Source organism: Cupressus sempervirens, chromosome 1, assembly GCF_028749045.1.
Source record: "Cupressus sempervirens isolate cs-2001-9-10 chromosome 1, ASM2874904v1, whole genome shotgun sequence".
NCBI classification, from domain to species: domain Eukaryota; kingdom Viridiplantae; phylum Streptophyta; class Pinopsida; order Cupressales; family Cupressaceae; genus Cupressus; species Cupressus sempervirens.
Window position 1 is genome coordinate 705,784,955 of NC_143118.1, and position 288,358 is coordinate 706,073,312.

The window sequence follows — 288,358 nt, forward strand, 5'->3', positions numbered from 1 at the left end:
TTGATTTAGGGTTGGGTAACCACTAAACCTATGGATTATTCTCTTAGTTATTTTAATAGGTCCATTGTCCATCCATAATGAATCATCATGGATTTGGCTAAGCACTATCCTAATCCACTTTGTTTTGAATATATTTGGAAAATCTAGGGCTTCTATTAATCCCTTTCTCTCAACGATTTTGAACTCTTCCTTCAAAACACCATTATCACAAAGTTTTTTATATGCCTCCCTAATCTCCATGTCACCAATGCTACCAATCTTGTAGTTATAGCATTTTCTTACATCTTGCACCATTATTACATTTGGCAGAATCATTGATAATGCACCAAAAGGGTTTTTCTTATACACAATGTCAGGAATAGCTTTGAAAATAGGTTGCTTGACCTCATTACTTACTAACTGAACATTCAAAACTTCCTTCCATTCTACATTCTTTGAACTAGATGCCATAACGAGAAATAAGGGTTTACAAAATTTTAAACTGTGAAGCTCAACTCTTTGATAAATACCTTGTCAAATCTAATGAATTGGCATAGAATCGTTGCTTAGATCTTTCTACAACTACTTGGATGTATTTCCATATCACCTTCTTCTTTGGTCACTCTTTCTTGAAATTGAACTAATGAAAAATGAGTTAAAATTGATCAAATAACCTTTGAAAACCCTACAATTAATGTTGAGTGCTTACACAGTTGTAAGCTCAGCATCAAAAAAATTTAGGCTCACTCGGCATCCATTGATGTTTTCGTCACTTGGTAACCACTATGAGCTTGACATCAACTAGCCAAACTGCTAGCTTGGCATCTTCTAATATTTCACTCAACACACATAGGAAATATTCTATGCTCTGCAACAACATGAAAAACTTAAAGATTTATCTTGAATTTTTAACAACATCTTGCATATTTATTAATGCTAATGTATTCCTTTCAGTACTAGCTTCCTTTTGGAATTGATGTATGATATAGCTTTTAAATATTAGTCCCACATACCTTTTGATTATCTAGTTTGATGAGTTGTGATCACCTGACCCATTAGGTGAAGTGATCCCTTCTTCATTTGATGTGTTGTAGTCATATTTCTTTTTCCATGTCTTATTCATCTCATTTTTTATGTTTTCAATGTCTACCTTGCCTTTTCCTTCATCAAATTCACAACTAGGTGCTTTTGACCTAGTTGGACAATATCTACTGATGTGACCAGTCTTCAAATAGCTAAAACATGCAGTTTGACTTAACCACCTTTGACAGTTACCACTAAAGTGTGTCCTAATACAATTTTTAAGAACATGTCCATATTCTTGACAATAATGACAGCTATATCTTGTATGATAATCCCGATTATAAGAGTTGTTATTGTTCCTTGCCTTTGTTTTTCTGTCTGATAACCACATGGGTTTTGGTCTACATTGAAAAGCTTTATGTCCATACTTCTGATAGTTGTAGCAATATCCTTCAAATCTTTGTGTATGCATGGTCCTGATTCTACATTCATGTGCTTAATGACCTTTCATGTTATACTTATGGTAGTGAATCATGCTCTTTTGATTGACATTTTGATTTGTAATCTTGTTCCTGCACACAATAGCAGTATGTCCTTTCTTACCAAAATTATGACAAGTAGGTTTGGAATTCTTACCTTTGTTGTTCCTTTCTTATGCATTTTTGGATGATTCTCAAGTTCTTTAGTGCTTGTATAACCTAGTCCTGATGTATCATTATTGGATCTAGGAGATCTCAATAATTGCTCAAAGTGTTTGATGGTTTTATTTGGTTTTTTGAAACTTTCAACAAATTCTTTTTGCCTCTTTAGGTCACTCTGCAATTGTTCATTCTACAACTTCAATGTAGCTATCTCAATTTCTTTGACATTCAATTCATAGTTTCCATTCATCATTTGACTTAAAGTATCCAATTGCATGTTGGAAATCTTGGTTAGTTCTGATGATTTCTCTTCTAGCCTATTGGCCAAAACCCTTTTGTCTTCTTGAATCATGGCTTTGTCTTCCATGGCTTTCTTCTTTTTTTCAACCACTTCAAATAGCAATATATCTTGTGATTCTTTCTCTAATTTGAGATTTCTAATTTCCTCACCTTGGACTCTATTCTTTTCCATTAGATCTACAACTACTGCATCAAATTCATTTGAGTCTCCATCTAGAAATAGCTTAGTAGTGTCTATCACATTGTATTGTGTGTCATTCTTTGCAATGGAAACTTTTTTCCTTCTCTTCAAAGAATTCTTTAGGGCTTCTCTTGCTTGATTTAGTTGATGTAGTATGAGATGTATTTCAATCTCTTGGTTCTCAATAGCCATTCCCAACTTGTAGACTTCTATTTCAAGGTCTTTCCTCAAAGTTGTAAAGCTTCTCTTTCAGCGAACAAGGCTTTTATACCAATTGTTGGAATTACAATGGAAAAAAAAAAATTTGGGGGGGGGGGTGGGGGGTGTGAATCAATTGTTTAACCTTGGACCCATAGACCCATAAAAATTTCACCACATATCCATCTCATGCATTCAATAAGTAAACTAAAATAATATTCAAATCATATACATCTAAATCATGTGAACATGTAAGAATTCACACACATAACACCATATATGATTACCCAAAAACCCTCCAAGTGAGAAGGTAAAACTGGGGTGGGGATGACACCCACAAATCTTCACTACTGTAATAATAAAGTGTATCCAATGAAAGTTACAATGTTTTGATCATGATTCATGATCTATCTTGTGAAAGGTCTTCCCTATTAAATGCTTACAAAGACTATTAGGTCTCACCTTGTTAGAGGATTTTAACACTCTATTAAAAGTGTGTCTTGCTAAAGGACTTTAACTCACAATTAAGTAAGCACCCCGTTAAAGGATATCATATAGCCTATTAGGATGACTATGTTAAGAGATTTTGACTAAAATCACCTGTTAGAATGTCTCATCTTTGATCTTGCAATTAGCACTTGCTTGCTTGATAACAAATCACCTCTAAACACTTCTCTCTTGATCCTTCTCAATCTAATGTCTCTATGTTTTATACTCTTCTCTATCCTCTATTTTACTCTAACTAATTTTTTAATTCAATCTCACTTCATAACTTCTAATTCACCATGAATGCCTTGTTTGTGCATGCAAACTTCTCTCTTCTCTCCTTCAATTCCCTTACACACACATTGATAGTTTAAGGTTTCTTCCTCCTTAAGAAGACTTAGTGACTTAGGGTTAGGTATGAATCTACGATTGAGATTCATCCATTTTGCCACTTAATCATTTCCATTTTCTAATTGATTGCATGTAATTGCATAAGGAATCTAAATATATATTTGTCCTTATCTCCAAAATATCAAAATTCAATCTTAAGTTGGCTCAAAAATGGTTTACAAAATTGTTTATACCATTACAAAAAAATATGTCAAAACTCTATCACTCGGCATCTAAAGTCCCTAATGCCCGGCATGCACTAATATTTTTATTGTGACTTGGCACTTGTAATGGTCAACATCCACTGTTTACTCGGATCCTATGTGACTTAGCATATACTTTCTACTTGGCACTTGAGTGACTTGACACATGAGTGGCTTGGCACTCACTATGATTTGGCTTCGTCTATGATTTTCTCTACATATGTTACTTGTTTGGAATGAACTAAGTAAATAACTTAAGTGTGTTGATACTCACTTGTCAAAACCAATCTGAAATCAACACAATCATGTTCAAAGGAAGGGTTCATGAATTCATGTCACCTTTAAAAATTTAAATAGGTAGTGAATGAAATACTTGTCCACTATTTCATGATAAATGATGAAAAAGGTTGATATTGAGTGTGTATATTAACTACCCTCTCTTTTCATTAAGATAGTGATAGGACATGCTCATTCTACTAATTTAGAAAAAATTGATGCCTAGAACCTAAAATCTAGGTCAAAGATGAACATATGCGTGTATATATGTATGTATGTATGTATTTATTTATAGGTACTTTTATATGTGTGTAGATATATAAATAATAGATAATAGTACAAACTAGTGCATCATGTAGATATTGCAATGAAAACAAGGAAAAAACTATGGTTAGGTATTACAGATATTATGTAATTTTTTAATTACTTTATATATATGCTTACATGTTTTATTTTGTCATGTTTTCAATGATTCCTTATCTATTAAGTGGTATTTTTTTTCACTTTAACATTATTTTAGTAGCATTTTTTATAGCACTTGATGCTAACAATAAATTCTAAAGGTATGCAGAGTTGATCTACAATGTGTACCCAACATATCTTTACTAACATACCCCCTTCACCATCATTGGTTCTCTTTATTAATGAACTTAATATTGTCCATCTTTGGTTATAATATATTTTACTTTAACATGATATATTTTAGGGAGGGCCCCACTTCAGGGATTGCTTAGAATTTGGGGTCAATTGTGCCCAAGATAGTTGTAAGATCTACTTTGATTTTATGCAGGAAAAGAGTTGCAGAATTATTATTTTTTAATCTTTTTATGATCCCAACCATGTTAAAATCGTCCCATTACCTAGATTGTGTTTTTTCCATTCTTTTTTTTTTTGTGTTCTTTTTTGTCCTAAACTAATATTTCATTTTCTCTAATGAGAAAGCTCTATGTACTTCTATAGGTGGAGTTTCTTAGTCTATATTTTTTGATCAAGAATTTTTTTAATAGAAATATTTGTTTCTTTACTATATATTATTTTTACATATGAAAATAATACAAAAGTAGATAGATTTGTTTAAGATTTACTCAAATGAGATTTTATAAAGAAGTGGATCTCTATGAGGACTCATAGAAAATAAGAGTATCCAATCTTGTGATTTAATATACATACAATATGTTTTCTTTTCAAATTTCATCAACATTTATTATGATAAGATCAGATGTGATGATACATATTGGGTTCAAGGACTTAAATATAATCTTTTGAGTGTTGCACACCTAAATAACTCAAGTTAGAAGCCAAAATTTGAGAAAATAAAGGTCAAGATCTTTGATGGTGAAGGTAGTATGATTGGAACATGAATGCAAACAAAAGGTAACTTATTATATCTTGATCCTACTACTGAGACATGATTATTTTCTATAGTTTAAGATGTATGGTTATGGTATAAAAGGTTGTGTCATGCGAATTTTAGAAACATGGTGAAAATTAGTAGAAATAAAAGAGTAAAAGGCTTACCAAATCTACAAAAAGTATAGAATCCTATCTGTAAAGAATGTTAGCTTAGTAACATGACAAAGTCTAGTTTTTCTAGCAAGGCAAACACTTCAAATAATATACTGGAATTGGTACATACAAATATATGTGGTCCAATTAATGTTGATAGTTACGTTGTGATAGATATTTCATATTTTTTTGTGGATGATTAAATTCAAGGATGATGATTGTAATGTTTATGAAGGTGAAATCATATGCTTTTGATATAATAAAGTGGTATAAATCTAGAGTTAAAAAAGGAAAATAGTAAATCTTAGAAATGTTTAAGATGTGATAGAGATGGTAAGTTTATGTCCATTGAACTTGCTACAATTATGTAGTGAATTGTATTAAAACATAGTTATCTGCACCTAGGACACCACAATAGAATGGTATCGCTACAGACATTCATGATTGAGAAGGAGGTTTCTTAAATATTCTAGAGAGAACCAATCAATATTGTTGTTTATACTCTCAACCAAGTCCAATTGAAGAAAGGAACAAACAAGACACCCTATGAATTATGGTATGGTCATGCACTAAATGTAAGCTATTTTAAAATATTCAGAAGTAGATATTATATTCACAAAGATAGTATGAATGGTAAATTTGATGCTAAAGGAGATGAAGTTATATTCCTTGGTTATTCATGAGAGAGAAAATATTTTAAGTGTTTGAACAAAGATACTAATTGGATGATTCAAAGTGTAACTTTTATATTTGATGAGTTTTGAAAAAGGAATGATGTGGAAAGAAAGGAACCTAAATATTACAAAAAGTTTACATTTATGTCTATGAATAGGCACATGATACTCTACCTAAGTTACAACAAAAAGCTACCAAGAACTAGACAGTAACACCCAAGTTACAGACTACTATACCATAGCACCAGAACATACAACACAAGTAGGAATCTAAACCTCTATTGAGTTAAGGAAATGAGGAGAATCAAATAACTAAATCTAAATTGGAAAAATACATGAGGAAGAATCATTCACTTGTACAGTTATTCGAGACAAAAGTGTTTGAGTACAAACAAGAAGTAGTTATGAGAAGGTACATGCTTAATAGATGATTTCAAACCAAGAACAATACAAGATACATTGGATGATTAGTGTTGGGTTAATGCTATGAATGAGGATATTAATCAGATTTTTAAGAACAATACCTAGATACTAGTATCAAGATCTATTAATAAAAATGTGATTGGAACTAAATGGATTTTTAGAAACAAGCTAAATTAAGATGGAGAAGTGGTAAGGAGAAAGGAAATATTGGTTTGTAAAGGTTATGTAGGAATTTATTATGGTGAGAATTTACATTTTTGAATGGAACACTTGAGAGATAAGTATATATTGAACAAACTAGAGGATTCAATGAACCTATAAAGAAGGACATGGTCTACAAGTGGAAAAAAGTATTGCATGGATTGAAACAATCCCCTAGGGCGTGGTATGGAATATAACACTCATCTTATTAAGATTAGATTTGGTAGAACAAGTAAAAATAGTATTCTATATTGAAGAATTAATATGAAGATATGGTGTTAATTTCTAAAATATTTGTTGATGACGTAATATTTGAAAGAAATGACATGTTTCAAGTACGACATTGGTTAAATGAATGAGTATTGAATTTAAAATGTCAATGTTTAGAGAGATGGAGATTTTTATTAGATTTCAAGTCTACCAAACACAAAAAGGTATATATGTGACTCAGTCTAAGAATGTGAAAGAAATATTGAAGACATTTAGGATGAATGAGTCTAGACCAATAGGTACACCTATTGTGCATGGAGTAAAATTATCAAAAGGAGAGATTGTTGGTGAGGTAAATAAAACACTACACAAACCCATGATTGGAAAGTTCTAATATGTTGTACATACTAGACTAGATATTTCACTAGTTGTTGGAGTTGTTGCAAGGTTTTCATCTAATCCAAAGGAGAGTCATATGACTGTTGTGAAAAAGGATATTCATATATCTCAAAGGAATTGAAGGTTATTGCCTATGGTATAAACAAGAGGATGAATTTAATTTTAAATTCTACATAGATGTTGATTGGGCTAGCAATGCTGATGATAGAAAAAGTACAAGTGGTGGGGCTTTATTTCTAGGGGAAAGGTTGATAACATGGATTAGAAAGAAACAAAGTTGTATTTCAAAATCTATTGTTGAAGCTAAATATGTTGGTGATATAATAAATTATTCAGCTATTGTATGGATTAAGTAACTATTGGAAGGAACACAAGGAAAGGTAACTAGGAGTGTTACCATTTATTGTGATAATACTAGTGCCATAAATATTTCAAAGAATCCTATGATGCATGCAAAAAATATATATCAATTAAATATCATTATTTGAGGGAGAAAGTACAAGAGAAACAAGGCTTGAATATCTAAAGACTAAGGAACAAATTGCAAAAATATTTACTAAGCCACTACCTAAGAATGCTTTTGAGTATCTAAGAGGTGAATTGGTGATTCTGCCCCATCCAAAATTCACTAAGTGAAGACACATGTTGCATAAATTCACGGATGAGTTGTAAAAAACTTATAGATTTGATGCATAAGTGTTCACCCTTTAGGAACATTTCTGAATTTGTGTTGATTGTGATGAAATTGATTTATACACTACATGCAAGGTACAAGGCTAACTACAAGGTTTCATAAGTTTGATGATGAAATTTATAATTACCTTTGGTGTGACTATCAAAAGGGGAGACAATAACTAAAGGGAGAGAGTAACCAATATGAGAGATGACATGGTAGAGAAATAGTGAAGGGAGAGATACCCAAAGGAGAAGAAACTAAATATTAATATGTTGTTGTAGAAATGAAGATGAGATCATAACCTAATGGGGAGATATGTTGAAGATGATGATTGATTTTTACTACTAAAAACTAAAAAGTTACTGCAATTGAAGACAAAGTTACTTTGTAGACTGAGTTACAAAGTTTCTGCAATTGAAGACAAAGAACTAAAAAGTTGTATTATTGTCAATTCATAACTTTGATTATCTTATGTAATGTTTTGTAATGTAAATCATGTTTTGTGTTACCATCAATGCCAAAGGGGTAGATTGGTAGCCCCACCTAATAATGTAATTGATTGTGGGAGATGCTTTGAATATATGTAAGAGAGTCATATCAAATGTTATATCATCCTTGATTTCAAAGTCTTAGCTAGCTAGAAATTATGCTAACTTAGTAGACTACCATATCTTTAGATATCAATTTGATTGATGAGGATGATTTGAAGAAAGTGTGATGAATACAATATTGATATGTAAGATTTTTAATAGGTACTTGAATGAGTTTGACAATGATAATTTAATATTGGTTTGATTATTTTACAATCATGAAATATTGAGAGGTGTTGAAGAACACAAGCTTAACTGAGGGACACGGTTAATGAAGGGAGTTTGTATTCACTAAGTGACTACAATGTTGCTTGAATGTTTGATGAAGAAAAAGAGAAATTCACTATTGCTCAAGTGATTCAGTATTAACCAAGTTCTATTTTTCCCAAGTAAATGTTATGTTATTGAGTGATAGCTGGACGGACAAGTTTGGATGAATTGGAATTCGAGGCCAACTTTTGATGAAAATATGGAAAGTTCGAGATGGTCTAAGGTGTGAGTCAAAGTTTGTTGCAAAATTTACGATAGGGAAAATTCAAGAAGGATCAAATGATGGAGATTAAAGAAGGATAAGGATGGACACAAAGTTCTATGAATTTTATATTTTTTGGGTATCTAAATTCATTGTATAAAGGAAATTGATTATGAACCTAAGATGAACAATCATGATTAAGAGACAAAAGATAGAAGGATTTGGAAGCATGATAAAAAAAAATTTGAGGAGACTAAGATCGTTTTATGCTACTATTTTCATTATTTTGTTGTTTAAGTGCTAATGATGTTGATGCTAGTCAGATATTGAGTATGTTGAAGTTGTTAATCAAATGCAAAAGAGAGGAGGTCAAAGTGTGCAATTGAGGAAGGTGAAAGAATATTGTTGAGCCAAGTGAACCAAAAAAAGTTAGAGAAAATGAATTTGTTTATAAGCCAATCAATAGTATAGAGTGATAGGAGATTAGAGAGAGAGAGAGAGAGAGAGAGAGAGATCAAGTAGAGACAAGAGAAAGAAACATAAACTAAACAAGAAAAAGTAGTTTATATTCTTAACATATCATTTTAACTATTACTATTTAACCATTGTAGTAGAAAATCTCAAAAGAACTAAGTAGACTTAACAATTTAGTGAAATCTTGTATGGTAATATCGATTAGTGGTGTATGTAACCTCTTACAAGGTTGGATCCTAGCTAAGCTCACTTTAGAAGAGTGAAATTTTTGGGTTCACAATTCCAAGTGGGTTTTCTCTTAACACGGTTTCTACATTAAAATCATGGTGTTGAATGTGTGAATGCTATTTATGTTGCAAGTTGTTTTACATACTTTTACAATTTACTGCAACTTGGTAATAACTAAGTAATATTACGTAACAAATCGAAAGTTTATTGATAATCATTAATACAAGGAACATTGAGTTAATAGTTTGCAAAGAAGTGAATAAAAGAGCTTTAATGATATGTTGAGTGATATCACTAAGTGTTTGTTGATAATGTTCATGATGTTTTATTGGTACTAAAATGTTTAAAGGGACTATATGATAACTGGACAAAACTGATTCAACCTTCCCCCTCTTAGTTATCTAACAATAGAAACAAGCTTGGTAACTTCTTCTTGCATTCCTTCCAATAATTTCTTTATCCAAACTATGTGTGAGAGCTTCATAGCAACAACACCATACTCAGCTTCAACTATAGACTATTATTTACACTTATATTTCTTACTCAACCATATAATCAATTTGGTTCTTTAAAAAAACTTCACAACTAGTGTTTTTTCTATGATCAATATCACCAACCCAATCAACATCAGTGTAAACCCTAAGTTAAAAGTCACCTTATTTCTTGTACTATAATACATAGTCTTCAATTCCTTTCAATTATCTAAATATTATTTTATCTCAATATATTTGAAGACTATATATCCATTGTGCTCAGTTCCTTTTAGATATATGGATAAACATATGCATGATTTTAACAAATATTTAATATGTTTGAAAAATAAAACTCTAAACTTGAATGTCCTTTCTTGTTGATGATATTCTCATAGTTCTCCTTCTGATCACAAAACCTATGAGTATTGGTCATGCTGACTTCAAGTTAATGTTCCTTCACAAAACCTTGGGATTGGGAACCACTAATTATTTTCATAGAGTCAATATCAACATCCATGGAAGTTGATAAAAATTTATCCATTTATCAAATTTTCTAACTAATCCATCTTGTGTGAACTCTTTAAAATTGGGATATGTAATGAAATGCCAGCCCTATTATTTGATAATTTTGTTGTGTTATTCTAATATTATTCATCCCCAAAGGAATTAAAATTAAAAACTATAGTTAATGAATCCAACAAAAGTCCCTCCTCTTTGATTATTTCAAAATAATAATTTGTTAAGGTATTGTCTAGAATATTTTGTCATGTTAATTGCATTAATCTAATTTACCAAAAAAATGAACTTTTCAATGAATCCTTTGTTATGCATTGTGTACAATCTACCTCTATTAAATTTGATTTGGAAGAGTTATTTATGTGTAACTCTCTTGTGGTGGCACAATACAACACACTGATATTTAGCTGATTAACATCCTTCTTTATGTGCTAGTGAAAGCTATATTATGACAATTTAAAAGGAAAAAAATTAACCTTTCACCCCAATCTCTTCACATTGAACTACATTTGGGATTAAATTTCTCATAGAAAAAATCAAGACATCACTACTTGTAGATCATTTTGGTATTTGATGAAGATGAGTTTTGAAGCTAATGATGTTGATATAGGGATTTTAAGAGGAGGTAAATGTTGTTGAATTGATTGATCTTCTCCTTGAGTAATTCTTAAATTGAGGTTATGCACCCTACCTTCAAATAAATTTCCATCAAATTGCAATTGTGATTGAGGATATTATTCATCTTGTTCTCGCATCACTTTATCATATATCTATTTAATGAGATTAGAATGAATTGCTTTCAAGTAATCCCTGGCTAGGTTCCTCAATACATGGTCTAGAACTATGCATTTCAATATCATATTTTGGCATATTCTTACATTACTCAATGAAGGGAAGAAATTCATAATAATTCTTTCAATAAGGAAAAAAATATCTATTTGTTCAGTCTTTAAAGAGCACAACTCTAAAGCTTCAATTAGTAGTTGGTGAATGATCTTAGAGATATTCAAAAGCACACATGAGATTTTTGCAGTGTTGAAATTTAATAGAGTGCCATTTTTAAATATCATTTTTAATAATAGAATATTTTCTTGGTACTCCTGATCTTAATTTAAGAAGAAAGTAGAATTTTATGGGTCTAAATTTGAAATTGCAACATTTATACAACAAGAAGAAATGTGAAAAGTTTAGAAGCAATGGGAGCATAGATTCCTAGAATTATCGATGAATATTTCTTTTATTGGAAGGCTTAATGGGAGACAAGATACTAATGTTGATAACACTTATTCAATTGCATATTATCATTATTGTTATACTCTAACCGAGCACTGCTAGTTGGAAATGAGTGCAGAAGACTCCTATATTAGACGAGAAGAAGACAAGTTCAGAGATCTAGTTAAAGTTGAGCTAGGTCAATCACCAAAGGAGTTCACTTGTGACTAACTTAGAAGTTCAATGAAACCAAGTTAGGTTAGTTACCAAGGAAATAAGTGGTAACTAAGTGACTCAGTTTCAGTTCAAGCCAACCTGCATCAAAATAGTTTTCTTTATTTATTTTGTTTATGCAAGCTTACTTAGTGGATGTTAATTATTTATTTGTAAGGATATTCAAGCCAACTTGACATTGTATTTCATATATATATGAAAGGTCAAGATGTGGATTGAATAGTGTGGAAGTGTTGAAGAAGATAAGATGTGAATAGAGAAGGATATTTGATTAAGGGAAAAATATCCAATGAGCTACAAAGAATATTTTAAATAGAAAGGATCCATAGAATAAACTAGAATAGTGATCTAAATATGCAATCTAGTTGCTTCATCAATCAAGTCAATCATTTTCTCTCTAACAATTGTAGCAGTGAAGAAATCTCTTAACAAAGTTGACTTAGCAATCAGTTTGTAAATCCTCTAACCAGGTGGGATTTCTAGATTGAAGTGTGTTAACACCTATAACAAGTCCACTCCTAACTAGGTGATTCAAATCCTTTAATAGGGTCACACATAACAGTGTATTTTGTAACCTTTAGCAGGGTTGGCTCCTAATAGGGCTCACTTACAAAGAGTGAAAAGTTGTAACTAATTGCATTGGTGGTTTTCTCAAATTGGGTTTCCACATTAAATCTTGTTGTCTCATGTGTTTATGTTATTTTCTTATTGTTTTATCTTTCTAAAACTAAACTACTTAATATTAAAGCACATTAATAAATTAGATTACTTTTTTAACTAAGTGGTAACTAGTTCACCCCTCCCCTCTTAGTTACCCCTCTTATAATTCAAAAAATTGGTATCAGAGATTTTGGTGCTTGCAAAAAAGGTCTCAAGGACCTAAGCTAAAGATTAAAATGTCTTATAGAAGAGAAATTCCTAATTTGAAAAAATATAACTTCAAAGCATGGAAGGATCTCATGAAGCCATATTTGGGAAGCATTGGAGACACAAGCCTAAAATTCCTAAGCACCAAGTATCTTTCACCTCCTGATTCTTTGACTATGGAGCAAATGGTAGAAAAGAAGAATCATAACACAATGATGATTAACATTACTTCTGCTCTCAATCATGTTGAATTTTATGAAGTGAAAGATTTTCTGACTACTCATAAAATGTGGAACAAACTATAAAAGATCTATGGAGGAGATGAAAATGTGAGGAGAACCAAAGCATAAATTTTGAGAGGTCAATTTGATCATATAAAGATGAGAGAAGATGAAAATATTGCAAAATTTAGTGACAATCAAATCAAGTGTGAGTGCAATTAGAGCCTAAGGAGGAAAAATAGAAGATGAAATTGTAGTCAGTAAGGTATTAAGAACTCTTCTTCCTATTCATGCAATCAAAGTTTTAGCTATTCAAGAGATGAGACATGATCTCAAAAATGATATAACTTTGGATGCACTAGCGGTAAGGTTAACAATATTTGAATTGGATAACTTTGATAACTATCATCTTGGATCTTGGAACATGGAATCGGATTTCAAAGAAAAACTAAATCTTGGTAGAAAGAGAAGAAGATCTAAAGGTAAACAATCTGATAGTATATGATCTTGAAGGCATTGAATTCCCACTTGCAAGGAGGTTACCAAAAGGCAAAGCTAAATATAAAGGCAAAATTCCATTGATTTGTTTTTCTTATGAAGAAGTTGGTCACATTGTTGCAAGGTTTCCAAACAAGAAAAGTGAAGATGATAGAAAATCCAGCAAGTTCAAAGACAAGAAAGATTATAAAAGTTACAAAGACTACAAAGACAAAGGTAAGAAATCTTGTTATATTGCTAAAGATTCTGACATTAATAATGAAGATGAAATGGTGTATATTACTATTAAAGATGATGAGGATGATGAGGATAATGAGAAGATGGTACATATTTCTCATGTAAGAAAGAATGAAACATGGATAATATATAGTGTCTATTCTCATCACATGATTGGTGATAAAATAAAGTTTGAACACTTGGAGCACTATGATGGTGGAAGTGTCAAATCTGGAAACAATGAACCATGTTACGTGAATGGAAAAGGTTGCATTGCATTGACTAATGGAATCTGATGTGATAATACCTATTGGGTTGAAGGACTAAGACACAATCTTCTATGTGTGGAACAACTAAACAACATTGGATTCAAGGTGGAATTAATGAATGGGAAGGCCAGGCTTCTATATGGTAAAGAAAACCTAGTTGGAACTGGCTATTAGACAAAAGGTAATCTATCATATCTTGATCTATCTGATAGTTCATGCTTCTTGGCACATGTATAGGGAAATTTGGTTATGGTATAAAAGGATGTGTCATTTAAACTTTGATAATCTAATTACTATAAGCAAAAAAAATAAGAGTAAGAGATATTCCAAATCTAAAGAAACCTAAAATGGCCATATGCAAACAATGTCAAATTGGAAATATGGGTAAAACTAGTTTCAAAAGTAAGAAGTATAATACTGAAGAAGTTATGGAACTAGTCCATATAGATCTTTGTGGACTAATAAGTACAGAGAGCTACATTGTAGACAAAATTTTTACCTTTTTTGTTAATGATTATTCTAGGATGATAAAACTAATGTACTTGAAGGATAAATCTAAAAAAATTCAAAAACTCAAGTGGTATCTGGCTAGAGTTGAGAGAGAAACAGGTAAGAAGTTAAAATGCTTAAGATCAAACAAAGGAGGAGAATTCATCTCTAATGAATTCTACAATGAAAGAGGAATCAAAAGACAAGTATCTAGACTTGGTACACCTCAGCAAAATGGCAGTACACCTTAGTAGAATGGCATAGTAGAAAGAAGGAATAGATCCATCATGGATTGTGCAAGGACAATTATGATAGAGAAAAGTGGTGCAACCAAATACTGGAAAGAAGCAATCAGCACAACAGTTCATACCTTGAACTGAGTTCAACTAAAGAAAGGTATAGATTAAAGAACTTACGAATTATGGCATGTCTATAAACCTAACATCTATTATTTCAAAGTATTTGGCAGTGAATGCTATATCCTAAAAGAGTTAAGAAAAGGAAAGTTTGATGTGAAAAGTGATGAAGGCATTTTCCTAGGATACTCTAATAATAACAAAGCATATAAATATTTGAATCTTTCTACTCACAAGGTTATAGAAAGTGCACATGTTAAAATTGATGAGTTTGAAGAAAAGAGTGAAGAAGAAAGCAGTAAAAAAATCTAAAGATTATATTAAAAAATTGTACTTTGAACTTGATGCATTACCTATTATTCAATAGATTACCCCACCCAGGTCACCTAAGTCTAGAGTGTCAATCAAGTTGCAGTCAGTGCAACCCAAGTTAGAAATAGTTTGAATCAAGTCTTAGATAGAGGAACCTAAGTCGCAACCTGTGGGAGCTAAGTCTTAAACAGAGCATAATTTGGAAATTCATAGAACCTTTGAGCATGGTGAACCAAGTGAATCTAGTCTAGAATCTAGAAGTAATATACCTGTACTTTGTATATATGTCAGAAGGCATTATGCACCTGAGAAAATAATTGGAGATTAGACAAAAGGCATAATTACAAGGAAAAAAATAAAAAGTTACATGTTTGTTTACTAAATTTGAACCTAGAACTATTAATGATGCATCGAACATGAAAGTTGGATAGAGGCAATGAATGAAGAGATTGAGAAAATCAAAAGGAACAATACTTGGACTAGTGTTCCTAGACCCAAGGATAAAAACATAATTGGTACAAAGTGGGTATTTAGAAATAAATTGAACAAAAATTGAATAGTCTAAAGAAATAATTCAAGACGTGCAAGGGATACGCTCAAGAAAAAGGCATAGACTATGGAGAAATATTCTTTCCTATTGCTAGACTTGAAGGAGTCAGAACAATACTTGCATATGTTGCATTTAAAGGATTCAAAGTGTATCAAATGGATGTAAAATCATCTTCCTTGAATGGAATTCTAGAAGAAGAATTCTACATTAATAATCCTGAAGGTTTCTTTGATCCAAACAAAAGAGATATTGATGCAGAGTGATCACAACAAAAGCTTAGTGAAACCACAAAATCCTAAGCCTTCAAGGTAAATCTACCATATCAACTCTTCTAGAGCCCATAATGACTCCTAATAACTTTCAATACAATCACAAACTCCTACACAATCTTTCAACCTTTAAAGCAGCTTTCCCTCTTAGTGATTCTAGGGATCAACAATGGGGAAATGAGCACAAACTAGGAAATGGGCTCCAATCTCTTCTCTCGACCAAACCAACACTTGGAGCATTCCAAGGGACACTCAAGGATTAGATTTCTACTAAAATTTGGCTTCTCCAACTTTTTTTATGCAAAGTTTCTCTTAAGAGGCCTAATTCTCCTTATAGCCTTTTTATTGGTTTTAGGATAGTAACTTGGTATTTTCCAATAGAACTTGGCTAAAAAACTAGAGTTTTAGATACCCTTTTGGAAGTTATATTAATTCCACAAAAATCAAGTTTCCAACTTACTCCAAAACCCATGAACCTACACAAGCCTCATAGGCCTAATTGGCCAAATTAAGCATGGAACACTTAGCATGAACAAAGATGGGTATCTAGGTCTGATTTCTTGGTTTAGAAGGTCTTACCTAACTTATTTCACCATGAAATAATCACTCACCATGTTCTATGGCATCATTTGGAGCCTATCCTCAAATTCCTCAATTTCTTAATGCATCTTGGATCCTCTATACAATAGGGACAAGATTTACAATAGGCCTATAATGAACGTAGAGATCAAAAGAGATGAGAATGCAGATATCAATCATAGAGCTTGCCCCATAGTCTAATTAATAAAGAAATGGATCCAAAAAGATTTCAAGCTTGATCTAGTTCCTCAGGCTATTCCTCTTCAAGCCACAGCATGGCCTATTAAAGGTACACATGCAAAAGTTACAGTACCAACCTTCCAAGCTCAGTCTCTAGCGAGTCTAGAAATAGTGCATCGAAATGAGTGGGAGGTTGAGTAATTTGAAGCTGACAAGGGAGTTAAAAGGAAGAGAACCCCAATAAAGGGCAAGCAGTAAATGTCTCAAGCTCAAGAGCCTCAACTAGAATAGGTAATTCCTGAACAAGCAGTGCCCCAAGCTGACCCAACTGCTCAAGTCCAAGAATCAAGGAATGTGCCTTCACAGTAAGAATAGGCACAAGAAGAGTAGGAGGGAGAACTAAGGGTGCCACCACCATCTACAGAGGAAGAAACCTCCCCCTAAGCTTCTAAAAAGGTCATGATTAGGCCCACTATGGTGTGAAAAAGGAGGAAGTTAAAGAAGAAAAATACTGCACCAACACATGTGCTCTAGACAATCTCATAAGCTAAAGCAAAAGAAGAAGAGGGTGAGAAAATTGAATATGTCCCCTTGAGTTAAAGGACTCACTCAGCATGGGCAATAGAAGAGGAGAGGAGAAGTAGCTCAACATTGACACCTTCATCTTCTCCTAAAGAATGTATTCATGTTTCCACATCAAAGGATGAACAACAGCCATGGATAGATGATATGGAGGGGCAAGAAATGTATGTCTTTAATCTATCCAATTTTGACTTCATGCTAATGGGTATTGAGATGGTGGGAGAAAAGATAGGAGATACCTCGAGGAGTGAATCCTTAGGAGAGGACTAGAGTCAAATGTTGTCTCTACCTCAAGGACCCTTGAGCATACCCCAACCACCATCGCAAGACTTCACATTCATAGGAAAAGTTGGTATCTATAGTAAACAATGACTTTGGATTGATGTATGAGGTACATACCTAGGCTAAAGACCTATTGGTGCTCCAATCAATAAAAGGTCAAAGGTAGTGCATGCTCATGGAAGTATATACAGCTGAGGAGCTAGATAAAGTTGATGATTGGATTGAAAAGATATTTATTAGCAATAAATTCATGGAGGGTCTACATGAAGATATTTAGAAAATAAGAGACCAAACTCGAGAAAATTTTGGAAATAGAAAGATATTACAATGTTGCTTTCCTTGAGATTTTTTAAGATGAGTCAAAGGCTAAGCTCAATACAGTGCAATCAGTAGTCTGAAAATTTTGAGGAACCTTTGAAGATGCTTCATCGAATGAAGATATCAAGCAAGGATTCATGATTGAAGAGGTATTTTGTCGGAGCTAGACACTAAACTTGAGGATTTTGTAGAAACCTCAATAGAAGTCAGCAATTATTGGCAAGTTGTAAAGGATAAATATGGATTTTTGGATTTACTAGAGGCTACCCAAGTAATGGAGATAATCAATAAATTCAAGGGGAAACATCAAAACATTATTTTGGTATAAAGGGGAACGAAACCCAGATGCTAAAGATTTAGTTTTGACACTTGGGAAAAGCTTGCATTTTTGGAACCTATCATTAAGGTGCACAAGTGCGCTATTCTCAGAGGTGCACTAATTTTGAAGAAGCAGAAGTGCACCAACAGTTAACTACCAGTTGTTATTTTAAGAGCATTGCATGCATTGGAAATGCATTTTGACAACAGTTCAACTCCCAAAAACATTCAAAGAAGGTCAAGCTTCCACTTTTAGACCTAGGAATGTATAGGATCATAGTGTGTCAAAAAGTGGCAACCTAAAACTTATTTAGTTTTGAAATTCCTCAACTCATTTCAAAATCTATTCCAACTTTTTTCGCACCCATCCTAATACCAAACCCATACTATCATACCTTTATAAGGCCTATCATATATTTGGATAGCAACCCTAAATGATAAAGTTTAAAAATGTCTCGAAAACATGTTTTTGGCATGTTCTTTTGTGTTTCCTACTTCAAATATGTAGTTGACAACCTTTTTTCACCCAATGAAATGAAAGTGTTTGTTAAGAATGTTTGTAGCTTTCCATAAATGTAATGTCTATCAAATTATGAGTTCAGTAAGTAATTATTAATTATTTTATAATAGGGTTATGTATAAATTGTTGATTGACACACTGATTTAAAAATAACTATAAATTTCAAATGGTGCAACATTTTTAAAATCCAAAAGATGTACCACATTCTATGCTTCTTCTACTATAAGGAAAATAAAAGAAAAATTTAAATTTTTTAGAGTTTTGAATTAGTTAAGGTGGTCAGACATAAGAGTTTTTTTATTCCAAAATTAATATAGTAAAAAATTAATAATTAATTGTTTATTTAGAATAAAAATACCCAAAAATATGTGCCACGTTTGTGAATGAGTCTAATACTTATATCTCTAATCTTATTAAAAATATTATCATTTGATTTTTCTTAAGGTGGTTAGACATACGTCTACTTCTTATTTTTGTCCTAAAATTTTTATACTATTGCATTAAAATTAAAAATTTTGACCAATCAATTTTATTTTTTTTCAGATAAGGCCTAGTAGTTTAGAAACTAAATTCAATTTCCTAGAGATTCTTTTCTATCAACTTTTTGATAGAAAGTTCATAACAAGTTCAAAATTGCACGTCAAGTTGACATAACCCTAATTTTTTTATTTTTCATTGCCACTTAAAGGCATAATTTGGTTTACCATGTTCTTGCATGTAACCAGCTTCTAGTGACCCTCACATCCTCTTGCAGTTTCCTTCTTCTTATGCACTTCTTATTTCATTGCTTGAAGTCATGTAAAGGATCATGCACTCATTAATTGATATAAAAAAGTCTGGAGACCTACTTAGCACCTTTAGAGAGTCAGTTTGTATATAATTAGATTTTTTTTATTAGTTTTTGGCATGAGCTACATTTTAAGAACTCTCTCTCCTAGCACAAAGAGAGGAGATGATTTTTTATAAAGACATGGGTGTAATATGTACTCCAGGCCATTATTTTGATGCAATAATATATGCTATTGGTGCTCTCATTCTAAATGTAGTTATTCTTGTTGGAGTGTGTTACTTTTGTGAATGCGTGTTCATGAACAATAATGGATCCAATGGCTTTATTGTGTTGTTATGATTCTGCAACCTTTTAGTTCTATTGCTTTTCTCGTCTTAATGAATTTCACTAGCGTACCAAGTTGCAGAAAAGATCACCTATTGTTCCTACATAGCTTCTTGTCTCACATGAGTGCACTTTTCATGGCCTTGTGATTTGATGAGAAATGAAACATCTTTTGGATATTATTGAGTTCCCATTGACGATTGCATTAGTGGAATTAAGGAAGTGTTTCTTTTATTTTCATTAGTTTCCTACCCAGTCTTTTCAATGATTTAACTCATAGACATGTTGTTACTATGGTTTATGTCTAATTAAGAATTTCCTTTTCAATTTATTTCCTTAATCTCTCATTACCTTATCTTTGTTATTTTCTTTTCTAACACTTGGTTAAAATAGGAATTCATATAGCTGAATTGATAAATTGCATTCATCATAAAATAGAAAATACCAAAAATATATCTCTTTTGTGGTTACTTTTCAAAACAACAAATCAAACATCTTGTCCAAAATCAATCAAACCAGCAAAGGCCTCCTCATGAACATACACATTTATCTTCAATTAAACGAATTCTAGTAGGTCGCAAGATCACCTAGAACCTTGGAGTTGATCCTAGATTAGCTTTTCAAATGAGGAGTTTGAAAGCATTCTTGTTGTTAATCATCATGCAAAATGACAGTTCAATCGAAGCAACACTAGAAGGAGGGTCCCAAACCATTCAAAAGAGAAACACCTTATTGTTTTGAAATTTTGTAGTTTTCAAAAGGTCATAAAATTTTCCATCAAAAACTATCAAAAGGTGCATAGGTGCATTGTTTTGATAGAGTGTGCTTTTCTAGAGGTGTACTTTTTCTAGAATTGATGCAAGCTAGAAGATCTCGATCTGCCATCTCTGTTTTAGTGAGTTTTAAGATCTGTAGATAGTGAACTAGAGTTCTTATAACTCAGTCATTTTTATAAGCCTCACAGTGATAAAGGACTACCAAATATTCTACCACTTCCATTCCAAATTTCATCATCTCTAGTTCCACCTCCAAACCAACCTCCACTCACTGTTCCACAAAATACTCCACCAATGACCTTTTTTGCAAATACAGTAGATTCACCAATTAACTTGCAAGGTGCACTTAATGACCTTCCCAAGAATCCATAGAAATTTTGCCCAAGGTTCATCTACATAGAAACATGAACATTTAAAGACCATATCAAAGTCTTTAAAGAAATATGCAATCGAAAGAAAGTCCAATGGGAGAATGTGGTCCTCCATTTATTTCCATACTCATTGGGAGAAGTTTCCTTTAATTGGTACATGAATTTTCCACCAAGATGTATCCAAAATTGGGTCATCTTCAAAAAAAAATACTTAAGCAATTCATAAAATTCGTCAACCAAGCTGCGATAAATCATTAGTTCATATCAATAAAAAGGGATCCAATAGAGACCATTTCACATTTAAATCATCGATTTCATATGGCTTACCACAAGTTGGAAATACCCTATACTATACCAATTAAAGTTATAGTCTAGATTTATCTTAATTATATGGACCATCTAACTACTATATTTTTACGAAGGTTGTCTATTGCAAACATTAACCCATTAGAAAAAGTCTTTGACAAAGCAATTATCTTTACCAAGCAAGCCAATCCTAATGGAGGAGGATTGATGGTCCCAGCTCAAGCGACTACAATGATACCAACATATCCTACTGGAACACCAATGATGCCTAGTCAATTCATTCCAATTAATCTAGTCCCGCTACAATAGGCACCAACTGTACTAGTTCCAGACATAACTTGCTTAGGATATGAACCTCCAAAAGTTGCTTTATTTGAGCAAAAGATAGCAATATTCACTGAAGTAGAAAATAACTTTGCATCTGAGATTGGTCAACTCAAGAAAACTATGTCTCATATTACCAACAAATTAACCCATTTGAGGTTGTCACAAGGACAGAACAATAACTTTCAAAGAAGGAATGCATGCCCTTACAACAATAACTATGGTTAGAACTACAACAAGAATTTAAGTGGAAATAACAAGGTAGGGAACCATTACAATCCTCCAAATCACAGCAATGGCTTCCAAAGATAGAATCAACAATAGAATACTCATCCAAATAATGGAAGCATCCACGTTGATAATAACAATAATGCTCAATTTGTGTACATCAACCGGTATGATAGTAATCAAAATGTACCTAATGATGGTAGCTCATATTTCAATGGAAATCAAGAAGTGAACTAACATTTACGAGGCAATAATAGTGAGTCATCTATGCAATACAATTCTATGATGTTAGAGTCTTATGATTCTCCACAAAATCTTGAAATGGAACAACCAACTAGTGAAGAATTCACTTTTCTATTCAGTCAAGAATTGGATCCTCAACTAGTAGAGATGCTAGCTTTTCAAAGTGACAATCAGAATACTTACAATTTACATAACCAAAGGGAACATATGACCAACGGGATTCCTCCTACCTTGCATCCAACACCATGTGATCCAAGAGCTAATAACAATCTAGTATCTAATGTAGATGCTCAAAAATTGTTCATGTAGATACTATTTAATCCTTTTTTCATACTAACTCATCCCATTTTATCATTTCACTAATTTTGATCTTTTGGCCAAACTTGATTATGTTTCAACAATATCCTTCATCATTCATATCCCCTTTCAAATCAATTGCAGATCGCTTCAAAATCAATTCACATTTCATCCAAACTTTCTAGAATCAACCGAAAACCATTTCAACATCATTAGAATCACATCCAATCAACTTGGAATCATCCCAAATCAGCTCTAATCAACTTGTAATGTATCAAATATCTCAAATCAATCATCATCTGTCAAACCCTAGGCATTGTCATGTCCCTTAGTGCATTTGTAGCCTATCAAATCAAGTTGATACAATCTTAAAAGCCTAGGTTGTGATGTATCTTTTAACTTTAACAATAGTTATTCTTGTTTATTATGTCTTGTAGGTGTGAATAACATTAATCAAGATAATACCAAATATACAAACTAACACCAAAAAACATCTTGAACCTTGGATACTATCAAAATTTGTTAAAACATTACAAACCTTTTGTCAAACACTTGAAACTTTGAAAACATGGAAACTTGTAACCTTAGGAGTCCTTGGCGTGATTTAGTCTTCATCATTGCATAACACACCATTGCATTTGTCATTCTTTGAGCTTCACACTTGCTTCCTATGAGCCTCATTTTGCATCATTTAGTCCTCAATTTGCATTCTATATCTTTCATATTGCATCCCCTACACTTCATTTTGCATCTCTTAGCCTTTACCTTTCAGCCCTCAATCTTCATCTTGCATTCCTCAACATGAGTTCTTCCATACTCTATCTCTCATTTTTCACAACCTAGTCGTCATCCCTCATGTCCTAATATTCATTTTTCATCCTTATTCTGATCATAACACTATCCCCTATCATCTAGCTCTTTGAAACAACAATCTAGAAGCCACCAAGTCCAAAATCACTCTAGTTTCAAACCACTTTACTAACCACACTTTCAAACTGCCAATTGTGCTCTAACTAGCCCCAACTGCACCAACAGTGAGTTGGATCTATCTAAGCACACTTGGTTTCTTTAACACCTAGTTTGGACTTCTAGATATCATTTTGGGACTTTAGGAGTGCCACCAGGTGCTTGGATAGTTCTCCCTTGTTAATCATGTCTTGAACTTCTTTCTACATATCCTAACCCTAGTTTTCACACCTTAGGCTTCATTCCTCAAGTCATAACCTTCATTTTGAATCTCCAATTTGATCATAACATCATCTCCAACCAACTTGCTCTCTGGTATAATAGTATGGCAATCACCTGGTCTATGATTAGCAAACATTTAACCTAGCTTCCCAACTAGGTATGAAACTACCAACTATGCTCAGAATGGACCCAACTGTACCCTAAGTGTAGTTGGTACTGTCAAGGTGCATTTGGTGTTTTCATAGTGCACATGGTGGCTAGAATGACCATTTTGAATCTCAAGACTACATTTCGTGGCTCTCGAACTACCTCCAAAAGCCTATATAGGTTCTCATTTTGAACATAACCCATAACATCATTTTGCACCCAAAACATCATTTTTCATCCCAGGATCCTTGGATCTTACATATCTAATGCACATAACCCTCATTTTGATCCTACCTAAACCTTATTTTGAATCCAAAACCCCTTGAACTTAGTCAAAAATTAGAACGAAGTATGAGTCTTAAGAGTATCTCCTAATGTTGGTGGATAATGGATCTTGACCATAGTCTTTTTATCTATGTCTTGATGGATTTGACTATCATTTTTATAAACTTCATCTTTTTCATTTTTATCTCTTTTGATCAAGATCTAAAGTCCATATTCACAAGGTTAAACTCTTAGATTAATACTTTCCAAATATTTCTCCTAAGTTCAAAACATTGCATACACCCTTATCATAGCATTATCATATCTTGAGTCTCCCTAAATGTCATTCCAATTAACCCTAGTTGCATGATCACTCCCTCTTTCATTGTCCAAAACCCTAGCATCTTTTCTACTATTAAAATTTGAAAGAATTTTCCTTAGGGAAAAAATCACCCAAGAACTAAGAACTCAAACACAAGCACAATTGTAGACCAGAAAGACTATGATTAGAATATCGATGTATTCAATTCAATATACATTAAAGTACACTAGGAGTGCCTATATATAAAGGCCTCTGAGATGCATCTAGAATGCCTAAGAATCAACTACATGATAAGTCATACAACTAGGCACATGTCCACTAGATATGGGTTATCCTCTATTAAGCATGGACGTAAGTGAGATGATGAGAGGATAAGCCTACAAGGGTGTAACATGCAAATTTATGTTGTAGCAACATGTGCTAAAAAGAGAGTATGAATAACTGTGTTATCTACATGACAACTCAGTGAATGATGCAAACTCCAGTGTTGTAGACACCATGTGCTAAATTAGAGTTGTGTACTTCTGTGTTGTCAACATGACAACTCATAAAAGTGTGCAAACTCCTAAGTGTCTCAAAAAAAAAAAAAAATGTAATAATCTAAGTAAACTTAAGTAAAGTGTAAGTAGTAAATGCGTGTTTACACCAACAAAATCTAATCAACTTGTCTAAATCATTTGTCAAAACCACCAATCTTCTTGATCCCATATCCCCATCTTTCATGTTCCAAACATCATAATCAACCTTAACATACCTCCATTTTCATTATCCACATTACATACAACCATTGACATCACTCAAGACTACCCTAGTCAAAATCTAAAACATCATTCACATTTGCATGTATGCATCATTATGATAGGTCATTTACATCTTGCATATCATAGCCCTAGGTCATTTTGCACTTCCTTAGGTTGAATACACTCTAAAACCCTAAAAACACAAAAATATTCATATCCTTCATATCAACTTCCAGATTATCAAGTTTCACCCTATTTTACCAACTATACCCTTGTTTTACCAACTGCACACTTTAGGTGCACAATTGGTAGTTTCAGTGCATAGTTGGTAGTTTCAGAGTGCACTTGGTAAATGGGAAGTTCATATTAGGTTCCAAACACTAAACTACATTTCTAAACCTTGCACTACATCCATAAACCCTAGGAAACACCTAAAAACACTTAGATCATCCATTCTTTGCATATTTGTCATCCAAACTTTTTTTCTTACTTGCATACCTTCAATTACCAATTGCATACCTTCTAGGCCCCAAGTGCATTTTCATCATTAGGTATCATGACAACGCTTACAAGGACACAAGAAATTCACAAACTAGAAGAGTTGTATCAACCTATGTTTTCTAAAGTATAAACACAACCTAAAGCTCATCCCAGGTAAAATAAAACTAAGAAACCCTAGAAAATACTTGATAAAGATCAAACTGAAGTCTCACAACCTTTTCATGTGGAGCTATTAAGAATGTATCTACCAAATCCTAACCATCAAGAAATGTTACAATCAACCATCAACAACACATCTACCATGAAGTTCCCTCAAAAAACTTCCCCCACATGGAATGGTTCAATGGGGCCCTAATTTTGAACCCATATTCATGCCCAAAGGATGAAGAAGCTTGCTCATTTGAATTTAGTTGACCTAGCACAAGTATATTAAATCCTTTCAATATACAAAAAAATAATTTACATGTAAGTGATGATGTTGATACTGACTATGGCATCAATGACAAATAAGTGGTTAGGGCTTTCTAAGGCAAGAATTTCTGAAATAGCTATAAACTCTTGGCAACCCAAGAAATCATCAAATTTAATCCAAATTTAGTCTAAATATCAAGATAATTTAACATTTGAAAACATACAACCCATGATTAATTTAGGCTTGGACAAGGGGAAACAATCTTTGGAGTTTTCAAACACAAAACACCTATAAGGTCTCACCAATAATCAACCATTGAAATTCGCCAAAGTACTTTCGACCACATTAATAGCAACCCCTTGTTTGATGACCCTCCATCAATCTCACAACAAAATTCTTCCGAAGTACCCCAAGTGGATGTTAAGAATTGACCTCAATCAAATAATGCAACAACAAGACATGCCTAAGGGGACTTGAGCTCTAGGGATGCCAAACATACCTCCTTTGGAGGGAAATCAACAAAGTATACCATTTCTCCTAACTCTACCGACTATTATGACATCAAGTGTCATGGAGCCCCCTATGAGTATAACATGTAAAACATCAATTGCAAAAACCCCTATTGACACACAAAGGAAGAGTCTTATCAATATTTCACCCATTCCCCAAAGGAATGTAGCCCATTGTCATATAAATATGATGTCTCAAGGTGAAACATCAAGCACCCAAAAGTATCAAAATGAAGACCTAACATGATGTTCACCTCTAAAGGACATAATTAACTACCAAGACAACAACAATCTCAAGTACACCAAGGACCCAACATTGCTAATGCACAACAAAGTCAAAATCCACCTAACATGTAGACAATATATCAAAATCAATATGCACAACAACAACCTCAAGTGGTGCAAGGACCTATTATCCCTAACACATAAACTAGTCTAAATCTACTTGACTTACATGCAATGTACCAAAAACAATTCCAAAAACAACAAGCCATGTTTGCTAAGTTACAAGAGAAACTAAAACAATAGTTGAAATAGCAAAGATGCCTAGAGCAAAAAATTGCCTATCAACAACAATTGTTACAAAAAAAACATGTGCCACAGATACCTCCACAACAACAATTGCATAAATGGCTTCTCATTCAACCAACCAAGGTATCTCATCAACAACTCCCAACAAATGGCACAACAACCACAAGTGATGCAACAACAACCCATGGTACAACAATTGCAATCTACACCACAACAAGGAACATTCTATCTTCGAGGTGCCAACATACCTCACCAACTAGAGACACATCACCTGAGTCTTTAGATACAGAAATGTCAGAACCAAGTATACATAGTTCTTTCCATAGCAAATGATCTACTCGTAGACATAAAAGACTTAGAGAAAGGCTTAACACTCAACACCCTAATGAGGATTTACTACAATATTTCAAACAATTAGCCAAACAAGTTGAGGCATTGGGAGTCCAGAAGAAACAAATCCTATACACAGAAAGGCATTTACATCATAATCCCTTTGACAAAAATATACATATGCCTCCATTCCCAAAACATTTCGAGGCACCAATATTTGAAATGTATCAAGGAAAAGGAAACCCAATTGACAACATCAGAAAATTATGTGTGACTTGTACTAAACTCAATGATGAGCCCACATATCTCATGAGACTATTCCCTCATTTTCTTAGTGTACTCACACTTGAATGGTACTCCAAACTACTCAGTAATATCAAATCTTGGTCAAAATTAGGAGACAAATTCATATCCCACTTTGCTTGAACATAACAAACAAGGTGACACTATCTGATCTATTCTCAACAAAATAAAAGATGGGAGAACCATTCATAATGTTCCTATTACATTGGAGAAACATTGTCAGTTAATTCTCACTGAATATTCTTGAAGAATGACAAGTTAATTTGTGCATTAAAAACCTAGTCCCTAATTTAATGTACAAACTAAAGATCAAAAGTTTGAGCACCATTGTTAAGTTATTGAAAAAGGGAACTAGCATTGAAAATGTCCTCATCTGCATAGGAATCCTCAAGACAAACAAGGAAAACACCAATACAAATTTGTCTAATGACAAGGCAAAATTATTCTCCAAGAACAATAATGTAACCAATGATGGTATTGTGGATGCACAAATGATCAACATGACACAACCCCAAATGACTCAAAAAGGTCCAAATCCTACAAACACACAAACTCCTAACCAAATATCACATCAACAACAAAAAATTGAGTCCTTGACACATGATAGATTGCGAGAATGCCCTAGAAACAAAGATAGAAAATTTACACCACTAGGGATACCACTCGAGAGTGCACTTCAACAATTACTGAGCAATGACTTCTTATAGTTCCCTCTGGTCAAAGATGAACCATCAACAAAACCCTATTGGTGGGGTGGCAACAAATTCTGTGATTATCACCACACCAAAGGACAAAAGACCAGTTCGTGTTTCCAACTTAAACATGAAATCCAAGACCTTATTGATGACGGTGTGATCATAGTCAATCCATCACTACTAGTATCCAATTTTGGTCATGCTATTTTTAAAGATCCTTTGGGTAATCATGACAAAGGGAAAGCCTATAGTTAAAACTCAAGCTCCTAGGATAATGTAAATTACACGCACACTAGCTATGACTACACCATCAATTGTTTCAATAATTCTGACTCCCGTATATGCACATCCACCTTAAATGTTGAAGATCCTCATTGTGTTGTCACCACCCACCGCATTCAGATTACCTTACTTGGAGTACCAGCTAGACCTATAGCCCTAGTTAGACCTACCACCTCTACTAGACCCACAACCCCTGGTAGACCTGCTAATCCTACTTCTTTAGATCACACCCTTGTATACTAGCTTTGAAAAACCCCGACACAAATATCCATCATGGATTTTCTGTGTGCGTCACTCCAGCATCAAAAGATCCTTGACCAAGCTTTAAAATAGTCCATAGTACCAAACAACATTGATGTTTCCTAGTTCCAGGCCATGGTTGGGAACCTATCCACATTACATCATATCACCTTTCTACCCTAAGATATTCCTAAACACTAAACTAACCATAATGACCTCCTTAATGTCGAACTCTTTATCCATAATACTAATGTCAGATGTGTTTTGATAGATGGAGGAGCAAGATTGAACATATGTACCCTTAAATTTGTCAAGGGTTTGGCTTAATCTAAAGAAGATGTGGATCCCTCTCATAGAATCACAATAAAGGCCTATGATGATGGTGAACACTTCTCCAAGGGTGTTATCATATTCACCATAAGAATTGGTCAGGCTATTGAAGAAACATTATTCTAGGTCCTAGATATCGAAATGAATTGTAACATGAAAGCAGTTCTTTCTACATATCATCAGTGTCTAAAGTTCACCTAAAACAATGTGGAGGTTACTATTGATCAAGATCCTTTCTAGTTTTGTGCTAATCTAAGAGATGTTACTTCATACCAAGTCCCAACAAACAATAAAGTACAACCCACAAATTCCTTTAAATATGTGGATCCTGATATACTCCATATTAAGGCCAAGGAAAATCTGAAGATTAAAGATAAAGGATGTGGAGAATACTTTGTGTCTCTCAAGTATTCCACATTAGGGAGTCACCACTTCCTCCCCAATCTTATGGTAAATCACAACTATTGCAAGTAGAACATTCTAAGATTAGTACACAAAATGCAAGTTCTATCAATTTCATTAGTGGAGGTGGCGTACATGAAGAATATGTCTATGAGAATACATATGTCTGTATTGAGAAAGAAAAAGTAGAACAAGAACCCACTTTGATATCTCCTAACAAGTATGGACCTGGGTTTTCTATCATGTAGAAACAAGGATATGATGGATGTAGTGGTCTTGGATCTCAAAAAAAAGCAATGATTGAACCTATCACTACAAAAGGATGACCTCCTAGTTTGGGGCTTGGATTTGAACCATTAGGAATAGGTCCTCCTAGTACTAAGGTACCCTCGTGTAAGACTATGAATGTTTTGAATGATGAAAATGCATTGATAGTCATCATGCACTTGACCATATATTTTTTGGCCCTAATAGCCTACCTATGGAGAATAAATATCTTACTATTACTCCACCCATCGCTCAAACCAATCATACACCTTGGATCAATACATTATGGGATCCAAGTCCTCCAGCTTTTGAGCATGAACCCAATAATACCACTGAATCTAATACCCATATATATATACCTTTGACCAAAGCCCATTCAACATTGATGATTTCCCCTCAAGTTATCCTGAACTATTAGATTGGGACTAGCATGGACCACTAATCTTCAACCACTTTGACAAAGATGATGTTCTTATAAATGTCTTGGAACTATATGAAGGAATTACAATTGATGGTTATATAGAAGAAATTCCTCTTGAAATAAACACATTGGTATATTTTGGGGAGTCAACTCCATCTTCCAGTGGAAAAATTGAAAACAAAGAAAAATATGGCAATAATAGGTATGTTGGTGAAACCCAATAGGTACCATTAGATCATGAAAAAGAAAAAATTAAGCATCTCCCAATGATACAAAATAATCAAGCTGATACAATGAATATAAGTGTTCCAACTCTCAACATGCAACAAAATCTTTTTCTCTCTGCACTTGAGCTATCTCGGTCAACGTTCATGTGGGAAGTCATTGGTCTCAATCCTCCTAGTTCTTCCTTATATCAAACTATTTATACCCAAATCTTACTACCTAATTTATCCAACACCAAAAATCAAACCTCTATTCAGAAAGCCTTTGAGAATGTCATCATCAGTGACATCTTATACCAAAGATTCATTGACCCAACTATCCTTAGATGCCTTGATTCACGAGACGAATATATTGTCTTACATATGGTACACAATGGTATATCTTGAGGTCATTCTAGTGGTTTGATTTTAGCTAAAAACTAGGAATGAATCCTACGTAGTATAGTCACTTATGCATTCAAAGGTTATTAACTAGTAGCACTGACAACAAATTCATTGCTAGCATTTGTTAGCAACATCAATGATTATGTCTAAAAGTCTAGAAGAAATATCCAAAAATGGAAAAAAAGAAGTCCTGGAAAAAAATGAAACAAAAAAATCACAAAAAAAAAGTCATGAAAAAAATGGATGCCTTGATGAAAGCCTAGCAAATAGACATCTTGGCACAAAAATTTGAGTCAAGAGAAAAAATCTAGTCAAAAGTGAAAACTTGGCAAATAGGCACTTTGGGCAAGTACCATGGTGAAAACCTAGCAAACATGTGCCATGCATAATCAGTTGTTGCTCCTCCATCTATCAAGATTCTATCTAGTTTTTCCCTCTTTTGTCATTCTTTGATGACATCCTTCATATTGCAAGACATCCCTAGTCCTTGATCATGGCCCATGAACTAGTTAATATCTATTATTATCTTAGCCAAGCATTGCCAATCTGTACATACTCTACCTTTGGCCTTTGTACATAGTTTGTGTCTTGTCTTAGGGAATATCACCTACATGGTGAGTGAGTTTGAAATTGAAGTGGGGGCATATCCAGGTAAGCACATCTTATCCATTGGAGTCTTCACATATTAGATTAGAGCTAACATTTGTGAATCCTTTATGATTCTAAGAAAATCACAAAAATGATAAAATATCCTTAACAAACCCATAAAAATCATAAAACGTCCTGAACAAACCCATAAAAATCATAAAATATCCAAACAAATCCATAAAAATCATAAAATATCCTTAAAATTTTGTTAAAAATCATAAAATGTCTTGAACAAATCCATAAAAATCATAAATGTCCTGAACAAATTGTTAAAAATCATAGAATGTCCTAAAAAAACACTAAACATCATAAAACATATTAAAATAAACCCTAAAAATCATAAAATGTCCTAAAGAAATGAGTAACACAAAAACATCAAATTTCCTCAAAAGCCCTAAAAATCACAAGACCCACCACAACTTGCGATAAACCTTGTAAATACTCACTATGGATAATCACCCCTTTTGCTTAAATACTCGCACTTTCACAGACTGAAACTTAAAGCACAACACTTGAATGACAATCACACTATCTAAGCAATGTCAACAAATAATCAATCCAACTTGTCACTATCAACCAAACCAACAATCTAACCTTTCACATTGTCAATCTGTCAAACACTCTTTGAAGACCTCGAACACTAAAAAGAAAGTAATAATGGACAAGAATAATTGTTGGCTCACGTTATTTAGTGAGTTATTTACTTTTACTTTGTTTTTCCTCTATCATGTTCCTATGCCACTCAATGATATAAACTGATCTATGAGAGCAGTCAAGATGGGCCATGGTCATATTTTGTTTTCTGTCAATTAAAATGTTCCTTTGAGAGTCTAGGGCATGTATATGTGCCTTAGGAAGGATAAGATCATTTTTGTTCTACATCATGCTTTTTTACGCAAAAGGTTTGCATTTACGCTCTGGGCCTCTATGACCATGATGCATTGCATTCCATCTGCCATATCAAAATAAAGCTCCATAGACATATAGTGCACTTTATGAAATAAAAAGTGCTCGCCTCATTCCAACTAGTCCTCATCTCATCCCCTCTACCTTCTAAAATCTATTTCATCTACCATCATGGTCTTGTACTCTAATACACCAAAAGAATTATCATTCTACATTCCTTTATATGTCAAAAGTCCAAAAAACCCAAAGCAATACGTATATGCATAAACATGGTATTCATATCATGTTTTACATTTTATTTGCATTCATTCTATATCATTTTAGATTTCATTGGCATTCATTTCATGAGAAAAAATGTGGTACAAATAAAGATATAATTTCCTAAGCATAAGATGTGATAAACTAGCCAATGCTGTCATCATATAAAGTCCACGTAGACAATCATAAATGCATCCATATAAAACATATAAAATATGTTCATAATTCATCACATATAGTCATCATAACATGGTACATCTCATAAATGTCTCAAAAAGTATCAGAGTACATGATCATGGTTTACATCATTACTAATTGCTTGTAGGCATGAACAACAAAAGAGCATAACAAAAACAAAAGAAGCCCCTCTACACATGAGCATGTCTAAGTTAACCAATATTGTCCCTAGCCTCACAGCCCCTGTCCAAGCTTAACAATGATCCCTCCCCTATCTATGGTGGCCCCATTGGTCTCATCACCCCTCCACTACTATGTGTCCTATGTCTATGCCAAGAGATAGACCTCGCTAACCAATAGCTCTCTATCCACTACCCTAGTGGTACTACCATCTCATAGTGATCCCTCCAATATTGTGTCTTTGTATGTGTTGCTACCATCGTATTGGCCAACTCTTGAAATGATGTATCACTAAAACTGCTAACAAAGTCTTGCGACTCCTAGATGACCCTCTCTGCTCTTTGCATCATTGTGTTCCTCTCTGTCATAGCCTAGTCCCACGTCGCTATTGTTACATCCCTCTCTACTATAGCCAAGTCTAGTTAAACCCGAAGCTCTCTAATCACCTCCATCAACTCTAACTCTGAATGGCTAGGCCCTATCTATACTGGTACTAGCATCCCCCCTATGTCACCCACTGGATCCTCCTCTATGTCCATCACTACAACATCCACACCTCTATCCTCCTCATCATCTCCCCCTCGTCATCCTCTCCCCCATCATCATCATCACCCACACTATTCCCATCCTCCTCATCATCATCTTCCTCGTCATCCTCCCCCTCCTCATCATCATTCCCATCTCTCTCATCACCATCCCCATCCCTGTCATTACCATCCTCATCCCTCTCATCACCATCCCCATCTCCCTCATTATCCTCTCCCTCCTCAGTATCCTCCCCATCCTCCTCATCATCCTCTCCATCATCGTCATCCTCCACCTCCTCGTCCTCACCATCCATGTCCTCCTTGTCATCCTCCTCCCCATCTTTCTCTACTTATGGTCTTTCCCATGGTACTGGCACTACCAAATCTATCAATGGCCATGGTTGATGCTAAGAAAACTACCTATCATATGATGTCATCATACCTTATCTATCACATCTTCTGCTACTCCCCATGACCTTGGTTGTAGCTCCTCCAATTGTGCATAGGCTACTTGTGTCCAAATTGGCACTCCTCACTCTCTGATCTCTACCCTAGATCAAGTGAACAATGTAATCCCTGTAGGCACATCCTACCTCTCACCAAACTTCTATTGTACTTGCTCCAACAGATACATCTCAATCACCAAGTACCCAATCACTGTGGTCCCTATTAGATAGTGCTCATATCTGCAATATAGAAGGTGGACCTCATCATCATTCCACATCACACAATCTAAGGTCTCCATACAAACTATTTCATCATGTCCAACTGATGCCTAAAGAACTGGGTGTATCGTAGTGGTCCTCGTGCTAGTATCCCTCTAGAGTTGTATGCATAAGGCATGTCCTCAACCAATTGCCTCTCCATTAGTAGCCTAAATATGGAAATATGCTAATAAGCCAAATCTACAGTAATACCCCCACTAGTGCTAAATGGTAACCCATCTTTATATGCAATTTGGTGTAGTAATGTCCCAAAGATGCATACATGTTCCTATCCATAACCATCGTCTCCAACACCCAGTCCCATCCAATAGGAAATCCATGCCCTTACCTATCTAGTGTTAGTAGTCCACTTACAACAAAGCTAATCGTAGCAATAAGATGCTCATGATGCACCACCAGTAGCTCTCGTCCAATCTCATATTCCTAATTCACTAACCTTGTGTCTTTGCAGCAAAACATTCAGTACAATGTTGCTCATCCTCTCACTAGATCATATACGACCAACTTCCCATGAATCAAAATCTAGAGGATGCACCATACATCGTCTAGAGTCACCATGGCTTCTCCATGGGAAGATGGAATGAATTAGTTTTTGAGCGTCATCTCTCTATAACCATCGTCAACAAACCCTTGTTCCATCTCACCTGAAGTACGAATGTAATGTGGTAAAACCCAAGCCTTGCTAAGATCTCTCATTCCTCAGCAATCATCTAATGATGTAAAGTCAATCTATGTGGTATGTGGCCCCTCGTTCGCAATAGAGACAGGTCCTCATGCATAACCATAGGTTGTTTGTCAACCTTTTGTGGCTTTCTACCAAGTCTAACCTACGTTTGACCCAAGTTTGACATAGCTTGACCATTTTAGACCTTAGTTTGACTAAGTTTAACTTTTTTAAACATGTTTGACTAGGTTGACCTATGTTTTGAACTCTTTCTAGGGTTTTGAACATGCCTACCAAGTTTCAAGTCATTCTAAGTTCGTCTGCATTGGTTTTGACCCTCTCTCTACCTTTCTGTCAACTTTGACCCAAATATGACTTAGGTTTGACTAAGTTTGACTTTTTTAACATGTTTGACTAGATTGACCTATGTTTTGAACTCTTTTTATGGTTTTGAAAATGCAAACCAAGTTTTGAATCATTTTGAGTTTATCTGCACTCTTTTTAACCCTTTGCATCGCTCCCTATCAACATTCTTCCAAATTGCTCTAAATTAACCTAAGTTGGACCATCTTTGACCACTTTTGACCATGTTTGATCAAGATAACCTATGTTCTAACCTTTTCCTATGGTTTTTGGCATGTGTTTCAAGTTTTGGGTTGTTCTAGGCCCACTTGGATAGCTTTCGGGGGCCTAGAGCATCCTAGAGCACAGTTGGGGCCGCCAACTGCACTTAGTGCACACTTGGTCACCCTAAGTGCACTCAGTGCACAATTGGGTGTGTTTTGAGTGCACTTGGAGTGTTTTGATGCCCTAGTTAGCCCCCAGGACCCCAAGTGGGCCCTGTTTGACCCCTAAATGATAGTGAAAAGCATCAACAATATAAAATACATAAAGGAGGCCTCGATGTACTCATCGATGGTCCTACATCTACTTGACATTGATGGGTATGCACTCATTCTCCATGATGTTGTTCCCTAGGTAACAGTTCCATTCTTCTTTCTCCAGATCTCTTTCTTCCAACTAAGAGGGTAAAAGTGACTTCCAAACCTTCTACAAGCCCTTTTATAGCCTTGTTGCTACCTAGATGGATGTGCAAGAGGCATGTTTTGTGTTGGTCATGGTGCTTTTTTCACTTTAGACCCCATAACTTTCACATTTGAGCTTTGACTTGTGATCTGTCAGTTGCTCTGGCTTAGCCTTCTCATTGTTAAAAAATTGATCTATCAATTTCCTTTTTCAATTAATTTCTCAAGGGGGCAACCATATATACCACCCCTTCTGGGGCATGCTTCTATGGATTTTGCATCAATGTTCTTTGACACAACGCTCTAAATAACATTGTATTAAAGAGGGGCAAAATATAGATGCTCAAAAATGGTTCACATCTACTATTAATCACTTTTTCATACTAACTCATCCCATTTTCTCATTTCACTAATTCTGATCTTTTGGCCAAACTTGATAATATTTCAACAATATCCTTCATCATTGATATCCCCTTTCAAATCAATTGCAAATCACTTTGAAATTGATTCCCATTTCATCCAAACTTTTTGAAATCAACCCAAAATAAATTCAACATCATTGAAATCATATCCAACCAACCTAGAATCATCCCAAATCAACTTAAAATTATCCCAAATCAGCCCTAATCAACTTGTAACATACCAAATATCTCAAATCAATCATCATCTATCAAACCCTAGGCATTTTCATGTCCCTCAGTACCTTGGTAACCTATCAAATCCATCAAATCTAACCTTAGTACTATAATGTCCCTCAACACTAGGTCAAATCTATCATTTTTATCATCCAATCTTTGACATTGTCAAGTCCCTCAATGTCGGATCATGGCACTATCCAATCAATTTAATAACATTGATAGTGTCTTTTGATGTTATTATGATATGGGTTCAATCCTTAAGAGCCATATCCCTTAAAACCCATTAGGCTTGAAATTATGCTTCTAGTACTCTCAATAGCATCATCATACCATTGGTCTTTCTTTTAATTGTATAGTCACTATAGGAAAATGGAGCTACATCAAATGGAGAAGAAAGGACGTGAGCTACAATTGAAGAGGGAGTTTGACTTGTTTTATTTCCTTTATGCTTCAATTGGTTTTTATGGTAGATTAGAAGGGCTTAGTGTATGTTTATTGATTTTTGTGGTTGCTCATAGTATGATATGTTCTAACCCATTTTCTAGTCCTACACCTACCAGACACCCTACATTGGGCAACAAAATCAAAATCAAGGGAACATGCCTACAATCCTGAAGAATCCTATATGGGCAATTGAAAAGTACAATGCAGTGGAAGATCTGAAGAGAACCAAGGCTAATATGTCCAATGTTTGATATGCTACAAAATTGTCCTAATCAAAGAGAAGTAGTGATGAGGACTCTTGATCATGCAAAGGCAATGTCTAATAAAAACATAGTCCCTCGAAAGACAGCATCTCAATAAATCGATACTTTTGAGGCAATGCCTACCACTTATAAAGATAAGATTGAAGTGTCTCCTTTTTTGCTTAGTCTTTGAATTTTTGGAAAGAACCTACACAATTGTCTCATAGATTCAGGAACTTTTTCCAATGCCATGCCACTTTAGATACCTCAATGGTTGGGAGTCACTCCTCAACCCTCAAATGGATAGTAATACAACTCGACAAGATGGAAGTGAAATTTATCAGGGTATTGAGAGATGTTAGAATACAATTAACTATAGACCCCCAAATTCAAGACATTATAGACATACATGTGGTTGAAATCCCCAAAACATACAGATTACTACTAGGTAGAGAATGGACAAAGTGCTTAAGAGGATGGTTCTCAACTAATTTTACTCAATTATGGCTACCTTGGAAGGGACTTAATAAACAAATCAAGATTGATGCTAAGCCAAAGTTGAAGACAATGATCATAGAATACAATGCACCAAATGAGGTAGCATTTTTTCAAGCTAAGTTGCACTCCTACAAAGTGATGTCTCTTGACATAACTATAGCTGAGAGACCCAACCATCTAAATAAAGAATCTGGAATCGCTACCCCAAAAGAAGAACTCGTCACTCAATTTGTAGAAAGTATGGTTACAAACATACAATTCTTAGGCGAGGAAGCATACCCAAATATTTTGCTTCTTCCAAGATTCTGCAAGTTGCACAAAGTCAGTCATTCATAATTTGAATGCTCACATTATCAAGGAGCATTTGGTAGGGTCCTAACTCAAATAATGCAATCCAAAATGGTCAAGTTCTAAATTATGTAGAAAAGGAAAATTCAAGTTTCTATGTGCACATCTAAATTTGTGGAGATTGATGAAGAAAAAGAAGATTCTAATGCGTCATTTAGTGACACTTCTTTTGATAGTGGGGATTTATCTAATCCTCCACCTAGAATGATCAAAGTCCTAAGGAGAAGATGTTTTGTAAAAGGACAAGGTTGGACCTCGATGGTTGTTCATTTGAAACCCCAAATTTATAAGATCGTCGAATTAATTATGAATATTCAAAGTCAACAAGAGGGGGAAAAAAATGGCCCTTGTATCAAAGATAAACTGTAGCAACTCACCAAGTCCACCACATGCAAGATTTCAATGATCCCAAAGAAAAGATCTTTTAAAACTCAAGTAAAAGAAAAGCTACGTACAAATAAACATAAGTCCAAGAAGCCCAAAGAACAGCCAATTTGGACACTCAGGTTTGATAGCTCTAAATGCAAATTAAGAGTTGGTGCAGGTATTGAATTAATTAATCCCAATGGTAGGTCCTTTCATGCAGCATCACTTACAATTTAGATGTACTAAAAAAATTGCAAAGTATGAAGCCTTTATTCATGGACTTCTTTGCACATTAGAGAGAAATCAAAGCTCTCATAATTGAAGGAGGCTCTCAATTGGTCATTAGATAGGTGAAATCAATCTACTCTTGCAATGATAGGAGACTACTTATGTAAGAAAAAAGAGTTTGGGACTTGTTGGAAGATTTTGAGGCCTTGAACGTAAGGTCCATTCCAAGGAAGAAGAACATGGTATCTAATGCCCTTTCCATTTCAGCAAGTGCATCGCAACCCATTAAAGGAACAAAGCTAAAGAGATTTCCAGTTGAATTGGTTGATGCCCTATCTATTCCAAACAACATTACAAACTTCCAAGGATTCCAATATGACCATCATATTTACGAGTTCATTATGTGCAACGGACTTTTCAAAGGACAAGAGATTGATGATACTCCTAGTGACAAAACCAAAGATGATGAACTAGAGGATGAAGATGGGATTATAAATTTGAAGACCAATACTATTCCTAAGGGGATGGTAGAGTTGGAATGCATCCTCAATCAAGATGAATCAGCATGTAGAAAAAGAAATGTTGAAGAAAAGGGGATTGAAGATGTGATTCATATAATCTAGGCATGAAAGAAGATCCAAAGATGGTGAGAATTGGAAAAGTGTGTAACCCTTAAGAACAAGATTTTATGCTTCAATTGCTTATAAAATACAAAGACGTCATACCATGGAGTTATGAAGAACTCAAGATGTATAATCCTTCGATCATCACTCACGACATTCTATTGAAGCCTGATGCCAAACCCTTTTGTCAAAGACAAAGATTAGTGAATCCGATAATCAAGCCTTTGATAATGAAAGAAGTACAAAAGTTACTTGATGCTAAAATTATCTTCCCAATCTAACATTCTACATGGGTTGCTAACTTGGTTCTAGCAAGGAAAAAGACGAGAAATTTGCCTTTGTGTGGATTTTCACAATTTGAACTTGGCTTCCCAAAAGGATATTTAACCTTTGCCCTCGCTTGATGAAGTATTGCAAATTATGAATGGGCCTAAAATGATCTCTTTTCTAGATGGATATTCTAGATACAACCAAGTAATGGTAGATGAAGAAGATAAGTTGAAGACTGTATTTACAACAAAATGGGGAACCTTTGCATACCGAAGGATGCCTTTTGGATTGATCAATGTAGGAGCCACATTCCAAAGAGTGATGGAGGAAGAATTCAAAGGGCTAATAAACAAGTGCATAGTTTTCTACATGAATGACCTTACTATCTTTTCTAAAGATAGGAGTACTCATATTGTAGACTTGAAACAAGTGTTCAACCAATGTCGAAGATATGGCATATCACTCAATCCCAAAAAGTGTTCATTCGGGTCATAAAAGTAAATCTTCTCAATCATATTATTTCTAAATTTGTGATATACATTGATCCTAAAAGGATAGAAGCCATTCTTAATCTATCATTTCCTCATAGTCGTAAAGAGCTAAAATATTTCTTTGGAAAAATCAATTTTGTACTTAAGTTCAAAGAGGAAATGATACAAGAGGATCACCAATTGCAAGAAATTGATCTAAGAGTTTCGACAAGGGAAGGTGAGAAAATATTGTTGCATCAAGCTATCATAACCATGTTTAAAAGGATGAAAAGGGATTAAGGTGCCCCTGCAAATGTAGAAACACTGGTTGTTGAACTAAGGGCCCGTTTGGTGAGCGGAATAGGAATATGTATTCTGGAATACGTATTCCAAAAATTTTGAATTCCTTGTTTGGATGCACCAAAACGGGATTGGAATACAAGGTAAAATAGGAGTATGTATTCCAATTTTGGCCCAAAAACGGGGTTTTGCAATTCCATCCAAATAGGTGGTATTGGAATACCTATTCCAATTTTTTTTATTTCAAAAAACATAAATTTTCGGGTCCGCGAATTCCCATCAAATATTGGCTGAACCAAACGGAGAACAGGAATACGTTCTATTTCGGAATACGTATTCCAGAATACGTATTCCTATTCCACTCACCAAACGGACCCTAAATGGCTATATTCATCAACTAGTGGCCCTAATCAATCCTTGGGATCCTCCTTCCAACATATAAGTAGCTTTAGAGGCTAGGGGTTGAATTTCCAAAGCAAATCAATTTTTGTTACCTTATATAGAATGGCATTAAGATACAGAGAAAACAAGAGAGGAAATAATAACAAAAAGAATTGAATGTACATGAGACAATGCGTATGTAGTATTTTTAATTTTTATTTTGTAACAATCCGAGTTTTGAACTTTAAGACTTCCACTTCCCCAGTTCACTGCTAGGCTGCGGGTGGGACTCCTGCATTGCAGTTTTGCAGATCATGAAGAAAACAAAGTGTGGATTAGTTGTTGGGAGCCACCATTTTGATCTAGAAGACAAACGTCCCTACCCAATGGTCTAGACAAATCGAGTTAATCACCAAAGACTATGAAAACCTGATGAATATCTTGTTTTTTCTACTGGGGAATCTATCGATAGACTGATGTAGTATACGGAGAATTTTGTAGCACATTTTGGCAGTAAAAAGAGCAAGTTGAAATGAGGGATATAAATGAGATCACTTACAGATTTTAAGCAACTTTCCATAGCGGCTACACTGTGGAGATCATTGGTTGGATAATGGTTGTCAAGCACGTATTGGTAAACATTAAGGAAATTTAGATCGAAGATGCCAGTAAGAAGCTGAGAGCATTCTGAAAAAATAAGCAAGTGCAATTAAAAGGCATGGAGACCCCAGACATCAACGAGGAATTCAATGAGTTATCATCACCTTTGATTCCGCCTTCGTAAAGTTCATGGCCCATCTCTAATTTGATAGCAAACAATTTTTGTATAATTTTTGCAACAACATCGAAGATGCTTTCCTAGTCGGTAAGAAAAAAACGTGGAAGTAAACTGCAGTCCCTTTTTTGCTCAATTTTAAAAATTTTTGGGCATCAAATCGATGATATGTCCATCGATTCTCCCAAGGCTCGAGCTGGTGAAGAGCTGCAATTTCTAAGGAAAACTCATGCAAATCCTGAAAATGCGTTTTTGGGCATGTTACAGTTCCACTGCCCAATCTAGACTTCATTCCCGAAATTCAAAGCATGTTTTGGTGTGAATGAAACCCATTTCTTGTTGCTAACTCCGTAAAGGAGTTATCCAACCATTCATTAATAGTTTAAGAGTAGTTTCAGCTATTTTAAATGTTGTTTTAATTGTATTTCACCCTCAAATCATGCCTAGAAACCCTAGTTACAAATTTGGCAAAATTATAATTGTAAAACTATTCAAACTCCAAATTTGCTCGTAAAAAGGGCAGGAATTCTTTATGTGAATACTAACTACAATTGGCATTGCAATCTCACTGTGTCAAACTGTTGATCTTTGTGAATTTGAATGAAAAAATTCAGATCAAGAACCCTTTGTGGTGTTCAGAAGTTTTGCTTAAATCATTGAAATTGGTGTTAATCATTGAATACTTTCTTGTTGTGCTGGATAAAATGGTTGAATCTTTTTAATTCGTACTTTGGAGGAGAAATTTGTCTTGAATATGTGCATTGGTATGGCTTTGCAATTTTTAGTTTTAAGAAATCTTGTGTTATTAAATTTCTATTGATGATAGCATTGTGTTATTATAAATCGTGGGTTTCCTGATTTATAAATTGAAGGGGTTTGGGAGTGGAGACCCTAAAGGGTTTGTTGGGCAACAATGATAAGCTACAGAAGGTTTCAGATGTGAGAAAAGCCAGATGATAAGGAGTTGCAAAAAGAAAACTGTACAATTAAGAAGATCAAGCAGAAATGAAAAAATGCCTTTGTAGGCCAGAATTTGTGAATTTTTCTAACTACCTTTTTCACTTTTTTTGGCCTAATGACCTTTAAATTCTGCCCAAATTCTGGTCTTCTCTGCTTCTTCCCTTGCTACTTTTTTGTTCAACCTGATGTGGATAAGTTTGAGCCAAAGAGTGAAAAGAAAAAATATTCAGTATTTTCTGTATAATATGTTCATACACACCCAAGAGTCCCTCAAGAATCTGAACTTATGAATTGGTAACTCCTTGGGGAAGAGTACTCATCAGGACTCATCTCACAAATCTATGGCAAGCTGGCTCACCAAGGCATAGGACTTGTGAGTCCTGACAAGTCTCGCAAAGTGCTATAACACTGGTAGATATATTACAAAAACCAGTACCTTATGTGAGCCAAGTTGTATTCTATTTCAAAAGCCAGCACTTTAGAGGCACAAAATGAGCTGAATACGTTAAGTGTAGCTTACAAAATATGTTTTCCCAGAAAAAATAAGGATATAAGCTGTTTGGAAAAATGGGGAAGTAAAAGATAGAAGTGAAAGAGATAAGTGAGAATTTGTGTTCGTATGGTGCTGAGTTTGCTTGATCAATTGATGGCATAAAACAAGGTTGTTATTCAGTTGGATCAGACTGTTTGTTGTCAAATGAGACATGTTTCAATGATTATTTGAGGATAATACATGATTTGGTAGATTATTTGCTTTTGCATTATTTATTCTTCTGTTTAATGATTTGATGTGGAAATTACCATTTGAATTATGGTATCTTACTAAACTTTTGGATCAAGGATACCAGAAACATATAAATGTTTAGCATAGAGAAAATGAGAAATACAAACTTATCTAACATGATGAGGTTGAGGGTTCCAGGATCAATTTGTCTTATCTAAGTTGTTTCAACTCCATGTTCTTTGTAGATGGGGGGACAACCCTTTACAGTACTAGCACTTGCCATGAAAGAATTCAGCAAATGAAATATGTTGCAAATAAAATCAGTTAAGGGGACAATTACAGGTTAGTCAGGATATCTAAGAGAACAAAAGTATGACTGGGACCATTACTCGATATGCACGTTAAATTGTGCTGTCTGACTTGCATATGGGATATACATTTTACTATCAAACTAAAAATATCAATGCAAACCCACAGAAAGGAGGCCAGATTATGATACTTTTGAATAATGATGTCAGAAATGCTCAAAATTGTAAATTGAGGCAAATTTACATCTAATATCGGTTAGAACTAGATATTATCACTCATGTCTGGAAAGTGGAATTCAGTAATAATAGGAGCAAAGACAAAGAAAATAGTAACTAAAGTAGCCACAGAAAGAGTGAATACTGTAAACAATTTTTTGGGGTCTCTCCTTCTAACTAGAAGAAATCCTTCTTGACTGGAAGGCCCATTAGCTAGAACAGGGCAAACTAGAAACCCAAATATGAGGCCGGCACATGCTGCTCCCAAGTGCGTCCTACCATGGTACAACAAATTGTGAGTTATCCAGAAAGAAAATCTCAATGCTCTCAAATCTATATCAGAAAGTAGATGTGAGAAAAACTTAAAGGTAACAAGTTAACATCCCTAACCTGTAAAATATATTCTCAAGTGACCTAGAAGAATTGATAAGGAATAACAGAGGAAAACAATTCACCTCTCAGAGGAACATATTCAGAAACAAGAAACTGTTATATGGTCTGGAACTGCAATAAAAATGCTTCACATACATACCAATCATCAATAGGGGCCAGGAAACTCAAGCCAACGCTTATTGCACTGGCAAGAACCACTTTCTGAATCATAATATCTGCAGTTTCGTCTCCTATTGCCTCCCTGTTTTGGAACAGATACATGACCCAACAACCAATAATGGCAAAAATTGGACCCTGCATTTTTCCAAAATAGGAGCTTCATATACAGAATGAAAGGTATAGGTATGGCTGCAATAGTGCAATCTAGTAGCAGGCTAATTTTTAAATTAGTAATCTGAAAAAATTACAATATCTTAGACATGAATATCTATAGCTTAACCAGTAAACGCTCCTTTTAATAGAGATTTGATATATGCTGAAACCTGAGAAGTTCCAAAAACTCAATGTCAATCTATATGTTCTCATACTTGTGGCGGGATTGCTTTTGGGGCAGTTCTTACACATATCAAAACTTTATTGATCCTTAAATGTAATTACTAATACCTTCTTTCAAAAAATTGTAATTTTCAAAATTATTATTAAGAGACACATTATGTATAAAAATACCAAGCCTTTAATGTTCGCTGAGCATCCACCTCTCCTCATACACATCAGAGGTCAAATTTTCTGTGGGATGTAATAAGCACCTCAACAAAAAATACTACTTGAAAACTTCAAAAATATTGTTGCTTCAATAGAAGAACTTGAGTTTGTAATCTTCTCTATGAATCTTCCAACAAATTTTAGCAAGTGCCTTGTTCGGGTTGGCCTCCTTTGCATATTTGTATTGATGTGTATATGTGTACATATACACATCCAAACCCATTCTTTTATGATCAAGTATGAGTATTGACAAAAAATTAAGTGTTTGTCTCATTTTGCACATTGTTCTTGTCTTGATAAATCTTTATTCTTTGTTCGTAATGGTGAAAGTAATCACAAAATTTGATACCCTGCAACCTACCATACAGGAACTTCAGAAATCCTTTTTTTAACGAGAAATTTCAGATTAAAGTGGAATGATATAAAATCATAAAACAATAGTTATATAAAATCAAAAGCAGAGTTTGATAGCTTAATGCAAAAATGCATTAATAATATATCAGTTGAACTACAGGAAAATAAAAGTTGGAAAAGATAATGAAACTTATCATTACAAACCAAATTACATTTACAGATCTAGAGAGAGTTGTAGCACCACGTATGTTGAATTGATCAAGGCTATAAAGCAGTATTAAATAAGAATTCCAATGTGAGCCTTCGTATACTCCTTAATACAGAAAATCATTTTCAGCCATATACATAATTATGACAATTGCTAGACAGCTCCAAAATCTGAAATTTATTTTCAGAATCTACTTTAAAGAAAATAACTATAGTAAATTGATTGCAACCATGCCAAAATTGCAAAGGACACGGCTATCCTCCCTACAAAATGCACCGTTGACCAAATTTCATAAAATCGAAAACATAGCAATTTGTTTTGAAATTTTCAGCATTCGATCTGCATATTTTGTAATAAAAAACAACAAAAAATTTGAGAAAAATTCACTGTGTTTTCATGAATCTGGAAAAAAACATTTTTGACTCTTTTTTGTCTTTTAGTGCATTTTGCCTGGAGATTAGCCAGCCCCAATTGCAAATACCACATGCTTTCTGATCATTTATATTCCGTAAGTACAGAAAACTTGATATTGATTCTTCACAAGATTTGTTCTGATTTTATAGATGGACAGAATTCTAACTTGCTTAAAAACTCAAAACATGTGAAACACTGGGATGCATCCCCTGCCCCAAAACCTAAAGTCCCGATTCCCTAGCCATTTTGAGGATAGCAGGATGCCGGAGGGATGTCCCTCTGGCATCCCAAATGCCTGCCCAACCTTCAAAATGCCACAAAACTCCCCTGCCATTGGTGGAGAGTTGAGGGTAATTTCTGGGAGGCCAACCGTAAACTATGACAAGGAATGCTCCCAATTGTTAAAAAAACAGATTAGTTTTGTTGGCTTCTATAACTCTGTAGGAGAATCAAATATGTGAGAATCAAAACAGTTATACTAATTTCAAATGTATGTGAATATATTCAATGAAATATACATTAAAATTTGCAATTTTTAATTTTCCAAGTCATGCCAAGTCTAGGTCTCAATCCTATGCTTGAAAAGTTTCATTCCTGAGTTTTGAAATTAGAAGAATGTCCTGTTTTATTTCTTTGTATAAGTGTACTTTATTTACTCCCAAAATGATTACTATTAGTATTTGGCAATTTGCCACTGACCATAGTCACTACCATTGGATGATCCCCTTCTACCAGAGGATGATAGTGACTCAAACGGATCTATGTCTTTGTATATTGATAGCCCAGATGAAGCTTAGTTTCATAGCCTATTTGTATTCTGATGGTTGAGACTTAAAGATATTAGTAGACTGTGGTTTCTTGATGTTTGAGACTGCTGTTAAAATTCTTTAATGAAATCTGTTATTCTGTTATAAAGTCTTGTTGGCATATTGATATTGTTGTTATCAGTTATTCACATATCTCTTACACTTTGTCTCTCTCTATAACGTATTTGTAGATCAACAGAAGATGTGTTGTAATTGTAACTGCTGGGACTAATCGAGATGACACATCTCATCAAAAGGGCCAAGGAAAAATCTGTTATAAGTTGTGACAATTACAAATGACATATTCAATAAGAAAAGAACTCCTGACAAGCTTGGGACACTATGAGAACTTGAGATGAGATATATATAAGGAGAATAGGAATCATTTATTGAGACCTAACTATATGATGAGTTGGTCAAAAAGATGATCTGCTCAATAATCATCTAGCCATGCTCAAAAATACAAGAGACCAACTTATGTTGGATGAAAATATATTGAAAGAGTGTCTTGTACAGACATTGCATTAATGTCTCATCAACCCTTTCAACCATTTGTATCAAGCCTCAAGTAATCAATAAGAGCTAATTCCTTGGTAATTTCTGAGCTATGTAAACTTCTCTTGTATAAAGAAAAGCTATTTCTGAGCAAAACTTTATGCCAAAATACGATGAAGAACGAAATTAATTTTTAACCAATATAAATAAGGAAAATACAAGCAAGAAGATTGGAGAAAGGCTATTTTCCTCAAGGAACAAAGGTAGTTTCCTTTGTTTCATAAAACTTGATTGTCTTAAGATGGATTACACCATTTTCTAATTGTAACACTAAAATGCAGAGAAATGTAATAATGGTAGTAATAATGGCAAAGATACAATGAATGATTTTGCTCTTTACTAGCATATGATAGACAGAAGGAAGTGACTTGTGAGAATACGATGTTTTGTTCCTTCACGATTGATTAACTCCACAAAACAATTTAAAATTGAGAGAGAGATGCAGGAGGTAACACAAGAATACAACATATGGATGGTAAAATCATGTACAATATTTCACTATAGTAAAAGAAGTCAAGATGATCTATTTGAGGTAGAATTCTAATCTATTTATACATTTGAATCTATGAGACATGCTAAATTCAACCACCAAAGGTAGATGTAAAAAACTTGGATAGCAAGTAAAAGAAATTTGTATCCATTTGGATCCAACAGTAACAGCCAAGTATCTCGATCGAAATGAATCTAACTCAAAGCATCCAAATGAAAGCCCACATTTGGTGACCCAAGGGACCCCAAAAGGCAAATTTAAATCAAATGACCAAACCTGGTCTAACTGTGTTCCTTGTTGGATGAGAATGCAATTTGTAAGATTATAATTTCTTGAGGAGATTAATGATGAACAAATTTTCCAATGTAATAACCAAGCAACAATAGATGCAGCAATGCACCAATATGAAATCCATGAACTCAAATGCACAGCAATTTTTCTCTTCTGATAAACGGAAAATAGCATTGTTCCAATGTTCTCAAGACAATCGCAATAATATTTCAGATGTCTTATCTAATTGAAAATCAAAAGCACAACACTGACACGATGACCTGATAACTTACCGTACCACCTATGGTAGCATCCGGTGTATGGAAAAAACTCATCAAGTTTCCACATATTCCTCCAAGGAAGTAAATCATGCAAAATGCAAGTGATCCATAAGCACCATCAACCAAGGGTCCAAATGTGAGAAGTGCCCAGGAACTGAATGCAACATGCAACAATCCAGAATGCTGTAACATGGCAGAAAACAAAATTCATGGTTAATTATTCTAGACACAATATTAAAAAAAATATATATATATATATAATTTAGGGTTAAAAGCTGACACATTTGAATTCCCGAATAACTAAACTCACTTTCATTTAGCACTATATCATTTGCAATCTTGCAGGCCCTGTCTTTTGATTCTATAGAAAATCTTTTCACTTAAAATTCTCATTTTTGATACCAAGAGCCCTTGCGGTGATGACTCTTATTACAGAAAAATCAAATGAAATGCTAGACCATAGAATTAGCAATTTTATTTTAAGTCAGATATGTAAATCTCTAGAACAGCCTTTGCTCATGTTCCAACTACAAATCATTTTCAGAAGAGTTTACTTTAACAAATTACCACATAATAATTTGATTTTCCAGAACAATACCTTTAAAGATCTTGATATGTAATTGTAACCCATGTATTGTTAAAACTAAAAATAGAATATCCATTTTAGTAAAATTATTTAGAATAAATAATCGCATTTGTTTGTAAAGATAAATATGAAATTCAGCTAAGCTCTTTTTTCCAAAAGGAAATTCAGCTGAACTCTTTTATCCAAAAGGATAGCTACAACATTAATTATTTTAGAGATATATTTATTCAGCATTGTGATGTCTCACAACGGATTCTGGGGAAGCACATACTTTTTGGTTCCTTTGATTTATTCCTGATAGGAACTATGCTAGGAAATATGTCTGTTAAAAAACAGATGGATTGACTTTTGAATAATACCAAGAATATAAACCATGTTCTGATGTCCGCCTTGAAGGCATGGATGATTGGCAGAAACCCTCAGCCTATTTTAATTCTTGTCAGTTAATTAGGGAGACATTAAGGGAATAATAATTAATTAAATTGGTTGCTGCCCCTTAGTGTGTCAATTAAGTAGTGGTGGTGTTGTTTCCCCACCAGGTTGAAACCCCCACTGGGGCACTGTGATCACAGGCTTGTGAATTCACTGATCTGATGTGCTCGTGAGTTTGGGCCCCAACTATGTAAAAGAGGGTGAGGTCCCCCATTTGTGGCATCACTAATTCATAGCTCCAAGTCAAAAGCATTTCCTGTGGAGTCGGAAGGCAAGTCATGCTAGCATCACCAGCCATGTTAAAAAGTTTACCACGCACTTTAAAAAAAAATTGATTAGATTAACTTGTCTAAATTAACTCAATTTATGGCCAATTTACATTTAATTCATTATTTTATTAAAATTTGACAGTTTATTGAAAAAGAAACTTTTGGGGGGTCCAAATGTTTTTTATTTTCTTAAAGGTAAGTACTACTAGAGGGGGTAGATCCCTATATTAAAATCCAGAAGGATATTATTGTACTTGTAAGATTCAGTTAATCCTGCAATTCATTAATTTCTTCAATCTATTGGGAAGAAAATAAAGTCCCTGAAAACACTTATATGATTTGCAAAAGAAGCCAACTCACATTTTTCAATACCCTCCCCGAATAGCACAAGAACCTTTGCAACAAAATAGTTCTTTTTGACAACCTCATCATCAAAAATACCTGCAGTGTAGCCACTTTTCAGATTAATTTTTAATAGAAAGAATTTCAGTCTTCACCTCATGAATGCTCTCTGTCTTGACCAAGTTGTTCATGGAAATAGTGGAAGGATGTATGAAACTGATTGTCTGTGCAAAATTTATGAAGAAAATCTCCAATGGCATCCCATCGTGGATAATGTCTATTTGCAAGTTCTGATTGCTGATGGCTTGATTGACAACATTTTTTATCACATCTTCCTCCAATTTAATGGGCCTAATCAATTCTTGATCAACTGAATCCTCCAAACACCTGCATTTCATACCAAAGACTTTGTGCCCAGAAAAATGGGACCATTTGCTTGGCAGCATCACAGCTTAATTAAATAGAGCAGGCCAAGCACAATGGTGAAGAGCACATGCCACCCACCCCGCAAACCCAAGCACTAAATGGAAGTCGAGCACCATGAGAAAATGCATAACACACTATGAGAAAATCACAAACTCAATAATCATACGTTAGCACCCACTAGTCTACCATGAAAGCCAAACTAAACAAAGGAAAGCAAACATAATCAAAAACTCCCTTTTCCATTTGTAGCTCCCATGTCCTTCTTTCTTCTCCAAATGATTGTAGCTCCAAAGTTGCCTATAGTGCACACAAAATTGAAGCAAAAGCCTATGATAGTGATAATGCCATGAGAATACTTGAAGTGTGATTTTATGTGAGAGAGAGAATGTAAAATGCAAATTAGTAGAGACTCAAAAACTCAAAGATTCAAAGACTCAAGACTTAAGCATTCTCCTCCAAGATTTCCGCATTCTAGATTCAAGAGACCCCTCAAAATGAGAGAAGAGTGTTCATTTTATAATCAACACTCAAAGTGAGGGCATTGGATTTGTCACCCATAGATGTGTGATGTGGCAAGAGATTCCTATGACGCATATGACAGAATATGCCAATTTTGAGATTCTATGACACATGCAAGTCAAATTTGGAAGAGAATCTATGACGCGTCATAAGATTCCTCAACCCACTTAAAGCCAAGAATCTATGACGAATAAGGCAAATAGGGACATGCGTAAGAGGTGATAATAATTCCTATGACGCATATGACAGAATATGCCAAAAGTAAGATTCTATGACACATGCAAGTCAAATTTGGAAGAGAATCTATGACGCGTCATAAGATTCCTCAACCCACTTAAAGCCAAGAATCTATGACGAATAAGCCAAATAGGGACATGCGTAAGAGGTAATAATATTTGATTATGACAAATCTCAGCCAAGTGTCATGATGATGGAATATTTTATGGAATATTTGAATTAAAAATCATCTTATTCCACAAAATAAGAATTAGTAGAAAATGGATTTAATGATGGAAAATAGAACTTAGGAAATTGTAAATTTCCATGGTTTGCAGATAATGAATAAATTAATTAATAAAATTAATTAATTGAGGATGATAATCAAGAAGAATAATTAGTGAGAATAATAGAATTAAATTATGGGTTATTTAATCCTATAGAGAAAATTAGTAGATGATTGGCCAAATTGATTAAATGAATGCGACCGTATCCTTTGATGAAAATGTAATGATGATGGATATGGAATAAGATGATGAAAAGGTAGACCAAAACCATGGTCAAATTGATAGATCAAAATTGATAACATGCCAAGGACACATGACATGAATTAATTGATATGTAACATTTAACCGATATTGTAAATGCTACAGGATTGAAATTGATTGATAAGGTTTGATCATAATAACATCGACGGACATTGTCAATATTATTAAAATGGTTAATGATGTCATGATCTGACATTGAAAGCCTCAACAATGTCAAAGATTGAATGACATGAATGATATTTTGACCTAGCACTGAGAGCCATGACAGTACTAAGGTCAGATTGATAAGATTGATAAGTTGATAGGTTTCCAAGGCAGTGAAAGCCACAACAATGCCTAGGAACGGATAAATGATGATTGATTTGGGATGTTTGATATGTTTTGGCTTGATTAGGACCAATTTCGAGTGATTCCGAGTTGATTTGGGGTGATTCTGAGTTGATTTGATATGATTTCGAGTTGATATGAAATTGATACGAAAGGGGATACAAATGACAAAATATGGTCAATCTGGCCAAAAGATCAAAGTTAGTAGAATGAGAAAATGGGACAAATTAGTATGAAGAAGTGATGAAGTCGTAGATGCGAACCATTTTTGAGCGTCTACATCCTCCAACAAATAGGTGTACATAGGCTAATAGAAAGCACAAGGGAAATGAAGTTGTTAGAAACAATAGTCCACCAAGATAACTAAGAAGGTGGGGGGGTGGGATGAATCAGTTATCCAACAATTAAAACATTTATCTTTTTTAACCATACTTAATAATTCAACCAAAGTAAACAACAACCACAATAAGATGCTCATAGACAATTACACCAGATATGTTGACTAGGGAAACCCTTGATCAGAGGGAAAACCCCGGTGGGAATGATGCCCACAAGATGATGTACTAATATAAATATTCCTTGTTAGAGGATGGACCCTGTTAGGAGACTTTGAATCCCTATTAGGAGATCCCAAACCTGTTAGGAGTTGTGTCAACCTTGTTAGGAGTTGTGGTATAATATATGCAAGAAGAGCCCACTGCCCAAACATGCAATTTCAACTACAAGAAGAGCTCACTGCTCAAACAAGTAATTTACTGTTATCTTCCTCTTTCCTCTATCATGTCAACCAAACCAATTGCTGTCAGACCTTGTAGACTATGTCACAAACCTCGAATCACTTAGCAAAACCTCGGCAATGAAGTTTCCTTCACTTCCGCATTGCTCTACTCAACTTCGCATTCCGTACTCTCTGTTGCTTATCATTGATCACAAAGTCATATCATCACATACCATGACGTAATGACCCTCCTCAAATCTGCTCTCAAAAATGCTGATGAAAGCTCAAGGAATTTCATCAAACAATTCACATGCAACGGACGTATGACTGATATTGTATTTTAGCTGGCTTTAAATGACTCTTTCTTCAATTTGCATCAATGAGAATCTTGAGCTAGAAGACTCCAAATGGACTACACAATGACCTAACATGAGTGTGCTACTAATTTTGACAATATTCAGTGCATATATATGATCTAAGTATGAGAAATGAATACCTACAGCCAACTAGCATTTTTACAAACAGTTGGTATGCAAACTAACTAGTTGATAAATAATGATATTGAATTGCTTAAATGACACCAGCAACTATTATTTTCTTAATTGCAATGAAATTTTTAATACAATGCTCATGAAATATGGCCAAGACTTTTGGCATTTACATGGATTACAAAATGATAATGCTGGTATATTGCACACTTACAGCTGAAACTTATAATGCCTTAAAAACAATACTAACAGTGGAACTTGGTTGTAGATGGCTGTAATAATTTCCTTCAATGCTGCCCCTTCTGCTTTACTTTTCCGATTTGCTTTTTCGAACTGCTTTTCCGGATCTACTTTTTGAACTGCTTTTTTTAGCCTACTTTTTCGGTTCCGCTTTTTCGGACTGCTTTTTCGTATTTGCTTTTTCGTATTTGCTTTTTCGGACTGCTACCATGTTAAATCTCAAGACCATATCTTTCAATGGCGTCAAAATTTCTAGCTTGAAGGGATTTCATCTTTCAAACTATTGAGACATAATCTCAAGAAAATTTTCCAATTTTTTTGATATTTCCAAGCATACTAAAAAGAAGCTCTTCCCTTTCTTTTATAGTGTTCTCACAAGAGCTCAATCCTTTGTTTTCTCCATTTGGGATAAAACATCACTCCCTTTATGTAACTTATGTCTCCAATGTGTTATAAAATAAAGGGAACTCTTTTAATTTAAATATTTCCCACAAACTATAGTCTATGCATTAATAAAGTTAAATATTTAAATTTAACTTTATAAAATAGCTTTATCAATGCATAACAAATCTTATCAATGATAAACAAGTCTTCTTGTCGATTTTAAACAATTACCATCGACATACCGCTACCACTGGATGTCCGACCATATCCAAGATGACTTACTATAAATAGTAAGTATGCCCAAAGTTGCCTCAAAACCCCACAGAAAGACCTGCAGCTGAAACTATCTAGGCCAAATGGCCTCTAAGTCCCTTTAATGTCCTAGTTAGCCTACGGGACCGTGGGAAAATAGGCTAACAACAACAACATGCTATAAATGCTAAAAAGGGGACATTACACATGATAAAGGAAAATGTCCTTCCTTTATACCAAATTTACAAAACAATTCCCTAGTTCTGTTGTTAGACCTTCTCAATTAATTATTATAGGACCATATTAAGAACACATTACACTTAGTGATAACATTAATCTTCCATCTTGCAATTTGAATAACTTTCCGTACATGCAATATTATGACGAGCGAGCTTAGCCACGTCATCCTCAACATGTCTTCTCCATGTCCTCAACCTCGATCCTCAAGATATCAACTCTACTAAAAGATATAACAAGTTTACCAGAACGTGCCTCTGTAAACTCTATCTCAGAACATACATCACCAAAACTTACATAACTTCTTCTAGACTTATCCTTTCTTCTTCTGACGTTAATTGCATTTACCAGATACTCAGAAGTATCTCCCATAACCTCGGGTAGTCATAATATTCAACTAGTCGTCTATACCAACTTGATCTTTCCACTGTTCTTATTTTAGATACCACAGAAAACTACTATGTTGACATCAATGACAAACTTAATCATGAATGTAACATATCATCATAGTAGTACTCCCCCATAGGAATATCATCAGCATTCATGCTTCCAACCAATCTTCCAACAGAAGTATCCTACACAATCTTAAATTTGGCAATGCTTTCTATGTGTGAAATATCCCACCCTTGATCTGAAGTTTTAATTTTCTAATTGAGGGATATTTTCTTACTTGTGATTTAATTGCTCTTTATTTTTTTAATCTAATGTTTTTGGAATAGAAGTACAAGGCCAAATTGCACAGTTAAACCCTTGCATGCCAAAATTAAATTAAGCAAATATAGACATACCCGAATTGTCTGGCAATAGATAGTATATATTTTCCTAATAAGTTTGTTGACTAGCTACATGCAATTATCACATTCTGGAAAGTGACGATCAATCTTGGATTTTCATGCCTAGATTGGTGAAATGCATACAATAAATTTAATCATCCCTTTGCAGCCTTGTTTGGTCCAAAATGCACCATAAGAAAGCCAAACACTTTGTTTACCGCATAGGTTAATTAAGAAATGCACACAGATAATGAACACGAACAACAAAACTCCTTAGATTATTCGCATATGCCAATAGATTACATAACTGGTGATAAGATGCTTTATAATGACCCAAGAGGGTGTATAAATACTTTTTGCCAAACCTTCTAGAAGAGGTCCGTCGGCTACAAAACAATCCTAATCTACCCGTCGGCCCATCGGCAACAAAATCTTTACCAACAACAACACCCTGTTAGTTACAAAATACACAGTCTGCCGACTACATCATCCCCCCCAAAAGAAAAGTCGTCTCTCAACGACTAACAAAATAGGAGACAACCTCATACAGTAATACAAAGAAACACTAAAGAGAAGGTGGTGCCCCTGAGGAATGCTGTTGCCGACGCAACTCACAGACCTGCTCCCTTCGGATGCTCAAATCCTTCTGTATCCGTGAATTAACCTTGACAGCCTCCTTCAGGAGAAGTGCCGCATCCATGGCCTGCTTCGTTGCTACTTGCAACTCCTATTCTGCTACATCCTTATCCCATAGTAACGCTGCCCTTTTAGCTACCCAAGCTACCTACTAAGTGGCCAAATCCGCTGCTAACTTTACTCAAGCCTCCCTCTCAACCGCTAGAGATCTCTCGGCCGCAATCCTATATGCTGCCCTGTCTGCCTCCACGCGCCTGCGAGCATAATAAATCTCCTTAGACAGTGCCATGATCTCATGTGCCAGCTTCTCTAGCAGAGTGTTGCGCAGCCCCAATTTCAGCTCACTGGTCCAATCCACCAACATCTTTGGTGTCTTGACTACTGGCCAACCTCTCTCCTCAAAACATGAACAGAACCGTTGCAGACAAATCTCTCTGATGAAAGCTCGAACCAAATGCCACTCCCTCCGTCGAGTTATAGCTTGCAATGCCACATCATGTCCCTTCCTTAGCGCAACCTTCATAGCCTTAAGGTAGTCTCTGCACCTATCCTCATTCGACCCATAATCCTCCTTTGCAAAGCCCTCCATCATCCATTCGGCATCACTATTTTGTTCCTCATCTGCGAGCATGCCCACATCCGATGGGGCCTCCTCTGCTCTCGGCGCGACCATGGCCTGTGACACCCCCACCTCCTGAGGCTCTGGTCCTATAGCTAATACACCTAGATGCGCGGGGGACTGGATGGATGGACCAACCTCGGTAAGGACAAGTCGGACTGATGTCTCAAGAAGGTGTTGGCTCTATCTATCACCTCCAACTGCTCTAACTATGCGAACTTCGTGCCCTCCTGCTGTGCTGGCTGGGCTGACTGTACTGGCTTGGCAGACGCTACTAAAGCAGATGAAACAGTGACGACTGCATCACAATCAATCACTTCCAAGCGAACCTGGGGCTCAAGCTCTGGTGCTGGTAATTGGACACTCTGCGAGGTTGGCTACACTGGAACATCATCTGCTATGGCTGCAGAAAGTATCTCCTGGAAGGGTTGCTAGTTTAACGGCAATTGTCGCTAATGGGACACGCTCTGCTACTGCCCGAGGGACGTCTACTACAGTCGAAGGGGTCATCACAGCCGGTGCATGACGCTAACCAAAACAAGGAATGTGTGATGTGGGAGCGGACAAGTGCACCAAAGTTGACAACTGCGGCAGGGTGAAAAATGTGGGCTCACTATCTGCTGGTTCACTGCCCACCTTCGCGGAAGTACTTTCTTCCTCATACCCCGCCCCGCTGCTTTCCGAAGTCTCCTCCCGTCCGCTATCAGTGTCCTCGTGTGCTACCTGCAATCGCCAAAATACCTTTTTCTGTCCCGCGGCTATCCCACCTGTCCAGATGTTGCCAATAAAATATCGGGGCTCTCCCGGGCCAACTTCCCCCAAGGTGACGCTTCAAAATCATCCATGAGTATCTGATTAACCGCTACTTCTAGAAACAAGCCAATCGCATGATATGGCATAAAGAATGTGCGATGCTGAAGCGTCATGAATTCCTCCATCCTATTGGCAAAGTCCGAAGCCCAATCATACACCATAGTCTGCATGATGCCATTCATGAATACAACCTGCGGCAATGAAATATCAGAAGCTCGAGTCGCAACCGTCAACCTGCTCTTGATCACATCCATAATGCATCTCCAATGACCCTCCCGAATGAAATCTCTGTGGAGCCCTCTACATTTCGACCCCTTAACCACTGAATCCATCTCCTCGGTTGAGAGATCGCGGCCCACTAGTTGTATCAAATGTTCCTTCCTTTCCTAAGAGAGCTTGTGGTTTTTAATTTCCACCTTCTTACCGCCGGAGCTGGAATGCCAAAAACCCTCATGAAGTCCCTTGGTTTAAAAGACACCGTCATCTGATGCTTTTTTACATAAATGTACTTGTTCTACTGTGCTGACTATATGTCTTTATCATAGTTCGCAGAACTGATTCAAATAATCGGATGGAGAAAATTGGAAGCTGGATGGCCCAATGTACCTGTGCCCGTATCAGAATTTGCTTAATCTGGTCCACCTCCAGGGTCTCATGCCACCATTTTCGACATTCACTGCCATTAAGACCCTCAAATTGGACAGTGAGATGAGTGAGTTCCTCCTTGACCTTTTGTTTCTTGCTAGTGGAACCCAATGGCCCTGCAACTCGAATCCTAGATGCCAAAACCCTTGCATTCTTTTCCATATGTGCCGCCAGCTGACTCTTCCACTGCTTCTGTTTGCCTGCCGATTCCATGCAATAACGGCTTCTCCTTCCTTATACAGGTTTCTTCCATCTGTTACAAGAAAAAATCCCATTTCGCGGAAGAGGCAAAAGACCCTGCCGTAGCCAATCAAAGGACACAAGCACACCTTTCTCGCGGGAAAATAAGGTAGCGGGTAACCTTGGGGGGAATCTTGCAATGAAAAACAATACACAACCAACCAAGCTATCCCTTTGAAATTTCTCCTTTGGCAATGAGAAACAGAACTTTGAGAATCGAAGATCACAGTGGGAGTAGATTTTTCTCAGCTCGTTCCCGAGCATAGTCGGGCTTATCCAAAGTTCGATATGTTCTAATAATCAAACCCTCCATCATGCAATTGCATCAAACAGCTCCAAGTCACCAACCAATTCCTCCCAAGAATTTCGAGTAAATCCACAGGACAGAGCCAAGCATGCACGGACTGTGTAAATATCCTCCCCGCGCTAAAGAAATGAGAAGCCTTTCTCAAAAACAAGAAGATGAAGATGACCTAGAAGATAAACAAGAAGATGCAAAAGCACTCGCACTTGGAGAAACCTGCCCGTAACTGGGGAAAGACTGCGGCAGCACAGCCCGCGGGAGACGATTACATGCATGGGGCAACAGTCGCCTAAGAATGAGTCCCTGCTCACATGCGTGGAGAAGCCCGTCAATCCAACATTCGCACGTCCATCGAGATAACACAGTCGCCGTCCACAAAAAGCTCCAGCGAAGACGAACCCTTATCCTTTATTCAAGGATGACAATAGGAAGCAAAGTCTTCGAACCCTTGCACTGGAATTGTAGTCTGCAACTTAAACATACGCGATTACATCATTGTATTTGCAACTTAAACATACTGAAGTCACCGCCATAGTTACTGCAGACTTAAACAAACTCATCAATGTGAATTACTATCCTATGGAAGCGACATCGATCAATAGGTGTTGCCGCCCATGATCTTGCTGATATGTTTATTGTGCTTGTCCTTCCATTTGATTCTCAAGAAGCCTGCAGAGAAGAAGTCGTGCCTGGAATGGTCATTGCGTTCAACATAGTCTTAAGATGAAAAGAAACAGCCGTAGCCCCCACCAAGAAACGCATTCCTACAGTTGGACAAGCTTCCACAGACAGGTGTCGGCGGAGAGTTGGCCGCGGCCTGCGGCAGGTGGCCGCGGACAGGTGCCCGTAGAGCATCTTCCGCGGAGAGTTACCCGCGGGGCATCCTCTTGCAGCCCACTCAACTCTTTGTTTTCTTTTTTTTCTTTTTTTATTTACAATAAATATACACGTCACCTCAGTTTGGCGTCGAAGCATCGCCATCCTCTGACGACAATAACGACGAGGGAATCATCTAGGCGTACGGCAACAACGACGGCATCTTTCTAGCTCGGTATATTTTCAATTTGGATCCGTTGACTGCCTGAGGTATCTCTTCCCAGTGCAAGGTTGTCAATTTGATTGCTCCATTGTCAGCGACCTCTCGGATCTGGTATGGTCCAACCCATCTAACCTTAAACTTCCCCGGCTTGATTTCATTTCGCCCATTGTACTTTGAGATGCTATTAGAATCTTGAAGCATAATTATTCACAGTTAGTTGCTGACAAGGATTACCTTCTGGAGTGGGGTAGCACCTATTATGAGACATAATTAGGGAAAGAGGAGGAGGTAGTTGAGCTCACCTAGGAGCTTGAGGTGACTATGGACTCTCTTCAGTATACTTAGTTGGCTCTCCAGGAGTCACAGTCACGTTTGGATAAGTTGACCATGGAGTTGGAGCTTAGTCCACACCAACTACAAATCCCCTTGGGTATGAGGGACGTGATGATGTAGCAGTCACATCCGCCCAAAATATGGGTGTCGTAGGTATAGCGAAGATGAGAGCATTAGTGGAGACAAGCTCTCATCATGATTTACTTCCTTCTACTGGAAGAGAATCTATTTCTTCATGTCATCTAGTTCATAGCATTGGACAGTTGGCAGTGCCATGTTTTTAGAGGGATCAATTATGGGTTGCGAGGAAGCAGGTTGATGCTTCCACATAAAATTTCTACTGCACAATCTTTCACGGAGTATCTTTTGGAGGGTTTGGATGTGCAAGAGGATTCATACAAAGTGTTTGAGGGTACTCTCATCCGAGGTTCTCATGCTATTAGGAGGGTGGTGGAAAAGATTGTAGAGATTTTTTCTACAATTCTTCCTCGCATAAATCTTGGGTTTGCTAAGAGAGTTGTCTCAAATCCTACCTGATAAGTAGTTTAGAGTCAGAGAATGGAGTGGTCTCTTGATTCTTAGGTCGATATTAATGAGCTCTTGACATAGATTTGGAGTTTTTATTGGCATTACACTGTGAGGCGTGCTCATCACTTCTCTCTTGACCCATAAGTAGAGGATTGGGTTTCAAGTCAATGTGGGTGGCTCCAATTTCATACCATCCATTATAGGATGGGTTAGCACCATCTCTTGCATATGGGATCAACAGCCACAAGTTAGACCACTTGCAATATCCACACAACCAAAACAGTTTATTAGAGGTTGGAGTTGGTGATAGTGATTCAAGTACTTATGGTCATTATCATCTCCACAGTGCAGTTGGGTGTGAGTGTCAGTTTGATAAGGACTCTGATGTTGGCAAAGTTGGTATGTCAGTTAGACTGAATTCTAATGAGTTGTTACTGCCATCAATGCCTACAGTCAATTTCCAGATGATTTTGTCTTTGATATTAGTTATTTTGGTGTTGATGCTACACGAGTTGTTTGTACATTGCAGGGATAGTAGGCAATTCTACCCTTGGGGTTCGGATGGACTGTGATGTTCATTTGCTCTGAGATTTCTTGGGGACAAGCAATCTTATGGAAGGAGGACTCTAATGTTCCCATTTTTTAGCAAGCTCATGTAGTTGTCTTAGTTCACCATCGCGAGCCTTGTGAGGTGACAGTGGGGTTTGAGGGTCTGAGTTGTGGGGTTATAAGCATTCCAATAGCTTAAGGTCTGTTTAGTCTCCGTTTGAGGGACTTAACTATTTATAGTAAGTCAAACTGTTGGTTCCAATGAGCTCTGTTGAGTTAGAGAAGTTGAGTGATTCTCTTAGTTTTTATTTTGGGCTTCTAATTTTGGCTGAAAGAATCTTGGAGGGAGTGTCTGTTTATAGTAAATCACTCTATTAGGTTCATTCGTCTTTCTTCATCAGGATCACTCAAGTGTTGGCGGATTTTGATTTTGATGCTTCTTCAATTGTTTTTGCAAGATGGGTCAATTATTATTATTAATCTAAATATGTCGAGGTTGCTATTTTTTTTGGTGTTGTATGTTAGTCATCTTAGAATCATAGCTCATTGGAACTGGGTTGAAAAGTCTTAAACCATGGGCACAAGAAATAGTGACCTTACATGTCATAATATTGTGTTATGGTGGAAAAGGTCAATTTTGGGAGCCAAAAGCAATTAATAAATTATATTATAATGGCACTTTATCGTATTTTAATCTTTTGATGTAGATGTCTCTTAAGTGGAGTTCATTTGAGAAACTTGTGCCATTTGGAGATTATAAATACGAGCCTATTTGATGGGAAAAACATCCGATCATTTGATTATCTTATTTTTCTTATCATCTTTGTGACGTTTTTCTTTAGATCTGATTTTTTGTGCCCTTGTTGAAGTATAAGGGTTTGGGATCTACAACTAAAGTATTGTAGATTCAATTCTAAGAATTATTCCGAGATTGCTTAGCAAATTGTGATGAGATATACGATTTGTCATTCCTCCTAACTGTTGCTACTATTTCTAAGGAGAGCGTTTTAGTTGATTGAATTTGTCAAGGAAATTAGAGGTTGTCATTTTGCATCTGTAGGCAGCCTTTGGGTTTTACCTACGTTTGCAACCTTTCACAAGGTCCAGACATCATCACTAGAGACTGGGAAAATATTTATTGGAGCTGTGATAAATGTTTCAAAGGATGTGGTCTGCAGTAGGGCTGCATTCTCTATAATTGGAGACCGGCGGCCAAAAATTTGAAGCTAGGATCTGTGCTTGTAGAGGCTTACGACACCTACACTAGCTGTGCAAAAATAAATCAAAGTTCCATTGGTATTAGTTTTAGCAAAGAATTTGCATTTGTTCTTTTCTATCATTTGTAAACATCAGAGTTGCAATAAATAAAGGTTAATTTCTGAATTGAATATACTAGAGCTGATTTGTTTTCAACACTATTATTTCCACGGAGTATTTTATAATTAGTCGTGTAAAGATTGAATGAACAAACTCCGAGCATGAAACATATTTTTTTATTCATCAGCATTACAACTGCATAAAGCTTGCTTACCAAATGTTTGACGAAATGTTAAATAGCTAAATAATTAAGAAATTTAGTGTTTGTCAAAGCAAAAGCCAATAAGGGTTCTTACATTTGAACCATGATATCCACCACAACTTAGCCTATCCCCTATCAATATTTTCTTGTATAGAGTTGTTCACAAGAATGCACCAGTCTTAAGAAGAACACACATTTGCCAACATATATTAATCGACCAATTTTCCTGTTCTGACCTTTTTCACACCATCACCCCATTGCAAATGGCCTCCCCCACTTTTTACTTTAGTTGGTAGTTGTTGTTTCATCTTAGTGGTGGTATGGAAACATCCCAAGGTCTTGGAGTTGTCTTAGGTGCAAGATTGAGACCTTTGAGGTAAGCTGAGCATCCAATATTCAAATCCTCAGTCGGCTTGTTGGGATCTTGATGGTCTCACAATTTAATCTGCTCATCACGGAGGATATCAAACTTCGATTAATCCCACATACTAAAAACAAAATGAAATAAAATCAAGATTTAAAGCACCAAGTTAAGAGCCTATAGTGCATTGAGTTTGCATCCAATTTCGTTCAACACTTAGTCATTTTCAAGATGCTTTGTTCAAGCCCAACTACCTCCTAGTTTCCGCCCACTATTTAGATAGGTTGGTTGCATTGTCAAATAACATGAAGGATTGATTAAAATGCTTGAAGTGATAAAAGGGAGTTGTTGGTGAGAGTTGACAAAAGATGAAGAGGGCATAAGTTTAAAATATAATCCGAGACCAATTGGATATGAGACTAATCCAAATGTTGAACACCAAAGAGCCAAGCCAAAGCATGGTGAAATCAAAACAAGGGACAACCAAAATCAGTTTTTTCTATGCCTTCAACACTTGTCATCCGTAGAAATTGTGTATCGGCCGACAGGTCCCTTCGGAAAGGTTTTTGTTATGTAGCGACATGTTGTATGTGGCCGACGGACTCCTTCGGGAAAGTTCTTCGAAAAGTATTTATAACCCCTTCGGGAAGCATTGTAATCATCATAGGAGATGATATCTTACCATCGAAGCATAATATACTGTTTGGCATATGCGAATAATAATAAGAGTTCTGCTGTTGCTGTTCGTATTCATTGTCTGTGTGCGTTTCTTAATTAATCTATGCGGTAAACATTTGGCGCCGTTGCCCGATGGACCTGGTACGCAGGCAGGCGGATATGAATTAAATGCCGAATCAGTTGAACAAAGATAAGAATAAGCTGAAAGAAAAAGATGACAGACGTGTTGCGCAGGAAAATTTAATTATGGCTCAGCAGACAGAGCGTCGAAGGAGATTTCAGAAAATTGCCGACGGAAACAGGAGTGCGAAAGGATTGTTGAAAGAAACTCGACAACGGCTTGATTTCGTGGAAGAAGCGAGGGAGGAGTTTCTGAACCTGCATATGCCACGGGAAGAGAATCCTGACGGAAGGAGATCAACTTGCAAGGCTCGAAGTGCCGAAGGAGCACGAGTGTGGAGTGACCTTTTCGTCCGAGATATACTTCCGGAACGAACAGCTTCGGTTGACGAACCCTCTTATTCACAAAACAGCGCGGAAGTCGAAAACAGCGCAGGTGTTGAAAATAGCACGGAAGTCGAAAACAGCATGGGTGTTGAAAACAGCACGGGTGTTGCAAACAACGTGGAAGCCGAAAACAACGCGAAAGCCAAAAACAGCGCGGGTGTAGAAAACAGCGCGGGTGTTGGAAACAGTGCGGGTGTTCAAAACAGCGCGGGAGCTCAAAACAGCGCGGGTGCTCAAAACAGCGCAGGAGTGCAAAACAGCGCAAGTACACAACAAAACCCTCAACATACAGTGATCATGGCAAGTCCGAAAGAAAAGTTGCCTAAATTTGATGGTGATGAAGCAACTGATCCCATTCGACATTGTAAAACATGTGAAACAGATACAAACGAATGGATCCGACAATTTCCTGCTACCCTATAGGGTGTTGCGATTGATTGGTTTATTGATGCTGATCCACAAAAATTAAATAGTTGGGATAACATTAAGGAGTTCATCGCAGAATTTCAACTTTTGCGTGATGATAATGACATTGTAGCGGAGATATTCAATACCAAGCAAAAGAAGAATGAAGCAGTACGGGTCTTCGCCAGGAGATTGAAGGACTTAATCAGTAAAATGGAGAATAAGCCGACAGATGGGCTCCAAAAAAGATGGTTCATTGAAGGCCTTCACCCGAAGCTGCGGAAAAAGATGAAGATCGTGCCACCATCAACATATGATGAAGCGTACAATCGAGCAATGAACCTCGAAAGTGACCAAAAGACAAAGAAGAAGAAGAACAGCTTGTCTGATTCAGATGACGATGCATCTTCAGGAGAAGATAGCAGCGATGATGAGGGAAGCAACAGGAAGGTCCGTGCCCTCCAGAAGGACATGATGCGGATGATGAAGGAATTCAAAAACATGAACAAGGAGACTAAGGGCAATGACCTATGGTGCACAGAGTGCAAGAAAGAAGGCCATACGAAGGGATCCTGCCCGAAAGATCAATTTTGTGAGATTTGCCAGATTCTGAGACACTCGGTAAAGGAATGCCCTTTCAATTTGAAAGCAAGAACACCGCAGCAAGTGTTCCTGACGCAGGAGGCATCCCCATCAGGAGGGAACGGGAATACCAGTACGGAAGGTGCCACATCGGGAGGATATAGAAACAATCAACGCGGTCAAAACAACAACAATAATGGTGGGAGGAGTCGAATCCAATACGATGCCAATGGCTGGCCGATAGTTCAATGCCGCGCATGCAATCTGTGGGGTCACTTCGCTCAAGAGTGTACAACAGCGAACACACCGAAGTTGTTATGCAGATGGTGTGGACCTGGTGATCATGAAGATGCTAGGTGTCCGAAGTCGGGAGTAAACTTGATCACCGTCGGGACGGACGAAGTTTTTTTGGCCATCACACGGCAGCAAGCGAAAGTGTAACTCGACCCAATGGAAGAAAAGAAGAGACTGGAAGAAGCACGGGCAGAGATCTAGAAAGCAACACAGGCAGAAACGGCACACTTGAAGGACACGCCGAGTACCTCCGTACGAAACTGCGCAAAACAAAACATTGTATGGCAAATATTGCAAGTCGAGATACCCGTCAGGATAAGTGATCTGTTGCTCACTATGCCTCAGCTCCAATCGACACTCACAAACATCATTTCCGCTGCTCAACTACCAGGAGAACATGGAAGGAAGCAGGAAAGTGGAGCAAGTGCAGCGGACAAAAAGGAGAAGGAAAGTGGCGCAAGTGCAGAAGATCCGATGCTATTAGCTCTTTCATCCGAACACTATCCAGCAGTTGTTGAAATGGGAATTCTCGAGACTATATTGACGGAAACAATTGTGGACGGAGGGTCCGGTGTCAATGTGTTGCCTGAAGACACTTGGAAAAAGTTGGGACAACCGACATTATGGCCACCTACATTCCAGCTGCTAACGGCCGATCAACATGGAATCAAGCCATTCGGAGTCCTGACAGCACAACCAATGATGATTGGAACACAGCCATTCTTGTTGGATTTCGTCGTGATCCCATTGAAGCGAAGAGGATATGATGCCATTCTGGGCTGAGGGTGGCTGATACAAGCCAAGGCGAAGCACGATTGGAAGAAAAATACTTTATCACTTGAAAGCAAAGGCCGGAAGTATGTCATCGATCTACACACTCAGATGGTTGGAGAAGAAGCTCTATCGTCGGATTCTGAAGGAGAAGACGATGAGAGGAGACAGAGCATGGAACCCAATCAAGAGGGAGTCCTACAATTGGAAGGAGATGATGATTTGGATTCAGTAAATGGTCTTTACCACTAGCAGATAGAGGATTACGAGCTCTTTCCAAGTTGTAATATGCTAAGGATCGACGAAGGTAAGAAAGAAGAAGGAAATGAATGTCCGAAGGAACATAGAGAAGCCGACGGAGGAAATGAATGTCTGAAGGAACATGGAGAAGCCGAAGGAGGAAATGAATGTTCGAAGCAACACATAGAAGCCGAAGAAGGAAACACGGGTATGACTGAAGCTGAAGGAAAGAACATACAGTACGAACTCGAAAGGAGGAAAGATTCTACTGTACGACTGCACAAGAAGAAAGTATTATGTCGAACCACAAATATAGCAGAAAGGTACCGACAGCAAGGAAGACACACGATACGGTCTGCACAGGCAACAAAGAGGAAGGGTTCAATAAAAGTTGTAGCAGTACAGAGTGAAAGTGTTATTGACGGACAGAAAGGGCAGCTGACGGAGTCCATGCTAGCAAGCTTCGGGAACAAACTGGGCGATATGGAGATGACACAGCACAGGCGTAGCAGGTTTCAACTCAGACAGTGGCTGTTGAAGTATGACGACCGGAATGAGATCAAACCAGGCAAGTTCAAAGTTAAGTGGGTCGGGCCGTATCAGATCCGGGAAGTAGGGGACAATGGAGCAACAAAATTATGGACTTTGGATGGACAGGAAATCCCTCAGACAGTGAATGGCTCGAAGCTGAAGGTATACCACGGCCGGAAGACTTCTGTGTCACAGAATGGCATTCAGGAGACCCCTTCATCATTGCAGACCGACGGTGACGACGATCGAAGGGAAAATTGACTTTTCTATTCATTATTATTCCAAAAAAAATTTAAAAATTAAAAAAAAAAGACAGAAAAAAAGTGTCGTACGGTTTTCAGGATTGGAGAAAAAATTTCATAATTTAAGTGTCGTACGGTTTTCATGGTTGGAGGAAAATGTTCATAATTTAAGTGGCGTACGGTTTTCATAATTCAAAGAAAGTACCGTATGGTTTCCATATTGAAGAAAATAGTACCGTACGGCTATGAAATTCATAGCCGATGGAAAGTGTCGTACGGTTTTCATATTGAAGAAAACAGTACCGTACAGAATTCATAGCCGATGGAAAGTGCCATACGGTTTCCATATTGAAGAAAACAGTGTCGTACAAATTTCATAGTCGAAGGGAAGAATACTGTACGGCTTCCATTTCGAAGGTTGGTGTACGGTTTTGCTGTAGTACGGCTTTTTCTTACAGTGTACGGTTTTTTTAAGAGTTGCATATTGTAACACTGAGACCACCGTACGGATTTTAATAGCTTGAGAAAGTACGAACTTTTTCACTGTGTGGATTTCACTACTCACCGTACGGATTTTATGAAGACTTGGAGTGTACGGATTTTTAGCTATTTTAACCATGTAAAATCACCGTACGGTATCCTGTACGGATTTTTGAGGAAAGCCATTGACACTGCGAATTTTGGCCGTACGGTGCACAAAATTTGGAAGTAAAGACAGCATACAGAATTTACAATTTGGAATGCGAGACTTTGGAGGACATTACAGGATATTGCATAAGGAGTCGATACAGTGGCAGGATGTATGGTGTAGCTATACATTGGTAGCACAGAAGGGTGACAGGAAGGTTTTTGCTAATAAAAAAAAAAAAAAAAAAAAATCGACAAATCAAGAATGCTCAGAATGAGTATCAGATGATGCCATAAGGAAGGGGAAGCATCAGCAATTGCCAGAAAGAGTGTAGAATTGGCAGGAATTGACAGAAAGTGTGTTCCGTGCAGTTTTGTGTGGGTTTCAGAGTGCTAATTTGGTCTTGGCGGCGAGGGGTCGACCCCGCCCTGTACTACGAGGAGCGCACCTGGGGCGCGGGGGCGTTGCCCCCTGGACCCCCAATCGTTGCGGATATTAGTCGTGGGAGTCTAAATAGTTGAGAAGACTTGGAGCTGCTGCAAGCATGGAGTGTCTGTGTACCAGAGGCACTGAGAGTAGGTGTTCGCTGTGAGGCTATCTTGGTGGATGCGTAGAGAGCTCGGGAGGAGCTGATCATCCAGTTGGAGGCAGTGCAGCGACAGTTGGCTCAGGATACCGACGAGTTGGAAGCAGAGAAAGCAGCACAGGTGGCTATCAAGCTCAGCTTGAGGAGTCAGTATTGTGTTAGCAAAGGCTATAGATGCAACAGGATGAATGTGAAAGTGATATTGTTGTATTAGTTGTTTGAGTTTTGTTCTGTAGTTGTCAGGAGACGACTTTTCTTTTTGGGGGGGATGATGTCATCCGTAGAAATTGTGTATCGGCCGACGGGTCCCTTCGAAAAGGAAATTGTGTATCGGTTGACGGGTCCCTTCGGAAAGGAAATTGTGTATCGGCCGACGGGTCCCTTCGGAAAGAAAATTGTGTATCAGCCGACGGGTCCCTTCGGGAAAGTTCTTATTATGTAGCCGACGGGTCCCTTCGGAAAGGTTTTTGTTATGTAGCGACATGTATGTGGCCGACGAACTCCTTCGGGAAAGTTCTTCGGAAAGTATTTATAACCCCTTTGGGAAGCATTGTAATCATCATAGGAGATGATATCTTACCATCAAAGCATAATGTATTGTTTGGCATATGCGAATAATAATAAGAAGAGTTCTGTTGTTGTTGTTCGTATTCATTGTCTATGTGCATTCCTTAATTAATCTATGCGGTAAACAACACTTAGAAAATTCAATATTTTAGCACCCAATAAAGCTCCTATTTCCACCGTAACCTTATATTCGAGCCCAACACATGTTTGATTTTCGAGTTCCACATGCACTTGCACCTAACACGATGGTGGTTTTCGCTCTTGTTATATGCATTGCACCCAACAATTGAGCAATTCCCAACTTGAACAAGGCAATGACAATGTTTTAGACCCAACTATCCTATGATTTTTAATCCATGAGACAATGTTTTGCACAAAACTAGGATGGAATTTCAACTTCAACAAAAAGTAAAGTACAAGCAAAATGCCCAACCAAGGGGAAAATTCTCAATTTGATCAGCCTGGATGCCTTGCATCACACCCAATGAGCATGTTGAATCCACTCTTAACATCTTCTAAAGCGCCCAACTATCAAATCTTTGAAAATGTAATGTGAAGTGCCCAACTCACTTGTGATTTCTACTCCAAAATGCCAATGTAACGCTCCCAACAACTATTCAAAATCCACCCCAAGTCAGGTAATTGAGCCCAAGCGTAAGATATTATCTTCTCTGAATTGTGGGTTTTGAGATTGCTATGGAATCAATGGGCATATACACTAAATTGATCAATTTCATTTAAGCAAAACAATTGTTAATATCTCGTAGAACCTATTTTGCTAAGGATCATCAAATATTTAGGTCAGTTTAATACGATTTGGGATTAGTTGAATTTCAAAGGGGTCTACTTTATAGTAATGGTGTATGGGAAGCATTAAATTTGTTCCTTTCAATTGTAGTTTCTATAAAGGGATGTTTTATTTTTAATTTAGTTGAAATTTTCCATTTTATGAGTTTAATGTATTTAATTCTTTTGTTTCCCAAGGTAACTATGAAAAAGGTTGCTTGAGCACAAGGAGAAGCTATCATAACTTCAAAGATATATTGAATGAACTCAAGCAAAAGATGGAAGAGGAATTATAAATTAGAGAGGTTCAAAACTTCAAAGATACATGTCAAAACATGTGTGCAACATCAAGTAAAACATCGAAGTAGAACAAGTCACAAGATATTCATTGAGGATGCAAGAGGATCAAGGTCCAAGTTCAAGTTCAAATCGTCAAGGCAAAATTCAAAGAGCAAGTTGTGCAAAGAATATGAACAAGTTAACAAGTGAAGAAAGGTCGGCATAAACTAGAATTTCCAAAGGAAATTCAAATTCAATTAAAAGATACATTGTTATCAAGCACTACATCTTTTCTACACATGCAAGAGCAAGGTCATGATATTAGGATGACATAAAGATTGTAATGTACGCAATTTAGCAACTTCAGGGAACAACGGTTGGTCAACTCATCATCGCAACCCTCATGAGTTGGTAGTTGGGTTTGAGGGTCTTAGTTGTAGACTTGCCATTTTGAGTTAGTATATTTTTGGCCAGTTGCTATTTTTGGCAGGACGGAGTTGGCATAGCAGTGATGGTCATTCATTCAATCATTTGCTCAAGATGAGATTTTTTTTTGGGGAGTCACATTTATTGCATTAGTTATAAGGCTTATAATTATTGATGCACTATATAATATTAATGCACTTTACATTCTAAAGTGATGTGGTGAAGTTCAAGCCTCTTCAGTGAAAGGTGTAATGTTGAAGCCAAGTTGCACAGAAGGGATTATAAATATGACTCTCATTTGGTGAGAAAGGCATCCAATTGAATATTATTTGCTATTGTAGTTGAGGGTTTGAGTTTTGAGAATTGCCTTTGCAGTTATCTTGCAAATTGCTGCTGTGGTATAGCAATTTTGCCAATTGCTTCTCTGTTATTTCTCTCTATATCTGAGAAGTCAATTTGTGTTGGAGAAATTGCCATCATTTGAGGAAGATATTAAGCTTATATGTTCTAATTGTACCTGCGCTTGGGATTTGGGCAAACTGTGTATGAATTGTGGGTTGCCATTTCACATTCTGAGGAACCATGTTGATCTACATTAGACTACTGATACCTGATAGGCAGTGTTTCATCATTCCGGAAGGGCTGCAATTGTTAAAATATCTGGCGTCCAATAAATTAGTGCCCATGATCAAGCAATTGGGGCCAGCATTCAAGATAACAACCTATGACTTACTTATCTAGCCCTGCGATTTTTGACATAGACCTGCCCTTGAATTTTAGAGCCTGTGATTTATTATTCAGGGGGCTGTGACTTCCTATAGAGGCCCTGCATATGCTAGGAAGCTCGCAAATATATTCTCTAAAGCCTGTGTTTGGATAATAGAAGACTTATTTAATTACTAGAGAGTTGTGATTCATTGGTGAGCTGTGAAAAAACAAGGCAAACTTGCCATTTGCATATTTCTAGGTTCCTTATCAAATTCATGTCATTTCTAGTTCTTCTTTTGCATGATTCAATTACGTGATTGGGCTTTGGTGCAGTAGTTCAATTAGCTTTTGTTTTTAGAATTTTAGTTTGAAGCATTTATACTAAAAAAACGAAAAAACTTATAAGCATTCAAAAATACAAACAACAAAAAACAAAGAAAAACACAAAAATTACATCTCGGTATCATAAACATTTTAGCAATGAGGATTGAGGATCTTTACAAAGATTTCAAGTATATAAAGTATCTACATCGCTTCTATTAGTTCAAAATCATGGCAATGAGAAGATTTCAAAATGGTAGACGATAAAGAAGATTCTTGAAGTTAAATGGGAATACATGCCATCATAATCTATTGAATGCTTGATAATGTTGAGAATCAAGAGATTTTTTGTCATCAATAAGGAATTATTCAAGTGTATAGGATAAGCATGATGATGTGGTATACACTCATCTTCAACCAATCAGAAGGCTCCAATACATGTGCGCAGGAACATCCAATTAGATCGTGCCAAATGTACCTGTGGAGTCCACTTAATGCTTCTACCTAACCAATTTTCTGATTGGTCAATTAAAGCAACGTAAGGTTCTCATTGGCCTACAAGGTGGTGCTTTTATGTAATTGGACAAGCATTTAATTCTTGTAGCTAGTAGTTATCCTTGGGCTTTCTTCGCATAATTATGGCCCTTGCTTTTGAATCAGTCCTAATCGTTCATTGTGTTTGAACAAGTATAAATAAGACTTTATCATTTGTAAGAAGAGATTTGGAGGATTATTGCAATAATACTTCCAAAATTGTTCGCAATTTATTGTTGGTTCTCATGATGGATTACTTGTGCAATTTGAACTATATCATGGTTTCTACATTTCCTCAATTAGAGTAGCTTTCCATCTATGTTAAGCAAAAGCATAAGTAGTTGAATGGGAAATGTTATTGAACAGTGAATTATAATGAAGCTGGTGTCCGTACCTTTTGATATTCATTGATTGCAAATATCAGGGCAAGGTTAGTCTAGGCCTAATTGCAAGCATCTAACTTCAATTGGAAATATTCACTTAGACTGCAGCTTCATTAGGTTTTTGAATGATTTTTGACAATATGAAAATCATACCTGCATCCTTAGAAGTAAGCACCCTCCTCTGCGTAGTTGGACTGGCAAAGAAAGGATTAGTTAAAGTTTCACGTCATCATTAATGATCTCTTGCATTGGTAAAAGTAGATTAGATTTCTCAACCCATTCCTATTTGTAGTTTTTTTAATTAGAAGTAGTTGAAGAGCTCAAATTGCTAAATCATCCATATTTGCATAGTTGACATCCATTGAATGAGTAGTGTAAGTCCTCAAGTGATTACCAACAAATCACATCAATCAACTTAGTCAAATCCACATTAAGAAGGAACCTTGAGGTTGTCTTAGTTAATAACACAAATATATACATGTTTAGCAGTTTTCATATTCAAGTCAGGATTGAAGATTTGGTGTTTAATCTTGAAATATAAAAAATTTCATCCTACATATTAGAGTGGTTGCGGAACTCACATCAACATGTTCATTTTTCTCTACACCTCTTGTATTACATACCCCAATTTATCTAAGTATTCCCCAAACCTCATCCTCCTTTAAAAGCATAATCCTACGATTATCTAAGGTTTGAGAAAATATATTTTTAGCATTCATTGGGATTCAAAGTCCAACGATATTTACCCACACATATCATTCACCAATTGCATTGTCCTCTCTTCTAACATAGTGTCTGACATGTCTTCCATCATATTGAAATATGCACATATCATTGACCCCTTGGCACGCATCTTGGAGACTGTGATGCATCATTGGTATTGGAGACCTTCTTTGAGATATCTCTAATTGCAGGAGACTTTCATCCACAATATCCTAAAGACTCCCATAGTCTCCTGTGTAAAAGGCATCGTCTTCCTCACAGATATAACAAAAAACATGAACTTTGATACAAATTTTCATATTTCCCCAAGTATTACATTCTTTTTCTAAGGAATAGCCAAGAAGGAACTCTGGCTAAGGAGTTCGATATGGATAATCATGGCGAAGATGTGTAGGTGATAGATATAAGATTTTTCTGATTTTTGTTTTATGTTTGTGCATCAGCTTGGTTTGCATGAAGCTAATGTCAATATGTAATGTTCAATAAGGGAGAGCAATTGTCTAGGTCAATATTCAATTGATTGGGTTACTGGTTCACTTTTTTCTTTTGAAATCGCAAAAGTTGAAAGAGAAAAGAGGGTGACTGCATTCAGAGTTTTTGAAGACATTGAACCTCAATCATGCAAGATGTTGGAGAATGTTGAAGCATGTCTTTCAAGAATATTTAAGCGGGGTACTAGATACAAAGGTAAGTTATGTCTTAAGTGATTTAGTTGTGGAAGGATAGAACATTTTTCTAATGATTCCAAGTATAAGGAATATCTTGGTGAATCAAAAGACAGTGATAGAAGGTTAACTAAAAGAAAGGTGATTTTGAAAAGAAATCAGTTTCAAAGGCAATGATAAAAAGAGCTTATGTTCCAAGGAAAAAAACTTTTTGAAGACGAAGATACTAACAAAATAATTGAGGAGTCTTTGTTTTTAGCTATTTCTCAAAAGAAAGAGATGGCATCACATGCTAAAGTTGTTGCAAAAGCATGGGTTATAGATTTTGGATGCTCAAATCATATAGTAGTAGAGAAGAGAAGATTTGTCAAGTTTGAAGAATATGATGGTGGAGTGATTAGATTTGTAGGAGAGGGAAGTGCACAAATAAAAGGCATTGGAATCATTTCAATTGATGGTAGGCATAGAACTAACAGTGTTTACTATGTTGGAGGTTTGAAACATAATTTCTTAAAAGTTAGTCACATGTGTTAGAATGATTATGAAGTTATGTTCAAACGTGATGATTGTGTTACTACTTACTAGAGAGAAATAGATTGGTAAAAGAGTTATTGAGGGTTTTAGGACTGTCGGACATGAGAATTCATGTTTTCTAACTTAATGCAATAGAAGATGGGGTGATGAAGTTGAAATGGAACTTGAAAAAGAGAAAGTAGATTTCTCTTTGCTAAAGAATCATGAGGAAAGAAAGGTTTAATTGAATGTTCTAGTGGAAGCCGAATGGATCATGGTGGACCAAATGAAAAAAGAGGATAAAAAGGATTTGGCCGTACGACATTGATAAGTGGGCATGAGTGGAATTTTGACCAGACCATACAACTACCTTGAATTGCATGGACAAAGCATACACTATATGATAATTTTTCGTATAGAGTAAACTACGCCCACCACTTTTTTGATCCACAGGGAGTTGCATTTGATGGAAGTTGGCATTGTCACCCATGTAAAGTTTATGCAAATTCTGCTATATATCAGACTGAGATAATACCTTTATAGTGTTTGCTGAAGATGATCTTCCATAATTCAGACTTGTATGAAGTTTTACCAATAGTATAAATACTATTCTGAAAATGTTTAATCTCTGCAATGATTTGGATAGGGTAGTATTGCTAAAGGAGTAGACCATGTAATATTTGTGTGTCCTTTATCCACAAACGTACCCTATATAAATATTGCAACCAAAAGGCATGTCCCTAGAAGGGACATATCCCTACCTAGGTCAGCCCTGAATTGTTCTCTTTAAAATCGGCGACTTTTACATGGAGACATATGTTAATACATTAAACTAACTAAGAATGATTTAGTGAATCCTTAACTATGTTGCCCAAAGGAGACGCCAATACCTATAAAGGAGAAGAAAATTACTTATAGGCTTTACTTCTAAGGGATTTCATGCACTCTCAAATCTGTACAATCTGTAGAATCAGATCAATATGAGATCAAAAGTTACAGAATTAACACTCCCTCTTAACTTGATAATCATACTAAGAGAGAACATATCTAGCATCATCAATTAAGATGAATAAGCATATATTGATACTCTATATCTATTTGAATCTTCGAAGCATGTGGTATCATTGAACACATGATACTATGTCATATTACTGTACCTTCAATATGACTTATCACTTGTGATAACTGTATTGCATGGAAAGAAATATACAAGATAAAATTTGGAGAATGATTAAATTCTTCCTTTATCCAAGTTGTGACTCATAGGCACTGGTAGGCCTATATCACAACATGATGAAGAAGACATAAGTTTGTAGTTCCACATTCCAAATCTCTTCAAGATGTCTAATGTATACTTCCTTGATTAAGTATGATTTCAGAATTCTGCCATGCTTCTAGTGTTGGGAAGTAATGGAGTCCTCGATCTTTCATTTCAAATTCTTTGATTAGATCTTTCTTGCATTGATCTATAAGATGATCGTTACCTGTTATTAGTAAATCATCAACATATAGTATCAAAATTATCATATCATCTTTATCTTTTTTATAATAGAGATTTGGATCAGCTTCATTCTTGGAGAATCCTAAACTGGAGAGATACTTATGAATTCTTTCATACCATGCCCTTGGAGCCAGTTAAGCCCATAGAGAGTTGTCTTGAGCTTGCAAACAAAGACTTTAGGGTTATGATTTTCAAATCTTTCAGGTTGTTCCAAATATAGCTCTTCTGTAATCTTTCCATTCAGAAATGTTGTTTTTACATCCATCTGATGTACTTTCCATCCCTTCAACACTGCAATAGCTAGGACTGCTCTTATAGAGGTGTATCTGGCAACTGGAGCAAAGGTTTCTTCATAATCAATTCCCTCCTTCTAAGAAAAACCTCTGGCTACGAATTTGGCTTTATATTTTTCAATGCTACCATCAATAGCATGCTTAATTTTAAATATCCACTTAGATGAAACAATTGATTTTCCTTCAGGCCTTGGAACAATTTCCCCAATATCATTCTTAATAATGGATTGGTATTCTTTTGCCATAGCATCCTTCCAAGTTGTATGTTTAATAGCATCTGAAACATTGATTGGTTAGTCACTCAGATTTATTGCATAACAAGAAAATCTTTTGGGTCTTTTGCTTTCTCTAAAGGTTCCAAATGGTGCAGCAAAGTCTTGTGCTTTCTCTACACTCTTCATGGCCCAAAGTGGTCTTTTTTTTGGATTTTGAGTTTCCTCAAGTTTAAGATTTTGAATTTCATCTTCAATTTCTTCAATGTTCTCCCTCTGAAACTAAGATTTAGTATTTTCTTTAGAACTAGGTAAGGGAGAGGGATCTTCAGAACTTAGGGCCCTTTTGAATGCTGAATCTTCTTTAAATATTACATCCCTACTAAGTTCAATGTTTTTCTGACCAGGTATGAAAATCCTATATGCTTTAGATGTTTCACTATGCCTAACAGAAAGACCTTTCCTCTCAGAGGGTTCTAACTTATTTCTCTTTTCTTTTGGGACATGTATATATACTAGGTACCCAAATATCCTAAGATGGCTTATATTAGGTTTAACCTTAGTAAAGACTTCTTCAAGAGTTTTATCTCTAAGGTGGGAGTGAGGACTTCTATTTTGAATATAGACAGCAGTACAAGAGGCTTCTTCTCAAAGATAATATTCTAAATTTTGATCAAATATCTTAGCTCTTGTTGCTTATATAATTGTTCTATTCTTTCTTTCTACTACCCCATTTTTTTGTGGGTTATAAGGAACGATATACTCCCTCTTAATTCCTACTTCTTTATAAAACTCTTTAAACAAATTTGAAGTATATTTCCCTCCATTATCAGTCCTAAGAGTTTTAATCTCGTGTCCTAATAAGTTTTCAATAAGGTTTTGAATTCTTTAAATCTCTTAAGAATTTCTTTTGATTCTTTTCATTTTAAGAAGTAGATCCAAGTTTTCCTAGAGAAGTCATCTATAAAAAGTATAGTACCAAAATCCTCCAAGAGAAGGAACAAACAGAGGTCTACATAAATCTGAGTGGACTAATTCCAAAACATTGTTAATTTTTTTAGTGCTAGCATGAAATGGATTTTTGGTGTTCTTACCTAGAGCGCATCCTTTGCATATGTTTGAATGATCTTTATTCAACTTAGGTAAACCAGTTACCATCTTTTCCATAGTCGATAAGGCTTTGAAATTTAGATGTCTTAACCTTTTGTGCCATATTTTGTTTATATCAGCAACTTCATGAATTAAGGCTTCAATAGGTTGACCAGGTTTTGTATTTAATTCATACAAGCATCCCTTTCTTCAACCAATCAACTTTGATTTCTTGAATGAAGAGTTCTTAGACTAGGTCATTACTTTACCGTCCATGGATGCAACATTATGTCCATCTTCAAGTGTTGTAACATAAATTAAATTCTTCTTTATTCCTAGTACATGGAATACTCTTTTAAGATAGAAATTCTTGACTTCAGTCTCAAGGTGTAATTCTCAATTCCTTTGACTGAACGAGATGAATTATCAACGACGGTAACTTTGCCATCAACTTCTTTCGATATTGAATCTAGTACTTCTTTGTATCCTATAATGTGTCGAGATGATCCACTATCAATTACCCATGCTTTGCTTGATACTTTACTTGATAGTGTAGAATACAATACATGATTCTCAAGATAATAGTTTTATTCTTTCCTAGTAACATTTGTACAGTTTACTTGCTGCTTTGTATTCTTAGGGCAATTAGATCCATCGTGTCCAATTTTTTCATATTTGAAGCATTTTATTTTGGATAAATCTTTCATATTTGAAGCATTTTATTTTGCATAAATCTTTCTTAGGTTTTTCATTTCTTTGATTTCCTTTCTTGTTTTTGAAGTGCTTCTTCTTATCTTTATAGGAATTTGTGTTGAGAACATGAAGTTTTTCATCTTCAATTTTCAATTTTCCTCCTTTCTTAAGTTTCCTAGATTCTTCTTGCAGGCAATCTCCTTTAAGTCTATTAAAGTCTGGAAGATTGTCTCTAGCACTTATTCCTTGTGAGAATGCTTCCCATGAATCTAGTAACCCATCTATATCCATAAGTGTTAGTTCCTTGTCTTCAATTATGGTCCCTATACTTGCAAGTTTGTCTCTTAGACTAGCCACGCTTAGGAAGTAAGAGTTCATAGGTTCTCCCTTCTTTATCTGGATATGATTTAGTTTCCTTTTTAGTGCAAGGGTTCTAGTTGCATTGTTAACCTCATATGCATTTAATAATGCATTCATCATATGAAATGTTGTTTGATGTTTCATTGGCATAGGTACTATTTCATTTTCACTCCATCTAATATGATTTGCATGGCTTTCCTATTTCCTTTACTCCAGATAGTTTATTAGTTTCAACATCAGGTTGCTTGGATGCTTTACCAACAAAATGTTTCACATCATTGTCTTCAAGAATCATAATAATTCTGAATTTCCAAAGAATGAAGTGTTCTTTTCCATCAAACCTATCCTGGGGTCTGATTGTGCTTGCCATTGAAGATAGAAAGATGTTGTTAAATATTTAAAGTCTGATTGTCAATTTGCAAAGCTTAGGTTCGACTACCAGAGCTCTAATACCATATAATGTTTCTACAAATTCCGCTATAAATCAGACTGAGATAATACCTTTATAGTGCTTGCTGAAGATGATCTTCTATAATTCAGACTTGTATGAAGTGTTATGTCATGTCCCCAATTTTGGAGGCAATTTGATTTAATTAATTAGGTTGTCCAAAATAATGAATATTTTATGAGGATGACTAATTAATTATTTTAATTAAATAAATAAATGGTGTTAAGTTAATTATTTATAAAGTTATCAAATAAATAAATATTAAAAGGTAACTTTATATTTAATTAATTTAATAAAGTGACTTGAATTATAAAATATTTTATAAAGTCACTTAATAGATAAAATAAAATAATGTTCTAGAAGCTTCTGGAGAAAGTGGAGGAAAAAGAATAAATAGGCACCCCGGGCTTCATTCTAATCATCCAAATTTGTTGTTGTTGATGTTGATGTTTGTTGATGTGCATTGTGGAGCCTAAGGTTTCTGCAATAGTCACAACTGGCCATTGAGAACGAAAACTCTCAATTGGTACGCAATTTTGAGGGTGTGAAATATCAGTTGAATTATTGCAGTTGGGAGGAAGATACTTTAGTCTTCTATTTGTGCTACATTGAGAAAAAATATTTGTGGCCATTGAGAATGAAGACTCTCAATTGGTACGCGATTTTGAGGGTGTGAAATATCACTTGAATTATCGCAGCTGGGAGGAAGATACTTCAGTCTTCTATTTGTGCTACATTGAGAAAAAATATTTGAGTACAAAAAGCAGGCCGAAAAAGCAGTTCGAAAAAGCAAGCCAAAAAAGCAGTTCAAAAAAGCAGGCCGAAAAAGCAGTTCGAAAAAGCAGGCTGAAAAAGCAGTTCCAAAAAAGCAGGCCGAAAAAGCAGTCCGAAAAAAGAAGGCCGAAAAGGCAGAACCGAAAAAGCAGGCCGAAAAAGCAGGTCCAGAAAAGCAATCTAAAAAAAAAAAAAAGCAATCCAAAAAAGCAAACTCGAAAAAGCAAAGAAAATTATTACAGCCATCTACAATCAGGGGCGACAGCTAGCGAGACACGACTTGGGCACTTGAGGAGGTTATTTTCTGTTCAGTGGAATTGCAATACATCTATTCTCTAAGGCGACTTCATATGCCAGGTCTGATGTGTATTTTCATAGTTGCCTTTCACTATAGATTGTTGTTGTAATTGTCATTTCGTATCAGACCTATCATTCATTAATAGATACATCATTCATTTTTACATTCCTCACAATGGTATCAGCAATCCATGGCTTTAGTTGTATTTAATCATGCATGTGATTAGCGTACTGCTATAGGGGAGTATTGAAGTTAGATATTTAGTGTTGCATTAGTTTTCATTGGCAGCTGTAGGTGCATATTACTTTACCAGCAATCATCATATTTTGATATCTTTGTAAATGCCAAGAGTCTTGGCTAACTTAGTATGAATATTGTATTGGATACTCATTCTCAATTAAGGAGATACAATTGTTGGTCATTAATAGTTGTCTTTGAGTGTTAATATATCATTTTTATCAGCTAGTTAGCTTGCATACCAACTGTTTGTTAAAATACCAGTTGGCTCTAGGTGATCATTTTCATGATTAGAACTCATATATGCATTCACTATTGCCAAAATTAGTTTCATATTTATGTTAGGTCATTGTTTAGACAATTTGGAGTCTTTTGTAAGCATTCTCTTTGAGGCAAATCCAAACAAAAATCACTGCAGCAATCTGAAAAGTTATATCAGTCAGAGGACCCTTGCTTGCAAAGTGGTTGACGAAATGTCAAACAACTGAAGTATAAAGATTTTTGGTGTTGGAAGAAGTTATAACCTATTGGGGTTATTACAGTGGTATCAGAGCTATTGACCTGCCATCCTGTTGGGTAGATTGGACATTGAATCAGTTAGTTAATTATGTTTACTTCAAGTACCCAGAAGCAGTGGGACAAGGATATGAAGAAGCTTAAACAAAATTTGAAAAGATTGGATGAAAGTCAGAAAATGATGAATGAATTGATGGTTTCCATGTTTAAGGGGACTACATCACAGAACAAAGACAAAGAGGAACAAGAGGTCTCTACAAGTGAGGTATCTAGAAACCTCTACAAGGAGTTTGCAGTAGTTGGTGACCAGCATATAGTTGAATCTAGGGAGGACAAAAATCAGACTAGCTTGGAGGAAGATGTTGGGCACACAATACTTCAGAAGGTAGTGGGAATGGATATTACGCAGATTGATAGTAACGGTCAACTTGATATTCAAGTTGAGACAATTGTATACAGGTCGTCAGAGGGTGATGTCACAGGTACTCGGGATGGTTTAGTTCCAACAGGCAGTGACTACAACGTAGTGGGTTTAGATGATGATTATGAGGATGTTGTTGTGCATGATGGTGAGATACTTGGTAGAGATGAGCAGACATTGAGCATTCATGACTTTGCTGAGAGAGAGTACCAGGCAGAGATAGATGCTTCGTCACATGAGGTTGAGGTTGGTAGTACTTCACATGATTTGTCTAGCCAGCTAAAGGTGAGCGAAGATAGTATTGTGACTTCATTATCTCATCATGACAGAATGCGGGGTATGATAGAGGATCACATTCGGATGATTCAATTACAAGGTAGACATAAGGGAGTTCAGGCAAAGTCTTCTTGTGTTGACTTACAGACGATTAGGGAAGGAATGGGAACGATGAAGTTGAGTTATTTACATCTTCTATCAGATCGTGACCATCTTCTTAGCCTTGTCAGAGACTATTTCGATGCCTTGAGGAGGAAGGAGGAGGAAGTTGACAAGCTTTCTCGCGACCTTGAGGACACTCGAGCTTCTTTGGTGAATACTCCATTGGCATTACAGGATTGGGAGAAACATGGGAATAAGCATGGCATGGAGTTGAGTTTAGTTTCATCTTGCACTCTTGATACTCAGCTTTCTGTAGTAGGCGGATCATATGTGGTCGTTAATAGTGTTGTGAGTTCATCTTGCATTCACATCCAGGATACAGGGACAATGTCAGACAGGTATGTAGAGTTAGTTGGTATTGGTCATATTACTCAGGTGAGGAGTTTGCTTGAGTTACCAGCTAATTCTAGTTTACGAATATGGACTCAAAATTATTTCATTGGCATTTGGGATTCAGTTGACTAGAGATCTTTAACACTTTTTGGTAGTAGTGATTGTTTGGGTGCTATCATGGATTTGATTAGCAGATTGCACGAGGTTAGTCTTTTCTTGTGCCAGCAGCTTGCCGATGTTGGTATTAGTTTTTATACACCGGTGTTGGGCTTTGTTCATATATCCAGTCGACCATTCTTGCTGGAATGTGTTGATGATCTTTCATATTTGGCAGTGTGTACAGATGAGTCCTAGGATCATATTGGCATTGATGACATCCAGGAGGATGCAATGGGCAGTTTTGAAGACTTAGTTTCCTTGGCAATTTCTTTTGGTACAGAGGAGTTGGATAGTGGTACTACAGTTTTTGATACTCCATATGTTGATATGAGCTTTGGAGTTGATTTACAGGATATGGATGGTAATACTCTAGAGACCAGTAACTTTGAGGATACTCCTTTAGACAGTGCGTCAGAGGAGGTTGGTAGGAGACAGTCTAGCGAGTGCCATCATGTGTCTAGTCAGTTGAGAGTTAGTGAGCGAGACATTGCTATCGCTTGCCAACATTTTGATGCTGCTCGTTAGTTGTTAGCAGTTTATGGATGGGGTTCTCCTACTAGTGATGAGCAGGGAGGCAGTTATCTTTCCTTGACAGAGATTCACTCTTTCTGGGAGGCTATTCGGATCCTGAGACAATTATATGCAGTTGGTAGCCAATAGAGATTATCTTATGGAGTGGGGGAGTACAACATACGATGCATTATTGGCCAAGGAAGATAAGGTGAGTGAGCTTACTCAGCAGCTTGAGGTGACTTCTGAGATTCTTGAGAGTACACAGTTGGCTTTCGAGGAGTCACAATTTCATTTGGCTAAGGTGACCATGGAGTTAGAGCGACTGCAGTCTTTACCAGATTCTGTACAGTCACAAGCTGTGGTGTCTGGTGATCCGAGGATGTCCATGGTCGAGATTGTCAAAGACAGTGGAGATGGGGATGCATCCATCCTTGATACTAACATTGGCATATCGGGCTCAGTTAAGTTGGGTGCTGCAGCAGATTGTTGTGGTATGCCTGATATGGTGGTGGCCTCTAGTACTGATGGCACAGAGACTAGAGATGTTGTATCAAAGATCATGTGTGATATTGGTGAGCCGGCAGTTGGCATGGTTCCTGCTAGTAATACTACTCCCTTGGCAATGTCTTCGGAGGTAGTAGTCAATTCCAGCTTGGTTAGTGATCGATTGCAGTTAGTTTCATCTGGATTGCAGTTTGAGCCACTGACTGAGATTGGCGCATTCTATCGGCATTACACTGTGAGGTATGCTCATCAATTTACCTTTGATGACCATGTTGATGAGATGATGATACGGAGATGTACTTTGGTTCCTAGTGCTTGTCATCAGTTATGGGACAGTTTCACGCCTCGGGATGAGAGTTGTGATGAGCATGACATGGCGATAGGTTTTGCGGTTGACAGCTTGATAATACACGACTTAGAGCAGGAGTTTGGGAGTGATGCTTCAACAGTTGTTGTTATTGATTCTACTCCTTTGGCTATGACATCTTCTGACTTAGCTGGTGATCAGTCACAGTGGGTTGTATCATTTCTTCCTGGTGAGCTGTTGACTGAGGTTGGTTCTTTTTATCAGCATTATACTACAGGGTATGTACATCAGTTAGCATTTGATCCTTGTGTTGAGGAGTTGATGGCAGGCAAATTTGGTTTGGGTTCCATTTCTTGTTGTTTATCTTGTGATGTCTTTTCACCATCAGCAGTGCATGGGAGTTATGGTTATGAGACAGTGGCCGATGATTTACAGAGTTGTGTTGCCTACAAGAGTTGTATAGTGTGTGGATTCTCTATACTTGGTACAATTTCATTCGAGAGCGTTCACCATTGTTGCAGAGTTGGATTGTACATTCCGCATAGGCCAGTGGGATGCGTTGATAGTATTTACTGTGTTGGCAGTTGTGATTTTGGAGTTTGGTTGAGCTGTAATTGTCAGTTTGATTATGGATTCTTCTTGGTTATATTGCAGAGGAGATTACAGGAGCCTGTGTTAATTGACAATAGTATAGTTCATGACTACATTGGGGATCCAGGCAGATTGATTGGTTTATTGTTCAGCCATTACTTGGGGACAAGCAATTTCAGGAAGGGCAGACTATCATGTCCCCATTTTTGGAGGCAATTTGATTTAATTAATTTAATTAATTAGGTTGTCCAAAATAATGAATATTTTATGAGGATGACTAATTAATTATTTTAATTAAATAAATAAATGTTATTAAGTTAATTATTTATAAAGTTATCAAATAAATAAATATTAAAAGGTAACTTTATATTTAATTAATTTAATAAAGTGACTTGAATTATAAAATATTTTATAAAGTCACTTAATAGATAAAATAAAATAATGTTCTAGAAGCTTCTGGAGAAAGTGGAGGAAAAAGAATAAATAGGCACCCCGGGCTTCATTCTAATCATCCAGATTTGTTGTTGTTGATGTTGATGTTTGTTGATGTGCATTGTGGAGCCTAGGGTTTTTGCAATAGTCACAACTGGCCATTGAGAACAAAAACTCTCAATTGGTACGCAATTTTGAGGGTGTGAAATATCACTTGAATTATTGCAGCTGGGAGGAAGATACTTCAGTCTTCTATGTGTGCTACATTGAGAAAAAATATTTGTGGCCATTGAGAACGAAGACTCTCAATTGGTACGCGATTTTGAGGGTGTGAAATATCCATAGTTCCAAAAATCGCCATGAAATCGCCGAAATCGCGATAAGATTCATGGCTCCCGATTTTTTTGGAATCGGAAATCGCTGGTGGCGATTTTTTCTTGTGAATCGCCTGAATCGCCAAAATCGGCGATTCATGGCAAAAATCGCCAAAATCGCCATCGTGAATCTCCAGAAATCGGCCGCGGCAGCAAGGATAGAAAGTTCAATTTTTTTAAAAAAAAACATGTTTTATTTGCTTTCTAAGTTGACTTTCCTCTTTGTTATAACCCTAAAGAGCCTTCTATTTGCTTAGTATGAGTAGAAGAGAGGAAGAGTGAGAGAGAAGAAGAGAAAAGAGAATCCATAGGTTTCCAACCGGCAAGAAGGAAGAGCACCAAAGAGATCAAAAGTCCATTTGGGGAGGTCATAAATTGCATTGGGAGCATTAAGGAGTCAATATCAACACTCCTCAACTCATTTGCAAAAGGTAAGTGTTGGTTTTTTTTTTGCATGTTAGTGTAGTATGCATTTTTTGTTAAATTTTTTTAGTGTTCATTTGCAAATCTTGAATGTTTTTTATTTTTACTAAATTGCAAACTAGGGTTTGTTGTTTTGTAGTTTTTGTTTATTAGTTGCAAACTTTGATTTTTTACATGAATTTTTTTATTGCAGCAGCCCTTTGCTTTCATTTTCCAATTTCCACAATGGGTAAAAAAGATGAATGCTGGAAATATAATGAAGAGTTTCCTGGGAGAACCAAATATCAAACAAAATGTATATTTTGCAAAGAAAAAATAAATTCGGGAGGTATCTATAGATTGAAATACCACATTGCTGGCATATCTGGCCATGATGTCACAGTTTGCACTCAACAAACCGCTGAGGCAAAATGCTCTTGTTTAGTGGCATTAGAAAAAATTGAACAAGACAAGTTGACTAAGAAAATGCAACTTGAAGGGTTAAGAGGTACTGGCTCCCGTGCTCCCACATCCGCAACCGCATCTACATCTGCAAGTGCATCTGCATCAGCTTCCGCATCTGTAGGTTGTGTTGGAGAGGGTTCTTCTAGGCCTCCTTTTCATCCTAGTGCTAGTGCTCATGTGAGTGTTAGTGGTAGTCGGTCTCATACTGAGACAGAGTCCAACACCAACCTATTGCGGCCTAGAGTGCGGAAAAGCAGAATGGATAGTTACTTTGTGCCCCGCACTACTCCTGGCTCCCAACCCACACTTGAGGGCATGGGTTTGAACAAGGAGATTCATGATGCTGCCAGAAAAGAGATTTGCAAATTCTGGTACTTTTGCAACATTCCATTTATTGCAGCCAGGTAATTGATTCTTTTTTCTTTGTTATCTTCAAAGTTAAAGTTAAAAGTAAAAGTAAAACTTTAATTATATCTACTTGTTTTATGATTTTAGTTTTTGACATCTAAATTTCTAATCAATATCATTATCTATTTGTGACAGGACTCCTCATTGGCAGAACATGATAGATGCAGTTACCATTTGTGGTCCGGGGTTTAAAGCCCCAACTGAGGCTGAGTTGAGTGGATACCTCCTGGAAGAAATGGTTGAGGATATGAGGCATGAGCTTGAGGACAACCGAAAGGAGTGGATCGAAAAGGGTTGCACCATCATGACTGATGGTTGGACAGATAGGAGGGGAAGAACACTCCTCAATTTTCTTGTATCCTGTGGAGGTGATTGATCATTCTACTTTCCTACATACATAATTTTGAATCGTGATTGACTATTTCAAATTTTGATTGTTGATTGCTAATAGTAATTATAATTCGTTGTTTTGTTACTTGTAGGATATACCATGTTCCTCAAATCCATTGATGCTTCTGCTCATGTAAAAAACGCCACATACTTATGTGAGGTTATTGAGGAAGTTATAGCAGAGGTGGGGGAACAACATGTGGTGCAAGTGGTGACGGATAATGCAGCAAGTTATGTTGCTGCAGGTAAACTTTTAACTTTTTAAGTTTTGAAATAAATTTATTTGAATTTTGAACTTTTTCTAATTCTAACTTAGAATTTCTAAGTTTCCTAAGTTCTAACATGTTTGAAATTTGAATTTCTAATTATCTTAAAATTGTTGTAGGCAAACTTTTGATGGAGAGGCACCCCACCATATTTTGGTCCCCTTGTGCAGCACACTGCCTTGACCTCATGTTGGAGGAAATTGGCAAACTTAAGTGGGTCAAGTCATGTGTGGAAAGGGCAAAAAACATATGCAAGTTTATTTATAATCATTCATTTGTCCTTAGCACAATGAGGAAGTACACAGGAGACAAAGAGTTAGCTCGTCCAGGGATCACGAGGTTTGCCTCGAATTTCATCACCTTGCAGTCCTTGTTGACATCAAGGGATGATTTGAGGAGCATGTTTGTTGGGCGGGAGTGGATTTCATCTTCCTGTGCTACGACCACTGCAGGGATAGATGTGGTGGATTGCATATTTGATGATGATGGTTTTTGGAAACCTGCTAGAGAAATCCTTAAGGTAATTTTATTGCAATTTAACATTTAATATTTTACAGTTTACTATGCTAATTGTTTAATGATTTAATTTTACCTTAAGTTATATTATTGAATTATTCTATGTTTAAGTTTTGACTCAAATTTTGTTTTACTTTATATGTAGGCCACTGAGCCTCTTGTATCTCTCCTACAAACTGCTGATGGGGAGAAGCCCTCTATGGGCTACATATATGAGGGCATGGATAGGGCCAAGGAGGCCATTAGAGCTCAGTATGCAAGAGTGCAGGAGAAGTATGCCCCTATTTGGGACATCATTGATAGGAGATGGCAGAATCAGCTCCACAGACCCATCCATGCAGCAGCTTACTTTTTGAATTCGGCATTTCGTTTTCGTCCTGACTTCAAGGCGGATGAGGAGGTTCTCACCGGCTTATATACAGTGATCCAGAGGTTGAGTACTGATGAGGATAGCAGTGCTGCAATTATTGAGCTTGATAAGTTCAATAATAAAGAAGGGCCACTTTTCTCTAGCAGGGTAGCCATAGATGCTCGGGAAACAATACAGCCAGGTAAAAATTAAATAATATATTCAATGTTCATGAATCTAGATTCTAAACTTAAAGTTGATTATGTAATTTTAGAGTTAACTTGTAATTTGTAATTTGTAAATGAGACTAATTATTTTTCTTTTCCCTTATTTCAGATAGATGGTGGCAAATGTTTGGGGCCACAACCCCAAAACTTCAAAAAATTGCCATTCATATTCTGAGTCAGCCAAGCAGCGCTTCTAGATGTGAGCGCAGTTGGTCCATGTTCGAGCACATCCACTCGAAGAGGAGAAACAGGTTGACAGTGCAGAGGTTGAATGATCTTGTCTTCGTTCATTACAACCTCCGTCTTAGGATCAGACAAATTTTGGGCACTGACTCCTCTCCGATCATTCTGGAGGAGATTGATCCAGAATCAGAGTGGCTCACAGAGGTTGTAGATCCAGTCTTCACTGAGGAAGACCGTGCGTGGATTGACCAAGTGGATATAGAGGCTGAGGCAGCTAGAGCACGTTCTTCAGGCATTGGTAGACGCACACGTGCACGCACAGACACAGGCCCTAGCGACATTCGTGAGCCCATCTTATATGCGGGAGATATGGCTCGACAGTCCTCTAGGACCTACATTAGACGCCTTGCTACTAGGCAGACTGGATACTCAGAGGCTGAGGCTGAGGCTGTAGCCAAGCTTGAGGATGATGTTGAGGATGATGATGACTATGAGCCTGAGGCTTGAGCTGGAGCCTTGTTTTTATATTTTGTTTACAGATATTGATACTGAATCATTGATAGACATATGTTTCAAACTTTCATGGATCTTCATCTTAGATTCTTACATAAATTTATGATTTGATGTCTTATGGATCATCTTACATACATTCAATGATTTAAATCATTATGATCATTTGATTTCTATTTACTTCAGCTAGCCTACAATTTTCATTTTAGATAACATAGTTACGTATGTGATGGATTTTATGTTCCATGTTTATGTATGTTAAGTTTTAACTTCTATTTGATGATGTTATAGTGTGCTTAAGTTATATTCAATAAAGGGTGCATGAAATAAGTTTTAAATTGTTAAAATCTTTAAATTTAAAGGGTTTTTTCAAATTTGCCGATTCATCGCCGATTCATTGCCGATTCACGATTCGATTCGGCCTTGCCGATTCCGATCTGATTCTGATTCACGTTTCTTTGGAAATATCACTTGAATTATCGCAGGTGGGAGGAAGATACTTCAGTCTTCTATTTGTGCTACATTGAGAAAAAATATTTGAGTACAAAAAGCAGGCCGAAAAAGCAATTCGAAAAAGCAGGCTGAAAAAGCAGTTCAAAAAAGCAGGCCGAAAAAGCAGTTCGAAAAAGCAAGCCGAAAAAGCAGTTGGAAAAAAGCAGGCCGAAAAAGTAGTCCGAAAAAAGTAGGCCGAAAAGGCAGAACCGAAAAAGCAGGTCTGAAAAAGCAATCCAAAAAAAAAAGCAATCCGAAAAAGCAAAGAAAATTATTGCAGCCATCTACAATCAGGGGCGGCAGCTAGAGAGGCACGACTTGGGCACTTGAGGAGGTTATTTTCTGTTCAGTGGAATTGCAATACATCTATTCTCTAAGGCGACTTCATATGCCAGGTCTGATGTGTATTTTCATAGTTGCCTTTCACTATAGATTGCTGTTGTAATTGTCATTTCGTATCAGACCTATCATTCATTAATAGATACATCATTCATTTTTACATTCCTCACAATGGTATCAGCAATCCATGGCTTTAGTTGTATTTAATCATGCATGTGATTAGCGTACTGCTGTAGGGGAGTATTGAAGTTAGATATTTAGTGTTGCATTAGTTTTCATTGGCAGCTGTAGGTGCATATTACTTTACCAGCAATCATCATATTTTGATATCTTTGTAAATGCCAAGAGTCTTAGCTAACTTGGTATGAATATTGTATTAGATACTCATTCTCAATTAAGGAGATACAATTGCTGGTCATTAATAGTTGTCTTTGAGCATTAATATATCATTTTTATCAATTAGTTAGCTTGCATACCAACTGTTTGTTAAAATACCAGTTGGCTGTAGGTGATCATTTTCATGATTAGAACTCATATATGCATTCACTATTGCCAAAATTAGTTGCATATTTATGTTAGGTCATTGTTTAGACAATTTGGAGTCTTTTGTAAGCATTCTCTTTGAGGCAAATCCAAACAAGAATCACTGCAGCAATCTAAAAAGTTATATCAGTCAAAGGACCCTTGCTTGCAAAGTGTTTGACGAAATGTCAAACAACTGAAGTATAAAGATTTTTGGTGTTGGAAGAAGTTATAACCTATTGGAGTTATTACATATTACCAATAGTATAAATACTATTCTGAAAATGTTTTATAGCTGCAATAATTCGGATAGGGCAGTATTGCTAAAGAAGCAAACCATGTAATATTCATGTGTCCTTTATCCACAAACATAACCTATATAAATATTACAACCAAAGGGCATGTCCCTAGAAGGGACATGTCCCTACCTAGGTCGGCTTTGAATTGTTCTCTTTAAAATCACCAACTTTTACATGGAGACATATGTTAATACATTGAACTAACTAAGAATGATCTGTAGAATCAGATCAGTATGAGATCGGAAGTTACAGAATTAACAACCCAAGCCATGTGACCATCAAACTTATGGAACATTACATGCATCAGGAAGATATCATAATTGAGCATTGTGCTAGGCAACCATAGGGTGACAAATGCTTTCTATGTACTAGGAATTGGAGAGACAAATGTAGTTTCGTGATACAATCGCTACATTCTCTTCGGAAGTACTTCCAAAACTTTTGAACTATCGAGTTTAAATACAAAGCATATTGGAAAAAGATAGTACTCTGAGGCATGTCCACTGGAGCAACTAGAGTAGCCAGTACAAAGGAGGAGGATCCTTTTAGGCATCTTATGTCTACAAAGCCTTCTCCCCACCTCTAAACCACTTATACCTATCCCTCATGTCATTTCAAGGATGGCAAGAAATTAGGGGCTGTCCCTAATCATTTGCAAAATTTAGGAAACATCTTAGAATACATACCCAAAACCAAGGGCATTCAGGAGTACAGACACCTATGTGCCCATGTTCCTGGGATGGACATGGATATCTTAGACATCCCTCAACCATCTCAATGACAGCCAAGCATCCCCCCATGGAAATGAAAGGCCAAGCCACTCATTTAAATAAAAAAACATATTAATTTTTTTTTGTTCTTATGGGATATATAGGTGCGTGTCATTCCTACAAACCCTCCCACACCCTCTATACACCCTATAAAGGCTAGCTAACATGGTTGTGAAAGGTAAAGGCATATTATGAATTGACAATAAAGTACACACCTAGCAAGTCTAGCGATTTCTCAACAAATACCCCTAGCTTAATAGGAGTTAAAGATGAGAAAAATCTGATCAAGATATAAATGGGTCCAATAAAAAAAAGTTTTTTTTTTTTTTTTAAATTCAACTTTAAAATGTCAAATTGACACATAAGAAAAAGAAATTGTATCTGCAAAAACTTTCTAAACCATATTCTAATAACCTAGGTGGTACCAAACAAGGGAAGCTTTGGGATGACTCAATTCATCCACATAACTTCTGAAAACTGCATCCACTCAACAAAAAAAAGCGAGATAATAATCATAATTTGTGAGAAAATATACACTAAAAACTCACTAAATAGAAGCTTTCTGCTCTAGCATACCAGAAATGTCGGTGTTATCAATCTCCACCATTGCCCATCCAAAATCAGCTTATTTATCTTTGCTCCATAAAGTAGGGGCAGTGACATACTCCCAATATCTGAACCTCTAACTGGACTTGCAAGCTCAAAAAGGTAAACTGCTATGTTGATTGCAATGAGAATATTTCTGCATAGAAGAAACATATTTGTGTTTACAACTCAAGGTACTTAACATCTTTCATGAAAATTCGATATCTAAAATTTAAACAATATGCACAGGAATTTAGAGCTTTAATTATTCAGAACAAAGCATAGCAGATCATCTTATGAAACACATGCATGTAGTTGTGCAGGGCAGATCAGATTAAAAAAAGTACACAGCTCATAGGACAAAATCATTTCTAGGCCGAATCAAATGGAAAAATCCACACTCCGCATTCCAAATAAACTTAAATATCTGTTAACACATACAGGCTTGGTAAGGAACAAGGCAATTTCTGATCCAACTCCTACACATAACACAGACATGAATAATCTTTCTGAAACTTAAACTATGGAAAGAAGGTAGTTTTCTCTCACTTGCAATCAAGGGCCTACAGGACTGTCAAGGGTTGCAATGGATCTGTACTCACCATTTTCAGATAGTATACTAGATTTAAGAAGGCAGAAGCTTTGGCAAGCTTCATTATTATTAAAATTGGGAATGGTTTGTAAAATAAGATAATAGAGATCATGATTATTTCTATATTTATTGATTTATTTCTATTCTGCTTGTTGTATGCAACAACTTCACATTGAAATGGAAACAAATAACATATTTTTTTAAAGAAAAACCAGAAACATCTAATCCAAGTGTTGTTCCCAGCTTTAGCATGATACAAATTCACAAATGAAATTAAAATCAGAGCAGAGAGGAATACAACACTGGTAGTTTGGTTGGAAGAGAAGAAATTTTGAGTATACAGTCATGGATTTACATTGACCATTTGAGCCATTTTATTTGCCCTATCCGATTTTTCCTCTGAATATAACTTATGATGATATTACACACTAAATGAACTATTTTGAATCATTTTCAATATATTTGTAAGTCACTACATTTTTCCTATTACTTGACCAAGTAGTGTTTAGTTGCTAATATAACTATATTAATTCATCCGTTGATTTTATACTATTTTGTCAAGTTCCTGAATCTTTTGTTGAAATCTCAACCAGGTTCTGTGGAATCAGTTTGATCTGCATAAAAGATCAGGGTTCAATGAAATGTTGGGTACAACCTGCATTTAAAATTTTAATCCTGAAATCCCTCACTAAGATCTCTTGGATTTAGAAGCATACCTTCCCCTGCAACCACAGAACATCATTTACTTTAATGAGTGAAATTGTGTCGTGCAGATTTGAGATTTTTAGCAATAGAATGCTTTTTGAGGGGATATTTATCGCTGATAAGTAGAAACCAAAAGAAGAAGAAAACAAAAAAAAGCAGTTAAACGCAGGAGCTCCAAAGAGATTAGACATAAGAGCAATTACAGAACTGTTTGTACACAATTTTGTAATCAATTTGGAAAGGTTTTCTGACTTATCTCTTTCTAGGTCTCCCTTGCCTTATTTCATTTGTTCTCTCCAATACAGTGGTATTAGAACCAAAGGCTTTAGATTGTATTGAACATTAGAGTTCTAGGTATTTTGATCTATTTTGAGTTTGGCAGGGACGAAGATTAAAGTTGGCAGTGGCAACCTATTAAAATAATTGTTTTATTTGGCTAATAATGGTCAATCGGAATATTAAGATACCTTTTAGTAACTTACTTTATTCTTCAGTTCAGCTCTTATTCAGGGGTCTTACTTGTTATCGAAAGATCTTTGTAATATCTTATTAAGGAAACTTTTGCTCTTTAATTAATTAACAAATCTTTTAATTCTCGGAGTTTTAATACCTTATGGTATCAAAGCTTGGGTCTGTGGAACCTCAGGATTTGTGAGTGTGACAATTCCATAGACGATGATAGTGACGAATTAATAAATTATACAATGCAACAGAGAATTTATTTCACAATTTTTGTAAGGAATTGTAGGAAGGGTTTTTTGAGCAACTTTTTAAATTAATAATCGTCAGTTTTCTGCTCAGGAAAAAAAATTGTTGGTTTTTATTCCAAAACATTTTTTTTTTCCTCCAATAAATTGTGTTTCTTTAGATTAAAAAAATCAGTGGATTTTTTCTACAAATTACATGGTCTTTCATTTGCAAAGTCGTGCCATTTGTTTCTTGTTGGTAATCACGGATATCTTCTGCATAGTCTTTAGTTTATTCCTAATATTTTCTGCTTGCAAAGCGACCAGGGCATCCTACATCACAATTTTTGAACATTTTTTATTTCAATAATTGTGTTCGTTATTGTGTGTTCTGCCGCGAATTGCACCACCGAATCAGTTTGTGCATGTTGCACCTAGGGTTGCAATTTTCAATGTCGTGCCTGCAGTTTGTTTTGTTTTTGTTAGTATCAGTTGTTCCTTTTATGCAAGGTTGTGCAAAGATTCCTTTTTTTCCCTTTTTTCCAAACATTAGTTTTTCTGCTCAACCATTGATTTATTGGCTACATCTGTAGGGTTTCCGGCTGAGTTTTAATGATTTTTTCTGGAAAAAATATCTTTCATCTTCTAAGGGCATCTGGTGGCCTTAGCCCCGTTTTGTCAAAATCGAGGGTTTTAGCATCATTTCTTTAACGATTTTTTATAAATAAAAATTAGAGATATTATTTGGCTGATTGGATTCTCAAATTAATTTTAGCATTTTTTGCTAAATAAGATTCCATTGCAGTTTTCTTCATTTTCTATGGGTTTGGATAAAGGAGGGAGAGCTCCATTTCCCAACATCATATTGGAAGGCAGTAAAAAATTACAACACCTAGAGGTAGCTAATGCTACAAATCTTTTAGTATAGATGTCTTGACTAAATAGTGCTTCACAGATCCCAATAGCTATGAGCATAAGAATTAGGTTAATCTTTAGTGGTTACTAGAGTGCATTTTAAGGAACCATGATGCAGGGACCTCCCTAAACACACCATATAAACATGCTCTTTTACAGAAAATGAGGGTTACCCATAGCATAACAAATATAATTGCACCAAAATTACAAGAACAAAAATAACTGAAACTAGAAATTACAATATTCTATGGACTATAACAATCTTGCAACAAGAAGTACAATTCAACTCTCAAATAAACAAGAGTTCTGCTCCTCTTCAGATAATCGGTCCGCTTTGAATTATCCACATCACTCTAGATGATCCCCTCTATTGGCATAACTGTCTCAAAGCTTGAAGACTGACCAGTAGAATGACTATTGGACTTGGCTATGACGATGTTGTCATTGATGTCAAGTCACAAGAAGGAACCAACACAGGTAGAGAGAAATGACTGAAAAGGCACATTGATCTCATGTGTCCTATTTGCTTGAGATATCCAAATCTATTCATTCACTTGCTCTTGCCCTCCAAGAACATGTTTTTGCTTGAGATCTCCAAATTTATTCATTCCAAATCAAAGAAATCTTAGTTTCGACAACAATCTGATAAGAGGAAATCCCCTGTTCTTCTTGTCAATTGCTGAAATGGTAATGGCTCTTTATCGTCATTGCCTAGTCTCTTTCATGATGCAGTGGGGTCCGCTAATAATTTGGCCATCACTGAAACTCATGAGAGTCCCATGTGCCCCTTCCTAGATACCTTGGATACTAGTGGTTGTTAGTTTGCAAAGAAGAGGTTCGTATGTCTGGTGGGGTCCATGGGTCCGGGGGTGTTGCTTGTTTGATTAGAGACAACATTTTCAAGTTCACATCAGTGGTTCACTCTAATGCCTTTGTCAGAGTCATGTGGGTCCGTATTGGGCGTCGGAATCACCATCAAAGGGACATCTTTCTTGCAGTATGTTATTTTCCACCGAACTCTTCTCCATATGCTATAAATGATATTGAGGATGGGGATCCTTTTGGTGACCTTCAAGAGAGTATTTCACAGTTTGTTGCCTTAGGAGATATCATTATTCTTGGTGACATGAACCAAGAATCTTCAGACTCCTATACATGACCGTGGCTCTGATTCAATTTGTACCTCTGAGATTGATCTGACCAATATGGGACTTCAGCGTATCTTGGATGATGCCTCTGAGCCGCTCTCTTGTTATGGTCGCCACCTCCTCTAGCTCTATGAGTCTTCTGGTTTGTTGATCTTGAACGGTTTATCTTCCTTCCTTGGCTCTAATCTCTTTACCTACTAGCCACACTGTGGTGGTGTGAGTGTCATGAACTATGTCATCACCTCTTCTTTCTTCATTCCCTCCATTCACAGTTTCACCATTTCTCGTCTCTCCTTTGCTGACCATGCTCTTTTTAGCATTGCTATCCGCTTTTCATCTCAACTGACACTACTTGCACTCCTATGCTTCTGCTATCCCGAGGATGATGGTGGGTTTTTTCCTACCACCTTAGGAGACTTCTGACACCAACTAGTTTCAACAATTTGCATGCATCCTCTACCATGTTTGATTTACTTGCTTCTACCATTTGGGTGTCCACTCTCCTTGCTATTTCTCTTCACTCCCCTCCTCTCAGGTCTAAGCATCGAAATACTTGTCCTATGAATCAATGGTTTGAGGCCAATTGTAAAGCTTTCTATTATTCTATTCACTCTGCTTTTGAGACTCACTCCCTTGTCTTTTCCCACCTGTGTTTATTTTATCTTTGTTTTCTTTGCCACAAGAAGCATTATTTTGCTTCTTCTCAGTGCAGATCCCTTTGCTCCACGCTTATTTAGAATCCCCAAATCTTCTAGCATACCCTTTTCCCTAGGTGTCCCCCCTCCCCCGCCCTCCATCCTTGACTTCCACTCTTTGATCTCCCACACCATTACACTTTATGACATTCCTAGTCAACCACCACTTCATTTCACTCCATCTCCTTACTACCATCTATTCACCTCCTCCAATATTTTTGAGGCCATTAGATTGATGAGATGCAATAGAGTTGTAGACGAGGATGGTTTTTAGGCAAAACTTTTCAAACTTGGTGCTTTAGTTCTTGGATCCTACCTCCCTACACTCTTTAATAGAGTGGTATGTACCAAGTTTCCTGAGTCTTGATCGCAACATGTGATTTATCCTATTCATAAGTTTGGGCCTACTTCGAACCCAAGTAACTATACGAGTATCATGATCGGGCATACTTTTTGCAAACTTTATGTGATTGCTCTTGACACCATGCTATCTAGGGAGCTTGACAAGAGAGGGTGTAGGGCTAAAGGAGAAGCTGGTTTTCGAGTTGATTATCAGAGTATGGATCACATCTTCACACTGAGGGCTATCATTGAAGCTAGGCACCGCTCTGAGAAAGTCTACTGCTATTTTGTGGATTTCTGCAAGGCTTTTGATTTTGTTCCTAGGATGGCCTTATTTCAGAGACTTAGCGAGATTGGGATCTTAAATATGTTGTTGACTACTATTATGAGACTGTACGAGAAGGTGACTGGTAGACTCAAAACACCAGAGGGCTTCTATGTTCTAATTCAGAGCACCATTGGGGTGAAGCAGGGTTGCCCTGTTTCTCCTACTCTGTTTGGATTGTATATTAATGAGCTCGAGGATTCCTTGTGAACTCCTCGCAACTTGGTGATGGGTGTTGTTTGCATCAGGTGTTGATCTCCATTCTCTTTATCACAGATGATGTTGTTCTCTTGGCCTCTTCTCTTGACAGTTTGCAGAGACTTCTTGATGGTTTGGCTTCTTCTTGTGATCAGCGTTAGCTCATGGTCAGTCTGGCCAAGACTCGGGTTATGATCTTTAATTGACCTCTCATCTTCATTTCTTTTTTCAAGGATAGGAGGTTGAGATCAGCTCTTCTTATATGTATCTCAGGGTTAAGTTTTCTAGACCCTACTTCAATTTGAGTCCAGCTATCCAGTTCAGGGTTAGTAAAGGCATTAGTTCTCTGGCCATGCTCAAAAGACAGTGCTTCGGACATTATTTTCAGGACATTTCATCCAAGCTGTCCCTCTTGGACTCCTTGGTTAAACTGAATGTTCTCTATGGCTCGATGGTTCGGGGACCACCTCTTCTTGTTTTTGATTGGGCCTCTATTGAGCATATTCAGATGTTGCTTTTACGACATATTATTAGATGTCATAGACTCACCCCCCACAACATTGTCTTAGCCGGGTTTGGAGATCATCCTTTCAAACTTGCAGCCATTTTTGACTTCGTCTGGTTTCTTCATCGGCTTCGTGACTTTATTGATTCAAATATCAACGGACATAGATACTCTTATCTGGCATAACGTTCTTCTGTTGAGATTCTGATATCCGACACTAGTATTAGATCTCATTGTCAGTATGCCCAGGCCACCTCTCTGTTGGGTTCAATAAAGATTGAGATTGATCATCTTCCTCCATACCAATTCTTGCTAGATGCTCCTGCTCACCTCCTCCCCTCATGTCAAGAGTTGAACGAGTATGTCAGGCAGGATATCTATAGACAGTACATAATCACTACTTGGAGTAATCCTCCTCGTGGATTACGTCCTAAGATGGCCTTTTATGCAAAGCATTTTCTTGAGATTCAGAACGGTATTATTGTGCGTCCTGCTTATCTTTATTGGCTTTAGTGTCATGCCCAATGCATCTCATTGGATTCCTTCAGATTTGGCTCTCATCGTCTTCAGGTCTAGACTGATCACCATATGGATAGAGAAGATCGGATTTCTAGACTGTGTACTTTGGCAAAGATTGAGACTAAGACCCACTTCATATTTTGTTGTCCTATCTACTATGAGATCAAAGAGAGATTTTACTGCTTATTCAAAGATTGTTTTTCTTTTTCAGCGTTCTTCAACCATGTTGACCAACAGTGTCTTGCACTTTACCTATAGGAGGCCACCCAACTTCGTGAGCATTCCGCAATTAGCTACACCTTAGGTTCATACCTCAAACCAGCTCATTACTGCCTTTTTCTCCCCCTTGTCTCCACCACGGGTTGTGAAAAGGCCATCCATTATCACTCCCTCCAGATTGGTTAGACACTATGCCAGTCTTTCCAGGCAGTGACACTCCTCTAGCAGTTCTTGGCAACAATCTATGATTCTAAATTGTCCACAGTTATATCCTTCTATGACTGATTTCGTTGTGCCAAGGAATGATCCTTAGTCCTTACCTTGGTTTTCTTGGTGTCGTGTCTTGTTTTGTTTCTTCTTCATCACTGTTTGGTGCTCCTGCTTTGGCTGGCTCTTTTGTTTGTATGCTCAGTCCCATAAACCCCTGTGGTTTTTTGTTGGACATTAATATTATTATCTTATCTTAACTACCTAAGGTCGTTTTTGCACTTGAATGCATTCCCATGCATTTGCCGTCCAAATCCATGAAGAAATCTTTGCATTTCATGAATATTTGAAGCCATGTTTTTGGCAAAAAAAGTCCATTCTTGCTTGATTTTGATCATGTTTTTAGCTAAGGGGCGTTTTGAAGTTTCCATACATGATCTTTCTATTGGCAAACACGTTTTTTCCCTTCATTTGCAAAATCAATTCACTTTGGGGCAGATTTCAAACGAATTTTTGATGAAAAACATTCCAAGAGCTTGCATTTGCATTTATTAAAAACGTTGGTATATTAAGGGATTGTAGGGTACGTTTTGTGCATTCTTATCAAAAAAGGCCTCTTTCGATGCTCTTTTTGAATTCATCATTGCAAGGTTGAAGAGGTCCAAGTTTATTTGAGAATTTTTCAAAGTTCGAACTTCTTCCCCTTCATTCCTGGCATATTAATCTTCAAGGAAGCATTTTCCATTTTGCTAGTTAATTCATTCTTATCTTGTTATTTTGATTCATGTTTTAGCTTGATGTTACACATTTGTTGATGTAGATGCCATGAAAAGTGCATTTTCTTTTTAAAAATGATGAAAAGTCTCATTTTCATACTTTTGGGTTTTTTCCCAAATTCCAAATTTGATTTTGCATGTTGAAGTATCTTGTTTGTTGACATGTTTGAGTCTAATACCAAAGGTACATTTTTTTTTGTGCTTATTTTCGTTGTTTGTTTGCTTACCTTTTTTGTTTTTCTTCATTTGAAAGAAGTCACAAGTTCTTTCCCAAGAAGTTGAGCTTATTTCACTTCACTCCACCTTCCATCATCGCATGCAAGTGCATCATTTCATTTCATGCCAAGGCACATTGCATCCATTCCTTTCATATGTAATTACACTTCATGAGCAATTACATGTAACTTCACTTTTCATGTCATAACACATCTCATCTCATTCTCTACATGCAATTACATGTAAACTCACCTTCTATCCACATTTACATGCAATCTCACTTTTCATTCCCAATCGCATGTCACATATACATGTAATTCACCTCTCGTGCAATGACATCTTGACAACTCATTTTTTACTTAAAGTCACTCTTTAAAAGTCAAAATTTTTGATTTGCATGCATTCCCATGCATTCAACTTTTATGCCTTAAAGCATATCCATAAACGCTCACTTTTATCTCATGTTTCCATCTTCTCAAAGCCATATTTCAGCCCTTACATATGCATGTTATATCCTTTCAAGATCATCACACTAGATCTTTCAAGTGTCTAATCCATACTCCAAAAAAAATTTGTTGATTAAGCATCAACGTTTTTATGGAAACAATATCCTCTGATGATGTGTTCACATTTTGGAATTTTCATGCTACAGCACAAACACAAGAAATGCCCTCATCCACAAAATTGAAAGGCAAAATGAAACATCAATATGATAAAGAATTGGCTCAGAAAACTCTATCTCATGTCACATCTATTATTGATAGTGTGTCAAATATAGAGATCAAACATGTAGACATGATTGATTTGTTACGAAAAATAGAAGCTCCTGCCAATCATGAAATAAACACATCAAAAGGAGTAATACTCATTTGGTGTCTACATTTCCTATGGATGCCCTAGAACTGGAATTTGATCTAGGATGTGCAAAGCATTTCAGTCCAAAGTCTAAAATGACCAAGGATGCAAATGGTAATGTCACTATTAGTCTTGATCCTGAAGTTATTGAAAAACTTTCAAAGTACCACACAGTGCAGAATGTGTGGATTTGACAAATGAAGCATCTTTGGAAATATGGAATGAAAAAAAGGGAAAATACAAAAATATGTTAATTTATATCGATTGGATTCGAAGAGAAACAATTTGTTGAGATGGCCTAAACTCATTCATAGATCGAGTTTCAAGCTAGAATACAAAGACTTGATTACTCTTCTCAGTAGAATATGCATGTTGGTAAACAAATTTGTTCTTTTTTTATTATGACTCTTGAATGCCCAAATTATGAACAATATCTGATTACAAGCAGTTGAAAAGCCACTTCTGGATTGGCCTTTCTCTAAATTAATAGGTACAGCTCCCTATGGTGGATTTGCAATGAATTATGTTTCATTCCTAAAACTAATATGGGGGTGCGTTCTTGACCCGAGAACAGAAGAGGTAAAACCGAGCCAGACCTAAACAGGATCTAACTCAGGTAATAAAAGATTTCTGAAGAATTGATTAAGTTCATGAACCCACACATCTTATGAACTCACAAAGCTTAATTACTTAAAATAGCATAACAACTAATACAAAACTAAATTAACTAGGATCTGAACTACAAAGAAGAAGAAGTTAACTGAAAGGAAAAAAACGTTTAAGAGATTCCTCTTTGAACATGCAATGACATTACTTATCACATTTGTTCGCTGCCTCAAAACAGGGGAATGAAACTCCGTTCTTTCCATTCTTCAATCTAGAGAAAAGAGAAAACATATAACTAACAACTAACAAAAATAGAACAAAAAATAGTTGATACAAAATACCATTCAATTGACTCTACAAAATCAAGTACTTCACACCAAAAATTTGCCGACATTTTATTGATCTTTCAATTTCATACATATAGGATTCTGCGATGACCATTACAATAGAAGTTCAATCGGTTCATCTCCTCAAAGAATGACAAATGGCAGGAAACCAGTTTGTCGTATTGCAATAATTACATAAGAAAGTGAAAATGGGGCGGAATGTGAATCACTTCATCTTCTTTCTCCGGCCAAAGTACTACTATTTGTTAAGATGTTATCCTTCTTTGTTTCCAATCTTAAGATAACATTGCCAATTTGTTCTATAATAGAGACTCCCTCTAATTTGAGCTTTGTAGTCCAATCTTTACCAATTTGGCCAAAGTGCCTATCTTCTTGAAGTTGAGAGATAAGGACTTGAACTTCGGCAGCAGTAGGATTTCTTGTTACTAATACTCCGGAGATAGTCGCCAATGGAGTGACCAATTGTCTGATGAATCTGTTCAACTCTTCTATCTCAGCCTTCATCCTAACTTTTGACAAATTCAGGTTTTCCAATTGTCCCTCAATTACTTCATTGGTTGACTTCCACAAGCCAACCTTGGTGTCATGTCTGCCCTCTCCAAGGTCCACCGAGTGCAAAGTAAAATCATCAGTAGTCATATCTTCAATTCTTCCTTCTTTGTTGGGCTTGGCTATCTCCATGTTAGGTGCCCTATTTCTAGATCTTGCCCAAGTATAGACAAGGTTTTTTGCTTCTTCACCTTGGTTAATGCAGATCTAGAACAAACTACAAGGGATATGGTATCCTTGGCGGGGGCACTTTCATCTTTGCTTTTTCTCTTTCTCTCCAAAGTATCCTCTAACCAGGAATCAATGCCTATCACCTTGGAGGTTGTCCCAAGTGAGTCTATGCTAAACATCTTCTTGACTAGAGTGATTGTCATCGTAGTTGAAGAGAAGGGATTCTTCGAGGCCTGAGAAATGAGCTTGGAAGAGCTCTGGCCTTTCTCCACCTCTAAGGTTCTCTTTGTTGCCTCATTAGATTCAATAGATTCATTGCTACTGCTCTTTCCATCTCCCAAATCTACTATCTACACTGGGGAGCCACTGGGTTGCAGAAGTGTAGCACTTACAAGCAGAACTGGGCTATGATGAGGTGAGGGAATTGGGGTGACATGAGGAGAGGGGACTGGTGTAAAATGAGGAGAGGGAACTGAGGAACAACACTATCCTTTGGCTCCTCCATCTTCTTCTCCTCAGCATCAGTTTGGGTCCCAATAACTAGGAGGGAGCCATCATGACAAGTCTTAGCTATGGGGATGCTCTTGTCTCGAGGTTGGTCACCTCCTCCCAAAGATTGAGCTGGTCCTTGAGCTATAGCTAGTGTTATGCTTGGTGTAGCACTCTAGGAGGAAGAGGGAGTTGTAGTTGCTGGAGAAGCTTGAGTGGTTGTGCCTTTACTCTAGCTTCTTTTGGCTGTCCATTCGACCCATTTTCCAATTCTTTTGATGATTCAGGCCATCATGGTGTCTAAATCTTCCTTAACATCCTCATAAGGCTCCAAATTGATAGGAGTGTTTCTTAACTTAGTCAGATATGTATTACTATACATATATTGTCCATCATCCTCCAATCCTTCAACATTAAGATTGATATTATATGTTTTTATTTGCTCCACTGTGAGCCTAGCGAAAGCACGATCTCAACTTTCAAATTCATCTTTACAATCCGCCCAATAATCTTCAACTGTGGTAATGTGTTTGATCACACTCTCAATCTGCAACACCTCTCTAGCATATCCATTCAAATCAAACATAGGTCATTCAGATCAAACATGGGTCTCAAGTTATCATACATCTTCAATTTGTATTTCATCTCGAACACGTTGAGCATATTCCCTGCATCAAATCGGGACTCACAACTAAAAGCTCCTACTTTCATAGGGAACTCATATCCCTTCTTCTTCAAGCTTCCGCTTAGCACATTCACCTGGACTGCCTGCCTCACGATCTCTATCAACACGATCATGTCGCTCGGATACCTGAGCAATTTCAGGGGGAATCCATCGAAAGCTGCAAGACGCAAATATGAGAAAGATGAGAACTGAATAAAATGGCTTCCAAACTGACTAATAGCCGCCATTGCCTCCGGACTGAATCTCCTCTCCAGGCATCCTTGGAGTTCCCTGCAAATTCTCATTGTGAATGCATCATTAACTTTGAGATACTCCGCATAACTATTTTGCAATTGCAAACATGGATAGAACTCATAACACTTCACATCATCAGGAAAGTTTTCTATTCTTGGAAGGCCTGGCCATAACTACAGAGATGCTAGTATGTAAATCAGAAAGGAAGACATATAGAAAGTGTTGTAGAAGTTTGCAGCGCTGAGAGCATTGGAAAGATTTTCACTTACCTCGTGAGCCCAATCAATATATTGCATATCTAAACAAATAACTTGTACCAGAAAGAAATACTGTTCAACGAAATTTAGAGCTTCTACCTCACCTTTCAGTCTGTACAGGAGAACCAGAATGTTTACAATCTTAGATTTGAGATTAGTACCAAATAGAGTTTTGGGGACCTTACTCTTGGCACTCTATAGCTTTTGAAACCAGGATTGCATAATTTCCTTTGCACCATCTTCTTTGCAGAGAACTCAGAGACTGCTCCTACTATCAAATCCAAAAGCTCCTCCCGTTGTAGAACTCGGAGGCAATTCACCATAGTTTGCTTATCAATGGAGATTAATAATGTATGATCAGGTAACACAATCTATCCAGTATCTGGATTATAGTGATTTATGCACTCATAAATCAATTCTGGAGCTTGGACTGCCACCGGGAAACCAACTACCTCTACTAGTCCAATTCCTAGGAGCTTCTCAGTTATGGAATGAATCAGCTCCGACCTCAGCCTCCTTTGGAAATCTTGCATATCATAAAAACGAAGTGAAGAATCCGTGAAATTCTGCAAGGTGGACTTGATTCCATTTAGCCCATCAAAACCCGCAAACCTGGTTGTCATTATGTCTGAGAATGAAATAAATTGAAATTTTGAATCTAGATGAAGAACAGGATATTGAATTTGCAAATACAGATTATTTGAAAGCGTTGTGCAATTTAACAAAATAATAGTTCAAGAAAAAGCAGTAGTTTGAATAACTGTTATGTTTCCATCTATATAGGAGTCTCAATTCATCCATTGATCTTCAGGATTCTCACCACACGAATGAATTAAAGGATAAATCTGTTGAAACAATAAATTTGGGAGCTCTAATGGATATTTCGGTGTCTTTTCACTGTTTCTGTTGGCCCAACGGTAACTTTCCTTTCTTTTGTACTTACTTTTCCGTTTCCCATTAAGTTTCAGAAAATTATGAACAGAGTACCCTGTAAGGAAATATCCGCCTAATTGAATTCTGCTCAATATACCTTTCCCGCAATGGTTAGATTGTTTCCATTATCATCTTAAGATAGTTTGTGTAATTTGTGGGCCCAATCCACTTACAAAGTTGATTTTCTCATGAATGTGGAAAATCGTCCTCATGGGTTGAAAACCTGCCGAGGAGAAGACAATTCTCATTTTTCTGCCTAGGCTTTCTTTTATACTTTATCCTTTGAGTTAATATTTCCTTTGGATTCGGAAAAGCTTAAAAGGACTGTGAAAGTTGAAAAGGGACACACTTTCTCGTTTCTTTCCTTTATAATTGCCTTTGGCGAAAAAGGGACTTCGTGGGTCCAAAGCCCGCTGAGGAGAAGTTGGTTTTGAGTTTTCCGCCTAAGATGATTCTGAGTGCTATGATGAATCTTGAATGTTTCCCAATGTAGAATATGGAAGTGAAAATAGAGATTTTCCATAAGATAGCTCATTATCTTCTTACATCGATCCGTGAGCCTCATTTGTTGCTCTTTGCGGGAGATCGCCTTCATGGGTAGAAAACCTGCCGAGGAGAAGGCGATGCTCAATTTTACACAAGCTTCCTTCTTTAATCGAAAACATGATAAGCCATGAACAAGCCTAGCTTTGTGAATAACTTTTGCATGTTGTAAGAATCTTCATCAAATTAGGTACTACGCTACCCATAAACTCATAACAAGGAAAACCACCCGGCCATGAAATGTGGGATAAGGGAAATATGAAAAATTTGATGGAGACTCTTTTTACCTAAGAGGAATTAAAAATAAACCCAAACATACTTAGGCTTAACTGAAACACAAAATTTTCCACTTTTGCAAAATGGTTACAGGGTGAAAAGTGGGGTAACAATGCAGTCTCAAGGATTACAGTGATTTTGAACAATGGATGTACAAGTTCATATTTCAAATCATTAGTAATAAGGAACATATCTTTTGGAGAAAGCTTATCAGCACTGTGCTTTGTGAGCAGCTACTCAATGTAGGAACATCAGGAACATTCTACAAGAATTCTTATCTTGTCTATATTGTTGCTGCTATGAGATATTTTCCAGGACTTTCAACCAAAGGAGACCGTCTTCAAGTTTTGGTTTGGGAGTCTTCTGATTATATTACTTTGACAAACAGCAAGTATCACTATAAGAGAGTTCAAGGTGCGTTCTTTGGACATTTCTAGTGCTTGTTTGATAAGCAGTTGTCTATCAAAAGAGTGTCTAATGAGGCTTGGGATAAGGTTAATCAATATGGCTGCATCTTTCTTCAGTTTCCAACTTTCACCTATTTGAAAGTTGGGTATTTCAAAGGAGAACCATATACCTTACCTAGGAAATGCTACTGATAGAATCATTCTAATGGAATTGACCAAACAACTCGTGGAGGTTCAATCTGATCAACATACTATACACAGACCAGGTTTTGGTATTTCTTCTACTAAACCATTGGCGATCGGTCATTATATGATCATTTATGTACACAAAGCAAAAGCCATGGAAGCAAAACTTTAGTTGATTACATTGAAGAAGTTCAAAGTTCGATATCTGATATGATTTTGATTATAGAGAGATGAATTCAAAAATTAAGAAAGCATTTACTCATATTCATCAAATAGAAGACATTTGAATTGATATGCGGATAGAGTTGTATATCATGAAAATGGACTACTACACGTTAACATTGCAGCAGATTATTGATCTTAATATGCTTAAAATTCCATCTGATTTTCAAATTGAAGATGACAATAATAATCTTGATCCAGAATATCATTAGGTTGGTTTTGATAAATGATGCCCTTTTCCCATTTAATGGCAGCTAAAGAAAGTACTTCTATCATTAATCGATTTCCGTCCATCTTGGAAATCACTAACAAGTGGTTGAATGTTAAACCCCACATGGCTCTTGCACTCCTATCAAAGGTCACAAGAGGGTCAATCCAAAGTTAGGTTTGGATTGTGGAAGTTTTGGTCCACTTGGAAGGAAGTCACAATTAGAAATTGTGGTCAAAGATGATGCATCTTTTTCTGATGTAAAGAAATTTCTCAAATTCAAATTGAAAGAGGCAAAGAAATTTAAATTATTTCAGACACCTAAACAAATTCAAGAGTCGGAAGGAGAATCAGATGAAGGACTTGATGAAGAAGATGAGGAGAAAGGAGAAGTCATGATCATATCTCCTCCATGGCCTACACAAACTCAAGGACCATCTGTGCAGGAAGTACCTTTTTTGGGTGCAATAGATGATGATGTGGATTCATTCTCCACTGTCTTCACACCTTCTATCCTAACCTCAGAAGTAAATACATCGGCACTTCCTATATCTTTAGTAGCTCCTCCCATTTTAATAGCTGAACAATGCAAACACTTAGGGAATGTGTTTGAGGATTTCCCAACCCTCACAAAAGGTTAAGTTTCTCAACTTGATACATCCCTAATTGGTTTTGAGTTGTTCATGACAGAATCCTTCTATCATGCACCTATGAATTCAGCTGTACAAATTGAATCTTGCTCGATCACAAGACAGATACAATCAGGACCAATGCCAACAGTCTCCACTTTACCTGTTTCTAAAGATGAAAATTTCAGTTTTCTTACATGGTTGAGCAAGATAACGATGAAGAGAAGAAAGGTTACAATACCCCCAGATGACCTTCCTATTAAGAAAACTAAGTCTAAGTCTTTGAAAAATAAGATTGTTTCTAGGATCATGGTCGATTCTAAAAAAATTAAGTTTGCAGAAGTTGTTGAACCATTAGTGGACAAGCCAATTGAAGAACTTAGTCGTTCTGATTACAAGTTCACTAAAGTGGAACTTGGAAAGCAGTCATGACTAGGATGTTTACAAGATGCACAAGACATACTTGCCACTGTGTCCAAGAGTAATCATGAATTATGGGAGAAGAAAAATCAGCTCAAACATGAGGTTGTTCATTTAAATTAGGTCATTCGACAGCAATCCTCACAACATGTAGTTGTTGTATCCCAGACACGTAAAGAGAAAAGGATAATAGAAGCTACAAAGTCTTGGATGAAAGAAGTCATTTTTAAAGGAGTATAGGCCATTACAAATACAGCCAAAGTCCTTGGACGTATCAAAATTATGGAAGAAATGGTACATGATTTGATTGCATCTTTGATTCGAGAAGCTAATACTTTGAAAGAAATTTTGAATGACTAGGATGAGATCGCCAAATTTGATCTAGATGCCATGGTCACGTGTGATGTTCTTCCATCTTGTGAAATGTTCTATAGAGATCATGGATTCATGAGTTATAAATATGAGACACTGAGAAAGTTTGTAACAAAGTTGCAAGCAAATTTAGAAGATTGCAAAGCAATAGAAACTAGAATCATGAGCGACTTGGAACAAATGGGATGTCAAACTCTTGATAAACACAGTAACTTAGTTGCAGTTGAAGGGATGATTACAGAGTATATAATCAGGATTGGTGCTGATTTAGATTCTAAAGATTTTGGTTTTCATAAAATAAACAGGTTTGCTTTGTACAAATCTTTAGCAAAGCACTTACAAGGTTCTCTATCAACGAATTCTAAGATTGTGAAATCAGCATATGTCGATGCAATGAGGATAGAAGCCATTTCAAAGATAATGGAGATTTTGGATCTTCTTACAGTGCGTGATGTCATCATCAAATTCAAGGCACTAAAGATCAATCTTTAAGATTGTTATTTTGTTTTCATGTTTGTAGATTGAAGAGGATGTATTTCATGAAGTTTTGTAATTACATGTAATTCGGTTGTATGTGTGGTGACATGTAATCCAATAATTTCTCTTTATAGTCTAGAAGCTTTGACTATAGCTTATATCTCTTTCTTGATTCACAAAATAGTTAGGATACTTTACTTCTGGAAGTCTTTGTGCCTCAACTGTAAAGATTATTCTTATAGAATAAGATTAAATCGGACTTAGAGTCAAATTGGTACACTTTCAGCTAGCCTTTGAGTTAGTGTGAGTTTACCGATATCAACATTTACAGCTCTAGATAGAAGTGTAGTTCAAGGTTTCCTCTTGCCCATTACTCGCTCTATAAGTGGATTCTTTCCTGAAAGCTAAGAGGAAAGAACATTGGTAATATCCTTTTAAATCTCTTAACTTCTTGCTTACCTTGAGTTGATCCAAGGAATGGTGAGAAGGGAGAGTCTTCCCTTCAAGGTAGGAGAGACTCTGTCTCACACAATGTGGCTAGTAGACTATGTACTTTATCCCAAATGCTGTAATACTTGCCCTATGAACCAATGGTTCGATACAGACTGCAAATCCTTCCATTATTTTATGCGTTCTGCTTTTGAAGCTCGCTCCACTGACTTTGTCCACATTCGCTATTCTTATCTTCGCTTTCTTCGCGGTAACAAGTGTTCTTTTGTCGCTTCCAAGTGCAAATCCCGTTGCTCCACGCTGATCCGCAATCCCCAACTCTTTTGGCACACCCTTTTCCCCCGCAATTCTTCTCCTCCCTTCGCCCTTGACTTCTACTCCCTTACCTTGCACACCATAGCTCTTTATGACATTCCGGGGCAGCCTTCTATCCATCCCTGTTCCCCTCCTTTCGCCCGCCTATTCAACCCTTCCCACATTTTTGAGGCCATCAAATCCATGAAGTGTAGTAGAGTTGCTAATGATCTGCGACAACTTGTGGTTAAGTAAGACTCGGATCATGATCTTTAATTGTTTAAAGATTCCCATCTCCATTTCCTTTTTCAGGGCCAGGAGATCGAGATCACCACATCCTATTCTTATCTAGGGGTTAAGTTTTCCGGACCACAATTTAGTATGAGGCTAGCTATTCAGCCCAGAGTTAATAAGGGCATGAGTTTTCTTGCTTTGCTTGAGAACAGTGTTTCGGGCATCACTTTTAGGATGCCTCATCTAAGTTATCTCTCTTGGACTCCCTTGTGAAGCCTACTATTCTATATGGTTTTGTGGTTTAGGGCCCATCTCTTCTTGGTTCTGATTGGGCCTCGATTGAGCGGGTTTAGACTTTATTTTTGAGGCGCATTATTAGATGTCATAGGTTCACTCCTCATAGTGTTATTTTTGCAGAGTTCAGTGCTCATCCTTTCAATCTTGCGGCAATTTTTTATTTGGTTTGGTTCCTCCACCGCCTTCGTGGTTTTGTGGATTATGCTGGTGATTATGATCGGTACTCCTATTTAGCTTATTGTTTGTCTGTCTACTGCAAGTCCTGAGTCTGCTTCTCGTGCACGTTATTGGTATGCACAGTCCTGTTGTCTGCTTGGTTCGCTTGGGATTGATATTGACCACCTCGCCCCCTTTTAGTTCTCATTAGATGCCTTGATTCATTTTCTTGTTTCTAGCCAGGGGTTGAATGAGCATGTCAAACTTGACATCTATAGACAGTATTGTTGTCAATTAGGATTACGCCTATAGTAAGATGCAAAATTTAGCCATCTTGTTGAAACATGGAAATTCTTTCGAGTGGTAGGTTGTCCTAAAATGAGAGATAAATCTTCGGAAGCTAGATCGGTTCCTAAATAATGATCACCTAAAACCTAAGTTATATGCGAGATAAAGGATGAGAAGTGAATGATAAATAATAAACACTAACCTAAATGAGGTGATACACCGATGGTTTTGAATGTAACTTTAATCAACTCAACACAAATTATGCAAGACACAATTGATTCACAATATTCAGACAAACATGCAACTACAAAAGTGATTCTATGCAAGGACCGGAATCTTCTGCTTCGAAAGGAAAACCTAAGCTTTACCAATTTTCTACAAAAAGAACAATGGACAAAAACAAAGACCTATAATGACACGTATCAAGATTCAAATCTGCAATAAGAATAATAACCTTAAATGAAGGACGAACACAACATAAAAGTAAAGAATCCACAATATTGCACAAGAATCAATGAGAAAGAACTACATTATCTATATAACTAATGCTGAAAAACCTCCGCTACAAATTGCTCTTACAATCAACTCAAAATCTGCAATGCGCAAAAATCTGAATCCAAAAGAACATACCTCATAATGAGGTGAATGTACAATAAATAGAGCTCATAATCCTAATTCGGATTTCAAGGTCATGCCTAGAAAAATAAGTCAAAAATGATACAAACTATGAAAAAGCCCCTGAAAACTTCTCTCAACCACCTATCCAACTAATAAATGACTGGAAAACTGCCTCTAGCTCCTCAAAATCATACATTAAACCCTAACTCGGATCTCACAATCAACCCAAAAATATAGCATGTAAAAAACCTCAAAAATATGCAAAGTATGCATAAAACAGGCTGCCATAACGAACTACATGCCAAACTAGCCTTAACTACTCCATAAATCACCAAAAATAGCACTAAAGTGTCATCACTGCATGGGAAACTCAAACTGCCCTTAGCCTTGCAAAAATAGTGCCATGTTTGACTCCACAGTCTAGATTTTGAATTGTGAGTTTGAAAATAGACACTGAACTTCTCCCCTTTCATTTAGGAATTAAAAAATTTGTTAACTCCCTCTAACCTCTTTATTATTATTGCACTTAAATTTGATATTAATAAACTGATTTATTTATCAATTTATTAACATTAATTACATATTTCATGCAAATAATAATAAATAAATTCTTTTGTTTAAAGTAAAAATTATTATTAATTAACTGATTTTTTTAAGCCACCAATTAATATAATAATAATAATTCTTTAAATAGAATAACATAATAATAAATATATTAACATAGCATGACTCTAATGTTAATAAATAAACCATTATGTTATTTCACTTTCCAAATATTTGAGGATGGACCCAAAATTTTATGAAATGAAGCTTAAGGGGTTTTAAAAGGCAAAACAAAGATGAAAGCCATTCATTCGATGCATTTTTTGGAAGGGGGAAGAAGAAAGGGAAAAAGGTGGAACCCTAGCCGCCATGTCTCCTGGTCCTGTGATTTTCTCCATGCTTTCTTGTTGACTGGATGCCATTTTTCTTCATTTTCCCCGTGAGCTATATGGTCATCATTTCTTTGTTGGACGTTTCTCGGCATGAGCTTTCTTCATACGGATTTCTTCATGGATGTCATGAGAGTTATTGGCATTTGCTAGCCATCTCTTTTTCTTGCTGTAATAGATGCCATTTTTTGGTATTTTTCCGCTGGGTTTTATGAGTTGTTGAATCTTTGAGAGTTCTTTCTTCATCTTGCCATGGCCGGACGTGTTGCACAAGGTCAATCGTTTTTTTAATGGCTCTTTTGGACACCAAGCTTGCTGTTCACAGGTTTATCATGGATGCTGGGTTATTCTTGTGAGTTTCATTTCTTTCTCTTGTGAGCTTATTTTATAGCTGTTAGATGCCATTCTTCTTGTTGATGTAGATTTAGTTTGTGGCTCCATTTTCTTACTATGAGCTGGAAAATTTGCAAGAATTTGTTGTAACCTGCTGTTGTTTTTTTTGTGATTTCATGCCATATTGTTGCTAGCATGAACTATAGAAGTTGTTTGCTGTAGATGAATGTTTACTGCTGTAAAAATATACCTCCATTTTATGTTATGATTTCTAGAGGGTTTCTTCTTTTAATGGTATGGGTTCCATATTGCATAATCTAGATAGTGTTGGAGTTACAATATAGGTTCTTGCTGTTTGAACCACCATGCATCTTTATTTCTGCTATTGAACGGAAATTTACATACTATTATTATGAAACTGTAGCTTCATTCTTTTTCCGGATTTGGTTTTATTGCATAAACTCTGATGTTTGTAAATTGTTGTAGATTGTCTTCCCTGCCATAGCTACTGTAGCTGAATACTTATCATAGCATGAATATTTACATCTTACTATTATATTGGACGTGGTTGTTCTATGATGAAAATCCCTATTTGTTGTATGGTCCTTGGGAAAATAAATATGCTGAAACCTCTTAATATCTGCTCCTAGTATGACTGATCTGCCCTGATATAGCTGATTGCACCCTTACTGTCAGAATAAAACAATGATACTTTTCTTTATGAAGTGATTTATAGTTATCAGTCTGAAGCAACACAATTTCACCTTAGATTTTCCATTTCTTTCTGTAATATGTATGCTCAGCAACTTAAAACACCTAGTTCAATATAAAGGCAAGCATAACATAGCAATTTAGGAGGTATGTTAAATTGGTAACAAGTACATTGCCACTACCTGGGTTAACCCTCCTGGTGGACTACACCCACGGATGTCCTTTTACGCGCAGCACTTTTTGGAGATATCTGATTGTATTATTGTTCGTCCTAGTTATCTTTCCCGAAGGTGGTCTCACGCTTTGCATATCTCTTTGGGGTCTTTCAGTGTTCGTTCTCACCATCTTTGAGTTCAAACTGACCATCGTATCAACAGCGGGGAGTGGATCTGTAAGCTTTGAACTTTGGGTGAGGTGGAGACTGAGACACTTCATTTTTCATTGCCCCATTTATTATGAGATCAGAGGGAGATCTTTTTGTCTGTTCCACGAATGCTTCTCACTCTATGATTTCTTTAGCTATTATGATCAGCACTATCTCGCACTTTACCTTCGGGAGGCCACTATGCTCAATGATAGCACGATCCAGTCACTACTTTCGCATTAGCACTCGCCTGCTCAGCTCATTGCTGCCTTTTTCACGCCATTATCCCCTTTGCATGGTGTGAAAAGGCCTTCTAGCTCCACTAGATCTACCAAGTATTCCAAATGTGTCAGATCCCAGACCGGATATTTGCACCAACAACACTCCTCTATGAGTGGTCAAAGGCAGGGCCTTTACTCTTCGACATGCTTATCATTCAATGATTGATTTCTTTTCGCCCAGAAAGGACTCTTCTCTCTCTTGGTCTCCTCTCTAGTTCTTTGTTTGTTTTTTCTTGTTGTTGTTTGTATTTATCTTTCGAAAACCTTTGTGTGCTCCAACTATTGTCAGCCTCATTGTTGTAATCTTGCAGTCCCATTGACCTTTTGTTGGTCTTTTGTTGGACATTAATATTATTATCTTATCTTATCTTGTTAGTTAGACCAGGTCAAAGTTGGTTGAGTTGCTCCCATTTTTTCCTCCTCAACTCCTTTGCCTATATAAAGGAGTGATCTCTCATTGTAAATCATCTTTTATTATTGTATGCAAGAGAGCTCTGGAGAAATTGTGCAAGCATAACTTTGATTGTGTAGCACCATTTTGAAAGAAAAGTGAATACAAAGAATCAATTGAAACTGAACTTTGATTGAGTGAAATTGTTACTTGTGCAAGTTAGAAGCTTTGACTATGATTTACATTTGTTATCTTTGATTCATGTGTTTGTGCATACTTGGCAATTGAGTATAAAAAGAATTAGGAAGCAATCGGAGCTGAAGCTTTGACTAGAAGCGGTTGTGGAGATATATAGTCTAGAAACTTTGACTATAGCTTATATCTCTTTCTTGATTCACAAAATAGTTAGGATACTTTACTTCTAGAAGTCTTTGTGCTTCAATAGTAAAGATCGCAGTAACGAGAATCACCTAAAAATCGCATGAATTGGCGATTCACCGATCAAATTCACCCTAGACAATTTTTTTTTGAATCAGAAATCGCCATAGCCGATTTTTCCTAGGTGAATTGCATGAATTGCCGATATCAGCGATTCATGCAAAAATCGCATGAATCGGCTCAAAAAATCGCCAGGAAATCGGCCGCAGCATGTAAAGTATGGAGTTGGAAATTTTTTTAAAATAAATTGTTTTCTTTACTTTCTTTTTGACCTATTCTCTTTGTTATAACCCTAAAGGGCCTTCTATTTGTTAAACATGAGTATAAGAGAGGAAAAGTGAGAGAGAAGAAGAGAAAAGAAAAGCCATAGGTTTCTAACCGGGAAGAAGGAAGAGCACCAAAGAGATCAGTAGGCCATTTGGGGAGCCCATCAATTGCATTGGGAGCATTAAGGAGCCAATATCAACACTCCTCAACTCATTTGCAAGAAGTAACTGCTCATTTTTTTCTTGCATGTTAGTGTATTATGCATTTTTTGTTATAGTTTTCAAGATTTTTAGTATAAATCTTGAATGTTCTTTATTTTTACTAAGTTGCAAACTAGGGTTTGTTGTTTTGTAGCTTTTATTAGCTTCAAACTTTGATATTTAACATAAAAAAAATTATTGCAGCAGCCTTTTCTCTCATTTTTCACAAATTTGCAATGGGTAAAAAAGATGAATGTTGGAAATATAACGAAGAGTTTCCTGAAAGAACAAAATATGAAACAAAATGTATGTTTTGTAAAGAAAAAATAACTTCCAGGGGCATTTATAGATTGAAATTCCACTTTGCTGGTATACCTGGACACGATGTTATAGTTTGCACTCACCAAAATCCTGAGGCAAAATGCACTTGCTTAATGGCATTAGAAAAAATTAAAAAAGACAAAGCGAATAGGAAAATGCAAGTTGAAGGGTTAAGGGGTATTGGCTCCCATGTTCTCGCATCCGCAGCCGCATCCACATCTACATCTACATCTGCATCAGCTTTCATATCTATCAGCCGACTGGATGGTCCCGACAGTGTTTTTGTACCTGATGGATTGACTGTCGTCGGTGTTTTGTATTTTGTAGCCGACGGGTAAATAGTTTGTATCGAACATAATGATTGTGGCCGACGGACTCTTTCGGGAAGGTTCAGCGAATAGTATTTATATCCCGTCTAGGATCATTGTAAAGCATCATCTTCTATCTTCTATGTTCTATCATTAATCTTATCAAGCATAATGTATGTCTGGCATATGCGAATATAATTCTGCTATTCTGTTCCATTGTCTGTATGTGTTGATTTCTTTACCAGTACAGTAAACATTTGGCGTCGTTACCTTATGAATCTGGAAGGTGGGAGGAATGAAGATTAATGCCAAATCAGCTTAACAAGGATCGGAATAAGGTCAAGGGAAAAGATGGAACCTGTACTACGCAAGAGAATTTAATTTTGGCACAGCAAGCCGAACACCAATGGAGATTTCAGAAGATTGCCGACGGAAACCAGAGCGCCAAAGAATTGTTGGAGGAGACTCCGCAGCGAGTGGAATTGGTGGAAGAAGCACGAGAGGAGTTCTTGAATTTGTGTTCGTCGAGGGAAGAAAATTCAAACGGAAGAGCATCAAGGAGCACGAGCATGGAGTGACCTCTTCATCCAGGATACACTTCCACGAGAGACAACTTCAGAAGTTCCTTCTTCTTCACCAAGGTTCACAACTGTTGAGACCTCTGATGAGGGAGTTCAAACCACCAGTGTGGGAGTGCAGACCTCCAGTGTAGGAGTTCAAACCACCGGTGTGAGAGTGCAGACCTCCGATGTGGGAGTTCAAACCTCCGGTGTGGGAGTGCAGACCACCGGTGTGAGAGTGCAGACCTCCAGTGTTGGAGTAAACAGCCCCAGTGTTGTAGGACCCAGTAACGCCTCTCTACCAAATTCAGTTGTGATGGCGGGACCCAAAGAAAAGCTACCGAAGTTTGAGGGCGATGGTACAGCCGACCCCATCCGACATTGTAAGACATGTGAGATGATCTGGCGGGCAAGTGGAATCACAAATGCCAACGAATGGGTCAAGCAATTTTCGGCAACCCTACGGGGTGTGACGATTGATTGGTTTTCGGATACAGATCCACAAAAGCTAAATAGCTGGGATAACATTAAAAAGGAGTTCCTAGCGGAATTTAAACTCTTGCGGGATGATAATGAAATCGTAGCAGAGATTTTCAATACCAAACAGGGGAAGCACGAAACTGTCCGTGTCTACGCCAGGAGATTAAAAGACTTAATAAACAAAATGGAAAGCAAGCCGACAGACGGATTGCAGAAAAGATGGTTCGTGGACGGCCTACGCTCGAAGTTGCGGAGGAAAATGAAAATTGTGCCACCGTCGTCATACACGGACGCTTATAACAGAGCCCTGGACCTCGAAAGTGAGCAGAAGACAAAGAAGAAAAAGACTGGCTCCTCTGATTTTGATGACGACGAACCTGCCGGAGATGATAGCAGTGACAATGAAGGCAGCAGCAAGAAGGTTCATGCCCTACAGAAGGATATGATCCGCATGATAAAAGAGTTTAAAAACATGCAGAAGGAGCCAAAAGGTAGTGAGCTATGGTGCACGGAGTGTAAGACCGACGGTCATACTAAAGGATCGTGTCCAAAGAACCAATTTTGTGACATTTGTCAAATCATGGGCAATTCGACAAAAGACTACCCCTTTAACATGAAGACAAGAGGATCTCCGCAGGTGCTTCTCACACAGGAGGCTTCCCCGTCGGGTAGTAGCGGAAACACGAATACCGTCGATGCTACATCCGAAAGATATAGGAATAATCGGCGTGGACAAAACAATAACAACAATCACAATACCAATACGAGCAGAAGCCGGATCTAGTATGATGCAAATGGACAGCCGATTATTCAGTGCCGCACATGTAACTTGTGGGGGCATTTTGCGCAAGAGTGTCCAACAGTGAATACACCTCAACTATTGTGCTGATGGTGTGGACCCGGCGATCACGACGACTCAAAGTGTTCAAAATCCGGAGTGAACTTGATCACTGTTGGGGCAGATGAGGAAGAAGCTCTGGCAATTACGTGGCAACAAGCAAAAGAATACCCGGACCCCGCCGAAGAAAAGAGAAAATTTGCGAAAGCACGGGGGGAGGTTGGAAAAGTATCCCAAGCAGCAACACCTCCAGACACCGCCGGCACTTCAATGAGGAATTCCGCAAAACAAAACATAGTACGACAAATTTTGCAAACGGAGGTGCGAGTAAAGGTAAATGATTTGCTTCTCACCATGCCTCAACTTCGATCTACTCTTTAAAATATTACAAGAGAATCAAGTCAAGGGAAGGAAAAGCCACCAAGAGAACCAAGTCGAGGGAAGGAAAAGGAAATTGCTGTAGGAGGAGAAGATCAGATGTTGCTGGCGCTGACATCCGGATGGCAACCTGCAGTCGTCGAGATGGGGATCCTTGGACATGTTCTCACAGACACAATAGTTGATGGAGGGTCCGGCGTAAATGTATTGCCCGAAGATACCTGGAGGAAACTGGGACAGCCGACATTGTGGCCTTCGAGATTTCAGCTGCTGACCGCCGATCAACATGGCATTAAACCACTAGGTATTCTCATGGCACAGCCGGTAACCATTGGCACCCAGCCGTTCCTGATGGATTTCGTGGTGATTCTGTTGAAGAGGAAAGGCTATGACGCCATCCTGGGCCGTGGGTGGCTTATCAAAGCAAGAGCCCGACATGGCTGGAAGAAGAACACCTTATCACTGGAAAGTAAAGGTCGTCAATTCGTCATTGATCTGCATACCCAAATGGTAGGGGAAGAGGCCCTGTCATCAGATTCTGAGAGAGAGGAGGATGAAGGTAGACAAAAGATGGAACCGGATCAGGAGGGCGTCCTCCAATTGGACGGGGGATCAACGAATGACGACTTGGATTCCGTCAATAGTCTCTACCACTGGCAAATAGAGGACTATGAATTATTTCATAACTGCAATGTTCTATCGATTGAGAACGAATATCCAAAGGAGTTTAGTGAAGTAAAGGAAGGGGAGGCACCGTTGGATGTTACACCTGCCCATGCATTCAGTGAAGGGGAGACAATCAAGTATAATGAAGTTACGCTGCAAACGATGAATTTGAGGGAAGAGGCAGAGCCGAAGAACATACTAGTCAGAGATAATTGGAATCCAGTACTCAAGGCCGCGTCATTCAAGATATTTATGGAATACAAGGATGTGTTTGCATGGACATACAAAGACCTCAAGGGAGTACCAACGGAATTGTTTGTGCACCACATTCCGCTAGTGGAAGGAGCCGTACCTGTACGAAAGCGACCCTACAGGATGAACAAGAACTATGCGGCACGAGTTACAGAGGAAATCAACCGGATGCTGAAAGCTGGCATTATCTTCAAGGTGCAGACCAACGAATGGGTGTCGCCGTTAGTCATTTCATTGAAGAAGGATACTACTCAGATCCGGATATGCATCGATTTCAGATGCCTGAATGTAGTGACGATCAAGGATCCTTTTCTGATTCCATTCACAGACAGCATTCTGGAGGAGGTCGCAAGACATGAAATTTACTCCTTTATGGACGGGTTCTCCAGCTACAATCAGATTTCTATAGCGGAGGATAAGTTGAAGACAACGTTTGTCGTTGAAGATGGGGTCTATCCGTACAACCGAATGCCATTTGGGTTGTGTAACACACTGGCCACATTCCAACAGATTATACTGCATATCTTCGACAGGATGTCCGTGGGAAACTTCAAAGCCTTCTTGGATGATTGGTCAATATTTAGCACGGAGGACGGACACCTAGCAGCACTTGGTGAATGTATGGAGAGATGTCGCAGAGCCTGGCTAGCATTGAATCCTAAGAAGTGCAAATTCATGGTTTCGCATGGAAGACTACTCGAACACATTGTCTGTAAGGAAGGATTAAAGACGGATCTCGACAAGGTGAGAGTCATTCTTGAAATGCAACCATCTACTAATGTGACGGAGGTAAAATCTTTTCTTGGGCATATAGGTTATTACAGAAGATTTATTAAAAAATTTGCCAAGGTGTCCCACCCATTGGATAAGTTAACCTGCAAGGAAGAATCATTTAGATGGGATAAAGAGCAGGACGAGGCATTTGAAGGGCTAAAGGTACGACTGGCTACGGCACCCATTCTGGCATATCCGGACTAGAATAAAGAGTTTCATGTTCATGTGGATGCCTCCAACTATGCGATCGGCGCGACCCTGGCACAGACTGGTAATCACGAACTAGCTCACCCAATATACTTTGCCAGTCAGTTGTTATCAAAGGTCGAACAGAACTACAGCACGACTGAAAGAGAAGCCTTGGGAATAGTCTATGCTGTGCAAACATTCCGTCATTATTTGCTTGCAACACCGTTTGTGTTCTATGTTGATCACCAGGCCCTATTGTACATGATTAATAAACCTGTCATCCAAGGGAGGATCAGCAGATGGCTACTCCTATTGCAGGAATTTACCTTCAAAATCATTGTCCGGCCAAGAAAGAAACATGTCAATGCCGACCACCTGTCGCAGATCAAAACAGGGGAACCAACGGAAGGTGTGAATGACGACTTCCCTGACGCACAGCTGTTTCAGATTGGGGTACTGCCAAAATGGTGCAAGAGTATTGGCGAGTACCTGTCAACAGGACAGTTTCCCACTGGGATGTCACCAAATGATAGGCGCAAGTTGATAATCAAGAGTCGCACATTTCAATTGATCAATGGATCGCTCTACAAAATGGGGTCGGATCATGCCAATAGTGGCATGTTGTGATGGGTAAGTTGTTATGTTGTTATCCTTGCCATCAAGGTTCAAATCTCATGGGGATGAGGTCCCCTGTTTGTGACCTCACTGGTTCATAGCTCCAGGTCAAAGTGTTTACCCCTCTTTAAAAAAAAATGGGGTCGGATCATATTCTTCGGCGGTGTGTGTTGGAAGAGGAGATACCGCAGGTGTTGAAAGCACATGAGGGTCCCGCGGGAGGACACATGGGGCCCGACACCACTGCACGGAAGATATTGCTCACAAGTCTCTGGTGGCCGACGGTGTAAAATGACGCGCGAGAATGGGTCGTTGGATGTGACACTTGCCAACGGGCCGAGAAGCTGCTGAAGAGAGATTTCATGCCACTTCAGCCCTCACACGCGCAGGAACTTTTTGAGAGATGGGGATTAGATTTCATTGGACCACTGAGGGTGAGCAAGACTCAATGGTGCCAATACATCATTGTTGCAACGGAGTACCTAACCAAGTGGGTGGAGGCACGTGCGTTACCAGATAACTCGACCGTTAGCACTACGAAATTTATTTATGAACAAATCATTACCAAGTATGGAATCCCATTACAATTAACAAGTGATAGGGGAGGTCATTTTGTTAATCATGTTATTCGACTGCTCGCCACTCAGTTTAAGATTTATCATTCACTGTCGAGTCCGTACTATCCAAGAGCAAACGGACAGGCGGAGGCCACCAATAAAATCTTAGTATCCATCATCTACAAATCCTGCGCGGTTGAAGGTGCTGATTGGGAGGAAAACTTACCCGCCACCCTGTGGGCTTACCACACGGCTTACAAAGTGACGACAGGGCACACACCATTCCAGTTAATGTTTGGACAGGAAGCGGTAGTCCCAGCGGAATTCATGATCCCGAGTCTGCGAATAGCGTTGCAAAACAAGCTGGATGACGACGGAAGCTTACAAGAGCGGTTAAACAATCTGAATAAGCTGGAGGAGAAGTGATTGCTGGCACAGTGGGCGACGGAAGTGGCACAGAACAGACGCAAGGTCTGGCATGATAAGCATTTGAAACGTAGCAGATTCCAACCGGGACAGTTAGTATTGAAGTATGATGGTCGCAATGAAACGAAGCTGGAAAAATTTAAGGTGCGGTGGGTTGGACCATACCAGATCCAGGAGGTTGGCGACAATAGAGCAATCAAACTGGCGACCTTGGACGGACAGGAGATGGCTCAGTCAGTTAACAGATCTAAATTGAAAATATACCGCGCAAGAAGGGTGTCGTCATCGCCCAATGCTCCCATGAATCCTCCGTCGTCGTCATTAAAGGACTGTGAGGCGGCGACACCAACTGCAGGTACCTCTGTAATTTAATTTTTTTTAAAAAAAATTGAAAAAAAGAAAAAAGACAATTTGGACAAAAGTCCTACGGGCTTTACATTTCCTTGTCTGCGGAGTTTGGGATGTAGCACGTCAATAAAACAAAGGTTATTCTTCGCAAGTTATTTCGCAGGATCATCATACCCAATCTTCGCTGATCCTGGGAGGTGCTCGATGCTAGGCAGAACGGGAGGAGAATGAAGTTTAGTTTGCTCGGATGTGAAAGACTGTCATTGCTTCTTGAAGTTTCTTGAAGTTTCTCAGGGCTTCACCCAAACTTTCGCCTCATAGAGTTTGGGAGAAGAATCTCTATCCTATTGGGCCTCAATAGTGAGATGATACATAGTTCCCGCTACCACTTGCTGCTCCATTTTCACCACTCGGCTGAATGACAAAAGCCCTCTCTCATTCTGTTGCGTCCGAGCTCCTCTATCTCCGTGTTGTTCTCAAATCCCTGCACAACTTGCTTTCCTACACTCACCATGCTTTCAACTGTTTTCCCTCCCTCGCCTCCGGTCAGCGCCGGTGATCGGGTTGTGTAAAATTTTGAAGGATTTAATTGCACAATATTGTGTAAAACACACGCGAAGGAGAAATTTCAGAGGCAAAGCTCATTTGTTGGGTATTGTTCGCATTATTGGAAGGATTGTTGTTCGACATTTGTCACACGCAGCCTTATTTTTCCGCAACATAGGGGTGCTTGTTACGGCATATTCTTTTGCCTCTTCCGTGGGGTAAGATTTTTTGTAACGGACGGAGGAAATATATATAAGGAAAAATAAGCCATTTTGCATGGAGTCAGCGGGCAAGCGGAAGCCGTGGAAGAGTCAGTTGGCAGCAAATATGGAAAAGAATTCAAGAGTTTTGGCATCAAGGATTCGAGTTGCAGGCCCCTCGATTTCTAGTAGCAAGAAGCAGAAGACCAAGGAGGAACTTACTTATCTCACCGTCCAGTTCAAGAGTCTGAGTGGCGGCGAATGCCGGAGGTGGTGGCAGGAGACCTCGGAGGCAGACCAGATTAAGAAAATTCTGATGCGGGCACAGGTACATTAGGCCATCCAGCTTCCCATTTTCTCCATCCATTTGTTCGAGTCACTATTGCGCACCATGATAAAGACATATAGCCCGCGGAGCAGAACAAGTACATTCCTGTACAAGAACCAGCAGATGACGGTGTCCTTTAAACCTAGAGATTTTACTAGGATTTTCGGCATCCCTGGCCCTGATGGCAAGAAACTAGAGATCAAGAACCAGAAACTCTCACGGCAACAAAAGGAGCATTGGATAGATCTAGTGTGCCGGGATCTTACACCCATGGAGAGGGAGGCAGCGGTTTAGGGGACAAAGTGCAGAGGGCTTCGCAGGGACTTTATTCTGGAGGGTCACTAGCAGTGTATCATGGACGTCATCAAGAGCCAGTTGGCAGGTGCCACTCGAGCTTTAGATATAGCATTGTCGCAAGTTGTGTTTATGAATGGTATCATGCAGGGAGTGGTATATGATTGGGCCTCAATCCTAGCTGACAGGATGGAGGAATTTATGACCCTTTAGCAGCGAACATTTTTTATGCCACACCATGTCATCGGGCTGTTTTTGGAGGCTGCAGCTAGCCAGATTCCACTGGATGATTTTGAGGCTCCTCCAATGGGCAATTTGGCAGACGGGAAGCCTCCCATATTCTATTGGCGACACTTGGATACAGGAAGATCAGCAGCAGGCCACAAGAAAGTACTCCGCGGACTGGATGCTTCAGGAGGGACAGATAGCGGACGGGAGGGCACTTTGATGAGTGACGGGACTGAGTCCATGGAAGAAGAGGAGAGCACTTCGGCGGAAGTTGGCGGTGAGGCAGCAGGTAGTGGGCCCACATTCTTTACCCCTCCTTAGCTGTCAACTTCGGCGCACTTGACTACCTTCCCGACAGTTATTCCGCCGTTTGGCCAGCACCATGCCCCGGTCCTCATGTCTCCTCCAGCGGCGGCCGATGTCCCACGGACAATGACGGAGATGGTCCCACAGATAGTGACAGATGTTGTCCCGCAGACAGTTGCCGAGATATTGCCGACGATTGTAGCGGAGGAGATTCTAGTTGTACTAGCAGATGTCACCGTCGCAGTCTCACAGAGACCACAGTTGCCACCGTCGGAGCCTAAGCCGCAGGTTCGGTTGGATGTCATTGATTGTGATGCCGTTGTCACTATTTCGTCATCTTTTTTAGCAGAGGCCGAGTCAGCCCAGCCAGTACCGGAGTAGAACATGGAGCTCGTGTAGATAGACCAACCGGAGGTGATGGATAGAGCTAGTGTGTTTCTGAGGCAGCAATTCCGACTCACTCCTGCCAAGCGGGGTCCGTCCATTCAGCCTCCTAGGCGTTCAGGAACATCACCAGCAGTAACAGAGCCTCAACTTCAGAAGGAGGGAATTCCACATGCCGTGGTTGCGCCAATAGCAGAGGAGGTGACACCGGATGTGGGCATGGCTCCCGCTAATGAGGAGAACAGTGATGCAAAATGGTCATTGGAGGACTTCGCCAAGGAGAATTACGGGTCAGATGAGGACAAGTGCCGAGATTATCTCAAGACTATGAAGTCTGCGTTGAAGAAGGGACACGATGTGGCAATTCAAGCCCGACCCGACGAAGGGAGTGGCATTTGATCAGAGCATATATTCGTGGGATCTGTCCTCGACAATTTCAGACTTGTTTTGTAGACAGGGGTTGGCCGGCGGTGGAAACAACTGAGATGTTGGCAGATTGGGCTACTGAGCCGGAGTTGGGACCCAGTGACACCCCTATGATGAAGCTGGCACATGAGATTGTGGGATTGTACAAGGATGTGTACTATGGTCGTCGACGTGCGGAGGCGGACAGGGTTGCAGCAGAGAGATCATTGGCAGCTGAGAGGGAGGCTAGTAAGAAGCTCGCCGCCGACTTGGCTGACCAGCAGGTAGCATGGGCTGCAGAGCGGGCAGCACTACTGGCAGATATGGCAGCAGCGGTGCAGGAGAGGGACGTGGCTAGGCTAGGTACAGAAGCGGCAGTCCGAGATAAGGATGCGGCTGAGCACGAGATGCAGTTAGCTAGGAGACAGGCTATGGATGCGGCGCTTCTTCTGAAGGAGGCCATCGAGGTTAATTCTCAGATTCAGACAGATCTCCGCATCAGGATAGAGCAGGTGTATGAGTTACGTCGCCAGCAGCACACTTGTAAGACGCCACCTTCTCTCTAGTATTCCTCCTGTTGTCTGTAAGTTGTCTCCTAATTTTGTTAGTCATTAGGAGACGACTGTTCTTTCTTGGGGGGATGGTGTCAACCAACTGGATGGTCCCGGCGGTGTTTCTGTAGCCGATGGATTGACTGTAGTCGATGTTTTGTATTTTGTAGCTGACGGGTAAATATTTTGTAGCGGACATAATGATTGTGGCCGACGGACTCCTTCGGGAAGGTTCGGCGGATAGTATTTATATCCCGTCTAGGATCATTGTAAAACATCATCTTCTATCTTTTATCTGCTATCATTACTCTTATCAAGCATAATGTATGTCTGGCATATGCGAATATAATTCTGCTATTCTGTTCTATTGTCTGTATGCGTTGATTTCTTTACCAGTACGGTAAACAGCATCCGTAGGTTGCGTTGGAGAGGGTTCTTCTAGGCCTCCTTTTCATCCTACTTCTTCTGCTCGTGCTAGTGCTAGTGCTAGTCAGTCACATACTGAGACAGAGTCCCACACCAATCTATTGCAACCTAGAGTGCGGAAAAACAAAATGGATAGTTACTTTGTGCCCCGCACTACTTCTGGTTCCCAACCCACACTTGAGGGCATGGGTTTGAACAAGGAGATTCATGATGCTGCCAGAAAGGAGATATGCAAATTTTGGTACTTTTGCAACATTCCATTTATTGCAGCCAGGTAATTGATTCTTTTTTCTTTGTTTTCTTTAAAGTTAAAATTAAAAGTAAAAGTAAAACTTTAATTATATCTACTTGTTTTATAATTTGAGTCTTTGACATCTAAATTTTTATTTGTGACAAGGCTCCTTATTGGCAGAATATGATAGATGCAGTTGCTATTTGTGGTCCGGGGTTTAAAGCCCCAATTGAGGCTGAGTTGAGCAGATACCTCTTGGATGAGATGGTAGAGGACATGAGGGTTGACCTCGAGGAGAACCGAAAGGAGTGGATTGCAAAGGGTTGCACCATCATGAATGATGGTTGGACAGATAGGAGGAATAGAACACTCCTCAATTTTCTTATATCCTGTGTAGGTGATTGATCATTCTACTTTCCTACATACATAATTGTAAATTTTGATTTGTTGAATGCTAATTTGTTGATGATCCATTTAATATTATAATTCATTGTTTTGTTACTTGTAGGATATACCATGTTCATCAAATCCATTGATGCTTCCACACATGTAAAAAATGCTACATACTTATGTGAGGCTATTGAGGAAGTCATAGCAGAGGTGGGGAAACAAAATGCGATCCAAGTGGTGACAGATAATGCAGCAAGTTATGTTGCTGCAGGTAAACTTTTAACTTTTCAAATTTTGAAAATAAATTTATTTGAATTTTGAAATTTGAGTTTCTAATTGACTTAAAATTGTTGTAAGTAAACTTTTGATGGAGAGGCACCCCACCATATTTTGGTCCCCTTGTGCGGCACACTGCATTGACCTCATGTTGGAGGAAATTGGCAAGCTTGAGTTTGTCAAGTCATGTGTGGAAAGGGCAAAAAACATATGCAAGTTCATTTATAATCATTCATTTGTCCTTAGCACAATGAGGAAGTACACAAGAGGCAAGGAGTTAGCTCGCACACGTATCACGATGTTTGCCTCGAATTTCATCACCTTGCAGTCCTTGTTGACATCAAGGGATGGATTGAGGAGCATGTTTGTTGGGCAAGAGTAGATTTGCTCTTCCTATGCTACGACCACTGTAGGGTTAGATGTGGCAGATTGCATATTTGATGAGGATGGTTTTTGGAAACCCGCTAGAGAAATCCTTAAGGTAAATTTATTGCAATTTAACATTTAGTATTTTACTTTTACTTTAAGTTATATTATTTTATATTTAGGTTTTGACTCAAATTTTTCGTTTTACTTTATATGTAGATCACTGAGCCCCTTGTAGCTTTGCTACGAACTACTGATAGGGAGAAGCCCTCTGTGGGCTACATTTATGAGGGCATGGATAGGGCCAAGGAGGCCATCAGAGCCCAATATGCAGGAGTGCAGGAGAGGTATGGCCGCACTCGAAACATCATCGATAGGAGATGGCAAAATCAGCTCCATCGACCTATCCATGCAACAGCTTACTATCTGAATCCGGCATTTCATTTCCGTCCTAAGTTCAATGCAGATGTGGAGGTTCTCACTGGCTTATACACAGTGATTCAAAAGTTGAGTAGCGATTAAAATAGCGCTGCTGCGATTATTGAGCTAGACCAGTTCAACAATATAGAGGGGCCACTTTTCTCTGGCAGGATGGTCATAAATGCTCAAACAACACTATAGCCAGGTAAAAATTAAATAATATATTCAATGTTCATGAATCTAGATTCTAAACTTAAAGTGGATTATATAATGCATTAATTTTAGAGTTGTAATTTGTAAATAAGACTAATTGTTTTTGTTTTTCCTTATTTCAGAGAAATGGTGACAAATGTTTGGGGCCACAACCCCAAACCTTCAAAAAATTGCCATCCGTATTCTCAGTCAGTCGAGCAGTGCTTCTGGATGTGAGCGCAGTTGGTCCATGTTCGAGCACATCCACTCGAAGAGGAGAAACAGATTGACAGTGCAAAGGTTGAATGATCTTGTCTTTGTTCATTACAACCGTCCTCTTAGGATCAGACAGATTTTGGGCACTGACTCCTCTCCGATCATTTTGGAGGAGATTGATCCAGAATCAGAGTGGATCATAGAGATTGTGGAACCAGTCTTCACTGAGGAAGACCGCTCATGGGTTGACCAAGTGGATGTAGAGGCTGATGCTGTGGCCATGGCAGAGGAGGTAGCTAGAGCACGTTCAGGCATTGGTAGACACGCGCGCGCACGCACAGACACAATCCCTAGCGACGTTGTTCGTGAGCCCATTGCCCATGCAAGGGACATGCCTCAGCAGTCCTCTAGGACCTACCTTAGACGCCTTTCTCATAGGCACACTGGATACTCAGAGGCTGAGGTTGAGGCTGCAGCAGAGCTAGAGGATGATGATGAGGATGATGAGGCTTGAGTTGGAGCCTTGTTTTTATATTTTGTTTACATTGTATACATATTGATAGTGATACTGAATCATTGACAAACATACTTTTCAAACTTTCATGGATCTTCATCTTAGATTTATACATACATTTATGATTTGATGTCTTATAGATTTTCGTGATTTCATCTTACATACATTCTATGATTTGAATCATTATGATCATTTGATTTTTATTTACTTCATCTAGCCTACAATTTACATTTTAGTACATAATAATAACATAGTTACGTATGTGATGGATTTTATGTTTCATGTTTATGTATGTTAAGTTTTAACTTCTCTTTGATGATGTTATAGTGTGTTTAAGTTATATACAATAAAGGGTGCATGAAATAAGTCTTAAATTGTTAAAATCTCTACATTTAAAGGGTTCTTTCAAGTTTGCCGATTCATCACCGATTCACCGGCGATTCACCCCTGATTCACGATTCGATTCGGCCGTGCCGATTCTGATTCTCATTACTATGGTAAAGATTATTCTTATAGAGTAGATTAGATTGGACTTAGAGTCAAATTGGTACACTTTCAGCTAGTCTTTGAGTTAATGTGAGTTTATTGATATTAGAATTTACAACTCTAAATTTAAATTCAATGTTCAATATTACAAATTAATCATACCAAGTTTTTCTCTGAAGTATTTCAACTTCACTTGAGCAAGAGGCTTAGTAAAGATATATGTTGTTTGCTCATTAGTATTGATGTACTCTAGTTGAATGATTCCTCAATTCACCATATCTCGAATGTAGTGGTAAGGAATTTCATTATGTTTGGAACGATCATGGAAAACCGGATTAGTTGAAAGCTTGATGCAACTTTGATTATCATAATGAATCACAATGGGCTTCAAAGGTCTTTTGAACAAATCTACTAACAACTTTTATAGCCATACTGCTTCTCTAGCACTCAAGGAAGATGCAATGTAATCTGCTTTGGTGGAACTTAATGCAACTGAAGATTGTTTTCTACTGAACTAAGAAACCATTCTAGATCCTAGACTGAAGCAACATCTAGAGGTACTCTTACGTTCAATAGGACTACTTGCCCAATCGGAATTAGAATATCCATGAAGTTCGATGTTCACTTTATCACATTTGATCCACATGCCAATAGTACCCTTTAAATATCTCAACATGTATTTAGCTACATGTAGATGTATCTTCTTTGGTGCACACATAAACTAGCTCAAGGTGTTAGTAGCATAGCATATGTCAAGACGAGTATTCATCAAATACATTAAAGACCCAATGATCTGCTTGTAGTTAGTAGAATCTGTAGGTTCTAATTTGATCATATCATCCTTCAACTTGTGTAGATTGACTTCCATAGGAGTAGAAGCTGGTTTATATTCCATTATTCCAAATATTGTTAAAATGCCGACTGTATATTTTTCTTAATTCAAAAAGATGTAATTGTCTTGTTGCCAAACTTCCAATCCTAGAAAGTAGTGAAGAAGACCTAATTCTTTCATTTCAAACTCTATTGTGAGTTCTTGTTTGCATTTCTTTATGAGATGTTCTTCACCTGTTATTAAAAAATCATCAACATAACACAAGAATAATCATATCATCACCATCTATTTCGAAGTTTAAGTTAGGATCAACTTCATTTTTAGAATATCCTAACTTCATTAGATAGTTGTCTATCCTTTCATATCATACTCTAGGAGCCCGTTTGAGACCATATAAAGCTATCTTTAATTTACAAATGTGAGTTTTTGTATCCTGAGTGTTGAATCCTTTTGTTTGCTCGATATAAACATCTTCTTGAATTTTTCTATTTAGGAATGTTATTTTGACATGCATTTGATGAACCTTCCATCCTTTGGATGCTGCAATAGCCAAGATGATTCTAACTGAAGTATATCTAGCAATTGGTGCAAATGTTTCTTCATAATGAATGCCTTCTTTCTGTGAGAAACCACGTGCTACGAATCTGGTTTTATACTTTTCAATGCTGCCATCAAATGCTTGCTTAATTTTAAACAACTATGTAGAAGAAACAACTAATTTGTTTTTAGGTCTCAGTACATCTCATACATCATTTTTTCGTATGGAGTTATATTCTTCAATTATTGCTTCTTTCCAAGATTGATTTGAAAGTGCTTCTTTAATATTTGAAGGTTCAGTTTTTATAAGTTTAGTTAATAATGCAACATAACATGATTGATTTCTCGTTCTTTTACTTTCTTAAATCACTTCATTAGGTTCAATCTGATTTTCTTCTATCATGTTCTTGGCCCAAAGTGGCCTCTTTTTATTATAGATATTTTCTGAATCTTCATGATTAGATGTAGTAGTAGAGGATGGTTCAATATCATTCTCCCTCTCAATTTCTACTTGGCGATTTTCATCTACTTCAGGAATAGATTCAGTAATAGATTCATCACTGTTTCTAAAATTATTAAAGGTGATATCTTATTCGAATTTCACATCTCTACTAATCTCAATTGTTCTTTCACCTGGAATTAAGACCCTGTAGCTTTTTGTTGTTTCACTATATCCAATGAGTATCCCCTTCTTTCCGGATGGTTCTAATTTTGTTGTTTTCTCTTAAGGATGTGGATATAAATAGGACGTCCAAATATTCTTAGATGACTTAGATCTGGTTTAATGCCCGTAAATATTTTTTCAGAAGTGTTCTCTAATACTGAGTGTGGACATCTATTTTGAATGTAGACTGCAGTGTTAGAAGCTTTAGCCTAGAAAGAAGTATGAAGGTTTTGATCATGCATAATTGCTCTGGCTGATTCAACAATTGATCTATTTTTACGTTCTGCAACTCCATTTTGTTGAGGATTATATAATATAGAAAACTCCCTCTTAATCCCAACAGTAATGCAAAAGTTTTTAAAAATTTTGGAGATGTATTCACCTCCATTGTTTGATCTTAGTATTTTTTTTCTGTAGGGCTTTGAATTCTTTGAATTTTGATAATACATCAGTTGATTCTTTCTGTTTCAAAAAGTAAATCCAAGTTTTTCTAGAGTAATCATCAATAAAAATTACATAAAAGAAGCACTCATTAAGAGAAGGTACAGAAATAGGACCGCAAAGGTCAGTGTGAATCAGTTCAAGAATGGATTTTGATTTGTGAAGACTTTTAGGAAATGATTGCTTAGTATTTTTGCCTAAAGCACATACTTTGCAAATACTTAAGTAATCAGTTTTGAGACTAGGTAAACTTTTTACAATTTTTCCTATGGATGATAATGCACGATAGTGAAGATGACCTAGCCTCCTGTGCCAAATATTGGTGGAATTTGAAGTTTCATGACTAAGAGTTAGGTTTTGATTATTGCAAAGTTTATATAGACTTCTATCTCTAAATCTGATGAAAATGGCTTTCTTGATATTAGAGTTCTTTGGCCAAGATAGAACTTTGTCCTCTTGGAAAGTGATTCTGAATCCTTGATCAGCAAGACCAGAAATAAAGACTACGTTTCTTTTTATTCTTGGTACATATGAAACATTTTTGAGTTGGAGGTAAATTGAACAGGAACCAATGCCTTTGATAACATGAGTAGAGTTATCTCCAATGGTAACTTCTTCTGAGAATTGTTCTGAGAAAATTTCAAATTTGTCTTTAAAACCGATGATGTGCCAAGATGCTCCATTGTTTATGATCCAAGTGTTGTGGTTTGAGCTTAAATTCACTTGAAAGAGCTAAGTAAAAAGCATAGTTTTCTCTTTCTTCTTTCTCTACTTCCTCTCTTTTGATTTCTGCTAATGCTTGAATTCTCTTCTTTTCAGATCAGAAGTTATGGGAGTGACCAATTTTATCAGATTTGAAACATCTAACTTTGGACCAATTAAGTTTCTTATATGATTTGTCAAATTCCCTTCTATTATGTTTGAATTTTCTTTTCTTGATTGAATTTACATGAAGTGCTTGAATGTCTCCCGCTTGATTTGTACTTAGTCCTTTTGACACTAATGTTGATTCTTCTTGTGTGCATTCATTCTTTAATAAATCAAATTTAGGGAGTTCGGGTCAAGAGCTTAAACTTTGAATAAATGTTTCCCAAGATAGAAGAAGACCTCTTAGTGCTATCATGCTGAGTTCTTTCTCATCAACTCGATTTTCCATTGTCGCAAGTTTATCTTTAAATTCAAAAATCCTTAGAAAGTAGGATGTAATAGATTCTCCATTTTTCATCTTTATATATAGCAGATCTTATTTTAGGGTTAATAATCTACTAGTATTGTTGATTTCAAATGTATCTCTTATAGTGGAGAACATCTCAAATGCAGTCTTGAGACTGGATATGGATGGAAGAATATGATCTTTTACAGAATCTATTATAATTTTTATTGCTTTGTTATTGTGTCTTTTCCATGTTACTTTCTCTAGATCATTTTCAGGCATGGATTTGTTTTTTTCAATATACTCTTCTAATTCCATTTCTCTGAAAGGGGAAGCTGAGATGGAGCAATTGGCGAGCTTCTGTAACTCGACATCGAGCTAGGGCAGTCGTGCCCTAGCTTGTCTCTGTTCTTTCTGTGCGTGCGAAGGTGGGGGCTGGTTTTTCGATTATGCGAGGGTGGGTAGTTGTTGCATTCGTTGGAGAAGGCACTGGTTTGCCCTTTTTTTGGATGCCTTTCTGCAGGTAGGTTGCTCGGCCTTGTGGAGGTGCCTGGACGGATTCCCTTGCTATGGATTGTCCAAGGCCGTGCGTGGCTATGGCTATGGGTCAACCTTCTAGGGCTATGCCTAATATGGACTTTCATGCTACGGTGGGCTTGAGTCCACCGAGACAAGTGGTGAGGGTTTTTGAAAATGCCCTCTTTTCTCAGATTACAAGAGCTACGGAATCGAGCTCACCTAGGGGATCTCGGATCACGAAGATTAATGGTTGCCTTGAGCGTTGCAAAGAAAGACCCAAACTAGTAATCCCTTTTGAAATGATTGTGGAGGATGTTGAATATTATTCTAAGCACTCGTTGTATTGCAAATTCTTGGGATTAAGAGTTTCTCTTTAATTTTTGGAAAATTGGGCTCATAGAATTTGGGAACCAGAGGGCGAAATGGAGGTCACGTTGCTTGCAAATAACTTTTTTATGGTCACATTTATCTGCTTGGCTGATCGCAATAAGGTTTTTGAGGGCAAGTCCTATTTTTACAACTAGGTTGGGCTATTCGTCAAGCCATGGCATGCAAGATTTAATCCCTCTGAGGAGCTTCCAAATGGTGTTCCAATGTGGGTTCGGTTACCCAAATTTCCAATAGAATGTTGTCGTGAGAATGTTCTTCATATGCTTGCATCATTGCTCGGAAAGCCAGTGGGGTCTTCAACACAAACCTTGGGTAAGAAAGTAATGACTTTTGCTCAAATTTGTGTGGAACTTGATTTGAGTAGACCATTGCCAGATGCGGTGGAAATGTGTGTGGGCTCACATTCTTGGGTGCAGCAATTGAATTATGACACCCTTCCTTTCTGATGCTGCCTCTGTCATGAATATGGCCACCTGTTGCGAAGATGCCCAAAGGCCAAGTCAATGGAGCAGTAGCCTCCGCCTCCTCCTTGTAACACTCCTGGTGCTGAAAAAGGGAAGAAGCCTATTTCTGGTGAGGGCAAGGAAGCTAAGGGTTTTGTTCAGGTTAAGGCTCGAAACTAAAATAGAGGTCAAAAGAGGACTATAATAGAGAGACAGGATGAGGATACTTTCAACAGGTTTGAGGTCTTGGATGAATTGGGTCAACAAGAAGTTAATCCAGGATTAATCAGTGTAGATCAATTAGTGGCGGATTTGGATTGGAGAATACCTCTTCCATTCCTCCTCTTGCTCCTCATGTGGAATCTGCCATGCCTATGGTCACAGATGGTTAGACAGGGGCTTAGATGATATTAGGGTCAAATGTTGATTTGGGACAGGGAGAAGAGGGTGCTACCCTTCCTACACAGACTATTGTTTCGGATATGGATAAGCAAGGTAAGTCTTCTCCTCATCTGGGCATTTTTCAAAAGGACGGCAAGAAGGGGGTTTTAGAGAAAAGTGTTAAAATTGGACGAAAGAAGGATTTGGAGAAGATTAAGATGATAGGGGAGACTTTGGTGGAGTCAGGATCTATTAAGAACTTGGATTCCCATTTTTCGAGTCCTCCAAAATGATCATTATTTCTTGGAATGTAAGGGGCTTGAACAGCGGCCCTAGACAAAAAGTTGTCCGGGAATTAGTTAGAAGTCATTCTCCTGATGTTCTTTTTCTTCAGGAGACCAAGGTTTCTGTTGAATGTATGATGAGTATAGCACCTAAATTGTGGAAGAATGGTCAATGTTAGTGCATTGGAGCTCAAGGATCTTCGGGGGGTGTGGCATGTCTCTGGAACCCATGAAAGATCCAACCTTTGTCGTGGATCTCCTTTAAGTCCTCCTTATCCATGGTTTCATTATGCCTTGAATCAGGAGAATCCGTTCTTTTTTCCAATGTCTATGCTCCTGTTGAGTTCCAAGGTAAACTTCTTGTATGGAATGGAATAATATTCATTTTCTTCGTAGCTTATTTCCTTACTTGCCATTGATTATTGCTGGAGACTTTAATGCTATTCTTGATTTAATTGAAAAACAGGGAGGTAATGCAAGACTTGAGCCCTCTTCTGTATTATTCTGGGATAATATATTAGCACTCAATCTTGTGGATATCAAGCCTAGCAATGGTCAATTCACTTGGAACAATAGAAGGGTGGGTGACAAGTGCATTGCTGAACGATTAGATCGCTTCATGGTTTCCTTTTTTTGGGTGGGCGGATTGTGGTCTTCCAGTTTTGAGATATTAGATTGGAGAGGTTCAAATCATTGGCCCATAAAGCTAGTTATTTCTTCAGCCTGGTTGCCTCAAAAGCCACCATTCAAATTCTAGCTCATGTGGTTAAGGGACCTAGACCTTTATGGATGTATTGCTGATTGGTGGAAGGATGGTAGGCCTACTTTTGCTACAATAATGTATATTTTTGCTAAGATCCTCCAATATGTTAAGTATCAGCTCAAACGATGGAATCGGCAATGCTTCGGAAACATTTACCATGAGAAAAATGCAGCTCAAGCAGAGTTGAATGATATTACCAGGTTGATTAGGAAGGATGGGGTGTCTAAGTATTTGTTGCGGGAGGAAGCTAGGGCTTTAAAAACCTTGGAGGAATGGGAGCTGAGAGAGGAAATCTTTTGGAAATAAAAAGCTCGGGTTGAGTGGCTTCCAGATGGTGATAAGAATAATGCCTTCTTCTTCAATTCGGTGGAGGCCAAAAGACATGGTAATTCTATATCAACTGTGGTGACTGACAGGGGGGAGGTTCTCTCTTCTACTCGAGATATCTCAAATGAAGCTGTGCAGTATTTTGCTTCTTTATTTAGGGAGGAATCGCAAGGGAACTCAATTGATGAGGCTCAAGTCCTCTCTTTTATTCCTTCTTTGATTTTTTTGGAAATGAAAGAGCATCTTATGAGTGCCATATCTTTGGAGGAGTTAGAGAAGACTGTTTTCTAGATGAAAAAAGGAAAAGCTCCCAATCCAGATGGCTTCCCGATTCAGTTCTTCTAGGAATTTTGGGACATTATCAAATTAGATTTATTGGCAATTGTTCAAGAATCCCAGAAGAATAAGGAAATTCTTTGGAACCTAAACTCTACCTTCCTTGCTCTCATCCCCAAGGGGGAGGGGCTGATCGGTTAAGTCAATTTCACCCTATTTCTCTTTGCAATGTTACTTATAAAATTTTATCTAAGTTGATTGCTGATAGGTTAAAAAAGTGGCTTACGTTGCTAATCTCTGAAGAACAAAGTGGCTTTGTGGCGAGCCGCCAGATTTTGGATGTGTTGGTTGTGGTTATTGAGACTATTCATTCCATGGCCAATTATAAAGCCAAGGCTATGTTCATCAAGCTGGACATGGCCAAGGCTTATGACAAAGTTCATTGGTCCTTCCTCCAAAAGGTTTTGGGAGCCTTTGGTTTTGAGGAGGAATGGATTTGTTGGGTTATGAGTTGTGTGAATTCGATTTCTTCCTTAGTTTTGATTAATGGGGAGCATTCTAATCTCTTTGGAGCCTCTCGAGGTTTATGGTAAGGTGACCCCCTCTCTCCTTACTTGTTTCTTCTTTTGGTGGAAGGTTTGGGATGGTTGATAATAAGGAATGTAGAGTGGGGCTTCATTTAGGGATGGCAATGGGGAGGGGGCCTTCCTGTACAATCTCACCTATAGTTTGTGGATGACACGGCTTTGATGGGCATGGCTACCATTAGGGAGGCTTCTAATATGCGCAAGGTGTTGGATGTTTATCTTGCTACTTCAGGCCAGTTAATTAACGAGGGAAAGTCTTCCATTTTTTCTTCAACACTCCACCATCCATTCAGCGGAGTGTTGCTCATATTCTCAGATTCCAAATTGGGAGTCTTCCATTGCTATACCTTGGGATTCCTATCTCAGCTGGCAAGCCATCTAGGGATTCTTGGCAGGTTATTCTAGATAAGCTCTCTGTCAAAGTTAATCATTGGACCCATCACTGGCTATCCTTTGTTGGTCGGGTCCAACTACTCCAATCTGTGGTTCAGGCTCTTCCTCTCTATAGGTGTATGATTCAGGTGGTGCCGATGAGCTTTGTTAGGGGGCCTTGATTCCTTAGCAAGACAGTTTTATGGGCTGGTAATTTATCATTAACTAAGTGGAGCCTTATTAAATGGGAGGTTGTTTGTAGCGCAAAACAGTTTGGTGGTCTTGGATTACGGCATTCATTGTTATCTAGTACTGCTCTGGCAGCCAAATTGTATTGGCAATGGTGTGTGGAACAGGACCGGGTGTGGGCCAAAATTTTGTCTCAAAAGTACTTTCTAGGGATCCCCCAGAAAGATATCCCTCGTTATAGCTTGACAGGGAAAGGTTTGGTGATTTGGACTACTCTCAAGAAAGGGGCTGCGCTCACTAAGGGTGGCCTATTCTGGATTTGCAAGAGTGGGACAAAGGCACATTTCTGGCATGATTCTTGGGATGGCTACCCTCCCATGGTCATCCAATATCCTCATTTGCGTATATTGTCCCAAAGGTATTGTGAAGTTGGATGGTCAAGGGTAAGTGACTTTAAGTCCTTTTCCCTTTAGGGGCAGTTGGTGGAGGCAAGAAGGAAGAACCCAGAGGAATGGCCTATTTTTGGTTTGGAGGTGGAGTGCGTTGAGCTTCATTACATTCTTTCTTGTCATAACTATAGCGCCCTTATGGATAATGATGTGTTGGCCTGGTCCCCTAATCCCAAGGGTGCTTACACTGTTTCTTCTAGGTATCAAGAGTTGCTCTCCCAGCAATTTGGGGGGGGCGGGGGGAGAGGTTCATTGGTGGAAGAAAGTTTGGAATAAGTTTTCTTGGCCAAAGTCTAATTGCTTTATTTGGACTTTGGTCTGGAATAGATGCTTGAATTGGGACAATATTCAGAAGAGGGGTTTTTCTGGCCCTTCGAGGTGTGTTCTCTATAGTGGTGGAGAGGAAGACTCTCCACACTTATTCTTCGGTTGTTTCTTCACCCTAAAGCTCTAGCATTTCTGGTGGGGTGTTTGGAAATGCCCATGCATTCATGCCTCCTCCCTAGCAGAGTTTTGGACGAGATTGGGAAGGCCCCCCTCATCGGCTCCCTTCTTGCAAGATGTTTGGTATGTTGGACCTATCTTTCTGCTTTGGCGAGTCTGGTTGGAAAGGAATCAAAGAATCCTTTGGGGTGAAAAATTGGGGATTCAACAGGTTTGGATTAGAATTATGGGAATGATCCAAGATACTGTTCAAGCTAAGAGTGAGATTGTGTTGCAACTTGAGAAAGGTGATGCCGAGATGGCTGATAGGTTTGGTATACAGGGGATATCTCCGGCCTCAGCTTGTGTCAAGAGAGGTAGACGTGTGAAGCAAAAAGTTCAAAGGATGGGGAGATGGCTGCCCCCTCCTGCTAGTTTTTTGAAAATTAATACAGATGGCTCTTCCAAGGGTAATCCAGGTCCTGCTGGGATTGGTGGGATTGGTAGGGATTCTTTTGGATCAGTGGTTTTTATTTTCTCGGCTAATAAAGGGATGCAGACTGTTAATAGGATGGAAGGCTTGGCTATCCTATATGCTTTGAAGTGGGCTTATGCTCTAGGGTGGCGTAAGGTGAGTTGTGAGGCTGACTCTCAGGTTCTAGTCAATTTGTTCCTTGAGAGGAAGTTCTCTGATGTTAGCTAGTAGTTGTCTACGATAGGGCAGCAAATATTACAAGTTAGCTCTTTGATGGATTCAGTGTCTTATGCCCATATTCCAAGGGAATGGAATAGGGCAACCGATTGTCTAGCAAAATGGGCGTCAGAAAATATAGATGGTGAGAAGATTGATGAGTGGGAGCAGATGCCGTACAAGTTATGTTAGGACCTGGAGAGGACTCTTCCAAAAGATGTAAGTGGTATTGGGGAGGGATGATCTAGTTCTTGTCTTTTTATGGTCTCTGGTGGTTTTTGGGGCTTCGGCCCTTTGCTGTTTTGTATTGAGTTCTAAAATTCAATAAAATCTTTACCCCTCTTTTTTCATTAAAAAAAATTCCATTTCTCTTAATATTTTAATGACTCTAATTTTCCGTGATGAAAAATTTGATGCGCCCTCAAGCCTATCTTATAACCTTACATGATTCACCATTTTGATTTAAGAATATAATTTAACTTTTGTAAATCTAAGACTTTAGATTTAATTCTAAGTAATAAATTTTCTTATCAGAATGGCTCTGATACCATGTTAGATTTTATAGTCTCTTATAGATAAAACTATTATAGTAGATATGGATAACAATAGATATTCTTACTTGAATAACTGTAGTGCAGATTTGTCCTTCAAATGATGAATGATCTCTAGTTGCTGAGATGCAGGATATCCTTCAATGTATATCACTGATGACACAAACTGAAGAATGAATGTGCTGATTGTCTTCCAAATCAAATCAAAGAGGAGAATACTTAAAATATATTCTGCAATATTAATGTGCAGATCGCTGAGTCTGTGATGCCTTGGATTGATGACATTCCCATCAGTCTGCACTTTGTTTATATAGGTATTAGAAGGGTCATGCCCCGTAGAGTCATGACTCTACTCGGGGTCACGCCTCTATGGAGGCACAACTAACTTGTCAGCCGACTGGATGGTTCCGGCGGTGTTTCTATAGCCGACGAAATGATGGTTGTCGGTGTTTTGTATTTTGTAGCCAACGGAATGATGGTCGTCAGTGTTTTGTATTCTGTAGCCGACGGGGTGATGTCCGGCAGTGTCTCTGTATTCTGTAGCCGATGGGGTGATGTCCGGCGGTGTTTCTGTATTCTATAGCCGACGTCGTCGGTAAATAGTTTGTAGCAGATAGAATATTTGTGGCCGACAGACTCCTTCGGGAAGGTTCGGCGGTAGTATTTATATCCCGTCTGGGATTATTGTAATGCATCTTGTGATATGATATGCTCCAAACGTAATGTTTGGCGTATGCGAATAATAATATAATTCTGCTGTTCTGTTCTATTGTCTGTATGCGTTGATTTCTTTACCTGTACGGTAAACATTTGGCGCCGTTGCCGGGGAATCTGGAAGGTGGGAGGAATGAAGATTAATGCAAAATCAGCTTAACAAAGATCGAAATAAGGCAAAGGGAAAAGATGGAATCCGTACTGTGCAAGAGAATTTAATTCTGGCACAGAAAGCCGAATGCCGACGGAGATTTTAGAAGATTGCTGATGGACACCGGAGCGCGGAAGAATTGTTGGAGGAGACTCGGCAGCGGATGGAATTGGTGGGAGAAGCACGGAGGAGTTCTTGAACTTGTGTTCGCCAAAGGAGGAAAACTCTGACGGGAGAGCATCAACTTGCACGGCTCGCAGTGCCGACGGAGCACAAGTGTGGAGTGATCTCTTCGTCCAGGATAGACTTCCGCGGGAAACAATTTCTGAGGATCCTTCTTCTTCACCAAGGTTCGCAGTTGTCGACACCTCCAGTGCGGAACTACAGACCGCCGGTGTGGGAGTGTCGATTGCCAGTATAGGAGTGCAGACCTCCGGTTTGACAGTGCAGACCTCCAGTGTTGTGATGGCGGGACCCAAAGAGAAGCTGCCAAAATTTGAAGGTGATGGTACAGCCGACCCCATCCAACATTGCAAAACATGTGAAACGATCTGGAGAGCAAATGGCATAACTGATAAAGACGACTGGATGAGACAATTTTTGGCAACCCTACGGGGTGTCGCGATTGATTGGTTTTCAGATATGGATCCGCAAAAGCTGGATACCTGGGATAAGATTAAAAAGGAGTTCCTGGCGGAATTTAAACTCTTACGGGACAATAATGAAATCGTAGCAGAGATTTTCAATATGAAATAGGGGAAGCACGAAACTATCTGCGTCTACGCCAGGAGATTGAAAGACTTAATAAACAAAATGGAAAGCAAGCCGGGGGACGGATTGCAGAAAAGGTGGTTTGTGGACGGCCTACGCTCGCAGTTGCGGAGGAAAATGAAAATTGTGCCACCGTCGTCATATGTGGATGCTTATAACAAAGCACTGGACCTTGAAAGTGCGAACAAGACAAAGAAGAAGAAAACTAGCTCCTCTAACTCTGATGACGACGAATCTGCTGGAGATGATAGCAGCGACGACGAAGGTAGTAGCAAAAAGTTTCGTGCCTTACAGAAGGATATGGTTCGAATGATGGAGTTTAAAAATATGCAGAAGGAGCTAAAAGGTAGTGAACTGTGGTGCACGAAATGTAAGACCAACGGTCATACTAAGGGATCGTGTCCGAAGAACCAATTCTGTGACATCTGTCAGATCATGGGCCATTCGACAAAGGACTGTCCCTTTAACATAAAGACAAGAGGATCTCCGCAGGTGCTTCTTACGCAACAGGCTTCCCCGTCGGGCAGTAACGGAAATGCAAACATTGATGGTGCCACATCCGGAGGGTATAGGAATAATAGCAGAGAGCAAAATAACAACAATGCAAACAATAACAATAATAATGGAAGCTGAAGTCGAACCCAGTATGATGCAAACGGACGGCCGATCGTTCAATGCCGAGCATGTAATTTGTGGGGTCATTTTGCGTAGGATTGTACAGCGGCAAACACACTGAAATTATTATGCAGATGGTGCGGACTCGGCGATCACAAAGATTCCAAGTGTCCAAAGTCTGGAGTAAACTTGATCACTGTCAGCACGGATGTAGAGGAGGTTCTGGCAATTACACGGAGGCAAGCAGAGGAGAAGAGGAAATTGGGGGAAGCGCAGGCGGAAATTGCAAAGGCATCGTCGGCGGGGACATCTCAGTTGAAGGACATCACCGGCACTTTGGCAAGGAACTTCGCAAAATAAAACATTGTACGACAGATCTTACAAACAGCGATACCGGTCAAGATAAGTGACCTCCTCACAATGCCCCAGTTACGGACGACCATTCTGAATCATACACCGTTTCCGAAAGCACCGGAGGACATAGGAAGGGATAGTAAGGAAGTGATGACAACAGACCCAATGCTACTGGCACTCACATCCGGACGGCACCCGGCGGTCGTCGAAATGGAGATTTTGAAAAATGTTTTGACAGACACAATTGTCGACGGAGGGTCCGGCGTGAATGTGTTGCCGGAGGATACTTGAAAGAAGTTGGGAAAGCCGACATTGTGGCCACCTGCATTTCAGTTGCTCACGGAAAACCAACATGGAATCAAACCGTTGGAAATCTTCAAAGCGCAACCGGTAACAATTGGTACACAACCATTTTTATTAGATTTTGTGGTCATTCCATTAAAAAGAAAAGGATATGATGCTATTCTGGGACAGGATTGGTTGGTGCAAGCAAAAGTAAAACATGATTGGAAACGAAATACCCTATCAATGGAGCGCGGAGGCAAAAGATTCACAATTGACCTGCATACACAAATGGTCGGTGAGGAGGCAACATCGTCATATTCAGAAAGTGATGGCGAAAGTGACGACGAAGCAAAGAGGAGAATGGAACCAGACGAAGGAGTATTGAGACTTGACGGAGGATCGAATGATGACGACCTGGACTCGGTGAATGGCCTGTTCCAATGGCAGATAGAAGACTACGAACTGTTTCCGAGTTGCAATATGTTAACAGTTGACGAACATGAAGAAACACAGGGAAATGAATGTCCGGAGGAATGCAGGGAAGCGGAAGAAGGAAAAGCTGCCATGGCTAAAGCTGAGGAGAAGAACATACAGTCTGAACACAGAAAAATGAAAGATCCCACTGTCTGGTACATGGTGAATGGACCACGCGGAAAGAAAAGGTTACACCGCAGCATAAAATTAGTAGAAGGGCACCGACAACAAGGAAATAATCCAGTTGCGCGACGACCGCAGGCACAGTGGGTGACGGAGGTGGCACAGAACAGACGTAAGGCATACGACAGTCGGAATGAAATCAAAGTGGAAAAGTTTAAGGCCAGATGGGTTGGACCATATCAGATTCGGAAGGTCGGCGACAATGGAGCGATCAGATTATCAACTTTGGATGGGCAGAAGGTACCTTCGGCAGTCAACGGATCCAAATTCAAAATATATGATGCTAGGAAGACTCCGTCACTGTCACAGGATGGCCAGCTGACTCCGTCGTCATTGCAGAATGGCGACGGTCAGAGGCAAATTTGAGGTGCTTTGTATATTTTTTGAAAAAATAAAATAAAAAAAAATTTAAATTAAAAAAAAAAAAAAAAAAATTTACAAACAAAAAAAAAAGAGAACGGGGGCCCCGCGGACAGAAAGGCCCCACGGGCAAGTCTATCTGCAGGCGTAACAGACAGAGGCCCCGCGGACAGAAAGGCCCCACGGGCAAGTCTGTCCGCGAGCATAGCAAATAGAGGACCCGCAGGCAACAGTTGTCCGTGGGCAACAAAGGAAAGGCCCCGCAGACAGTCTGTCCGCGGGTTAATAAAAGCCCCGTGGGCAGCCTGTCCGCAGGCTCTTAAGACAAAAACATTCTTTGCCAAGCAAAGCCCTGCGGGCTTAAATACTTTTTTTTTTTTTTTGGGTTTTTTTCCTCCGAAACCTCCAAACATCTCCGCGCGGGCAATCTTCGCCAGTAAATAGGAAGGTCACGGACTTAAAAGAAAGCATTCTCGCCAGACGACTCCGCGGGTAAAAGGAAGAGGACCGCGGGCATAGAACTTAGAAAACTCCTCTGGCCAGTAGACTTCTCCGCGGGAATACAAGATTTCGATGCACTTTCTTGGGTTTTCTCTGTGCTTCAGTTGAACAACATAACTAGCGTCGGCATACGGGGGAAGGCTGTTCTCATTTTTCGGGCAGTTGGCCATCATTCTTTTGCCATTGGCGGTTCTCAATTTGTGCGCTCGGCAGTTTCCGCCAAGAGGCACACTAATTTCGTCAGGAAGGAGAAATTGCAATAAAGGAAAAAAAAAAAAAAAGACGACAGATTCAAGTTGTTCAAAATGAGTTACAGATGATGCCAAAGGAAAGGGGACGGATTTGTAGTTGCTAGAAAGAGTGCAGAATCGACAGAAAATGACAGAAATGGTGGGTTCCGTGCATTTCTGTGTGGGTTGCGAAGTGCTAATTTGGCAGGGAGCGCACTCGAGGCGCTGCCCCAGGACCCCGCGGGGGCACTGCCCCTCGACCCCGCCGGGGGTGTTGCCCCCTGGACCCCCAGTCGTTGCAGATATCAGTCATGGGAGTCTAACCAGTTGAGAAGAGTTGAAGTGGCTGCAGGCATGGACTTTTTGTGTACCAGAGGCACTGGGAGTAGGTGTTGGCCGGGAGGCTGTCTTGGTGGATGCGTAGAGAGCTCGAGAGGAGCTAATCATCCAGTTGGAGGCAGTACAGCGACACTTAGCTTAGTCGACCCAGTGTTGGAAGCAAAGAAAGCAACACAGGTGGCTATCAAGGTCAGCTTGAGGAGACAGTATTGTGTTAGCAGAGGCTATAGGCACGGGACGAAGTGAAGCGATGTGACAGAAGCAGATTTTTCTTGTTGGACTCTGATGATATATTTTATTTGTTAATTTGTCTCAGATATTTTGTAATTGTCATCCGGAGACGACTTTTCTTTTTGGGGGGATGGTGTCAGCCGACTGGATGGTTCCGGCGGTGTTTCTGTAGCCGACGGAATGATGGTCGTCGGTGTTTTGTATACTGTAGCTGATGGGGTGATGTCAGACAGTGTTTCTGTATTCTGTAGCCGACGGGGTGATGTCCGGCGATGTTTCTGTATTCTGTAGCCGACGTCGTCGATAAATAGTTTGTAGCGGATAGAATATTTGTGGCCGACAGACTCCTTCGGGAAGGTTCGACGGTAGTATTTATATCCCGTCTGGGATCATTGTAATGCATCTTGTGATATGATATGCTCTGTATGTAATGTCTGGCGTATGCGAATAATAATATAATTCTGCTGTTCTATTCTATTGTCTGTATGCGTTGATTTCTTTACCTGTACGGTAAACATAACTAATGTTAGTTACACTAAACCAACGTAATCAGAATTACCACACGACTCCCAATGGCATATAACCCAATCATGTTTAGATGTCCGCCGATAATCTGGACATGATACTGACTGCTGATAATGTTTATCAATCATCTAATACAAGAAAAGACAATTATCTAAACATAAACATATATATATATATATGTAGGTAGGTAAAATCAATGTCTGTTATCAGATAAATCTGATACAGATTTGCACATGATGATGAACATCATTACTTCTTCTGATGCTACACATCAACAAATGCTTGGATATTGTTTTAGAGGCACATTGAAAGATTGAGTTTGGCCAGCACAACCTATATATCTTATAGAATGCATGGTGAATGTAAACACCTATTGCAGCTCAGACAAATGACTTATTTGTTCGACCAACACCTACAATATGGATTGACTTCATAGAATTAAGGAAACAAGAGGTCATGCAATTCGTGGGTATGATTCCTTCTATAGCATTGGATGACATTACCGCTAAGAATTTAATCTGTGTGCTTTGACTTCTTCATTTCTATATTTATTTTTTGCACTCATCGAAGCTTCTAGTGCATAGTCTCTATTTGTATGTCCATGCAAAAATAAAATGCTATTTGAAAGGATGTGTAGAAAAGTTAATTAACATTTGAGGTGGTGGGCAAGTTCCCATCTTTAATCATGAACCTTATTGGAAGCCTAATACTTGTGGCAAGTTTGGGAGATTGAAGATGTCACACATAATTAATGTACATTACTAGGGGTTTCTTGTATTGAGTGGAGACAGTAGTAAACCATTCATATATTTACTTGTGATGTGTGAAAAAATTGACAGATTTCAATCGTGGCTGAGACAATAACTTTCAACCTTGTATTGTTATGCAGACCTATGTGCTAAGGTTGAGTGCTTGAAGGTGGAAGGACGGTCACTACACACCCAAAGGTCAGATGTAGTGTGTGGAATAATTAATGGGCAGCTCTCATAACCATGAATTAATGATAAGTTATAACCATTCAGTAGTGTTAACTTTTAAGCATAGGAATGGGATCACTCATGAAAGATTTGGGATCGTCATTATTCTTTTCCTATTCACATGGGTACCGATGAACCATAATATATCGAAGCTTGCTGATATTCTTGAGCCTTGAGTAGGACTAATGCAAAATTTATTTTTCTGTAATGTTTTGCTGATTGGTGGTTGTTTTCTCCTTTTACAAAAGATTCAAGACCAATTCATTACACAGGATGACAGTTGCTCACCACACTTAATGTCACAAATGCATTTCAATGTACAAGGGAACAAGACAGTATTTGACCATCTCCATGTCTCTATAGCTAATTTTTATATAGAAGACAGAAATGAATGAAATAATGAGGTTGTTCTCTGCATATTCCACTTTAAAATGTCAGATCTGCATGCATCAACATAAGCGATAAATCAAAAAAAGCATTTTTCCATTAGATTTTATGCCTTTATATGGTTATGGATTATGCAAGCATTGTGCATGATCTTGACTATCACTTTATACAAAGAAATGACCATCAAAATCAAAAACCTTAAAAATGGCTTACATCAGATAAGAGTTGTAATGTCCATCATACGAAGGAAGGAGCTCATCAAAGAATCCTTTCTTGTCTTCAGTCAACTTTGAAGCCTTTTTTTTCTTTGAAGACTCCAATTTTTTTTCCACTAAATTCGCAAACTTTAGAAGCTCTCTAGCAATCTCTTCTTCAGTTGTTAAGTCATTTCCACTTTTCTCACCTTGTCTAATGCTAGGGATATCATCTTTTGAAGGATCTTTTGCACCTGCAGGTTAAGATTTAATGTCATGGAAAACATCAGAACGAATTATTGTTGCTAAATTGTCATTGATGTCGTGAAATGTTTGAAGACATTTATACAAAGATAAGCATATTAATAATGCCAACTTCCTCAGTAGTTATGTGTTTTAAAAACAGAAAATTTATTAAGGAAAGATGAGACAACAATTGTAAATAACAATTCTAATATATTTGTTTGCAGTTATTATTACTCATAATCATGCAGAAATCATGCTTAATGGTATCAATTAGCATATGGAACAAGCATCAATCGTAGCTATGAAGACAAAGTGGGAATAAAATTAAAAAGGAAATAAACCAAAAGTATATCAAGACAAAATAAAATAAGACAAAAAGATGATGTGATTCATTTAGTATTTTATTATAATTTTCTTTCCTAAAGGTGTGATTCAATTAGTATGCTGGGCAATAAATAAAACATAAATAATAAAGTACAATTTGGCAAGGAAAAGAGGTATATTTTCTTAAGTAAATATTTCTCTAAAAGATGTGATCTTAATTAGTTTCTTAAAAGGTGGCATAAAAGACAAAGGAAAATATAATTAAAATGTTAGCAAGAAACTTGATAAAGAGTGATTTTATGAAGACTTTCTTTTAGTGCTACAACAAACAGCAATTAAAAGAGATTAAAGGCGACAATTAAGTGAGTAGAAATGCCCCTTCACTTCCAAAGAGCATGACCTTTAGGAGATAAAGTTATATAAAAAGATATTGAAGTGTGATTGAACTATGTGTAGAGTGTGTGCTTTGAAGACAATCAAGTATATAGACACCTGATTTTAGAAGTGTTGTAAATGAAAAGATCAGATTAGATTTGAGGAGGGATATGTGAGGAGTGATAAGATAAATTTATTAATGTCCAATGATTGACCACAAAGGGTCAAAGGGACTACCAAGTACAGAACAAGGGGTCAGTCCATAGCAAGGACACCAAATGATGCCAAAGAAGAAAGCAACAACAAAAATAAAAGAAGAAAGAAGGAACCAAAGGAGAAAGATAACCCTCCCAAACCCAATCAAGGGTTCCGAACAGCCATGAAGAACTTCTGAATTGAAGGCTAATCAATAGGACCAGTTAGAATCCTAGTCTTCCTTGGAGTGATCATAAAAGAGGTAGGTTTTTGCAGGTGGGATTTAGTCCTTAACCTCACAAATCAGGAAAAAGGGGTGGTACCAAGATGATGCTTTGTATCGTGCACTAAATGAAGCCCTATGAAAAATAACATAATAACTTGGCATGGCAAAGGCATCGTGGGATGTCAATGTTGGAGTGTCTAGTCTCGAAGCCTAAGGGACTTTCAAAAATAAAACAAGACACCTCTAGTTCGTAACTCTAAAGAAGGTGGAGACAAAACTGCAACTCCCTGAAGAGGTAGTAGAACTTCCCTTTGATCTCATAGTAAAGAGGATAGAGAAAAATGAAGCACTCCTTAGACTCAACCTCCCCAATGTTGCAAAACTGACATATCCTATGCACTCTATCCATATGGTGTTTGGTCTCACATGAAACCAATTAGAGCCCGCCCTAAAGGAGCCAAGAGGGTTCTTGAGGGAATGAGGCTAGTGGAGGGATAGGTAGGAAAGGCGAGCAATGAGTTTGTCCTTTAACTCCAATATGTGCTCTGCATAGAAGGCCACCTTAGGGAAAAGGCCTTCATAGGGGTTAACCCAAATAGTGTGGATGAACTTCCTCTAGATGTCATCTCTAATGCACCTATTCAACTCTTGGCAAGAAGGAAGAAGATGGGGGAGTGCATCAAGAGAATACCAGAAGGGAGGCAGGCAATCCATCTCAATCCAATAGACCCAAGAAGGGCTGAAGTCTTAGCAAACAAGCCATGAGCCCAATCAGAGAAGATAGTAGAAGCAGCAATAGACTCAGAAGAATAGTAGGCCAACAAGGTTTATCTATGATGCCCCTCACATGAATCAGCAAGCAAGAGTCAGAAAGGATTGCGATCATCTTATAGAAGATCTATGATCAAGCTTTGACAGATTTGTCGATGAAGTTAGTGAAGAAATAGATATTGAGGTTGGTGCCTCATTTTGGTGAAGTTGGTGCTTCATCTTTGTGAAGTTGCAGCTTCATATTTAAGGGTTGGTGCCTGCAAAGAGAAGAAATTGGACTCTCTTATGAGTTAGTGCTTGCAAAGTAGAGAAATTGGATTCTCTTAAGGGTTGGTGTTTGTTGTGTGGTTTTACACCATTGTCCCATTATGAATAGGGACCCCTCTTTTCGTTTTAGCTGGTAGGAGTCTTTGTCTTTGGCGATTTTGGTTGGCAGTTTTTTTATCGAGTCTCTAAGTTCAAGTAAGGTTTGAGTAATTTTGGCTCGTTGGGAAGCAAGTTCTAATCTCGGGTTTATGCGAGCAATTTGAGGCCGCTTAAGGGAATTTTCGTGGCCTAAGTCCAGAGGGAAAGTGAATTTTTTTTTTGGATTTGGAAGAGATGAGTTTCTATGTTTTAAAAGAGGACAACGTTTGTGCGAAATCTCCCTCTTGATGGAAATTTTGGATCTTCCAAAATCTCCCCCTTGGTGGAAATTTTGAATCTTCCAAAATCTACCCCTTCGTGAAAATTTTGGATCTTCCAAAATCTCCCCTTGGTGGAAATTTTGCATCTTCCGAAATCACCCCCACCTCATTTCTCCCAAAGAATCCCAAACTCGACCCTTTCATTTTATGGTAACTCAAAAATTTCAAAGTTAGGAAGATGAGGAGAAGAAATTGACAAATTTTTCAAAAGATTTTCCTTTCAGTGGAAATTTCACTCTCCCAAATTGTAACCCCCATAGGCATTGGAAAATTGGTTTGTGGCATGGAGACAACATTACGATCAAGAATAGGATAGGGAATTGCCAAGGAACATTAGAATGAAGAATCCTTAGGAACACCAAGTCTTGGTGGAAATTTTAGATCTTCCGAAATCTCCCCCATGGTGGAAATTTCACATCTTCTGAAATCTCCCTCATTGGTGGAAGTTTCAGATCTTTCGAAATCTCCCCATCGGTGGAAATTATGGATCTTCCGAAATCTCCTGCTTGGTGGAAATTTTGGATCTTCTAAAATCTCCCATTGGTGGAAATTTCAGATCTTCCTAAATCTCCCCATTGATGGAAATTTCACATCTTCTGAAATCTTTCCCTTGGTGTAAATTTCGCATTTCCCAACATCTCCCTTGTCCCTTCCCCATCTACTACCAAGCACTAAGGTGGTTCTAGGAGGGAGCATTTTGTCACTTAAATGGGAACATTCAAAATTTGGATTCTAAGGTTGCCCTCCCCTCAATGGTTTTGATTTTATTTGCAATAAAATTTGAAATTTCTGGACAAAAGCAGCAGGTTGGCCCTTAGTTTGGGAGGTGATTTTAACTTGAAATTTTGAATTTTTTAGGCCAGATCGGCCCCTTTTGGGTTTTTCTTTTGAAGACTATAAAGAGTGGGGTGGGGGGGGAGTATTGGCATTTGAGGCACCAAACCAAAGCACTTCCTCTCTGATTTTAGCAGCGTTTCTTCTCTGATTTTAGCAGCAGCCTTCTTTGATTTTAGCAGCAATCTTTCCTAAAAAAAATTGCAGCACTTTCAGGCCTGCTCATTGGCAGCGATTTCCCAAGAGGAGCAGACCATTCACCCTATCTGTAGCAAGCAGCGTTTGGGATTTTGAAAGGGTAGCATGGGCTAAGTTGGGGGATGATTCTCATCCTATCGGGGAGTAGCATTCTCAAATTTTAGAGAGCTAGTGGGGTAAGGGATGGGCATTGAATCCCTTGGCTGCCTATCATTCTATGCTTTAAGTAAAAATCTGATTTATGGTAGACTCATGGTTTGTTGTGGGAAATTGAAATCTTGGTTCAGGGAAGGATGTTAGGCCCCACATTTATATTAATACTTTAAGGATATTTTAGTGTTCCTCTTGCATGCCATCTAAGCTTGATCTCAGGACTCACTTGATCTCAGGATATTTTAGTGTTCCTCTTGCATGCCATTTAAGCTTGATCATGCCCTAATGTGATGGTGTCATGATGCCACCGTTCATGCGCAACTCCCTTCGAGTGCAACACCACAAATTTGATTGCTTCTTCTTTTGGCATAGGATTCAGCTAGAAGTAAGTATTGGCCTTCATTACCCACGCTTGCGCAGATATGGAACCAGATCCGTCAAATGGAGACAGATTTACTTTACTCCACTTTCTTCTGAGATCATTGTTAAAATATCCTCTGTTTCCACCTCCTGAATATCTCATTCTCAGATCTGCATAATCTTTATAGGATATATCTTCCTCCAGATTTGCATTCTTCCAGTCTTCTCTCAGTTGTTCTTGCATCTCTTCAAAGGTTGGGTATTTCCCTCCGTGTTGTGCCTTTGTCCGTGGGGGAAAAGACGGCATGGAAGGCCGAAGGCGTGTTGGATGAGGGTTTGACTTACCCGACACTAAGTCCATACTGTGACCATTTTGTTATCCGGATATTTTATTTTTTGCCAACTTCTTGAGTCTCTTCCATGAGTCGCTGAGTATCAATGATCATGTGCCTGATTACTGGCAAGTTCTTTTAGTAGTGCCACAAGTTCGGCAGCTGTCGGTTCTAGTTCGACAACCGTCGGTTCTGGTTCGACAACCATGCGATCAACGGAATGTGTCCTTCCCTTCTGGCTATAAACTTTCATTTACTATCCACAATCTGGTAGGATCAAAGCACTCTGATACCACTGTAATGACCCGTTCCCATATACAAATCAGGAAAAATACTCTCCAGACAACTTTGGCGACTGGATGGAGTTCGTACGACGATTTGGTACTAGTACTAAGGGTGTTGGGATGGCATACGGTTGGCAATGGCCAACATATGGACAATTGGAGGACCGTACAGAACAGTCTATATGGTATGCTTGAGGGTAGCAAATATGTTGTACGGTGGCTCAAGAAGGGCAGTACAGAATGTTTGTGCAGGTCGTACGATAGGCTTGTGAATGTTGTACGGATGGCTTGTGAATGTTGTATGGGTGACTATGGAGGCCATACAGACGACTATGGAGGCAGTACAGAATCTATGAAGGTAGTACGGGGAACAAGGAAGTGGGTACTGGAAAACTAGGAGGTAATACAGAAGTGGGGTTGCTATACGTGTTGAAATGAAGGTTCCCAATCGTGGATGAAAGATGGGAGATAATTATGCACCATAAACTATTAATCCTAAATTTATCAAACAAGCTGGATCAAGAGATTTGAACACAAATAATCCTTCAATTAATATAGATGCCGAAAGATGATGCTCCGAGTTGCCAATTCTAAGCGAAATATTACAAGTGTCAGAATAGGGTGAGGGTTGAATCCCACCAAAATTGGAATGGCCAAATAGGGAAGATCTTTCACTTCTGAAATGGTGAACAATAGAGAATCCCAATTGGAATTCGCAATACAGAAAAATAATCCAAAATTGCATACCTAAAGACAACCTACGTGTCGTGCTTAAATACTCATCAGGGACAACTTTCCTAGGGTGTACAAAGATAGCCGATGGTGACACAACTACATAAACAAAAAAATATAAATGGATCCGAGATACATTAAATCAATCGGCCCGTTACAATGGTTTTGAAAAAATGATACATTTTATAACGAGAACATTACAGACTACACCTTTCCACCACTGAACAACAATCTCCTTGTCCAAGGCACCCATGAAGTATAGGCATTTCAGAAATCACAAGGGAATGGGCCAAGGGTATATCAAAGGAATTATAGGAATCATGAGCCCTTGACTTCCTCCATACCTCCAAATAACTTCAATACGCCCCCGCAACCGAATGCAAGCAACATGCTTGGCTATCCAAGGGATTCTCCCGAGTATAGGCAAGGCAATAGCACCATTCTAAATAGTGATCAGACTAATATCAATGTAAAAGGTAGCTCTTGCAATCAAAGCACCAACACACAACAGGCAACTAGAAACCCCCGAGTGGTGCTAATTTGAAGAAGTTAGGTCAGAGTGTAATTGAAGAATTGGGGAAGGTGAAGATTATCTCCCACTATTTGAACTAATGAAAATAGAAGAAATAAGGGACGCGTTTCTCGACAGTTTGGACAACCAGAGGGATCAGGGGCCTCTCAACTAGAAAACAAGAAACACATCTCAAAGTGTTGGGAGGAGTGCTCGCACTGTGACCAATCTCATGCCAAATGTGAACTTAGCGCAAAGCTTCTCGCATGGTAATCAAAATGGAATTATCTGTCAAGAGCCATCACACCCAGTTTGCATGGTTCAGGCCACTCCAAATCAAAATCAAGAAGCACCCATGGACAGAGGTAACTCTAAAGGACAAGCCAATACCAAGGCAAAGCAAGGCGATAGGACAACAAAGGTCGGGGAGTGCTAAAGCCAAGGTTCAACACTCCAATTGTATTCTATCAAGGAAAAGGTGAGCTAGCCCTGTTTCTACTATCAGTTAGGATATTTGGGAAATTATTACACAACAGTTTGATTGATTCAGAAGTATCAAATAATGTCCTGCCTTTGGCTATTTGTAGAAGGTTGGGGATCCATTCGGCGAGCACAAACAAGAAAGTTCCACAATTGGACCAAACAGAGGTGCCACTTGTAAGCGAGTTGAACAATATACATATGCAGTTAGCGTTTGATCTCGAATTGAGTAACATATCAACATTTCAGTCGTCGATATCCCAGATAGTTATGGACTCTTGTTGGGTAGGGATTAAGCTAGAAAACTAAATGGCTATGTGGCTACTGATTTCTTGCACATGTCGTTACCATGGAAGGGGTTACCGAACCAGATTCGAATTGAGAGAATGTCAAGACTAAAGATGACATAACTGAATATGGAGAAGAGAATGAGATTTTCTTTGCAGAGACGGATCTAGGCCTTTATAGGCCAAAGAGTGTGGAAGTTTTAATGCTTCATACATAAAGTGGCAAAAAGAGGAACGAGTTATTAAAAATCAGGTCATGTTCCGAACTTATCATGAAAATGTTCTAGGATCCTTTTGGTCTCCTCCTTGCCAACACATCTTAGGTACATGCCCTTATGGTTTTTCTTGTACAACACTAAGCCTTGTAGCATATATCTTTTGCTCTTCAATTTTAGATAAGAACCCAAGAGATTGTCATACTCAATTGTAATTTGCCTTATGGGCAAATAGAACGAGGTAAAAGAGCTCTTTAAGGACCTCCCCTTATCGCCTAGTATATGGGAATGACACCGTCTTCCCAATCCAATTAAGGATCCCAACCCTAAAATTTCTACAAGAGTACTATGATTGAGAGGATAGAGTCCAAGCAAGGTTATCACAATTGATGCAACTAGATGAGGAGAGAGACGCAGCATTGGACAAATTCACAAAACATCAAGGAGTAGTGAAGAGGTAGTTCAATAGGCATGCTTGAATCAAAGCTTTTAGGATCTCCGACCTAGTTCTTTACTGGGATAAGGCACATGAGAAAAGGGGAGATCATGACAAGTTTGACAAACTCTAGAAAGGGCTTTATCAGATTTTGGAAATCCTAGGAGAGAATTCTTTTAGGCTAAAGATGTTGACCGGAGAGGATGTCCCATTGCCTATCAATGGGCAATTCCTACAGCATTACTTCCAAACCTAGGACTCCTCTTGGGTGTCCTCCTGTAAATAGTTAGAGTAGATTTCCTTCCTGTTGGTTAGGGTAGTTGTTTCTTTTGGTTGTTGGTCCATCTATTGTTTAGTTGCTCATTTAGTTAGTTTAGTTGGCTAGAGGGATCCAAATTTGTGACAAGGGTAGGATGTTAGAGAACACACTTTGGTATTTCTCCGAATAGATTTGTTTAGTATATTTTTGGGATATCTCTTTGTGCAGTTTCCTTGAATTGGAGATAGGATTTTTTGTACTAAATTTGGATTGGATTCATTATTTGGGTTCAAGTATCTAAGTCTTTCAATTATAACATTTTTTTACTCACACTTAATTTCTCTAAGTGCTTAAGGAGTTCTCAACATGAAATTGGGATCAGCAAAAATCATACACCTGCTTCAGCATCATTGTAGTCTTCCAAACCCTATATGAGTTCCATTGCTTGTAAGCCAAAAGAGAAGATTGGGAAGAAAAGAAAGGCAGTTGTAATCGAGGATGAAGAGGCTTAGCCCAATTTCATAAGTTCATCCATTTTGAGTGCATTTCCTAGTTCTTTAATAGGTGGAGGTGATCTGATCAAAGGTTCCTAGTTCTGCACAAGTCTTATCCTTGAGATGTTCAAGAACATTTATTTTGGGGTCGGTGCTAGATGTTGTGTGGTTTCACACCATCGCCCTATTGCAAATAGGGACCCCCTCTTTTCATTTTAGCTGGTAAGAGTCTTTCTCTTTGGCAATTTTGGTTGGCATCTTTTTTGTCAAGTCTCCAAGCCCAAGGTTTGAGCAATTTTGGCTTGTTGGGAAGCAATTTCTAATCTCAAGTTTATGCGAGCATTTTGACGCTACTTAAGAAAATTTTCATCGCCTAAGTCCAAAGGGAAAGTGAAATTTTTTTGGATTTGAGAGAGATGGGTTTCTATGTTTGAAAAGAGGACGACGTTTGTGCGAAATCTCCCTCTTGGTGGAAATTTTGGATCTTCCAAAATCTCCCCTTGGAGAAAATTTCCAATCTTCTGAAATCTCCCCCTCCTCATTTCCCCTAAAGAACCTCAAACTCGACCCTTTCATTTTATGCTAACTCAAGAATTGCAAAGTTAGGAAGGTGAGGGGAAGAAATTGACAAATTTTCCAGAAGATTTTCCTTTCGGTGGAAATTTCTCAACTTCGGAATTTTCCACAGGTCCCCACATTGAATATCCAAATTTTAACCCCCATAGGCATTAGAAAATTGGTTTGTGGCATGGAGGCAACATTACGATCAATAATAGGATAGGGAATTGCCAAGGAACAATAGAATGAAGAAGCCTTAAGAACGCCAAGTGTTAGTGGAAATTTCAGTTCCTAAATCTCCCCTATGTGGAAATTTCGCATCTTCTAAAATCTCCCTCGTCCCTTCCCCATCTACTATCAAGCACTAAGGTGGTTCTAGGAGGAAGCATTTTTCCGCTTAAATGGGAAAATTCAGAATTTGGATGTTAAGGTTGCCCTCTCCTCAATGGTTGTGATTTTATTTGAAATAAAATTCAAAATTTCTGGACAAGGATCTTCCGAAATCTCCCCTTGGTGAAAATTTCGGATCTTCCAAAATCTCCCCCTCATTTCTCCCAAAGAACCGCAAACTCAACCCTTTCATTTTATGCTAACTCAAGGATTGCAAAGTTAGGAAGGTGAGGGGAAGAAATTGAGAAATTTTCCAAAAGATTTTCCTTTCGATGGAAATTTCTCAACTTGAGAACTTTCCATAGGTCCTCGCATTGAATCTCCAAATTTTAACCCCCATAGGCATTAGAAAATTGGTTTGTGGCATGGAGGAAACATTACAATCAAGAATAGGTTAGGGAATCACCAAGGAACATTAGAATGAAGAAGCCTTAAGAACACCAAGTCTTGGTGCAAATTTCAGATCTTCCTAAATCTCCCCTATGTGGAAATTTCGCATCTTCTGAAATCTCCCTCATCCCTTCCCTATCTACTACCAAGCACTAAGGTGGTTCTAGGAGGAAGCATTTTTCCACTTAAATGGGAAAATTCAGAATTTGGATGTTAAGGTTGCCCTCTCCTCAATGGTTGCGATTTTATTTGAAATAAAATTCAAAATTTCTGGACAAAAGCAACAGATCGGTCCTTAGTTTTGGAGGTGATTTTAACTTGAAATTTTGAATTTTTAGGCCAGGTCGGCCACTTTTGGGTTCTTCTTTTTAACCCTATAAAAGGGGGGGAAGTATTGACATTTGAGGCACCAAACCAAAGCATTTCCTCTCTGATTCTAGTAGTGTTTCCTCTCTGATTTTAGCAGCAGCCTTCTCTGATTTTAGCAGCAATCTTTCCTAATTTGTTTTGCAGCACTTTCAGGCCTGCTCTTTGGCAGTGATTTTCCCAGGAGGAGCAGATCATTCCCCCTACCTGTAGCAGGTAGTGTTTGGGACTTTGAAAGGGCATGGGCTAAGTTGGGGTATGATTCTCATCTTATAGGGGAGTATCATTTCCAGATTTTAGAGAGCTAGTGGGGTAAGGGACGGGCATTGAATTCTCTTGGCTGCCTACCATTCTATGCTTTAAGTAAAAATCTGATTTATGGCAGACTCATGCTTTGCTGTGGGCAATTGAAATCTTGGTTCAAGGAAGGATGTTAGGCCCCACATTTCTATTAATAATTTAAGATAAGATAATAATATTAATGTCCAACAAAAGACCACAAAAGGGTCTATGGAACTAAGAGCTTACAACAAGATAACAGAGAGAAGCGAAGCACTGAACGATGTCTAAGGAAAGCAATCAAGAAATAGAAGAAAAGAGAAGTGCCAAGGAAAGGATTAGGAATCCTTTGTAGACATGAAGAATTTGATCACAGAAGGATATGACTACAAATGAGCCTTGCACTGTCTTTGTGAGCTACTGGATGTTTACCGCATAGGTTAATTAAGAAACGCACACAGATAATGAACACGCATACGAACAGTAGAACTCCTTTTATTATATTCGCATATGTAGACATTACATTATGCTTCCATGATAAGATCTGATCATAAGATGAATACAATGCTTCCCGAAGGGGTTATAAATACTTTCCGAAGAACTTTCCCGAAGGAGTCCGTCGGCCACATACATGTAGTTACAAAAAAACCTTTCCGAAGGGATTCGTCGACTGATACACAATTTCCTTTCTGAAGGGACCCGTCGGCTGATACACAATTTCCTTTCCGAAGGGACCCATCGGCTGATACACAATTTCTACCGACGACATCATCCCCCTCAAAAAGAAAAGTCGTCTCCTGACGACTATTACAAAATCTCTGAGACAAATCAACAACCAAAATACATTGACTGACTAACTGGTCTTCAACACTGTCACCTTAGCCAATCTGACATCTGACCCTGATAGCCACCTGTGCCGCTTTCTGCCTTCCAATTCCGAGTACATTGAACCAAGTGTCGCTGCACTGCCTCCAACTGGATGATCAGCTCCTCTCGAGCTCTCTACGCATCCACCAAGACAACCTCATGGCCAACACCTACTCTCAGTGCTTCTGGTACACAGACACTCCATGCTTGCAGCAACTCTAAGTCTTCTCAACTGGTCAGACTCCCACGACTAATATCCGCAACGACTGAGGGTCGAGGGGCAACGCCCCTCGCCACCAAGACCAAATTAGCACTCTGAAACCCATACAAAACTACACGGAACACACCATTTCTGTTATTTTCTGCCGATTCTACACTCTTTCTGGCAATCGCTGATGCTGCCCCTTCCCTTTGGTATCCTCCGTTACTCATTCTAAGCATGCTTGATTTGTCAACTTTTTTTTTTTTTTTAAGAAAACCTCCTACCACCCTTTGCCATGTTACACCAATTCTTTATGCAATAACTTGGAATGTCATTCTGAATGCAATAACAAGTAGAAGCCGTACACCAAATCCGTACGCCATATTTATCATTTATGCAAAACCCGTACACCATATTATACTGAAAATCCGTACATTGGTTGCTTCAGAAAATCCGTACGGTGACCATGTTGGAAAATCCGTGCGATGGTTGTTTAAAAAATCCGCGCTGAGCAAATAACATATATATGGGGAAATCCGTATGACAAGCTTTTAACAAAGGCGTACGGTAACTCAACCTCCAAAATCCGTACGGTGATTGGCTCCCGGAATCTGTACAATGACTGGCTCCCAAATCCGTGCGCAGCATTGCAAAGAAATTCTAAATACATACGGTGCCTATCTGACTACATCTGGAAAATCCGTACAGCTACACTGCATTTGAAAAGTCCATACGGTGGCAGGGACTCAAAAGCCGTACGGTGACTGCATAAAACCCATACATAGCCTGCCTACTAAACATCGTACGGTAGCCTTTTAAAATCCGTACATTGCATCTTCAGTAGAAAATCCGTACGGTGAGCAATTACAAGCTGTACAATGACTTTAGAAAAGCCGTACGGTTACCTGAGACATCTGTACGGTGACTTCTCACACTTTTTTTTTTTTATCCACTTTTCTTCTTTTTTTTTTTTTTTTAAAAGTTTCAGGTTTTTTCAATAGCAAAGTTAATTTTCCCTTCGCCCGTTGGCATCATCGGTCTGCAACGACGAAGGGGTCACCCGAAGGCCATTCTCTGATGCAAATGTCTTCCGGCCGTGGTATACCTTTAGCTTTGAGCCATTCACCGCCTGAGGCACTTCCTGTCTATCCAAAGTCCATAATTCTATTGCTCCATTGTCCTCTACTTCCCGGATCTGATACGGCCCTACCCACTTAACTTTGAACTTGCCCGGTTTGATCTCATTCCACTGTCCGAGTTGAAACCTGCTACGCCTGTTCTGTGTCATCTCCATATCGCCCAGTTTGTTCTCAAAGTTCACTACCATGGACTCCGTCAGTTGCCCCTTCTGTCCGTCTATAACACATTCACTCTGTACTGCTACAACTTTTATTGAACCCTTCCTCTTTGTTGCCTGTGCAGACCGTATCATGTGCCTTCCTTGCTGCCGGTACCTTTCTGCTATATCTGTGATTCAATGTAATACTTTCTTCCTGCGCAGTCGTACAGTAGAATCTTTCCTTCTTTTGGGTTCGTACTGTATGTTTTGTCCTTCAACTTCAGTCATATCCGCGTTTTCTTCTTCGGCTTCTCTGTGTTGCTTCGAACATTCATTTCTTCCTTCGGCTTCTCCATGTTCCTTCAGACATTCATTTCCTCCATCGGCTTCTCTGTGTTCCTTCGGACATTCATTTCCTCCTTCGGCTTCTCTGTGTTCCTTCGGACATTCATTTCCTCTTTCGACTTCTCTGTGTTCCTTCGGACATTCATTTCCTTCTTCTTTCTTACCTTCGTCGATCCTTAGCATATTACAACTTGGAAAGAGCTCGTAATCCTCTATCTGCCAGTGGTAAAGACCATTTATTGAATCCAGATCGTCATCTCCTTCCAATCGTAGGACTCCTTCCTGATCGGGTTCCATACTCTGCCTCCTCTCATCATCTTCTCCTTCAAAATCCGACCAACCATCTGAGTGTATAGATCGATGACATACTTCCGACCTTTGCTTTCAAGTGATAAAGTATTTTTCTTCCAATCGTGCTTTGCCTTTGCTTGTATCAACCACCCCCGACCCAGAATAGCATCGTACCATTTCCGCCTGAGAGGAATCACAACAAAGTCCAACAGGAATGGTTGTGTTCCAATTGTCACTGGTTGTGCTGTGAGTACTCCCAATGGCTTGATTCCATGTTGATCGGCTGTTAACAACTGGAAGGTAGGTGGCCACAATGTCGACTGTCCCAACTTTTTCCAAGTGTCTTCAGGCAACACATTGACACCGGACCCTCCATCCACAATTGTTTCTGTCAATACAGTCCCGAGAATTCCCATTTCAACGACTGCCGAATGGCGTCCGGATGAGAGGGCTAACAACATCGGATCTTCTGCACTTGTGCCACTTTCCTTCTCCTTTTTGTCCACTGTACTTGCTCCACTTTCCTGCTTCCTTCCATGTTCTCCTGGTAGTTGAGCAGCGGAAACGATGTTTGTGAGTGCCGATCGGAGCTGAGGCATAGTGAGCAACAAATCACTTATCCTGACAGGCATCTCGGCTTGCAAAATTTGCCGTACAATGTTCTGTTCTGTGCAGTTCTCTACGGAAGTACTCGGCGTGTCCTTCAGGTGTGTCGTTTCTACCTGTGTTGCTTTCTAGATCTCTACCCGTGCTTCCTCCAGTCTCTTCTTTTCTTCTGCCGGGTCGGGGTACACTTTCGCTTGCTGCCGTATGATGGCCAAAACCTCTTCTTCGTCCGTCCCGACAGTGATCAAGTTTACTCCCGACTTCGGACACCTAGCATCTTCATGATTGCCAGGTCCACACCATCTGCATAACAACTTCGATGTGTTTGTCATTGTACACTCTCGGGCGAAGTGACCCCACAGATTGCATGCGCGACATTGAACAATCGGTCGACCATTCGCATCATATTGAATTCGACTCCTTCTGCCTGTATTGATGTTGCTGCTATTGTTGTTATTTTGATCGTGCCGGTTGTTTCTGTATCCGCCCGATGTGGCACCTTCTGTACTGGTGTTCCTGTTCCCTCCTGACGGGGATGCCTCCTGTGTCAGCAACACTTGCTGTGGTGTTCTTGTTTTCAAGTTGAAAGGGCATTCCTTTACTGAGTGTCCCATAATCTGGCAAATCTCACAAAATTGGTCTTTCGGGAAGGATCCCTTCGTATAGCCTTTTTCTTGCACTCCGTACACCATAGGTCATTACCCTTAGTCTCCTTGTTCATGTTTTTGAACTCTTTCACCATCCGAAGCATGTCCTTCTGAAGAGAACGGACTTTCTTGCTGCTGCCTTCATCGTCGCTGCTATCTTCTCCTGAAGGCTCATTGTCATCTGAATCGGATGAGCTGGTCTTCTTCTTCTTCTTTGTCTTCTATTCACTTTCAAGGTTCAATGCCCGATTGTATGCTTCAGTATATGTCAATGGTGGCACGATCTTCATCTTTTTTCGCAGCTTCGGGTGAAGGCCTTCAATGAACCATCTTTTTTGGAGCCCATCTGCCGGCTTATTCTCCATTTTACTGATTAAGTCCTTCAACCTCTTGGCGAAGACCCGTACTGTTTCATTCTTCTTTTGTTTGGTATTGAATATCTCCGCTACAATTTCATTATCATCACGCAGAAGTTGAAATTCTGTGATGAACTCCTTCTTAATGTTATCCCAACTGTTTAACTTTTGTGGATCAGTATCAATAAACCAATCAATCGCAACACCCCATAGGGTAGCGAAAAATTTTCGGATTCATTCGTTTGTATCTGTTATGCCATTTTCCCTCCAGATCGTTTCACATGTTTTACAATGTTGAATGGGATCAGCTGCTTCATCACCATCAAATTTAGGCAACTTTTCCTTCGGACCTGCCATTATCACTGTATGTTGAGAATTTTGTTGTGTACCTGCACTGTTTTGCACTCCCGCGCTGTTTTGAGCACCTGCGCTGTTCTGAGCTCCCGCGCTGTTTTGAACACCCGCGTTGTTCTGGACACCCGCACTGTTCTGCACACCCGCGCTATTTCCAACACCCGCGTTGTTCTGCACACCCGCGCTATTTCCGTCTTCCGTGTTGTTTTCGGCTTCCGCGCTGTTTGGTGAAGAAGAGGTTTCGTCAATCGAAGTTGTCCGTTCCGGAAGCATATCTCAGACGAAGAAGTCACTCCACGCTCGTGCTCCCTCGGCACTCCGAGCTGTGCGAGTCGATCTCCTTCCGTCAGAATTCTCTTCCATTGGTGTATGCAGGTTCAAAAACTCCTCCCTCGCTTCTTCCACCAAATCTAGCTGTTGTCGAGTCTCCTTCAACAATCCTTCCGTGCTCTTGTTTCCGTCGGCAATCTTCTGAAATCTCCTTCGACGCTCTATCTGCTAAGCCAGAATTAAATTTTCCTGCGCAACGCATATGTCATCTTTTTCCTTCAGCTTATTCTTATCTTTGTTCAACTGATTCGGCATTTAATTCATATCCGCTTGCCTGCATACTAGGTCCATCGAGCAACGGCGCCAAATGTTTACCGCATAGGTTAATTAAGAAATGCACACATATAATGAACACACATACGAACAGCAGAACTCCTTTTATTATATTCGCATATGCAGACATTACATTATGCTTCCATGATAAGATCTGATCATAAGATGAATACAATGCTTCCCTAAGGGGTTATAAATACTTTCCGAAGAACTTTCCCAAAGGAGTTCGTCGGCCACATACATGTCATTACAAAAAAACCTTTCCGAAGGGATCCTCCGTCAGCTGATACACAATTTCCTTTCTGAAGGGACCCGTCGGTTGATACACAATTTCCTTTCCGAAGGGACCCATCGGCTGATACAAAATTTCTACCGACGACATTGGAGGAGTGTCGTTGTCGGGATAAATTGTTGCAAGGTCTCACAAACCTAGAGTGACCGATGGTGGTAGTAGTAAGTGGCCTTTCACACCCCTTGGTGGAGACAAGGGTATGCAGTAATGAGCTGATCCGAGGTATGACCGTGAGTAAGAAGTGACTGCAAAGTACTCTCACGGAGTAGGCTGGCTTCCTGAAGGTAAAGTGCAAGACACTATTGATCAATGTAACTGAAGAATGTTGAAAGAGAGTAGTCGCAGAACAGGCAATGAAATCTCCCACTAATCTCACAAAAGATAGGGCAACGGAAAATAAAGTGAGTCTTTGTCTTGACCTCAACTAAAGTACACATCTAACAGATTTGGTCATCCATGTCCATATGATGGTCAGTCCAGATCTGAAGACAGTGAGAACCAACTCAGAAGGAGCCCAAAGAAATACACAGAGCATGACACCAACGTCGAGATAGGTAGCTAGGACGAACAATATATTTTAATGTTCCTCTTGCATGCCATCTAAGCTTGATCTTAGGACTCACTTGCATTTTTTTGTGGTAGGTAGAAGATGACTGGAAACAGGAAAAAGGCAAGGCAAGTCCAAGTGAGGAAGGACACCAAGGATATGGCACCGTCACCCTTCATTCCAATATACAAGAAGATCGGAGATACCAATTTGGGTCCCCTTGATATGGTTCAAGGCAGAGGATGACAAGGGTTACCAACTCTAAGATGGCAAAAATGATGGTGAAAAGCAAGATTGTTGATGCCACTGCCTTCCCTCCTACAATGCAATCTCCAAAGTTGATCCTAGAATGTCAAAAGAATTATAATGCTCAAACAAAGACTGTTGAATGTGGGAAGTAAAGGAGAGTGGTGGTTGTGCTATCAACAGACTGTAGCTATGGCATTCAACATACCATCTCATGAAGGCAAGCTTTGTATCACCCAAGAGCATGCCCAAGAACACTACTCTAACCAGGTGGATGCTTGTGTGAAAAGGATGAATAAGGAGTGGGTGGCTCAACCATGGCAACACTCCTCTAACATAATAGGACTTGTCATAACCATTTCAGACTTCATGTGGGAGATCGGAGACCTAATTATGATGGTATACCGAGTGATGGGTGAGCCACAGGAGGGCATATTTCAAACATAAATGTACCACTTCATAGACAAACTTTTATCAAGGGAGGTGAGAGTTGCCTAGCAAAGATTGTTGAGGGCATTAAAGGAGACTAAGAATGCAAAGGACACTAGGGCATTCATAACATCCTACTTGATTTACAACATAGCTTGATTGTTCAAGTTTCCTAGGCTAAGGCCATTGGGAACGTGTGGGTCTAAAAAGGGAGAGTATTTAGTACACGAATGATATCCACAACTCCACCTCCATAACCGTAAGGAGTTCAAAGTCTTTAACAATTTATTTTCTATGAAGATTGTGAGGCAGTTGCAAGCGGCTCCAAAGATGAGACTTTCTGAAGAAGCAAAAAAATAAATCTGAGTATGGGTCTTGGTATATCCAGTATGACAAGTTCACATACATTCGCATGTGTGGAAGCACGGTGTGCCCAAGGAAATTACCAAGGTACCCGATAAATGGGATAATTCTAATACAGGTGGTAAGGTAACTTCTCTCCTATGATAGGATTCAAAGGGATAAGCATAGGTCAGGTCTTCGATTCTCATTTAGCGTTGGTGGTGAATCATGTCCTTCCTTGGTAGTGGCAAAATCAGTGGATACTAAACTAGAAAGATTTGGTTTAGGATTCTATCACGCAAGGCAAAATTTCGACCTGGTGCAAATGATCAAAAGAGCATATGGGAACCAATATTCCCACATCCCACACTTAGAGGATCATTGGGTCAATGCAGGTGATGACTTTGAGCAAGGTAGAGAGCATTCTCAAGACTAACCGCAGACGAAATAATTACAAGTGGAAGGGGACTCAAGTTCCCAGCTAGTTGGAGGATGATGGCAAGGTGCTTAGAGAAGACTCCGACACCAGCAAGAACCATGCATTACATCCAATTGATTGGGAGTACGAAATGGAAGTTAGCTTGGAGGCCGTCATGATCTCAGTTTCCCTTAGCACTCAAGAATGGTTGGATTAGAAGATGCTGGAATTGGCAAGGAAACAAGTGCATTTGACTTACCATAAGATGAATTAGGTTGAAGAAAGTGATGAATAGGAGTCATCCGAACAACCGCAGGCGTCAAATGATCAATAAAGGAAGTCCAACAGGAAGAGGAGAAACAATACAAGGGTGTCACTTGGTGAAAATTCGAGGGGGAAGTAAGCTAGAACCAATAAGTCACCAATTAGAGGAAAGGCATGGCTAGAACCATTCAGTTGGATGAAGGCTCAATTGGTGTTAAGGGGGAGATTGTTAAGAGTGTTGACTTGGCGCTCAGCACCTCCTTGGAGAATAATGTCGTGGATCTGGGTAAGTCTCAACATTTGTATCAAGCATTAAGTGTTCAAGATTTTGGTGCAATGACAAACGCTACCTACAGAGGTTGACAAGCATAGAGTGGCTTTCTCTTGTAGATGCTTGTTGGGAGGAGGGTAGTTTTGGAAGTGGTTTTCGAGGACAGCTCTTTCTTCAAACTACCTTATGTAGGTGGGATCCCCTTTTATTGAGGTAGAGGAGAGTTTTTTTGGGGGATTGGATTTGTTCTTTAGAGAAATCGTTGCTGCTCATAAATGGTTGTTTTGGGTTCCATGTTAAATCCCTATTTTCTAGCTCATTTTTTCTTGTATTATCTCTTCATATCGCTATAAAAAAAATTTGAGGATTCTTTCAAATCTATATTATGGTTTTGGGAGCCCTATTAAACCCAAGGTGGTTGTGGAAGCCAAGTCAAAACCCACTTTGGTTAGGGATACCTATCTAAACCACATAGTTTATGTTGACTGTTTGATGCTCCATATCCTGTGGTAGTCTCTGATGATGGTTTTGGAGCCATGTTAAAACCCTACATTATGGTTTTCGAAGCCTCCAAAACCACACAAATCTCTCTCCTTAGGAGATTTTCTCTTTGATGTAAGGCTCTAGCCTCATACGTTGTGTTCTTTGGGGCATGCAGTGCTTTGTATGCTGTGTGATTTTTAGTTGATGTTTGTTTGTTGGCTTTGGGTTGTTTGTCTACAAATGCTCTATTTCACCTGTTATATCTTCTAAGTGGGGTTTCAAATCCCCCTCAAAATTTGTTGTAGGGAGTTTTGGGTCCCCTCAAAACCTATTTTTCCCTTAATCAAAAACACGTTCTCCATCAAGCTTCTTCAAATAACTTGAGTCTAGCCATGCTTGACTAAAACATTTTCTTCAAACCTATCATAGTTCAGTAAGAATACTTTGCAATGTTAAGAAAATCATTGCAAACCTTGTGGCTCCCTCTCTTACCAACCCCTTCCCTTGGGTGTGTTCTCTCATCAGGAAAACAACCCAAGGGTGATTATGTTGAACAATTTGAATAAATGAGAGGTGGTGAATCAGTTATTTGTGCACCATTAAAATTTTTCCAACTGTTTATAAGAACTTAACATACATCCACTGCTACTTGAGATCGTTTCGTTAAAGCATTGCAATGTCATCAAAAGATAAGCATTAAAAGAAAAAGTGCAATGACACAATGAAACCTAGATTTATATATAGAAAACCCAATATGGGAGAAACCACAAAGAAGCTAATTCTCATGAAATATATGATCATAGGTTAAGGTGCCACTGAATAGGTGATTTATTAAAACAAGTCTAACTACCTAAACAAAGGGTATTGTTGGTAGGATACTAGCCTAAATAATCGTGCCCTGAATATAGAAAGGCTCACAATTGATAGGCTCATTGCTAACAGAATCAATAGTGAAACTAAAAAGGACAATAGTGTCAAACCTCTATAAATTCCAATTAAAATTGTTTGCACCCCCTAATCAGCTTGTCTAAGTATTTTGCAATTCCATTACAGGTTCAACGCATGCAATTTATAAGCATCAACATGCATCTATAATATGCATACTCACATGTACACTCTTATACTTCCATTGCACTACACTTCAAAAGATGCACACTCGAATATTGAAAGGTTTTCTTTATTTATACCGCTATTCAAGATCATTTCTATCAGCTGAAATGACATAAACATGTGATACTACCAATGTACAAATTTAATTGTTACATTTAGTTACAAGCAATAGACCTAAATCTAGGAACATCATCACCATGTCATGTTATTATGAAGTAGGTCATATATAGGATATAGCAAGATATAGCATAAATGTCAATGCCGCAAGAATGCTAGAACTAGGTCCAAAAGATGGAAACCTTACGATCAAAATGACAAACCGATGACCTCATATTTCACGCTAATGAAACCGAAAACCAATGTGAACATTCACCAAGACAAAAACTGTTTATCAGCACCAATCCCAATCAACGATCTAAAAGCCAACAAATTTAGCAATAAGTAGACTCAAAAGAATCAGGTAAACAATGTAATGTCCCCATTTTTAGTAGGTTCCTTCAGTTGGCCAGGTCAGTTCACCATCACAACCCTCGTAAGCTGACAATAGGATTTGAGGGTCTTAGTTGTGTGGTTATAGGCTTTCCAGCAGCCTATGGTGTCTTTTGGCTCCATTTGAGGGACTTACTATTTATAGTAAGTCAAAATGTTGGTTTTGATGAGCTCAATTCAGTCAAAGGAGTTGGAGGATGCTCTCAGTTTTTATTTCGAGCTTTCAGTTTGAGCTCCAAGAATCTTAGAGGGAGCATTTATTTATAGTAAGTCACCCAATCAGGTTCATTCATCGTCTTTCATCACTAGGATCACTTTGGTGTTGTCAAATTTCGATTTGAATGCTTCTTCAGTTGGTTTTGCAAGACAGATGAATTATTATTATTATTCATCTAAATAATCTGAGGTTGATATTTTTGTTACTGTTGTTGGTTGGTCACCTCAGTATTATAGCTCATTGCAACCGAGACGAAAAGTTTTAAATCATGGGAACAAGAAATAGTGGCCATACATGTCATAATTTGAAGTTATGGTGAAAAAGGTCATTTTCAGAGCCAAAAGCAATTAATAAATTAGTTTATAATAGCACTTTATTATGTTTTAATGTTATGTGTGGGAAGCTTCTTAAGTAAAGTTCATTTGGGAAACTTTGTGCCATTTTGAGATTATAAATATAATCTCATTTGATGAGTAAAGCATCCGATTGATCATTTTCTTTTGTTGTCTGCGAAGAGTTTATGAGTTTGCTGATTTCTTTGCCCTTGCTGAAGTATAAGGGTTTGGAATTAAAAAGTGCTTGGTAATTCACAGCTGAGGTATTGTGAATTAATTCTAAGAATTGCCTTCATTAAAGTATAGTATTTCCCTACTATTATGTACTGGTACCTGGAAATTTCATTGTGGTTGGAGAATTTGTGATTTGGAATGCCATTATTGTCTATTGTTTGGCGCAGTTAAAGAGGAATGTACTATGGCTGTCATCCCTGTATTTGGTTGGCAGTGATTTCAGACTTTTTGAAAGGCCGCAATCAATTATTGGAGGGCAACAATCAAGTTTTAGAGCACCTAGGATTATAAGCAAAGAGCATGTATTTCTGAACCTGCGAGTAAATTGGATTACTTCTTGAGAGCTACAATCCATATTTCATCTATTAGAAGTCAATTTCTAGGTTCATTATTGCATTTTTGTAAATTTCCAAAAGTCAATTTTTAAATTGGATATTAGTAGCATTGCCATCAATTATAGAATTACTTCTGAATTGTTTAGTGGTGTTCATTTGTTCAAATTGATAAAGACTTAATCTATTTAAATTGTAAGTAGCTTGCTATGAATTTAAAGCATTATTTATTGAGTGATAATAATTTACCTACCAAATGTTTGACAAAATATCAAACTGTTGATTAACAAAAGCAAATTGATGTTTGTTAAGGATATAGCCTATTGAGGGTTTTTACAGTGGTATCAAAGCAGTTTCTTACCAGCCTGCAGGAATTGGGCTCAATTTTTATTTTGTTCAATGCTGACTTTGAAGATTTTCAGATCTGATTTCTAGAGTGACCAGCACTTTATTTTCTCCAGCTATGGACAGACATAAGACTAACAATTCTAGAAGTCAATGGACTAATGAAGAAGTTAGGATAAAAATGAATGCCTTGTAGGAGAGTTTGGAGAAACTGAAGCTTCATCAACAAAGGTTGGCGTACAGCTTGTCGGAACCCATGACAGTTGAGAGGGCAGCAAGGTATATAGTTTCTACCTTTAGAAGGCCGACATCAAAGTTGCAAGGAAGGAAGCTTGAGTTTTACCTGACATATTTCCATGATGCTAATGTACCTATATTTAGTACGATACCTGCTAGCCTCATCCGTAGTGTTGATGATGTACTTATTTCACACAGATTAGTAGATGTGACAATACCCTTGGTGGATAGCAACATTGAGCTTCGACAGGTTGAGGCTTCCAAAGTTGTTGCAACTAGTGCAAAGATAGTTGATGCAGTTGTCACTATTGACACTTTTTGCTCTCCCGAGGACGGGATTATTATTGGAGATTTGTTTGTGAGTTATCATAGTGTTACTCCAGTACAGGGGGCAGTTGCTTCCTCAGGTGCAACCAATACATGCATGGAGTCACCTACCTATGATGTTGGTGATTTGTATGTTACAATAGAGTCAGTAGATGTGGGTTCATGCTCTAGTGTTATTGATTCACAACTTGACTTTGAGTTGTGTGCAATATCAAGTGTCAACAGTTGAGGCTTTATTACGAGATGTGGATGCAAATAGTATGGACACATTTGATGATACATTTGATGATACATTTGATGATGCCATGAGTTGCACTAAGTATGATATCCCTTGCCAGGTATCAGCTGATGACCCTGAGGAGGTTTTGGATAGGTCCCAGGATCAGTGTTTACAAGATCTATCCTTTGAGGTGGAAGTTGAGACATGTGGGGATATTGATATTGTGAGGGTTTCCATTTCTTCAGATGAGGAGTTGATTAAGGTACATTGTAGTTGTATCTCGGATGCAGAGTTGTGCAAGATCAATAAAACATGCAATGAGTGATCTTGTGGTGGGCAGTTCTGATTCGATTTCCTATCACAGTGCAGTTAGTGAGATAGAGAGCTTGCATAGGAGGTAGGGGTTACAAAGGCATCATGTGACTTGTCAGTTAAAGATGAGTGATAGTGACATTTCTTCAACTCTTGAGCATTATGATGCTATTCGTCAGATGCTAGCCACATCTGTTTGGGGTGCTCTTGTGTTAGATGAGCACAACGATAGTGGTATTTCCCTAGCAGAGCTTCATACGCTTTGAGAGGCTGTCAGGATCTTGAAGCATAGTCACTCTCAATTAGTTGTTGATAGGGATTACCTTCTAGAGTGGGGTGTCACCTGTTATGAGATGTTGTTAGGGAAAGAGGAGGTAGGTGAGCTTAACCAAGAGCTTGAGGTGACTGCGGACTCTCTTAAGTATATTTAGTTGGCTCTTCAAGAGTCACAGTCATAGTTGGATGAGGTTACCGTAGAGTTAGAGCGGGTACAGTCGACATCAACCCCAAACCTTGTTCAATTACGTATTGTGGTTGGTGGTGAGTTTGCTTCCATGATTGGGAATGAGAGACGTGATGATGTGACCGACACATCCGTCCAGCATATGGGTGCAGTAGGTACAGAGGAAGTGAGAACATCATGGGAGATGGGCTCTCATGGTGATTTGCTTCCTTCTACCGGAAGCGAATCTATTTCTTCATTTCATACAGCTGGTATCATTGGATAAATGGTGGTGACACATTTTCAGAGGGATCAGCTCTGGGTCGCACAAGAGCAAGTTGATGCTTCCATATATAATTTCTATTGCACAAAGTCTTTCATGGAGTATCTATTGGAGATTTCAAATGTGAGGGAGGATTCGTACAAACTATCTGAGGGTACTCTCATCCGAGGCTCTCGTGCTATTCAAAGGTTGGTGGGAAAGATTGCAGAGACTCTATCTACTATGCTTCCCCACAGGGATTTTGAGGTTGGGTTTACTAAGAGCGTTGCCCAGGATCCTGCCCGGCCAATACTTCGGAGTCAAAGATTGGAGCCATCTTCTGATTCCCAGTTTGATGATGATGAGCCCTTGACAAAGATTGAGAGTTTTTATCGACATTACACTGTAAGGAGTGCTCATCATTTTTCTTTTGACCCACAGGTAGAGGATTTGGTTTCATGTTGGTGTGGGTTGGCTCCAGTTCCATGCCATCCATTATGGGATGGGTTAGCACCGTCTTCTGTAGATGAGATTGATAACTACAAACTAGACCCCTTGCAGTATCTACACACCCAAGACAGTTGGGCAGAGGTTGGAGTTGGTGGTAGTGTTTCAAGTACTTATGGTTGTTACCATCTCCACAGTGCAGTTGGGTGTGAGTATCAATTTGATGAGGACTCACATGTGGACAGAGTTGGTATTTCAGTTGGGTTTAGTGTTTACTGTATAGGGTAAATGACGTATTAATGCCTTCAGACAATAGACAAGAACATGTAACACAAAAGTATTCCTTTTATTATTCGCATGTATACAGAAGATACTACAATATTCGATATAATTAATGCCAAATGTATGCATTTTGTTTAAGTACATATATGTTCGAAGGGGTGACTCAACCATCACACAACCTTTCGATTCTAATCTACCCGTCAGCTATACAATGTTTACCAACAAAATCATTCCCCCCCAAAAAAAGTTGTGTCTGGATGACACAAAAAAAAAAAAATTAACTAAGAAGACTCGAAAGGATGCGTCCCTGAGTGCGTAGATCGACTTCGTCACAACTAATACACTTGCTCGGTACGGACCTCTAAATCAGCTTGGATCTAGGAGTTCTTTTCCACTACCTCCTTCAGCATCATTGTGAACTCTTGACATTCAGCTTCTTTCTGGTCATGGGCTGTCTTTGCTGACTCCTCCTGTAGTGCTGCTGCAAGTTGTTGGTCTACCTCCTATTTCCCTCGTGTAACTTCCTCGAGTTGTGCTAACAATGTTTTTCGCGTTGTTTCCCATGCAATCTACTAGGTGATAAGTCGGTTGGCCATCTCCTCCCAAGCCTTTTCTGCGACCTCCCAAGCTTCTTGCCCAGCCTCTGCCCGTCGTCTCTCTATGAGCACCAACTCTACCAAGAGCTTGCTTTTCTCTATGATGTCAGTGAGGCAAGAATGAATATCCTTATCCTTTTCCTCTACTACTGGTATAGAACCCTCCATCCGTACCCTCCTTTCTACTTTCTCCAATGTCATTGTACTCTAATCTCCTACCTCTAGCAACGAAGGGCCCTCAACAACTTCACTATTCAACCATATCGCCTCTAACTATAGGTCCTCTCTCATGGCAGACTGGATAGAAGGGCCTTTGGCAACAAGGGGAGGTAGTCATCATCTCAAATGCTCACTCACACGACTCGATGAGTTGATCTATACAGCTATTGACGCTTGGTGCTCTGCTTCCAGCATGCTCAAATCAGCCTTCTCACCTACTGCATCATCCAACAATGCGTCAACTATCATGACAACATCTGTCCCAATCACCTCTAGTTGAACATGCTCATGTGCCCTTCTCTGACTATCTCCTACCTCCGTAACTATCAACTCTACTACTGGATGTGGCTGAGGCATACTCAGTGCCACTGACTAGGGTAATACATGCTCTTGTGGTATGGGAGTCAGTTCTTCTGATGAGTTGTTGCCTTCATCAGTGTCTCATGTTAGTTTTCAAATGATTCTGATGTTGATGTCCGTTATTTGGGTATTGGTGCTATAGGAGTTGTTTGTATACAACAAGGATAGTACACAGTTCTACCTTTGGAATCCAAATGGATTGTGATGTCCATTTTGCTCCAGGATTGCTTGGGGACAAGCAATCTTAGGGAGGGAGGACTGTAATGTTCCCTTTTTAGCAGGTTCCTGCAGTTGGCCAGGTCAGTTCACCATCGCAACCCTCGTGTGCTGACAATAGGATTTGATGGTCTTAGTTGCGTGGTTATAAGCTTTCCAGCAACCTATGGTGTGTTTTGGCTCCACTCGAGGGACTTATTATTTAGAGTAAGTCAATCTGTTGGTTCCGATGAGCTCAATTGAGTTAGAGGAGTTGGAGGATGCTCTCAGTTTTTATTTCGGGCTTCCAGTTTGGGCTCCAAGAATCTTAGAGGGAGCGTTTATTTATAGTATGTCACCCTGTCAAGTTCATTCATCATCAGGATCACTTTGGTGTTGTCAGATTTTGATTTTGATGCTTCTTCGGTTGTTTTCACAAGATGGATGAATTATTATTATTATTCATCTAAATACATTGAGATTGTTATTTTTGTTACTGTTGTTGGTTAGTCACCTCAATATCATAGCTCGTTGGAACTAGGACGAAAAGTTTTAAATTATGGAAACAAGAAACGGTGGCCTTGCATGTTAGAATTTGAAGTTATCGTGAAAAAGGTCATTTTCGGAGCTAAAAGCAACTAATAAATTAGTTTATAATGAAACTTTATTATGTTTTAGTGTCATGTGTGGGAAGCTTCTTAAGTGAAGTTCATTTAGGAAACTTTGTGTCATTTGGAGATTATAAATATGAGCCCATTTGATGAGTAAAGCATCTAATTGATTATTTTCTTTTGTCGCCTACGAAGAGTTTATGAGTTTGTTGATTTCTTTGCCCTTGCTAAAGTATAAGGGTTTGGAATTAAGAAGTGCCTAGTGATTCACAGTTGAGGTATTGTGAATTAATTATAAGAATTATCTTAATTAAAGTATAGTATTTCCCGACTGTTATGTACTGTGCCTGGGAATTTCATTGTGGTTGGAGAATTTGTGATTTGGAATGTCATTATTGTCTATTGCTTGGCGTGGTTAAAGAGGAATGTATTGTGGCTGTCATCCCTATATTTGGCAACGATTTTGTGGAAGGCTGCAATCAATTATTGGAGGGCAGCAATCAAGTTTTAGAGCACCTACGATTACAAGCAAGAAGCATGTATTTTTGAACTTGCGAGTAAATTGGATTAAGAGCTGCAATCCATATTTCATCTGTTAGAACTTAGAATTTAATTTCCAGGTTCATTATTGCATTCTTGTAAATTTCCAGAAGTCAATTTTTAAATTGGATATTAATAGCATTGCCATCAATTATAGAATTACTTTTGAATTGTTTAGTGGCATTCATTTGTCCAAATTGATAAAGACTTAATCTATTAAATTTGTGAGTAGCTGGTCGTGAATTTAAAGCATTATTTATTGAGTGATAATAATTTGCCTACCAAATGTTTGACAAAATATCAAACTGTTGATTAGCAAAAGCAAATTGATGTTTGTTAAGGATATAACTTATTGAGGGTTTTTACGAACAAGTTCACCAGCAACAAGAAATGTAGAATGTTCTCTGTCAGATATACTCCTATTGATGACCAATTAAACTGTATCAAGAAAAATTGCAATAGGAGAATCAATATAGGAAATTGGATACATAAAGACCAATCTAAGTAGAAGACGCAAGATGTCTTCATTTTGAGAAATGCTTCTATCAGGCTGACCATACTATCACCCATTCTGAGCGATACACACCAAAACATGTCACACAACAGTCAATACCAACAAAGTGTCGGTATGGATGTTTTGACATCAATGACAATCAACGCCAACACCAATATGCCATGTCTAACAAATTATAGATGTATTTTGTGATCTATTTTTTATCCTCTACAACCAGCTCGCCTGATCTAGCTTTCTTATGTCCTCCAAAAGAAGGTCAAGGACATATGTTGCACAAGGAGTTTAAAACAATGTACTATATTTTTCTTGGAGGATCTTAACTGCTGCTGCAACATATAACCCTGCATTGAGGTTATGATTTGCACCACATTATCAATTCACTCCTCAATTACAGCTTCCTCTAACATTAAAGTTTCAGCAGTCTTTACCTTGTTGGAGGCATCCACATATGTCAAAAGCACTAGATCATCATAACAAGAAACCAAGATATAAATGATAGTGCAGTTATTCCCATTTGTCCATCCATCTGAAAAAAACGGTGCAGCCACATTGTTTCCATCATATTTTTCGCTCTTCTGCCAATTATGTGTTGGTGATTTAGCTTCAAGAGATAAGTTTCTTCCATATCTAAGATAGTTGTTTCTACTTCTAGTCAATGGACTCTCATTTACAACAGCAATTATCACTTCTATACTGGGTCGGTCTATGTAATGAAAGAGATTTTGTTCTTGTGTAATTGCAGACATTTGAAGAGTCATGTGTCGTGGCATAACCTGAATGATAATGACAGACTTTGTATTGTCAAAGACAATGAAGAGCCCGACTCTTCATGGGCTCAATGTGGTGCCTTCTTCCTTTTATATTTTTGGTATTATGATGGAAGGCTATGTTCTGGAGTAGTGAAAATTGTTTCCAGTGGTGACTTATTATTGTGCAGAGTTTTTTCCATGCTATGCTTTCATTATATTAGAGAGGATACATGAACTGCATTTTATCTTTAGATTTAGGTTTTCTTTGTGAGATTTGCAATCAGACTCTTATTATTATTCAATAAAGTGTTACTATTGTGTGTTTGGGTTTTTTCCCTCAAGTGGGAGAGTTTTCCCTGGTTAACAACTATGTCTATGTCGTGTTATCTATTCCTTCTGATTGATTACTCTTTGGCCCTAGAAACTGTCATGTCCCCACTCTAGCTCAGTCTAGCAGAGACATGTGAGTCAGCTTATTATGGGGTTTTGTAGGCTAACAGGGTTGGATAGAGACCCAGTATGGTTATTCAGTGTTGGGGACTTGGTGTTCTAGCGGTTATTGATCAGTTGGGAGACGTTCCTTGTTTTTAAGAGACAATTCCTATATTTATGGGGTTCATTCTTACTTTTTAGGAGGTATGATCATGCACAGGGTTGGGTTTCCATGAGTTTGCTCTTTGGGTTCAATTTCAGAGGGATAGAGCTTGTTTCCTAAAATTTAGGAGCATCCCTAGATTTTAGGGATGAGACTGCCAATGGATCCTTGATTTCCAACTTCAGTCACAGACAGGTGACAAGATGATTTTATGGTTTGTGATGTCAGTTGGGCATTTTGTAGCTATTTGGGTTATATTTTTAATATTTCCTAAGTTAGTGTTTAATAATTAAATAAGGCTAAGTTAATAGCCATTTTGGAGTAATAAGGGGAATTTTGACCTCATTTGGATGCGTACCCCTTGGTGTGATAGCTCGTTGGAAAGGTCTTGAACTTTTCTAAATCTTTCTCTTTGGTCTCAGGGCGATTCAGTGAACGGATTTATGTCTATGGAAAAAAATGGTCATTTTTAGTAACATTGCCACTTTAAAATAAGACTTAAATCACTTTTGTAACCCAACGCCTTTTGGAGTCACTTTAGGGTTCGATTTGCTTTGGAAGGGGTTATAAGGAGATGAAGGCACCATTTCTCATTCATATTATGCATTTTAAACTTGTTTACAAATTTGCTCTGCTTGGGCGATTTTATTCTGGGACGCAAACCCCAAGGTATTTATTGGCTGGGACGTAACCCTCAGCAGTATTTGGTCTTGGAATTTTCAGTGGTATCAACTGTTATCAGGGAAGGAGGACGCCATTTCAGCTTGGGTCTGCAGTATTGTTTAGCTGGGCACGATTATTGGTACATGGGAAAGTGAGCCTTGCAGTAGTAGCTGCCATTTGCAGCACTTTGAAATATAGAGAGTCGGATAATCAGCAACAGACGTTTGCATGTTCACAGTCCTTTTCCATCAGCTAGTTTGGCGTCATTGTTAAGGAAAATGTACTGGATCCTTTATTTGGCTCTATAATTCAAAGATCTGCCTGGTACGATTTGTATCAATTCTGATTTTGCTGCATATTGTTATTTATTTTCAGACTCTTTTCATATCATTTGCTCCTTCTCATTTCTATGTTGAATAATCATCAAAAATGCAAAAACAAAAACTCTTCTGCATTTCCGTCTAGTTCTGCAAGAAAACTTTAATAAACAGGAAAAAGAAAATTAAAAAGAAAAAAATATAATTAAGCTACAGCAGATTAGTAGCAGAGACCCATCAGGGATCTTTCAGTGGTATCGGAGCTTACATCCTACCAGCCTGTAGGGTTTGTGAGAAATTATTACAACAGTTTTTGGCTTCTGGGTATTAGATAAAAAGTTTTGATAATTCATTTCAGCACCTGGGTACTAGCTAAAAAGTTTTGATAATTCATATTGGCATCTCGGTAGTCACTAGTTGGTGGATTGAATACAAATCTATGCATCTTGGTGGAGAAATACACAGGTTCTACGAGCGCAGGAGAAACCAGTCGCAACCTTAGGCCACCAGAAACACAGATACCAACTATGGGTGAGGCACAGGGTGCTACTGGCGATGGCATGCCTACAGAGGCAGAAGAAAGAGAGATGGTGCGGACCCTATTCACTACTCAGCCCAGGATTGCTCAGGCTTTAGACAGATTACAGGATACCTTGGAGCGTTTGGAAATGGGTGGACACAGAGGCAGGCAAGGTAGATCAGTTTCAGTGGCTGCTAGTCAGTGCAACCATCAGTCCCATTCTTCAGTTGGGAGCTCCCTTCATTCCAGTAGGAGGCATCGCCATCATACACCTACTACAAATAGGCCATTGCTTCCCCAATTCATACCAGATGAACGGCCAGCACAGGTGGAACCACCAGAAGTGGGGTTTCAGGAGTCAGTTTTGGCGGCCACAGCTGAGTGGAGAGCTCTACCTCCTGAGGTTAGGGACGTCTTCCCTCTTCCCCAGTATTGTGCACAACGTAGAGATACAAACAGGTTCAGGGGAGATCGTGGTAATAGACTACCACAGCAACAACAGAATTATGACCTCAACAGAGCTACTGGGAAGATTACATTGGCCCCATATAATGGCTCAGGAGACACTAGCGCACGAGCTTGGGTCCACAAGCTAGACATATATCTTTCATTAAGGCCCATGCCTGAGCGTGAGGCTATTCAGTTTGTTGTGTTGCATTTAGAGGGGATTGCCTATGATTGGTGGCACCATGGATTGGTCACCCAGGATCATGCCTTAGTTCACTCCTATACTGAGTTCACCGAGCGACTCATTGCACGGTTTGACCGTAAGGATACAGAACTTTATTACAGAGAGTTGGCTCACCTTAAACAAACTGGTCATGCAGAAGCCTATATTAATGAGTTCCAGCATATTGCAGTTATGGTACCTGATATGCCCCAGAAACTTAGTGTGATGTTGTTCATTGAGGGTTTGCAGGATAGGCTAAAGGGGTTGGTACATGCTTTCCAACCAGCTACTCTTAAGGAGGCTATTGATGTGACATTGAGACTGGATATTGTTCCCACTTCTTATCAGGCAGATAAGAAACCATTTAGAGATTCACGGCCTGCACAGAAGGCCAATACATCACAGAACAAAGGAGGGACCTCATCTAAAACTCCTTGGATGAATCAGGAGACGAGGAATGAATTGAGGAGGAAAAAGTTGTGTTTTTCCTACAAAGAACCATGGGAACCAGGACACGGTTGTATGGGTAAAGGAAAGGTTCATTTGATTGAGGTGACTTCTGAGTTAGGGATGAGGAGGTTCCTGTTACTGATATTGAGGATAATACAGAGGATGTTGAGCAGTTTCAGACACAGTTGGAGTTAGACACCCCTGAGCCTGTGGCATTAGCTAAAGTAGCTATGGCTACCCTCTCCAGTTATCCTAAGTTTCATGCCTTTCGGTTGAAAGGTACACTTAAGGGTAAGCCGATCACCAGTTTGGTAGACACAGGTGCTACGCATAACTTTATTGATCAGAAATTAGTTGAGAGGCGTGGCTTACAGTACGAGGAGTTTGGTGGTTTTGGAGTGAAGGTGGCTGATGGTGCTATCTTGGGTTGTACCAAGCGGATTCCACAACTTAGTATTCAGATGGGAGATTATACTTTGATTGATGACTTCTATGTGCTTCCATAGAAGATTATGATGTGGTTTTGGGCATGCAGTGGTTACAAGGTATTGGGCGTTACATTATTGATCACCACCTTATGCAATTAGAGTTTCTTTCTAGTGGGCAGAAGGTGATTTTGAGGGCAGCGTCAGATGGTGGACCTAGAGAGGTGACTTCTCGCAGGATGGAGACCATCCTTAGGCATAATGATGTGCTTTGGGCTACACACTTTTTGGTTAAATCCAAAACACCCATATCTCAGGATGATCGTGTATTTCATGTGGACATTCAGTCAGTGATGGGTCGTCACAGTAGAGTGTTTGGTGATATACCTCCTGGAGTACCACCAGATAGAGGGTTTGAGCATGGTATAGAGTTGGAGGATGGAGCGAAGCCAGTGATTACTACCCCATACCGTCATCTTAGAGCCTATAAGGATGAAATTGAGAAGACTATTCATGAGCTATTGGACATGGGTTTCATTCGGCCTAGTTCCAGCCCCTTTGCTTCTTCTATATTGCTGGTTAAGAAGAAGGATGGGACTCTACGGATGTGTGTAGACTATAGAGCTTTGAACAAGAAGACAATAAAAAACAGATATCCCATTCCGCACATTGATGAGTTGTTAGATGAGTTACATGGGGCTGTCTACTTTTCTAAGATTGATCTTCGTTCAGGCTATCATCAAATACGGGTACGGGCAAAGGATGTACACAAGACTGCCTTCCATTGTCACTACGGGCACTATGAGTTTCTGGTAATGTCTTTTGGCCTTACCAATGCACCAGCTACTTTCTAATCCTGTATGAATCATATCTTCAACAAGCAATTGAGGAAATCGGTTCTAGTGTTTTTTGACGACATATTGATTTATAGCAGTACTTGGGAGGACCACCTCAGACATCTCGAGGAGGTACTTAGCATAATGGAGAGTCAGTCTCTATTTGCTAAGCTCTCCAAATGTGAGTTTGGATTGAGGGAGGTGTTATATTTGGGTCATGTGATCAGTGCTGAAGGGGTGAAGGTGCATGAAGAGAAGATTCAAACGATTCAGAATTGGCCAATTCCTCGGAACATTACTGAGTTACGAGGATTCCTTGGATTGTGTGCTTATTATAGAAGATTTGTGAAGGGTTTCTCGCAGTTGGCAGCACCTTTGACAGATCTCACTAAGAAAGGGGCTTTCAGATGGACAAAACAAGCACAGGGGGTCTTTGATAGACTCAAGGAGGTTATGAGTAGTTGCCCCATTTTGGCACTAATTGATTTCTCGCAGCCATTTATCCTAGAGTGTGATGCTTCGGGTTTGGATATAGGAGCAGTGTTGATGCAAAATAGACACCCCATTGCCTATGAGAGTAGGAAGCTGCAAAACAATGAAAAGTTGTACTCTACCTATGATAAGGAAATGTTTGCTATTATGCATGCGTTAGCTAAGTTCAAACAGTATCTTGTTGGCAGCAAATTTGTGGTGAGAACAGACCATAACAGTCTGAAGTATTTCCTAAATCAAACAGAGCTCAATGATCGACAACAAAAATGGGTTAGCAAAATTCAGACTTATGACTTTGACATCGAATTCATAAAGGGGAAGAATAATACTGTGGCTGATGCACTCTCTAGGAAACCTTCATTGGCTGCCCTATGTTCATTGAGCGAGATTTCAGCGGATTGGAAGGCTCAACTTTTAGTTGAGTACTCCAAGGATCAGTATGCTTGTGAGATCTTGGAAGGGTTGATAGTGGATGACAGATACAGTGTGGTAGATGATATTATCTACTACAAAGGCAGGGTTTACCTTGTTCCAGGTTCTCAGTTGAAGGAACAAATTTTGCATGCTCTCCATGATACTCCTATAGCAGGACACCCAGGATATGGTAAGACTTACAGGGCGGTTCGTGAGAGATTCTCTTGGAAGGGTCTCAAAGATGATGTTTTACGCCATGTCCATGAGTGTATGACTTGTCAGCAGAAAAAGTCAGAGCATACCTACCCAGCAGGATTATTGCAACTATTACCTATACCGGAACAGAAGTGGACGGGGATCTCAATGGATTTCATTACAGGTCTTCCTTGGGTTCAGGGGAAAGATTGCATTTACGTTGTTGTGGATAAGCTAACAAAGTATGCCCACTTCTTTCCGATTGCATTAGATTTTACAGCATCTCAAGGGGCTGAGTTATTCTTCAAACAGGTGTTTAGACTTTATGGTCTTCCCAAGACCATTGTGAGTAATAGGGACAGCAGATTCATGAGTTCCTTCTGGCAGGAACTTTTTAAGCTAGAAGGTACTTTGTTGACACCTAGTACTAGTTACCACCCTCAAACTGATGGGCAGACAGAAATAGTCAACAAGTGGGTTGAGGGATACTTGCGTAACTATGTGTCAGGACAGCAAAAAGCATGGGTGCGTTGGTTGCATTTGGGCGAGTATTGTTATAATACTACGCATCATATGTCCATTGGCATGACGCCTTTCAGAGCTCTCTATGGATATGAGGCATTATCTTTCACTGATTTGGCATTTAGTGACAGTAGAGTACCCCTGGCTCAAGATTGGTTACAGGAAAACCAGGATGTCATGAGATCTCTTAGGGAGAATTTACATCAGGCCCAGAATCAACAAAAGATGTACGCTGACAAGCACAGGATTGAGAGAACATTTGAGGTGGATGATATGATCTTTCTACAAATCAGGGATCTTTCAAAAACTACATCTGTGAGCAATCTACAAATTAAAAGTGAACTTTTGATTAAAAGAATAACTTACGTTTGGCAAAAATAAGTAATTGCTATAAAATTTTAAAAAACATAACTTTAGTCTACACTTAAAAAATCAAAAGTCAACATAAGCTATCAATATCCAAAACTAGAAGTTCAAATTTAAAAGTAAAACACTTAAAAACTAGAACAAGTGATACTTTGTGAATGTATAGTTTTGGGCAAAATATTTAGGGAAGCAGTGTTTTAATTGGTCTCTGACTTCTTGAATTAATATTTGAAGAGATGCAGCCATTATTGAGAAATGGTTCCTTTCCGTGCTGAGCATAGTTGAGGGATCTATCTTCCTTGTATAAGCTATAGAAGCCAAAACTTTCTGAAGGGTAATCTGAACCTTGTTTGGAATGCATTCGAAGAAGCTGCTTTCATATTCCAGTGAATTTGTATTGCTAAGTGTCATATTGTACAAAGATATGTTTAGAGCTTTAGACCATCAAATTGTTGTGAGGTGGGTGTAGATACGGGTTTCCCATGATTGAGCAGAGCATTGGAAAATCATCCATGCTTCCTTGTTTGAGTTATCCACTCCTAGAGCAACTGTCTGGGTTTTTTATTGAAGATTAGAACAGTTTTGACGAGATGCAGCTTTGCTATTTGTTGATTTGGTTCAAATTGAAGTGCAGACAGTAGTGTGAACTCCCAGACATTGTGCAACTCCCCTTCTTCTAATGACTATTTATGAGCCTTGTATCGGGGGGGTGAGCTACAGTTATTTGTTGTATCTATCATGGAATGGTTGTCAAATATCCTTTGTTTATAGAAATCTCAATCTTAAGGCACAGATATTATCTCTATCGCTATTTCGGAAATAGCCTCTTCTGGTCCTGAAAGCAGTAAGAGTTTGGGCTATGAGATGCATATGGTGATGGTTTGGGAGTTGGAGATTCATTCAAGAATGATTTTGACTGTCATCCAAACAATTTTCTATGTATTCATTCTACTGCTGCCATTAGACAGACATTGGTTAATATCTCTCTATATGGATGTTGTGAATTCAATGACCTGTGTATGTGGTGAAAATGTCAATGGTTGATTACTCCACTTGGTACCAAGAGGACTGAGAATTTGGAATTGCTGCTGACTGGTAATAGTTTTTATTTAATGAGTTGGTGCTGATGCAATCTATTCATGTATTTTGCTACAATTTAAGATGCAAGCAGTATACTCTGTGAATATGATTCATCAAAAACTTCAAGTTCTCATGTGGTTCATACCTGGACTTTCCTTATGATTTTATACCCACTTGTTAGTTGTTGTGCATGCTCATCAAACCATTATATAAATGCTTTGAGATTGGAAAATCTGGGTGAGCTTACAGGTAACAGTTTGCAAGGACTGAGTGACTGATGTTTCATCAGGATATGTATTGACACAAGGCTTCATTCAAAATGTATGGTTCACCAATCTGAATAAGTCTGAGTTTACAGTTTTAGGGTATTTCTCAAATTTGCATTCTTTAAAGAAGCAATCTACAAGTTTACAAATTCATGGTTGCATTCGTGACATTTATTTCAATGCTTGTTTGATGAATTTGTATCTTTTCATTAGAATAGTAATCAATAAGGTAAAACTATATGCATCAGCATTACACCTAAACTCACAAAGAATTATTTATACATGTTAGCAAATTGCTTGTTAAAATAACTTAGTGCAAAATTTTGGTTGCATTTAGGGGTAGGACACTATAGTAGTTGCATTTCGGAGTACGAAAAATGAAGATAATAGCAGATCAGAAAAGTATTGTTTTCTGAGAAGAATTTAATGACACATTAAATGGTGAACAACTAATGTATTTGCAGAAAGAAAAAGAAATAGGAAATTGGCTTTATGTACTTTAATTACAATTGAAGTTCAAGAAATCTCTGGATGATGTTCTCTCTAAGTTGGAAGAATTAGATTCAACAATTTCCAAAGTGGACTTGTCAAATTGGAGGCTTTTGAATTGGGCTTTGCAGCCCTCAATGCTCACTTTGGTTCAATGCAGGTTTTTGGAACATCCATGTGATGAAGTGAGACTTACAGTTGCTTCTTGTTACAGTGTGATCATAAGAATAACAACTCCCATAGACCCCTATAATGATGACATATTAAAGAGGGTTCTACAGCTGATTGTGGGGAGCCTATATGGGTTACATGATCTCAAAGCCTCTACTTTTGGTCAGAGGGATAAACTTTAAGAAATTTTGGCAAGAACCAGATCATTTATCATTATGTTGGATCTCAAATGTGAAAAAATTATTCTTCAAATGTTTTAACTTTTAACGCTTCTTAACTGAAACTAGGGAGCATCATCTAGACAAGGTAAGGACTTGTATGCAAACCATTGTCTCCTTAATCTTGGATGAGGATGGTGATATCCGCAAACAGATGCACTCAGTCTTGTTAGCCATTTGAAGGAAGGAATAGGCTACATCACCTATTTCTTATGGGTTCTCTAAGGACAGGAGTCAGAGGATTACCAGGTTATCTAAGACAGGAGTGGAAGATTACCATAGAATAATCTCCTCAGAGGTTATCATTGTGCAGATTGGTTTTAATTTCATAGTTTATTTCAGTAGTTTGCAAAAATTTGGTTAGTGAGAAGCACGAGTTGCATTTCCAAATTTTGTTGTAGCTATCATAACAGCATATAAAATATATTACATTGTTATATCATGTTAAGGCATATTTTATCATCCCAAATAGTGGAAAGTGTGGTGAAGTTTCAATGGAAATTGTATTGTTTTGGTTGTGCCTGTTAGCACCATTTTCTCTCAGTATGAATAAGATAATTGCAGATATATTTTTTGTTCATTATCACTTGTGACAGCCAAGTATGTATTTCTATAAGCTTTCAATCTGAATACGCATTCATATATCAATTTATATTGAAATTTGGGCATGTTGTGAGCAGTTATTTTGGCAATCTACTTGACAAGGTTTGTTCTATTTTCATTTTTTTATGTATCTTGTTAGAGGGGGTTATGAATGTTCAGAGCTGACAGATTATTTGCAAGGGATATTACATCTAGACAAGGAATTAGGTTGTTCAGACGCACTTATAACTGTTATTGTATTTTGCTGCATGTATATTCTGAACAGCATTTGTATTTGGTACTTGCAGCCTGGACTGATGAAGTCCGTAGGATCTGTACCATATGCATGTGGCTATGGTTGTATCATTAACAATATAGCAGTATTCCAATATTGTTTTACTACTGTTTCCAGAAATCAGTGCACGAATCTGTGGTGATATATATAGCACTAACTGCAAGAAATATTTAATCATGAAGAAAAGCAATTTTGAGCCACTTTAACTACATGCATCAATCTTCATTACGGTAATCTTCTCAATGAAAACAGACAATTTGAACAGTCATGAAATGGGGAAGAACAGTAGCTAAATGAAAACTGAAATACATATAACACATCCACTAAAGTATCATACCACAGTTTGCAACATCAAAACTGTTTTTTTTGTTCCTTCAGCTAAATGAAGGTTTTAGTGACAAGATTTCTCTAGAAGTTATAAATGCAAGAAACTTGATTAGTACAAAATTCTACCTGCAATTAGTTTCTCAAGATTACTTTCTAACATATTTAGGTCTGTTTTCATTGTAGTCTGCTTGTCTTCTTTGGTAGATTGACTTTCTTCAGATGGCAGTACTGATACACATTCATCTGGGTTTATCTGCAATTCTACAGTAGAAACATCTGTAGCTACAGATATATCTGGTGAAATAGAAACACTCTGGCTCTTATCTTCTTTTCCATGAAGCTTACTGAAATAGGAATCCAAGGAGCCTAGTTGTTTGTGTTTTCTGTGTTTCTTTTTAGATCCAAAGACTGCCAAGCCATGGCCATCTCTCTGATTGGTTCTGCCTGATTCTGATTCCAGCAAATTATGTGTTGTCGAGAGCCGTTTATCATTCTCAATATGTTCAGCAGAAATTAGCATGAAGTTCTCAGACTGTTTGGCTACTCTATAGAGGCTTAAGTATGCATTATTTTCCTTGCTCAATCTTACAAATCTCACATGAGACAGTTTCACTCTGTTTTCCTGTCCAATCCATCGAATAAAGTTGCTGACATTATGCTGTCTTCTATTTAAACTGTGAAGAAGACTTGATTCAGAAAGTACCACTGGATGCATGTCACCACAGAGAGAATCCCTGCGTAAAGCACTTGAAAAGAGTGGATACATACTTCTTGTGGAAAATAATGACTGAATAATTCTACTGTGGAAGTAATCCCCACAGGTACATTCTCTTAGCAGCCAGCTGCATAAGCAATCCCACATCCAATCGATCAAAACACAATACATGGAATCAACCATAGATTAGTTTATAATGTACATATACATGCTGCAAACAGCTATTACAAACAGAGACTCAGAAGGTATGGTAAAGTTAATAGCAAAGTTGAAAGTATGGGCTATTAGCCTACTAAGTAGCAAGAACAATGCAGGCAATCCGCCCATTATTCAAACATGCAGCATTTACAACATGCCTAAATTAACAGCATAATTAGTCAACAAGTTAAGTTTGTTTACGTAAAATCTACCAATCCTACTATATTTGCAGCTCCTTCAAAACTGTTCAATGAAATCTTGAATAAATGTAATCTTCTTCCATCTCATCCATCATAATTATCTATCTTTTGTTGACCATATTTAATAACCATTGTGAGGTCTTCACTCCATTGCCCCATGAAACATGGGGACCCCCTCTTTTCTTGCCTTTCAGCAGGTGTTTGCTTAGTTTGCTGTAGGTTGGCAACATTTTCACAAGCTGAGGTTTGATGAGTGAGAGCGAGACAAGGAATAGTTGTGACAAGATAGGAGGTTAGACTTGGTAAAAATCAGACTTAACAAAATTGTGATCATATGGATTGGCAATTTAGTGGAAGCATGAAAAATCATGGCAATTAATGAATCGGACTTTAACAACTTTGTAAGGAGGTTGGCAGGGTTGTGAATTCAAGTCAACTTGAAGTGATAAAAAATCAAGTTCAAATCTTAAGTTATTTTCAGTTGAATTGAATTTTTCCTAAGTCCATGTTGATTTCCACTACACATTGAATGCACTCGCCTAAGTGCATGTTGATTTTCAATGTACATTAGATGTGCTCGCCTAGTCCATTGTGATTTCTAGTGCACATTAGATGTGCTCGCCTAAGTCCATGTTGATTTCCACCACAGGTTAGACACACTCACCTAAGTCCATGTTGATTTCCACTGCACATTAGATACACTCGCCTAGGTCAAGTTTTCCACTTTTAGATTTCCAAGTTCCCCTAAGTTGAAGATGTTTTCCACTTACCATTTGCAATGCTTTGCCTATGTTGGTGTGAGTTCCACCAAGCAATTGTACATTTCACCTAAGTGGCCTTGCATTTCCACTAAATGAGTTTTAAATTTGCTTAGTCATGGGTGGTTTCCACTTGGTGCGTAGTGAGTTTTCCTAACTTGGTGGTTTTTTCCACTGGATATTTGTTGGTTTCTCCCAACTTGGTGGTTTCCATTATTGAATAACTCAGACTCAGCAAACTGAAAAAATGGAACTCGGACTTGGACTCGGAAAAGACTCGGACAAGAACTCGACAAGGACTCGGCATTAGAATAATGTGTAGTTTTACCCAAAAGAAAATCAATGCATTTTAAAAACAGAAGAGCCATAATAGAAACATTACACATGTCATATGAATCTCAAAACTCAATATTCAAAATTTCATCATAGTTTCAAATTTTTTAATGTATATCCAACATAAGTTTATAAATGTTTACAAAATGGCGTATAGTGATATGTCCAAAGGACCAAATGTGAAAAACAGAAAACTAAAGACCACATCTTCATTTTCCCTCTCCTAAAATAACTCAAGTTTTCAGGCCTTGAACTAGTAGGTGTTGAGATATTGAAATGAGGAGTTAATTCTTCTGCTTCGTCATCAAAGTCCTTAGTCTTTGTCATCCTCCATTTCATCAGAGTCACACTAAAACCTTGTTTTGAGAAAGCACAAAGAACAAATGACTCAAAAAATGGAAAAAAAATCAAATTATAAGTTGTTGGGTGTGTCCAAGTAGCAACAAGAGTCCATCACAAGGACTCGTGAGTCCAGGCCTTGGAATATTCAAGAACCATTCAAGGATAAGATGAAAACATTTATAAATTATTAAATGACAAATATTTAATGCAGATCCATATTATCTAATCATAGATTCGAATTTAATTATAAGGGGCCTCGAATTTGATCTCAATGGCCACGAATTCAGGTCAAATTAACTTTAAAAAGCCATGAATTTAATTGGGAGCCTTAAAATTAACTCCAAGAGGCACAAATTTAACGGAAGAGGCCCAAGTTGGCCTAAACATAGAAACACCACCAGGCCTATATAAATTGGGTATTGAAATCCTTTTGATACCAAATCCAAAATTTGATCACATACAAGCAGAGCAGCTTGAGTTCATTAAGAATGAATTTTGCAAGTGCAGGTCAAACTTATGCAACAGCATGTTACACGTTGGAAATCTGAATTTGGAGACAGTATTATAAGCAATTGAGATCAAAATTGAAATATCTCCAAGGGCTGGACAAATTGAAGGAGCAAAGTTCAGATTCAACAAATATATTAGGCAGTGAGGGAGTCAACTAGTTCCAGACTCAGAAATTTTCATCAGTGGTGAGGTAAATTACATTGTATGATGTTTTATTATGTCTTCAAGACTGTAGATGCATATTTTAAGTATAAATTCAATTAGAAATTGAATGATGAGATGGTGTCATAAATCTAAGATTCAGCTTGATCATACTAATACATCTCAGATCTGGACATCTTAAATCAGAAGTTCGTTACAATTGAAAAGTGGATGATAGCAAAGGGGTGTGAATGTGCTTTCAAATGAAGTGTTCAAATTTGATTGAGTCTTAGGGCTATCTTGATCTTGGTTAGGTGCAATCAGGTTGAAAAAGATTAAGTCTTGCATTTTGAATTCATGAGATGCTGATGGGAAAGTTGTTCTAAGTTTACTTCTAGACATCATTGAGAAGGTTTTCAAATTGCCAAACACTCCAAAATGTGCAAATCTGAGAAAGGAGAATTCACAGCAACTATGGAATGAGAAAAAGCTTGATTACATCAAGTTTGCAATTGACAACTGATAATTCATCAAAGAGAATCAGATGCTGTCAAAAGATGCAACACCATGGTTATCAAGATGAATGTAGTGACACAAAATACAGGAACTCCCAATCCTGTGATCATCCGCGACTGCATCACCAATCACAAGGCCTTTGATGATAATCTACAAGATTGATTCAGCAGTTTCAACATTTTCTTCATCTTTAGTTTAAATGTGTTTTCAGCTTTGTAATTCAAAAAACATGTTGCATGTAATTGACTTGCATGCAATCGAATCACACATACCTTAAATAGTGGAATTGAATAAGTCTTCTTTCTTGTTTGACTTAGTCAATGGGTTGAGTTTCTCCCACCTTTTTCTCTTTTTTATTTCACTCCTTTGCCTATATAAGGGAGTGACCTTCATTGTAAATCATCATCTTTTCATATGCAAGAAAGCTCTACAAAAGTTGTGCAAACATAACTGTGAAATGTTTGTGCAAGTTTTAAAGAAGGTGAATAAAAGAAGCAATTTATTTCGAAGTTGTGTCTCAAAATGATTGTAGTGATATAAATTGGGAGCTATGACTACAATTTGTGTTACTATCTTTAGTTCATGCAAATCTTATTTGTATTTAGAGCAAAGTGAATATAAGAAACAATTTTTTCGAAGTTGTGAACAGAAACGTTTGTAATGGTATAAATTGGAAATTGTGCCTACAATTTGTATTACTTTCTTAGTTCATGCATCTTATTAAAATCAGTTACTTTCATGGTCATGTGCTGAAATAACTTATAGGATAGAATTAGAAATCATCTACTTTTGGATGTCCATGTGCCCCAATAGTAGTTGGTGAAGATAGAATTAGAAATCATCTACTTCTAGAAGTTTGTGTGCCCTAATAGTAGAGGCCTTTAAAGGATTTCGTGGGAGTCTGTGAGCTCCCTATGCATCCTTATACTATAGAAAAATAGACAGATCTAAGCTGGTACACTTACAATCAACCTGTGAATTGATTTGAGTTTATTAGTATTACTATTCCAATTTTAAAATAGAAATGTAGTTTTAAAATATAAGTGTAGTTAGAGATCCATCTTGCCCATTACCCGCTCCTTCAGTAAGTGGATTCTTTTCGATATTAGAATAGTTTAAACATTCAGTACAATCATTTCAGCTGTATATAATCAGCAGAAGAGTATCAGAGTTTAAGTATTTACAAAACATCTAAGCACTAAAAAGAGTTACATATCAAGTGCCTATCACATGTATCAAAGATGGGAAGTATATATAGCATGTCGATCTTATAGAAATAATATAAACATTAGAAAGTATCAACATTATCAAAGAGTTGAGGTTGACAGAAGAGATAATCATCATCCTTCATTCAGGCCCCAACCACCATTGATTTCCAATGATTGAAAAAAAATTTAGCAAATAGTTTGTCATTCCAACCTGCCAAACATATTCCTCAGGTGCATTATTGTTAGAGTTTGTGAAACTTCATAAGTAGTTTTAGTAGAAGTAGAATCCTATTTATCATTGGAAATGGTTAACTCTTTCACCATCTTCTCTAACTGGTTTAAATCAGCAGGATCCAGCATATCTTTGTACTACTCCAAATATTGTATAGCCTTGACTTCTTCTGGGTGAATGAGAATGCAATAACCCCAACCGGATATAACTTCATCAAACACCAAATTCTTTTATAATTCAGTTGTTTGACATTTCGTCAAACACTTTGCAAGCAAGCTTTGATACCACTGTAATGACCTAACTGGCTCTCAAACAATCTATGCTGAAGAATTGATTTCTTTTATTTGTTCTTGAGGTTTTGCAATTTTGATACAACAATATAGCAGCAAACTCAAAGATTTTGCAATAATAATTTCAACTCAAGTATTTAGATATTACATAGGGAATATATAGCTGAAAATTTTCAGATTTCAATATCAACTTAGATACTGAGTATTTTTAGAAAATACCAACAACCCAGTTGATACAATTTACAATACCTAGAAAATTTAGAAGTTACAATCCATGAACTTATAGGTAAGAAATGCCTTGAAACCCTCTGAAATGAAGACTAGCAGCAACAAATAATTCTTCAAAAAATAAATGCAACTGCAGATTTGGAAAATGTTGCTTCCAAAGTGCAAATAGAAAATAACACCCAACAACAGATATAAATTGGCCCTCAACCAACTCCAAATTAACCAACACACAATTTGAGATAACAATTCCAGTGAATCCCTTCACAAATTCCAGAACAACCTCTAGCAGCAAGAAAAATTAAACTTCTCCTCAGCACAATTTGCCAAGCAATCTCAGAATTGAATCTATAATACTTCATTTATAGATCCCAAACCCTTATACATCAATAAGGGCAAAAAATTTCAAAACTTCAAAAGTGTCACAAAGACAACAAAGAAAGATAAGATAATCAAATAATTGGATGCTTTACTCATCAAATGGGCTCATATTTATAATCTCCAAATGGCACAAAGTTTTGCAAATGAACTTCAATTAAGAAGCTTCCCACACACAACATTAAAATATAATAAAGTGTCATTATAAACTAATTTATTAATTGCTTTTGGCTCCAAAAATGACCTTTTTCACCATAACTTAAAATTTTGACACGTAAGACCATTGTTTCTTGTTCCCATGATTTAAAACTTTTCGTCTCGGTTCCAACGAGCTATGACACTAAGGTGACCAACAAAAATAGCAACCTTAGCATAGTTAGATGAATAATAATAATAATTCACCCGTCTTGCAAAACAACTGAAGAAGCATCAAAATTGAAATATGACGACACCAAAGTGATCCTGATGATGAAAGATGATGAAGGAACCAGATGGGGTGACTTACTATAAATAGACGCTCCCTCCAAGATTCTTGGAGCTCAAACCAGAAGCCTGAAATAAAAATTGAGAGCATCACCGAATTCCTCTAACTCAACTGAGCTCATTGGAACCAACAGATTGACTTACTATAAATAGTAAGTCCCTCAAACTGAGCCAAAAAATACCATAGGCTAATAGAAAGCCTATAACCACACAACTACGACTCTCAAATCCCACTATCAGCTCACGAGGGTCGCGATGGTGAACTAACTTGGCCAACTGCAGAACTTTGCTAAAAATGGGGACATTACAGAGAAGTACATCATCTCGAACTAGCATCATAAATTAGGCCATAGAAATCTCCAAGGAGAGAGAAACCTAAGACATAATAGAAAAATGTATGAGTTTACAAATAAACCTAGTAAGCCTTCTATTTTTCTGCTAAAAGACATCTTCATTTCTCGCCTTCCAAAGGAACCATAAGATTTCACATGTGAGAACAAACCAAAAGGAATTGAATTTAGAATCAAAAGCTTCAACATAACCAGCTAAAATTTCACTCCAACAAAGACTTGGTTTGGAGTTAATGGGGTTACCAAGAAAAATGTACCAAATCATGATAGAAAAATCACAATGAAAAAAAACATGTTCAAAAGATTCAATTGAATCACAAATCTTCATTGCCCAGAGGTAAAACCCAATGACTCCAAATTAGATCCTAAGGCAAGTTTTTCAAGTAAAAGTAACCATCTAAAACATAGCTTTTTGGGTTCAACGTTTGACTACCAAAAGTCCTGGAAACAGAAACACCAGTCTAAGAAGGGGAAGCACCATCCCCACCCTTGGATCACTCTTTGGTAGGTTTCTAGATCAAAGACAAGCATATTGTATATTCGTTTCCTAGAGACTTCATTAATCACCGTTCCATGACACCACATCAATTGTTTGAAAAAGTTATCAAAATCAATAACCTTTGAAAAATTACAATTATCAATTGCCTTGGTAATGAGTGTATAAGTTTTCTTCTAAGTCTGTGGGATGTCATACCTAGTTCCAATTTCATCCCATGTATCCAGAGGGTTATCCACAATTAAATCACTGACTAGAGAAGCACCAAATACAATCCAATGTTTGGCTGAGCAACTTTGCGTAAGTGCCAAAGGTTTTCCATTTAGATATAATCCCCACCAAATTGATCTATCTGAAACAATATAAGATGGAGAGGGGCCCAAAGCAATTTTGGCTAGTAAGAATATCTTTGAATGAGTCCAAGCCTTCCACAGGTTAGCAAATACTTCAAAGCCATAAATCTTAATTTTAAAGTCCCCTAATAATAGTTCACAGACAGGAATATTTCTCCAATTTTACCCTTTGAATATGCAAGAGCATTGAATGTTGTGCCTAATGACAACCTTCTAAGGTTCATTACCATATATAGCCTTTAGGATCCATTTAGAAGCAAGAGCAATAGCATGTTTTTTAAGATCTTTCAATCCCAACCCACCATATTGCTTGGGCTTACAGCATCATTGCCAATTCACACAATGTCTTTTTTTATTCCCCACACCATCAGACCACAAGAAGTCTCTCAAGATTATTTCAATCTTGTCCATTTGCTGATTTGTCATCAGCCAAGTATAGGCAAAATATAAATGATGTGAAGACAGAACTTTCTGCACAACTTGAATCCTCCCAGCTAGAGAGAGATAGTGAGCTTTCCATTTGACATGTTTCTTTTGTATTTTATCATAAACCCACTAGCACATATCTTTAATTGAAGGATTGACAGCAAAAGGAATACCAAGGTACCTAACAATCTCATTCAGGTCTTTCCATTGCCAACACATTGACCGTATCCAGTTAAGCAGAGAGTCAGACCATCCTAAAACGGAAGATTTATATGGAGCAACTTTGGAACCTAAGGCTGAACAAAAGAATTTAAGTCTATATTCCCTTCCTCAAGTTCCATGAATAAAGCAGTGTCATTAGCAAACTGGAAGGTCAGTATGGTGTCTTCATTAGGAAGGAGAGGACCTTTAATAGGAGTACCGAGGGAGGGTGCTCTAAGGATATAATATAAAAAATCAACAGCTATTACAAATAAGGAAGGGGCAATGGTACAAGCTTGCCTAATTGACCTCCCAAGGGGAATAGGGCTGGTAAGATTGTCATTCACATCTATAACACTAGAAGAGTCTTAAAACAATACCTCTATCCATTTGCAAAAATATTCTGGAAAACCAAAAGTTTTGAGCATTCCAGTGACAAAAGGTCACTCAGTTCTATCATAGGCTTTTTCAAAATCAAGCAGAATCATAGCCACATTTTGATTGTTCTCCTTAGCCTACTGCATGGCTTCCCAACTTGTTATTAAATTCTCCAATATATATCTTCCCTTAATGAAACGTGTTTGCGTGACAGAGATAAACTTATCAAGCATGTCTTCAATTCTTTTAGCTAACAATTTTGCAATGATCTTATAGGAAATATTCAATAAAGTTATCAGTCTCCAGTTTTTTATATCAGACTTATCTCCACTCTTTGGAATCAGCTTGATCAAACCTTTATAAATATTTCCACCTAGAGATCCTCTATTGAATGAGTCCTCATAAAGTGCCAACAGCTCACTGGAAATCCAATCTATATTGGTTTTGTAGAATTCAGCAGGAAGACCATCAATTCCTAGAGATTTATTGTTAGCTAAAGAGTTCATAGTCCATTTAATTTCCTCTAGAGTGATAGGATTACTGAGTCTAGCACAATCTTCATCTGAAACTTTTTAGGCTATCAATTGAAGACACTTATCAAGAGCCTCATATTCAACATCAGTCATCTCAGAAGCAAAGAGCTGAGAATAGCAGTCAAAGAAAGTTGCTTTCATTATCTCTGGATCTGTAGAGAGTTCATCATTAATATGGATATTCTCAATAAGCTCCCTTTTGTTTTTAGCCCTGATATATTTAAAAAGTATTTAGATCCTCTATCTCCTTCAATAGCCTAGTTCAGTTTTGATCTAGTCTTCTGTCCTTGGATCTTACAGTTTTGAATCTTCCTCAGAGAATTTTTAGTCTTAATCAGAGCAGTTTCTAGTTCTAAATCTTGGATTCTGACCTGAAGTTCCTTCTCTAACCTATTAAGGTTAGCTAGTGCCCTAGTCTCATCCACATTCATATCCATGCTCCTTTTTTTCCCAATAATCTGAAAGAGCTTTTGCCAAGCTTCTACTAGTCCTTCCCATATTTCTCTTGGTTGAGTATTGCCACTTAACATCTTACACAAAAAAGTCACCTGATGAAGTGCACCAATTGTGGCTTGATCTTTAAGGAGGGAAAGATTAAGCTTAAAGGGATTCTTAGAAGTTATCCTAGGAGTTTGTTCTTCAAGCTTTGCAGCAATGGGGGAGTGATCTGAAAGAGAAGCAGGGTTGACTGAAATAGGAGAGTGACCAGGTTCATTTTGAAAGCAAAAGAAGGTGGAATCTGCATATTATCTGTCCAGCCTACAATAAACTCTTTGAGAACCTTTTTTATTATTACACCAAGTGAACCAAATGTCTTGGAAAGCAGATTTTCTTCTTTCAACAGGGTCGAACACATTAAATTTTCTTTTAAGTTTGTGCTAGAAGAATAATTCATTTCCTTTCCAACTAAAAGAAATACCTCCTACTTTTTCCTCTCTAAATTCAACCATATTAAAATCACCAACAAAGATCCAATGAGTAGTAGGCAGGTAAGATGTACCCCATTCCCATAATGATGCTCTATCTCTATAGTCATTGGGTGCATAAAAATTGCAAATCCCAAAGCTCTGACCATCCTTACTAAACATAATCCACATGGCCCTATGACAAGGAGAAACCCCTCTATTTACAATATAATCAACCCAATTAGGTCCCACAAGTATAGCAACTCCCCCTCTACCTCTTTGATGATTGGAATAGAATGCAAAGGCTTCGTCCCAAAGCAATTTAAGGATAGTGTAGGCCTGGAATCCAACTACTTTAATCTCTTGTAGAAATATGAAATCTTTTTGCATAATCTTATTACACCATCTTCTCACAATATATTTTCTATCATTCATCTCCAAACCTCTAACATTCCAGCTATGGATTTTGATCATGCTCATGGTCTTTAGAGGTGTTCTTCCCATTATTATACAATCTATTAAAGCAATCAGGGATATCACCTGCTTACTTTTAAATCCATTTGAATTGGTTAAAATCTGATTATCATTTCCTTTTCTTTTCTTGCTTCTTTTTTGGGTGACCTCAACAAAAGGAGACTCTATCTTTTTCTCAAGAGATATATCCATCCCTGAAGGCTTCAAGCCATTCAACTGCAAGTTCTTACCAGCCATAGACTAGTTGGTAATCTTAACCATCTCTGCCTGCTCAACAAGGGTATTAAGGGCTAGTTGTTGAGCATTAAGTTTGGTGGGGACTTCAACCAAAAGTACTGGGTCTACATTTTCCTTTTGACAAATGATGGATTTTAACCTGTTGGGAACAACTGGGATGACCTTAGAGGAAGGGATGTCATCATTAATAGGCACACTCTCAAGTACAAATAAAGGATTGACAATAGCATCAAAGTCTCCCTCTAAGGGAGACTAGACATCCTTATGTTTAGCAATCTCCGTAGGTATAAATGATTCTAAATGAATGTCAATATTGCCAAAAGATGGCTTTGTAATTTTTTCTTTTCCAGAACTAGGTATTTTATTACTATTATTTTTTTTAGAAACTTCAAAATTGGTTGTCTGCATTATAGTTAGATCCGGACAGTCTTTTCTCGCATGCCCATTTCTTTTAAAATGAAAACAAGCACCTTAATTACCCAGTCGAGAAACTTTCCATAAGAAAACTTCAGAATCAATAGAAAGAGAAATATTATCATGAAACACAGTTACGGATTCAAAAGCAACCAAAATCCTAGCATTCAAATGTGGAAGGGTAGTCTTAGACCGTTCTATTTGCAAAACCGAGCTAATCGGCTTCAATAATTGATGAATAAAGGGCCAAAACTCAACATTGAGATTCATAATTTCTACACAGCTAGGTGAAGCCTTAGTAGAGACTTCTTCAACATTTCCAATCAAAGACCATGGGAAGGCTTGAAATAGGGATTTACCCACATTCCAAAACCTTTTACTAAGTATTCTTTCCTGCATATTGTGGGTTTAGAAAAATAAAACAAAAAGCCCTTTTTGAATCATTCTTCAAAAAGAAACATGAATTCCAAGTTTCTTACCCCATACATTACAAGTCCATTCATCAAAAAGCTTAGGGGAAGGTAAAAAGTCTTCATCCAAACAGGCAAAAAAAACTGCAATATTCTTTAACTAAGCTTGTTCTGCCCTAATAGCTCTTACCATATTCTCATTCGGTGAGAGAGAAAGGGTCTTCAGTTCATGGGACGAAGACTTACCTTCCTCCTCTCCTCCACTGTTACCAAACTCAGTATTTCCTCTGCCTCCGAGTCTATCTCCATCGGTTGATGGTCTGTCGGTTCAGTTTCCATCAGTAGATACCTTGCAAACTTTACCAGAAAAACACCCTGATGGTGGGCAAGATGTCGTAAGCTCTTCAGAGACAACTTCCTTGTAAGATGGTTTCTCCTACACCTTTTTCTTTTCCTGTGAAATTCCTTGATTATGTATGTTTATATCCTCATCCTCTTCCATTATTTCATCCAATTTTATACCGTCTCCACTATCAGCAATGATTGTAATCCTCTTTTCTCCCACGAGTGATCCAAGGTGAGGAAATAATGACAGCATAGGGTTTGATTATACACAAGGAAGAAACTTGGTCGACACTCACAGGCAGCACAAACAAGAACAATCAATAAAACACAAGCCGAGAATAAAGAGAACAAGCAGAAAAATTAATGAAAACAAAAGTTAAAGGTGTTGGTGGAAAGTTGTTCCAAGTTTACATCTGAAAATCATCGAGAAGGTCTTTAAAATGTCAAAGATTCCAGAATGTGCCAACCTACAAAGGAGAATTAATGACAACTTGAGCAAGAAAAGCTTGATCAGATCAAGTTTTAAATGACAATGAACAATTCATCAAAGAGAGTTAGAGGCTGTCAAAAGACGTAACACTATGATTATCAAGGTGAATACAGTGGCACAAAATACAGGAACTCTCGATCCTGTGATCATCTGGAATAGCATTGCCAAGTACAAGGCCCTTCAAACTAATCCCTAGGATTGTTTCATTTCTCTTATGTCTTTCTTCTTCTTCTTTTTTCATGTTTGTAATTGAAGAGAATGTATTACATGAAAATGTGTAATTAAATGTATACAATTTACATGTGTAATGACATGTAATTCAATAATTGCTCTTGTTAGTTAGACTAGGTCAAAGTTGGTTCAGTTGCTCTCACTTTTTCCTCCATTTTCTCAACTCCTTTGCCTATATAAAGGAATGCCCCCTCATTGTAAACATCCTCTTTTGTTGTATGCAAGAAAGCTCTGCCACACTTGTGCAAGTATACATTTGATTGTGTAGTACGAATTTGAGAGAAAAATTATTAAAAGAAGCAATTGAATTCGAAGCTTTGACTAGAAGCAATTGTGATAGAGCAAATTAAAAGCTTTGACTATAATTTGTGCCTATTTTCTTTGATTCATGTTATTACTGTGTGTTCAATAAAAGAACGTAGTGAGTTAAGAGGCAATCGGAGCCAAAGCTTTGACTAGGAGCAATTGTGGTAATACATAGACTTGAAGCTTTGACTGTAGCTTGTGTTACCATCTCAAATTCACGAAAAATAGTTAAAATTTCCCTACTGCTGCAAGTCTTTGTGCCCCAATGGTAGAGGTTTTTCTTATAGAATAGAGATCATCTACTTTTGGAAGTCTTTGCACTCCAATGGTAGTGATTTTTCTTATAAATTAGACAAACAAAACTTAGAGCCAAACCGGTACACTTTTAATCAACCTTTGAGTTGGTGTTGGTTTATCAGTATCACCGTTTCCAACTACTAGATAGACATGTAATTAAAGATTTCATCTTGCCCATTACTCATTCTATGGGTATGTGGATTCTTTCCTAAAAGTTAAGAGGAAAGAATATCAGTAACACCCCTTACAAAATCTCTCAACTTCTTGCTTACCTTGAGATGATCCAAGGAACGGTGAGAAGGGGGAGCCTTCCCTTTAATGTAAGAGAGACTTGGTCTCATACGCTATGGCTAGTCTACCTATTTTCAACTGGATTTTCACAAAATTGTCAGTTGCAAAATATTCACCCAATAGGTTTCAAAGGAAGCAACAAGCGATCTTGGGATTCTTTTACCTTTGGGTTGTAAACTCTCTCTCTCTCGTCTTCTTTTATGCAGTGAACAGTTTCTTTTATAATTTATTTGTACTTTCCAATTCCTAGTTAGCTTATTTAGTCAGTGATCGGTCTTGCACCTTTCTGGCTTTCGTCTTTGAGCCATGTCCATCTAAGATGCACGTGTCATGCTGATATCCTGCATCTACATTGTACTCCTAGACTTTTGCAGGCATATAGGACAATGATCTAACAGAGCCAACCAGTTGTTCTTGTCCGTTTCTGCTAATCAAAATATTTATATTTGTTAGTGCCATAGAAATATTATGTTTCTTCACTTTATCTTGCATCCATTTGAGTTTCAAGTCCTATCTAGTTGATTTATCTTCTTGATCAACCTAGCTCACTAGAGCGCTAGTTCAGTAAGGAGGCTCAAGGGTTGATTCGTCTCTTGAGACTCTATCAATATTTTGGGTGGTGAATTCCCATCTCCACAATTATCATTGGAATTGATACAATTCTTGAAGATGTCTGAAACAATCTTACTAAAGAGAAACCTTTATATGTTGTAGGAAGCATGACTATCTATCACAAAGTTCTTGGTACAAGAACAAATGCAGGCTATATAGCTCAGTGGACAGTGACTATTTGAATATCTTGTTCAAGACATATCTGAAAATAGTTGACAAATGACAAGTTGCTAGCCCCTGGAAAACAAAGTCAACAACTATAAACCAAGTTTGGTTTTCTTCTACAAGCCTGATACATATTTATAACTAACAAACTAGGTAAGGAGCACAGTATATCATTCAAAATAGAAGATCATCACACATTTCTCACCACAGATGTATTCTCCAACACTCAATTAGAATATTGCCCTCTATATAACTGTACGTGGCTATTTTTATGGCAATAAAGAAGCATATAGGTAAGTGTGTGTTATTCATTGCATTTCCATTTGATTATCTATTTCCCTGAAGTATTTGGAATTTGGGCAATTTCCCATTTATAGCAATTTCCAGTTTTTGAGGAACTTAACACATTGCTAACTTCAACTGTTGTTTTTTATTGTTTTCCATAGAAATTTGAGACAAGAACAGGACCGATAGCAATGTTCTTTTGCTTTCTGAGACATGAACTTGGAATAGTACGCATCAAAACTAGAAGCTCCAGCAATTTACAATACTCGGCTGACACCCATTTGAAAACGTGACTAGCCTTTGACAATGAACATATACAAACACACATTTGATAATAAATAAACCCAAAACTTCCACAAAAGCCATTGAAAAACAGCTGTATAAACGTGAATGATGAAGATGTAATGAATTCCATCGGAAGAACAGCTGCTAAGTTGGTATTAATAGCATACCAGGGAGATGAGTATTATGGGAATCCCGTACACTGGGTTTCGTTCAAAAGCAGTCGTCCTCAGCCACTCTTTAAATCTTATCAGCTACCATTTAAATCTTTAAGAGCAAATTTAATTTCAAATACTAGAAAAAAATAGAAATTGGGAGCAAATTTAATAAATGAGTTCAACCCCACTTGTGATCAACTCGAAAAAGTGTACATAGGAGCCAACATTTCTTGGAGAGCTAAAATTCTTATTGCTCAGCTGAGAACCAACTCTCACCATCTTCGTTGTGAGACCGGGCGTTGGAAGAGGCCAAAGGAGGCTTGGGAAGAGAGAATTTGCAGATTTTGCAATTCTGGGAAAGTGGAAACTGAACAGCACTTTATTCTAGAATGTGAGGCCTACAAGGATAGCAGGGATAAGTTTGCGGATACTATATGTGACAGTTCTTGGCATAACCTGTTCAACGAAGAGTACATTGAGCAATTGGGGGGGCTCATCATTAGTCTACACAAGAGGCGAACAACGCTACTTAAGTCTGCTTGAGTTGTCTTGCTGTCCCATAGGCTATTTTTTTGGCCTCGTGGACGTTAAAATTTTATCTATCTATCTATCTATCCCCTTCGATCCAGACGGACTAATGGGGAGAGAGATATTGTCGTTATCAAATCTACGTTAACCATTCAAAATAATTCGTTTACAATTAGCTTATCCATATTACGTGCGGGGAGCACTAGATTTAATATGCCCAAGGTGTACATAGGAAACTAAAACACTAGGAGCGGCCGCCCTGGAGAGGGAGGGAAATAAATACAACTAACAAATCTCACATACAAACTTATGGAATTTAGTTTTAGTACGGAACAAAGATACGCATTTAGTATTATTGTGGGGTTGAAAGTAAAGGAGGTTTAATTTCTAAGGAAATCTCGTGTTTATGCACATTTAAGTTGGAGTGGTTTTTAGATGGCCGAGCGCTTGAGAAGTTCTCATACTATCACATATATACAATGAGTGTTAAGTGTTATATTCATTTTTATGAAAAATAGGTTCTTGTGAACTGCTACTCATGAAACATGAGTTAATGACTTTAACTCAAAAAATTCAGAATTTAAGCCTAATAGTAATATCACAATTTGACTTGATGTCAAAAATATCTCATACTTAGTAATTGATGAGCTTATGCATCTTTATAGTGAATCGTTCATAAGGCATAACACTAGTTGAAGGTTTTGCAAATGGGATTGCAAGCAAAGTGTGATTAACCTTGGAAGAAACTTCATGGTTAAGTATGGTTGAGTTGGAGTGTATTGAGGTGGGTGACCTCCCAAGAAGTTTGCGTGCTTCACCTTTATGAGCATCACCTAAATTCAATGAGTGTGTTTCATTCATTCTCATGAGAGATGGGCTCTTGTAAACCATTATTGATCAAACATGAGTCATTGAGTTTGACTCAAAAAATATACAGTTGAATCATGATAGCAATATCACAATTTAACTTCTTGTGAAAAATATCTCCTACTTATCAAATGATGAGCTTAAGGGAGTTCAGAATAAATAGTTCATGAGGCACATTAACACATTTAAGGTTTGCAAATAGGGTTGCAATCAAAGTGGGCTTAATCTTGGATGAAACTTTGAGATTAAGAGTACTTAAGTTGGAGTAATAGTGAGATGGGTGACCTCTTCGAAAGCCCTAATGCTTCACATCTATGAGTATCACCTAGATGCAATGAGTGTTAATGTTCCATTCATTCTCATGAGAGATGGGTCTTGTGAAATACTATCATGAAATATGGGTTCTTGCGAACTACTACTCATGAAATATGGGTCAATAAATTTGAACATAGTTGAATCTTAATAGCAATATCACAACTATTACTACATTAAATTATATAAATGTAGTGTCAATTGATTTGTAAATTAAAAATTATTTTTTTAAAATTAATTGGTGAAGAATCATCTAATTTTTTTATTTCTCTCGAGAAGAATATGATAAAGAAAAAAAAGACCATTATATGTGCATAGACTTTGTGACATAATAATTTTTAAAATTATTTTTTGACAATGCACATGGGTAGCAAAGTTACCCTAGGCCTTGGCTTTGCCCCCTAACGGTATTGAGTTTGACTCCAAAGCCCAGACTCACACCATGCACCTAGCTTGTAGGTGGCTTGGTACATCTCTAGAGGATTAGTATCACCTCTTCTCAACCCAAACTTAGTAATGAGTCCAAGGTAAGGTGGGTTGGTGTTGGCAATTAGAGCTAAGGTAGGATGATGGGTGTTGTCATTAATGGAAACATTATGATGTATTACTACCGCTAATGACAAAAGTTGAGTATGAGATAACTTAGAAAATTGTCTAAGTATCAAGTAGGAATACAACTGGCGTAGGAAGACTATTTTGTTCACTGAGGTTTACACGGAGAAAATATATGCTCGCGAGCTTAAGGGAAGTTAGCTTAGACACCTTAGAAGATGTGTGTAGGGCCACTAAACATTATGTTGAGATTTGAATTTTTTTGGTAAGATTTTCAATAATAGGTCTGATATTGTACGAATAGAGAAGTTGGCAGAAGATTGACATTTTGGTCAAGGAATTATTTTGACTTGTCAAAACAAGAACTTGACAAGGTAGGGATGACATCCTAGATGTTAACCCTCACATGGTAGATTATAATTTTGAGTTTTGGAAACATGTGAAGAAGAGTAAAGTCGATAGTTTAAATATTTTAGTATAAAGAAGGACTTTTTGATTAAGTGAAGTATGCAATTGTACAGTAATGATATAATTATTATATGAGCACTTTGATGGTATTGTGCACATGCAAATTTGACGATTATAGAAGATCAGAGTAATTGTATGAAAATTTTGAAGCAAGGAACTATAAGGACCAATTGGATATTGAAGATATCAACACATTAAAAGTTTTCGAATCTATCTATACTTCTTATAAAGTTGTATAAGCCGTATGAGTAGTAATCTCAACCTTCCTGTATTATACTTACAACTCATAATAAGGTTGAGGCTTCTAACGAGGTTTAGTCCTCTAATAAGGAAAGACACACTATATCCATGTAATAGACTCCTAACAGAGTCAACACCTTTCAAAAGATATTTTTAATTAATAGATCATTTTACGGGTATCGTCCCCACCAAGGTTTCCCTAGTTAACAAAATATAGTGTTGTGGGTTTCTTTATGTTACGCATGATACTAGTTTTTAGTTTACTCATAAATGCAAGTTTAAGGTTTGTAATTGATATCAGTAGCCCCCCCTCCCGACACCCTCGACTCTCAGTTATATTGGTGGAGATTACTTTTTAACAATTGGTACTAAAGCGTCAGGTCCTTGAAGAAAAATCCTAACTTGATGGATATCACTATAGATTCAATGGATTTGTAGAAGAACCTTAAATAAAATCTTGAGAAATTAGATCATGTCAATGATAAAAGGAGAAAAATGAAGACTAAGCATAGAGATTTCATTCAAAATATGAAAGATCAAACTGAGAGTTAATTATTGAAAATGAAAGAGTTACTTGAGAATATCAGGGATTACGAATTAGCTGCCAAGCTTAAGAAGGAGAATGAGATTATAAGACATAAACTTAAGATCACCACACTAAAGATGAGTTTGTTAGCAAATGAGTATAAAGTGGAAATAAATTTAAGGTTTAAAAATGCAGATCTAAGATCATAGCTTACCAAGTTAACATCATAGCTTGAAAGTACAAAGTTAAAGTGTGATGAACTTGAAAAATATAATTATATAGTAAAAGAAGAACTAGTGCAAACCAAGCAACATCTTGAGAAATTGTATACAAGTATGGAGAAAATTGATGAACAAATCAAGCCTAGAGGAGATATGACAGTAATTGGCTATATTGAAGGAGAGTCATCTAAGGGATCAGAAATCACATAGGAACAAGAACTTCTACAAGAACTTATTCAATCATTACATTAGATCAATCAAGTGTTGGCTAAAGTTGTCACTTGATGTAAAATATGTGGCAACCTAATGAGTTTGAAAAGTCAATAAAACTTTGACTAAGGTATTTGTTAAAGTGAGTGTATAATGGTAAATGTGATCTCAATCTTATTAACGGTTTGAGTGCATGTGTTACATGGGCATTTAATATTATGTTGCAATCAGTTTTGGGTTAGGTTACTTAACTAAGTATGGACACAAAACTTGGTCTTTGTGATGCCACTTGGTAATGATATGTGGTGGATTTCAAAATTATTGTGTTTTGATTAAAGACTCTTAAAGGCTATCATAAAAGAAGCATTTCTATTTTGTTTATACCAAAATAGAAGGTATTATGTTTTCACGGTTATTGAAGGTCTCTTTTGTGCATTATATTTCGGGTATTTAGTATTATACAAATTTTTTTCATTTGATACCATTTATGTTGATTTTCACGGCAATTGGTAAAAGGTATTATGAAGCTTTTTCATGGCAACCATAAATAGAGGGTTTTTATTCTTCTATTTCACAAATTCTTTCTTTCATGAAGTTTGACATTTTTTTTTGTGTTGTCTTGTGTATATACCACATGAAGAGCATTGAAATGGAATTTTTTAAAAGTCTTTCAAAGCCATGAGCAGTAAAAAAACAAATACAAGTAACATGTCTTTTTGCCATGTATGTGCCAAAATAATTATGTCATTTTTGAGGAATAAAGTTAAAATTTTTTCTTTCAAAAATCTCTCTAAATGAATGATGGTTTGAATAAAGGGTCACAACTTGAAAGAATAATGTACTCTTATATTGTTGTTCTACTCTAGTAAAACCATTTGAAATAATAGTGAATCATTGAATGTTTTGAAAATATGTTAGTTTTAGTTAACATTGATTATACTTTTTTTTTTTTTGGGTTTGAAGTTTGTTAATCAGTTGTAAAGGAAATGGTAAAACACTTTGAAGAAATGACATTGATAGTTGGTTCATATTGAAATCTAAAGTCAATTTTTTTAGAATTCTTAAAATAAGAATTCTGACATTTAACGACATAATTGTGATCCAAAACAAATAGAGAATGGTCTTTTCTTTGAAAGGTTTGATAAGATAGTTCTTAGTTAGTTATATGGGCTTATTCTTTAACCCTAATAGAGGGTTTTTGTATTCTTCATCAATAAATTTTTGGTTTGGATGATCAGTTATAACTGGACTGTTACTGTAGTTGCATGTTCAAAAAGTTTTTTGTAAGTGTTATGTTTCTTCAAAGATTGAAAACTAAAAGGATGAGAAAGTTGTGAGTCAAAAAAAAATTTCATGAAAGATGTAATGTACAATTTCAAATATTTGTAACTAATAATTAAGTAGTGAATGTAAAGTTTTTTATGCTATCCCTATATGAGGGAGAATGAATGTGTGTAAAAGACAATGGAGATGAAACATTGAAAGGCACATATGTACTTTCTTATATACAAAATATTTGTTCAATTTTGGAAGAAAAAGTGTATGGTTATCTCTCTCTCTCTCTCTCTCTCTCTCTCTGTGTGTGTGTGTGTGTGTGTGTGTGTGTGTGTGTGTGTGTTTGTGTATATGTGTGTGTGAAATCAAAAGCATACATTTATGTGTACATGTAATCTAAAAGATATGTTGTAAAAGGAGAAGAGGAGTTGAAGCTCATCTTGCAATTGTAGATGCAAATAGATGTAATAAGAGTTGAAGCTCAATAAAGATACAAGTTCATTAGAGTGATTTTTTCTCCATGAGAAAAGAGTATGCTTTTTAGGGTTTTCCACTTAGCACACAATTCTTTTGTTTTGTCTCTTTTTGTGACTTGTGTTACTGCTATGATATCTAGTCTTTTCTTTTATCTTTTTAGTTTATATGTGGATGTTATGAAATAGAAACTTGTTTATTTTTTGTTTCAAATGTTCTCTAAACTTGTTTAAAAATTAAATCTTCCCTATTTTGATTCACACCCCTCCCCCACATCAAAATAGTCCTACTTCCAACAAGTGGTATCATAGCATAGGGTCCCTTCCTAGGTTTGCCCATAGGGATTATCCAAGGATATTGGAAGTATCAATGGAACAAGCTAAAGTTTCTTCTCTTACCTAAGCCCGTGATTTGATGGTATAGAGTACAATTTTTGGAAGGTCATGATGGAAGCCTTTATAATTTTTTTGGATGTTTATATGTGTGAATTTGTTATAAAATATATTGTACCCAAAACCATACCTATAGATCTTGATGCAAAAACCAAGTATGAACTTGATAAAAGGGACAAGTTTACTATTTTATGTGGCCTCACAAAAAATGTGTTTGTCAAAGTCATGTATTGTCAATCTACTAATGATATATGGGTAAAATTAGAAAAATTTATCAAGGTGATTAAAAAGTAAAGGAATCAATGTTAATAACTTTGAAAACTCAATTTGATAATCTGAAAATGAATGAGGATGAAAGCATGTCAACCTATTTCTTAAGGATTGATATATTAGTGAATGCTAGAAAGAGTTTAGGAGAAAAAATTACAGAATTTTTCCAAAATGACTTTACTCAATTACAAGGAACTCTAACTACTTATGAAATGAGAATCAACAATAATATTGGTTCTACTTCAAAATAAATAGCCTTTTAAGGCTGAAAAACAAGATGAAAGTGATTTAGATATAACAAATGCTCGTGAAGCATTGCTAGTTAGAAAATTAAAAAAGAAATATCAAGGAAACTCTAAATGTTTTAACTGTGGGTAGTTAGGACACTTTGTTGCAAAGTGTCCCTCTACTAATCAGAATGAAGATGATGAAAATTTTGAAAAAAGCTTTCAAAAAGAAACCATGGAATCAAAACAAAAGATTCAAAAAAAATAAAATGAAGTCTTTTTGTCAAAACAAGACTATGATGAAGAATCAAATAATCTAGGTGAAGAAGGAGAAACATTATTTATGGTTGAAATAGTGGATGCCCAAAAACCAAAAATTATTTCATCAAAATCTTCATCTTATTCAAGTGAAGATATAGATCTTGAAGAATAACGACTTTTCTCTTTGCAAGAGATAAAGAGGTTAAATAAAGTAGTCTCTTCTCATGAAATAAATAATTAGAATTTACAAGATGAATTAAATAACATAAATCAACTTATTGAAAATCAAAAGGTTTTGTTAAAAGAAAAGGAGAGAAAGTTAACATTGATGCAAAAATGGATTGATCAATTGGATTCAAAGAACAATACGAAAGAATAGGGTGAGTCTTCAAAACATGTCTTAAATCATTTGTTCAAAGGTTATTGTTTTATTTGTAACCTATTTGGTCATAAGGCTTATAGTTGTAAGTTAATTACAAATGAATCTATATATGGTTTTAAAAGATAGTTAGATGCTTTAAGTGTTTCTAATATGGCCATTTTGCAAATCAATGTAAATTGAATTTAAAACCTAAACAAGTATGGGAACCTAAAAGCATGAATATAGAAAAGTCTCCAATTGTGGAAACAACCTTATTTGTGCACAAACCTACAATGTGGGTTTTAGATAGTGGTTTCTCCCATCATATGACTAGCAACAAAAAAAAAAAAAAAAAAACTCTAAAAGTTTTTAATGATGGTTTGTTCAAGTTTGGAGATAGCTCAGGTGCTTACATTATAGGTTGTGGCTCAATTTATTTAAATAAAAACTCTCCTATGCATGATGTATATTATGTAGAGGGTCTAAAACAAAATCTCCTAAGTATTAGTTAGATGTGTGATAGTGGATATTCCATTTCATTTGATGCTAAGGGTTTTTCTATCAAGAAAAAAAAAAGGACAAAGTTATAGCAAGAGGATTAAGAATATACGGAAATATATGTAATCTAATTGGTTCAATAGTTCAGAAGTTGTCTTTAATTAAATCTTATCTTATGACTCAAGTTGAAGAGAATTGGTTGTAGCACAAAAGATTAGGTCATCTAAATTTTGATACTCTTGTAAGAATAAAAGAACAAGGTTAGAGGCTTACCCCAAATTAGTAAACCAATAAGTATATGTGAAGAACGTGTAAAAGGAAAAAAAACTAAATCCTCTTTAAACATGAAGGAATATCTTTCTACCAGACCACTAGAACTCATACATATTGATCTATGTGGTCCAAACAAAACACTATCTTTGAATGGTGAAAAATATTTTATGTTATTTGTGGATGACTATTCCATAATGGTTTGGGTAAATTTTCTAAAACATAAATCTGAAGCCTTTTAATGCTTCAAGATATCTGAGAAAATGAAAAAAAGAGAAATTGATCTAAAATTAAAATGTTTAAGATCAAATCAAGGTGGAGAATTCACCTCTTAGGAATTTATTGAATATTGTGAGAAACATGGTATCAAAATGCAATAATCAACTGCTCGTACACTATAAGAAAATGGTGTTGAAGAAAGAAACAAAAAGAAATATAGTTAAGGAAATGGCTCAAACAATGTTGAATGGAGAAAAATTATTAGATAAATCATGGAAAGAAGTTGTTCATATAGTTATATATATCCTAAGAGGGATCAAATAGGAATCAAAACTACTTATACTTGTTATAAATTGTGAGATGGTAAAACTGTAAATGTGTAAAACTTTATAAAAATTGGTTGTAATTATTTTATCAAAAAGGATAAGAATGATTTTGAAGGTTTCAATTCAAAGCATGAAGGCTCTTTCTTAGGATATTCTACATATAATAAATCATTCAAGTGCTCTAATAATAGGATAAACAAAATTGGAGAAGCCATAAATGTGGTGTTTGATGAAAGCTCTTTGTTAAAGAACAATAGTGAAAAGGATATTGAAGAAATTTCCTCTCAAAGAATTGAACATATTTCTGATGATAAAAAATCTGACAAATATGATTTAGACATATCTAATGAATAAGAAATTTGTTCAAGTCCTAAAATGACTAATACAAATCTTAATAACTCCTTCTAGAACCCTTGCCAAGAGACATCATGAATCTTTGGTTATAAGAGATAAAGAAGGAAGAATTTTAGCTAGAAAGAAAGCCAAAAGAGATGAACATGCACACATTGCTGAACATTTTTTCTTAATCTCAAAATTTGAACCCAAAAATATGGTTGAAGCACTCATAGCTCCTTTCTAGATGAATGCTATGCAAGATGAAATCAATCAAATTGAGAAAAATAAAACATGGGAAATTGTTCCTAGACTTGATGTCAAAAACATCATTGGTGGAAAATGGGTTTTCTTAATAAACTTGATGAGGATGGAAAAGTTGTGAGAAATAAAGATAGATTTGTGTGTAATGGTTATGTCCAACAAGAAGGAATTGATTTTGGTGAGACTTTCACACTAGTAGCTAGAATGAAATCTATTAAAATATTTCCAATATATGAATGTTACAAAAAAAAATATTGTTTATCAAATGGATGTCAAAATAACATTCATGGATGGTTTCCTTAAGGAAGAGGTATACATTGAACAATCAGAAGACCAAGCACCCAGAGCTTGGTATTAAAGGCTGGATAAACATCTTATTGGAAATAAATTTAATTTTGGGGGCATAGATAACACTTTATACACCAAAATTATTAGTGTTGATATCTTAATAGTTGAGATTTATGTGGATGATATCATTTTTGGATCAATTAATGATAATCTGCAAAAACAATTTTCAAACATATTGGAATCAGAATTTGAAATGTCTCTTTCAAGTAAATTAAATTTCTTTATTGGCCTACAAATATTACAGTTTGAACATGGCTTATTTCTATAACAAATGAAGTAGGCTAAAGAAATGTTGAAAAAGTTTGATATGGGTGATTGTAAACCTGTTAGAACTTCTATGGAAACAAGCTGTAAATTTGTTTAAAATGATGATTCTCCAATTGTTAGTCAAATAGAATATAGATCCATGATTGGTAGTTCTCTATATTTAATAGCTTCCAAGCCTAATTTGATGCAAGCTATGTATATGGTTTCTAGATTTCAAGATGCACTAAGGAAGTCTTGTCTTAATACTGTTAGAAGAATTTTCAAATACATTCAAGGAAAACTTGACTTTGGTTAATGACATCCAAATGGTAATGAATTTTCTCTGGTTGGATATAGAGACGTGGATTGGGGAGGTTCTGATGACAAAAAAAGCACCACTAGTGTTGCCTTCTTTCTTGGTCATCAGTTAGTTGCTTGCCATAGTAAAAATCAAGATTGTGTTACTTTATCCACTTGTGAATTTAAATACATTACTGTTATAACATGTTTTACACAAACAAATATGGATGGAATATCAATTATTAGATTTGAGTATAAGGCATCAAACCCTATTTCTATCATGTGTGATAATACTAGTGCTATCACTAGTATGTTTGGCATTCATGTTCAACGTTAGGCCATTTTGGCTTTGTCAAATTCAACTTTAAAAAAAAATTATGATCCCAATTTCATCACAATTTTGATGAAATTGGGATATAAATAAATTTAAAAAAATTCAAACCTAGTCAGTTCTATTTTGGGCAGATCACAGATAGGAGGTTGGGCTTTAGTTGTGTGTGTCAATTTGTCAATACTAAGTTCATACGTATGTTTTTAGTAATGATAGAAGGTAGCTAAGATCTATTAATGATTTTAAGTGGATGAACCAACTAGGTTATATCCTAAATGAACTAGGGTATTTTTATACTATACTTGTATGAAAAGATCAAAGTGTGTGTTCCATATAATATTAAGAATTATGTTTTAAGAGTATGGGGACCACTGACTATGTAGAGTCTACATGGTGAATGTATAGAATTAGTTGTTGCATTAAGGGAGGCAAACTATTTATAAAGCTTGCTAGCACATATATATTTTCATATTTGAAGATGGGGTCACATGTCAAAGGCATAGGGCATGCATTTGACTGATTGTAGGGAGGCTCAATTTGAAAGGTATCTATCCAATATGATTTTGCCACACATGCATCTATATTTTATGAGAACATTACAAATGAGTGGAGGCTGCCTATCCAAAGTTGAGGGTGTCATGTTAGAGGAGGATCAAATATTTCATAAAAGGTAAAATGCAAAAAAGGGTATTTTTATACTATACCCTGAAAAAGATAGATAACATAATTGTTTCATCTCCATTAGTAAACTATATGATGTGCTCTCAACATGTTGATTCCATGACCACATTCAGAGGTAAAAGACTTCTAGAAGTTATATCATTCCATCACTATCTCTCTATTCTACACTTTACTCAAAGGTGACATTTCCTAAGCTAGTCCTTCCTCAATCTTCTATGTATTAAAACATGTAACCAGTCTACTTGCATCAAGGGTCCCATAACCATTCAATTCAAACTATAATACACAATGCTTTCATTTTGGAACTTTTAAAATAAAAATCTACATCTTTGTTTCTTGAGTGGAACTTGAAAGATATTTTTATTGAAAAATTAGATTTTCTCACTTATTTCATGATATAAATAAAGAATCAAAGATTTCAATAATTTATAGGAAACTTCTCACCATAGTCCAAAAAGAAATGAGAATGAAATTTCCAATAGGAGATAAAATCTTTTAGAAAATCACCTAGAGCCAAGAGAGATAATAGAAAACATGTTTGTGTATTATGTATGCATATTCAAGTGGGTCCTAATAGGAGAACTATAAACAATGCATGACAAGCTTAACAGTGTCTCAATGGAAAAAAGTAGTATTTAGATTCATGGGTCTTTTCTGCTCTCTTCCAAAAGGCAAGTGAGAATAAAACCATTTTAACACATAAGATTTAGAAAGGACTAACTTAGGAAATAAATGAGTCACATGCAATGATTGTGATGATATTTTTAACTATAGAACTATTTTTATTTAAATTAAAGATATTATATATGAAGATAACTAAACTATGTTTCTCTATATTCCATTTCTATTCATTTTGGCTTTAGTGGTATTATATTCAAATGCAATATCATTAGCATGATCTAAAAAAATGAAAGAGTCAAGATACATGCAATTTGTGAAGCTTTTATCATACTTATTTATCTAAGTTTTAAGATACCCATAATATTAAAATTCTATGTGAAACCTAAAGTTATTTTGAATTTTACATATTGTGAGTTAATTTATTTTCAAAGACAAACTTCTACTATTTGCAAACCTTTCTCTAGAAGCATAGATGGAGATAAAAGAAAGCATGTAGTTATTTTATGTGCTTGGACCTAAACCAAGATATTGTGGTAGCAATTTTGAATGGCCAAAGTGTTAGGGGATTTCTGAAGCTGTGGAATTTAAAGCACAATTTGTTAAAAATACACCACAATTTCTCCTTATCTTATATAATACTTGGAAACTATATTTTTAAAATCAATAAAATATGTATAGTAATATTGTGAATTTGCCTCTTTAATATCAGTGAATCTTCTCCATATTTGTATTGGCTTATAGAGTTGCTCCTTTATCAATTTTTCTTTTGATAGTTGCAGATACTGTCTCTTTAAATTCACATTGAAAATTGTACAAATCAAATTGGATTAATAATTATCAATAAATTTTAATTCTTTTTTTTTTTATACAAATCCTTTTGAGTTAAACTATATATACTTAATTGATTGATGTTTCAAATGATAATTAGTGATTCATCATCAAGGAGAAGAAAAATGAGAGAAAATTTATAGAAATGGCCTTATAAAAAAGATAGTTAATAAGTATGAAATATAATATAAAATCTAGTTATGGTAATTTTTAACTACTTCAACAAGAAATTGATTTATCAAAATGGTTTTGATGATGGACACTTTGTAGTGGTAACTACCTCAAATCATTTAGCACCTAATGACGTTATCATATTAGATCCTTCAACCTATAATTTGAAAAAAGTGATGTAGCATGTATAAACACCCTCCAAGTGAATAGTCCAAGTTAGTGAAATGTCCCTCTCCTTTAGTAGGGTTTTAATTGGTGTGATCCTAAAACTAAGTCTATTTCCTCTCCAGTATGATTTTCCCACCTTTATACGAACCTTAAGTTGACTCCTAAAACTAGCCTTTCAACCACTTGAGCCACTCCCTATACTACTCCTCACAAAAAAAATTCAACTAATCACAGTCTAGCCTTAAATACTAATCAATCTGAATTTGATTATTCCCCTCTTTCCAAGGCTCTACTTTATCAGTCGATGGGCTACCTTACATCTACCTCTTTTAACATGATTCTAAAGTCTCTTTGCACTAATCATAAATCTTCTCATCCTTCACAATACTCTAATCTTTCTCACTCTACAATCATTAAATATTGGGAACTAAGCCCTTTTTAACCTTTCCAAACCCAAGAGCAATCCCTTTGCTCTTAATTTTTTAATGTGAGAGCTAAATATTTCCTACACTCCTCTCTTCATACTAAAGTAGACTTCCTTGTTGACGGGGTAGTTGTTTTTCACTATGAAAAAAAACCTCAAGCATAATGTTCTCAAAGATGAGTTTGTTTATTTCAAAGCATTGGTAAAGAGCAACAAAATGGTTATTATTAAAGTCAACAAAGTAGATGTTGTTGTAATTCTCGATAGCAAGAGTACACAATCAAAATGCTAGATCACTTACCTAATGATGATAAACAAATAACCCTTCCAAACAACCTCATTTCCAATAGAGTTTGTAAAGTTAAGCCTATGATCTCACATTCGTATTTAAAAAAATATCCTTCCTTAAAAGGAGATTATCCCTCCAAAATTCATGAACCAGACATACACCTTAGATCAATAATGGATATTTTTATCTTCCACCTATAAATTGGTTGTCTGCATATGTTAGTTAATTTCTTGATTAATTGGTAAATTGGATTCCTTTATCAAATATTCCAATATTTTTTTCAATTTTATTTAGGATTAGAAAATGTGTAAACATTAATATCTTAACCTTTCATCATAAATTGTACCCATATGCAATTGTATCCTCACTTAGGCCTCACTTTAGTGTTTCTAGCCTCTAATGCTTGATCATGCTTGATTTTGTTCACATTGGTTCAAATTCTAACATCTCTATTATGTTATGAACTTTACATCATTTATCCCACTTGAGTTCATAGGTCATGAGTACCTAGGGTGACCTTCTCTTAATGAAGGGTCATTTGGAGAAACCTTGACCTAGTATGAGGTCTCCTAGAGTGACCTTTACCCATGATAAGAGTTACTCGAGGTAACCTTTCTTTTAAAAAGAAACCTAAATTTAAATAATTTTTTGGTTATCTTGTGAAAGAGGGAAAAAATCTTCCATGTTTGCTTGCTTCAAAATTCCAATGGATTTCAAGGGGAGAGGTATAAAAGAAATCTTACTCCCTCCCTCATTTCACATCCAACTCTTTTTCAATTCAAATTCAAGAACATCGTAAGATCAAGTGCTCAGGCATCATCAAGGTGTTGAAGACTAGAAGTAAAGATCAAATAAAAAAAATTCATGATGGCATCCATGATTGACCTTTCATTAAGTCAAATCTACAAGTCAAAATGAACATCTTTATAAGTATTTCAACATAAACAAAGAGTTGTGAAGTTATAATCAATTCAATTCTCAAATCTATTATCTGTTGCATTACATCATGCTTTCATTTTCAACTAAGTTATTTCAATTTCATAGTTAATTCTAGTCTAGGTTTGGTCTAGGAAAACTCCCATCAACCCAAAACAAATCCTTTTTTTTTTTGTAGGTGACAGTCTACAAAGGCATAATTTTGGATTCAAAGTAAGGAGATAGAAACTATATAGTAGAAAATTGGGCGAGGAATGAAACATAAAATATACCAAGTGAATTACTTCCTTAATTGACTGTACATTAGGAAATAATAATGTCCCTAATATGCTCAAAATGAAATTCACGCACTAAGTGGGAAAAAGGTTTTTCCTTCATCAAGTAATGAAATGGGAAATGATTAGATGAATAAAAAGATCTAATAGAGAAGAAGCTAAATGTTTAATATGCTTGTCCTCTTACACATTTACAGGGATATCAATACTAAAAAAAATAAAATTAAAAATACAATAGAAAAATAATATCAATACTCAAATAAAATAACATTAAAAAATGCAAAATATAACTAATTATAAATAATATGAAATCAAAAGTACAAATAATAATAATAATAACAACCAATGCATACAAAAATAAGACCAAGTAAATGAAAAAACATAAATAAACACAAATACATCTAAATCACATGCACAAAAAGAGAAATAATAAAAGGGCATAAATAAACAAGAAACTCACAAACATAAAAAAATAACCTGCAACAAAAAATGGAGCACAACACAAGCACCAAGCCCAAAGGAGACATCACTAAGTGACGATAGGCACATAGAAGGATATAACTACATTAGACAACTTTCAAATATCTTATAAGTACCTATATTACTAAAGTTTGTTTCCAATTTTCAAAATTTGATTTTATTCAGGCAACTACAATAGAAAAATTTCAAATGTCATATACATGTACCAAGATTTGCAATCTAGATCTATACCATGTAAGATTGATTGAATATTATAGCCACTATTAAAAAAGTTTTTTGATGAAAATTTTCAAATTTCAAATTTCCAAAAGTCAAATACCCAATGCATTTTTTAGGGTTTGTTGAGCTCTTTATCTTGTTTTAGTGCTAACACTTCTAATGCCAAGACAACTTTGACTATTTACTTTTACTCTTCTAGTGCTAAGAAAGACTACGCCTGACAATATGAACCTAGGAAAAAATAAGGACACAATTGCTAGATTATGGTCTCAATTCAAAAGAAAAGGTGATGGAAAATGTTACTATCCTTGTAAAGATTGTAAGGGCTTAAAGAATCAAAGACTTCTAATCACAACAACTAAGAGATATTGTAGATGTTGATATCTAAGCCATGTTTCCTATTAGTGTCCAAAACATAGTAATTTCCTAGGCAATGTTGGTTGGTCATCATTACAACTGAGCCATCCAAAGAAGGTTGTGCTACATGGACTTGTTTATATTTCACCTCATGTCGAACAAGTCAAAGGTTGTCGAGAACCCAAGTGGAGACCAAGTCAAAATATATGTTGAGTGAAACATATGGAGACCGAGTGATGTAAAGATAGTTTATGTTGAGTGAGTCAATACATGTTGATCTTATAGAAGCCGAGGGGCAGTATGAATTTTAGTTATGACTAAGTGTTAGGATATTCAATTTCTGAGTAAACCAATTTAGGTATATGTGTTTGTAATTGCACAAAAACTTATGTAAATCATTTTGGTCAACTTTTATATGATATTTTTTGATTAGAGAGACAAATAAGGAGATAATTATGTGTTTTTTCAGAGGAGATCAATCCCCATAAAGGCAAAGTAACTAATTAGAACAATAGAAGGACTAAGCAACAAAAGAATGAATTTTGGATCATTTATTTTGATCTAGAACCTTCCATGATTGTTTATTTATGAAGGAATCAAACCCTAAATCATTATGAATGAAAAGAAGATTGTGAATGCATGAAAAGGCTGAGGATAGAGAAAAGAAGGCTAAATTTGATAGAGAGATCAAATAGAGAAACCTAGCAGTGAAGGGTAGAACATACCAAATTAGATAAGGAGATCAAATTTTGACATTAAAGAGAGAAGATTTGTAATCAGCTTCATAAGAGAAAACTAAAGGATCAAGTACTAAGACATTATAAATAGTGTATTGGGGAAAATATCTTTAAAAAGTGGTTTTAACAGACCTAGTTAAATCTCCTAACAGAGTGCTTACTTTATTATAAGTTTAAATCCTTTAATCAAGGTAGGCCTAATAGTCTTGTAATGTTTTTAACCTAATAGACCCCAAAGAGGGTAGATCATCATAAGTGATCAAAATTGTAGCCCTAATTGGTGATTTTTTTGTTGAAGTAGTTTCTGGGTTACCAAAATCTTTATGTTATGTGTTTACATTTTTATGTTGATGGATGTCATGTATAGTTAGATTTATTTCAGTTTTAGAGTTCATGATTATGTGGTATATGATCTAGATATGAGATGGATTAGGAGTGAATGTAGTAATATGTTATTTTATTCAAGAAGTGAAAAGTTTTATAGATATCAATTCACTCCCCATCTCAGTATCTTGCTTCCAAATAAGACTTCTAACAATTGGTATAAGAGCTTAGTTATCTTAAAATAAGTCTAATAGCTTGACAGTTCAAATCTTCGAGATGGAGGCTTACAAATTAGGAATGATTATTGAGAATCAAATGATTGACATCCAAATCATACTACAACAACTTGAAACAAAAAAAGAGGAGTTAAGGAAATCCTTAAAGAAAAGGAAAGATATGGCCATATAGTGGAATGATACACTTTATAAAGAAGTAGATGCCAAAGAACTACTCAACTGTGGGAGCTCCAATAAAAGTGATGCATCAATAGTAGACATATTGGACAAGAACAACATTCTGAGTGAAGTCGAAGGAGTGAAGAGAGAACATGAAATACAATCAGTAAGACTCTATGAAGTGACCAAAGATAAGAAGAAAGCTAAAGAAGACAAAGCCATGATTGAAGAAGACAAGTGATAAATGACTACCAGACTTGAAGACAGGTCATTTGATGTGTAGAAGCTTACAAACAATCAGCTGAACAATATGAATGAATTATTACTTGCAAATTAGGATTTGAATAGAAAGGACATCGAGATTACAAATCTGAAATCACAAAGTGACCACTTGAGGAATGAGTTAAGATCTAAGAAATAACTTCTAGAGAGGATGAATAAGCAAAGTGAAGCTATAAGGTTCTTTGAAGAATTAATGAGATCATGAAGGTCATCTAGTGATGCTTCCAGACTAGGATATATCAAGCACTCTTCATCTACTGAAGAAGGAGAGCCATCCAAAAGTGGAGAGCAAAGAAATACAAAACCTAAAGTTAAAGGCTACATGTCATCATTGTTGCAAATTAGGACACACAACAAACATTTGAAGAAGAAAGAATGGTAAGAAAAATCCTAAACCTAAGTTTGTTGGTAACTATTTTAACTGCAAGAAACAAAGACATCAAACACATGAATGTAGGCCAAAGGCAAGTGATACACCTACTACTCCTAGATTTGAAAGACATTGCTACATTTATCAAAAATATGGATATAGAGCTCAAGACTGTAGATCTAAAGAAAAATCCAATTGGACATCTAAGAAGAAAGCACATGCACCTAAGCAAGGTAAATCTTATAATTGGGATTATAACACATGGTATAGTTGTCATTATTGTAGAGAGTATGGCCACATTCCCAAAAATTGCATTAGGACACATTTTAGAGGCAATTATAAGAAATGGTTTAATGGAAGCTTAGTTTTCTTTAGTTGTCACAAGGTTGGACATATTAGTAAGAACTGCAAGACCTAAACACCAGCATCAAGAAATGAATACATCATAGAAAAAGGAAAAAATGGCATGGAACAAACAAAGAAGGAGATGAATCAAACTTAGAAAAATAAAGTAGAAGCTAGAGGTAGTGGATCAAGCAAAGATGATATCACCCAATCCAACTAAGAAAAGGAGGTATGTGAGGAATTGTACACTTGAATGATATATTACACACCAGTGCCTAACAAGAGATGTGATTAAAAGTCCATATCAACATGAATCAAGATGTACTAGGATAGATTTGAGAGAAGAATTTGACAATGGAATCAATTACACTATTGAGCATCGAGCATTAGTAATACTATCTATATTGACCGAGCATTGCAATATGGACCAAATCCTTACAATAACTGAGCTGATGTGTTGGTCAAACTAAATGATATCAACTGAGCTAAGTAATGAAGATAGAGTATTTGAAGGAAAAAAGTGTGAATAAATTTTCTATGTAAAGGAACTGTAATGCACCTACTTCAATACAACACATTTATTGTACATCTAATTCAAAAAATTGAAGGAATATATCAAATTTTGATATTTATTTTCATTTACCAAGTGATTACAGTACATATAGGAAATTCAAAGGCAATTAAATACAATTTTAGTGAAAGAATGACTGAATCAAAGTGTGCCATGTCCAAGATTTGAAGAACTAAGTGAATAAGATTTAAAGTGTCGATTTAAGCTCATCTTGAAATTGTTGAAGTAAAGTAGTTTAAACCCTAGTTTCAAAAAGGCATCTACTACATATGTATTGTGAGGAATGACCATTTTCCTCCACCCATGTGATTATTGTAGATGCATTTGGTGCCTTGACATCAATTCCACCTAGAGTCTTGATGGTTCACAATGTTTGATCATGCTACATGTGTGAGATTGCAAAGATTGGGGACTATGAATTATGAGCTTCTTACAATAAGCTATGTGATAATGGAGTTTTGAAAGATGACAATAAGATTGTTGCCAATAAATGGTTTACTTGTGCCCTAGAATTTCCTAATGTATTCAAAGTGGAAGGGATAAAGATTTTACTAAGACAAGTACAGGACATGAAATTACAGTTGCAAGGTGGATTAGTAAAGATCAATCAAACAATCATTTAATGAGATACTAGTTATCCCACCTTGGAAAAAGTAAAGACAATGAGATGTTAAAAAAAAACATTATTGAGGATCAAATGAAGGCCAATGGAATGACCAAGGAATGCCCATCAATGGAATTGAAGATCTAATTATTGAGTTTGCAATGTGTGTAATTACACACAAACTATATCAGTCAAGCTAACTAAATAATGTTTCATGCATTACAGTTGACCTAGGTTACAAAATGGTAAAGAAAGATCACGGTTATGACTTGGTTGAGCTACAACTATAAAAACTATCAGAAAAACTTGGACCAATTCAAAAGGTCGAGAATACTTCATGTAAGCTTGGATCTTTGCTAGTCTATGTATTTTTCTACATGTAAAATTCATTTCCTATAGTAGGCATAGTTGTATGGGATAGAACAAGACCAGTTATCGAGAAGATCAATGTTTTTATTGAACAATTGGGTGAAAATTTTGAGACAATTGTGGATAACTATTTTTATGAGTTTAAGGGAAAAATGAAGAATATGATGAGGATCCTGCAATTGGTGATGGATCTCTACTATGAAGATATTTATTTCATGGTAGATGCAAATTTCACATATCTAATAGGAAGTGTTACCAAGGGTTTCATGGTTAAGACCAATGTAATATGAAATGAACATGGATGAAATCATTGCAATAGTTACCACATGATTATCTCAAGAAATAGAAAAGAATGTTGAGCCCTTTGACAACTATGAGTCACCCAAGATCAGAATGCTAATGCAAACCAAAGTGCCCAAAATGAATAGCAAATGAAAGAAGATGATAGAAGATCTTGAGGGAAAGCTTGGAAAAGGAACACTTTAGATAATAGAGGGAAAAGGAGAAGATGAATATTTTGATGATGATGAAGAAGAAGATAAAAAATCAAAGGGTAAAGAGCTAGTTGTTGCCGAGCCCAAGGCAACTAAATAGAAGAAAATTATAATGATTGATCTAAAGGTAAAGAAGGATCTAAAGAAGAATGTAAAGAAGGAAGTTACTCCTCCTAAACCTGAGCAAAAGAGAGAATAATAACAAGATCTAAGTCAACTTAGCCCCTGACTGCTAAGACCAAGAAAAGCCCAACAAAAGGGAAACAAACTAAAGGGACCAAACAAAGCCTACCAAAGAGGCTAAGAAGAAAATTGATTTTCACATTTGATGAGGAGGATGAATAAGAAGAGACCAAATCTAATAATTTGAGAAAAATTCAAATCATACTTAGATGACCTCCCATGACAATTGATCAGGTATGTGAAAATATTAGGAACTCAATGGGAATATTAGGTTTCATACAAATTAAATATGATTCTTTAAATAAGGAAGATCAAGAAAAGCTTGAGAAAACCATGCTAGATATGATGATAAAATTTAAGTATATACCTATAGGATTCGGAAAGGGTATTTTTGAGGATTTGTATAATAAATTAGATACAAAATGGAAGTGGGCATTATCCATTGAAAGAAAAATAAGGGAGACTACACTGGCACAAACAATGCCTAATTTACACATATGTCTATTTCCCTAAGATATTTTTCCAAGAAAGTCATGCCAAAAGTAAGGGAATATAAAATTTTGAAGAATAAAGAAGATGAAGTTGAGAAAGAAAGCATCTTGATATGGAAGAAAGAATTTGGATGCTACTTCCATCGACAAAAGAAGAAAAAGAGGAAGAGGGTAGAGATGTTATAGAGTCAAAAAGATGATGATGAACTTGAGAGACTAGAAGGAGAAGTGAGAAAGTTGGTAAAGCCTCGAGTGGACAACAAGATGTTGTCACTATAGAGGATGTTCCTAATTCATCACCACATAATCAAAAAATATTAACTATGGAAGACTTGCAAAATTTTGAATTAAATACACTAGACAACTCTCTCCCATGCACTAATCCAATTTTGTTACAAATACAATATTATCCATGGATTGACAGTGCATCAACTGCTACTACAAAAGTGACATTAGTAATAGTTATTCCAGAACTAAGTGTTGACCAATAGGGAAAGGCCATCATTGTGATACCAAAGTCTACACATACTATTGATGAGAAAGTAGAAGAGAAAGGTAAAAGAGATCATTCTTCTCAAGATGCCACAGAGTAAGGAAAGAATTCAGAACCATCCAAGTTAGCAAAAATTGGAAAGCCTAAGGAGAAAGAGGATATCTAATCTCTTATTCTATTGCCAAGTGTTATTCACACTGATCCATTAACTATTACACTTGTTCAATAGGTTACATCAACTCAAAAGGAGAATACTCCCATTGAACAATGTACACCTGGACTAAGCATAAAGGGGAAATAATTGCAAGTATCACTATCTAGTGACAATACCCCTTGGTCATAGATAATGACACATAAGTTTAACACACTAGAGACTCTAGTAATTTTATATGAGGTCATTACACTACTCAAATATGACCTTGACAATATGACATTGGAGAAAATGTAACATCTACAAGCTTTTCTAAGTCACAAGACAAAGAAAGAACAACTAAGGAGGGAATTCAGGCAAAAGTATGTACTCCATGATATTAAAGACATTTTTGTTGATGCTTTTGATATTCATAATGTGAATGGGGATAAACTAATTTTGGAAAAATTAGTGTATATAGCTGAGAAAGTGAATACTAAAGATATAGAGACCAATGAAAAGGTGATGTGATGGTTTAAGAAAAGTTTGAGCACAAAGTTTTGGAGAAAGTTTCAACAAAACTTAGAATAAGATAGGTTGAGCTTTCTAACCTTGGAACTATTTTGGAAGGGATTTTGACAATTACTCTTTCATTGTATATAAAACTTTGTGATGTTGATTTCTTCACTATGGAAAATCAATTCTCCATTGATCAACTATAAGAAGATCCCAAGGCTTGTGCTAATTTGTTGAGCAAGAATGCAAGTTCAAGGTCACACTCATATAATAAATTGACATTTGGTTAAGGGAAATTAGTGAAGCTAATGGCTAAAGATAACAACATTAGATTTAAAATGATTTTAATACAAATTGTGTTTCTACCTCATTTGGAGATAATACAAAAGGAACTATCATTTGCACAAGATTTAGTTAAGGGAGATCCTTATCTCTCAACTGCAAATAGTTTAGTTGATATTTCTAACCTTGTATCTAGTTTGAAAGTGATATTGACAATTATTCATTCATTGTATATAAAACTTTGTGATGTTGATTTCTTCATTAGGAGAATCAATGCTCCATTTATCAACTGCAAGTAGATTTGAAGGCATGTGCTAATTCATTGAGCAAGAATGCAAGTTCAAGCTCACCTTCATATAATAAATTGACATTTGATTAAGGGAGATTAGTTGAGCTAATGGTTAAAGATAGAAACATTAGATATATATTGATTTTAATACAAATCATGTTGCTACTTCATCTAGAGGTAATACAAAAGGAACTATCTATTGCACAAGACTTAGTTAAGGGAGATCCTCATCTCTCAATTTTAGATAACTTAGTTGATCTAGCTTCTAATCCAAAAATCCAAATTTTGGTCCTGGAATCAATGATTAGAGTTGATTTTATCAAATTACATAACATTTTTCGACAAGTATCAATTGACCTTTGCAAACCCAAGCCATAGAGTGTCAAAAACAAGGGGGGAATCATTCATGACACCATTCATAGGGGAAATCAGATGAATCAACATCAGAGATCACATGATCACAAACATGTACATATATTGTTTATAGAAGAGTCAAGTTTTTTATAGAGTAAATTACAATCTAAGGGGGAGTGTTCTTTTTTGAAAATTTGAAATTTAAATGATTTCTAAGTCATGACAAAGTGTTCTTGCCACTAATGTCAAAGGGGGAGATTTTTGATCTCTAAGCCTTATTGCCTATTAGTGTCCAACACTAAAAAAATTTCTAGGCAGTGTTGGTCAGTCATTACCATGACCAAGGCATCCAAAGAAGGTTCATCTACATGGACTTGTTTATATTTCACTACAAGTCAAATAAGTCAAAGGTTTTTGAGCACCCAGTAGAAACCAAGTCAGAATATATGTCGAGTGAAACATATGGAGGCCGAGTGATGTAAATATAGTTTATGTTGAGTGAGTTAGTATATGTCAAGCCTATAAAAGTCAAGGGACAATATTAATGTTAGTTATGGCTAAGCATTAGGATATTTAATTGCTAAGTAACCAATTTTGGCATATGTGTCTGTATGGCACAAACACTCTGGTCAATCATTTTGGCCAACTTCTACATGATATTTTAGAGATAGCCAAGGAGATAATTACACATTTTTTAGAGGACATCAATCCATAGAAAGGAAAAGTAACCAATTAGAGAAAAGGATTAAGCAGAAAAAAATGAATTTTGGATCATTGATTTTGATCTAGAACCTTCCATGATTGTCTATTTAGGAAGAGGTCAAACCCAAAATCATTATGAATGTGAAGGAAGATTGTGAATGAATGAAAATGAAATGAAAAAACAAAGAAGGCTAAGTTTGATATAGAGATTGGATAGAGCAACCTAATAGTGAAGGGTGAAACAAAGAAAAATAGATAAGGAGATTAGATTTAGACATTGAAGAGAGAAGATTTGTAATCAGATTCATAAGAGAAAACCAAAGGATTAGGTACTAAGACATTATAATTAGCCTATCAGGGAAAATATCTTAACATAGTAGTTTTAATAGACCTAGTTAAAACTCCTAACAAAGTGTTTACTTTGTTGTAAGTTTAAATCCTTTATTCAAGGTAGATCTAATAATCTTGCAATGATTTTAGCTAAGTAGACCCCTGGCAGGGGAGATCATTAGAAGTGATCAAAATTATAGCCCTAATAAGAAAAATTTGTTGTTGCAACAACAAAGATTTGTGGTGTCATCTCCAGCCCAATTTTACCTTCACCTTGGAGGTTTCCTGGGTTACCGAAATCTTTGTGTTATGTGTTTACTCTTTCATGTTGATGGATGTTACATAGTTAGATTCATTTTAGTTTTATAATTCATGATAATATGGTACATGATCTAGATATGAGATGCATTAGGTGTGAATGCAATTAATCTGTTATTTTGGTCAAGAAGTGAAAAGTTTTATAGATCCTTATTCACCCCCCCTTCTCAGTATCTTGCTTCCCAATAAGACTTCCAACACTAGGAAACATGGTCACATTGAAGGGGAAACAATTTTTGTCGATGGATGAATGTGGATTTCTAACTAGGGGAACATGGTGATGCGGCAAGAATTTTAGTGTACCTTTACTAGAGGTAATCTAGATCCCTGCAAATAATAGCACAATAGAAACACAACATAAGATACATAATATGATACCAAATGCTTGACTCTTTATTCATAAATAACTATTCACATGCAATGTGCTCAGTTGTAAGGTTTCCTAGGCTAGGGCCAAATACACAAAAATCAATTACAAAATAGTTTTGCAAGATCTCTCAAGAATCCAACTCCACACTAATCTCAGTTGGTCTAGATCCACACTCTAGTAGAAAACCCCAAGTAAATATTGATTTGTGCTTGCAATACCACCTAGAAATCTCCTAGTTTACCAAGCCTCAACTACTAGCCCTTCTCAAAATTCACTCATACACCTCATCCTCTTCTCCAAGCTGGATGACCATGACCTAAGACTCCACACAATCCCCTTACTTATATCCAACTAAGCCACAAGTTGGCCTAGCCCATTACAAATTAAAATAAACCCTTACATTAAATGTTTGCATAAGACACAAGTCAATAGTAACACAAATTAAATACCCATACACAAAATAAATGCTAAAATTCAGCTCACATACAACTTGGGCATAATAGTGACCAAGACCAAACTGAGTGTCAAATAAAACCATGTTCAGTGTTAGAATTCCACTAGCTCTACATGAGTTCCTTCAGTAACCGAGCATGAGCATGTGCAGAGTCCTCTAGAAGTAACTGAGCCCCTTCATTGACCAAGTTGACCCGAGCAACACTATTGTCAAGATCCTAGTGTAAACCAAGCTCCCAATATTTTTCGAGTGCCCCAAGCATCACTAAACATCTTCATTAACTAATTTTCTTAGTTAACACAACAACCGAATCATACTTCATTCTTTGATTATGTCCTCTAATTATAAGGTCAAACCATACCATCTTGCAAGATTTCTAGCCAGCCAAGGATGCTCTTGCATCACATGGAGGTGTAATGCTCCCATAGAAGAAGATGATCTTGAGGTAGATAATAAAATTGAAGATGTTAGTATTGACGTAGCTGATCATGTACTATAGAACATGATTGAAGAAGTTGGTATTGGTGCAACTAATCAAGATGATGAAGATGATGATACTAGTGCATCTGATGATGATGATGAAGATAACCTTGATGCACCTATATTTGAAAAGTCATACTAGGCCTGTACTAAGATTCCCAAACAACTCTTCTCTCTGATGTATTGTTGTTGGTGAACTTCAAGGTTATGAATGGTATATCCAATGTAGCAATCTCATAAATGCTAAGGTATGTCATTTTGTCATCTTCTATGTTAGCATACCATTAATGTTCTTTATATTAACAAATTTTTTCATAAGTTAATCAGGGAGTGTTTGTTGCCACCATCAAACATTCTACTCACTCGTACCAAGAACTATCTGCCATTATGAAATATATTGGAATGGTGTATCAAGAAATACATGCATATCCCAATGATCGTGCTATATATCATAAAAAATATGAATTTTTAATAGAATGCCCTAATTGTCACATTAGTAGATATTGATCTGATCAAACAACAAAAAGGTACCTCACAAGGTTCTTCGATACATTTCCATTATTCCACACTTGTAATGATTATTCAGGTGCTTTAAATTTGCACAATTTATGGATTATCATGCATGCAATTGAAGTCAAGATGATATTATGTGAATTCCTATGGATGGTTCTACATTCAAGTACATAGAAGATACTTGGACACTCTTTAAAGAATAACCTCATAATATTAAACTTCCATTGGCAACGAACAATGTCAATCCATTTGGAGAGATCATATCCATTTTACTTGGTCTAGCTTGCTTTTTTTATTAACAATAATATTCCTTCTTGGATTTCCATAAAGAGGGAGCACATAATGTTGGCAATGATTATACCAAGTATTTTTTAATTTGATAGTCATCTAAATTAATTTATAAAAACCACATTAAAATGGTCATAATAAATATGTAATGTTTATGTCCATTCAACTAGGTGAGCACCAAGTGAAAGATATGAATATATTTATTGAGCCCCTTATTGAAAAGTTTTTGGAGTTATAAAATGGGGTCAATATGTATGACATCTCTAGACCAATAGGACAAAGACAATTTAAATTAAGTGCAATACTTGTATGGACAATTCCTGATGCCCCTAGGCTAACACATTTTTTTGATATGTATAACTATTAACACATATTTTTGGTATGTTATAGTGCTAACATATTTTCATTGTCTATTTAAGATGCACATGATAATTAAAAATATCAAAATTAACATATTTCATCCAAATATACATGATCTTGTAGGTCTTCAGAAAAAGAGAAAATTTGCATGCCTAGTTTGTGGTCCAAAGATGAAATCTCATCATTCAAAAAGTTTAGGAAAGTATGTGTTTGATGAGAATAGAAAATTTCTCCATAAAAATTGTAGGTATTGATTTAGCAAAAAAAATATTTTCAATGGGAAAGAAGAGACAACATCAAAGCCACCAAGAATGACACCTCACTTATGGATTTGAAATACAATATAATAAATCATCAAGGTAATGTCATTCGATCTTATGGTTTTTGTTTGAAATATATATTTGGATATTGTCTTTTGTTTACTAAGCATGCAATTGATGTTCATGAAGGTCATTAAGCCAATGATGATCAACTTCCAAAAGGACTATAATGTTATCCTAGATAATTTATTAGGTTGTCATACTACAAGCATCTCCCAATCATGTATTTGTTTGATGCTATGCATATTGGAAAGAATGTAACAAAGACACTATGGAAAATATTGGATAGAATGTGTGACAAAGAAAAAATTATCAAAATATGTTGTGACATTCATGAATCCAATCATGCACTAATTTTTTTCATTGAATCAAATAAAAATTTAGATTGGATTAATATGTGTGCCCTTCCTTGGTGATGAGCCTCTCAAAGACCATTATTTTGAGAACCTTTTATCTTGTTTTTAGACAATTATCTTGTAAAAACATTTTATGACTCTATGGTTTAAGCAAGAGAACTTATGTTTTCATGAATATATTATCTATATGTTAAGACATGAAGATTGAAATACAGATAGTTCACATATACTATGTTTGCTTGAATCTATGGACTTCTATGGTATAATGAAGGAATATTACATGCTGATAAATGTTCCTCATCCATGCTATGTTTGGGTAGATTCCTTCTTGAAGCCATAGGATTTACACAGAGTGATAGTTTGAACATTATACCTTTTCTAACATTGATGATGAAATAAATAAATATATGTAAGTGGAAGTTGTTGCGTTCAATGTTTTGTAGGTACTTGCCACACATATTCAAAGTCAACATTTTAATGGTAAGTCAAAGCTAACCAAATTGATGAATCATTGCAACAAGAAAACTATTGTGTGATTTGTATTATGACAATGCACAAATATAGCTCCCTTAGCCTACTATATTCTTGGAGTTAAATTGCAATTAATGACATTTCTGATGTAAACTTTATGAACCTGTAATTGATCCTTGTTGATGGAGTGATCATAGAAGTAGGAAGTTGTTGTAATTTTCCTTTAAATAATGCTCACTATAGCTTTGAAAGAAGTTTTTGTTGGAAGAAAGATAGATAGATTGTTTGTTCATAACAACAGTGTGTAATCTTGTTTTTAATCAGATGTGATCTCTTACTATGAATGAATAGAATACAAAGTTAAAGTTTCCATCTTCTGTCTAGATCATATTTTTTGTTCAATCATCCAAGGGGGCCTACTTGGTGAGTGAACTACTTTGTTAGAATAGATTTTATTTCCTTGTTTGTTTCTTTGCCAAGTAGACTTTTGTTGTTCTTGTAGCCATTGATAACAGAATCATTGAACTATTCCTATAGCATAGGTGCATAAATAGATTTACTATTTGCAACACTACTCTAAGCTTTAAGATAAGATGTCATTTTAGTTCCTAGCTTAGTTTCCTTTAGCATTCCTTTTCTATTTTAGTCGTAATGACTTAAAGAGGAATCATAGTATATACTTTGCAACCACCTCTCAAGCTTATGCTCCTAGGTTGACAAGATAAAATGAAATTAGTGTGTTATTCTTAGGAAAATACATGATTCTATCTAATCATGGAGTTAATGTGAAAGGATGTCCAATCCTTTGTTACCTAAGTATTTAGTTGACCGGCCATTTTTGGCACTATTGTTGGGGAATGTGCCAATATAATTCAACCCTAAAGTCATTATGTTAGTTTAAATTTTATATTATTTTACATGCATATAAGAAGAGACCTCCTTGGCATATTTCTTCCCCATAATATTCAGGAAGACAGTTTTAATCTTGAACCTAGAGAACCTCATAGCAAGAATGAAGAAGAACCTTTTGAAAATCCATCCGTTGCTACTCAAGAATGAATAACCTCATCCTCTAATGAATCCTTGCATCTAAATGATCTCTTTGCTAAACCTGAATACCAAGATAAATCACTTGCCCTTGTCATCTATCAAGCACTACTGCCAGTACCCCCTCCAAGAATGTCTTAGCCTCAACCTCAACCAACATTTCCTTTTCCCATCCCTCCTTAGCAAGGTAACCAAAATTTGAAGAATGTACTTGCTGTTGCACCTCCCAATTTTTATGGCTTGATCATCAAAGACATTGAAACCTTTATCTTTGAGTTTGACATACTATGTAGAAGTTATGACTATAGAACTGATGCCCACAAACTGAAGTTACTTCCTTCTATCATCAAAGAAGCTTCTTTGAGATGTTTCATGGGGTTAGGTGCCAATGTTGTAGAAAATTAGCCTACAATGAGCAATTTTTTTCTCACAAAGTATAAGGAATATTACAGGGGACAATATTTGAAAGAGGATGACATTTTCAAGATGTCCCAAAAGGATGATGGAAGTTTGGAAGATTATGTTTCTCGATTCATGTTCAACCTATAATGTAATACACAACATCAATTGAATGAGGAATCAAAGAAACATCCTTTTCTAAGAGTTGTAAGTGATGGAAGTATTGAAGTTTTAGACCTTGTGATAGGAGGAGATATTACTTAAAAGACTTGGACTAATATACAAAGTATACACCTAAAATATTCTAGAGCTACTATGAAGAAAGGTAGGGGGCTAAGAGATCTACCACATAAGTCCAATGACACTTTAGAAGTATCCACTATCGAATTATCTAATTTTCTACTAGACTTCAAGCAAGACATCATTAATGATGTAGCCAATTTGCTAGACATCATGCAAGCTAGAAGAAAGAAAGATGAAGTTGATGCCATGTTGACTGAATACTATCCACATTGTAGAGAAAAGAAAAATCACTTTAGATGTAAGTTTATTATAAGTGTGGAGACACAACCAATACCAACTAAGTTCAAAGCCATTGATGAAAATGGAGAGGTATTTTATGTTGCTCAAAGAAGGCCATGGGCTAAAAAAAAAGGTATGCCACAAGATCCTCTTCATAGTTATAATAACAATAATCAATGGCAAAATTTTCAAAATACTAGTTTTAGTGAAAATAATAGTTGGCAATAACCTCAGCAAGGTTGGCAACAATATTAGAATTGGAATACCCAATCTAGTCAATGAACCCTATTGTCACCACCTTAGAAACAAGCTCTAATGCCTCTTCCTATAGACACTAATACTCCTCCCAAATAGACCCAACTACCAGTTCAACCTAATCCTAATCCAAAAAATACTAAACAACAGGCTCAACAACAGATATGCCATCTCATTGAATGATATTCACCTAAGGTTAGGCACCACTCTTCTTGCACCCCAAAATCCTATAATAAATAAAGTTGAAGATCCTCTAATTGAGCATATAAATGAGTCAAATTAGAAAACCCCTCCTATAGCCAAAGTACCTCTATTTCCCCATAGTTTGATAGAACAAAGCCAACCCATGAAGAACCATGCAGTCATTGATTTTCTCAATCAGATGAAGTAGATGACAATAAAGATACCATTGTTGGATTCTATTAAGGAAGTACCTACCTATAATAAAGCTATTAAGGAAGCATGCATTAAGTAGCAAGGAAGGAAGAAGAAAGATTTGAAAACGTTGTATGACTTAATGCTATAGAAATTAACTATACCTAAATACTCTGACCTAGTGAGTCCTATAGTTACTATCACTATTTAGGGGATCCAAGTTCAAAATGCTTTGGTTGACCTAGGCACATCTATTAATGTCATGACAAAGGAGGTATTGTCTTAGTTGCATATCATTGGCCTTAGAGAGACACCCACCATGCTTCAACTTGCTGATAGCTCTACCATTAAACTAGATGAGATGATAGAAGATGTTGTAGTCACTTAAAATTCTTGGGAGTATCCAGTTTATTTTTTTCTTGTCAACTCAAATGCTAATATGGGAGGATATCCTTTAATTTTATGAATACCATGGTTGGCCATTGTAGATGCCTATATAGCTTGTTAATCTAGGAAGATGGCAATATCGAATGGTATTCATACCAAGAACCTTACTTTATACTCCCCAACTCAATCATTATTATAGATGACCAAGTAATTTGGTTAGACTTTGGTGATAATGATTTAGAGGTCAATTGCATCCATCAGTGGATGATGATAAGTAGAGAATAATTTATAGCTATTCGAGTAGAAGATGAGATCATTTCATCCATTATTTTGAATGAATATGGAGCAGAGTGTCCAATTTGTCCTCATGTTGAATGTATATTAGAAACCATTTTACCATCCTTAAATTCACCACATCATTCAGAAGCTCCACATTTTCTCCATTAATAATTACCTCATGAGATGGATTCTTCTCTTATTGCCCAGTTACTCATGGTAGATAAGGTTATTAAGATAGAACTTGGTCTAGGTAAAGATCTAAATGTAAATAATGCCTTATCACACTTATCACCCTCTTAATAGACAACTATGTTGTAGTTATTATAGGAGAATCAAAGTGCATTTTCTTGTGATTACATGGACATGAAAGGATTAGACCCTATGCTCTACACTCACAAGATTTACATCAACCCTAACTTCAAACCATAGCCTCAGAGGAGAGTTAACCCCATTTTAAAAGATATAGTTAAGAATGACTTGTAGAAACTATTGAGTGTTGGTTTTATATACCCCAGCTTTGATAGCCAATGGCTCTCACCCCTAGTTATAGTACCTAAGAAGGGAGGAAAATGGTGAGTTTTTGTAGATTATGGGGAGCTCAATTCAACCACTAAGAAGAAATATTTTTCACTTCCATTTATTGACCAAGTCCTTGAAAACCTAGCTAGAAAAAAATAAATTTCTTTGCTGGATGGTTTGAGTGTTTGCAATTAGATTCAAATAGCCCTAGAAGATCAAAAAAATAACTTTCACCTGCTCATGGGGAATTTTTGCCTATTTAGTCTTGTCTTTTGGCTTGTGCAATGCCCTAGCCACATTTGAATGAGCTATCATTAGTATCTTTTCATATATATATTTTGATTGTATGGAGACCTACATGGATGGTTTTACTATTTATGGTGCTACTTTTGAAGAAGCAAAAAAAAAAATAGAAACAATATTCAAAAGATGTTAGGACTATAACCTTTCCCTAAATAGTGATAAATGTTTTATGATGATGGAGGAAGGGGTTGTGCTAGGCCATTTCATTTCATCTAAGCGCATCCAAGTAGATCCAACAAAGATTGAAGTCATTAGTAGCTTTCCTACACCAAAGAAGCAGAAGGATGTACATAGTTTTTTGGGACATGTTGAAAATTATGGAAGATTTATTAAAAACTTTAGTCAACTTGCAACACCTCTCTACAACCTGCTAAAAAAGGATTCTAAATTTTTTTGGGACTCTAATTGTGCAACATCCTTCCTATAGCTTAAGGAAGTTCTTACTACAATGCTTGTTTTGAGAGGATCTAATTGGAGCCTACCTTTTCACATTCATATAGATGTCTCAGACTATGTCATTGATGTTCTGCTAGGACAAATAGTAGACTCAGTTGAACATGCCATTTATTTCATTAGTAAGATTTTTCAAGATGTAGAATTTAATTACATAGTCATTGAAAAGGAATTACCTTTAGTCATCTATGTCCTCAATAAGTTTAGATACTACATTACTAGATATGAAATATTTTTTCACACTGACCATTCTACTATAAAATATTTGGTGAACAAACCTGCAATTTCAAGAAGATTGGTTTGTTGCTTGTTGCTCAGGCAAGAATTTGACATCACCATAGTTGATAAATCTATTAAGGCCAATGTGGTAGCCGACTTTGTCTCTACATGTCTCTGATGATCTTGTAGCCATTGATGATAGTTTTCTAGATGAGCACAATTTTTTATTGTTCACACAAAACTCGCTAACTACCTCACCATAGGTAAAATGCCAGCTCACTTCTCTACCCAAGAAATAAAGTTACTAGTGGAGAAGATATTTAATTATTTATGGATTACTAGATTTATGTTCTATATCAGACTTGATCAAGTCATGCATAGGTGTCTAAGAGAGGATGAAACATATGATGTCTTAAAGACATGTCATGATGAGCCCTATAGAGGTTAATTTGTAGCCAAAAGAAAAACTTTCAAAATCTTAACATTTGAATATTATTGGTCAAGCTTGCACAAGGATGTAGCTAGATATATGAAGAAATGTGACAAATGTCAATGAATGTGAAGACCCACTAAATCATATGAAATGCCCCTGTAGCCTCAAGTAGTTGTCTCACTCTTTGACAGATGGGGGTTTGACTTTGAAGGACCCATTGAACCTACTTCACAAGGAAAATACTACATTCTAGTGTGCACTAACTATGTAACCAAATGGGAAGAGGCTAAACTCATAAATCACCCAAGGGATATCAACATGGAATATTTTTGTATGAATCCATCTTTATACAAGTTAGCATTCCTAGGAAATTGGCATATGACCATCACTTTATCATCCCTAGGCTAATGGTCAAGTAGAAGTTATTAATAGGGAGTTGGAATCCATTCTCACCAAGATTGTAGCACTCTATAGGAAGGATTGGGCCACACACCTTCCTAAAGCTCTTTGGGCTTATAGAACCACCTAGAAGTCCACAATTGGTTTTACTCCCTTTGAGCTTGTTTATGGTAAGTCAACAATAATGCCTCTAAAATTTGAATATAAAACATTAAGGACTGTCTTGGAGCTTAGGATAGAACTCACTATTTCCCAAAAAGACCAAATCCTAAGTTTAAACAGTCTTGATGAATGGAGGAAATCTACATTGAAAAATATTGAGCTCATTCAACATGAGAGAAAATAATGGCATGACAAGTTTATCAAACATAAAAGTTTTTTTATAAGAGATTGGACACTCTTTTATGACTCAAAGTACCAGCACAACCCAAGATAGTTCCAAACACACTGGTTAGGACTGTATGGGAATATTGCCATATTTCCAAATGGTGCAGTTCAACTATCTATCATTGTTCCCATTCACTTTAAGTTGCTTGTCAATGGGCATCGTCTCAAGCTTTACAATAAACTAGTTAGCCGTGAAGTGTTCTTGCAGCAATTTAGGGACAATGAGGATATTTTTGTTCTAGTAGCCAAAGAGTCTAGGTCTCCTATCCTAACTCCTGATACTTCTTGACTCCATTCAAGGCATTTATAATAAACACTTTCTTTACATCCATTCTACTTCTCCTTCTTTCTCTTCCATCTTACCATTCCATCCCATTGCTCTATCACTTCCAATGAACTTTTCTAGAACATCTTTCCTACAAAAATTGCCAAGTACCTACCACATAACTTTGCATACATTTTACTTTATTTTATTCATGCTTTGTTAGGATTTGGTATTGTTTATAATTATTCACTCTTGAAATATTTAATATCTTCTTTCAAACCAATTTCAAATTGCATGTAACTTCAAAAGTTCATTGAGATTACTAGAAATAATTGCATGTTTAATGCCACATGTCAATGACTTGTCCTTTTATGATTGCATCGTTATGAAATTAAGGACATTAAAAGTAGTTAACTTCCAATGATGATTTATAATGTGTTCAAGTGATAGACCTATACACAAGCAAAAATTATGAAATTTGATGTAAGAAGGATATTATGAGATATTGTGCATTAAACTCTCCAAGTACACACCATTTTTCCTAGGGCCAATGCTTTAATATTGTAAACTTTGATTCACCAAGCTCTGAAACATCATGGTTTTTCAATAATTCAGCTGGAATTAACCATGGGTGGAGGCCTACAAAGGAACAAGCTAGTTGATCATAGATTTCTTTTAGGTAATGCAGTCAGTTGTGAAATGTTTAGAAGAAGGGGATGGTTGGATTATTGTCTTAGTTTAAAGGGATTTGATGAAGAGACCACTCTTAAATTCATGAGCACCTTAAAGGATGGAGTTGTAGTAGTGAAAGGCCTAAGAATTGAGTTCTTAGAGGAGGTGGTAGCTGAGGTCATTGGGTTTCCCCAGGAAGGAGAAAATTGGGAGAAAGAGTTTAACCTAAAGAAAGCTAGGGCACAATTCAATATACACCAGTATCCTCCACTAGACATTGATAAGAAAAAAGGTACTTCTAGGTTATCCTTGCCAATGGAGTTTATTCAACCAGCCGTGTTTACTATCTAGTGGTTCACATGCAAAGGATGTTACACATACCTACATGCCCTACATTTCAAAATGTTAGCTCACCTACTACATGATTACAGATAGGTAAACCTTCTAGATTTTCTATTTAACATTGTAAAGAAGCAAGCTTCTTTAGTGCAGTTAGGAAAAGATCAGTCTCTCTCTCACCATTTCTTAATAAAATTAATCATAGAAAAGGAATTGAATAAACAAGCAATTGGGTCATGGGAGGAGTTCTTGCAGTCAAAAGGGGTAGAGCCTAGGTTGGTTGGCCCTAGAGGCTAGGGTGGTGGATGAAGGAAAAGAACATCCACTAGTTTCTATAAAGTTATTCCTAGAGCTGAAAACTCTCTTGAAGCCTCTCCCTCTAGTTCTATACTAACTAAGAAGATGATTTACAAAGCTAAACCCTCCATTGTTAACAAAAAGAGAAGCAAAAATATAGAAGTTTCTAGTGCTCACGAGGCCCCATCATCTGCTAATAATAGGTCTTCCATTGAGAAAGAAAAAAGTAAAATTTTGGAACCTAAAGAAAAAAGGTTAGAAAAACAACCAGATGAGGAGAGTAATCTTAGTGAAAACCTACATTCTCAAGAGGAGGAAGATCTAGAAAAACCTCCTAAAGTGCCTGTGGTGGAAATGCTTGTAAGCAAGAGGAAATGAAAGAATCCTCCATGCTTGTCAACACCACCCATGAGGTGAAGTGTGAGACTCTCCAAGAGTAGGATTCCTAAAGCCTCTATTCCCATATTTACCCCTAAAGTTTTTGAATGTGAAAAGGAGTCCTCTCTAGAGGAAAAATTACAACAAACTAAAGCCAGTGAAAATTAGAGCAAAACCCAGAATCTACAACTAGAAGCTAATTATAGTGTTGATTATGTGCTTATTGATAGTGATAAGGAGTTTGGTGAGCTTGAGATATCTGTGGAGTTTGAAGAAAACCTTGACATTCAAGATATTCATGAAAATTCTATAGAACTCCCTTCAAAAAATTATCTAGAATTTAGACCTAAAATTGTTGGGGAAGTAGTAGAAAAATTGGATCAAGAAGGGTTAGACACATTAGCTATAGTAGCCATTGAATCTAGTGGGCAAGAAAAAATAGAGACAATAGTCATCATAAGAAAGAGAGTGTGCTCCACAGTATAGAGTGTCAATAAAACTCTTCATTTGGCACCTGAATGGATAGACCTCATTAATCAAGAGCTATTGCCACCACCTAATCTATCTACACCTTTGTTTGCAAGAATTAATTTGTTTCAATAGCTAATATGAGAGAGAGCTCAATGGAAATTGGAGAAACAAAAATTAAAGCATGTTATTAATAAGAAAATTTTCTAGTTGAAATAAAGTCCAAATCAAAATGAAGTCCTAAAGAGAAGAATTAAGTAGATTACAGAATTGATTCCTGAGTTAAAGGAATTTAGGTCACTATCGCCAGTATATGCTTTATTTGTTAAGGAACAATTTGCAAATTATAAGTTGACTAGAATTGTGGAAGGTTATAATTCCTCTATTTCTACCCCACATGAGTTTTATGATGCATTTCTATTTGTTCCCATGGCTTTGAAAAATTTATTGTGTAAATTGTATCTTTATAATTTAGTAGTGCCTAATGACACTGAATGGAACCCAGTCCTGTATGTAGGGGATGTGTAGTTAAGAGTCCTAATGTCATGGATACAAAATGAAATGAGAAGAGAACATCAAGCTACACCCTATAGGGAGAATGAAATGACATCACCCTTGTTCACAAGGCCAGATGTTCAACATTGTAGACACACATATCTGGATTGGATTTCTATTTTGGGAAATCATGTAGGACTTTGTACAGTGAGTACAATCAAAGAATGAGCCTTTATAGATTGGGAACACAACTTATCTCATAATTTCGAGACAAAAATTATTGCCTCAAGGCAATGATGGTTTAGAATGCCACATGATCTAAAAATAAGAGAACCCCACTCTCCACAAAACTTAAATCTTGCTACAGTTAGGATTCCTTGGTATATTGACTTGGGGAGAAATCAGTGCAAACATTGGTTACCATTAAGGTATATATCAACCCCTAGTTCTCCTATAGCCACTACTAGTAGCAAATGATAATGCAAAGGATCATGACATGACTGATGAAGTTTGGCACTAGAAGAGGCTTAAGACAAATTATGGTTACTTTGATTGTGTGAAGAATGAGCTTGGAGAAAGAATACCTAGTAACTAGAGAGTGAGTATAAGCTCGAATCAAGATTTTCATGATTGCTGGGGACCAACAATAGATCAGTTGGTGGGAATGATGAGCCTCTAAAAGATCGTTATTTTGAGAACTTTTTATCTTGTTTTTAGACAATTATCCTGCAAAAACATTTTATGACTCTATGGTTTAAGCAAGGGAGCTTTTATTTTTATGAATATATTATCTATATGTTAAGACATGAAGATTGAAATGTAGACCATTTAGATATGTTGTTTTTGCTTGAATCTATGGACTTCTATGGTACAATGAAGGAATATTACATGCTGATAAATGTTCCTCATACATTCTATGTTTGGGTAGATTCCTTCCTATAGCCATAGGATTTGTAAAGAGTGATAGTTTGAACATTATACCTTTTCTAACACTGATGATGAAATAAATAAATATATGTATGTGGAATTTGTTGCTTTCAATGTTTTGTAGGTATTTTCCATACATATTCAAAGTTAGCATTTCAACGCTAAGTCAAAGCTGACTAGATTGATGAATGACTACAACAAGTAGATTATTGTGTGATTTATGTTATGACAACACACAAATATAGCTCCCTCAACCTACTACATTCTTTGAGGATTTAAATCACAATTAATGATATTTTTGTTGTAAACTTTATGAATCTATAATTGATCCTTGTTGATGGAGTGATTGTAGAAGTAGGAAGTTGTTGTAGTTTTCCTTTAAATAATGCCTATTGTAGCTTTGAAAGAAGTTTTTGCTAGAGGAAAGATAGATAGATTGTTTTTTCATAACAACAGTGTGTAATCCTATTTTTAATTAGATGTAATCTCTTACTATGAATGAATCGAATACAAAGTTCAAGTTTCCATCTTCTATCTTAATCATCTTTTCTACTCACTCATCCAAGGAGGCCAACTTGGTGAGTGAACTACTTTTTTACACTATATTTCATTTCCTTGTTTGTTTCTTTGCAAAGTAGACTTCTTCTATTCTTACAATCATTGATAATAGAATCTTTGAACTATTCCTACAACATAGGTGCACAGAAAGATTTACTATTTGCAATAGTACTCTAAACTTTAAGATAAGATGTCATTTCAGTTCCTAGCTTAGCTTCCTTCATAATTCCTTTTATGTTTTAGTTGTAATGACTTAAAGAGAAATCATAGTATATACTTTGCAGCCACCCTCTTGAGCTTACGCTCCCGAGTTGACAAAATAAAATGAAGTCAGTGTGTCATTCTTAGGAAATTCCATGATTCTATCTAATCATGGAATCAATGTGAAAGGATGTCCAATCCTTTAGTATTGAGGTATTTAGTTGACTAGCCACTTGGTTATTAATACAACATCAAAGAGATACCATAAAAGAAGCCATACAAAAAATCAAATTTTCCATAGGATTTTCTACAAACATAAGTTGTCTCATATCAAAGAAAGGTGATTTTAGGTTATGGTTGAAAATGCATGATTGACATAGCTTTGTTAAGGCATGTCATGTTCTTCTCTATTTACAATACAAATATAAAACTTCATCCAGTTTTGATTGTATTATTTTATTATATATTGACAATATCATTTTATAATTATTGCAGTATGTTCTACCTCTATCTCTCCCACACAATTTTTACAATAGTGTCAAACAAGTTATATACGATCTTGGGAAATACATGAGGTATAATTTTATATTTTCATTTTTACCTTTTCTATAATTTATTGTATCATTTTTTGTAAACTCTCATTTATATTATTTTGTATGTTAAATCTCTTCTAGGTGGTTGTCATGTTGAGAAATTTATTAAAAAAGATATAAAACATTCGAAGAGAAAAATTCCTCAGCTTTTGTCTGAAATGAAAAAGTGTCCACCTTCAACTTTTTTCAATGGACAAGAACACTAACTCATACATCAAGTTGAGGAAATTGAATTGTGTGGGTCTAGTATTAACTAGGTCAATGTAGATGGTTGAGAGGCACTTGAAGCTTTGAAGGGCTTGGTTTGACAAAGAACACATCTAGAGGGTTATATGGTAGACAAGACCATGGTATACATTAGCGAATATCTTCCCAAGTTTGCAATAAAGGTCCATGTAGATTGTATTTAGGATCCCAAATCCATTATCAAATTTGAAGGGGAGTACTTGATGGGGAAAGGTAGATTAAGGAAAGTGAGAGGTAATTATAAGATGTTATTTTAGTTATTTAATTCTTATAAATCTTCAATATAAGTTATTTCTAAGTAGTCTATTTATTTTATATAGTTTCTCATAAGTGGGATGTACCACATTTGTATATTGTAAACAATCTTGATTGGATAATGGTATGGATTAAAAAATCTAAACAAAATAGTTTCTCAGCTACACACTTGGCTAGCAAGACTAGGAGTAGCACCACTCAATACAACAGATAGAGCCTCCTTGAGATATGCAATATCCAAAATCAAGAGGAAGAAACTAACATGGCTTTGGAGTGTTTAACTCTACAAATATTTTTTATTATTGTGAGTGGAAATCTCTAGCAAACATGTGCTCACTTAAATCATTCCTAGAGGTTGGATCACTTCGGTAGGCTCACTAAAGGTTGAATCAAACTTGCTTTGGATTCAAGGGTCCAAGTTTCTAATTTTTCCAAAAGGGAAAAGAGCATACTCCTCTACCTCTTCACCTCACCAAAATTTACTAGACAAATTAATCACCAATAAATCCTAAATTTTCTAGAAGCTTTTGGGTTTTTGATTTTCCTAAAGGGAAAAGAGCAACATCCCCTAACTAAGAGATTCTCTTGGGAGAACCACTACCTTCCTTTCCTTTAGAGGGTACCATCATCCAAAGGGGTCTAGGTTTCTAATTTACTCTTGGGAATCACTTCAAAGTAATACAGAGTATAATCCCCTATTCCTTCATCTAGAGATTAAATTATGTAAATTAAAGCATGCAAAAGAAGACAAAACTTTGACAAGCATCCTGTAATCAAACCATTAGTAAGTTTGTATGTTTTTTTCAAGGTATCTTCGATGCACATCTTGTAAACCACTATTATGTTGTTCCAGAAATCACAAAAATGCTTCAAAAACCAAAGGTCAACAAGAAACAATAAGAATTGAATGTGAAAAGCAATTGTTTTGGAAATGTTGATACATAGACTTGTGCGAACCTTTACACAAAGATGTACAAGATTTTTCTTTGTATCAAACAAGAGAATGATCTTTTTAGGTGAATATATGCATTTATCTATGTGAAAAAATACACAAGACCGTGTGAGAAAATAAAATCCCCATGCAAGAAATGAACTTTTAGGGCAAGATTTATTTACAATTTATGAAAACTAAAACCACAATGTGAAAAATAAAGATAAATGATGCTAGAAAATTAACTTGTCCACCCCATGGTGGGCACAAAAAATGTGAGTGCTAAATGTGGACCTTTGATTAAACAACACATTTCAACATAGTCATTATTTGTCAGGTTCATCTAGGAATGAACATGAGGCTGTTCATCTTGAATGACTAAGCAATTCAACCTATTTATTTCTATCTAGAAAAGGATTGAACATGCTCTCAAAATCAAGAGTTCAATAACCATAGACCAATCTAAGAATGAAGAATTTAAAGGTTATATAAATGCAAGATTTAGGTTGGAATGAATGAAGTTAATCTATGTTTTTGAGATTTTCTTATGAAAAGTAGATATGAACTAATCTAGATGATTATGAAAATTAAGCTAATAACAAGATAAGAAGAATTATTCTAAATGGATGCAATATAATCTAAATGAGAAAGAAAAATGACTACAATAAAGATATTCAAATGCATGTGTATTTGAGTATTCAAGAAAATAGAGTTTCATTACTCAACCAATGCATCCTCTTGAAATGAGAGGCAAGAGGTTCCTTTTATAGAATTTTAGCATCAATCAATGATCAAGATTAAATCTAATGAATGGTGGAGATTTGAAGAGTATTCAGTTGAAATGACAAATTTCCTTAATTATAGGAGTTCACTAATTGCTTTTGAGATGAATGAGGAGCTAACTAGTTTACTTCCTTTTCTAATTTCAGTTAACTCAATATTTCCAATTCTAAATTGAAGAGAGAATATAGGAGATGATATTTGTTTTAATTAAAATAAATACAACCTCATAAGTGGATTTTCTCAATTAGTTGAATAATTAAATTCAATAATTTAAGATGAGGATATTTAATTCCCCTTTTCATGTGTATTTTAGCTAAAGGAGGTGAATTTAATTTAATTATAGTGCTAGGACTTATAATCAAATTCATTCAATCAAAAGGATTATTTAGCTATATTAAATTGATGTTTAGGAATTAAATAAAGTGTGAGATTAATACAGGTTAATGGTATTTTTCATCTAACACTTAGGTTGAGTAAAGATAATCAGGATTAGAAATGCCTAGTACAATAGGAATTTAATGATTAAGAGACTTGATGTGTTAAGATTGATGCACCAAAATTTGTTAAGAATGGCAATGTGCCAATTTTGGGGTATTACAACAATCTATCAAAGGCTTAGGTCAAGCATTAATAAGGTGTGATATACCATACAAGATAGAGATGTTATTATCATGATGAGTAATAAGCTTATTAACGGCCTCAATAGTGACAATACTTTTAGGATTTTGCTTTTTTTGTACAATCCAATTTTTAAATTTATCGAACTCATGAGACATATTATTAACTAGTGAATGAGGAAATCTTAAGGCTTCATCTTCATCATAAGAAGTTTGAAAAGAGGTATTGTCCATGATAGGATTAAAATATCAAGAAAAATATTAGTAGAATCTTGGTTTCTAGGATGTAAATAGGAATCGTGATCAATAGAGGACATGATTCTATGACTTCTCCTAATATTGATACTAGAGGTTTGACTTAACATAATAAACCTCATAAATGGGGATATCACAAAATAAAATTCTAATGAGGTATAAACAAAGAATTATCAATGTAATAGAGTATGAAAAGATATAACTACACAAGTATAGCTAAATCTAACTATAAAATTAAAAAGAAGAGATGTATCAGGTTCACTACCCAATGGGAAAACATAACCAAGAGATTAAAAACTAAGAAAGATCTAACTCCAAGAAAAAAGTATAGGATGTCAAGTATACAAAAATGTTTAGGGTGAAAAATAGAAGTGCACAATAGGATAGGTTATTTTTGGACCTCTACAATATCTTAACATTTGATACATGAGAAATAGGGGATTCCAAACATAACTCTCAATATAACTCAGTTAGATTAGTACAACCCAAAAGGATAAAGGGAAGAAAATACTAAGTAAAATTATATCAAAGTAGTATGAAAGAAAGCCCTCTTTCATGAAATGTAAATTTGATTAAAGATATATAAATGTGCAATTGATCTAATTGATTTAATGAGAAGTGTAGGATATCTCCAAGTGCTAAATGTAAGCAATCTGAAGCAAGGTAGGTTGGGGTAATTAGGGCCAAAGACATACCTAACTATCAAACCATCTTATTGAGTGAACATAATAGAAGAAAAATATAGAGAATAATACCTAGGAGAGAGAAAATTTAATACCCTATCATTTCATCAAATGATCCACAAACATGCCTAGTTGTAAGGCTTTCCAAGTTGTGGCCAACAAAATGATTTACAAGTTACAAATCAAGATCCATGATCCCATTCTTGATTTGGCTCTATATGCCACTACTTTAATACTACCTAACCTAAGCCTAGACACCTTTATTTATACTTTCCAAAATAGCTTACAGAAGATTCTAGATCCTCACATTAGAGAAGGCCAACCACATAATGGTCTTACACATCCCAATGCATGATCCTTACTTTAAATGCATAACTTAAATAAATGAACATGTTAGCTCACAAAATAATCAATGAAAAGGTAAACTTAGCCAAAGAAAGACTTATTCATGGCTGAGCATTAGGAAAATGACCACTGAATAGGATCAACCAAAGTAGAACTCAATGAATACTATCGCTTGGAACACACTATAACTCAACCAACATTAGACTCAAACTTGGTCAAAACTGCAACTCGAGCATCACTGCAACTCAAACTTTGCCATCACTGAAACTCAAACTTGGTCAAAACTATAACTCAACTAACAATAGAACTCAAAAAATAATAAAGACAAGTAGGATAGCAAAGTAACCCAGGATGCTCCTGCATTAGACAACTAGGGTTGAAAAGAAATGATTCTTTTAAATCATAAAGGTGTCACAATTCGAGTTGAATCCAACTCAGGTTGAGAAATCTACATAGCATCGTCAACTAATCTGTTCTTCCACTTTACCAAATACTCATGGTAATCTTTGCCTCTTGTACTCTTGTTGACTCTTTAGTCCAATATTTTTTTAATCTTCTTCTTAGGATAATCACATAGTATAACAACTTCATCAATTGCCTCATTATACTTATATACATTAGAAACATTGAATATAGGAGATATATCCATGTTATTAGGTAGCTCAACTTCATATTCATTATCACTATCAACCTTCCTGAAGATTATGCAAGGGCCAAACTTCTTCATTTTCAACTTACTGTATCTACCAATAGGAAATCTATCTCTTTTTGAATGAACAATCACCTCATTGCCAAATTCAAAAATATGATATCCTCTAGAATTTTTTGCATTCTCCTTATACTTTTGATTACTTTTTTCCAACCTCGATTTCATTTCCTCATGAAAAGACTTCATGATATTAGAAAATAATTATCCTTCAATGCTCCTCTTCTCTTCTCTATAAATATCCCTCTAATATGATATACCTCTAGGTTGTATTCCACTAACAATCTGAAAAGGTGTTTTCCCAGTACTCCTATTCATAAAACTATTATATGAAAACTTAGCTTGTGCCAATACCATATCCAAGTTAATCTATTTATCTCAAACTAAGTATCTCAGTAAATTACCCAAGCTTTTATTCACAACCCTTTTTTGTCCATTAGTTTGTGGATGGAATGTAGAACTGAACTTTAACTTAGTATCCACTTTCTTCCACAAAATCTGCCAGAAATAAAAACTAAACTTGCTATCTTGGATAGAGATAATACTCCTTGGCAACCCATGCAATCTAAAAACCTCTTTGAATAAAATCTCAACAACATGAAGTGCATTTGATGTATTTTTACATAGTATGAAATGTCATCTTAGAAAATCTATCCACAAAAATAAATATGGAACTATACCCTCTTGTTGTCTTAGGTAAGCCAAGAAATAAATCCATACTAGTATCACTCCAAGGTTTCTTAGGAACATAAATAAGTGTATACAATCTAGTATTTTGACATATTCCTTTGTAACTTTACAAATTCCACAACTCTTTACAAACTTTTGAATATCGTTATACACATGTGGCCAATAATACTTGTCTTTAATAATACTCAATGTCTTATCAATACCAAAGTGTCCAACCAATCCACCATAATTATTTTCCTTAATCAAATTAACTCTCATAGAAATTATTGGTATACACAATTGAATTCCTTTGAACAACATACCTTCTTGAATAAAATACTCATCATACTTACTTAGTTGAGTTGATAGATTCAATGCTCTGCATTCTCTTCACACCTCAGAAAAATCACATTCACTATCATACAACTCCTTCATCTCATAAAATCCAAGAACTTCAACCTTCATCTTGGTCAATAAATAAAATCTTCTTCTCAATTCATCTACAACATGGTTGGTGACTCCACTTTTATGATTTATCACAAGTGCAAAACTTTGTAATTACTCAACCCACTTCATAAGTCTTTGATTCAACTTATGTTGACTTCCCAAGTACTGTGAAACTTTATGATCAATATATAACACAAATTCTTGAGGAAGAAAATAATGTCTCCACTTCTTGGAATCTTGGACAATAACATATAACTATTGATCATACACATAATATTTCCTCTTAGCATCATTCAACTTCTCACTAAAGGAAGCAATAAGTTTACCTTCTTGACTTAACAAAACTCCTATTACACTACCACTTGCATCACAGTCAACTTGAAATACCTTATTGAAATTAGGTAAAGCCAATACAAGTAAGTTAAAAAACTTTTCTTTCAAAGTCTCAAAACTCTTATCAACACCATGCTTCCATTTTAAATCTTTTTTATTTTCTCTTATTGTTTCAATCATAGCATTACAAACGTAACTAAAATTCCTTATGGACTTTATATAGAAACTTGCCAAATCATGAAATGATATTATCTCCCCCACATTCTTAGTATAAGCCATTCAAGAATTTCTTTAACCTTCTTAGGATCCATATTCAAACCATTAGCTAAAATCAAAAATCCCAAATACACAATCTCCTCTTACATGAATGAACACTTCTTCAAATTAATCAATAACTTCTCCTCCTTCAATCTCTACAACAATTGCCTAATGTGATCAAGATGTTCTTCCTTAGTATTACTCAATATTAGAATGTCATCCAAATAAAAAATCACAAATTTACCTAAGAATCTCTTTAGAACCTCATTCATCAACCTCATGAAAGTACTTGGGTCATTAGTCAAACCAAAATTCATAACCAACCATTCATACAAACCATCTTTTATTTTGAAAGTGGTCTTCCACTCATAACCCTCTCTGATTCTAATATGATGATAACCACTCTTCAAACCAATATTAATAAAGTATTTTTCTCCACTCAAAAAATCCATTATGTCATTCATTCTCTGCATAGGAAACCTATATATCACTGTTATCTTGTTAATAGCTATGGAATCAATACATATTCTCTATTCTTCATTTTTCTCAAGTGCTAATACAATAGGTACAATGGTAGGCCAACACTAGGGTAAAAAATGAGAAAGATTTAATATGAATTAGAATTATTTTCATCATCTTGGTCTATTCATGTCAATCCCAAGGCATAAGCTTGCGAAAGGTGTCCAGGTAATATACCATCAAGGTGTGTAGGTTATGAGCTGAGTGATTATGAATGTAGCTAGAGATAACAAAAATAAACCTACAAAAAATGAAGGCAATTATTGTGACATAAATTGTCATTTACTAGTGAAAGGAGTTAAATTGAAACCTAAAGAAAACCAAAGCAATTCTGGTCAAAGGAATTTTCACGTCCTAGTGACAAGAACTATCATTTTCCAACCACAATTTTTTTAACAAATCTAATAATCTGGATAATAAAACTCACAAATCCAAAGAAAACTAATTTATAGAGCATAAATATGTATAAGGAATAAATGGTTAATCTAGTCAAATGATTCCTTAATGTACAATACTTTCTCTTCTAATTTTGTGATTAAAATTGTACAAGAACTACAATACATAAATGCAATGTGAACTACAGTACAAAAATTAAGACAGATTATAATAGAAATCAAATTGAAAAGCCATATCAACTAGCTTTGCAATATAGAAATAAAAATAGATTATCAACACTCATCAAATATAAAAATGTAATATTAACTAAAAAAAACTATCAAACTGTCAAACATAATAATATACAACAGAATAAAAAAACCTCAGAACACACATGAATAAATTATTTACAATCCATCAATTGTTGGGGAGTGGGTGCCTTCCACCAAATGATATAGATAAAGCTTACAAAACTATGATGGAAGCAACCAACACATTGATTTTATTTCTTAACAATTTGATACCAAAAAGAATTACATTAAAATGTATAAATATGTTGCTTATATTATTGTAGCCTATAACAAATAATATGAAAATAGATAATTTTTTTTTGAATTTGACCAAAAAGCTAAGATAATTGGTTTACATACTAATTATTTTTTGGACACATAATAAAATAGATTTTTTATAACATCAACTATAAATGGGAAAAGGAAAGTCACAATAGTTTTCATAAGATCTTGGATATCAACCACATCTTGAAGACAACTATTATAACAACAAATAATAATAGGAGATTATAATATCTATAGATCTTCCATGTAGCCACTACATGCATCCTTTTTGTCATTATACTCAATAAAGTTATTGGAAGAATTGGGTAATCAAATAACTACATGTACAAGGGTGGTAAAATAATAATATAATTTTTTTTGAAGTGGATAATCAAATAAATCCATGTGATTGCAAATAGGAATGAGTTGGTAGATGACAAGAATAATTTTTAGATAGCAGATTATAGTGAAGAGAGTGACAAGAAGACTTGAAACCTCCCACAGCAGAAAGTTCCTATAATCTATATTTTGCAAGCCTAATATTCCAAAATCTTAGGATTATAATTACTATTAGTAAAAAAAAATCAATAAAATATATTTTCATCCTAAAACCATATTAAATATTACTTATATATATTAAATCACATGCAACTTAAAATGGTAAAATGGAATGAATTAGAATAGAAATAAAGCATGAAAGTGAGTATGAAGGTACATGGAATGGATTAAAATATGGCATAAAAATTGATTGTAAATGGTTCTCATCATTCCCCCCAACTTAACATATTGCATGTCCTCATGCAATCATTAGTACCAAGAGGTCTTAGGTTTAAATTCGTAACTCATTGCCTTCACCCTTTAGTATACTTCATCAAAATCTTCTTCATAGAAAGCTGCATGACTTTTCTAATATATTTTATATCAAAGCCTTTATCTTTTATTTCTTTCTTTTTCTCCTTTCATTTTCATTTTTTCATGTTTTTCTTTTCTACCCTTTTGTGTCTATGTCATTACAAAAATTTAGTTTCCATACTTAGCCATATGAAATAGGTGATAGGCAAAAAGAAATATGAAGGGTCTGATTAACAAAATCAAATTATTATGCAGGTTGAAATAATGGTATTTATCGTGAAATGATAAAGACAAGGTGAAATAATGGGTGATAATGGGTGAATGGATAATTAATTGGATGATACACCTCCCCCCCAACTTAAAAGGTTAACCATCCTAGGAAACAAGGAGGGGCTAAGTATGAGTGTTGCAAAATGATCAATATATTAAGCAATATTAATAAAGGTAAGAGATAACACAATAAAAAATAAAATTGACTATTTTAACAACTTGCATGTCAAGGGAAGCCAATGCATCCCAACAATATAGAAAATGAAGCTGCAACAAGGATCAAGGAGTATACCAATAATTGCAACACTAGAAATGACCACCATCTAACTTAAAGTAGTAGACACCGTTCCATTGGAAGGAACCAAAAACTATAAAGAAGTCTTGTAACTTGAGGAGCCACCAACATCTAGTTGAAACAATATAGATCACACTGAAGGGGGCAAAATTCACATTTCATGACACCCCAACTAAATGTGTAGTGTGTACCCAAGGTGATCAAAGACATGGTGATCATCATAATGGAAGCACAACCACAAAACTGCGTAATAAGAAATGCAATAGACATTGAAAGAGATAAAGAGCTATAGAACTAGCCAAGTGTCCTTGAAAAATAGCTAGCTCAAACCAATTATTTCATTTTGTTTTCTCTTTTTTTCTCTTTTTTTTTTTGTATATTTTTTCAATATTTTTCTTTTCTTTTTCAAACTTTGATCATGATAGTTGACCATTGGCAAGCCAGTTTTCAATCACTCACCACTTAATGACATTGTAAAAAATAGTTTTCACCACTAAGAATTTATTTTGTAGTTAATATCCACTGCAAACTAATTTTTAAATACTAACTGGCCAACAACGCCCAAAGGTTTTCATTGTTGGATCTTTTAATGGTTTTTTCCCCTAGTTTTTTTTGGAATAACTACACAAAATCACCAAGGAAATGGAAACTCTCATGTACAAAGAACTTCAGACAAATCATATAGTTCCATGAAATTTATTGATAAAACTAATTGCTAGATGAAATGATTACCAATAGAAAGAAATTTACCTCACTAAGAGTGATCATTCATATCTCCATAGCATGAGTATTAGAATGTTGGATCCTAGCCAATACCTACCACCATATTGAAAAGATGATTAAAGAAATTTGGAAAACATGCCCACTCATCTGGTTGACATAACTGTTGGTTGTAGATGCAATTTTTCCTTAGTGTAGGCAATGTAGAGAAAGATCAATGTAGCACTACAACTCATTCTCATAGCTTTAGATAGGTAGATGAATAAACTTATGATGAGAACATATGTAGAGTCTTTTGATTCCTCATTCATGTGTTCATACTATGTGTGATGAAGAATTAGCCAAACATATAAGATCCATGGATCTTATAAAGCCAAGTGTTAGGTACAAAAGAGAATTGATATCCATGAATATTGAACATATATTCCAATAATCTATTTATGATTTCCATGAGGGAAGTACAAAGGAACATCCTTTTATCCTCTTAATAAGACCATCAAATTTTATCATTAGATGCTAATTAAGGAAGCAATCATCAATTATCATGTGTGTGACAATATTGGATAACCACCATAAGAGACCTGCAACCACATTCCTAAGACCAAAGTATACCAAGTATAGTAATAATTTATTTAACAACTCTACCATGATATGTGATGTATTTTGTAGAATATGAATGGTAGAGTTATTTATATGAATAAATACTTGACAATGAATTCTTGTATAGAAAAAAGATAAATATTAACTAACACAAGAATGCATACCTTGATGTGATCCAAGTGTCACAAAATTTATGAATAGTAAAGTCACCAATGAGAAATTCAAGGAGGATTTATTAAGAATCAATCAGAACTCAAGGGATTCCCCCCCACCTCCCAACTTAACTTCATACTACAAGGAAATGAGAACATTAAGATGATAATATAAAGAATGTCAACATAGTTACTTTAGAATACCTTATTCCTTGATCAAAGATACCACATTAAGATCAATCGAGCCATCAATGAATAGAATAACACATTTTTATTAATGAACAATCATCTTAATGCAATGAATCAAGAGAGAGGAATAGATATGTATACTTAGATCCTTTTGAAATTAAAGATCATCTATTTGCAACTTATTTGGTCATTAACATGTATAATCCCTTATGATTTTCCTTAATCAATTATCAGTTCCAAATTAATAACGATGTGAGGAATACACATTTTAACCATAGACCTCTAAACATCAATATAAAAGTAATAGTGTTGATGTATGATTGAAAAGATCATTTAAGTTACAACGTTGTTGTAAGAAGTGTTTTCAATCATTTTTTTGTCACTGATGTCAAACTTGCTATATATTGGTAAGATAAATGCTTATATGTTTCAAGCACTATCACTTAGTTGATTGATGAAGAGGATTTTATCAAGAAGTTGTAACAAAAGTACCTAGAGGAAAGGTTGAGTTATGATTATGTATTGAAGTGCAAGAATTAGTAAAGACAATGATAACGTAATGTATTGATGATCTACTTGGGGTTACAAATTTTTTGGCTACACTTAGAAAGTTCAAATGAAAAAGGGTTGAACAAAGTTCATTTGCTGAGCTTGACCAAGTTGATAGAAGGTGCTGAGTAAAGATAGTGCAAGCCAAGCAAAAAAGGGTTAATTGGAGCCCAGTGAAAGCATTTTCTAGTGGATGCTGAACAAACTAATAGGTGCTGAGCAAGTTAGTAGATGCTGAGTGATTTTTAGTATGTGTTAAGCACTAGTAAAATCTAGTTGATACTGAGTAACATAGTATGTTCCAAGCATCAATAAATTGATAATGCCGAGTTGCTACATTATGAAAAAGATCAAAGATTCATCAAATAAAAGCCGACAAGTTTTTTTTCTTGGAACTTGTGAATTAGGAGGAAGATAAAATTGATGAGTTGGAGGCACAGAGTCTTATGTAAACTATTTTGAAGGAAAATTCAAATGGATTCTAGGAGAATTTTCTAGAGAAGACAAGATATGGCGTAGATACATTGTATCCTACCTAATGCTTTGAAAACCTTAATTTTTAAGATGGATATTGAGCAAGAAAAAGAGTTTTAATTCCCTATATCTAGGGGCACCTGGTCATGAAGAAAAGTTTTGAGAGAGAGGTCAAAAAGTTTTTGGATGCAAAAAATATGACAAGGAGAAGGAAGAAGGGTTTGCTTCATCAAGTGACCTAAGTAAAGAAGTCTGCAATGGAAAACTAAGCAAGAAGGCTTAATGAAGATGAATGCTTCAAGGGTGAACAAGCTATCAAAACTGCAAAGATTGGAAGCCAAGCAGAGTTGAGGATTGAATAAGTGATCTGTAAACAACAAGTAAGGTTGTAAGTTGTATTAGATCAAACTCTACTATTGGTCTCTAACAATTGCATTAGATTAGGGTAAATCCTTTGGAGATAGGTTGACCTAACAGTCATTGAAAAATTCTTTAGTAGGGTGACATTCCAAGTGAATGGACTAAAGTATTTGTAAGAACTTGGTATAGCTCTGATACCATGTAAGAATTTGCCTTAGGGAAAAATTCACCCAAGATCACATAACTCAAACAAAAGCACAATTTTTGACCAAAAATGAGTATGATCAATATATCAGAGTATGTCCTCATACATTGCTCTATATTGTATGTGATGAATGTACACACTAGGAGAGCCTGTATATAAAGGCCTCTTAGGATGCACCAAGAACATCTCTAGAAAGAACTAGGAGATAAGATAAGCATGACAACTAAGCACACATCTTATCCATCATTCTAGATGATAGGATAAGAATGACAAGGTGTATCTCAAGTGGATATGTTGTAAACACCATGTGATTAATTAGTATGCTAACTCCTATGTTGTAGACACCATGTGCATAAATGAGGTGTGAAATCTTATGTTGTCAACATGACAACTCACAAGAGTGCACATACTCCTAGGTGACTAATAAATAAATAATAAAAGATACATTAACCTAAGTTAACTTAGGTAAGTGTAAATAGTAAATACATATTTACACCAACACCCCCCCTAAAGTGAAACTTAGGGGAATTCCATTAAGCTTACGAAAACTAGGATGAAATGCATAATGGACCCTAGCTACTAGGTCATGTTAGCTACCCATGTACATAATGAGAATGTAGTCTCTCATAAAGTAGAGAAAGAGGGAAAACCTCATAGGAAAAATCCTCCCCCAAAAAGAGAGATGAAAAGATGTATGGATGGATGGAGTAATCAAGACCCCCCCATTAGGACATAACTCAAGTATATACAAGAGAGAAATTGGAGAAGGATAAAAACCCCTAAGAGAAAGAGGTCCCCCCGTAAAGAAGAAGAAGAATGAGACGAGGTCGCGCCCCCCCCCCCCCCCTAAATGTAAGGTGTCAACTAGTAAGCAATGCTCCAATGTAGAAGCTGATCCATGACCATTGAATGATGTTCCTCCCCTTCGCAAGAAACAATGGCAGAGGTAAAAAGGAGATGCATCTCCTATATGGATAAAGAATCTCGATGATGTAAGGTATCTCTGAAACCTGCTCAAGTGCCCTTGTGTCGATACTGATGATGGCTCCTTCCAAAACTGCTGAGAAGAAGTGCAGATCCAACAAGGATTGCTATAGAACCTATTTCAAAGAACCAATACTCTCCTCAAAGGATAGAGAGACCTCCTATAACTGCTGTACATGAGGATCCACAATCACATCAGCCTGTAAAGATTGATCATGTAGAGAATGTGTTGGGTGATGCGACGCGCTCCCCAGCCCACAGGTGGTTAATTATGTGGTGTTCCATGTTCACAAACAGTCATGGCTTTTGGTGCAACGGTAAATGGGCCCACAATTGGTATCAGAGCCTGGTTTTGGCCTAGTCATGGGTTCAAATCTTCCCGATGCCTTCCCGACCCGCGTAAGTGCCTGGTATGCGCGTCGAGGGGGAGATTTTTGGGTGATGTGACACACTCCCCTGCCCACAGGCGGTTAATTATGTGGTGTTCCATGTTCACTAACAGTCATGGCTTTTGGTGCAATGGCAAATGGGCCCTACAGAATGGACATGAGGGTTAGAGTGAGCCCTCATAAAAACTTTGGAAGAAATCATCCTCATCAAAGAGAAATGGTGTATTATCAAAGAAGTCTCCCAAATATGCTGTGTGACTCCACAAACAAAGCTAAAATGTCTGGCAAGAAGTCATTACCTAGAAGACAAAGTGTACCCTATTGTGTTGAAGTACATGAATCTATCATTGCAGAAATAGATGAAGAATTTGCCCTAAAGAGAAGAGGAATATCATCTAGAATGTCTCCCACATTTTCAATGTGAGACTCCATGAATAGGTCTACAATGGTAGGAAGTCATTGTCGCATGACGAAAAAGTTGGAAGATATGAAGAGTCTTGCTACACTAAATCTAAAGCATGATTAGTAGGAGCAATAGGAGCATCTAGAGGTATGATCTCATCTAGAGTTGAAGAAACCATAGCTGGAGTGAGTAGATGTAGAATGTCCTCTAGAGATGGAGGAACACATGGATCTCCATATGCTTCCCAAATAGACATCCAAATATCATAAGGAAAACTTGTCATTCTAAGAGGAGAAAAAGATTCCTTACTCATACTGTTATACAGAAAGAGATGAAGTTGCACAAGATGTGTCCAATTGAAGTGTGGTGGAAATGAATAGAGATAAGGAAGCAATTCTTGATGGTCTCTTAGATGATCAAGTATCAACACACTCCATTTGTGATAGTTCATTGTTGTCAACTGTGGTCTAATACTAGACTAACATATTTGACAAAACTCCATGAGATCAATCAATGAACCTCCCAAAATGTAAAAGAGATCAATCAACCCTTACTAATGTATGATTTAGGTACTTTACCACTTGAAAATTTAGGGCCTATTTCTAAAAGTAGTATTTTTGTCCACAGAACCTATAATATGATTATAGATCTGGAAAGTAGACAAAAAAAATGGAACCTAATTTGCAGTCCAGATGAGCTCGTAATAAGTATTTTAAGTGGAAAAAATTGGGAAAAGTTGTAGAAAAATTTAGGAACAAAGATCTCAAACCACCTACACCAATGTGTAGATCATGAAATTCTAGCCCTAAACAAAAACAATTTCTTGCAAAAAGGAGTCTGTATGAGAGAGATATTGCTATTTGAAAATTACTGCTGCTATTTTTTTTGAATCATTGCTATCATGCATCCAAAAATCAAATGGCTCTAGATTTTTCCTTAGATGTCTAATTTCTATGAAACAAAATCCAATTTGGGTTTTTTTTGACTTTCTGAATGTGATGCAAACATCTAATTTGCACTAGAAAATACCAATCTTTACCTGTGAAAAATCTCTCCTATGGCCCGATGGCCAAAACATTTCCAAAAAAAATGTAGATCCAAAAGAATAGCATAGATGCAGATGAAAAAAAAGAATATTTGAAAATTAAATATACAGATCTGAAATGATCATACCAATTCTATAAATTGGTCCTTCAGGTGTCAGTTTGCAAAAAAATTGCCTCAATTTTGACTCTGCCTAGGGTAGGCAAAATTATAGTCAAAATTCACCAAATTGACATTTGCAATGGTGAGGCCCACTATGGCTCTAGATACTCCCAATGATTGTGATATTCCAGATTCGAGCTGAGGTGCTAAAGCAAGAAGATGGTCTCGAATGGTTATGTGAAGAGAAATTCTCTGGGAGCTCTGATACCATGTAAGAATTTGGTATAGTTTTGATACCATGTAAGAATTTTCCTTAGGAAAAAATTCACCCAAGATCATAAAACTTAAACACAAGAACAAATATAGACCAAAAAAGAGTATGATCAATATATTAGAGCATGTCCTCATACATTGCTCTGTATCGTGTGTGATGAATGTACACACTAGGAGAGCCTGCATATAAAGGCCTCTCAGGAAGCACCTAGAATGTCTCTAGAAAGAACAAAGAGATAAGATAAGCATGAAAACTAAGCACGTGTCTTATCCATCATTCTAGATGATAGGATAAGAATGAAAAGGTTTATCTCAAGTGGAGATGTTGTAGACACCATGTGCTTAATTAGTATGCTAACTCTTATGTCCACCTAACTTCTATTTTTTATTTTCTTCTCCTCTGTCCACCTCACTTTATGCCAACCTTTTTCCTTTATTAACCCTTGCACTAGCTTGATATGCTCACATTTTTTCATTCTTGCATTCTCTCATCCCGATGATGGATCACAGAGTGTGACCCGAAAAGTTATTATTTCTAGATGCTAAAAAAATGAACACAATCAAATCCAGAAGTAAAAGTTAAAAAAAAATCTTATGTTGTAGACACCATGTGCATAAATGAGGTGCAAACTCCTATGTTGTCAACATGACAAATCATAAGAGTGCACATACTCCTAGGTGACTAATAAATAAATAATAAAAGATGCATTAACCTAATTAGACTTAAGTAAGTGTAAATAGTAAATACGTATTTACACTAACAATCCTCTAACAAGGCTCACTTTTAACAGGGTGATTGAAATCCCTTAACCAAGTTGTAACCTTTAATAGGGCATCACTTCAGAAGAGTGAGAAATGAGTAGCATGTTATTGATGGTTTTTTTCAAATTGGGTTTCCACGTTAAATCATTGTGTCATGTGTACTGATGAATGTGTTGTGTTTTATGCTTTGCATTTTTGCATGATAGTTTAATAGTAATATATCAGTTTTAGTTAACTCACAATGAATACATGCATGATAAAGAAAGTTTTATGGCTTCATTGAATTGAAAAAGTTTTATTTGACACTTGGACCTTGAATAATTGATTCACCCCCCCCTAGTTATTCTAAAAGAATTTCAACAAATATAATATAGATAACTCAAAATATATTTGTTAGATGAGGAATACATATGGTTTAATATTACTTAGTGTATGAATAATGTCAACACACATATTTATGAGTTCTATTGTAACGCCCCACCAAGGGATCCAAAGAATTAACCTAAAATTTCACTAAGTTTGGTAGCATTTTTTTTAATTTATAAACATGAAAGTAAATCCATTTATAGCTAATACATAATAACAGAAGCAATAGCAATAACCATCTAAATGTAAACATAAACATAACAGGTTATATTCTTTAAGGATCCCTTAACGTTGAATTACATTTAAATCAACTAACATTATTGAATCCATCTAATACAACAACCACATGAAATAATAATGATAAGTCCAATGTTTATACATTAAATTTCTAAATGTTCAATCATCCATTGTACATATCATAGGGTATGAAAGACTTAAAAAAATATACATATGTGAAAATAAAGTATATCATCCTATTCTAATCCATGATGCAACAAAGTAAAGGTAATCACATGTCATACATGATACATCATCATACAAGATATAGACATCCATCATAAAATATCAAACATAATAAACTAAGTGCACGGTTCTTCCCAACCATAAATAGCATCATTAAACCATTGTGGGTCCTAGCCATCCCTCCATGCGTAACAATCCAAAATTTACCGAAGAGATCATCGATATTAACATAGTAGAAATGTCACACCTAAACATAGTACATCATATATAGAAAGTAATCTCACATGCAAATAAAAACATAAGATCACATCATCTAACATATGCTAATCATCAATGAAAGGATACATATCCACCATCATACTCAAAGAATGCATCACTACAGTGTCTCAAACAGATCTCAAATGATAAGAGTGGAAAACACTACCACCCAACCTCGTGGAACCTAAGTGGTCCACTCCCACTGTGCTGAGGAGATAATCTCAAGTCCCAACATAGGTTAACAATCACAAAGTATAAATACTCTCTAAGTCTAGGTATCCTAAAAGTATACTAACTCAAAGATTCCAATCACAAAACCGACATCTAATACCAGAGGCACACAATGACATGTAGGAAACCTACTTTGTAAGTAGGCAAGTGTCATCGCATAAATCATGTAGAATTTACCTTAGAAATTAGCTTAGGACTCCAGGGTCCCTACTGATCCTTATGTGGCCACTAGTATCCTCTCATACTGACAAGGCATACTATGGAATGCAAGGTCGCATCCAAGTGTTCTCTCTACTCCCATCCTAGTCTATACTAGCACTCGAGGCATGGGTGAGAAAAAAAAAATTATCTTATTAGGTTCATTTAGTCAGTATTAGGTGAGAATGTTTTCACTTATTAAAACAACTTACAATGAGTTACCCTGGCAGCCACTTAGGGCCTCGACCCCCATTGCAAGCCACTTCCTGACACTACAAGCAGATGACCTACCCTAAGCTCATAGAATCATAAATCTCATAATCACCCTAGGCCTATACAAGTGACTGGAAAGAAATACCAAAAGATAATCCACAATAAGAACATCAAATATCTATAATAAAAGCATCAAATCTCCATGAGCAACTGAAAAGCATCCATAGATAATCATGACCACAACAGTTCTCTATTGGCAACTAAAGGTATCACTGATAATCAAAAGTATCCATTGGTTCTCACTAACCAAAGTATATCTCAAAATCATACTGATTGAAGACTCCAAAATGGTTGAGTCAAAACATGTCAGAACATGACATCATAAATCAACATTTCAGTCCCATCATGGTGACTGGAAAGTAATCCAAGGATAACTGATTGATGACTCAAAAATGATTAGGTCAAGTGTCTCATACATAAGAATCTTAGCTTCACACAAGAAGACTAGAAAACAATAACAATCAGCGAATACAAACATTTCATAGAGCATTCAATCACATAACCATGGTTGGGTTTATAAAGATCGAAATTAAGACATCATCATGACATCACAATCATAACCCCCGAGCCTCTGGTAGACATCCTATACTGATCAACACTAGTCAACCCAAAATCCAAAACAAATAGCATAGAGAAAACACAATGCAAGCACATGTTTTGGTTTTGCTAAAATTACATCATTGAATTAAATGTGGAGGTCTCAGTTTTCGTTTCCAAATTTAAATATTAAATGGAGGAACATTTTGTACATTTTTCCTAACCCAAATATTCTTTCAAATTTCCCATAAGTTTGGATTTGATTTTCCCATATAAATGTTATTTAAAAATGACCCTCATCAAATTTACATTTCTACATGAAAATTACCAATTCTTCTCATTAACCTCTTTTCTTCATAATTTATGTCATTAAATAATTAAATTGAACCTATAATGTTCAAAATAATTTATCATTTTTAAAGAATGATCCCTTAATTCAAATCTATTTTTGAATATAATTATTATTATTTATGAATAACATATATATATATATATGTATATGCATATATATATATATATATATGTATATGTATATATATATCTATATATATGTATATATATATCTATATATATGTATATACATATACATATATATGTATATACATATACATATATATGTATATACATATATATATACATATATATATAGATATATGTATACATATACATATATATATATATGCATATACATATATATACATATATATATATGTATATATATATATATGTATATATATATATATATATATGTATATGTATACATATATATATACATATATACATATATATATATGTATATATATGTATATGCATATATATATATATATATATGTATATGTATATATATATACACATACATAATTACATATATATAATAATAAAACATTTAATAATAACATTTATAAACATTGTAAAAAAAATTGAAATGTCAATATCGATTTCCATCCACATAACTCCCAACGTATCCATATTAAAAAAAAACAAATATAAATATAATCTTTTTCCCTCTGCTATGGTACACAGTACCTGCAACCACAGGTACGGTGCTGATAGCGGGTACAATGTACCCCTATCATCCCAGTCCTGTGTCGGCAGGCCTTTGCGACCTGTGGGGGTATCGGGTACCATTCGTGCCCCTCAATGCAGTTTCCTATATTTTTTTTGAATAATGTTTTTTAATAAAATCATTTTTTTATAATAAGAATTGTGATGCGATTTTATAAGTTTCCTCACTGCGATATATCATTTGACTTTTCAATTATATATATATATATATGTGTGTGTGTGTGTGTGTGTGTGTGTGTGTGTGTGTGTGTGTGTGTGTGGATAAATTATAGCCAAATCCATTAGAAGAATTATGGGTAAATTAGAGAGCAAATATTTTATAGGAAATTCTTAAAATTGTGGATATATTCTTTGTGGAAAAACATACGTGTTTATATATTTTCAGATCTATATATAAACACGTATATTTTTCCACAAAGAATATATCCACAATTTTAAGAATTTCCTATAAAATATTTGCTCTCTAATTTACCCATAATTCTTCTAATGGATTTGGCTATAAATTTTTTTTAACCCTAGTCCATAGAATTCTCAGATCTATGCTTGTGGGCTTTTTCTCACACAGATTTTTAACTACCCATAACAAGAATGCATACAACCAAGATAGGAAAAGAAAACCCTCAGAAAGCAGTTGGAAGACACGAAGAAGATAGGAAGTGCAAGATGCAAAAATAACATAAGCAATGTCACAAGTGTCTACCTAGACATTGATGCTAAAAATCATTCTCCTCAGAATTTCGCAGAACAAGCTCCTCCCTTCTTAAACGTTCTGGAGTCCTCCAACACGCTCCAAACGCTCTCCCTAAGCCTCTAGGAGTGCTCGCATATAAAGGACTCTCAGGAAGCACCTAGAATGTCTCTAGAAACAACTAGAAGGTGTTGAAAACTAAGCACAAGCTTTTTCCAACCTTCTAGATGAGTCATAAGGTTGTAGACACCATGTGCTTAATTTGTGCGCTAACTCCTGTGTTGTTGACATATGAGAAATCAAAAAGGTGCGTTAACTCCTAGGCAAGCTTATAACTTTTATTCTAATTTTTATAACTTTTATTTTAAATTTATTATAAATTTTATTATTATTATTTATTTATTACTTCTTTATTATTTTATTATTATTAATTTTTAATTAATTACTTTTATTTAATTCTTTTCTCAATTAATTCTCATTTAATTAATTATAGTCAAAATATCAAAGATCATGATATTATATTAATTTTCTCCAAATAATTTATTTATTAATTAAATCTATTTATTTATTAAGACTTAATTAATAGAAAATTCACCATAGAGCTCCAAGATAAAATATGAAAACCCATCATAGATGATGGAGGTACGCTCTGCTACCACTAACAAAGGTATGCTCTGATACCACTGATGAAGGTATGCTTTGCTACCACTGACAAAGGTATGCTCTGATACCACTGATGAAGGTACACTTTGATACCACTGATGAAGTACTGCTCTGATACCACTTGATGAAGTACTGCTCTGATACCACTTGATGGGGACACGACCCAAGCACATAATGGACACAACAAGAAAGGGAAAATTTTATTAACTGTGAAAATATGCTAGTACATTCAGTACATAGAAAATAGACTTCAAAACATGCCCTAAGGGCTTACAATAGTATAAGTCTGGAGATAATTTCTCCTTTTAGTACCTCCTCTCAAACTCCACTCCGAATTGCCTTTTACAATGCCAGAAATGTTCTTAAATAGACCCCAGAAGGTTAAGGATTAGGAATACATTCTAAAAAGTTCTAGTAGGCATCCACCAACCAAATAGAAGGCTCTAGAAGTCACATTAGAAGTCAGCACAAAATTAGAAGAATCTAGGAATGGTAACCGAACTTTCGGGAGGCATAATTTTTGAACCATAGCTTCGATTGATGAACCATTTACATTTTCAAAAAGTTCTCAAAGTGCTCTATAGCCCTATGTATAGCTTTGCTTGTCCCCCATTTTTGGCCCTGTTTGAGGTCATTTAATGCCCCTAACCTAACTTTGAAGCATTCTCAAGAGGTCTCCAAAAATAAAAAAATTGCAATAACTTTCAAACCGTGGGGCCTTTCGACCTGATTCTTTTTTTGAAATGCTCTAAATTACAATTACAATATTTCGACCAATTTACACCTTCTAGTTCACCAAAATGATGGCTCAATTACATACTCTTTTTTTTTGACATTTACACGTATCCCAAGGTGTTCAAATACTCTATCCTAGAACACCGATAGTGGAACTGCGAGAGTTCAAACATTTATTTGACCCAAATAGGTATCTAGAAATGAAAACACATAAAACATAAACTAAGTCTAAGTACATTTTTTTTGGGTGACACAGGATTGCCCTTATACCTCTGGATGCTCCTACATCAGACACCCAAGGTAAATTGAAAAGTGACCCTGTCACTTTATGAATGGTAGAGGAAATCCCAAATGGAAAACCTCAACTGCTAAAATTCAAGTTGAGTCCTTGATCAGCCATCCTTTCCACTTGACCAAATACTCTTCATACTACCTATTTCTGGTACTCCTGCCCACACAATGATCTAGAATGTCGTCTATCTCCTCCTTCTTAGAAGTAGGAATTGGACATGGCTCTAACATCGGCTCCTCATCTGCACCATCATCATGATACTCTCTTAAGTCTGCAATGTTGAAAATAGGAGAAATGTGAATACCATCTAGCAACTCCACCTCATATGCATTTCCTGAGTCATGTCTCTTCAAAATTTTGTAGGGGCCAAATTTCTTCATTTTTAGCTTGTTGTAAGTACCAGATGGAAATCTTTCTTTTTGTAAGTACCATGACTATATCCCCTACTTGGAATTCCTTATGTCTTCTCCTTTGATCAGCCCTAGCTTTATACTCTTGATTCATCTTGGTAATGTGTGCCTGAACCTCCCCATGTAGATGCTTGATATGTTCAACAAATGCTTTAGCTTCAACACTTGTCCTCTCCCCTTGCTCTATCTTCCTAAATTCTGGTGCAGTCCTTGGGCTACTTCCATATACAATTCAGAATGGTGATCTACCAGTACTCCTATTTATAGAGTTATTGTAAGCAAACTCTGCTTGTGGTAGAATCAAATCCCACCCCTTGGGTTTATCCCCAACTAAACATCTCAGCAAATTGCCTAGACTTCTGTTTACCACTTCTATTTGGCCATCAGTCTACGGGTGATGTGTGGAACTAAATTTCAAGTCTATTCTCAACTTCTTCCACAATGTTCTCTAGAAATACCCTACAAATTTAGTATCTTTGTCAGAAACTATACTCCTTGGAAGACTATGTCGTCTTACCACCTCTCTGAAAAACAAATCTGCAATATGGAAAACATCATGAGTTTTGTGGCATGGAATGAAATGTGCCATTTTGGAGAACCTATCAACCACCACAAATACCGAGTCATTACCCCTTTGTGTCCTTGGCAATCCAAGAACAAAATCCATACTTATGTCCTCCCATGGCTTTGATGGAACAAGCAATGGCTGATAAAGTCTAGTATTGTGACTAAATCCCTTGGCAACTTGACAAATCTGACAACTCTGTACAAACTTCTTCACATCCTATGAAATCTGAGGCCAAAAATAATGTTCTCTAAGAATGGCAATGGTCTTATCTCGACCAAAATGTGCTGCCATCCCTCCATTGTGTTTCTCCTTAATTAGATTTTCCCTCATGAAACTCCTTGGAATGCATAATTGACTGCCCTTGAATAACATACCATCCTGAATCTGATAGTCTAACTACTTAGTTCTATCTACAGCAACAGGCTCTATACACTTAGTTCTGTCTACAACAACATTCTCTTTACAAGCTTTCCATGCTTTAGCAAAATCAGGATCCTCAGGGTACAAATTCTTGAGTTCATCAAACCCAACTACTTCAACCTACATTACTGTAAGCAACAACTATCTCCTACTTAGTGCATCTGCAACCCTATTAGATTTTCCACTTCTATGCTTCAACACAAATGTATAGCTCTACAAGAACTCTACCCACTTCATATGCCTCTAATTCAATTTACCTTAGCTATTTAGGTACTGTAATGCCTGATGATCAGTATACAAAAAAAATTCCTTTGGAAATAAATAATGCCTCCATTTCTTTAAGGCCTGAACTATTGCATAGAACTCTAGATCATAAACATAATACTTTCTTTTCGCATCATTCAATTTTTCACTAAAATATGCAATAGGCTTACCTTCTTGGCTTAATATAGCCCCAATAGCACTGCCACTAGCATCACAATCCACTTGGAACACCTTTCAAAAATTTGGAAGTTCCAACACAGGTTGTTCTATCACCTTCTTCTTTAGCATTTCAAAACTTCTCGTAGCTGCCACAGTCCATTTGAACTCTTTTCTATCCCCTCTTATTGTGTCAGTCAGGGGTGCACATATACCACTGAAATTCTTAATAAACTTTTTGTAAAAACTAACCAGACCATGGAACGATCTTACCTCAGTAGCAGACCTTGGATTAGGCCATTGCAAGATGGCTTTTACCTTCTCTGAATCCATTTTAAGACCTTCAGGTGATATAACAAACCTCAAGTAGACTAACTCCCCTTTTGCAAAGATACACTTCTTCAAATATCATCCAAATAGACTAACTGTTAGTCTCCAAGTAGACTAACAGTTTCTCTTTCCTTAACCTTTCAAGGACACTACGAATATGCAATTAATTTTCTTCCAAAGTCTTGCTAAAAATTAAAATATCATCCAAATAGACAATAAATTTTTTTTTCAAGAACTTCTTAAGTACCTCATTCATAAGCCGGATGAAGGTGCTTGGGGCGTTCGTCAATCCAAAGGGTATGACTAACCACTCATAAAGACCCTCCTTGGTCTTGAAGGCTATTTTCCACTCATCTCCTTCTTGAATCTGTATTTGGTGATAGCCACTCTTGAGATCTATCTTTGTGAAGTACTGAGCTCCACTCAAGCAATCCATGAGATCATCCATTCTTGGCAAAGGTAATTGATACTTAATGGTTATCCTATTTATAGCTCAAGAGTCTGTACACATCCTCCACTCTCCATCCTTCTTTGGTGCTAGTAATGTAGGTACTACACATGGACTCAGGCCCTCTCGAATCAAGCCCTTCCTCAATAGCTCCTGAAGCTATCTATTTAGCTGCTTAGTTTAAGTAGGAGTCATCCTGTGAGTAGCCTTGTTAGGCAAACTAGCTCCTGGGATTAAATCAATCTGATGATTGATTCGCCTTACTGGTGGCAATCCTTCTAGAACATTATCAGAGATGACATCTCCAAAATCACCTAGTAAATCTAAAACTTCAAGTGGTATTTCACTACTACCTTATTTATCTTTCCTAAGAATCAAAGCATAGCACATACACTGATGTTTCATGCCATCTAAAAAATTCCTTCCATCAACAAGACAAATCCTAGCACTGCTACATACCTTTTCGCCTTCCTTTTTCATGGGCTTCAGTTTGTGGTGAACTCCATCCTTTGTTAGAGAGTATGCGTTTGCATGACCATCATGTACTACATGCCTATAAAACTACCACAGTCTACCAAACAATAGATGGCAAACATCCATTGGAATAACATCACAGAGAACTTCATCATGGTAACTCCCAATTTTTAATTTCACTAAATGTTGTTCACTTACTAGGACCTTATGATCATCTTTCACCCAAGCAATTTGATAGGGTTGGGGGTGTTTCTCCCTCTTGAGCTTCAACTTAGAGACCATCTCCTTTGATACCAAGTTATCAGTGCTACCACCATCAATGATCATATCACAACATTTATCCTCACACTTGCACCTGGTATGGAATAAACTCCTCCTTTGTCCAAGTTCAATCTCACCACTTAGTAGGACCCTTTCATTTACTAAAGTCTCTCCTCTTTCTACATCCTCTGAATGTGATGATTGTGCATCCTCATCCACATGAGCAACCCTAGGTTGACCCTCAGCTCTCCTATCTATCCTTCCTTATCATTGAGGCATTCAAAGGCATGATGACGTTCTTCATTACAATGGAAATAGGTACCACGAAAGCCTCCTCTTCCTTTTCCACATCCTCTACCTCTTCCTCTCTGATTTCCAAAGTCTTGATCTCGAAAGCAGTTGAAACCCTCGTTCCTCTAGTTCCTGCTAGTACCCACATCTTCATTTTTCTTTTGGGTTTCATTTTGGCCTCCAAATGACCTACCACTACCCCTTTCTCCTTGACCTTTCCCTCTTTGTCTCCTTTCAAATCTCTTATTTAGCTTCTCTTCAACTCGTAGGGAAAACTGGTATGCCTCTTCAACACTGGTCATTCTTACCAAACTTAATTCCTCCTGGATGCTAGGTCACAACCCATTGATATAATGAGCAACCTTCTCCTTAGTTTCTTCTGCATGTCCCGCTCTAATCAGAAATTAATAAAACTCCTTTGTATATTCCTAGACTGATTTTCCTGCTTGCTTTAACCAATGCATCTTCTTAAACAAATCAAGCTCGTAGTCGACAGGAATGAATTGCTTCTTCAATTTGTCCACCATACGATTCCACCTTTTGATTTTCTCCTTTTCTCTTTTGTTTCTTTCCAATTGAACCTCTTGCCACCAGATTTTGGCACGTCCTTTCAGTTTGGCCTTTGCAAACTTAACCCTATTTGGGTCCCTAATATCCTCATACTCAAAGTATTCTTCCAGTTCATTGATCTAATTGATCAATTCATCTGGTTTCAAATTTCCTAAAAATACACCCACATCAATTGTAGGTCTTTTCCCAAACTTAGTAATGGCCCTAAAAAACTTTTCCTCTACCTCATTTAGAACTTTCCTGTCAAATTCCCCTTTTGGTCCAATTTCTTCTTCTTCATTGTCATCCTCAATTTTTCGCCTGCAACAACATTTGTTCCTCTACGGAGCTCCTCCTTCAATGCTTGTACCTACCTTTGGAGGGCTCTAACCTCCTCAAGATTAATAGATCTATCCCTTCCACCATGCTCTCTTCATGGAGGCTTCTTCTTAACTCAAACCCACAACCACACAGTCTTGGTGCAAACTGCCTCACAGTCGGCGCTCTTTCTACACACTCAGGAAAACCTACTCTGATATCACTAATGGAGGTATGCTCTCCTACCACTAACAAAGGTATGCTCTGATACCACTAATGAAGGTATGCTCTACTACCATTGATGAAGGTACACTCTGATACCACTAATGAAGTACTGCTCTGATACCACTTCATGAAGTACTACTCTGATACCACTTGATGGGGACACAACCCAAGCACAGAATGGACACAACAGGAAAGGGGAAATTTTATTAACTGTAAAAATATGCTAGTACATTGACTATAGAGAAAATAGACTTCAAAAAATGCCCTAAGGGCTTACAACAACATAAGTCTGGAGATAATTTCTCCTTTTAGTACCTCCTCTCAAACTCCATTCCGAACTGCCTTTTACGATGCCAAAAATGTTCTTAAATAGACCTCGGAGTGTTAAGGATTAGGAGTACATTCTAGAAAGTGCTAGCAGGCATCCACTGACCAAATAGAAGGCTCTAGAAGTCACATTAGAAGTCGACACAAAATTAGAAGAATCCAGAAACATTAACTGAACTTTCGGGAGGCATATCTTTTGAACCGTAGCTCCGATTGATGAACCATTTACATTTTTGAAAAGCTCTCGAAGTGCTCTATAGCCTTATTTACTAGTTTCACTCATCCCCCATTTTTTTTCCTTGTTTGAGGTAATTTAATTCCCCTAACCTAACTTTGAAGCATTCTCAGGAGGTCTCCAAAAATTGAAAATTTGCAATAACTTTCAAACGGTGGGGCCTTTCGACCTGATTCTTTTTCTAGAATGCTCTAAATTACAATTACAATCTTCCGACCAATTTACACATTCTAGTTCACCAAAATGATGGATCAATTACATACTCCTATTTTTTTGGCATTTAAAAGTATCCCAAGGTGTTCAAATACTCTATCCTAGAACATTGATAGTGGAATTGTGAGAGTTGGAACCTTTGTTTGACCCAAATGGGTATCCAGAAATGAAAACACATAAAATAGAAACTAAGTCTAAGTACATTTTTTTTTGGGTGACAAAAGATTGCCCTTATTCCTTAGGATGCTCCTGCATCAATAGAACAATCTATACAAAATCAGTCTAAAGGGTTAAAAATCTCTAATTATGTCTTTCGACACATTCAGTGGGTACAATATCTAGATATTTTCCCTATCTCTCTAGGAAAAATGGTTTAAGGGTTTGAAATTTGGACTTGAGAATTTATCTCCCTTCTCTTATCATTGAGATAGTGTAATAGGGTATGCTCATCCTGGCATTTCAAGGAAGTCGATACCCAGTACCTGCAACCTACATAAAAACTATGCATGTACATACAATATATATATGCTAAGCTACATAGGCAATTGTAGAAAGTGGTGCATCATGTAGATCCCAACTAGTAGGTGACTATGACTCCCTTCCTTAACCACATCAAAAATGCCATACAATAAGAACAAACACGCACACCATACACATGCAAGTATGGGGTAAGTATCCATAATAAAACACATGTGATAATAAAGCATCTAACTAATCATCATCAATAACTGAAAGCAATGTAATGATCATCATGCATACATGAAATGTGGAGTCTAATTAATCTCATCATATATCAATTGAATCCATAACATAATGTCTAATAGTCTCAAAACAATGCTACTAATCCATCAACATAAAACTAGTCTAACATAGTCTGATAATAGTAACAACAATGTGTCTAGAAAGATGTGAACGAGGGCAGGCACTACATCTATAGTTACCATTGTCTCAATTTGAAGTATGACCTCATTTGTGTACATATTTGATTCACTAAGTAGAAAAGAAGAACAAATTTGATTATAATTGAATAAATTATATTATTTTGCAAATTTCAATTATGCTAAAATCACATACCTTATGTGCATCAATAAATTCTAATAGTGATTTACCAATTTCAAGCACATCATTAGATGGTAAAGGGATCCTTGAAAGTTTATATGTAGTTTTAACAACCTTATTATGAAGTGTATTATAAAGCATTATAGTTTTCCTTGGTGGATATGGTGGAGTGGGTAGTATAATATGGAATGGTAAGAATTGTTGAGGGTATAAAGTGGGTGGGAATAAGGAGGATGGGTTGATCATAGATGGTAAGAATGGATACAATGGTTACTGTGAGTAGTTATGATTCTATTAATAGTGCATATTATTTGAAGAAACATGATGTCTTTGTAATGTAAACATGTTAGCACATTATTCATACCTTGATCTTCTTGATTTGGTGGTTCATCAATTACATGAAAGACTTGTTCACTTACATCATTATCATGAAAAGGCTCACAAATATCTTGTACTTCACTCACCATGCTCTCTTGGTTATTTAGGCATACACACTTATCATCTTTCCTATACCAAATATAACAAAATGTGGTTGAATCATCATTCTCAAACTTAGATTATTCTAAAAATTCATCAATTATTTTCTCTTGTTTAGGCATAACAATAACATTTTTACACACCTACGATAATGGAAGATCAAGATCATCTAAGTTGCATTCATTAGGTAGAGAGTGTATAAAGACATCACATTTGGTTGATATAATTTCTTCCTTTGTTTTTAAATTTGAAAGCAAGGGACTGGGGATTAAAACCCCCAGTTGGGTCAAGGGAAAATGGCCCTTTCTTCTTGCATCCTCTACACATTTTGTATTTTTGAAGATTTTTTTTTGCCAAAATTGATGTGTGTGAATTATCTTGAAAATGCATCATTTTTAACATTTTCTTCAAAATTAATTCTATTTTTACCAATTATTCACAAAAAAAAAAAATGATAATGTAAAAGTGAATCTAATCTGTGAACTCTAAAACAATTCATCTATATGATTTACTACAGTGCAAACCAAAGGTACCAGACTTAGCAATGTCAACACTTGATCAGACACTCTCTAAGGAGCAATGTTCCTAACTCAACTCATCAAGCTACATGCCTCTAACACCTTTCCTCGGAAACAACGCCAAAATGATAGTCCAACACTAGGGTAAATAATGATAAAGATTTAATATGAATTAGAATGATTTTCATCTTCGTCTATTCATGTTTGATTTGTAAACTCCTTGTTATGAATCACTTAGAATTTTAAGATTCACTAGGAAACAGATTTACAATGAAGATCGATATTGATGTTGCTTGCAAATTGAGAAAATAAACTTAGAAATGCAAAAAATAACTAAGTAGAAATAAACATGCATTAGAAAGAACAAGAGACAAACAATTTGATTTCAAAGTTCACCAAAATCTGGCTACATCTTTGGATCTACAAACTTGCAAGATCAATGCCATTATTATGATGTAAAACTCATCCATCACCATGGTCTTCCGTCAAGTTACAACCTACTTCCTGCTTCTAGACTGTGATGACATGAACTTGCTAGCAACATGTCATGCCTAGCTCCTTTGTCACTTTTTACAATGCTAAGCAATAAAATTGCAACTCTCTCTCAATGGGCTTTAAGCATTTATAAAAATGACTTTAAAAGTCATGAAAACTTTCTCAAGGAACTCACCAATTTTTATCTCTCAAGAAACCACTTAGCTTACAAGAAAAACTCTCACTTCCCCAACACTCTTTATCAAGAGTAAAATAATTCTCTAGGAATTTAAGAAATAAGAATGCTCTCTCTTCTTACAAGAATTTTCTCCTTAGAGTTTTCTCCTCTCTAGCCTTGTCTTTCAAAGAAAAATAATTCCCCTTTTATACTTGATATTGGCTATATTTGGCTTAAAACCATATAACCAATATAATTACTATTTTCCTTATTTAAAATAACCAAATAACCCAAATCTCCCAATTTTACTACTATCCTTGAAAAGAATGGCCCTTATAATTTTGGACTTACATTATAACATCCAAAATATAATAACCCATCCAAAATCATATCCAAGTAAATAACCTCCCTTTTTGGCTTTTATAATTTTAAGCCATACAAAATAAACTAACCCCTTAACAAATAACAATATATATCCCTTTTTTCTTATAAAATAATAATCATAAGAATGTGTGGTTTATATTAACCATATATTATATTTAGGAGTATACATTATTTTAAAACTTTTTATATTATTAAGACCATAAAATGAGGATGATGATATCATGATGACATCATCAAAACTTGCATTTTTCCTTCAATTTCAAATGACCATAACTTTCACATATGAACTCCATTTTTGACGAAACAAACGCCATTGGAAAGCTCTCAATGAGCTCTTTAATTTAAAACCCATTGTTGACCACTTTGGAGATGGTCAAATTTTTCCTTTTTAGTCAACCTATTAGACCAAATCTTTGACCAAAAATATCGTAAGGAAACATAATCTTTTTGATGCACTTCAAATTGTGTCAAGAACATTTTTCCATGCTCTATACATTGATGCCAATTTGGCGAGATTTTGAGTGGGCTGAATTTTTGAGGTCTTCAAGATCCACCTGGATCATTCCTCCCCACTAAAGGAACTGTTAGACCTTCAAAAGGTTCTTAATTAGACACTAAGTGAGAAAAACACTTTCCCACTTGTCTAGTATTTGTCCACCTTATTTGTGCACCTGCTTCACTAAAAAGTTGTACAATAATTATGAAAATTGCAATCATGTTGCTACCCATTTGCATTTTCCCACATCTTTCTGTATTCATTACCCTAGCCACTATCCATGTACAACACATTAAAAAAACTAACAAATACAAAGAAGGTAATGAAAATGAGCTAACAATACTCTTAATCCTCATAATAGGTTTCCACGACAAGGCCTCATGTTGTGGCATTGATGATCCTTGAGGCACATGATGGTTAGGAATACAAGTATCTACATCATTTTCATGCTTTGAATCACCTTGTTTTCCCACCTTTATAGACATGAGTGAAGAAGTTTTCTCACATAAACAAGAATCTTCATTTTCCTAGTGTTCACCAATGGAGAATCAATTGCAATATTATTTGTGTCCTTCTTTGGATGAAGCTTTGGATGAAGTTTCCAACAATTAGCTTCTTGATGTCCACCTTTTTGGTAGTAAGAGCAAGGTATTTTCAAAATCCAACCTTTCTTACCCTTCTCTTTCTTCTAAATTGAAGATGGGTCTTGATGTATTGTCTCTTTACTAGTTGACTTGAACTTCCTATACAAAGCCATTCTTTTCCAAAATTTGACAACACTATGGTTATTCAACCCACAAAATGTGCATGGTTTTCTAAACCATAAACTTTCTACATTTCCAATTTTCTTAAAATCAAAAGAACCATTGGATTTACCAGGCTTTCTATACCTTTCATGGTCACCCTTGGTGCATGCATGTCGAGAAGAATATGTGTTTTCTCTTCTCTTGGACATATTGCACTTGTCACCACTACCTAAAGTTGATGTACCATTTCCTCTCTCAAATTGTTCTTCATCTGGAGAATCATTTGCATCCACTACATGGGAGCATTCTCCTTTACCAACCTCTAATCTTGCATCACAAAGTCTACCTTCCACCTTCATAGGTTCCACCATACCTTGTTCATGAACTCTGAGGCCCTTTCCTTTGTTGTCAATCTTGGTTAACAACCTCAATCTAACACTTTGAGATTGTTTATAAGAATCAAGAAGAAAACAAGGAAGAGAGTAAGAAGAATGAGGAGGTCTCACTAAGTCTACATATTTAGCTTCATTGGAGAAGCCTTTTTTTTAGACTTCCATTCTTCATACATATCATCAACCTTGGCTTTCATCATCATGAAGGCCTCATAAAATTCTACATCAAAGACAAAAGGAAATTGATTTTTCTCAAGTGAAGACATCTTGTATCACCTTGCTTGAATTTTCTCCAAGTATCTCACAACTTGCAACTTGTTAGACTAGCTTTGATACCAAACTTGATTTGTAAACTCCTTGTTATGAATCACTTAGAATTTTATGATTCACTAGGATACAGATTTAAAATGAAGACCGATATTGACATTACTTGTAAACTGAGCAATAAACTTAGAAATGCATAAAATAACTAAGTAGACAGAAACATGCATTAGAAAGAATAAGAGATAAAGGATTTGATTTTAGAGTTCACTAGAATCTGGCTATGTCTCCAGATCTGCAAACTTGCAAGATCGATGCCATTATTATGATGCAAAACTCATACATCACCATGGTCTTCCATGGAGTTACAATCTGCTTCCTACTTGCACACTGTGATGATAGGAACTTTCTAGCAACATGTCATGCCTAGATCCTTTGTCACTTTTTACAATGCTAAGCAATAAAAGTGAAACTCTCTCTCAATGGGTTTAAGCCTTTACAAAAATAACTTTAAAAGTCATGAATACTCTCTCAAGGAACTCACCAAGTTTTTATCTCTCAAGAGACCACTTAGCTTACTTAATAAAAAACTCTCACTTCCCTAAAAATCTTTATCAAGAGTAAAATAACTGTCCAAGAATTTAAGAAATAAGAATACTCTCTCTTCTTACAAGAATTTTCTCCTCTCTAGGCTTGTCTTTCAAAGAAACAATTCCCCTTTTATACTTGATATTGGCTATATTTGGCTTAAAACCATATAACCAATATAATTGCTATTTTCCTTATTTAAAATAACTAAATAACCCAAATCTTCCAATTTTACTACTATACTTGAAAAGAATGGCCCTTATAATTTTGGACTTACATTATAATATTCAAAATATAATAACCCATCCAAAATCTTATCCAAGTAAATAACCTCTCTTTTTGGCTTTTATAATTTTAAGTTGTACAAAATAAACCAACCCCTTAACAAATAACAATGTATATACCCTTTTTTTATAAAATAATAATCATAATAATATGTAGTTCATATTAACCACATATTATACTTAGGAGTATATGTTATTTTAAAACTTGTTAAATTATTAAGAACATAAAATGAGGATGATAATATCATGATGACATCATCAAAACTTGGATTTTCCTCCAATTTCAAATGATTGTAACTTTCACATATGAACTCCATTTTTGACAAAATGAACGTTGTTGGAATGCTCTCAATGAGCTCTTTAATTTAAAACCCATTTTTGACCACTTTGGAGATGATCAAATTTTCCCTTTTTAGTCAACCTATTTGACCAAATCTTTGGCCAAGCATATCTCGAGCAAACAGACTTCTTTGGATGCACTTCAAATTGTGTCAGGAACATTTCTCCATGCTCTATACATTGATGCCAATTTTAGGAGATTTTGAGTGGGCTGAATTTTTGAGGTCTTCAAGGTCCACCTGGATCAATGTCAATCTTGGTGTATAAGCTTGTGAAAGGTGTCTAGGTAATATACCATCAAGGTGTGTAGGTTTTGAGTTGAGCGATTGTGAATACAACTAGAGCACACAAAAATAAACATACACCAATTTTAACAAATCTAATAATTCTAAAAATAAAAATCACAAACCCAAAGAGAACTAATTTATAGGCCATAAACATGCATAAGGCATAAATGATTAATCTGGTACCAACTATGTTTTACTGATGCTTGACACCTACTGTGGATTTACTCGACATCAACTAAGTTTTTACTGATGCTTAACACCTGTTATGTTCTTGGCACCTGAGCTTGCTTGGCAACTTCTGTTTCACTCGACTCACACTTGATGTTGCATTTGCTTGACACTTACTAAAAAATTTCTCGACATGAACTAGCTTGCTCAACACCTACTAATGAACTTAGTCAAGCTTTGTAGAAAGCTTTGTTATAACTTATTCTTCTAGAGTTTCTAAGTGTAGCCAACATCTATATCTTCAAGTATATTATCAATACATCGTTTCACCATTGTCTTAAGTAATCCTTGCACTTTATTAAAAAACCATAACTCAACCTTTCCCTTAGAATACTTTTGTTACATCTTATAGATTAAATCGTCTTCATCAATCAACTAATTGATAGTACTTGGATCTTATAAGAAATTTTCATTCCAACAAATAGTAGGTTTGACATTAGTGACAAAATAATGGTTGAAAATATTCTTTATCAACAATCTCCCTCTTTGCAAACAATCTCTCTTCTTCAATAGTGATCTTTTCAATCAGATTCTAACAATCTCTCTCTTTGGCATTGATGGCAAACCAAACTGACCAACCAAGTTATAAAAATGCTAACCAGGTTAAAATAGTGAATCAAATGCCAAAATGAAACTTGTTACCATTACTATTTTCATCAACTTTCACATCTCCCTCTTTGCTGATACATTGTCTTCTCTTTTTGTTCTACTCCCTCTTTGATCTACTATCTTGATTTCTTTGCTTTTGCTTCTCCCTCTTAGTTGCTATTTCCTTTCTCCTTCCTTTTTTCTCTTTTTTTGAACTGATCCTTTCTTTACATATTTGATCAGGTTTTGTATATCTCCCTCTTTTTTGTAGCTTACTTTTTTTATCAGTTTTTCTCTTCCTTTTAACTATTATTTCTCCCTCTCCACATTATTTCTCCTTCTGCATGCATTGATTAGTTTCTCCTATTCTAGTATCATCTCTTTCTTTTTTTTGTTTAGCTACCTCTCCCTTTGTCCATTTGATTCTATAGATTTGATCAGTTTCTACTATTTCTCCCTCTTTGACAACAATGCCAAAGACATATTATTTCAACATCTTATCATGCAAATGTAGCATTTTTAGGAACTCTAATTTCTCCCTCTATCACCTTTATTGTGACTTGTTTGGAATTTTAGTACTTTGATTACTTTAGGCAAAAACCTAAAGTAAGTATCCTCTGCATCAATTTATAACATTTCAAGAATCAACTCATTTGATGTAGGGTAGTCTTGTTGTTTCTCGAATAGCCTTGGATAGGGGTATCACTCCTAACTCCTAAGATATTCAAATGCATCTTTAGGTAATGTTTTTGTGAAGATGTCAACAATTTATTCCTTTGAGTTTCCATATTTCATCTTCACTTGCTTGTCTTCCACCAATTCTCTTACATAGTGATACTTAATTACAATGTGCTTTGTTTTGGCATACATCACATGATTCTTTGATATGTTGATATCACTTGTGTTATCACAATAGAGTATCACAGGTTCAATTATCTCTTCCTACATACCTTGTAACAGATGTTTGATCCATACAATACTAGTGCAATTGATAATAGCTATAACATACTTAGCTTTTGCTATGGATTGTGAGGTACAACTTTGCTTTTTGCTAGTCCAAGTCACCAATTTTTTACCTAAGAAACGTGCTCCTCCATTGGTGCTTTTTCTGTCATCAATATTGCCTCCCCAATCTACATTAGTGTAGGCTCTCAATTCAAATTTTTTAGTCCTCTTGTAGTATAATCCAAAGTCATCAGTTCCTTTTATGTACCTCATTATTCTCTTTACTGCCATAAGATGATTTTCTCTTGGGTTTGCACAAAATCTTGCCACTATTCCAATAGCTAATGCAATTTTTGGTCTGTTATAGACAACATACTATAAATTTCCAATCATTGATCTATACATTGTCTAATTTACTTTAGCTGACTCATCATTCTTGGATAATTTATGTCTTGTTACCATTGGTGTACCGATTGGTTTTGAATCTTCTGAACCAAATGTCTTGAGTATTTTCTTGATATATTTTGATTGGGTCACAAATATGCCACACTTTAGTTGATGTACTTGTAATCCAAAAAAATATTTGATTTCTCCAAACATTGACATCTCAAACCCATGTTTCATTTGATCAGCAAAATCTTTGCATAGAGCATCTTTTCCTCCAAATATTATATCATCAACAAAGATTTCAGATATCAAAATGTCTTTACCTTTTTCTGCCTTGATATAGAGATTGTTGTTGTCATCTATTCTTTCAAATGCTATCTTCACTAGATATTTGTGTAGTCTTTGATACCATGCTCTAGGCACTTTTTTCAAACTATAGAGTGCCTTGTGTAGTTTGCAAACCATATCTTTGTTGTTGTCATCAGAAAATCCCTCTGGTTGTTCTATGTAGACTTCCTCTTCTAGTATACCATTTAGAAAAGAAGACTTTATATCCATTTGGTAGAGTTTAAAACCTTTGTAAGTAGCATATGCAAGTAGTGTTCTTACTCCTTCCATCCTTGCAATAGGGGAAAATGTTTCCCCATAGTCTAGTCCTTCTTGTGCATATCCTTTGCAAACTAGTTTGGCCTTATTTCTTGTGATCTCACCATTCTCATCTAGCTTGTTCCTGAATACCCACTTAGTATCAATCACATTCTTATCAACTAGTCTTGGAACTAAAGTCCAAATTTTTTTTTCCTTTATTTGATCAATCTCTTTTTCAATAACTTTATATCATATATCATCTTGCAGTGCATCTTTCACTATTTTGGGTTCAATCTTGCTCAACAAACATGATTCATTCCTTAGTCTATTCCTTGTCATTGGTCTAGCTTCCTTGTCACCAATGATTTGTTTTGGAGAGTGATGTCTTCTCATATACTTGGATAACCTTAGTTCTTTCCTCATTTCCATGTTTGGTCTTTTAGCTTCAGAGTCACTATGCACATCTCTTTCAGGTATTTTGTCATCTCTTCCATGTATACTAATTTCATAATTAGAATTTGCATTATCTTCATTCTAAAACTCAGCTTATAAATGTAGCTCAAAATTCAATGGTTGTGACTCGACTGATACTAAAACCTGTTGCTGATTTCAAATTTGATTGGCTACATCTTCTTCATCAGGTATTCCTTCATAGAACTATACAAATGATCTATAATCTTCTAGTTTCTTGGATTCATCATCTTGAACTTCTGCATGCTTATCAAAATTTACATTTGCACTCTCCACAATCTTGCTAGTGTTAGTATTCAAACACTTATATACATTACTTCTAATGGAACATCCAAAGAATACGCCTTCATCACTCTTTGAATCAAACTTGCCATTTCTAGTATGTTTAAGAATATAGCATCTACAACCAGATACTTTGAAATTTTTTACATTGGGTGAGTGACCATACTATAATTCAAAAGGTGTTGCATTTGTACCTTTTTTGATTTGTACTTGATTCAAAGTGTAGATAGCTATACTTACAACTTCTATCCATTACTTTAGAGAAACATCTTTCTCCATCATTAATGTTCTAGCATAGTCAATCACTAATCTATTCCTTCTTTCTACAATGCCATTTTGTGGTAGAATTCTAGATGCTGATGTTTGTCTCTTGATTCTTTTTTCATTGCAAAATGTCTCAAATTCTTTTGATGTGAACTCTCCTCATCTATCTGATCTTAGGCACTTCAGACTCTTTCCTGTTTCCTTCTCAACCCTAGCCAAATACCACTTAAACATTTGAAATGCATTAGATTTTTGCTTTAAAAAAATGACAATCATCATCCTAGAGTAGTCATCCAAAAACAACATTATATATCTATCTCCTTTATAGCTTTGCACTTCTATTGGGCCACATAAATTAGTATGCACTAACTCTAGTACTTCTTTGGAAGTGTAAGTTTTTCTTTTGAAACTTGACTTGGTCATCTTTCCTAGCTAACATTGTTTTCACATTGTATTGTTAGGATTCTTTAATTTTGGTAGACCTCTGACTTTCTTCATTTTACTAATGTTGATCAGATTATCAAAGTTGACATGACATAGCCTTTTATGCCATAGCCACACATCATCAAATTTTACAATAAGATAGGTTGCATCTTCCATATCTAGGTAAAACAAATTATTCCTAGTCTGTTCTCCTTTTCCTATTAGATTTCCATCAGTGTCATAGATTTTGGCAATTTTGTTTCCAAATTCTACTTTACATCTTACATTGCCTAACTATGACACACTCAATAGATTGTAATTTAATCCTTCAACATAGTATGCATTATCACATGAAAATTTCTCTATAGGTTTAATATAACCTTTTCCTTTGATTAGACATGGAGCATCATTTCCAAATTTAATACTATTTCCATCATACCAAGTAAAGGTAAAAAAATTACTTTTGTCTCCTATCATGTGATGTGGGCATCTACTATCTACGATCCATTTGTCATTCTTGTTCACACAGGTTACTAGTGCTGTTGCTTCATCTTCATCTAAATCATCCTTCATGGCTACATAGACTATCTCATCATCATTTTCATCAGAATCCTCTTATTCAACAGTGTAGAACTTTTTCCCTTTGTCTTTGTAATCTTTGATATCATTTTCTCTTCTGTTCTTGTTCTTGTTGCCTTCTTTGTAGTTTTTTTTCTATGTGTATATGAGCAATGTTAGTATGCTAATAGAAATCAAATTTAAATAAAGCTTCTACAAACTAAAAAAAATTCATAAACTTCAAGATAGACTAAGATGAAATCTCAATTGAGAATATGAGTCATTAATGGACTCTCTCAATGAGAAGTTCTCTTGTTGAGTGGCTTTGTCTAAATAGATAGGATGTATGCTCAAGCTTATGCTTCAAAAAGGGCTTCAAATGGAGTTGGAATTTGGGTGTGAGTGTATGGTTTTGATGTAAAATGGCTTCTTAAAATGGCATTATGACTTTACTTCATGGATTGTGTTATTTTGCAAAGGGGAAGGATCCAATTTATAGGCAAGAGGCTTGAGGGATTGAGGGCTAAGATGCAAGGATGAGAAAAAGCTCATGGAGGGCTCAGATTGCATGAGAAGAGAGCACATGGATTGTGCTTCCTTACAGCCAATCAGGGAGTGACACATGTCACAGGGTGAGAAGATGGAGGAAAGGGGAAGGATGAGTCAAAAAAGGAGGCTCAAGGGATAAAATCTTCTTAAAGACCCTCATAATAGCTTGTAAGAGCAATAAAAGGGCTTGGAAGAGTCATTTATGGCCTAGTGGGCTTCATAAAGTTTTATGGTTGGGATATTTTGAAGGAGATGAGAGGAATTTTGACTTGGGCTTGATTAGGAAGGTTTTAAGCTTGCTTAGGATTGTTCAAATGATTAGAGGATGGATTAGGATGGTTTAGGATTAGCTTAGGGATAGGCAAGTGGATGGCATTTAATGAGGGTGGGTGAAGGAGGAGATATTTGTTAACTTTGGCTTGGGATAGTAAGTCTTAACCCATTTTTAAGGAATGTGACAAGGTTAGGAGGGGATTAGGATTAGGTTTAAAGACATCTTCTAGAAGAGTCTAGACTTTGGATGAGGATAAAGACTTTTTAGAATAGTCTAGAACTTCTTAGGATGAGCATGAAGACTTTCTAGAAGAGTCTAGAACTTCTTAGGATGAGGATAAATTAGATTTTTAGGAAATAAATAAAGTTTTATTTATTTCAAAGGTTTGGGTTGAGAAGATATTTATTAAAACTTTTTTTTAATAAACATGAGGATTAATATTTAATCTTAATTAAATATTTTGAGTTGGGATTAGGGGTAGGAAATGATGGGATTAGCCTTTAATCAAAATTAAAGAAAGATTAGAAGATTTTGGAAGAGGTTAGTGGTCTTTAGGAAATTGGCCAAGTTTTGGGCAAAAAATAAATTTTTTATTTATTTTGGGTTTTTTGGTCAATTTATTAATTAAATAATTAATAAATAAGGAAATAATGTTTAAATAAGATTTAAAAATTTTTGGGAGGGATTCCTTAATTAAATATTTTTAATTAAGATAAAGGGATTTAATGGCATAAAAATAAATAATTAATTAATAAATGATGATGTCATCAGGAATTTTTCAGAAAAATAAAAGTACTTTATTTTCTAAAGGTTTTTAGGTGTCTACACTATGTGCATCTTGCAACAATATGTCCTACTTCATTGCAATTAAAACATATGATGGGTAGCTTACCTTTGAATTTACCTTTTTCTATGTGAAATCTTCTAGCCAACAATGCTTCCAATTGTTCCACATCTTCTTCATCTATGCTGTTGTCACTAGATGGATACTTTACCTTTTTCTTCTTCTTCTTCGATTTCACCTCAATATCTTTCATTGATAGCTTGGACTTGAAAGTAGATTCAAGATTCTTAGGTCTTTTGTTATCAAACTTGGACAACTCAAATGTAGGACAACTCAAATGTAGTGAGTCTTCCCACTATACCTTTAAGTGTTAGTTGGTTTCCTGGTACACATCTTAATTCTTGTATGGTTAATAGCATAGATGGGGAGTAGGGTTCTTAGGAATTTTCTATTAATAGTGTCATCATCTAAATTACCACCCAAACTTCTTATTGCACTTACTACTTTCATTCTAGAGGCATATTGAGCAGTGTTCTCACCTGCCTCCATTTTCATTGTAGTGCCTGCCCCTAGTTCGCATTTATGTTATCATTGTCAAATTCCTTTAGGTTGATTTTATACATTGATTAGTTTAGAGATATTGGATTTACAATATTCTGATATTATTTCATGTCTTGAATTACAAATGTATCGGTTATTATTGCTTAGTTGATTTCATTCATGTGTTGTTAATGGTATTTTGATGATCCTAGTTAGTAAATGTGGTTTCTTTCATAAAAATGTTAACATGATGTCTTTAATGATGATTATGTTGTATTGATAGAGATGCATTGTTATATGTACGCATTTGATGTTAGACTTGTGATTTTTACAATACTTACCCCATACTTGCATGTGTATGGTGCGCGTGTTTATTTTATCTTTCTGTCTGACGTGTTTGATGTGGTTAAGGGAGGGAGTCGTAGTCACTTGCTAGTCAGGATCTACACGATGAACCACTCCCCGCCATTGTCTGTTTAGTTTAGATATATTATATACATGTACATGTTCATCTTTTATGCAGGATGCAGGTACCGGGCATCGACTTCCCTGAATTGCCAGGATGAGCGTGCCCTATTACAAATACTCAAATGGTGAGAATGGGAAGATAATGATCAGGTCCAATCCTAGCCATAAGCCTATAATACTTGTCCTACAAGGAGGACTCGTAACAGACTGTCTACCCTTTTTAAACCTGTGAGTATTTTGTGCATATGTTGTTTTGTGAATGTTTGATGTATTTTCTATTAAATTAAGTCTAATTAAAAGATTAAATTAATAATTTAATTTAATGAAAAATTATTATGATATTATGAATATTTAATTATATTTAATTCATTGAGAAATTAATTAAATATAAAGAATTAAATTGAAGATAAAAGTTTTAAGATTAAATTTAGAACGAGATAATATTTATTTAATTTAATGATAATATATATTTAGAGTTCATTTTAAAATAAATGCTAAATATTATTGTTATTTAAGTTAATAAATATTTATCAAATTAAAACGTTCAAAAATAAATTAAGAAGTGAAAAGATATTAATTTATGGAAAAGATTTAAGTTCGCATGAATGAGTTTTAAATATAAGAGATTAATTTAAAAGATAAAATATGTGAACTTGATTAAGATATTTTATTATAGTGCGCATGAGATTAAAGTTATAAATTTATTAAAGTAAAGTAAAGTGGAAAGTTAAATAAAGCAATTTAACAATTCACTTAAAGTGCATGAAGGAATAATAAAAGAATATTTTAATTTAAAAAGGAAATTAATTGTGCACGAATGAATTAATTAAATAAGAGAGAATTAAATATTGGAGATAAAAGTTAAAGTTCAAATTTAGAACGTGATTATATTTATTTAATTTAATAATAATATATTTAGAGTGCATTTTTAAATAAATGCTAAATATTATTGTTATTTAAGTTAATAAATATTTTATCAATTAAGTTTCTAAAAATGAAATTAAAAGTGAAAAGATATTTAATTATCATAAAGATTATAGTTTGCATGATTTATGCATGAGTTGAAAATAAAAGAAATTAATTGAAAAGATTAAACATGTGAAATTAATAAAGATATTTAATCGCATTAAGTACGCATGAGATTTATAAGTTATAAATTGATTAAAATAGAAGTTGAGTGGAAATTAAATAAAGAGATTTAATAATCCATTTAACGTGCATGAAAATATGAAAGATAAGATAAATAAAGGTTGATTTTAGAGTTAATGAAATTGATCAAGGGACCTCTCGGGTAAACACACAATTAGTGCCCCGATTGTAGGAAGAGAACTCCTTATCAAAATTTGAGGGTTCATTTTTGAAGGGAGATTTTTTTTGAAGACAAGTTTGAGAACACACACAGGTTTATGGAGAGCAATTTGAAGGGTTTGGAAAGAAATGAATTTTGGTAGCTTGAAGGATTTCGCTGGTAGCAAGAATTCTCATCTCGCTGTCAGAGGTTTGCATCAGATCCAGGAATTGTTCATAGCTTGAAGGATATTGTTGCAGTAGAAATCTTCGTCTAGCTGTTAGAGTTTTAGCATCAGTACGAGGTAGGGTTTTGAAATCCTGTGAATGCAATTTTAATTGGAAACATCTATCTACTTCGTGATTGTTGGGTGATTGAAATTACGTTTGTCATCTTGATTGTTTTCTCGATCTGACTGATTGATAATTAGTCTCCTGAAATTCTATTTATCATTTCAATTATTTTCAAGATCTGATTGGTTTAAATTAGTTTCTCATTGTTTATACAGAAGAATCATTGAGGAAATTAATTAAATCATGTAGGGTTTGAAGGAAAAGAATATTTAAAATTAGAAAATTCGAATGATTTGTTGTGTCTTCTCTACCAGACTATATTCGCTGATGATATTTAAAAATAAAAGAAAATTCAATTAGTTGCTTGAATTTTCTCTATCAGATTAACATTGAAAATAATTTAAAAAAATAAAAAATAAATAAATAATAAATATATATATATATTTTAAAGGATGTTTGTTTATAAATTTTATTAAAATAATATTATTGAAAAAAAATGTCTTCTGTTAAAATTAATAAAAAAAAATATATATATATATATATATATATATATATATATACATATTTATGTGTTGGCGATTTAATTATAAAAAAAAATATTAAAAAATTATTATGGGGAAAACCCGCCCCCTACCTCCGTGTCCTTCATATCTCAACGGTCAGGCCACTGTCGCAGCAGAGACTGCTGCTGCGGCAGCAGCCTGCTACGGCAGGGCTGCCGCAGGCTTTATGGCTGCGGCCAACATTTAGAAAGCCGATGGGCTTTAAAATGCATTTTTTTTTAATATATGTGTTTCTTTAAAAATTGTAATTTAATTATAATTTAATTATAATTTAATTTAATTATAATTAAATTTAAATTGTGTTAAATGTTTTTTTTAAGTTATTAAATTTAAATTATATATAATTTAAATTATTAAATTTTAAAATTATATTATTATTAATTTTATTAATAACTAAATAAATTATGAATAATTGAGATATAGATAAACAAAGTTATTAATTAACTTAATTAAATTTGTTTTAATTAGGAATGATTAATACAAAAATTATATAACAATGTATAATCTTATTAAATGTGTAAATTTAATAAGATTGTAATGATTTTATTAAATTTAGCAATTGTTATTTTTATAACTTAAATAAATAATCGATTATCTTCAGATAATGCTTTTGGGAGAATGACTATTATTATGAAGGTAATTTTACATATTTAAGTCAAATAAATAAATAGGGTAATTTTATAGAGTTGACTTGTGGAGTAAACTGAGAATCTTATACACTTAAACGTTCATTGAAATGCAAATTGAAAATGTTATTTTTGACTCTATTATGTCTTTTCAAATCAAACCCAACTATAAAACTGTATTGTTTTGCTTGTATGGTCTATGCTTTTGGATTTTGGTGTTGATTAGATGTTGACCAGTCTAGGATGTACACCAGAGGTTTTGTGAGATTTCTTGGATACTATTATGTGGCCAGATGTTATGATGATTCTTGTGATTCAAATTGGAGTTTATACTTATGAGATTTGTTTTGTGAGAATTTATGTGTATGTGGATTTAGTTTGATCCATCTTGTTATCAGGTTGCCTGTTAAGGAACTGAGTTTGATCTTTATGGGTGTTGTGGTATGGGACACAATTGTGTTTTTATGTGCTTAGGAGAGGTTGTCTAGGTACGTGACTTGGGAGTGGCTTGCATAGGGGTCCGGGACCCAAAGTGGTCAGTGCTAGGGTAACCTAATGCAAGTTATGTAATAAGTGATAATCTAGTAATTAAAATTTATGGGGGGGAAATGCACTAAAAAGATAAGTTAGGGATTTTGATCTACCCATACCTTGAGTGCTTGTATAGACTAAGGATGGGAATGAGATGAGTGCCTCGTCTTCTTGAGAGGGCTTTCTAGTTTCCATATGTGTGATGTTGAGGGTCTGGGGTTCATAGTAACCAGTCCAGGGTAGCTCAACACTTGAGGGTCCGGGGTCTCTTAAGAGATCAGTCCAGGGTAACTCAAGCAGCCATGTGATGACACTCCCTAGTATGTAGCCTGTGTCTCCTCTGTAGATCTTGTGGACTTTGTGTATCTCTGGTGGTGTACTTATTGTATGGTGGTGTATTTATTGTCGGATGTGTTTATTATGGTTATTTACTTTCATTGATGATGATTGGTGATTCATGGATGATGTACTTTTGACATGTGGCTTTTGACTTGAGATGATTATCTTTCATTGACTTTATCTTATGATCTTGCTATTTGGTTTATACTTGGTTCATGTATGATGTTTGATTATGTGGTGTCGATATTGGATTGAGTGTTCTTACTTTTGGATTATTTTATCTTCTTGAGTAGCATGTGTTACCTTTGAGGTAGTTTTGGCTATTAGGGGTACCTTGTCTAGGAATGTTTTATGTTTGATAGCCGTATTTGGATCGTTCATTATCTTCCCTGCACGGTGGGAGTGGAAGCCTGACTAGATAACCACGCGATCAGGAGGTAGTGCCTTCTTACCATTTGGGTCCCCCTTCACATTGCCAGCTGTTGGATGTTCATTGCAGAAATGTACCTTTATCATTCTTATTTCTTATCTTAGAGACTTCTTTTCAGATGATGTATATATGTTATCATGTATTCTGATGTATTGAATCTATTCTCACATACCCTACAACATGTGCAGTGGATGTTATTAATTGGATGTACTTTCATTGTATTGTTTATACTTATGCATTTGCTTATGCGAATGTGTATCTGTTATTCCTTTATGATCTTGAGACATTGTACTTGGAACTTAAACTAATTAATTTAAAATGATTAAATGTGACTCAACGTAAAGGAATCCTTGAGGAATTGAAACTGTATCTATACTTGCATATGTGTATTTGATGTGTATGTTCATATTGCTTTCGCATTAATGTTATCTTGATGTTGTTTAAACTTCAAAAAAAAAAAAATAGTTCAGTAAACATTGTAACATGTTAGGCTTAATTCTCTTGGGTTCCCAAGTGGGGCGTTACATTCATGTCATCAAAATTTCCTCTAAGGCTTTCTCTTTTTGCTCTCTAAATATTTTGATCTCCTCCATAAATATCAGTCAAGGCCTTTCACATCTTGAATGTAGAGTCACATCCCTTGATGTCATCAAATTCAACATAGTTGAAGGTAGAGGCAATCTGCAACATTGCTTGATTGTGCTCCTTTTTCTTCATATCTTCTGCAGTGGGTACAATTGGATTAACATTTTCTACTTCAATTGAGGTTTGTGCATGGTCACTTATTGATCCAAGGTGCAACTTTATTAACCTTTTTTGTGTAGTGAAGTTATCTCTATTGAGCTTGGGAACTTCTCTCTTGGACATCTTGATCTTCCTCCTTCTAGTACCGTTAAACCAAATCAGTAGATGACTCTGATACCAATTGTTAGAAATGCTTTAGAATAACTGGGGGGGGGTGGGGTGAAATAGTTATTCAAGGTCCAAATGTCCTAATAAAACTTTTTCAACTAGTAAAGTGAGCCCATTAAACTATTCATGCATCCAATCTTAAACTTTCCTACTTAGCAAGTTACTATAAAATCAACATGCAAGAATAACACATGAATAATCAACACATAACACAATGATTTTCATGGAAAACCAATTTGGGAAAAATGACCAGTAACATGCTGCTCAATTCTCACTCTTCTGAAGTGATGCCTTGTGAAAGTCCTACCCTATTAAAGGCTATAATAGACTATTAAATGTGACCTAGTTAAAGGATTTCAACCACCCTATTAGAAGTGGGCTTGGTTAGAGGACTTTAGAACATTCACTTGCAATGCCACCCTATTAAAAGATTTACAAATGGCTGTTAAACCAACCTAAGTCCATAATATTTTTACGCTAACTAATAAAATTGTTAGAGAGTAACAATAAGGGCTTTTGACCTGATATGACTCATAACTTAACTTACAGATTTTAGATCTTAGTTTAGCTCTCAAATTTGTCTAGCTTTCAATCTCTATAGGTCTGATAGATTGTCCTCCTTTCAAGCTTTGTATCCTTGAGTCTCCATGCTTGACATACCAGTGCAATCTCCTCTATGGTCACCTATCGAAGTAGAGTCTCTATACTCTATTCTTCCTCTCTCTTGATGCCTTCACCTTGACATTCTACCAACCACTTTGTAGCTTGGCAACACAACTACTCTTGCTTCTTGACCTGTAACTCCTTAAATAGAAATTTGGAATGCTTTTCCCACTCAAATCTTCCTGCTCTTTCTTTTAGGTCAAATGGATTAGGTAGGATTCAATGAATCTACCCCTTATCTCATTCCTTCTAGAAACAACATGAAGAATCCACCTAAATTCACCCAAAAAAGGTTTATGTAAAATTCTATGCCACCATCTTATCATCCTTATCCTCCATTTGGTTCACAAAATTCAAGGTAACAAACTTGTCTACTTAGATTTGGAAAATCTTTGACTTTTCAAATAATGCATCAACTCAACACTATTGAAATTTTGATGTTCGACAGATATTGTGTTACTCGACACCAACTATGCTTTACTGACGCTTGACACCTACTATGGATTTAATCAACATCAACTAAGTTTTTACTGATGCTTGACACCTATTATGTGCTTAGCACATGAGCTTGCTCGACTCCTATTTCACTTGGCTCACACTAGATTTTGCATTTTCTTGGCACTTACTAAGAATATGCTGGGCATGAACTAGCTTGCTCGACACCTACTAATGAACTTAGTCAAGATTTGTAGATAGACATCTTTGTTATAACTTATTCTTCTAGAGTTTCTAAGTGTAGCCAACATCTATATCTTCAAGTATATTATCAATACATCATTTCACCATTATCTTAACTGATCCTTGCACTTCATTACAAAACCATAACTCAACTTTTTGCTTAGATACTTTTATTACATCTTATTGATTAAATCCTCTTCATCAATCAGCTAAGTGATAGTACTTAGATCTTATAAGAAATTTCCATTCCAACAAATAGTAGGTTTGACATTAGTGACAAAACAATGATTGGAAACATTCTTTATCAACAATCTCCCTCTTTGCAAACAATCTCTCTTCCTCAATAGTGATCTTTTCAATCAGATTCCAACATGGGCTACATAATATACTATTTGCTGGTCACATAATAATAATTTTTTGTGATAACAACAACTATAATTAGGAAAGACAAGTCCCAATATTCTTCATAAGAGCTTTGATATAAACCACATGTTGAAGACAACTTTTATAACAAAATAACAATAATAAGATATTATAATATCTGCAAATCCTCCACATAGCCAATGCATGCATCCTTTTTGTCATTATACTTAATAAATTTATTGGAAGAATTGGGTAATTAAATAACTACATGTACAAGGATGGTAAAATAATAATATACAAAATTTTGAAGTGGATAATTAAATAAATCCATGTCACTACAAATGAGATCGAATTGGAAAATGACAGGAACAACTTTTAGATAACATATAATTAAGAAGAGAGTGATAGGAAGACCATAAAGATCCTATAGTGGAAGAGTTCCTATAATCTATATGTTGTAAGCCTAATTTTCAAAAAGCTCAGGATTATAATTGCTATTAGTAAAAACAATCAATAATATATTTTTCTATATTTTGATCCTAAAACCATATTAAATATTACTTACATATATTAAATCACATGCAACATAAAATGGTAAAATAAAATAAATTAGAATAGAAATCAAGCGTAGAAGTGAGTATGAAGGTACATGAAATGGATTAAAATATGGCATAAAAATGGATTGTAAATGGCTCTCATCATACAAGGCATGGGCTCAAGCTTTCTTTGATCAATTCTTTTTATAACAACTCATGCACTTTCCTATGAAGTTCTTCATTCTCGGTAGGTGTCAATCTATATAACACTTTATTTGGCAAATTAGCTCCAAGAATCAAATCCATACAATGACTTATACTTTTCACTCATGCTAAACCATTAGGTATATCTTCTGTAATAATATACTTGTATTTATTAAGAAATTTGGAAATTTTTGTTGGTACTCAACTTACACAATCATCTTTCACTATCACTCAGTCAATAATTTCTTGTCTCTCAGCCAATACCGTCTTTTTTCACTTGACCATTACTTTCACAATTCAGTCCTCTAGGAATCATAGCAAAGAAATTTTTTTTTCTTCTTCATGCCTTTTTCAAATTGCTTCCCATTAACCATAAAAACTCTAACAATAGTACAATTCACCTCATCTGGAACTACAATCAAAGGCAACAATGTTTTCTTTATTCCATTCACCCAAAGATTATATTGATTCAATATACCATCATGTAAAGAATGCCTATCATACTTCCAAAGTCTACCCAAAAAAATATGACAACAATCAATAGGCATAATATCACATAGAAATTCATCAAAGTAGTTTCCAATCTTGAATTTCACAACACATTATTTACTCACCTTTAACTTATGCTCATATTTGATCTATGAAACATGATAGGGTTTAAGGAATCTTAACCTCTAATACCACAACTTTGTAATTAGCTCCTCAGATTCCAAATTTGTTGAACTTCGACTATCAATAATCATTTTGCAACATTTCCTAACAATCTTACATATGGTTTAGAAAATAATTCTCCTTAGGATAGGTTATTCATTAACTTGCTCACTACACAAATTTCTCCTTACCATAAAGTTTTTCTTGCCTCAGGTCCACTTGGTGAACCTTCAAGATCTACTTTCAAACCACAACATTTCAGCCATTATTACCTTCATTTTTCCTTGTAGATTTTTTACATTTGAGGGCTCTATGTCCTTCACTAGATTTAAAATAGTTACTCCTAAATCCTCCTCTT

At 36.4% G+C, this 288,358-nt stretch overlaps 3 protein-coding genes across 8 annotated transcripts; 2 read left to right on the forward strand and 1 right to left on the reverse strand.

Moving 5' to 3' along the window:
• Window positions 1-43,809: 43,809 nt before the first annotated feature.
• LOC149579895 (uncharacterized) lies at window positions 43,810-199,265 on the reverse strand. 6 transcript variants are annotated; one of them, XM_089787753.1, is made up of 9 exons: window positions 199,119-199,221; window positions 187,924-188,078; window positions 184,065-184,780; window positions 145,467-145,701; window positions 91,236-91,401; window positions 49,964-50,044; window positions 48,329-48,499; window positions 44,376-44,530; window positions 43,810-44,118 (listed from the first exon to the last, which is right to left on the reverse strand). In XM_089787753.1, exons 3-9 carry the CDS (start codon window positions 184,702-184,704, stop codon window positions 43,890-43,892), a joined length of 1,677 nt encoding a protein of 558 aa, XP_089643879.1. In that variant the 5' UTR covers window positions 184,705-184,780; window positions 187,924-188,078; window positions 199,119-199,221; the 3' UTR covers window positions 43,810-43,889. The 6 variants fall into 6 exon arrangements, with proteins under 6 accessions (XP_089643879.1, XP_089643869.1, XP_089643886.1 ...); XM_089787743.1 differs by lacking the exon at window positions 187,924-188,078 and having other exon boundaries at window positions 199,119-199,265; XM_089787769.1 differs by lacking the exon at window positions 187,924-188,078 and having other exon boundaries at window positions 43,911-44,118; window positions 44,299-44,530; window positions 199,119-199,265.
• LOC149579896 (uncharacterized) lies at window positions 85,443-87,003 on the forward strand. Its single transcript, XM_089812599.1, has 3 exons — window positions 85,443-86,164; window positions 86,279-86,431; window positions 86,572-87,003. Exons 1-3 carry the CDS (start codon window positions 85,951-85,953, stop codon window positions 86,997-86,999), a joined length of 795 nt encoding a protein of 264 aa, XP_089668725.1. The 5' UTR covers window positions 85,443-85,950; the 3' UTR covers window positions 87,000-87,003.
• Window positions 87,189-88,356, forward strand: LOC149579897 (uncharacterized). The gene is made up of 2 exons (XM_089815573.1): window positions 87,189-87,519; window positions 87,654-88,356. Exons 1-2 carry the CDS (start codon window positions 87,189-87,191, stop codon window positions 88,232-88,234), a joined length of 912 nt encoding a protein of 303 aa, XP_089671699.1. The 3' UTR covers window positions 88,235-88,356.
• Window positions 199,266-288,358: the final 89,093 nt, after the last annotated feature.

What these genes read in the sequence shown, in the direction of transcription:
- LOC149579896 (XM_089812599.1), top strand. Translation starts at nt 85,951, where the DNA reads ATGATAGATGCAGTTACCATTTGTGGTCCGGGGTTTAAAGCCCCAACT. An exon ending in TTTTCTTGTATCCTGTGGAG is followed by an intron (nt 86,165 to 86,278) that starts GTGATTGATCAT and finishes TGTTACTTGTAG; the next exon opens with GATATACCATGTTCCTCAAA. An exon ending in AGCAAGTTATGTTGCTGCAG is followed by an intron (nt 86,432 to 86,571) that starts GTAAACTTTTAA and finishes AAATTGTTGTAG; the next exon opens with GCAAACTTTTGATGGAGAGG.
- LOC149579897 (XM_089815573.1), top strand. Translation starts at nt 87,189, where the DNA reads ATGGATAGGGCCAAGGAGGCCATTAGAGCTCAGTATGCAAGAGTGCAG. An exon ending in TCGGGAAACAATACAGCCAG is followed by an intron (nt 87,520 to 87,653) that starts GTAAAAATTAAA and finishes CCCTTATTTCAG; the next exon opens with ATAGATGGTGGCAAATGTTT.
- LOC149579895 (XM_089787743.1), bottom strand. Translation starts at nt 184,704, where the DNA reads ATGTATCCACTCTTTTCAAGTGCTTTACGCAGGGATTCTCTCTGTGGT. An exon ending in CGGGGAGGGTATTGAAAAAT is followed by an intron (nt 48,500 to 49,963) that starts GTGAGTTGGCTT and finishes GCCATGTTACAG; the next exon opens with CATTCTGGATTGTTGCATGT. An exon ending in ATGCTACCATAGGTGGTACG is followed by an intron (nt 44,531 to 48,328) that starts GTAAGTTATCAG and finishes GGAAAAATGCAG; the next exon opens with GGTCCAATTTTTGCCATTAT.